The sequence below is a fragment of the Pleurodeles waltl genome, chromosome 4_2, assembly GCF_031143425.1.
Source record: "Pleurodeles waltl isolate 20211129_DDA chromosome 4_2, aPleWal1.hap1.20221129, whole genome shotgun sequence".
NCBI classification, from domain to species: domain Eukaryota; kingdom Metazoa; phylum Chordata; class Amphibia; order Caudata; family Salamandridae; genus Pleurodeles; species Pleurodeles waltl.
The window spans coordinates 114,107,068-114,395,425 of NC_090443.1; the positions used below are offsets into that span (position 1 = coordinate 114,107,068).

A 288,358-nucleotide genomic window follows, 5' to 3' on the forward strand; every position below is an offset into this window, starting at 1 on the left:
GAGTCATGGTGGATAAAATCATAAGAGTACAGCCACATTTATTTGGAGCCCAAGTCCAGCACACTGCTATCCCCAGGAAAATGGAAATGTGGCAAAGCATAGTCGACAGAGTGAATTCTGGAGGTCCTACCCCGCACACACATGACAATATCAGAAAGAGGTGGAATGACTTCAGGGGAAAGGTCTATTCCATGGCATGCAGGCCAAGAACACTGGTGGTGGTCCCGTCCCTCCTCCCTTACAACTCACATCCTGAAAGGAGAATGTCCTGGCCATCCTACATCCTGAGGGCTTGGCAGGAATACCTGAAGGAGTTGAGTCTGGTAAGTCACAACACAAAAACATCTCCAAAATGTATTGCCATGCATGCTCACTGCTCACCTTGTGCCACTTTCGCTATCACCCCACTCACCAGACCAGTATCCACCTTTCTATAGACCCCGGTCTGGCATCTCACATGTGAAGTAGACTCACCTGGAGGAATAACATATATGTATAGTGTGTGTAGCACAGGGATTGACAGCACAATTCATAGCAGGCACTGTTCTACCATTCCAAAAACCAGAACAGTGTATCCCTCTCTACATTACCTTGTTTGTCAACTCCACATTGAAGTGTACCCACAAGAGAGCATGACATCAGAATAGTACATGAGTAGTACAGGCACTGACAGGACTACAACTCCCAGTAGCCACTGTTACTGTTGCTCCACTCAGCCATCTTAGAGTCCTCTGCACCAAAGGCCTTTGTAAATCAACTCCCAATAGAAGTGTTCTCCCCTGGGAGGCTACCATTTGTATAGTCTGTGTAGTACAGGGACTGACAGGACTGCTAAGGCCAAAAGGCACTGGTACTGTTAGTCCACTCAGCAGGCCCTGTATCCTCTGTTACAAAGGCCTTTGTAAGTCAACTCCCAATAGAAGTGTACTCCCCGGAAGGCTACCATTTGTATATACTGTGTAACACAGGGACTGACAGGACTGCTAAGGTCAAGAGGCACTGCTACTGTCACTACTAACACCAGAAGAGTGTTCCCTTCCCTGAAGAGAACAGTATTTCTTATATCAAATGTTGTGTACTCACTGGGGGAGTTGGCATCTGTCAGGTATTGTGAAGCATTGAGAGTGACAGGACTACAACTCACAGCAGGCAATGCTCCGCTAACTACATACATTACAACTGTGCCTTTCCGCAAAACACACCTGTGTACCAAATCATCATTGAAGTGTACACACCTGGGAGGAAACCATCAGTATAGTGCAGTGGTTCCCAAACTTCTTTGACCCGTGGCTCCCTTTATCTATTACTAATAATGTGATACACTGTTCCTAAAGAGCAAGAAGAAGACAGGGTGAGTACTAGGGGGTCCTATTTAGTCATTACGGGAGCGCGATTCGGGGTAGGTGTAATTACCGTCTGCCAGTCCTGACCATTGTGTTATGTGGACCAGGCCTATGGTCCGCGTGATCCCATGAAGCCCTATCTCAAAGTGGGAGGGGCGACGAATAGGAACGACATACTGGGTCATAAAGGACTCATGTAAGTGACTGACGACACTAAAACTCCTTTTCTTTTGATTGTCAGTTGGTATGGGCAAGAGCCATTTGAGTTTGTATTTGGAGAAGCGTTATTTCATTAGGTCCTGAAGAAGCGTTGTTGGATCCTTTTGGACCGTATAGACACGAAACATGTCGACCCATTTTTGAGGTGGGTCTTGTAGTTTCTTGACCACCCTGCTAGGTGCAATACAGTTTGAGAGTGGTCGAACATTACTTCGAGTTCACTCTCCTGATAACAGTTTTTAATCTTGGCCTGGACCCCGCATTAATAAAGATAGCTCTTAACGAGGGTCTTTTGAGCCACTTTTATCCTCCATTTGCTTTTTTGTTCTCACCTTTCTCCCTCTCTCCCTACTTACCTGCGGGAAAGTGTGGCATCATCAAAAAGAACTCCGGCAAAGAGCCCCCGAAAGGGTGGTGCCCGTCAGACATTGCAGCGCCAGTCTGACGAGGAGCTGGTCTGATGATGAAGCATGACACCCATTTGGGTGTGTGAGGACTCTTGCACCTACTAAATAGGACCCCCTAGTACTCACCCTGTCTTCTTCTTGCTCTTTAGGAACAGTGTATCACATTATTAGTAACTGTTATTGGAGGGTATACACTGGACCTCAGAATCCTCCGAATCCCCTTAGTTTTTTGATCCCTTTATCTATTGCCCGTTGGCCACGGCTTCCCATTATGTTACTTTTATTTGGTAGGTGAGGGGATGTAATTCCGGCCTCAGGAGTACTTTCATTTTTGTCCCTGAAAATAATTGGGGGGAAGCCGTCTGTGTGTTTTTGCCCCCCTGTCTGTGTAACCATATCTACCATCTGTGTATTCCTGCCTACGGTCTGAGTGTCCTTGCCGTCTGTGTCCCCATACCTCCTGTCTGTGTGTGTTTGCATCTTTCTGTGACCTCCTACCTCGTCTGTGTATCCGTGTTGGATAAAGGAACCGACAGAGACTCGAGGAGAAGGCTGTCTGGGTGTAGAATAGTTGCCTGCAATTTACGTGGAGGTTTGAAAATGCAAGGAAGATGAATGTCCCTGAGTGACATGAATGTATAATAAGATACCTTTAGGGTAGCTGAAAAGAATGGGGTGAGATAAAAGGTCATAGGAACATATTTAATGTCAGTTTATTATCCATAATTGGTATGAAGATGATAAAGATGAGTGTGTGCCAGCTGTAGGTTCTACAGTACAGTAGGGTAGGGAAGTGTTTGGAGCCAGGAGATTTTAGGGTAATTGACGGCATCGGTATGTGCAAGGAAGTGGCTGAAGTGGTCGGGGTCTGTAATAAACCATTCTCCTAATATATTTTTTTAATCTTACAGTAACAGTTCCAATAATTTTGTTGCTAAAAACACGTGTTTCAGAACTGTTAATGCTGACCTTCATTATTGCACCCCAGAACACAGTCCCCATGCTGTCTAATGCACTTCAACCCCTGGTTTGGGCAGAGGAGTACGTGGCCTTTAGATATGTGGGTGGGACGGGGTCATGAATGTCTGGTGTGTGTGAATGCTTACACATGTGAGCAATGCAAGTAGTGTATTCATGTGAGTGCACAAGGCCACTTCAACAACTGGGGTGTGGGGGGCGATGTCAGTGACTCACTGCAATGGTTCCCGAACTCTGTGCGTGGCGCCCCTGGCTTGTTTTGGCGGCGCACAGTGGTGCCACAGCGCACAGTTTGGAAAACACTGGTATAGTGTGTGTGATACAGAGAGTTACATGGATGCAACTCACAGGAGGCTGTCTTACTGCCACTCCATACACCAGTCCATGTACACTCGCAAATACACCCTTATTGGGTAAATCACACATGAAGTGTACACACCTGGGGGGATGATATAGAACAGGTGCATGAAGTACAGGGAATGACATGACTGCTGAGGCCAGGAGGCTCTCACTCCCCAAAGCCAAACACAAGCCCAGTGTGCATCTGTCCAAATAGCCTTGTTCGTTAACTCACTGTGGAAGTGTACTCACCACTGGAGATGACCTATGTATACTGTGTGTAGTACTTGGGGAAGCATGACTGTACATCCCAGGAGAGCTACTCCCTATAACTCCAATCACCAGGCCAGTGTTCATGGGACATTATGCATCTGTCTGTGAACTCACAAATGAAGTTTTCTCACCTGGGAGGGACCAAGGTACAGATTAGGGTACACTCTGTGATGTGGCTAACCACCTAGATCTATCTTGAGCAGCTGAGCCAAGATGAAAATATTGTGGATAGGAAGGACAGCTTGACCTGTGTGCAAAAAAACAAGAAAAAATCAAAGGCCTCAAGATGCATCACCTGAATGGTATTGGCAGCAGACACATTCACAATTCACTGACCACAAAATGACAACAATCATATATAAGACAAAGTTCTGGGTCTGCCTGCTTAACAGTCTACTAGGCCATTTAATGATCTAAACCATATTTGTCCCACCCACTGTTGGGGAAGCACTGATGGCAAGATTTAAGTCTATGACCATCCTTCCAAGTGCTGATGAACTCATGCATTCTGCAGCTGGTTGGCTGAAATGGAATTGGAATGTTACTCAAATGTCAGGTCAATACAATTGATAGCATGTGTGCCTGTCACATAAGAAAAAAACCTGCAAATCCAATGCGTGCCTTGCCTTTGCTAGATGTCACTGTCAACTATTGGAGGTAGATGTCACAATGCAACCTGTAACATTGTATCTCTCACATCAACAGGTCCACTCAAGAGGCTGCCACTACCCCCATAGATGAAGCCCTCAGTAAGGACAACACGCCTGGACGTCTGGACGTGGAGGATGGTTCTGGCCCATTAGGGTAACCTGGTCAGATGACACCAGTGAGCCACACCATGACCACATCGACTCCTACCCGCCCCATTGCATCTACGTCGCAGGCAGCCATTCACCCCCGATCTGCGTCCCAAGGACCCTGACAACCATCATGTGCCCCCCAGTCCAGGATCCTAAGTCACAGTAAAACACCTCTGACAATTATGGTCCTGGAACCAGTGGTAGGGGGCAAGCTGTGCTAAGGGTGCAGGCATATAGGTAGGGTCCATGGGAGGGCTGTAGTGGGCCAGTAGAATGAGGCTACTAGGATGGTCCTGGCCAGGACACCATCAGCCAAGTCTTGGGAACCTACCAAGAATCCCAAGATGTGATGGGCCAGGTACTTGCCGAATTCAGAGGGATCTGCAGAAGTACTTTCATCGTGAGTCTCTGGAAAAGTGAGAGTACACCAAAACCATCCTGGCCTCCATATCAGGGGTGTTCAGGGAGATAAGCAGTATCCTGATCAGGGAGCGTGAGCAACCCTTCCTTTGGCCAAGCAACACAGGTCCCTTCAACATCTGTGGCAGCCACTGGAAGGGAGGCCCTGTCAGGGAAGGACCCCCTTCAGACAGCTCTGTAATAGCAGAACCCCCCTCCCGGAAGCGGGGACATCTAGCCAAGAATCCAGCATGTGCGGATGGTAAGACACCAACCACTGCCAGCAAGTGACCTCTTCCTGAAGGAACTCCTTTGTATGCCACATATGTACTCTGTTGACTGTTCTTTGACCACCTTCCTTTTCCATGGTAGTAGGACAATGGACTTTGGTCTTCAACTGTTGTGGCATCTACTAATATGATTCCATCCACCATGACTGATTCCTCTACTTTACATTTCTGCTGCATCTCTCAATTTCCTGCACCGATGTTCACCTATTACTAAAACATTCCCTGCTACTTTCTTTTCCACATTTTGAAATGTTGAAATGTGAGCACATGTGATGTACATGAGGAAGACACAGGATGGTAATGGAAGGATGAATTTGTCTCAGTTAGTGTCATGCTGAGGATTAATAGCAACACAATGATACAAGTGCCTGGTTACACCAAACATTTTATTGTACTATTCAGCACAAAGGCTGATAAATTGTCTGGAATGTTATAGCCAAGAATGGCTGAACCAAATTGAATCAGGCTAGGTATCCCAAGGTACCGTCCCCCAGACCACAGAAGAATAGGCTTGGTCAGACCGCATCCCATAGAATAGACTGACAGATTGGGGGATGTTCTCACCAGTTTGTTCCTCATCACATACCAAAAGCCGGTCTCCCAACATACCATACACCATGGCACAGACAGAGGGCAGTACAACAGTCACTGATCATAGATCCATCCCATTACACTGATCAAACATCTGGTGGTATGACACAAATCTATGTTAGTGTTGCGGCAGAGGCACTGTGGCCTGCAATGATGAAACACATCTACAGCTACATACAGGTCATATAGAATCATTGTCAATACAATGTGAATGGAGAATGCTTGGATGGCACTTGAAGAGGACATATTTCAAGGCCATATGATCACACACCTGAGACAATTAGACCAATACACCACATCAAACCAGTGTATTGTGCACTTCAGAATTCCACCAACCCACTGTCCAACCTGCATTGGCACAGGACTTATACACTCTAAATCTGTGTCCACCATTTCCTAGATCAATCCATGTCCACTTCATATGTCAAAACAGCAACAGACACCTGCCAATGTCACAATTCTGAAATGCACACATGAGGATGGCATGGTGAAGGTACCTGGTCAAAATACAATATAAGGTGTTTAGGCAGAAACTTTATACCTATGACCAAAACCACGTCAAGCATCAGTGGATCCACTTACATTGCAATGATACTGACACATTCAATGTCTGACTTGGCAATCAAACCTTGGCTGTATATTACAAAGCTTAAGATCCCCTGTCTTTTGGAAAAAATACTCTACTGAACACATCCTGACAACTACAGTTCCTTATACAGTCACAGTAATCACATAACATCACATACTTACAGTCAAGTGAAGTAGCGATTGAAGAATTCTGCCCGAAATTCTTCACTTTCCTCTTCATCACTGTAATCCTCACTTGCATTTCAGCATTCTCACCCGGTGGCACTGCTAGCCCCCTCTCATCTGGAATGTTTGGGATATCCCTCCGCGGGACAATGTTGTGGAGCATGCAGCAGGCCACAATGATCTTATACACTTTTTCGGGTGAGTAGAGGAGGGCTCCACCTGTCTTATCCAGACACCTAAATCTGGCCTTCAGGAGCCCAAAAGCCCACTCCACGACATGCTGTGTTCTTCCATGGACATTGTTGAAGCAGACGTCTCCTGGTGTAGTTGGGCTCCTCGCCGGCATCAAAAACTGAGGACAGTTTGGGCATGCAGAGTCCCCTGTTACTGAATACGACATATGTACAACTATGAGTCTCTCTCATCGGAGATTTTGCATCAGACATTACACACAAGCAAACATGACATATGTGACTTACCAAACAGCCAGGCCCTCTCTGGGTACAATTGTGACATCAGCTGGGGGATCACGCTGTTCCACACAATAAAGGCATCATGGACTGAACCCGTTAATGGGCACAGATCTATGAAATGTAGAGGTCTGCCAAACAAACAACTTGGACATTGATGGAATGGAAGTTTTTTCTGTTGCGGTACACTTATTCATTGTTATGCAGTGGCACCAAGGCAACATGTGTACCATCAATGGCTCCCACCACATGTGCCACACCATAAAACTCAGCCTTCACATGTCCGAAATTCTCATGTTAAGGAAACCTGATATAGCTGTCCCGGTGTTTCAACATTGCTGAGAGTACTTCCTTCAAAACAAGACTGAACTTAGGCTGGGACATCCCTGCAGATAGGGCCACTGTATATTGGAAGGACCCAGTGGCCAGGAAATGCAACATTGCCATGACTTGTGCAATGGGCGGTGTGCTATTTGAATAACGAATAGCAGGCATCAGATGTGGATCCATTTGATGACATCAATTGATCAAGTGTGGCATCAATGGGACAGTGGATATGTATGTATCTGTGTTCAGTGCCAGAAGTTGAGTCCTAATACATTGTTGTGTGTGTGTGTGTGTGTTGAGTGTACACTGATCTATCTTATGTTGGATGCCCAAAACTATGTAAGGCATCACAGCCATCCCCATACATCTCTTACGACATGGATATTGTCAATGTGAGACAACATGTATTTGCATGACAGCATGAGCTGTGTATACATGAGCTGTGTGTGCATGTTGTATGTATGAAGTGTGTGTTGAAAGTGAGCTATGTGCATGTTGCCACTGAGATTTAAAACCACATCTAGCTTTGCATAACTGTTGTTATAAAGGAATATCCTGACTCACTCAGCCCTTCAGGTTGCCACACAAACCACATGCCAAATTGCGCTTTGGCTACATGATGTACTGTCCTGCCTGGAAGTGATGGAAATGGAGTATCATGTAGGTTCTGTCTGCTCAGCCTGCAGAGACCATGGCCTGTCAAATACATTTCCCAGTATGGGTCCAAGTCTAGGCTGGTGTTGAGTCACTTTTGCATTGCAACTGTGGAACTGGGCCCACTCACTTTATCCCAGTTCATCCCTTTATGTGGCCAAATCTAGGCTCTGTGTCAAATTGCAGTTTATTGGGGCTCTTTGACTGATGAGTATGAAAATGGTTTTAGGGAAGAGTTACTGATCTGTGACCAATCTGCACTTGGCACCATAGTCAGTGTTTGTATCTGTCCCCTGACTGGTCCCTTACTCACACAGATCTGTTGTCACCTTCATACAGGTCAAATCAGTCCTGTGCAAGCATATTTCATAATTGATAGTCCCACAGTGCAGACAGTGTGTTGATTATTGAGAAGCCATGAAATGTGATTCAGTAGCTTGGTCCATGTCAGTAAATGGACAAAGCATACATTTGTTTGTTGGAAGCCATCTCTGTAGGATGGACACATATGTTCAGAAGCATGATCAGTGGCACAAGTAAATGACCCAGAACCCCACCCCCGGAGGTGGCATGACTCTGCATTTGTTAGTCCACATGTCCACACATGGACAGTGTAGACACTTTCAGTACCACCCTGTCAGTAACCTCATTGTTACCCATGTGTAATGTATGAGTTTGTACGCAGCCAGTCACCCCCCAGCTTCCGACCCCCCTCCACCTCCTTCTTCTCAGTCCAAATCCCACCTTCCCCTACCTACAGAAAGCACACAAACAGATCCGCAGACATCCTCCACAACAGACAAACAGAGCGCACACAAACACAAGCACCAAAAGGCGCACCAGCAGGCACACAAACAATATCCACCCACAGACACAGCAACATTCACAACTTCCCCTGTCACCCGCACCACCCCCAGCATCACACACACGTCAAGCATACCTATAGACACTACCACAACAATCACTGACACAGCCACCATAACCATCCTACCCACATACACCACCCCAGCAGAACCGCAGACATCCACCACAAACACCACACCAGCAGACACCACAACTGCTGTCACGCCTACTTCTACAACATCCTCTATGCCTGCAGTTGCCACCCCTACAGACAGCCACCCACTCACCGCGGCATCACACAGCACCTCCACCCCCCAAGCCCAAGATGCATAAACGCCCTCACTCACCCAACAGACAATCACCACACATAAGCATACCTCCCATAAGCACGCACCCACAACATCCACACCTACACATCAGACAACCATTCCCTCAACCTCCAAATCCCAACCTCCCCTTCTGATGGCCATTGCTGTGTATCTCCCCAAAAACTGTTTACCTTGACCTTTTCCCTGTTCCCCCATCCCAGTCCCAGAAGGACCCCACCCAGTTCCCAGGCCATCCCTTCCACCTCCAAGGCCTCACCTGCCCCCTACAAGTAGCCACACCTCTCCCCTCGAAGAAGAAGCCCACCCCTCACAAAAAGAAACCCACCCCTCCCAAGCTTAACCCCCCTTCTCAAATCCGATCCCCCATCCCCAGATAATCCCTGATGTGCCTACCTACCCCTTGATGCCCCTTCCTGTGGAGCTTCCATGGCAGTTGGGGGTCATGTTTAGGCACAACTCTGTGTCAAAACTGGACTTTATATGGACTGGCCAATGGCCTTTGGACTTTACCAATTTAACAGTTAATAAACTCAACTGTTATTTTTGAGGGGTATACGTTTGTCCTGCAATTCCTTTTCTAGCTTTATTCTGTTCCTGATTGATTTTGGTTGTGTGCCTCCAGTTGTGTGTGTTTGAGCCTGCTTGCTGCTCCATGTACTGTTGTTTGCAGTAGGTGAGTTTGTGTGCAGTGCTGTTGTTCCCCAAGAAAAGGGCATATGTTGTGTGAATATGTATGTGTGTGTCAAAGCAATGGTGGTGTCATGGCATTGTGTACTGTTTTGTATGCTAAGTATTTCTTTTTGTGTTGTCCAATGTGGGCATGTAGGATGATAGACTTGTCCCCTGATATGGCTTATGGATTCATCTGATGTGTGTCATCTTCAGTTTTTTCTGTGTAAACATGGAGTGTGTTCAATTGTGCTGTCTTCCTTTGCATTTTACTGTGTATATGTCCATTTAGGTGTGTGTCCTTTGCAGCTACCTCCTATAGTGGTATGTCCCAGGCAGTAGGAGTTGTATGTGCTTTGTTGACTTGCCCTTCCCCATTGAACAGATGTGCATGACATTTGGTTGTAGTAGTGTTTGTCCCTGAGACCCATGTAGGGACATTTCCTGTGAACATGTTTTGTAGGGTCCTGTTCAAAGTGTTAAGGCCCTGATTATAACAATGGCAGTAAAAACCATCTACCACCGCCGTGACGGCCGTCCACATACTGCCACCACGGCTACCATCCATCTGCCTTATTATGATCACTGACGAACTTCCACCACAAGAAGGGTAGAAATCCGGCAGTGATCATACTGTGATACGGCCTGGCGGTGTTCTGCTGGCAGGGTGCTGCTGGTGGTAGCAGAGCCCCTTCCCGTTCTCTGATGGAAGACCTCCTCGACAAAGGTAAGTCGGGCTTCCGACAGGGGACAGGGGTGGGGGGGTGTTGTGTGTGTGTCTGAGTGTGTGTGTGCGTGTGTGAATGCGTCTGTGTGTGTTGTGTTGTTTGCGTAGCTGTATGCCTGTGAGTGAATGCATGTGAGAATGGTGAAGTGAGTGCGTGTATGCATGTCAGTGTGATTCTGTGTAAGAATGTGTGCGAGCATGTCTTGAAGTATGCATGTATGAATGCGTGTATGCCAGTGTGAGTGATTGGGTGTGTGCGTGGTGCGTGTCTGCGGGTGTGTGCGTGTATGGGGGGATGAATGAGAGGATCTGAGGGGGTGGGGTGAGTGAGAAGATCGGAAGGGGGTGTCAGGTGTTTGTTGTGGGGGGTGGGGGAGCCACCTACCCGTGACAGGGAAGGAATTCCCTGTCACCGGCAGGGCCTACCGCCATGGTTTTCGTGGCAAATCCTGGTGGTTGGCAGGCTCATAATGCCACCGGCGGTACTATGCCGGCCACCGGGCTGGAGATTGATATCTCCGGCCCGGGGGTTGATACCGCCATGGCTTTCTGAGTGGAAAAGTGGCAGATTGGCAGCAGCCAACCCACCATTCTCATATTGTGGCGGTATGTTCCGCCAGCCTGTTTGCAGTACTGCTGCCACATTTCTACACACCGCCTGGGTCATAATGATCCCCTAAATGTCCCAGTGCAGGCTCCTTCTCTAGGTGACCCATATGGCCTCTTCCCAAATGTGTGGTTATAGTTGTCATGTTGTTCTTGGTCTATTTGTGTCTCTGTGTTTTGTACATGCCATTATGCTTCCATTGTGCTGTGATGTGTGTGATGTGTGTGTCCATTGCAGTGTTATTTACTGGTGGTGTTGTTTGTGTTGCATGCAACATCCATACGTATATGTGTTATTTGTAAGGACAGTCCCTGGCCAATGTGGAATGTGAATGTGTGGGCTGTATTTGTAAATTTGCTGTAGGTGTGTTGTTGTTGATCTGTGTGACAATGTTGTGTAGCCTTCAGTCTCCCTGTGCCGGAGCTGTGTGGCTGTTTGTATTTTTGTAGGGTTGCCTTACTGTGTGAGTGTGCTGCCCAAAGGGGGTGTATTGTGACTGTCCGTATTGATGTATGTGTGTGAGTGTGTGTTGTTAGCGATGCGTACCTGCTGCCCATGGCATGCCCTCCTCTATGATGTGTTCCCCAGTACTACAAGCTATTTTTAAGGTTAGTGATGCAGGAAGGTGTTCACTTTATTGTTGTTGGTTTCCATGGCAACATTGACTTTGTTGTCTATCGATGAGCATCAGCAGTGGCATGACGTGTGCGAAGGGCTCTGTAAAGAAATGTCTCCCTGTTGCAGTTACCCCCCACTTTTTGCCTGATACTGATGCTGACTTGACTGAGAAGTGTGCTGGGACCCTGCTAACCAGGCCCCAGCACCAGTGTTCTTTCACCTAAAATGTACCATTGTTTCCACAATTGGCACAACCCTGGCACCTAGGTAAGTCCCTTGTAACTGGTACCCCTGGTACCAAGGGCCCTGATGCCAGGGAAGGTCTATAAGGGCTGCAGCATGTCTTATGCCACCCTAGGGACCCCTCACTCAGCACAGACACACTGCTTGCCAGCTTGTGTGTGCTGATGGGGAGAAAATGACTAAGTCGACATGGCACTCCCCTCAGGGTGCCATGCCAACCTCCCACTGCCTGTGGCATAGGTAAGTCACCCCTCTAGTAGGCCTTACAGCCCTAAGGCAGGGTGCACTATACCACAGGTGAGGGCATATGTGCATGAGCACTATGCCCCTACAGTGTCTAAGCAAAACCTTAGACATTGTAAGTGCAGGGTAGCCATAAGAGTATATGGGCTGGGAGTCTGTCAAAAACGAACTCCACAGCTCCATAATGGCTACACTGAATACTGGGAAGTTTAGTATCAAACTTCTCAGACTAATAAACCCACACTGATGCCAGTGTTGGATTTATTAAAAAATGCACACAGAGGGCATCTTAGAGATACCCCCTGTATTTTACCCAATTGTTCAGTGCAGGACTGACTGGTCTGTGCCAGCCTGCTGCTGAGAGACGAGTGTCTGACCTCATGCGGTGAGAGCCTTTGTGCTCTCTGAGGACAGAAACAAAGCCTGCTCTGGGTGGAGGTGCTTCACACCTCCCCCCTGCAGGAACTGTAACACCTAGCAGTGAGCTTCAAAGGCTCAAGCTTCGTGTTACAATGCCCCAGGGCACTCCAGCTAGTGGAGATGCCCGCCTTCTGGACCCAGCCCCCACTTTTGGCGGCAAGTCCAGGAGAGATAATGAGAAAAACAAGGAGGAGTCACTGGCCAGTCAGGACAGCCCCTAAGGTGTCCTGAGCTGAGGTGACTCTGACTTTTAGAAATCCTCCATCTTGTAGAAGGAGGATTCCCCCAATAGGGATAGGAATGTGACCCCCTCCCCTTGGGAGGAGGCACAAAGAGGGTGTACCCACCCTCAGGGCTAGTAGCCATTGGCTACTAACCCCCCAGACCTAAACACGCCCTTAAATTTAGTATTTAAGGGCTCTCCCTGAACCTAGAAATTAGATTCCTGCAACAACAAGAAGAAGGACTGCCTAGCTGAAAACCCCTGCAGAGGAAGACCAGAAGACAACAACTGCCTTGGCTCCAGAAACTCACCGGCCTGTCTCCTGCCTTCCAAAGAACTCTGCTCCAGCGACGCCTTCCAAAGGGACCAGCGACCTCTGAATCCTCTGAGGACTGCCCTGCTTCGACGACGACAAGAAACTCCCGAGGACAGCGGACCTGCTCCAAAAAGACTGCAACTTTGTTTCAAGAAGCAGCTTTAAAGAACCCTGCAACTCCCCGCAAGAAGCGTGAGACTTGCAACACTGCACCCGGCGACCCCGACTCGGCTGGTGGAGAACCAACACCTCAGGGAGGACCCCCGGACTACTCTACGACTGTGAGTACCAAAACCTGTCCCCCCTGAGCCCCCACAGTGCCGCCTGCAGAGGGAATCCCGAGGCTTCCCCTGACCGCGACTCTCTGAAACCTAAGTCCCGACGCCTGGAAAAGACCCTGCACCCGCAGCCCCCAGGACCTGAAGGACCGGACTTTCACTGCAGAAGTGACCCCCAGGAGTCCCTCTCCCGTGTCCAAGTGGAGGTTTCCCCGAGGAAGCCCCCCCTTGCCTGCCTGCAGCGCTGAAGAGATCCCTTGATCTCTCATTGACTAACATTGCAAACCCGACGCTTGTTCTAACACTGCACCCGGCCGCCCCCGCGCCGCTGAGGGTGAAATTTCTGTGTGGGCTTGTGTCCCCCCCGGTGCCCTACAAAACCCCCCTGGTCTGCCCTCCGAAGACGCGGGTACTTACCTGCAAGCAGACCGGAACCGGGGCACCCTCTTCTCTCCATTCTAGCCTATGCGTTTTGGGCACCACTTTGAACTCTGCACCTGACCGGCCCTGAGCTGCTGGTGTGGTAACTTTGGGGTTGCTCTGAACCCCCAACGGTGGGCTACCTTGGACCAAGAACTGAACCCTGTAAGTGTCTTACTTACCTGGTAAAACTAACAAAAACTGACCTCCCCCAGGAACTGTGAAAATTGCACTGTGTCCACTTTTAAAGTAGCTATTTGTGAATAACTTGAAAAGTATACACGCAATTGAAATGATTCAAAGTTCCTAATGTACTTACCTGCAATACCTTTCAAACAAGATATTACATGTTAAATTTGAACCTGTGGTTCTTAAAATAAACTAAGAAAAGATATTTTTCGATAACAAAACCTATTGGCTGGATTTGTCTCTGAGTGTGTGTACCTCATTTATTGTCTGTGTGTATGTACAACAAATGCTTAACACTACTCCTTGGATAAGCCTACTGCTCGACCACACTACCACAAAATAGAGCATTAGTATTATCTATTTTTACCACTATTTTACCTCTAAGGGGAACCCTTGGACTCTGTGCATGCTATTCCTTACTTTGAAATAGCACATACAGAGCCAACTTCCTACAGGCTCCATGGCGGCACCGGATGTGTAAGGCTTCCAGCAGGTGAGTGTCTCCCTTTATACTGTCTGTTTCCACCTTCTGATACTTGGTGGCTGGACCGCCACAGTCACATTGGCGATGTGCAACCTCGTAATGGGTCCGGTGGAAACACAGGCTCCGCCGGCCTGTTTGTGCTTCCTCATGACCGTGGCAGTCTATGCTTCCTGTCGTTGGGGGTGGCAGCGGACTGCTGGCAGTCTTCTATTGGTACGACAGGCAAACTCATAATATGGCGGTCACATCTGCCAGACCGATGACAGTCAAACCGCCACCTTGGCAGTCCCAGGACTGCCCAACTCGTAGGCTTAAATGTAGGTATTATTTTTCATGTATAATATATACTTTTCTAGTTTGGAATATATGTTGATGTATATATTTATTATGATTTAGGTTGTAGTTGAAATGTTTTTACTTTATGCTTATGTTTATTTAGGGGTGTATTGTTATAATTTTTATTATATATTTTTTGGGGTGAAAAGTAAATGTAACAAATTTGTGTTTAACTAAATATGCATGTAGAACATTTTAATTTTATATTAAGTAACTGTTGTATGTTAAGTGTTTTTTCAAATATTTACTAGGGATTACCTAATTATTTTGTCGATATTATTGTTACCAATATTGTGTGCATCAATATTTTTGAAATATTATGGCCCATATTTATACTTTTTGACGCTAAACTGCGCTAACGCAGTTTAGCGTCAAAAAATTTAGCGCCATCTAACGCCATTCTGAAGCGCCATGCGGGCGCCGTATTTATGGAATGGCGTTAGCCGGCGCTAGCAGACCGGCGCTGCCTGGTGTGCGTGGAAAAAAACCACGTAGACCAGGCAGCGCCGGCGTAGGGGGAAAATGGCGTTAGGGCGTCTTAAAATGGGGCAAGTCAGGTTGAGGCAAAAAAATCGCCTCAACCCGATTTGCGCCATTATTTTCGACGCCCAGACGCCATTTAAATGACTCCTGTCTTAGTAAAGACAGGAGTCATGCCCCCTTGCCCAATGGCCATGCCCAGGGGACTTATGTCCCCTGGGCATGGTCATTGGGCATAGTGGCATGTAGGGGGGCACAAATAAGGCCCCCCTATGCCACCCAAAAAAAATTAAAAAATATAAAAAATTATACTTACCTGAACTTACCTGAATGTCCCTGGGGTGGGTCCCTCCATCCTTGGGTGTCCTCCTGGGGTGGGCAGGGGTGGCAGGGGAGGTCCCTGGGGGCAGGGGAGGGCACCTGTGGGCTCATTTTGAGCCCACAGGCCCCTTAACGCCTACCCTGACCCAGGCGTTAAATAGTGGCGCAAATGCGGGGTTTTTTGACCCGCCACCTCCCGGGCGTGACTTTTGCCCGGGAGTATAAATACGATGCATTTGCGTCGCCGTCATTTTTTTAGACGGGAACGCCTTCCTTGCATCTCATTAACGCAAGGAAGGCGTTCATGCAAAAAAATGACGCTATTTGCCCATACTTTGGCGCTAGACGCGTCTAACGCCAAAGTATAAATATGGCGTTAGTTTTGCGCCGAATTTGCGTCGAAAAAAACGACGCTAATTCGGCGCAAACGGAGTATAAATACGGGCCTATATTTTTAATTAAAGATAATGACATTTTTTGTTCCCGATATTTATGTTTTTGATATAGTTAAAAATCAATATTTTTAACAACAATATTTTTGTTTATATGTCTGGTTTTACTAGTTAAGTATAGGACGTCGATATTTTTGTCATCAATATTTATTTTTTCCAATATTTTTGTGTTTTGATATTGCATAGATCGATATTATGTCAGTGATCTGCACTGAAAGTGTACCCAAGGTTGCACTACACCCCACTGCGAAAGCATCTGCAATTAGGATATTTGTTTATCTGGATCCTTTCGAATTATTCTGTTCAATTTCTCTAGCACCTCCTGCATTGCAGGATGTTACTGAAACCAGTTTCTCCATACTCTGGTATACCACTTACCAATGTTTGTTAAGGTGCTACAGTTAAGCCATAGATGTAGTCTCGCCCACTAAACTGACAAACTATAATGCTACGTGTCCCTGGATTTCTATCCATCTGTGAGCAGTGGCCTCTTGAATACAGAGCAAAACATTCAGATAATTTCAAAGCATAATTGTTGTCTGCATGCAGACTTTGGGCCTGATTATGATTTTGGCGGTCAAAAAACCCGGCCGCCAGGCCCGTGGTGAGGAGACCATTGCCGATTTGTTGGTCTCCCCACCTGCTCTATTACAAGTTTTCCAGTAGGCTGACCTGCGGAAACCAAGGCATTGGATTCAAATGAATTATCTTTTGGTGAGTTTCCATCTTGAAGAAAGGAAAAAAGTCCTTAAATACTTTCATATCAGTACCAATTTGAAACACTCCTTTCATTTAAGGAACAAGACAACTAATCTATACACTCTCTCACCCTGTTCCTCTTTTGAAACAATTGTTTTTTTTCTTTTTTTTTTTCTTTTTTTTTTAACGGCAACAACCTACTCCCTTCTTCCAGGGCAAGCCTCTTCATCTGCCACCTTCGGTAAGGCATATGAATGGTCCCCGATTATTCTGGAGGGAAGGAGATTTTGATTAGGTAACCTTATCACAATGTTGAGAACAAATGAGCCCGAAGTGGGTTCTTCCCAAGCTCCCAGGAAGAGATGGATTCACCTACCATCCTGTGGGGTTTGAGATATGATCTAGATGAATGTGTACATCAAGTGGGAATTACACAAATACATTCCACATTACATTTATGAATTTTTTATGCACAGGGAGATGAAGGCCCTCATTACGAGGCCCGCAGTCTTGAGACCACCAGCCTTGCGGAGGCAGTCAGACCGCCGCACTCCAAATGGTCCAACCTTCACATGATGACCCTGCCGGTCGGACCGCCAGGGAACTGTCGTCCTCGCCAGGAACATAGTTCCTGACAGGCTGACGGCAGTCAGAGTTGTGATCAGCCACAGTGGTGCTGAGTTCAGCGCTGCTTTGCTCATAATGAGTCCAGTTTCCGCCAATCTTTTCATGGCGGAGAACCCACCATGAAAAGGCTTGGGCAATCCCAGTGCTGAGGCAAACAGGGAAGCCACGACCATGTTGTTGGCAGCATAGGGCCTCCCTGCCCAGCACACTTGGAATGTGCACTGTCCACTGTGCAGACAGTGTGCAATCAGAGGGTGCAGGAGGCCCCCTCTGTGGAATGGCATTGGCCTCGGCCCTATGTGGAGTCAAGGCCAATGCCACTGTACTGTTTTTGCCAAGCTGACCAGTGAAAACCTCTGATTTCAGAGGTTTATTCCGGTCAGCCCAGTGGAAACCTCATAATGGGCCCAAGGGGAGACCGCCAGATCTGCAGCGGTCTCCTCCACACAAGTCTGGTGGTCAGCTCGTCCGACCACCAAACTTGACAGGGGCCCCTAATTGATTTGCCCGGAATCACACGATGTTGAGTGAAGTGCTGAGGTCTGGATTTGAACCTGGATCAGTAGGATCAAAAGTTGGCAGTTCTGACCACACATCCTGCGTGTGCTTCCTAACCATTGACTTACTGGTTTTAAAGAAAGTCCAGAGCGAAGATCTTTATTGCCTAGGACCAGTTTCTGTTTCCTTTTAAAATTTCCAGAAAAAGATTTCCTTTGAAATCTAGAAAGAATTATTCTGGTCTGCTGTCCCATTTATGGTTGACTAATGGATGATTGCTGCTGAAAAGAACCAGTGAATTTAGGGCCTGATTATGAGTTTGGCAGTCGGTTTGCTGGACCACTGCGGCAGCAGTCCCAGAAAGACCATTGCGTTGCAGTTTCCAGACCATCGTATTTCGGTGTATACAGACTAAACCGCCGTCCACCAAGACAAATGGAGGCCCACCAGCTGCGTGGCAGCCTGAAATCTTGGCGGTGAACACTCCGTCACTGTCATGGCCACAGGGAACCACTGAGTCCAATACAAAAACACAGTCAAAGTGGCGGTCTCCTTGCGGCAGTTAACGGATGGCGGTCAGCCGCCGTGGTACGCATTCATCAAAGCAACAGACAAGAGGCCCATTGGATGGATTCAAAAACAACACAACTGACATACTTTGGCCCAGTGGTCACACTTGCAATTCACACTATAAAACACAACCCTTCCCAGACCATGATACTTTGCTTCTCCACTACAGCACTGCATGAAAGAGACCAGGGACCACCTTTTTTTCTTGATAGATAATGCACCCCTTTTGTCACCATCCCATTTAACACCTTTCACACACTTTTGTCCATTTACTCTCTATATTATTTCTCTTGTTAAGTAAGTCCCTGGCACCCACTTTAATTAACATCCATGTCATGTCCCAAAAATCCCTGTTGTTCTGAAGATGAGTTGAGAGTCATGGTGAATGAAATCGTAAGCGCAGTGCCACAAATGTTTGGAGCCCACGTCCAGCATTCTCCTCTCAGTAGGAGAATGGAAATTTGGCAAAGGATAGTCAACAGAGTGAATGCTGTAGGCACTACCCTGCGCACAAAGGAGGACATTAGGAAGAGGTGGGATGACCTGAAGGGGAAGGTGCATTCCCTAGCCTCCAGGCAACACATGGAGTCCCTGAAGACTGGTGGTGGTCCTCCCAGTGCCCCATTACAACTCTTTCCCTGGGAGGAGAAGGTCTTGGCCATCGTGCATCCAGAGGGCTTGCAATTAATACATGGGGGAGCGGAGTCTGGTAAATTACAACCAAAAAACTGTCACAACTCTTCAATGTCCTGCATGCTCACATCTCACCTTTTGTCATTGCGTTCATCATCTATTTTCCCAACATGCAATACTCTGAGTAGCAGAGATGTAAGCTTGTCAATGTGTATTGTCGAACATAACATCACATGTATCAATCCCCATTAAATGCAGTATGTTGGAATGGGGTCTGTAAGTGTTTCAAAATTAAAATAGCATCCCAGGACCCATGGTATGTGTCAACATGTAAATGTATGGGACAACCTAACCGCAGTGTGGCAACAGATATGGAAGACTAAACGTTTGTCAAGTGTTAGAAAGTAGAGAGAGTGACATGACTACAACTACCAGGAGGCCCTGTGTCTGTAACTCAAACCAACAGGCTTTTGTACTCTTGCCCAAATTAGTCTGCCATCTCACATCTGATGTTCATGTACATAGGAGTTTTGCGTTTGGGTAGTGCTGGAATATCATCTTGTGCCCCCCAGTCCTGGATCCTGAGGTGCAAATCAAGAATTCTGACACTGAGGGTCCAGTAACCAATTGGAGAGGGCATCCTGAGCCAAGGGCACAGGCTTGAGGGGTGGGGCGGTAGGGTCCTTGGGAAGGATGCTGTGGGCCAGGAGAGTGAGGCCACTGGGGCCACTCACGACCAGGATACCATGAGCCAAGTCTTGGGGGTCTATCAGGAGTTCAAAGGTATTATGGGCCATGTGCTAACCAAACTCTGGGAAGTCAGCAGCTGCAGAGGGGCATGACCCAACAAATGGAGGACCATCATTTTAATATGGCCACCCTAAAAGGGGTGCTGAGGGACATCTATACAACCCTGAGCAGGGCTTTTCTTCAACATCTACCCCTTCTTGTAGGCCAACTACATCAAGCTCAAGTACATCTGCGGCAGACACAGGAAGGGAAACACTGGCAGAGAACTAACAACCCTCAGATACCCCTGCCTCTGCAGCAGCTGAACCCCCCCCCCCAACACTCGCAAGCTGGCATTTCATTTAGGTTACTTTTTGCCGCATGTGATACCTCATGTCAATATCCCAATGAAGATGTCATGGTGAAGGTACCTGAACAAATGCTAAAATAAGGAGTATAGTAATTAAACCATACTTAGGACACAATTCACCTACAAAACGTGTGGAGAATGCAGTTCCAAACTTTTCCAACAGATATACTCCTCACATCATCCCAAGAGCTCATTGTACAGTCAAAGTCAAGACATCTCATGACATACTAACACTCATGACAAGAAGCTGTTGATGAGATTTTGTTGAAAGTCAGCTCATTCCTCTTCACCACTATCAACTTCATTTGGTATTTCCAGATTCTCACCTGGTGGCACTGCAGGCTCACCCTTCTCTAGCATGTAAGGGATATTCCTTCGCAGGGCAATGTTATGGAGCATGCAGCACGCCACAGTGATTTGACACATCTTCCCAGTTGAGTAGTCTTGTCCAGACAGCTAAATTTGGCCTTCAGGAGCCCAAAAGCCCACTCAACTGGCTGCTGTGTTCTTCCATGGGCCTCATTGAGGCGGACTTCCCCTGGCTTAGTTGGATTCTTCAGCGCTGTTAAAAACCAAGGACGGTTCGGATATGCTGTTTTGTAATGAGACATAAGTGCCACAATGAATCACACACTTCCTGATTGTAGCACCTGACGTTACACCCACAAGATCAGGACAGATGTGACTTACCAACAAGCCAGGCCCTCTCTGGTTGCAGTTGTGACATCAGCTGGGGTACGGTGCTGTTCTACATAACAAAGGAATCATGTGCTGGACCTGGGAACCAGGCAAAAACATTTGAAATGTACAGGTCGGATAAGCAGACAGCTTGCATGTTGATAGGATGGAAGCACTTCCTGTTTCGATAGACTTGTTCACTGGCATGTTCCACAAAATATGGATGTCATCAATTGCTCCCACAACATGTGGGAGGCCAACAAATCCATAGAAGTCAACCTTCACATTGGCTAAATCCTCACATCTGGTGAACCTGATATAGCGTTCAATGTGTTTCATCATTGCTGATAGCACGTCTTTAAAACACCACTGAACAGAGGTTGTCACATACCACCAGATATAGCCACTGTAAATGGAAATGACCTTGTGGCCAGGAAGTGTAATACTGCCATGAGTCTCATAATGGGTGGTATTCATGTTGGATTATTGTTTTGAGGCATGAGATCTGGTTCCAAATGATGACATAAATCTTAGATGGTTTGCCTATTCAGATGGAACTACTTTGCTACATGACATTCTTCTATGGTCTGGAGCTCTGGAAATGGATGGTAGACTGGAGGTTGTCGCCTCCTCCCTCTCTCAGGGTACCTATTTGTAGAATGAAATGCGTTGGAGCATTAGTCATTGTGTCCAGACCAATACATCTGATGAGTAAATCAAAGTCATGTTACAAAACATTACTTACTGGAAATATATTACACATCAAAACTGTCTACTACTCAAGGTTCAGCTATGATCCCCATGGTTCTCTATACATGTGTCTACAACATATATGTGCGCATAACACACCTATCTACTCCTCTTATGCCCCTTAATGTTGTAAAGTATGTTCTGACCACAAAAATACCATCACTGGCGGGGTACAGTGCACCAGGGTTACATGGCATCTGTTACCAGAAACACACTACACTGATGATTGTGTAGGTGAATCTACATATTAAAGGAGCTTTACATATGTTGAGATGTTACTACACATTTATAGATGTTGCTATGCATATAACAGTTAACAAAAGTGTAGGTTCACATGCCAAAATGGCGGACGTCTGACCTCGTATATTGGACTTTAGGAACCTCTTGCCGCCGGCAGCCGGCAGCCGTCAACCGTGCGGTGGGGAGTTTCAACCGTGGTGGACACAGTCATAGGCTAGCATTGTTTACTGTGATGGTTGCGGTCCAGTGACTGCGCCCATCTATGGTGATGACTGTGTACGTGACGTACATGTGTGCCACGGTTTGGAAAATAACTCACTTGCCTCCTGACACTGCGGCCATCAACACCTCCACCACTTCAGCTGCTGTATGCCACCTCTTGGAGCAATCATGCCAGGCAAAGCAGGTGAAAGAGGCCCTGGAGCTCGAGAGGCTCATGGAAGAGGCTCATGGAAGAGGTCCTTCTCCTGTATGAGCAACTCCATGGCTCACCAGAGGAGCAGGTAACTGCCTCATTGCCGTATTTAACTCTGTTCAAAACCATTCGTTCTTTCCTCACAGGCTACAATGTGCCTCTGAGTCCCGAAAAGTTATTTTGGTGCCTGTTTGTCACAATCTGTGGTCCATAATAGGGTGTGCAGGTTGTGGATTGTGGAGCCCTGTACTCTGTGTATTTCAAATTACCATTGTGGTGTGTGGTGTGTGATAAGTCCTAGATCCTCCTTATGTTGCATTAATATTTCGATGCAAGTAAACTTTACAGTCAAACAATGATATATCTGATGGTGGTAAATGACATAGTAAATGTATTTCCATTACAGCATGAGCTGTGTATGTATACTTTTTCAGTCAGTTGTGGATGTTTTTAGCAATGTGTAAAGTCCCACAGATCACTCATCCCAGATCAGGCCTTTGCAAACAGCTGTATGAGAACAATGTAAAACTCACTGACCCTTCAGAGTGCCACACAACCCTGAACTTACCTATAGGATGGTTACAGGATGCACTGTCATGCATGGAAGTGATGGAAATGTGATGTTCATGTAGGTTCTGTATGCTCAGCCTGCAGAGAGCAAGGCCTGTCAAACCTTTTCACAGTATAGGACATAGCCTAGACTGGTGCACAGTAACTGTGGCTATGCAACTGAGGCACCGGGCCCACACCCTGCAGACCTGTAGATCATTGGATGTGGCCAAAATTAGCTTTTAAAAGCAAGAATTGACTGAATGCTTTTACATTGACTATATTAAGAATGGGGACTGGGGTAACCACCTGACCTGGTACTTATTTCCATTGACCCTCATTGTCAATGTGTGTCATTGACTTATGACAGGCCCCTTACTCACACAGGTTTGTTGTTACCTTTCCATAAGTCTTGTTTGTACAGTACAGGGCTATTGCACAAGTGGCAAACCCACAGTGCAGATAGTTGGTTAATACAGGGGAGATCATGACATGTGAATCACTAGCTTTCTTACATGCAACTAATCAGACCAAACATACCTTGGTATGTTGAATGTCATCTCTGTAGGAGTGCCACATATGGTAAAAGATGTTTCCTCTGATACCAGTACATACCAGACAAACCCACTCAGACGTGGTATGAGAATCTATTAGGTAGACACCACGTCCACACATCCACAAAGAAGAAGCTTTTAGTGACACCCATGCCAGCCCTTTCACTGTCACCTAAGTCTTAGGGTGTAGTCTGTACCATGGTAGTTGCCTGTATGGATCGTATGCAGCGAGTCAATGTGCAAGTCAATCTCCAAAAGAGAAGCCCAATCCTCCCAAAACCAAATCCTCTCATATGAAACCCAACCCCACCCCACCCAAGGGTGATCACTGAGGTACTTGGAATGCCCACTAGATGCCCCTTCCTGTGCAGATTCCTGTGGGCAGTGATTGTCGTAGTTGGACTCTCGCTCTTAGGCAAGACTGCTGGTTTAGGGATGACAGCACTTTTGTTTGCAGGTGACTAGGCCAATCCTACAACAAGTTGCAACTGTCTCCCAAACCGTCCCAGCTCACAAGCTGTGCCTCCCCAAAAACTCAAATAGTAAAAGGTGATTTCTGGCACCCTTTACACATGGACTCTAGAAGGCAACATCTCCGGGGAGTCGTGGTGGAACGAAAGTTACCCTTTTCTCACATTAGTATGAGTCTCAGTCACACACAGGCAATAAAGAAGATGCGGGAAGGTTTTCAATAGATTTATTAAAAAGACTGCAATCTACTGTAAAATTCATGAGCTGCAATGATTAGGATAATGAAGAATGCAAGAAGCAGAATGGTAAAGATGAGAGTTGTGAATACAAAGACCCCCACCATCTTTCAATAAACATGTAATGTAGAAAATCCCTAAAACCCTAGCATGGAGAAACTATTCTCTAACCTAACGAGCACTAGGTGTGATAAACCTAATCTGCCAGTACCAGCTCTATGATAAGTGCCCCCAACCCTTGTTACCTTGGAATGAGGTCTCTATATCAAACTCCATGAGGGCACGAAGGCTGGGTCTGCATCTGATAACCTTGTCTGCGTGAGCTATATTTATACAGATCTTGTCGGACCCCTGATGCACGCATGTTCCCAAACAATAGATAAGGGGGCAGGCTTGTGGCGGCAATTATGTGCACAATTCCCACCAAAAGTACATTATGTTCCTGTCACACGTAAGTGGGAAAGGGACATGATGTGAATTCCTTACTTTTGACACTGATAGTGACTCCTTCACAGAGTGGCACTGATAACGTAAATCAAAACATTTCTCTAACTCTAAAAAAGGCAGCCATCTTAAAAGAAATAATAAAATAAATAGGCTAAGACAGAGCAGGATAATTAGGTTAAAAGTCACTAGATGACGGGGACACAGGCCTGCAAGCCAGAAGACTAAGCTATACTCCTGATTCCCATTAAAACTAGGGGGATCCACTACATGATCTGTGAGGCAGGTTGTGGGGCACAGCGGTGTGCTCAGCACATTCGTTACAAGGACTGGCCATTGGCCTTTTTTCCATTTTTGGAGTTTTGAAAATAAATATCAGTTGGTTTTTTTTCTACACATTGGTCCTGCCGTTACTTTTCTACCTTTTTGATGTTCTCAAATAATTTGTGTTGTATGACTACAGTCATGTTTGTTTCACCCCCGCTGATGGTACATTTGATGTGTTTGGTAGAATCCAACATTAGACCTGTGCTGGAGTGACCTGGGACAAGGGGAAATGTTTGATGGATGCATGTGTGGGGTGTAATCCAATTGGGGTGGCATTGCATTGGGTGGTGTTTCATATGTTGAGTATTTCCTCTTGAATTGGCCAAAGTCAAATTCTATTGGGTTACATTTCTCATCCTGATGTAGATTGGACATTTGTATCATGTGTGCAAGCTTGAGGTTTGTTTGTCCACACCTGGAGAGAGTTCAATTGTACTACCTTCCTATATATTTGAATGGATGTGTCCACTTTTATGTGTGTACCTTACACCTACTTTATCTAAATGTGTGACCCGTGCTGTAACTGTTGTATTTGCTTCTAGACTTGCACTTACACTTTTGCCACATAGGCATGAAACTTGGTTATACTATTGCGTGTCCCTGATATTCATCAAGCCACAGTTCTGTGCAAATAGTGGTTTTGAGGCTTGTGCAAAGGGAAATGTTTCTCCCTGATGCCGCCATGCCTATTCTGCAGGGATTGTTTAAATTGTGAGCTTTGGATGTTTGTCACGCAAATTATTCTGCATCCCATTTACCTTACAATCTCTTGCAATGTGGTGATGTGTGTGAGTCCATGACAAGGATTTTGCAGGAAAGGTGTGTTTGGGTTCAATGACACATCCATACAAATGTATATGTTATGTTACAACAGGCCATGGCATGTGAACAATGTGAGGCTGTTACTTCAATTTTAAGGTGTGATATTGATGAAGATTTGCTGTAATGGACACATCACTATCCCTGAAACTGAAATGTACACATTTATCAAGTTTTGTGGTTGTGGCAGTGCAGTGTCAGTGACCGGGCCAAAGGGGGCTTCATGGGGCTGTGATTAGGTCATACGTTGTGCACAACTCTGACCTGGGGTACACAAAATATATTTTGGAAACGGAGCAGAGCCCACATACCCGGTCGATGGCAGCCCTTCAATTTGTTGTAGATTTGGAGGAAACGGATAAGTATTTGGCTTACCTTTGGTTGCATCCACAACGGCATTGATTTTGTGCACCATCGAGCAGCACAAGCAGCAGCAGGACCGAGGGATCGGCTCCATGGAGGCACAGGATGTGTGAAGCGGCCTGCAGGTGAGTTTCTGCCTTATATCCCTCCATTTCTACTTGCTCAGATGGGGTGGTTGGACTACCACAGTCACGTCAGCGGAAAGCAACATCATAATTCGTCCGGCGGGAACACTGGTGGTCGGCCTTCCAACAAGCGTATTGGCCTACTTTGCCACTGCAGACTAGTGTTGCTGGTGGTGTCAGCAGGACTGTGGCTGTCTTTTGTATATGCAACCCCATGTCTTGTAATAAGGTGGTCAGACCGCCAACACAGCGGCAATCAGACCCCCGCCACAGCAATGGTCCCTGCACCGCCAAACCCATAATCAGGCCCTTAGTCCAATGATGGTTCCTGAATGAAATGGAAAGTTTGATTCCTGTCATTGAAACTCCTGGGTAGCCTGTTTGCCAATGCTGTACAGAAAGGTTTCACCACTACAAAGCATATTATAAGAACCGCTGCCCTTTGCCCTTCCAGTCTTACATAGAAAGAAATCCTCTCTGCAGCCACTGAAGTACCCCAAGCTACTATGATCTCACGAGATGTCAGATAGGAATTTAAACTGGTGTTTCATATCCTCTAATAGTTCAAAGCATTCATTACTGTCCTGAACAGTTTTGATAAGGGCTTTTAAGTCTTTTAGAAAAGACAGAGAAGATTAATCCCATAAACTTCTGCACAAAGGACCACGTGATCAGGTATAGACTTTTATCATGGCAGTATTAACTTTTTTTCTCAGGCAGATCCTTCAAAATGTTTTCCTCCACCATGGACCACCTTTTTACTAGGTCCACCCCTACAGAGTCCCATTGAATGGAGTATGGCAATTTGTCTTCCATTTCATCTCACGGAGAAGGTTTTGACAGAAATCTAGGCAAGTTAATTTTAAGTTGTCTTTCCACTCATCCAAGGTCACATTGATCACATAATGATGTATAGGAACCCCCACAATAGGTGATTTATTGAATGGTCTCAACAAAGACTCCAGAGAAGAACTAAAGAGTCTCTCCAGATGAGAATTCCATATATTATTCCTAATGTGCCCAGTAATTCTGTCAATAATTGTTTTTAAATATACTTGTCCTTTTGATCTGTTAAGGAATGACAGAATACTTCACTATGTGTCAGTTGAACCAGCTTTTCCAATTTGCAGATTGCGATTTTTAGTGACTTGCTATTTGCAAATTGCAAAAGCTTATGTACAACTGTGTCTCAGACACTGTTTGCGATTCGCAAATGGGTCGCAAGGGACATTGACTCATTATTGTTCATGATGCTGGTCGCAATTTGCGACCTGTTTGGGAATGGCCAGCACTCACAGGCATCGTGGCCTGCTGGGGTCAGCCGACCACTGTGTCTGTGATTGCTTTTTGAATAATGCAGTTTTTCCTTATGCAGCCAGTTTTCTTGAAAAGACAATGGGATGCATTACAAAAAAAAATGAAAAGTTTACTCTTCATTTTTTCAGAGTGTGCAGTAGTGTGTGAGACCACTGCCTGCTCTGAAAAAATGTTGGCATCCCCATTCACAAAAGGGATGGGGTTCTTTAGGGACCACTTCCTGTTTGCGAATAGGTTACCAATTTAAAATTGGTGGTAACTGCGATTGTTTTGTGACTGCATTCCAGGTCGCAAAACAATCATACATCTTCCTCCGACTCGCTAATAGGAATGGATGCCCTTGGCATGCCCCCTCCTAACAGCGAGTCTCAAACCCTATTTTGGGAGTAAGTAACAAGTTACTGTCTCACAAAATTGGGTTGGTACATGGTACAAGGCCATTTAGTGGTCGCAAACAGCACATTTCACCGTTTGTGACCGTTAAATTATTTTGTGCATCTGGCCCTATACCCTGACCCCGAAATCTCACAATAAAGACCACCTTGGTCCATAGCATCATTTTCATTTCCCTTTCTTTTTAAGGCTGAAATAGTGTCAAAAACAATCACCTAAAACAATCCTTTTGATCGTCTCCTCATCCCCCATGTCTCCACCACTACTGCTCCTCTTGGAAGGTGGAGAAGGGTACCTCGAAGTAGAGGAAGATGCAAGAGACAAACTTCTACTTTGAATACTGTTTGCTCTTTTTGAAAAAAAGCCCACACACATGCAGTTGTATGACAACAAATACAAAAAAACACTTACTTAAACATTGGAAAAAGGGTGCCACATCCTTGAGAGGGAGCTTTTATTAATGAAAGCATGCTCACGCACGTTGAACCAAATCATGCGCATGCACAACCAGTGCAAAATCGAATACGCTGGTGCTGAGTACACACACTCGCACATGGGCCCGCTCAAGAGACCTTTGCATGCGTCGAGTATACATATGGGGCGACTATAGAACAAGTCAAGCAGCTGTGCTTGCAGAAAATAATCAGCAATACTACCCTGCCACGAATGCCCAATTAACCAAGATCTTTCTATACCATATGCTGCAAGGAATCTGTAAGCGATTCAACGACAGTAAAGTAGGGCGGAAAATTAAACCAACTTCAAAACAATGAGGAACATTAACATTTCCTACTTAACTTTTACTTTCTTTTTAGTCACGTGCAAGGAACAGGTGTTACACTAGTTTGCAATAGGAAAGGCATTATCCCTGGCAGGATGAAAGCAAGCAAGATGTTGCTACCAAGACCCCTGAAGACTATGACACTGTGGACCATGAAATTCTACTGAAAAGACACAGTGGATGGACTAGGCTGCCTAGGAAAAGATTTGTTCTTTCCTACCCATTACAACTAACAGTTCAGTGGTAAAAAGGTAACTTTGACTCAAGCTTGAATATAATTTTCTATGTGTATACTTCCTTTCTCGCTTTATTATTTTATATTTACCCATTAGTACAATTGGTTAATAATGTTGGCAACATAATACCGCTTAAGTCAGTTTATCAATGGACAAGGATACTGAGCCACTTTGTGTCCTTTCTAATTCCACATGGCACAATAAAGTACGCTGGCTTTGGACTGTCATTAACCCACGGTAGAAGATAAATTGACTAATCTCAGCTTAAATGGAATACCGACAAAAGCTACTTGCGGGCACAGTAGTTTGAATGTTGAACATGTATTCATTTGTCTTGTGTTTGTATGACTAATTACACTTTTTACTTCCCTTTGTTATTTTTAATGTGTGCTCAAAAGAAGATTCTTCCACCGTATTCTTTAATCTGCAGTAGTCCTGGCCCCTTGATATACCTCAGTAAAAAAAATTGCTGTCCAGAGATTTTCATTTTTGATTTGTGTTTTGTATCATTGAAGAAGTAATTCAGCTTGGGTAGACATTGCTAATCTGGGCCAATTTTTTTCTGGACAACAATTTTAGAAATGGTGAATGTGTTGCAGTGATGATGTAATATTTCAGGAACCATGAGACCTATCTGCTTCATTCTGGTGTCAGAACATAGGTTTTGGAGTTATCTTAGTCTTATAGAGACAGAAAATAACTCCTCAGAGCAACCTTTCCACCATTTTCCAAAATGGTGGTTCTATAATGATGTGTTTTACCCATCATCTTGGTAATTTATTTTATTATTGTTTTTGATTCAGGTTTTCTGCCAATTCACATTCATAAACCTGAACGAAGCAGGTGGTAGCAGAGGATCTTTACCTCATGTCAGAGTGTTCCTAACTAGAAAATCTGAGGACTCCTTCAACAAAGAAAAAGTTGTCATATGCCTGACTAATCCAAAAGAAAAGCTAACATCAACTGCGGATGGACAGAAGAGAGTTTGAGATGCTGCAGAAGTACGGCAAGGCAAAGTTCACAAAAGTTTGAAACTGGTGGGTGAAGATGATCAACTATTTTATCATTGTAACAACAAGTGCTACAAGTCATATACAATGAAAAAAGCCTGGAAATATATCATCAAAAAATAGCAGAAACCAGTGAATCACAACAAGAATCCAAGTCTTCAGAGAAAGTGACGACAACCAAACCCAATGCCCATCCACTTAGAAGATCGATGGCTACCCCTCGCCTACCTCCAACAATTGATCACAGAGCAGAGGATCCTAAATGTATTATCTGTGGATCACCCAGAACAAGGGCCAAAGGGATTGATGAAAGATCAAAGTGCAGAGTATGTGAGTCTCAAAGGGAAAACATAATGGACGTCATTTAGGGGTCACCAGGGGTCACAACTGCAATCCCTGGCTTGCCCTTTGCTATCCCTGGCCTCAGAGGTAGTAAAGAGAGTGCTAGGAACACAGTGGCAGCTTGTCCTTCAGTTGAGGCTCCACTCTCTTTGTTTGCTGTCAATGTTTTATCACACTAATAATGAACAGTGACATATTATTCATGTTAGAAATGGGATTTTTGGTTGGCAGTTAGGTTGCCCTCTGTCCAAGCAAGAACCCTCACTCTAGTCAGGGTAAGTCACACACAATCCAAAATCAGCCTGTGCTCACCCTCCGGTAGCTTGGCACGAGCAGTCAGGCTTAACTTAGAAGGCAATGTGTAAAGCATTTGTGCAATAAATCATACAACACCATAGTATAACACCACAAAAATACACCACACAGTGTTTAGAAAAATATAGAATATTTATCTGGATAATTGTAGGTCAAAACGATCAAAGTTGCAATACAAATTTGTAAAGATATCACTGAAAAGTGATATTAAGAGTCTTTAAGTCTTTAAAAAGCAATAAAGTGTCTTTCAAGCACAGAGTACCTGGTTTCTGGTGGGAAATCTCCTCAGAGGGCCACAGGAGAAGAGATGCGTGGAAAAAGGGGTGTGTGCGTCGTTTTCCGCTCAGCACACACAGACTTGCGTCGTTCTTTTCCACGCGGGGAAGTCGGGCGTCGTTTTCCGGCGCGCAGACAGTCTCTTTTTGTGGATCGCGGGGATTACCAGATGTCCCGGGCCTGTGCGTGGATTCTCCTGCTTATTTTCCGGCTGCGCGTCGTTCTGCGGGGCTGCGCGTCGAAGTGTCGATCTCACGGTAGGCGTCGCGTCGATTTCTCCTTGGAAGTCGGGCGTCGTTTTCCTTGCGAGGCCGTGCGTCGAAATTTTGGTCTCACGGCAGGCGTCGCGTCGATTTCTCCTTGGAAGTCGGGCGGCGTTGTCCTTGCGAGGCCGTGCGTCAAAGTTTCGCACTCACGGTAGGCGTCGCGTCGATTTCTCCTTGGAAGTCGGGCGGCTTTGTCCTTGCGAGGTTGTGCGTCGAAGTCTCGATCGTCCCGAGGGCGTCGCGTTGATCAGCGTCGGTGTGCGGCGTTTTTCTCGCCGCGAAACAAGCTGTGCGTCGAAATTTTCGGCGCACGGAGCGTCCACGTGAAAGGCAGAAGTCTTTTTGGTCCTGAGACTTCAAGGAACAGGAGGCAAGCTCTATCCAAGCCCTTGGAGAGCACTTTCACAGCCAGACAAGAGTTCAGCAAGGCAGCAGGGCAACAGCAAGACAGCAGTCCTTTGGAGAAAGCAGACAGGTGAGTCCTTTGAGCAGCCAGGCAGTTCTTCTTGGCAGGATGTAGTTTCTGGTTCAGGTTTCTTCTCCAGCAAGTGTCTGATGAGGTAGGGCAGAGGCCCTGTTTTATACTAAGTTGTGCCTTTGAAGTGGGGGTGACTTCAAAGAGTCTCTAAGAAATGCACCCGGTTCCCTTTCAGCTCAATCCTGTCTGCCAGAGTCCCAGTAGGGGGTGTGGCAGTCCTTTGTGTGAGGGCAGGCCCTCCACCCTCCCAGCCCAGGAAGACCCATTCAAAATGCAGATGTATGCAAGTGAGGCTGAGTACCCTGTGTTTGGGGTGTGTCTGAGTGAATGCACAAGGAGCTGTCAACTAAACCTAGCCAGACGTGGATTGAAGGGCACAACAAGATTTTAGTGCAAAGAACTGCTCACTTTCTAAAAGTGGCATTTCTAGAATAGTAATATTAAATCCGACTTCACCAGTCAGCAGGATTTTGTATTACCATTCTGGCCATACTAAATATGACCTTCCTGCTCCTTTCAGATCAGCAGCTGCCGCTTCAACAGTGTATGAGGGCAGCCCCAATGTTAGCCTATGAAGGGAGCAGGCCTCACAGTAGTGTAAAAACGAATTTAGGAGTTTTACACTACCAGGACACATAACTACACAGGTACATGTCCTGCCTTTTACCTACACAGCACCCTGCTCTAGGGGATACCTAGGGCACACATTAGGGATGACTTATATGTAGAAAAAGGGGAGTTCTAGGCTTGGCAAGTACTTTTAAATGCCAAGTCGAAGTGGCAGTGAAACTGCACACACAGGCTTTGCAATGGCAGGCCTGAGACAAGGTTAAGGGGCTACTGAGGTGGGTGGCACAACCAGTGCTGCAGGCCCACTAGTAGCATTTAATCTACAGGCCCTAGGCACATGTAGTGCACTCTAATAGGGACTTACAGGTAGATTAAATAGTCAATCATGGATAAACCAATCAATAGTACAATTTACACAGAGAGCATATGCACTTTAGCACTGGTTAGCAGTGGTAAAGTGCTCAGAGGTCAAAAGCCAACAACAGCAGGTCAGAAAAAAATAGGAGGAAGGAGGCAAAAAGTTTGGGGATGTCCCTGTCAAAAAGCCAGGTCCAACATGACCCCCCACCAGCCTAAAGCCAGGGGAGAACAATCACTATCCTGATGTACTTCCCTGTTTGAGGCGATAGAACAAGGACCCAGGCCCACAACAGCAGGGGCATGCTCCAGTTCTTCGCCTTCCTGACTCCAATTGGATCCCTCTGTCCATACTCTCAGGGCCCACTAAGCCCATCCATGGGGAACCTTTCTCCTTTCCTGCGGATCCCATCTGTGCAGCACCTAACCTTACTTTGCTCACAGATGTATCCCAGGAGCAGGATAGTACCCCCATGACCAACATAGTGGTGTTGCCCATTCTACCCCTGGGGTGTGACACTTGTCCCCTCCCCAGGGATAACTCTGTCCACCCGGACAGCAAGCCACAGTGATTACTGACAGCTGCCAGGGATGAGAGCCAGGCCCCAGGCCTCTCAAAGCTCTCCAACCACTGTGGCTGTGGAGAGTGGGGGGCGGTAGCCCCAGGTGCTGGGCACCCTTTAACCACTCTCCCTTCCACCAGGTCAGGGATGACAGCCTGAACCTGGTCCTCCCCTCTGGGGCTTTGTACCCTCCTTCCTGGAGCGGTACCCCCAGAGTCCAACATGGCCAGGGGGCTTACAGAAGTCGCCCTGTACCATTCCTCCACCAGTGCAGGGCTGTTAACCTGCCACTGGCCCTCCAACCTGGGGTCTGTACCCTCAGGTGGGACTAGGGCCCGGGGTGAGGCTTCCCTCCCCCTGCCCTCCCTTCTGGGGTCCAGCACCCTCCAACTAGGAGTGGCCTCCTCAGAAGACAACATGGTAGGGGCACTGTTATCAGTAGCCCCTCCCTCCAGGTCCAGGGGGACACCCTGAACCTGGTCTTCCAGCCCAGGGTCTGTACCCTCAGACTGGATCACCGCCTGGCAAACCAGGACTTCCTGGGGGGCACGCCTACCCCCCACCAGGTCAGAGTTTAACCTCTGCACCTGCCCATTCAACTCAGAGTCACCACCCTGAAGTTGAACAATTGCCTGGCACGCCAGGACTTCCTGGAGGGCACACTGACCCTCCACCAGGTCAGAGTTTAACCTCTGCACCTGACCATTCAACTCAGAGTCACCACCCTGAAGTTGAACAATTGCCTGGCACACCAGGACTTCCTGGAGGGCACACTGACCCTCCACCAGGTCAGAGTTTAACCTCTGCACCTGACCATTCGACTCAGAGTCACCACCCTGAAGTTGAACAGTTGCCTGGCGCACCAGGACTTTCTGGGAGGCACACCTACCTCCCACCAGGTCAGAGTTTAACCTCTGAGCCTGGTTCCCCAACCCAGGGTCACCACCCTGAGGTTGGGCAATTGCCTGGCACGCCAGGACTTTCTGGGGGGCACACCTACCCCCCACCAGGTCAGAGTTTAACCTCTGAACCTGGTCATCCAACCCAGAGTCAACACCCTGAGGTTGGACAATTGCCTGGCACAGCAGGGCTTCTTGGGAGGCACACCTACCTCCCACCAGGTCAGAGTTTAACCTCTGAACCTGGGTATCCAACCCAGAGTCAGCACTCTGAGGTTGAACAATTGCCTGGCACGCCAGGACTTTCTGGAGGGCACACTGACCCTCCACCAGGTCAGAGTTTAACCTCTGAACTGGGCCATTCAACTCAGAGTTACCACCCTGAAGTAGAACAATCGCCTGGCACGCCAGGACTTCCTGGAGGGCACACTGACCCTCCACCAGGTCAGAGTTTAACCTCTGAACCTGGTTCTCCAACCTAGGGTCACCATCCTGAGGTTGGACAACTGCCTGGTACACCAGGGCTTTCTGGGGGGCACACCTACCCCCCACCAGGTCAGAGGTTAACCTCTGAACCTGGATATCCAACCCAGAGTCACCACCCTGAGGTTGAACCATTGCCTGGCAGGCCAGGACTTTCAGGGAGGCACACCTACCTCCCACCAGGTCAGAGTTTAACCTCTGAGCCTGGTTCTCCAACCCAGGGTCACCACCCTGAGGTTGAACCATTGCCTGGTATACCAGGACTTTCTGGGGGGCACACCTACCCCCCACCAGGTCAGAGTTTGACCTCTGAACCGGGTTAGCCAACCCAGAGTCACCACCCTGAGGTTGGGCAATTGCCTGGCACCCCAGGACTTTCTGGGAGGCACACCTACCTCCCACCAGGTCAGAGTTTAACCTCTGAACCTGGCCATCCAACCCAGAGTCACCACCCTGAGGTTGAGCCATTGCCTGGCATTCCAGGACTTCCTGGGGGGCACATCTACCCCCCACCAGGTCAAAGTTTAACCTCTGAACCCGGTTATCCAACCCAGAGTCACCACCCTGAGGTTGAATCCTTGCCTGGCATGCCAGGACTTCCTGGGGGGCACTCTCACCCCCCACAAGGGACACGCCGTCCCCAAGGGCCACACAAGAGTCTGGTTGGCGCAGGTCTCCCGACCTCTGCCCATCCGGCAGAGTCTGGGTTTCCCCCAAACCAGAAACGGTCTCACCTGGGTCATTCCTGGGGGGCTCTGCTCTCAGAGCTGACCCCTGACTTTCAAGATCCTCCACTGGGGTCTGCCACCCCCTCTCAACCCTATGTCTGGACTTCTGCACCCCCTCACTAGGAGTGGTACTGCCAGACACCAGAACTGTTGGGATGCTGTCTACAGTCATCCCCCCAAGTTCTTCTGCCACTGCGGGGCTTCCCTCAAAAGGTGGCCCTACGGTACAGGTTAGGCTCTGAGACCTACCTGGGACACTACAATCCTTTCCCACCTCACTTGGTCGGGAACCACCTAGACCACTCCCTTCAGGAGCACCCCCAAATGCCTCTTCAGACTCTCTGGTACTCACCCAAAAGTCTGCCTCCACTGTAAGTTCCCTGGGGTCAGAGAACTCACACTCCACCTGGTGTTGGCGTAGCTCTGGAAAATAAGGACCAGACATATGCTCTCCAGCAATTACATCACTCTGCCCTTCACATGTATTAACCACAGTACCCTTCACCCAACCACCTAGTAACTCAACCTTGGAAAAGCACTCTACTTCACCCTCCTGAGACTGGTGAGACAGTATCTGTCTGTCCCTGACACTCAACCCAAACTCTTCTGGGATGTCTCTACACTCTATATCCAGGACGTCCACCAGGGGGGAACCCTTTTCTCTGTCACTCTCTGCTAGAGTCAGTAAAGTGTCCCTCCCCCCAGTAGGAATATGACTCCCTGTGCCAGTTCCCCAATCCTTCTCAGGGACCCTGTGCATAACGGGAACTACCTCATACCCTTGAACCGCCTGGGGTGTGTCAACTCTCTTCTTCAAGTTGGGTACCACATCTCTGGGCTTGTGCCCTTCTTCAGCAGTACTAGATGCAAGATTTTTGCTGCCACCATCTGAACTGGACTCAGCCCTTCCGGCCTCCAGTTTCAGCTCTTTACAGCTCAGCTCTCGAGCTGCAATCTTTTCTTCTTCCAGGGCTAAGAGACTTGCTGCCTCAGCCCTTTCAATAAACTCATCTAGCTCTTCCATCCACCGTGCTTGAGCCATGAGCCATTCTTTTTTCACTGGGTCTCTTTCCTCATCTGAGTCGTCCTCCTCCTCCTCTGAGGGGTACTTAGTCATTTGGTTTCTTGCTGCCTCTCTCTCTGCCCATCTGTCTTCCTCCCAGACTATGTAGGCACGTAGCATCTCTGCTTTAGTAGATCTCTTTGCTACAGGAAGGCCACATTCTCTGCAAAGCTTCCTTAGGTCAGCCTTAGTGAGGTGGTCAGTAGGCAAAAAGAATAAGTAGGTAAGCGATCCCATTCTGATAGGATCTTACCAGCAAAAACCAAAATCCAAAGTCCAAAATATCAATAGTATATCCAGGAGGACATCAGAGACCAAAAGTCAAAAAAGAGATAAAAAATCAAGTTGACCTTCAACTGTGGGTAGGTAGTGAAATACTTAGCTACTGTATGTCACTGCACAAACACAAGTCCTATCCTCACCGCTGATCACCAATGTTAGAAATGGGATTTTTGGTTGGCAGTTAGGTTGCCCTCTGTCCAAGCAAGAACCCTCACTCTAGTCAGGGTAAGTCACACACAATCCAAAATCAGCCTGTGCTCACCCTCCGGTAGCTTGGCACGAGCAGTCAGGCTTAACTTAGAAGGCAATGTGTAAAGCATTTGTGCAATAAATCATACAACACCATAGTATAACACCACAAAAATACACCACACAGTGTTTAGAAAAATATAGAATATTTATCTGGATAATTGTAGGTCAAAACGATCAAAGTTGCAATACGAATTTGTAAAGATATCACTGAAAAGTGATATTAAGAGTCTTTAAGTCTTTAAAAAGCAATAAAGTGTCTTTCAAGCACAGAGTACCTGGTTTCTGGTGGGAAATCTCCTCAGAGGGCCACAGGAGAAGAGATGCGTGGAAAAAGGGGTGTGTGCGTCGTTTTCCGCTCAGCACACACAGACTTGCGTCGTTCTTTTCCACGCGGGGAAGTCGGGCGTCGTTTTCCGGCGCGCAGACAGTCTCTTTTTGTGGATCGCGGGGATTACCAGATGTCCCGGGCCTGTGCGTGGATTCTCCTGCTTATTTTCCGGCTGCGCGTCGTTCTGCGGGGCTGCGCGTCGAAGTGTCGATCTCACGGTAGGCGTCGCGTCGATTTCTCCTTGGAAGTCGGGCGTCGTTTTCCTTGCGAGGCCGTGCGTCGAAATTTTGGTCTCACGGCAGGCGTCGCGTCGATTTCTCCTTGGAAGTCAGGCGGCGTTGTCCTTGCGAGGCCGTGCGTCAAAGTTTCGCACTCACGGTAGGCGTCGCGTCGATTTCTCCTTGGAAGTCGGGCGGCTTTGTCCTTGCGAGGTTGTGCGTCGAAGTCTCGATCGTCCCGAGGGCGTCGCGTTGATCAGCGTCGGTGTGCGGCGTTTTTCTCGCCGCGAAACAAGCTGTGCGTCGAAATTTTCGGCGCACGGAGCGTCCACGTGAAAGGCAGAAGTCTTTTTGGTCCTGAGACTTCAAGGAACAGGAGGCAAGCTCTATCCAAGCCCTTGGAGAGCACTTTCACAGCCAGACAAGAGTTCAGCAAGGCAGCAGGGCAACAGCAAGACAGCAGTCCTTTGGAGAAAGCAGACAGGTGAGTCCTTTGAGCAGCCAGGCAGTTCTTCTTGGCAGGATGTAGTTTCTGGTTCAGGTTTCTTCTCCAGCAAGTGTCTGATGAGGTAGGGCAGAGGCCCTGTTTTATACTAAGTTGTGCCTTTGAAGTGGGGGTGACTTCAAAGAGTCTCTAAGAAATGCACCCGGTTCCCTTTCAGCTCAATCCTGTCTGCCAGAGTCCCAGTAGGGGGTGTGGCAGTCCTTTGTGTGAGGGCAGGCCCTCCACCCTCCCAGCCCAGGAAGACCCATTCAAAATGCAGATGTATGCAAGTGAGGCTGAGTATCCTGTGTTTGGGGTGTGTCTGAGTGAATGCACAAGGAGCTGTCAACTAAACCTAGCCAGACGTGGATTGAAGGGCACAACAAGATTTTAGTGCAAAGAACTGCTCACTTTCTAAAAGTGGCATTTCTAGAATAGTAATATTAAATCCGACTTCACCAGTCAGCAGGATTTTGTATTACCATTCTGGCCATACTAAATATGACCTTCCTGCTCCTTTCAGATCAGCAGCTGCCGCTTCAACAGTGTATGAGGGCAGCCCCAATGTTAGCCTATGAAGGGAGCAGGCCTCACAGTAGTGTAAAAACGAATTTAGGAGTTTTACACTACCAGGACACATAACTACACAGGTACATGTCCTGCCTTTTACCTACACAGCACCCTGCTCTAGGGGATACCTAGGGCACACATTAGGGATGACTTATATGTAGAAAAAGGGGAGTTCTAGGCTTGGCAAGTACTTTTAAATGCCAAGTCGAAGTGGCAGTGAAACTGCACACACAGGCTTTGCAATGGCAGGCCTGAGACAAGGTTAAGGGGCTACTGAGGTGGGTGGCACAACCAGTGCTGCAGGCCCACTAGTAGCATTTAATCTACAGGCCCTAGGCACATGTAGTGCACTCTAATAGGGACTTACAGGTAGATTAAATAGTCAATCATGGATAAACCAATCAATAGTACAATTTACACAGAGAGCATATGCACTTTAGCACTGGTTAGCAGTGGTAAAGTGCTCAGAGGTCAAAAGCCAACAACAGCAGGTCAGAAAAAAATAGGAGGAAGGAGGCAAAAAGTTTGGGGATGTCCCTGTCAAAAAGCCAGGTCCAACAATTCACAATTAGTGTAATAAAAATGTAGTACAATTTGCTGGAATATGCCCTTCCATGGTATTTGGAAACAGTGAAGAAGCTAGAGGTCAAAAAACCATGGTTCAACCGAAAATTAATCCAAAGACATTTTGTGGTGAAAAACAGAAAGGGAAGGTTCTATGCTGTGGCTCCAGATATGAAACTGGAACAGACGATTCAGATATCACAGAAATGCTCAAAGGGAATTGTTGGTCAGACACGTAAAAGTGAATACGTTGCTCAATGGCAACTAGTTTACCATGAAGTCCTTTCTACGTGCGATGGTTTCAGAGAGATGACAAATTCAAAATTAATGGGCCATTGTGAAACTGTTCCTCACCACAAACTTGTGGGAAAGAGAGGGAAATTTTTAAGTAAACATGTTGACAGCCTTCTTCATTTTATGCAGCAGCAAGGAAACCCCTTTGAATTTTGTGACCAAACAATATGTGGATAACGATATAAAGACACGTCTACTAGATGTCCTGGAACATGGATCAAAACTATATGCAGAAATGAAGCAGGAGAGATGTGTATTGAAAGAGAAAAAGCTGTTTGACATAATCACTAAAGCTAAACTTCCACGCTTTAATTGCCATAGTAAGATTTTCATGCAACCAGCCACTACAAAATAGGTTACAAAAAAACAACTTTTGTAAGCACATAGAGAGAAGAATGTGATGTGGCAAAAGAAAGGGGTGAATTTATCAAGGACATTCTGTCGCATGATCTTCTTCCAACAAAGGCATTATTTGATGGAGGTGTTGCAACCAAACCAGTGAAGAACAAACTCGCACAAGAGCACGAAAAAAAACGTTCACCTGAAGAATTTCAATTCAAATGGTGTCCTCATTGAAAACTGCTGTTTTTGTGGACTATATGTCACAATTGCGAATAGTCAAGACTTCGTCCATGCAAAACTTTGGAGAGGCCGTTCAGACTGTTCTACAGATATCAAAGTCAGTCTACACCTTGCAAGAACTGCACATTGTCTTTGACAGTTATCTTGAATTATCTGACAAAGAATGTGAGAGAATCAGAAGAATGTCTACAACTGGAACAATTGACCTTGCCTGCATCAAAAAGTTGACAGCTATACCTGTGAAACTTGATAAATTCCGGTCATCAACATCGAACAAGATGAACTTGGAGATGTTAACTCACCAAAGCATTGCTGATGCTTCAGTGAACACTGAATTTCCAATTATTGCAAGTGGAATGATTGTCAATGAGGAGTTGGTGCCTGCAGAGATATATTCAAAAGGTACAGGCCATATGTTCAAGACCTTAACAGCAAATTAGAGGAAGCTGACCTTTTTATTGTGCCACATGCTGAGTGGGCTGTTTGAAATGGTTCCAATCGAATCATTATACTGTCAAATGACACAGATGTTATTATTATGCTATTTAGATTTGTTCCAATGTTCATAAATCAAGGATTGTCAAAGTTATGGATACATTATGGAACAGGAGAGAAACAACACTTAATCCCGCTTTATATTCTGTACAAGAAAAGTGACCCACAGATGCTCAGTGTTCTTATCAAGGCACAGATTCTTACTGGTGATGCCACTATGAGCAAAATTGGAGCAAAGCTTGGAGCTTTAACTGCTGAACCTGTGAAGTCTCTAAAAGAATTTGCTGGGACAGAAGAAGAATATGACTTTAAAGATGTAGAAAAATACATTGTGCGTGTATGGAAAACGAGTTCTGTCACACTTTTGACGATCTTCGGTACAGTGAATTCAAGAGATCAGTCCTGCTAAGAGACCTTCCACTGACATCATATTCTGTGAGTGGACACATTAAAATAGCATTCTAGATGATCGGAAAATGTGTAAATGTTTTAGATCATGCATATGTAGAGAAAGATCTGTGTGAATTTTGTTGAGAAGATATTGATGGGATGCTAAAATCTACGACATTTTTCTAGCCTTTACTCACAGATACACGTACATGTACTTGCAAAACATGTTGAATAAAAAGATGTCCCTGTTGATATGCTCTTCTCAAATGTTCAACATTCTGCAAAGTACCATGAGTGATTACTGAAAGAAGTAAATAAGTGAAAAAAGTGAACTATGAAAATGTGTCTAAAACAGGAGTGATAAACATTTTTTTTCATATTCAGACAGCAAACATTGTTTGGTGCATACATGAAAAAATTAAAAAACATTATTTTTGTTTCATTTCTATATATGCCTCTTCTTCCTCTATTGTGGTTGCCATTTTCTATAATGGCAGAAGGGTTGCTCTGAGGAGGTATTGTCTGTCTCTGTAAGACTGCCTGACCCTTAAAACGTATGTTTTTGACACCAAAATGAAGTATATATTCATTGTTCCTGAAATATTACATCATCATTGCTACACATCCGCCATTTATAAAAGATATCATCCAGAAAAATCCGGCCTGGATCAGCAATGTGTACCCAAGATAAATTACTTCTCTAATGATCCAAAAACACAAAACAAAAATGAAAATCTCTGGACAATTGTTTACGGAGGTATATCAGGGGGCCGGGATTAAGTGACGATGTGGGGAAACCAGCAGAACTGCAGGTCCTTCGGCTTTGGGCCAGCTGGTAGAGTTGCAGGAGTTTGCACCACATTGTTGTTGGGCATAGACGAGAGACATAGCATTGTTATGTGCTCTGTTATCAATCTCGGTCTGACCACTGGAAGGGAGACTTCCAACCTCTATGAAGTTAGCCTTCAATTCCACCAAGTTTGTGTGGAAAGTGAAATATGATCTGTCTCACAGGCTGCTGTTGAAGCCCCTCCTCCAATATCCATACATCTGGGGGATAATATGTATGTGACTCTTATGTTACATGAACGGGTGCACGATGACTTGTGTCCAAAGTTCTAATTTAAAAGGCTCAAAATGGTTTCCATTAAGGCCATAGTTTACAAGGAGAAATAGCCAGGATGTGTAGGTAAGACCCAAAGCTGAAAAAACGTGGTACCCCCGACACAAGGACGTCCAGAAATGGAACGAGTAGTAGAAAGGAAGCCATGGAAGAAAGACCTATAACTGAGTAATAACACAGTAGGGGTAGAATTTAAGCTGCTACTGGCTGTTATTCACATCAGTTTACGTTGGCCCGATGCCAGGTGCTGTTTCTTCCTCTGAACATGTTAACATGCAAACACCATTCTCTCCTTCAGAGCTAGCCAATGATAGGTTGACAAACCGCCGACCCAGTTCTCTAGTTAATGGGGAGCCTTCCTTGATGCCTGGCTGGCCTGTTATCGAGTCAGGCAAAGGGAGTTAGTTGGGGGAAAGCCTGGTCAGGTAGGATAGTGCTGAGCTCTCTCCATAACTTGTAATGTGAACAGCAGTAATGTGAACACTTCGCTGTAAAATGTTTCTGCTCCGCTATGAGATTCACTATTTATTACATTCGTTGAAGTGCTGATCACAACTGTATCCAACCATAACTAATTCGGTTAACCCACCACCTGCTGGATTGGTTAATGTGACAGCACGTTTGAAAAACAATGGACTGCCGGCCTTTCAACTTTCTAGAGTCGCTAAAGTGAGAATTAGGGAGTTAGATGATACGAACACCCGCTATTTATAGTTCTACGGAGATGGAAGAGTTTCATCGGAAGCATCATATGAAAAACAAGCTAGGATTACTCAGTCTACAAACCTCCGTTTTTTTTAGCAGTCTTCCATACCGTTACTTCTGAAACCTTTAAAATAGCGAACATAAGTATACCATAAATCAACAGCCCCATTAGCAACAGTATGCCAACAAGAGAGTATATAACCCACTGTACGGTGACAGGCAGCCATTGTGTTGTTCCTAATTAGCAGCTTATTTTTATGCATCCTGTCAGGCAAACAAGCAAGGATGGTATTTACGGCAACGAGACCACGTCTGTTTTGAGTAGTACCTTAGGGCGAAGAGGAGCGATGATGAGGCCAGAGACTGGCACCGTGGCAGGTAATGAGTAGGATAATTACCCTACCCTTTAAAGAGAACTGCCCCATCTGGAACCGATCCGGATCCTGGAGGGACCCAAGGTTCAACGCGATGAACCACCGAGGTCAACTCCTAGAGAAAACACATCTCTGACCATGCCTCGCTCCGCCATCAACAACGAGGACCAGCACAATTAGCTTTATTTTTTGAGGGCCCTGTCTTGCCGTGTTTGGAGACAGAGACTGAGCGCCTCCTCAATCTCAATTCTGCATCACACCGAGAGCATGTGGGTACCAAATGGCGGGAGGAAAGTTGCGTTGCGTAGTTGTGCTTTTTGAGGAGCAGTGGTATTTTAACAAGAAAATATGTTCATAGTGAACACATGGTAGATAAGGGCAAGACTAGAAGGGTGGGTGCATAAAGCGGTGAAAATGAGGGCGTCGAGGCAGATGTATGAAGGCCATGAACAAGGCAACCTGTACGTTGATGTAGCACATATTCCGCATTATTTATGAGGCGCTTAGATAACGGGCAGGTTTGAGGAGTGTGGTCTAAGGCTTCAGGATTTAAATGCAAGGCTCTCACCCCCTTTAGAAGATAAGTCATTTGTCTTGGTTTGAAGAGGAGAACCCTGCAGTCAAAGTGAATGTTTTCTGGGGTGTTGCTCGAGGCCGCCCATTCTACAGCAACGTTTTGCGACAGAAAAAGACTTACAACGAATGCAATGGCTTTGACTTGGGCCCAATACCTAAATTGGTTTCAGCAGTGGTCTGACCCCTTCCAGGGGACCTCGGAGCAGTCAGGAAGTACTGAGCTCCTGACTGTGGTGGTTCAGGTAGTTTGTCACTGGTGTCTACATTACTATGGCTCTGCACATTGGGCAAAGTACATACAGCCTATTCAGACTGGACTCTCAGGGTAGTGAGGGCGAACAGTGAAACGCTTCTCAGGGACGGAGCAATAGAGTGGGGTGAACTCAGCAGACAGACTACCATAGTCCAGTTTGGTTAAAAGAAAGTACTTTAATCACACAGCATGACATAATACCACACAGCACAATAAAGGGAAGGTTACACAGATTTGAAATCCTGTTTACGATCTTGAGGTGCTACCCCCTTCATGACCCTCACTCCCCAGAGTCCCCCCGAATCTGTGATCACTGCTTCAGTAAGAGGTGCAGTTCACTCAATCACCCCACAGAACATAGGTACACAACAAACCATCTAATTGTTACGTCTGAGGTTATTCACAAAAATTCTTAGTTTGTGTGGTATATTTTACCTGCTACTCAGTTAGTCTTTTGTTCTCTCATAGTTGTAAAACTGCAAGGTTACCTGCATCTTGGAGATGTAGTTCAGCAGATGTGAAACAAAAGTGAGCAGCAGCGCTGCTCCCATGAGAATTGGAAGACTTTGAAGATTTCTGGGTGGTGGCTCCTGGCGGCAGCTTTCATCTCTGGTAGTTCGCCTTCCCTAGGCCATGTTTAACTGTGATACTGGTATGGCTTCTGGGCTGATCTACCTAAGGACATTAGCAGATGCAGCCTCCAGGATGATCAGGATGCTCACCACTGTATTGATGGAGTGTTTAGACTTCATCGACAGAAACAGTTTGACAGTGGACTGTGTGCCTTACTCGGTATTTGATTTTTGCATAAGGTTTGATTTGGCTCAAGGAAGATGGTGAACCTTAAGAAGGAGGGTTAGTTGACTTCATGCTAAATCGTCCATTCCAAACTCAACGGGCAGACAAGGGCTCAGTTAAAGAAGGGTTGGCTTACGTACAGAGAAATATGGCATGTGAAAAGGCTGTTGATCTGCCATCTGTGGAAGATTGGGGACCGCCTGATGTTTAAAGGTGTGGCAGGATGTACTTTCATTCTATCAAATAAGAGAAGTAATATCTGGGGGAACTTGGGAATGAGGATAGCTCCCAATCCTCTCTGCACAGTCTAGATGACCCCACCCCACTCCAGACTGTCTGTTCACCAACTCTGGATAGTTTGGACAGATCCCACTCAAAGGTTTTAAAACTCCTTTCCTGGAATGTGGCAGGGCTTAGATCCAAATTGACTACTCAGGAGTGACTGAGTTTCATTGCAGCCTTTGACATCTTATGCTACCAAGAGCCATGGTTGCTTGACTGTCCTTCCATTAATTGGTATAGATCTTTTTGCTCTCCTGTGGTCCCTTCTAAGTCAGGAAGGGGGGCTTGCAATCTTTGTTTCAACAGTAGCAGGGACTCTTACAATTAAGGAAGCTTTTTCAAATCAGTATTATAAACTTTTGAAGCTATCCTATCCTGAGGCGTTTAATATTGTCCTTATTAATTTTTATTATACTTTGTGGGGGTTTTCAGCCAGGGTATTGTTGAAGAGCTAATAACTTTGCTAATGAAATTATGAAAAAATATCCTAATGTCTGTCTATTATGGGCAGGTGATTTTATTACAGTTAAATTCTGTTACAATGGGAGTAGTGCCTGTGGAATTATAAATGGCTAGGGGATCATTTGGGTCATTCTCAGCATACAGCTTATGGTGAAGCACTCACTAGAACAGTGCTGGTTAATAATTTGTTTTTCGTATCAGATCGAAGAAATTAAAACTCTCCGTTTTATCCAGCTTTGGTAGGGAGAGGTAAGGGGATTGCCATAGATCATATTCTTCTGTCAGAAGATCTGCTTCAATGGATGGGAAAGTATGAGATGTGTCATTCCCAGTGGAGTGATCATTATCCAATCACGATTGAGCTAACCAATGCACTTAGAGCCTTTTTGACCCAAGGGAAAAATCCATCACTAAAGTTTACTACAAACAAAGGGGTCCGTAGAAAATGACAATATGTTGATGCCTATAAAATATTGATAGAAACAGCTTGCAGTCATTTGAGAGAGGTGAATTGCTGCCTAATGGATGACCCCAAATCGGACATTGGCTGTTTTAATTTTGCTAAAATTTATCCTTTTATTTCAGACTCCTTGTCGAAAGAGAACCCTTGTAGGGAGAGACCCCCCATGCCTGGTTTGATTCAGAATGTACAACCACCTTGAAGGTTTTAAAACAATTTACAAATATTTTGCCACAAGATCCAGTCACAGTGTGAGCAGACAGAAGAAACTATAAAGTGGCTAATGAGAATAGAAAGAGAGAGATCAGAGAAAATACTTGTGAGGAATTGGAGCGAGCTGCTATTCTGAATGATAAAATGCTATTTTGGGAGGTTGTTAACATACATTTTTTTACAGAAAATAACCACCTCGTGGGTAGGATGTCATATAATGGAACAGGAGTGGGTTGCTCATTTTCCAAAAATACTTAACACAGTACAGTTTGATTATGTGTTGCCCCGCACAGAATGTATTATTCTGTTGGTGGAACTTAAAGAGTTTAGTAATTCTCTTTCAGTGGGGGGAAGTTCGAACAGCCATTCAATGTTCCATATGAACTTTTTAAACATAATCTTGATTTGTTGGCCCCTCTGTTGACCAATGTAGTCTGGTCTGTGACCACTAGAGGAAACTTGGAGTCATGGAAAAGTCAGTTACAGTTCCTATTTATAACAAGCATTTGCAATGCACTAGGGTCTCGCATTTGTTGGAGTTACAGCTGTTCTCTGTTGTAAACTCCCAACCGGATTTTTCTTGCATTAAAAAAAAAAAACAGCGCGATCGCGCAGCGTCAGTTCACACTAATAATACCTATCGGCAAAAGTGCAATTAACTGAGTAACAAGGTCGATAGTATGTGAAGCGCTGAACTTCTGCCCAGTGAGATCGCACTGCGAAAACAGAGAAAAGTAGTCCACAAACCCAGCGAGCCTCGCATGTTTTCTGTACTTTGTCGCTGCGCTCGAGGAGGGCTAACCACCAGAAAAGGCATGACGTGTGCGTGCCTTCCACTAATTATAAGAAGCGGATTCTAACAGGCAAGCCAACTTGCCAATGAAAGACACTGACGGGGCTCCAAGCCCTTTTCTAATACCTAGAGCGTCTCGCTAGCGATACGCCTGCGCGAGCGCATGCGACGCAGGCTCGACCCTAAAAAAGGGGATGAAAATGTCCCTTCTTACCACCGTCCCATCTGTTTGCTTGATTCCTCTGTCAAGATCTTTGGTAGGGTTATTTGGGAAAATTGGAAACCTGAGTGGAAGAAAATTCTTTCTTTTCTGATGTGCAATATGGGTTTTGTCCAAGTAGGGGTACAACAGAACAAGCCCTAAATCTTTCTCTGATCCTAGGTAAATATGTAAAAGCCAGGGGAGGTGCCATACATATGGCTTTTATGGATCTTTCCTTTGCTTCCTAGCGAAAAGGGAAAAACTTTGGAGTATCAAAATTTTAGCAGGTATTGTTCTTCCTGTCTTGGCTGTTCTGAAAAATCTACATCATGATAATTACATAAGAGTGTGGTATTCCTAGCTGGGTGACTTGACGCCACCTATTCCAACCACCCGCAGGGTGAGACAGGACTGTATTCTGGCACGTTTTCATTTTATTTTAATATTAATGCTCTAGATGTGTTTTTAACATGCGCTTTGGATGTGCCCAAAATTGGCTCACAATCAAATCCTGTCCTGGTCTATGCAGATGACACAGTTCTTTTAGCCTGCACAGCCAATGGTCTGCAGGCACTATTAGACGGGTTCCTCAGTTTTATGCAGGGACTGAATCTTAATGTTAACAATGTTAAATATTATGGGGGTGATTCTGATTCTGGCGGGCGGCGGAGGCCGCCCGCCAGAATTCCGCCCCATTATACCGCTCCGCGGTCAGAAGACCGCGGAGGGTATTATGAGTTTTTCCCTGGGCTGGCGGGCGGTCTCCAAAAGACCGCCCGCCAGCCCAGGGAAAAACTCCCTTCCCACGAGGATGCCGGCTCGTAATCGAGCCGGCGGAGTGGGAAGGTGCGACGGGTGCAGTGGCACCCGTCGCGTATTTCAGTGTCTGCAAGGCAGACACTGAAATACTTTGCGGGGCCCTCTTACGGGGGCCCCTGCCGTGCCCATGCCATTGGCATGGGCACGGCAGGGGCCCCCAGGGGCCCTGCGACCCCCCCTACCGCCATCCTGTTCATGGCGGCTTTCCCGCCATGAACAGGATGGCGGTAGGGGGGGGGTCAGAATCCTCATGGCTGCGGAGCGCGCTCCGCAGCCATGGAGGATTCAAACGAGCAGTGGAAAGTCAGCGGGAGACCGCTGACTTTCCGCTTCTGACCGCGGCTGAACCGCCGCGGTCAGAATGCTCGTTGGAGCACCGCCAGCCTGTTGGTGGTGCTCCCGTGGTCGGTGGCCCTGGCGGCCACCGGCCGCCAGGGTCAGAATGACCCCCTATATCTTAACTTGTAGCCCAAAAACTCACTCACTCAAGAATGTTTTATTTGGGTCGTATACCCATTTAAAAAATCAAGCATTTTAGTTATGTGGGAATTTCATTTGATGCAAACCTGTCCTGGGACCATTTGCTTTCTCAGAGGTCACAAACGTTGGAGGTAGGGTGTGAAATGTTGTTTAGGTTTGCAAAAACGTTAGGCCATAAATCCCTTAAAGAATTGGTTCAGTTATATAAAAACAAATGTCTTTCTGGAGGTAAATATGGTGCAGGTGTAAGGGGGTGCATGTGACCCACATCACTCCAGTTACTGAGTAGACTTCTGGTCTTCCCCAGATCCACTTCAAGTTGTATTACTCATTGTGAAGGGGGACTGGGTTTCCTGGAACATTGGGTGGGCCTGGCGCCTGTTCTGTTATGGGTTAAGGCTTGGGCCTCCCTAGAGCTGAATTTTTTGGGTAAGATCTTGGAGTACTACCTTAAACAAAGTAAACATTTAGCTACCCCATGGATTTCTTATGTGAAGAATACACTGCAGGACATAAGTCTGAGTCACCTTTTTTGAAATCCGTGAGAATATTTGCTTGAATGTCAAGGCACATGTTAAGGAAATGTATCTGTCTGACTCATATGGATAAGTAGAGAATGGCAAAGTAGCTGATGTCTTCAGTGCAATTGTATGTGCCAATTTTGACATGTATTGGTATGGAGCACTATTTGACGTGGATAAAGGGCTCAGAACATAGGTTTTATTCAATGCAACTTACTGTGTGGTGACATATGACCTCCAGTTGCTTCGGTGAAAGAGGTGAGTTGAGTGTTTATGAACTAGTTGAAGCGGGTTTACAAACATGCCCAAGTAAAAAAGTCTCAGTATTGATTGGAACGGTTTTTTTCTTTTTGAAACAGAAGAAGCCTGGCAGAATGAGTTGGTGAAAATTTTTCTAAATTTAAAGCACTGAAATATATGAATAAAAAAAGGAAGTAAATATTTCTTATTCTTGTCTCATTTTTTCACCTTTCACCTTTTTGCGTTCTGTTTCTGTGGGGAAGTTTCTCAGTTAGGGGCTGTACACGAATGTTGCACAATTGAATTGACTACACATTGAATGCATCTATTCTGCTACAATATTTTTTTCAATGCTTTAAGTGGGATGAAAAGATCAAGGTGGTCTCTAAAAAGGGGGCAGCAGAAGAAACACAATGATGAATCCTTTCAAAGATGTGTTGCCTATGTAATTAAGGGCGTGGCTTAAAACAGGAAAACTAAATTCCTGTGCTTCGCCCAGCAAGCTGCCTGCTTAACACTGGAGTGCGTCTCTGTGAGGGTTCTGTTACACATTCAGTCATATCACTTAATAACAAACATGTCCAAAATAAGACCGATACACTTATCTTGCCAATGCTTGTTAGTAGTACAGATAAATGAGTAACAATAATATTGTTGTGAATAATTAGTATAGATTTGTTTTTTTCAATCCTGAAAATAAAAGCTTGTGAATTTAACATTGAAGTCTGCGGAAGAAGTCGTGGTTTTAAGGCTTCCAGTCATTCCTTTTATCTCCCTCACACAACTGTCCTCTGCAGCCTCTCTCTAAAAACGTAACGCTATTTTACTCCCCACACCTTACAAAAACCCGTCATTTGAATATTTCACACATCTTTCCTCTTCTGCACCATTTTCACTCTGTCCTCCTGCACGTGCATCTTTCACCCTACCCCCCCCCCCCTACAATGCACCCATTCTCCTGTAAGAAGTTAATTTTCTTTTACTTTCAGTATGTTAACAGTTTTGTAACTCCTTTTCACACTTTCACATAGAATCACACCTTTAGTTGGAACATGACACCATCAGGATTTAAGCACTGGCTCCTGAAGCCCCAGTAGTGCTGCGGGGCCCCCATCCCTTTGGGCCCTATCCATACAGCCCAGGGCCAATGAATATCTAAGATACGGGAGACTCAAGGGCCTGTTTCACATTCTGCTGGGGGGGGATCTCATTTTGTGTCATGCCACTGGTCACCATCGGCGACATGAGAAACTTGCACTGCCTTCGGCCTCAACTCCAGATGCATTATAAACACAACCCCAAAATGTGCACTCACATAGACAGCTGCTGGCGACCTAGTTCCTGCTCACATAACACAAGATTAATGGGCTGCATTAAAAAATTACAAGAAAACAGCATCCTGGAAAAAGCAAATATTTTTATGGAAGTAAATTAAGCAAAACGTGACACGCAAACAATGATACAGATTATCTTGATTGTTTACAGTCAATGTCGAAAAATCTGTCACTGTTTTTGTCTGGAAAGGACAACAACCAAGGGTTAGGCAAGGACCAGTTTCAATGTCAGTTTTTAATTATTGTTGCCTCACCTGAGACCCAGAGGAACCCGCCCCAGTTAGAGCCATGAATTTCTTGCATTTGCCTACTGACCGGCGACTGATTACAAACTTTGCACTGTTTAGAAAAAAGGAGCAATTTCACTTTTGAACGCTTTTTATTGTTCGTGAATTGTGGATATGTAGCAAATACATTTCACTCCAGTCTATTATATATAGACCTTTATATTTTGCTCCAGGGCAACAATGAAGAAAATCTATTTTAGAATAGTTTAAAACATATCACGTTTTGCTTATACAGTTAGTAGTTTTTAGTGAAGAAAACCATTATCTCCGAATAACCTTTATTGTAATGACTTATGTTGCATGTTTGTATAGAAAATGTGTTTCATTTTTTGAATATCAGAAAAGGGTAAAAATACATTCATTCTATGTGATGTTACAAAGTGAAAGGAGGATGTGTTCCGATTGCTTCTTTTCATGTCATGGTTTGTGAATGTTAGGTATTAGGTTGTTCCTTATTACAAAGGAAGAATAAAAGGCGCAAGATAAAATGTTCTTCTCTGCTAATGCATGCAGTATTTAAATACGAAATGTCCATTATATTTTTTATACCCTCCAAGCTCTCAGAGAATGTTAGCTCTACCCCTCCGATAAACATGTGCTTGTTACTGATGAGCATATTAGAGAAATGTTGGTCATTAGCTCACAAATTCACATTTAATGTGAAGATGCCATGTATTTACTTTTTGCCATTATCTTGGTGCTACATCAAGATTTTAACCACATTCAGCAACTATGTGCTGCTACCCGGGGTGACGGGTGCACACCACCTGCACCCTCCTTTACTGCGCCTGATGAAGTTGAGCAGGTAACTGACTTGGCCTGTGATAGATCCTAGAGAGAAAGTCCATCCGACGTCATTCATAGCACGGTTCCTCTCACCCGTGTTTGTGTAGCTCCAACTTTACCAACCAGAAGAACATACTTACGCACAGGCCGGAGTCAACTAAGCGTGGCCTCTCAAAGTGGGCCACATAGGACCACATACCAGGAGCAGAGCAGCTCCCATGCTAGATGGCAGAAGTAGGTTCTGTTGGCCAAAGTCTATCAGAGGCATAGTGCAAGAGTGCAACAAGTCGAAATTTATTTTTCTATAACTCCAGTTTTCCAGCGTTGGTATCTTTCATATACTCACATCGTTAAATTATTCCCAGTTATCAGGCTGGAAGTCCTTGGTGAATCTGAGCAATGGCTCTTTTATTGTGAACGCTTGCAACTCTCAACTCTTCTTATTGATAGGAGGTTAACCAAAAGTGCTGTTTTCCAGGAAAGGAACTTTAAATTAGCTTTATGAATCCCCTCCATAGGTGGCAGCAAGCATTGCTTTAATGTTGTGTTCAGCTCCTGATGCACTACAGGGCTACATATTGGAGGGAGCGCTCTAAATAGCTCTTTCATGAACTGTTTTACAATCCTTTGGGAGAACAAGGATGATGAACGGTCACTGCTCTTCTGAATGTGGAGATGGCCCCTGAGGGGACTTTTACTGGGGATTACTGAAGGCTACTCCTGTCCAGGTGCAGTAAGAATGGAAGGATTGGGTGGGGTTGTATAAAGACCTAGTGTAAGCCACTGTCTGCACCACATGCAGAAATGCCTTGACTTAGCAATGTAGGTCTTTGTGGTTGATGTTGTGCATGCCTGTGCAATGTCCAAGTGAGCAAACGCTTGGTGATCAAGAACCAAGTAGTCAGGCTGAAAGATTTGAGATCTTGGAGGAGTTGTGTCAGGAGAGGAGCCCGGGCTGAATTTTCAGCTGTAATACTGTGCATGCAGAAAGCCTCAGTAAGTCTCTGTACCACTACTGCCAAGGCCCAACTGGGGGGATGACGATCACCGAACAGCGATTCATCCTCACCTTCGTCAGTACTATGGTATATTAGGGAAAACTGAAGAAAAACATAGGCAAAGATGCTCGACCATCTCACTGAAAAGGTGTCTGGTTGCAAATCCTATTGCCATAGCGCTAGCTTCTCTTGTTCTTGGTAGTGGCAAATAGGTCAAAAGTGAGGCAGCTCCACTTGCTAAAGAAGTGAGTGACTTGTTCCTAGTGGAGCTTCCATTTGTGGCAGTCAGAGAGAGGGCGACAGAGTACATCCCCTTGGTTTTTCTGACAATCTGGAAGATGTTGCATTGCGACATACACATGGTTGGAGTTAGATCAATCCCACAACATTGTTATCTTTGCCTTGTAATATAATACATCAAGGTTGTGTTTCCGGTCCTGATTGGAACGGTCCGTCCTGCCATTCTTGGAAGGAACAATTATAGGCCTAGTCTTACTGCCTGTAGCAGAATGCTGATGTGGAGCGTCTTCTTCGTATCTGACCAAAAGGAGACTGGTTGTTAGCTCCTGTATGTGGGCTCCTCTGCCTTCCTTCAAAGCATGTATTTGTCATTATTGATTGTCTGAAGGGCTGAAATGGAAGGCCTGCATTAAAGTTCAATATTAAACTCCTACAAAACGTCTCCTTGAGCCTTTTTGTCTCCTGGACTGTATTGTCCCATGATCCAGCCTTTTGTTGCCATTTCCGATCTAGCATCTGCTGTACAGGCCTCATCATGAGCCTGAAGCAGGGTACTGACCCTGTTCAGGATGACATCAGGCCCAGAAAACACTGTGCAGTTTGAAGGGAAACCATTCATTTGGCACAAAAGATTTTTTCAGTGACCTGAGGTTTTTGTGCCCTTTCACTTCAGGAGAATGTTTTTCCTAGCTTTTTTATCCAGGACAAAGATCTGAGGCCTTGTTAATGGGACAACTGAAGATTTATCTGTGTTCAGTGTCGGGACCTAACAGTGAAACAGGCTGATGCAAGTAGATGTAGAGTCCATTGCCTCTTCTCTTGAAGGAACTTTGACAAGCCACTCATCCAATTGGAGACCTGGACATTAGGAACTTTGCTAAGACGCATGATGCAGACTTGAGTAGAAAGAGGTGCACCTTCAATCAACAGTGCTGCCCTGGTAATATCTCTGCAACTGAAAAACAGAAGTATTGCCTGTGACTGATGTATTGGGATGGGGAAGAATACATCCTGGATTCCATGAAGGTAAGGTATTCCCCTTCATTGAACATCAAATGGATTTCTCAGTGGGCCATCATCTGAAAGGGCTTCTTTTAAAGGATTTTGTTCAAGTCTCTAAAGTCCAGTATTTCCCTCCTTTGTCCTGATAGGGTGAGCATTGACTAACATCCCTAATTCATTTGGTACAACTTCTACTGCTCCTTTTAATAATAGAATAATTCCCTGCTGTAGCTCCTGTAGGTGTAAATGATGTTCTTTTCAGAGTGGATGACAAGGTGATTCCTGTACAAACTCTAGCGCATGCCAGCTCACACTAACCGAAACACCTAGCAGTGTGTAATTATGAATTCTGAAACTGGATGAAAAAGGGAAATTCGTCACCTGACCAGACAGTTTGGATGGTGGAGGGCAGCCTGGAAAAGCGATCCTCTTTTTTGGCTGTCCTGAGAATGCTGTCAGGAAGTGCCCTTCTTTCTTGCTGTTATCCTGCCCTAGCATCTTACTTAACATGTTGAGGGCAAATGTCCTTTTTCATAGATCTCTTAACTGGAGGGGTAATAAGGTCCTCCTTGACCTCTGTATGGTGTGAAGCCTCCTGAAAACACCTGGAAGCATATGGTGAGGGACCATCATGGAGCTTACTGTCATATAGCTGACTCGGTGGCCTTGGTCATCTCAGAACTTCTTTATCTATTGATGAAGAATTTAGAGGGGGAGAATGTTTGCACAATGGTTGAGCAGCTGCCACAATAACAGAATGCAGGTTGGGGTGTCCTGTTACACATCCTGGCATATATGCTATGGGGACCTTTTCATTTTTTCCAGGTGAGCACCTCTGCCTGCACCATAGCTGGTGTGTGTATCAACTTGAGGCCCTCTGAAAACACAAAGTCCAGAATGGGGATTGACTTTGTTGTTTTGCATGGCTGTTCTTTGAAGTCAAAGAAATCACTGTTGGTCAACCGATGTCAGTGGGAGGTTGAACTTCCTAGCTGCCCTCTCCAGTTATGTGTGGAATTGGATGATATCATCCTTGGGAGATTCTTGCTGTTTTGGTGTCTTGTTTCCTTCCTTTGGCAAATTGTAGTTTTTCCACAACCCTTCATGTGGTTCTCCACAGCCATATTCCCTTTTCCAGACTTTGCTTTCTCCTCTACATCAAAAAGTGGTCAGAATCTATGGTATCTTCCTTGCCCATGTACCTAGGTGTTAGTAGAATATGACGTGAGGCTGGAACACACATAGATTGGTGCGAAGATGAAAGGAAGGTCCCTCGACATCAGTTGGGGCAGAAAAAGTGACTGTGCATGTCGAGGAGGTGCTGATGGTCCAAGTAGTGGATGAGTCAAATAATGGATACACAGTTGCTGATGAAGCAGTTTATAAAAAGTATCCACATTCGACTGTAGAATGGTCACATGGGCCATCATGTTTGCAACCCCTTGAAAGATTTTCACCTGCAAAAGTGTGAGGCCAACAATCATTCTCCTGTCATCCCTCTTCCCCTCATGGTCTTCTCCTTCAAATTTCAGCATGTAACAAATGTGCAGCGTTGTACACTATATGAGGCTTCTTCTAATCGCTGATGTCCATCTCTATTTCAGATTCCAAAATCTGGGAAGGTGGTTTAGCTGCAAACATCATATGTGAATGTACAAAAGGCACTGTAAAAGGTTGTATCCGTTGACAACAATTTGGTCATCGAAGCGATAGTTAATGTGGCCCTCAAGGAGACTGTAGGAGATTGACAGTGACTGTATAGTCTATGGTGTCGACTGGATCATCATAACATGGGAAGGAGGGTGGGCTGAGGTGAGTTGGATATCAATGTTGCGGCCTTCTACTGTGTTCTGGTCAAAGTGGGTATGATTGTCAATGGTACTGACTGGGGCAGTACCAGTGGACTTCACTGGTGAGGCAATTGTCAACAATTGTGGAATCTTCACCACCATTGACGGTGAGACAGGAAAGTCTGGCCCGGCTTCATGAGAGATACATGTTCATGACCATTTTGTGGTTCCTGATTGTTAGAAATTAGGTTTTTGGTTGGCAGTCAGGTTACCCTCTGTCCAAGCAAGAACCCTCACTCTAGTCAGGGTAAGTCACACACAATCCAAGATTATCCTGTGCCCACCCTCTGGTAGCAATGTGTAAAGTATTTGTGCAATAAATCATACAATAACACCATATAGCACCACAAAAATACACCACACAGTGCTTAGAAAAATATATGATATTTATCAGGATAATTGTAGGTCAAAAACGAATAAAGATGCAATGTGAAATTGTAGAGATATCACTGGAAAGTGATATAAAGTGTCTTAAGTCTTTAAAAAGTAAACAAAGTCTCTTTCAAGCACAAAGTACCTGGTTTGGAGTGGAAATTCTCCGCCAAGGGGCCGCAGAGGAAGAGATACGTGGAAAAAGGGTGTGCGCGTCGATTTCTCCCCAGCACACACGTGCTTTCACGCGGGGAAGTCGTGCGTCGTTTTCTGGCGCGCGGACAGACTCTTTCTGTGAGTCGCTGGGATTACCAGATGTCCCGGGTCTGTGCGTGGATTCTCCTGCTTGTTTTCCGGCTGTGCGTCGTTCCGCGGGGCTGTGCGTCGAAGTTTTGCTCTCACGGCAGGCGTCGCGTCAATTTCACCTCTGGAAGACGAGCGGCGTTGTCCTTGCGAGGCCGTGCGTCGAAGTTCCGGTCGTCCCGAAGGCGTCGTGTCGATCAGCGTCGGTGTGCGGCGTTTTTCTTGCCGCGGAACAAGCTGTGCGTCGAAATTTTCGGCGCATGAAGAGTCCAAATGAAAAAGAGAAGTCTTTTTGGTCCTGAGACTTCAGGGAACAGGAGGCAAGCTCTATCCAAGCCCTTGGAGAGCACTTTTACAGCCAGACAAGAGTTCAGCAAGGCAGCAGGGCAACAGCAAGGCAGCAGTCCTTTGTAGAAAGCAGTCAGGTGAGTCCTTTAGGCAGCCAGGCAGTTCTTCTTGGCAGGATGCAGGTTCTGGTTCAGGTTTCTTCTCCAGCAAGTGTCTGATGAGGTATGGCAGGGGCCCTGTTTTATACCCAAATGTGCCTTTGAAGTGGGGGAGACTTCAAAGAGTGGCTAAGAAGAGCACCAGGTCCCCTTTCAGTTCAATCCTGTCTGCCAGGGTCCCAGTAGGGGGTGTGGCAGTCCTTTGTGTGAGAGCAGGCTCTCCACCCTCCCAGCCCAGGAAGACCCATTCAAAATGCAGATGTATGCAAGTGAGGCTGAGTACCCTGTGTTTGGGGTGTGTCTGAGTGAATGCACAAGGAGCTGTAAACTAAGCCCAGCCAGACCTGGATTGTAAGGCACAGAAAGATTTAAGTGCAAAGAAATGATCACTTTCTAAAAGTGGCATTTCTAGAATAGTAATATTAAATCCAACTTCACCAGTCAGCAGGATTTGGTATTACCATTCTGGCCATACTAAATATGACCTTTCTACTTCTTTCAGATCAGCAGCTACCACTTCAATACTGTATGAGGGCAGCCCCAATGTTAGCCTATGAAGGGAGCAGGCCTCACATTGGTGCAAAACAAATTTAGGAGTTTTACACTACCAGGACATGTGAACTACACAGGTACATGTCCTGCCTTTCACCCACATAGCACCCTGCTCTAGGGGTTACCTAGGGCACACATTAGGGGTGACTTATATGTGGAGAAAGGGGAGGTTTAGGCTTGGCAAGTACTTTTAAATGCCAAGTCGAGGTGACAGTGAAACTGCACACACAGGCCCTGCAATGGCAGGCCTGAGACAAGGTAAAGGGGCTACTTGAGTGTGTGGCACAACCAGTGCTGCAGGCCCACTAGTTGCGTTTAATCTACAGGCCCTAGGCACATATAGTGCACCTTACTAGGGACTTATAAGTAAAGTAAATAGTCCAATCAGGTATGATCCAAGGTTACCATGTTTAAAGGAAGAGAGCATATGCACTTTAGCACTGGTTAGCAGTGATAAAGTGCGCAGAGTCTAAAAGCCAGCAAAAACAGTGTCCAAAAATTGGAGGGAGGCAGGCAAAAAGTTAGGGGTGACCACCCTAAGGCTGTCAGGTCTAACACTGATCATTGACCTTTTTTTAATGTCTCTCTGAGGAGAATCCAGACTTTACTTTGGAGGAGTGGTGTGTAGACACTTTTTAAGTTAATTCCAGCTGAGGAGAATCCAAGATGCTTCCATTTTTAAAGAGCCTTCGAAAAAAGTGCTTAATGCAGCACTTTTAGCAGGAATACCCAAGACAGATATAAAGAGGTGGCATCCCCCTTGGAAGAGGAAATTCTCTTGTTTTTCGTCAGGTACAGTTCAAATCAACTTTTCCTGACTTTTAGAGTTTTTGAGGGAAATGTTTTACAAATGTCACATCAATTTTCTTTTGTGTGCATGATAAGGACAGTTCCCTTGGGCTAGAGATGAGCTGAAAATCTCTGAACTTCCGTTAAAACAACTTGTAGTCAAATGAGAGCAGAAGAGAGAGCTGGCTTAAGTCCAGGGAGACTGAAATAAAGGCCAAGAGGTAACTATTTTAAGGTTAAAAACATGGTAGAATTGAGCTTTCCGCTGGGGCTCCCTCACGCACGACATGCGGAGGGAGCCCCAGCGGAGGCTGTTGGCCTCTAGTGAGAATAGGAGAGCTCAGCACCACTATCTCATTAGTTGATGCTTGAGTTGTCTCAAATGATGTGAATATGCTACTAACCAAACACTATTGTTAAGGCTGATGGGCAATTTAGCACAGTTTCCTGCTATTTAAACTTACTAGGGATTACCAGCCTAATGATGGGGAATGATTCAAGCATGTGAGTGTATGAAAGATCCAATACTGGAGAATTTAAATAACTTTAGGCTTATTAACCCTTAATTAACAGCCTAACCATACTCACATTGGAAGGGGTTATATACAGGACCACCAGAATTATGCCATTGTGCAGCCATGGTGATTTTCGTATAGTTATAGATTTTATGCTTTTGCCACATAACCCATCATCTGCCACATATTGCAAAGATTTTAACAAAAAAATTGTATCTAGGTCAAGCAGTCCAAAGGTTACTAAAAATGCAGCATCAAGTGTTGCCGCTCAGTGAAAGGCCCTCTGAAAAGCTGGACTGGTCTCTTTTCTGTTTCTTATTGCTACACTGGGGTGTTAAACTGGTACTAAAGAGGTGCAACCAATGTTCATACAGTGTTACCAAGTAATACTATTACAAAACGTGCCACATAATTTGCCTTTTTTTGCCACATAACTCAACCCTACCACATATTTTGGCCCTCACCTGTCACATAATTCCAGTGGCCCTGGTTAAGCCATGAACCCAGAGGGTGCAAGAGACCCTTGCCCACCATTTTCCCCAAGAGAAATCTGCCCTATTATGCTCTGACTGTATTGGCCAAAGACATCACCGAGTGAATCCTGCACTCAGTCATTGCTCTCTTAAGAACTTTCTAAAGTATTGTTGCCCTTTACTTTCAAAGCTATGCAATATTGCACTTAAATGCCAGAGGGAAACAAAACTTATATGTATAGTATTTCTCTGTGCGTTGAAAGTAAATACTTTAAAGGGAAGCACTGGTTGGATAGTGGTTTATTGATTGTTACTGCATGCATTACCTGCCCAAGCCAGGGCATAGACTGCTTGACTTTGCTACTCTGAAAATAAAGTGCTAAAGTAGTGTGGTTGGTGTTAGGGCACAATAGCAAAATCAACCCCATCAGTAAAAGGCTCCCATTTTTACAATTTCAATACAGTAACCCTTCGATTGTCTTAAAACTGCAGGAAAGTTCCAATAATGTGGCTTTAACACAACGCTTTGTGCACATCTTTTCATAACGGCTAACAATGTATTTTTCTATTTTTGAATTCGTTCTATTTTTTAACAGTTTCGAGTAGTGGAAAATCTGTAAGAGAGGGAGTGATATGCAGTTCACAGAGATGAAACTATTACGAATGATGAAAGGTCAGGAGAATTAAAGTGAAAAAGGCTGTCCCCCTCCATGGCCCACTTTGTTACATATGCCTAAGACCCTTTTTTTCTTTCTGATCAATCGAGGAAGCGGGTGCCAGACTGTTGGCTACAGACACTGATTCCTGTGTCTATGTTGGGGTGGAATTCCCCCGGCTTTGTCACTGGAAACATGTATTCCATCTGGCCAAGATGCAGGCTACAAAGTGTTAATTGGACTGGACTAGGACGTGACTGCACCTATGTTTTTATGTGGAGAGTGTATGAAAGTACCACCTTGCCTGGCATGTTATCCCCATATTTCACTGTATATATGTTGTTTTAGTTGTATGTGTCACTGGGACCCTGCCAGCCAGGGCCCCAGTGCTCATAAGTGTGCCCTGTATGTGTTACCTGTGTTATGACTAACTGTCGCACTGAGGCTCTGCTAATCAGAACCTCAGTGGTTATGCTCTCTCATTTCTTTCCAAATTGTCACTAACAGGCTAGTGACCAATTTTACCAATTTACATTGGCATACTGGAACACCCTTATAATTCCCTAGTATATGGTACTGAGGTACCCGGGGTATTGGGGTTCCAGGAGATCCCTATGGGCTGCAGCATTTCTTTTGCCACCCATAGGGAGCTCTGACAATTCTTACACAGGCCTGCCACTGCAGCCTGAGTGAAATAACGTCCACGTTATTTCACAGCCATTTACCACTGCACTTAAGTAACTTACAAGTCACCTATATGTCTAACCTTTACCTGGTAAAGGATGGGTGCTAAGTTACTTAGTGTGTGGGCACCCTGGCACTAGCCAAGGTGCTCCCACATTGTTCAGGGCAAATACCCCGGACTTTGTGAGTGTGGGGACACCATTACACGTGTGCACTACATATAGGTCACTACCTATGTGTGGCTTCACAATGGTAACTCCGAACATGGCCATGTAACATGTCTAAGATCATGGAATTGCCCCCCCAATGCCATCCTGGTATTGGGGAGACAATCCCATGATTCCCCGGGTCTCTAGCACAGACCCGGGTACTGCCAAACTGCCTTTTCAGGGGTTTCACTGCAGCTGCTGCTGCTGCCAACCCCTCAGACAGGTTTCTGCCCTCCTGGGGTCCAGCCAGGCTTAGCCCAGGAAGACAGAACAAAGGACTTCCTCAGAGAGAGGGTGTTACACCCTCTCCCTTTGGAAAAAGGTGTTAAGGCACGGGAGGAGTAGCCTCCCCCAGGCTCTGGAAATGCTTTCATGGGCACAGATGGTGCCCATTTCTGCATAAGCCAGTCTACACCGGTTCAGGGATCCCCCAGCCCTGCTCTGGCGCGAAACTGGACAAAGGAAAGGGGAGTGACCACTCCCCTGACCTGCACCTCCCCTTGGAGGTGCTCAGAGCCCCTCCAGTGTTCTCCAGACCTCTGCCATCTTGGAAACAGTAGTGCTGCTGGCACACTGGACTGCTCCGAGTGGCCAGGGCCAGCAGGTGATGTCAGAGACTCCTTCTGATAGGCTCCTCCAGGTGTTGCTAGCCTATCCTCTCTCCTAGGTAGCCAAACCTCCTTTTCTGGCTATTTAGGGTCTCTGCTTTGGGGAATTCTTCAGATAACGAATGCAAGAGCTCATCAGAGTTCCTCTGCATCTCTCTCTTCACCTTCTGCCAAGGAATCGACTGCTGACCGCGCTGGAAGCCTGCAAAACTGCAACAAAGTAGCAAAGACGACTACTGCGACCTTGTAACGCTGATCCTGCCGCCTTCTCGACTGTTTTCCTGGTGGTGCATGCTGTGGGGGTAGTCTGCCTCCTCTCTGCACTAGAAGCTCCGAAGAAATCTCCCGTGGGTCGACGGAATCTTCCCCCTGCAACCGCAGGCACCAAAGAACTGCTTCACTGGTCCTCTGGGTCTCCTTTCAGCACGACGAGCGAGGTCCCTTGAACTCAGCAACTCTGTCCAAGTGACTCCCACAGTCCAGTGACTCTTCAGTCCAAGTTTGGTGGCGGTAAGTCCTTGCCTCCCCACGCTAGACTGCATTGCTGGGAACCGCGTGTTTTGCAGCTGCTCCGGCTTCTGTGCACTCTTCCAGGATTTCCTTTGTGCACAGCCAAGCCTGGGTCCCCGGCACTCTAACCTGCAGTGCACGACCTCCTGAGTTGTCCTCCGGCGTCGTGGGACCTTCCTTTGTGACTTTGGGTGAGCTCCAGTTCACTCCACTTTATAGTGCCTATTCCGGCACTTCTGCGGATGCTGCTTGCTTCTGAGTGGGCTCCATGTCTTGCTGGATGCCCCTTCTGTCTCCTCACGCAATTGGCGACATCCTGGTCCCTCCTGGGCCACAGCAGCATCCAAAAACCCTAACTGCGACCCTTGCAGCTAGCAAGGCTTGTTTGCAGTCTTTCTGCACAAAAACACCTCTGCACAACTCTTCACGACATGGGACATCCATCCTCCAAAGGGGACGTTTCTAGCCCTTGTCGTTCTTGCAGAATCCACAGCTTCTACCATCCATTGGCAGCTTCTTTGCACCCACAGCTGGCATTTCCTGGGCATCTGCCCACTCCCGACTTGATCGTGACTTTTGGACTTGGTCCCCTTGTTCCACAGGTACTCTCGTCTGGAAATCCATTGTTGTTGCATTGCTGGTGTTGGTCTTTCTTGCAGAATTCCCCTATCACGACTTCTGTGCTCTCTGGGGAACTTAGGTGCACTTTGCACCCACTTTTCAGGGTCTTGGGGTGGGCTATTTTTCTAACCCTCACTGTTTTTTTACAGTCCCAGCGACCCTCTACGAGCTCACATAGGTTTGGGGTCCATTCGTGGTTCGCATTCCACTTCTAGAGTATATGGTTTGTGTTGCCCCTATCCCTATGTGCTCCCATTGAATTCTATTGTGACTATACATTGTTTGCACTGTTTTCTATTGCTATTACTGCATATTTTGGTATTGTGTACATATATCTTGTGTATATTTGCTATCCTCATACTGAGGGTACTCACTGAGATACTTTGGCATATTGTCATAAAAATAAAGTACCTTTATTTTTAGTATATCTGTGTATTGTGTTTTCTTATGATATTGTGCATATGACACTAGTGGTACTGTAGGAGCTTCACTCGTCTCCTAGTTCAGCCTAAGCTGCTCTGCTAAGCTACCTTTTCTATCAGCCTAAGCTGCTAGACACCCCTCTACACTAATAAGGGATACCTGGGCTTGGTGCAAGGTGTAAGTACCCCTTGGTGCTCACTACAAGCCAGTCCAGCCTCCTACATTGGTTGTGCAGCGGTGGGATAAGTACTTGCAACTACTTACCACTTTGTCATATTGTACTTTTCATAAGAGAAAAATATACAAAACAAGTTCAGTGTATGTACACCTAACGAAAAAGTTTTGCTTTTCTCCTCTTACTCCTTTGCTAAGTGCTGAAAAGTACCTCTAAAACTTTCAAAAAGTTCTTTAAAAGTTTAAAAAGTTTTTTTTCTCTTCTTTAAAAAGTTCTGAAACTTTTTGTTTCTTTTTCTGTCCCTTAAACCTTTTCTGTAATGTCTGGTACAGGTCAAACTGTTGATCTGACTATACTTGCATATGATCACCTTAGCTGGAAAGGAGCAAGGAGTCTCTGCATTGAAAGGGGTTTAGGGGTAGGGAAGAATCCCTCAAGAGAACTGTTAGTTAATATGCTCATTGAACAGGATAAGACCTTAGTTGGCACATCTGTAGAGAAATTAGCTGATGGTTCACACTCTGATTCTGGGAATCCCCTAGTAAGAGAGTTAGGAGGGAACCTTCCCAGCCTGCCCTCTAGCAAGCCACCTAGCATGGCTGGTACTAATGTGACTTCCCATCACAGTAGGAGTGTTACTTCTGTAGGCCAGAATGTTAGAGTGCCATCTGTTAGGGACAGGTCTCCCTCTGTTCATTCACACCATTCTTCTGTGTCAAAGCATGCCCAACCCACCCTCCCTGAAGACAGAATGTTAGAAAGGGAACTCAATAGATTAAGAGTGGAAGAGTCCAGGCTGAGGCTTAAACAGCAACAGCTGGCTCTAGACAGGGGATCTTTAAACTTAGAAAAAGAAAGACAGAGGTTGGGGTTAGGACCCCATGGTGGCAGCAGCAGTATTCCAAATAGTCATCCTGTAAAAGAGCATGATTCTAGGAATCTGCACAAGATAGTTCCCCCTTACAAGGAGGGGGATGACATTAACAAGTGGTTTGCTGCACTTGAGAGGGCCTGTGTTGTACAGGAGGTCCCTCAAAGGCAGTGGGCTGCTTTCCTATGGCTATCTTTCAGTGGAAAGGGTAGGGATAGGCTCCTTCTGTTAAAGAAAGTGATGCCAATAATTTTACAGTTCTTAAGAATGCACTCCTTGATGGTTATGGCTTAACCACTGAACAGTACAGGATGAAGTTCAGAGAAACCAAAAAGGAGTCTTCACAAGACTGGGTAGACTTTGTTGACCATTCAGTGAAGGCCTTGGAGGGGTGGTTACATGGCAGTAAAGTTTCTGACTATGAAAGCCTGTATAACTTAATCCTGAGAGAGCATATTCTTAATAATTGTGTGTCTGATTTGTTACACCAGTACCTGGTAGACTCTGATCTGACCTCTTCCCAAGAATTGGGAAAGAAGGCAGACAAATGGGTCAGAACAAGGGTGAACAGAAAAGTTCATACAGGGGGTGACAATGATGGCAAGAAGAAGGATGGTAAGTCTTCTGACAAGGGTGGGGACAAATCTAAAAATGAGTCTTCATCAGGCCCACAAAAACACTCTGGTGGGGGTGGTGGGCCCAAATCCTCTTCAAATCAAAACAAAGAAAATAAACCATGGTGCTATTTATGTAAAATAAAAGGCCATTGGACAACAGATCCCAGTTGTCCAAAGAAAAGCACCAAGCCTCCTACCACTACAACCCCTGCTGCTACACCTAGTGCCCCTAGTAATAGCAGTGGTGGTGGGAGCAAACCTACTAATAGCCAATCCAAGGGAGTAGCTGGGCTCACTTTTGGTAACTTAGTTGGGGTTGGTCTTGTTAGGGAGACCACAGAGGCTGTGTTAGTCTCTGAGGGGGCCATTGATTTTTGCCACCTTGGTTGCTTGTCCCCTTAATATGGATAAGTACAAGCAACTGCCCCTAATAAATGGTGTTGAGGTTCAGGCCTACAGGGACACAGGTGCCAGTGTTACCATGGTAATAGAGAAACTGGTCCACCCTGAACAACACCTACTTTGTCACCAGTACCAAGTGACTGATGCTCATAACAACACACTTAGCCACCCCATGGCTGTTGTAAATCTCAACGGGGGGGGTTACTGGTCCAAAGAAAGTTGTGGTTGCCTCAGATTTACCTGTAGACTGTCTACTAGGGAACAATTTAGAGACATCAGCTTGGTCAGATGTGGAGTTGGAGGCTCATGCAGCAATGCTGGGCATTCCAGGGCATATTTTTGCTTTAACCAGGGCTCAGGCCAAAAAGCAAAAAGGACAGGGTGACTTGGATCCTGGAAGAATGGACCAAGTCCTCCCTAAAGCTAGGGTTAGTAAAGGTAAAACACTGCATACTATCCCTCCCTCTACAGTGGATTCAACTTCTGAGGAAGAAGAATTTCCACCCTGTGCAGAACCTACACCAGAGGAGCTGGAAGCAGACACTGCTGAGCTTTTGGGTGAAGGAGGGCCTGCCAGGGAGGAGCTGAGTGTGGCACAGGATACCTGTCCCACACTAGAGGGTCTAAGACAGCAAGCTGTCAAACAAGCAAATGGGGATGTCAGTGACTCTCACAGAGTTTACTGGGAGGACAACCTTTTGTATACTGAAGCAAGGGATCCAAAACCTGGAGCTGCCAGGAGATTGGTGATTCCTCAGGAATACAGAAATTTCCTCCTAACTCTAGCCCACGACATTCCCTTAGCTGGACATTTGGGGCAAATGAAAACTTGGGACAGGCTTGTCCCCTTGTTTCATTGGCCTAGAATGTCAGAGGACACAAAGGAATTTTGTAAATCCTATGAAACCTGTCAAGCCAGTGGCAAAACAGGTGGCACTCCAAAGGCACCCCTTATTCCACTGCCTGTGGTTGGGGTTCCCTTTGAAAGGGTAGGGGTTGACATAGTTGGCCCCCTTGACCCTCCTACTGCTTCAGGCAATAGGTTAATTTTGGTGGTAGTGGACCATGCCACCAGATATCCTGAAGCAATTCCTCTAAGGACCACTACAGCTCCTGCAGTGGCAAAAGCCCTCCTGGGAATCTTTTCCAGGGTGGGCTTCCCAAAAGAGGTGGTATCAGACAGGGGAAGCAATTTCATGTCTGCTTACTTAAAGGCCATGTGGAAGGAATGTGGTGTGACATACAAGTTCACCACACCCTATCATCCACATACAAATGGACTGGTTGAGAGGTTTAATAAAACTCTCAAAGGAATGATAATGGGACTCCCTGAAAAACTCCGCAGGAGATGGGATATCCTGTTACTTTGCCTCCTTTTTGCTTACAGGGAGGTACCCCAAAAAGGAGTGGGCTTCAGCCCCTTTGAACTCCTATTTGGACACCCTGTAAGAGGTCCTCTAACACTTGTGAAGGAGGGTTGGGAACAACCTTTAAAAGCTCCTAAGCAAGACATAGTGGACTATGTACTTGGCCTAAGATCTAGGATGGCTGAGTACATGAAAAAGGCCAGTAAAAAACTTCAGGCCAGCCAAGATCTCCAAAAGCAATGGCATGACCAGAAGGCTGTGCTGGTTCAGTACCAACCAGGGCAGAAAGTGTGGGTCTTGGAGCCTGTGGCCCCAAGAGCACTCCAAGACAAATGGAGTGGACCCCACATTATTGTTGAGAAAAAGGGAGAAGTCACCTACTTGGTTGACTTGGGCACTGCCAGGAGTCCCCTTAGGGTGCTCCATGTCAATCGCCTAAAACACTACTATGACAGGGCTGATCTCACCCTGCTCATGGCAACAGATGAAGGACAGGAAAAAGAGAGTGACCCTCTCCCTGATCTCTTCTCTTCCACAGAACAAGATGCTCTAGTGGATGGTGTAGTTTTGGCAGATTGTCTTACTGCTGAGCAGAAAGACCACTGCATAAATCTCCTGTGTCAGTTTTCTGAACTCTTTTCTACTGTGCCAGGCACCACTTCTTGGTGTGAGCACACTATAGATACTGGAGACAGCTTGCCTGTCAAAAGTAAGATCTATAGGCAGCCTGACCATGTCAGAGACTGCATAAAACAAGAGGTTCAGAAAATGCTTGAAATGGGAGTGGTTGAGCACTCTGAAAGTCCATGGGCCTCTCCTGTGGTACTTGTACCAAAACCTCATTCCAAAGATGGAAAGAAGGAAATGCGGTTTTGTGTAGACTATAGAGGTCTCAACCAGGTAACAAAAACTGATGCTCACCCTATACCCAGGGCAGATGAGCTAATAGATACACTGGCATCTGCCAAGTATCTAAGCACCTTTGATTTGACTGCAGGGTATTGGCAGATCAAGTTATCAGAGGATGCAAAAGCAAAAACTGCATTTTCAACCATTGGAGGGCACTACCAATTCACAGTAATGCCTTTTGGGTTGAAAAATGCACCTGCCACTTTTCAAAGGTTGGTGAATAGAGTCCTGCAAGGGTTGTAGGCTTTTAGTGCAGCATATCTAGATGATATAGCTGTCTTTAGCTCCACCTGGGATGATCACCTGGTCCACCTGTGGAACGTTTTGGAGGCCCTGCAAAAGGCAGGCCTCACTATCAAGGCTTCAAAGTGCCAGATAAGGCAGGGCAAAGTGGTTTATCTGGGACACCTGGTAGGTGGAGAACAGATTGCACCACTTCAGGGGAAAATCCAAACTATTATAGATTGGGTTCCCCCTACAACTCAGACCCAGGTGAGAGCCTCACTGGGTATTACAGGAGGTTCATAAAGAACTATGGCTCCATTGCAGCCCCTCTTAATGACCTCACATCTAAGAAAATGCCTAAAAAGGTATTGTGGACAGCTAGCTGTCAGAAAGCTTTTGAGGAGCTAAAGCAGGCCATGTGCTCTGCACCTGTCCTGAAAAGCTCCTGTTACTCCAAAAAATTCATTGTCCAAACTGATGCATCTGAATTAGGGGTAGGGGCAGTCTTATCACAACTTAATTCTGAGGGCCAGGATCAACCTGTTGCTTTTATCAGCAGGAGGTTGACCCCTAGAGAAAAGCGTTGGTCTGCCATAGAGAGGGAGGCCTTTGCTGTGGTCTGGGCACTGAAGAAGTTGAGGCCATACCTGTTTGGCACTCACTTCATTGTTCAGACAGACCACAAACCTCTACTTTGGCTAAAACAAATGAAAGGTGAAAATCCTAAATTGTTGAGGTGGTCCATATCCCTACAGGGAATGGATTATACAGTGGAACATAGACCTGGGAGTACCCACTCCAATGCAGATGGACTCTCCAGATATTTCCACTTAGACAATGAAGACTCATCAGGTCATGGCTAGTCTTATTGTCCTTCGTTTTGGGGGGGGTTGTGTAGGAAAGTACCACCTTGCCTGGCATGTTACCCCCATATTTCACTGTATATATGTTGTTTTAGTTGTATGTGTCACTGGGACCCTGCCAGCCAGGGCCCCAGTGCTCATAAGTGTGCCCTGTATGTGTTACCTGTGTTATGACTAACTGTCTCACTGAGGCTCTGCTAATCAGAACCTCAGTGGTTATGCTCTCTCATTTCTTTCCAAATTGTCACTAACAGGCTAGTGACCAATTTTACCAATTTACATTGGCATACTGGAACACCCTTATAATTCCCTAGTATATGGTACTGAGGTACCCAGGGTATTGGGGTTCCAGGAGATCCCTATGGGCTGCAGCATTTCTTTTGCCACCCATAGGTAGCTCTGACAATTCTTACACAGGCCTGCCACTGCAGCCTGAGTGAAATAATGTCCATGTTATTTCACAGCCATTTACCACTGCACTTAAGTAACTTATAAGTCACCTATATGTCTAACCTTTACCTGGTAAAGGTTGGGTGCTAAGTTACTTAGTGTGTGGGCACCCTGGCACTAGCCAAGGTGCTCCCACATTGTTCAGGGCAAATTCCCCAGACTTTGTGAGTGTGGGGACACCATTACACGCGTGCACTACACATAGGTCACTACCTATGTGTGGCTTCACAATGGTAACTCAGAACATGGCCATGTAACATGTCTGAGATCATGGAATTGCCCCCCCAATGCCATCCTGGTATTGGGGAGACAATCCCATGATTCCCCGGGTCTCTAGCACAGACCCGGGTACTGCCAAACTGCCTTTTCAGGGGTTTCGCTGCAGCTGCTGCTGCTGCCAACCCCTCAGACAGGTTTCTGCCCTCCTGGGGTCCAGCCAGGCTTGGCCCAGGAAGGCAGAACAAAGGACTTCCTCAGAGAGAGGGTGTTACACCCTCTCCCTTTGGAAAAAGGTGTTAAGGCACGGGAGGAGTAGCCTCCCCCAGCCTCTGGAAATGCTTTCATGGGCACAGATGGTGCCCATTTCTGCATAAGCCAGTCTACACCGGTTCAGGGATCCCCCAGCCCTGCTCTGGCGCGAAACTGGACAAAGCAGTGCCCAGCAGTGCGCAGTGCCCAGAGCCCCTCCAGTGTGCTCCAGACCTCTGCCATCTTGGAAACAGAGGTGCTGCTGGCACACTGGACTGCTCTGAGTGGCCAGGGCCAGCAGGTGACGTCAGAGACTCCTTCTGATAGGCTCCTCCAGGTGTTGCTAGCCTATCCTCTCTCCTAGGTAACCAAACCTCCTTTTCTGGCTATTTAGGGTCTCTGCTTTGGGGAATTCTTCAGATAACGAATGCAAGAGCTCATCAGAGTTCCTCTGCATCTCTCTCTTCACCTTCTGCCAAGGAATCGACTGCTGACCGCGCTGGAAGCCTGCAAAACTGCAACAAAGTAGCAAAGACGATTTCTGCGACCTTGTAACGCTGATCCTGCCGCTTTTTTGACTGTTTTCCTGGTGGTACATGCTGTGGGGGTAGTCTGCCTCCTCTCTGCACTAGAAGCTCCGAAGAAATCTCCCGTGGGTCGACGGAATCTTCCCCATGCAACCGCAGGCACCAAAGAACTGCTTCACCGGTCCTCTGGGTCTCCTCTCAGCACGACGAGCGAGGTCCCTTGAACTCAGCAACTCTGTCCAAGTGACTCCCACAGTCCAGTGACTCTTCAGTCCAACTTTGGTGGAGGTAAGTCTTTGCCTCCCCACGCTAGACTGCATTGCTGGGAACCGTGTGTTTTGCAGCTGCTCCGGCTCCTGTGCACTCTTCCAGGATTTCCTTTGTGCACAGCCAAGCCTGTGTCCCCGGCACTCTAACCTGCAGTGCACGACCTCCTGAGTTGTCCTCCGGCGTCGTGGGACCTTCCTTTGTGACTTCGGGGGAGCTCCGGTTCACTCCACTTTGTAGTGCCTGTTCCGGCACTTCTGCGGGTGCTGCTTGCTTCTGAGTGGGCTCCTTGTCTTGCTGGATGCCCCCTCTGTCTCCTCACGCAATTGGCGACATTCTGGTCCCTCCTGGGCCACAGCAGCAAGGCTTGTTTGCGGTCTTTCTGCACGAAAACACCTCTGCACGACTCTTCACGACGTGTGACATCGATCCTCCAAAGGGGAAGTTTGTAGCCCTTCTCGTTCTTGCAGAATCCACAGCTTCTACCATCCGGTGGCAGCTTCTTTGCACCCACAGCTGGCATTTCCTGGGCATCTGCCCACTCCCGACTTGATCGTGACCTTTGGACTTGGTCCCCATGTTCCACAGGTACTCTCGTCTGGAAATCCATTGTTGTTGCATTGCTGGTGTTGGTGTTTCTTGCAGAATTCCCCTATCACGACTTCTGTGCTCTCTGGGGAACTTAGGTGCACTTTGCACCCACTTTTCAGGGTCTTGGGGTCGGCTATTTTTCTAACCCTCACTGTTTTCTTACAGTCCCAGCGACCCTCTACGAGCTCACATAGGTTTGGGGTCCATTCGTGGTTCGCATTCCACTTCTAGAGTATATGGTTTGTGTTGCCCCTATCCCTATGTGCTCCCATTGCATTCTATTGTGACTATACATTGTTTGCACTGTTTTCTATTGCTATTACTGCATATTTTGGTATTGTGTACATATATCTTGTGTATATTTGCTATCCTCATACTGAGGGTACTCACTGAGATACTTTGGCATATTGTCATAAAAATAAAGTACCTTTATTTTTAGTATATCTGTGTATTGTGTTTTCTTATGATATTGTGCATATGACACTAGTGGTACTGTAGGAGCTTCACTCGTCTCCTAGTTCAGCCTAAGCTGCTCTGCTAAGCTACCTTTTCTATCAGCCTAAGCTGCTAGACACCCCTCTACATTAATAAGGGATACCTGGGCCTGGTGCAAGGTGTAAGTACCCCTTGGTACTCACTACAAGCCAGTCCAGCCTCCTACAGAGAGCCCTGAAGATGTTCAGGTGTATTGAAGAAACGCCTTGGCTGTGGTTGTCTGTTGTGACGGAATAAAGGAATTCGACATGTATTGGATACTGGACTCTTTTATATTTGGGTGAACCATCCTACAGTGTGCTTCTCCTAGGCCCTTCTCCATATAAGAAATAATTAAAATTAATAGTTTTCACCTACTAAGGCTATTTTTGTGGCCAACCCCCGAGTCAAACCCCCATTACCATGCACGCTATAACGAAAATGGATCTTGTTAAAAAGCAAGGCTAATGCCAAACACTGCAACCAGTTTTGAGTGACGGAAGAGATCGCTCACTGGACACGCCGTGAGGATTGACAGGGGTTTCCTGTGTACCTGACATGCCTTTCTATTTCTGACCCATGCGGTGGACCCCGTATCTAGGACACTGGTCACAGGCACACCTCACCCCGGGCAGGCCAATCATGCCCGACCCTCGTTATGCTTTCTGGCAACAATAGGCAAATAAATTCACCTCAAAGGGTGAGCCTTAACTAGACTCGACTTTGAGCCTCGTAAAAGAAAAATGTCAATGACTTGAAAAAAGAAAGAAAAATCAGCAGAGCACTGAATCATAATGACCCGTCCTGCTAAAAAAGGAAAAAATGACCCACATGTCAGCTCCAAGCGTCCCGCTAACAAGCTTAAAAGCCCGTCAGTGGAGCTCGCTCTTCACTGCCGAGTCACGCAGCCAGAGACAGGACATCGCGGGGCTCTGCTCGCCGAGGAGGTAAGTTCCGCATGTTTCACTATCACCAATGCTCCCAGTGCGGGGATGGAGAGAGGACCAGGCATTTACAGGGAATTTAGGGTTGTATGTTAACAGGGAGGCAAGGGAGGCGGATTGGCCTTTATAACGTTGAGTGCATGTCAGTAAGGAAGCTATTTAAATAATACCTGTACGGACCTCGAAGCCCCTCATAAATATGCCCCGAAGTGCTGTATCCATTCTATGTAGTGCCACATACTGCAGACGAGTCACCGACGCACCGGTCAGTGGGTAACACTCAGCCCATTACGTTGGCCTATTGAAAGTAAGAAGTATATTAGGGCACTGTAGCAAGGCGTGGGGAGCGCGAAAGGTTTATGAGTGAGTAACCGGAGATGATCGGTAAAAGGAGCCCATACCTCCTCGGGATAATGAAGTCGGGGGCTGACGGAGTCCTTGTGTGAACCATTGTGCATTGGCCGCCACTAACTCAGGCAAAATAGAGGTGGGAAAGTCAACAAAATAGTGGGGGATCTGACCGGGCTCTAGGAGCCCAAGAATTGAGTCGAGCCCTGAAAATGTTTGGCACGCAAACTGTGCAACGGGCACCAACTATAAAATATGATGAAGACTCTTCAAATTGTTTAAAAGTGTAATTCTTTAACAAGCAGAAGAAGCTTTTCAACTTCGTATATTGGGTAATATCACTGCCCTGGGAAGCGTATACTGCGTGATCGTTTTTTAAATTTGTGAGCTTCAAAATATTAATGCCCTCCCACCCACCGTCAACAGTACCATTAGTTAATTGGGAGGTAAGTCAGTTGTCATGTGGAACCTATATGGGGCCTCGATTTGTACATAGAGCAACATTATAGTCTATTTGAATCCGTCACAATGTAGGTGCTTGTGTAGCACAAAACCTGAACTCCCGTATTGGCAGTGCTCTCAAATGCAATAAGGAAACAAGCATTGGCAATACAATGGTTCTCGCATCTGCTCGAGCTAGAGCTATTAGCGCTGTAAACGCCTAACCTGATTTTTCTTGACACATAAATTGAGAATTAAAAGTTAAGCAGTTTCAAATAAAGGAGTCGATTCACAGCGCCACTGCCGCCATGAGAATCAGCGTGTAGAAGCACACAAAAAGCAAAAAAGTTCGCTCGTAGTTACACTAATCGGCAAAATTGCAATTAGGCATATAACAGGCGGTAACAAAACCTCCCCAAGGAGGAACAAAGGTAAACCATTCACCAATGTCATCAAAGGGTTCGACCGAGTGGTAGTGATGGGCGTGAGGTGGGTGTTGTTGAAAGCCCAGATATATACCAACACGTCGGAAAAGCAGCGCTTGCGCGCTGCAATGCTCGACCTAAAAAAGAAAGCGCAGTTAAATACAATATTTGCGTAGGTTCACACAATGAGGTCAAACAGGGAAGCTGGCGAGCTGCAATGTTGGTGCCACGCAAGTGCACAGCTAAAGAATTGCACTGCAGTATTTTATTTTATTTTTACTTGACCGAGCTAAGATAGCGGATGCCAATTAGCTCGGTAAATAACATAAAAAATAGTACATGTTAAGTGCACAAAAGCGGTTTTTTAAACAGAGCACTCGGGAAGAAACTGTACATGCCTTAAAAAAAATGACAAAGTAAATATGTAAATGCTGATGGTGGGTGGGGTGGAGCAACAGAAAAGTAGGGAGGAACCACTGAAAAGGTGGGCGAGAAAATAAAAATAAAGCCAGGTTGGGGGGGGCATCACAAGGGAATGAGAGAGGTGCACAAGGGGAAAGGAGCATGGAGAGCAGAGGGAGAAGTACAGGAGGGAGTGGCTGACGAGATAGGGAACAAGACTATGGGGTTTTTTACAACTTTGGAGGAGGTGTTAATCCGTCCCAAAAGTGACGGTAAAGTGATGGATATACCACCAGCCATATTACGAGTTCCACTGGATATAATAGACTCGTAATACGGCAGGTGGTATATCCGTCACTTTACCGTCACTTTTGGGACGGATTAACACCTCCTCCAAAGTTGTAATAACCCCCTAAGTGAGAAAGATGGGTCAGGTGTTTGGTGGAAGGAAGCAGTAAACAAAGCAGAGTTAGAAAACACCTGCCCAACTTTGCGGGCTTCCAAGGAGATAGGGTGCCAGGTTGACAGCTTGTGATCTATCTGTTAAAGAAGGAGCAGATCCAGCAGGCAGCAAGTCCTTGGATGTCAATCTCATGCCAGCACCTGATGAGGATGGGGCGTGAGACTATGTCAAATGCTACAGAGAGGTCAAGGAGAATGAGACCTGCTGTGTCTCCTTTGTCAAGTTTCCTGAGGATGTCATCTGTGGTGGAAATTTGTGCCATTTCTGTACTATGATTGCTCAGGAATCCAGAGTGTGTGGCATCGAGGAGCTGGTGTTTGTGGAGGTGCCTGTGAGGCGTTAGTTGATTAGTTTCTCTAAGACCTTTGCTGGGTATGGTAGAAGGGAGATGGGTATGTAGTTGGAAAGTAAGGATGGGTCAGTGGTAGGTTTGTGATGATGCGGGATGGGTATGCAGAAAGTGATGGCCTTCCTTGGGAGGCTTAATTGAGACACATACTGCAAACATGTCCAGTGAATGCCACAGGCTCCCAGAGCACAGTCATAACCTCCTATTTCTCAGTTTGAGAGCACCATAACAGAGAACAACCACCTTAATGCACAGTAGCTGACTGTAAATAATTCTGTTATCCAGCCAAGGGGGAGCGAGAGGCCACCTTGTAAAACTTTGATGGGCACGTTGGTGTTAAGGAGGATTAGCTAGGGGTTGGAAGAGAGGGGATGATTACCCACATTTTTTTTAATCATTCAATGCTTTGATATAATGAACACAATCAATAATGTTGTAATTTTTTAAACTATATTATTTAATGGCCTGTTTTATTGTCACTGCTTTCTTTTATTATATAATTACATATATTCATATAATCTGCACTAGATTATGGCATTCATTTTTGAGAAAGCCTTTTAACTATGCAGTGTGGATTTCTTGTGTGTGTCCATCCTTGGTAAAAGAGGCTTCACAACTCAGTAACAGCACAATTAGTTGTATAATCTCACAGGATTGATTATTAATCTTTGGGCGTTTTGAGGTTCGTCAGTTACAGTCTGCCATATTCACTAGCTTGGGATGGAAAACTGGCTAATGCTGTACTTTGCCAGATGTTTTAGGGCCTATTTGCTGCTCAGACTAGAAAAATGCATGAAGTCGTGTTCTGCTTTTTTGTATTAGTCTGAGGCGGCACCCTAACTGTTTGACTACTAACCAAAAAAATATCATCAAATTCAGAAATTTGAAAAGAAGTTACTAAGTAAATCTATTGCAAAGACACAAGTTTCTTTTCCTAACATAAAGGGGAAGTTCAGTTTTTAAGTGGCACAGATTTGTAAAATGAATCGGAAATAAAGGGGGTAAGGTTGGTTTACCATTTGGTTTGGTGCCACTCTCTGATGCGAATGAGACATCACTTTTAACAGTAGCAAAATAAGGGTGGGACCTCTGTAGGAACGTTATCCATGCCAAATGCCAATGCACATATGTAGCAATGTTACAAATTCTTTCAGAAACCTGGTGCTGCCTGGCAATAGCGCGTGGAGCCTTAAGATGAAATGGCCTCCTTTAGTCTTGGTGATTTGTGCCAGCACATGTTCCACTCTCCGAATCACAATACAGAGACACTGTCACCTCGTTGGCAGCCAGATTTAACATGCCACATGCATGTATTATTGTTGGGAATGGGTCACATGGACCGCAGAAAGCTGGTACCCAATCTTGTTTCCATTTGGAGTGGAGGTGTGAGAGGAACGATGAGGAGAAATGGAGAGGGAGTAGCTTAGCATATAATAATAAGAATTCAAAAGAGCGGCTACTGGGATATGGTGACCATTGTGGTGTTAAGCTGGTAAAGCGCACAGTGTGACAAACATTTGCAACTTAGAGTCATGCAGGATCACCTAACGCGTATATTAAGACCGGTTTGGGAAACAGTATGTTCCCACTTTGGGATGTATCCTGATTGGCAGGCTTGCTATACCCCTCCTCAATGTAGTGCAGAAGTCAGTGTACACACACTGTTTCATAGTATTCCCTGATACGTTGAGGTGCAGCCAGTGCTGGATATTCCTCCTTGTACATGTGTGTTGTACAGGACGCACACCCCAGAAGAGAGCAGCCTCTGTTAGGTCGCACAACTTGCTAATTCACTTCCTCTGCTCTAGCAACTAACAGCGCTCAGTGTGCAGCTTATCTGTAGAAGTATCATTCTCCCTGTGAGTGCCTGGAAGTGGAGTGCAGTGTGTGGGTGCCTGATATTGGCCTACACGAACTGCAGCAATGCCAGTTTTTCAGGATGCTAGGTAAACTAGACTGTTAGCTACATAGTATTACAGGAGTCAGTACTGTCCCTCTAACACATCCGCTCTGGAGAGAGGTGCTACTACTGTCTATTAATTGAAGTTTCAGCCCTGCATAGAGGTGTCAGTACTGTTCCTACAAATTAAAGTCAGTCATGTAGTAACCACCCATTACTGTCCCTTTACTAGGCTGTCTAGAACAAGAATAGATCAGTCCTGTAGAAAGGAGCTTGAATTTTTCTTTTAAAAATAATTTCATCCCTGCAGAGAGGTAGCAGCACTGTTGTTAGAAGACATTGCCGGTGTAGAAATTGATGTGCACAGTAGTGCAGCAGTAATGCAGCCTGTTGTAAAGTGCCGCAGCTCCGTAGATTATAAGAGGAAAATAGTGGCGCACTGCTTTTGGAGCCAGGCTTGCAGATGGTGGCAAGGGCTTTATAACTGGCTACGATTGACTGAAACAAGGCCCTTCTGCATCTGCCACCACTCTCATTTGTGGGCAGCCCTTAACTTCGATTCTAGAAAAGTCCCACTGTTCCCTTTCCATTGCACATCACGTGCCACCCAAGGGTGCAAGCCTTAAGACCAGTACATTATCTTTGTACTTCTACTTTTATCTGATGTGATAGGAACACAATGTATGTCATCTGCCTAAAATCTTGGACTTTGGGACAGACAACGCATCACAGGGACTGACTCTACTCCCGTGAAAGACTGCAGCCAGGTTTCAATTTCCTTCAAACATGCCAAAAGTGATGGGAGGTATGCTTGCAATTTTTCTTACCAATCGCAAGCGCTCAGAGTAGCAATCAAACTCATCACCCTATTGCCTACCATGCCACTTCCGTTTAGACTATATATATGCAAAAATGATGGGTTGGAATGCTAACAGGAACGATTTGAGGAATGCCTGCAATACGTTTAAGCATTGACAATCACCTCTTGTGTGTTTGACATACTATGCTCAGTGGCAAGTGTGTGCCCAGATGTGGGTTGCGTGCTCACTGTGCCACTGGAGCCAAGCTACACTCGACCGACACGGCCAATCAAAGCAAAACTGGTCCTGAATTGCTTGCGTTCTAGTTTAGGGAGGACCTGGCCTGGCAGTTCAGGCTGGACTGTTGAGCAGGGTCAAGACTGGTTGGCAAATGGCTGTGACTAAACAAAGGTGGCATGGTAGCCAGAGTAACAGTGGGCTGAAATGCTACCCTGACCACATGGTAGTTGTTAGATTTGTTGCAAGCCTTCCTCCCATTAACTTTGGTTTGTTTTTAGTTTCCTTCTTCAGGAACAGGACTGCTCCAGAGTGTATCTCCTTACTGCTTTCTGGAAAATAGCCGTCATACTAGGAGACTATGGCATAGCAATGTTGTCCAAAATCATAAAGGAAAAGCAGAAGAATGGATGCCCTAAACCAATTGTTGCGTAATAATATACAGATATAATGGAGGTCCCCGTAGCCATGGTTCCAATGCACCTGCTCTTTCCAAACTAGGCCCAGGATTTATATGTGGATTACATGATAGATAGACCCATTGAGGCAATAGCGAAAGACATTTCCTAGGTTTGCAATGTGTGAATTTTAAGTGACAAGGAAATATGTGCATTTTGAGGTCAAGTCTCTAGAGTTGGGACAGCATAATTTGTGTGTTATTCATATTTGATAGCACATTTTATTTTAAGTATGACATCCTAGCGCTTTCTTGGACTCCACACCACATTCATCCAATTTTGAGCTTATGATTTGTTAAATAGCTAGTTTATTAATATTCATGTTGGTTATGTGAGAGTAATAGAGCTGATCCAACTAAAGGCCTTTATATCCAGACTGGATTGTCATGAAGGTGTCGGCATGTTTAAGAAAAGAACATTCTATGGGTGACATGGAAAAGTGTTCTGCCATGTGAATTTTTAGATGGAAAATATTTCAAGGGACCAGAGGATAGGTGACAATGAAATACCAGAAGTCTTTCCAATGAGTATGTTCATGTCTGTGTGTCACAAATGTAGCTTTGGTGATGTTTGCAATATCAGCTGTTCACCAACCGTGAGTCATGTTGATTGCAAGTGGGTGTTGAGTCGAGGACAGGGCATTTTGATAGTTGTTCCGTGGGAGAAAAACAGGGAAGGCCAACTGAACATGACATTGCAGGCTTTGAAATCATTAATGCACAGTTCCTAACACGACAAAGCAAACAGTCTCCGTTTTTACAAGCAGCTATGTAGCTTCTAATGTGGCTGTTTATTAGAATTAGTCACAATTATTCCATGCTTGATCGGACATGCTTCTGCAGCGTTTTTTTTTTTTTTTGTCCTCGTAAGAAATCTCGCCTCTCTGCTTGAGGGTCATCAACCTGCGTCCAGCAAAGTGATCCAATTTAAGTGGTTCAAACCTGAGCAGACACAGCACTTCACCTCTCACGGACAAGACCAATGCTCATGGGTATGGCGGTCCCACAGTCCATTCCAAGGTGACCAGAAAAAGAAAACTGTAGGAATTAGCCGCACCGCAAGCCCGGGAGGGGAGGGGGGAGAGAAGGAGGAGTAATCATTGGACTATATACCGAAAGTGTTCCCATTTTGCTGGCCATTTTCCCAGATGGCCCAGCATTCATCTCTATTACCCATCCGGCCAATACGTTCTAAACAGAAAAAATTATCTATTGATGACAATCAGTCAAATACATTTGGGGGGGGGTGGGCATAATCCACTTTAAACATATTTGTCTTCTAGCCAACAACATCAATAGAAACATCATGCACTTATGCGGCCTGGAGAGCTTCTTATCCCATGGGGACCCAGGAGAGACCCCAAAAAACACTAAAGAGGGAGTCACTTCCACCTCAACGCTTATAAACTGTTTGAGAAAACCATTAATCAAAGACCAGAAGACACAAAGGTTAGGACAGCTCCAGAACATATGTATATCATTCACACTGGGCTCACCACAATGTGGACACTTTCTTTCTGACTTCCCTATAGTAGATAACTTCTGGGGGGACCAATAGACTCTGTGCATTGTAAACAAGTGATTATTTTTCAAGGCGGCTGCTCTAGTTACCGACCAAAGTATAGAGCATGAGGATTCCCAGGTGTGTACTATATCTAGGTCTGGCAAAACCCTTCCCCTTTTCTTCTCGGAAAGCAAAACCACTGAATCTGAAGCATCAAGCAACGCCTGATACCAGACAGAGATTTCTTTATGAACTGAGACTGAAGATAATTTCTCTTCCCAATAATTATACACCCCCCCTTTCTCTCGGAGAGAGGCCGCCCAGCTCGCTAACTGCAAATATTTGAACTTTGAAAGCTTGTCATCTGTTAACTCCACGAGCCTTGCCCAAGACACCAACTTGGACTCCTCCAAAATTTGTCCCCACCTCGTCACTCCCTTTAATGCAAGAGCCAATTTATCTAAACTGAAAGAAACTCAGGAGTACCAGGAGAATCCCAGACCGGGGCCCGAGGACTATAATAATGGATACCCAATACTTGGCATACCAACCACCACACTCTAGCAGCGTCCTTAAGAAGCTTAAGATGGATCCTTTTAAAGAATTTCGGATGGACAAACTAATACAAGAAGAAACTGCCAGACACTAAAAACTCCTGAGTCACTACACCCCAAAAGGACGTGTATTCAGAGCTGTCACGTAACAAAATCCGAACATTCTATGCTTGTGCAGCTTTGAATGCATGCACCATGTTTAGCCCACTGTGGTAGGCTGGGTGTTAAGCTGTCCTTCAAATTAAAATCATACAGATGCAATACAATCATTACAACTGTAGATGCATTGATCTCATATGTAAGTTAATCCAACATTAATAAATATTGTAAAGTAAATGGAACATTACTCATCCTTTCGCATGAGGAAAGGGCAGGTAACAGAAGCAGCCTGACGTCCCCGGTAGTCTTATCTTCCCCCCAGGCATCTCTAAGGCTTCTGATCATGACATGATTTCATAGGTTGTGGCTCAGTGGTTAAATATTCTCACAGTCGACTCCTGCACCTCCTTTCAGGAAAGACTCTTCTTTGCCTTAGCAGATCAAAAGTGAGTCAGTCACCGTGGTCTAAGTATGTACAGGGAAATACCATCTCTCATCACAACTGCCACTTTCCAAGAAACCCGACTTATCAGCCCACTACCCCAAAGAGCATTATCAGCAAATTTATGCAGGAAATCTCAAAAGTAATCTTATCAGGTCAGACCAATCTACAGTTAAGTCAGGGGATCACATATCCTTCCCACCCACCTGCCGTCAACCATCCCAGCTATGCTCCTGAAAAGGCCAGAAACCCCACTTGCATATCAGTGGTTACCACAGGATCCCCAACCACCTCCATCATCCACAGTCAGGCCTAGCAGGATTCCTTTGGAATCTCCACTAGCACCGTCAAAATACCTCATATCATACACAATCCACAACCATTTCCTCCCCTGAACTCAAAGTAGACCGCAGGTCTCCAAAACCACTGGTGAACATAAACGACAAGTGACCGACTCTGCCCCAATCCAACCAGCTTATAAGAAGCCTTTGGAAAATCTCCAATTTTCCTAGAAGTGACTTAACATTACTACTGGTCAAATTGGTTTTACTTGAACGTTGTAGGTTCCAAACCCAGTAACCTGGGGCCAGATGTAGCAAGTCAGCAATTTGCGACTTGCAAATTGCGAGTCCCTGCGACTCTCAATTTGCAAGTCGCAAATTGCTATGCAGTACGGTGTCTCAGACACCGACTGCGACTCGCAATGGGGTCGCAATGACCCACCTCATGAATATTCATGAGGTGGGTCGCAAATTGCGGCCCCATTGCGAGTATAGGCACTCGCTAACATGGAGGCCTGCTGTCGTCAGCAGACCTCCATGTTCGCGACCTGCTTTTCAATAAAGCAGTTTTTTTTTTTTTGAAGTGTAGCCCGTTTTCCTAACAGGAAAACGAGCTGCACTTCAAAAAAAACCGAAACCTTTAGTTTCGGTTTTTTTTCAGGGCAGGGAGTGGTCCCTTGGACCACTCCCTGCCCTGAAAAAATAATTTGCGGTCCAGTCACAAACTGGAAGGGGTCCCACGGGGACCCCTTCCAATTTGCGAGTGGGTTACCATCCACTTGAAGTGGATGGTAACTGTATGCGGTCGCAAATGGTATTGCATCCCACAGCGACTCACAAATAGGAAGGGAACACCCCTTCCTATTTGCGAGTCGGAAATGCATATTGCGAGTCGGTAACGACTCGCAATATGCATTTCTGCATGGCAAACCCACGTTTGCGACTCGCAAACGGCAATTTTCGCCGTTTGCGACTCGCAAACGGGTTGCTACATCTGGCCCCTAGTTCGGTGAGTTAATATGCCACTTGCTGAAAAGCTCAGTAATCAAGCTGCAGGTCACAGGTTCACGTGCCAGTAAGGTAGGTAACGCATTTTCTGCAGCAGGAATGGTGCATAACATTCATATCACAAGCTGGTATTTATCCATCCTTCATAAGGTGAAGCTGATGAAAAATCATCCGAGTGCAATAATAATAAACCTGGATGCTCTGCATCCCCACCGCACATGGCCCCTGAAATGAAGAAACGTCATATACAATACCAGCTGCATCATATCTGGAGTCTCCGTTCTGTGTCTTTACAACTATTTTGAGGCTTCTTTCAACTCTACAAAAGCTTTACTTCTGTAACAGTAACATTGCCTTTGGGACTTTCTGTGGAAATGCCCTATATGTCGATTTGCAACCATCTACGTGCTTAGTTAATTTTTCAAATAAATTAATCTTATTTGTTCTGGTGGATGGGAGAGACCCAAGAATGCATATCTCCTCAATATTATCCAGTCTCTTTGTAGTCTTAGCTGCCAATGTGTAATCGCCCAGCCCAGCCATACACCCACCCCATACAGTTTATCTTTTGTTGCTCCTGTTAGATTCCGATATGGATCAGACCTCTATGGACTAATGTTAACCATCCCAAAGTTAAGTTTGTTGTTTTTCAGGATTTTCATGCTTTTTTCTGAACATATTGCGAATAAACTGTATTCTACTGCAGATCTACCTACATTTAAACCATCTGCAATCAGACGATTGGTATTTAATGAGTTTGTGTATCGCTGGAACATACTATTGGGAAATTACACATGGTTATCAAGACTAGGAGCAGCAAAAATGTAGTCTTAATGGGTTAGACTAAAGGTGCAGCATATGTAGAAGTTTTTGAGAAACCGGAAGGGATGTTGCCGCTAAAATAAATATATTTAAATAGGAGAACCAAGGGCCATAGCCAGCGTGTCAAGTTGGCGCATGCTCAGCAATCCAGTTATGATACATATACCCCATGAAGTTCAATTACGAATGGCCTATGCAAGTAGGGAGCACTAACCTGATGCCATAGTTATAGTTAAACAAGGAAACAAAGTTATGGGTGACAGGTACTTTCAAGGTAGAAGCATGGGGAAAGGAAGATTGGGATCGGGGAGGGTATTTTGTGTTTGAGTTTTTACATTCCTATCCTTGACAGCCTCCTACCGAGGCACGCATAGTTTTTGAGTGGTCCTCAGGCACTGAGACGCAGGGCCCTTGTGGTTATACCGAAAGGAGAACAAATGCATGACAAGATAACTGTGGATGATCGCTCATTCTGGATCAGGTCATGCAACATAAATAATCTTATTGACAAAGTTCCCACGTGGAATTTTTTAAAAATATTATGTTCTTATTAAGGTTTACAAATACTTGGTCATTGTGACATAATAATTTGTCACTGATGGTACACAGTACAAAGTGTCTGCACTTAGAAGATGTACACTAAATACTATAAGAACGTCATGGGTGAGAGATCACCACTCATCAACAACTGGAAAACAAATGGTAATGAGCAACCCTCTAATAAATCTCCTCAATGGGAGTCAATTCAAGTGCATGCATAGTCTATGTCTGCTGATTTTTGTGCCAGTCTTAATGACAAGCTAAACAGGACCAGTCCTACAATAGGTAAAATGAGATGGTCCAGTGGTGCTGATGCTGCAAGACATATCTCATGTGGGATACATGCAAGTTCTTGGGTAAATTTGGTTATAACTGGGCAATCCATGTGGCCTTCACAAGAGGCTCAAAGCACGTGTCTGCTCTCCATAAATCTCTTCCAATGAGAGTCATGTAGAACCAGGCTGATAAACTAAGCAGATTCAAGGTAGTATTGAGATGTCTTTAAATTATGGTCTTTAGGGAGAGTTGATATATCACCTCCGCTCACTGAAGACACTCTCCACATGTTGGGAGAAGAGTATTACACCCTTGGGCATTGCGGTTACTGGAGGGGGAGTTATCACCACAGTGGATATCTCCCTAGGTGTTCTGGTCAGGCTCCACATACTTTTGTTGTTCGTAACCCAGGTCTCTTCGGGGGGATTGTGTGAGGTTTGGTGGAGGTGGCTCCTCAGGGAGAGGGTGTATCTAGTTTACTCAGGCACCCATAACTCCTTACTCATTGTTGCTCTGTCAACAGATTTAATTTTAAGTTTGGCAAGCAGGGTTCATCTTCTTAGAGGTGTTGATGGGGATAAATGCCAAGAATGGCAGGAGAGAGGGGCTGCTGATTGAAAGCGTGGTGATTGACAGATGGAAATCTTAGAATATCAATATGAAGAGACAAAACATAAATTTGTGCTGAACACTGTTACAGTAGATTCACACAGTGTTTTGTGGAAAGCTGATAAGACAGTGATATGGAGGGTGTTGGGCCATATCTTACATTAATGGGAATACACAAGACAAGAAGGCTAGGAAGGGAGAGGTAGAGAGAAGGGTGATAGAGTTGGACCCAGACTGTACCTCCACAGAAGATGCGATTACACTGAGACAAATTAAGTGCCTAATTTATTTATCTGGACTTTGTGCCCTCATGCTTATTGGTTTTTAAAAAGGCGCTTGATTCCCTTAGATAGGAGTTCCAGTTGATGGTGCTTAAGAAGATGTACTTTGGTCACTGTTTCTGGGCATTCATATTTGCATTATTCCAGGATCCCTATAGAACGAGGAACGAGGTAGGGCTACCCCTTCGCCATAGCCCTTTGACTTGGCAATCTACCACCTGCACTATGCAGTTGTGGACTTGGAGTGGTACAAAGTTTCCCCGGGGCTTGTAGTGGGGAGGATCATGTACCCCGCTATGCTGATGACATACTGTTGGCTCTGAGATACACCACACAATGTCAGGTGAATGGTTAATGCAGATTCCGGATCTACATTAAAAGGTATCTGGTCTCAGAATCAAATGAATAAAATCAGCTCAGTTCAGGCCCCAGTGTTTGAGTCTCTCTCTCATCAAATAAAAACATCAACAAAGAGCATTAAGTACGTAGGGTTACCTATCATGTTAGATCTCACACAATGCTGGAGCTCAAATTGATCTCTCAGTAAACCAAGCTGAAACATGACCTTTGCGCTTGGGATACCATACCCATAAATACCCTAGGCAGAATAACTCTTTTTAAGATTATTGCCCTGCCCAAACTTACCCTTACCTAATCACAGGCAAAGGCAAAACACCTTGTATATCTTAACATCGATGTATACAATGCACCGTTGATGGCTGTTTGAATGTTGCAGACACTCACGTGTATCATTGGGTCTCTCAATTTCTGAACACCAATAATTGGTTGTATGCCATGAGGGATGACCTTCCTCGATTAGTGGTGAAGTATCACTATTCCTTCCATGACTCAACATGGTTGTCTATATGGTGTTAGCTGTCCCAATCCTGTGCCCACTAGGATCACATCAGGCTGCTCACAAGCAGCACTCAAGTGGATGGGGTGGAAAAACAAACTAATCTGCAAGACAAACCTATGGGTCGGTAAAATACTAACAAGTGTCACAACATTTGGGGTTCCAGTAAGGGGATTTATTTAGAAACTCCAAACAGAGATGTTTGAGGACCTGGTCTACTGAAGTCATTAGAAACCCTAACGGAAGAATATGCACTATTGAAAACCCAGTGTTTCAAATATTTGCAGTTACAACAAGCACGGCAACAGTACCTCACTACACTGTTGTGCTTATCTGTATGACACGCTTTTTCCACTATACAAATCATTAGTAATAAATGCAACAAATTATTTCGCAGTGTTGAAAACACAATAGGAAAGGGACCGTGGATCATCTGGAAGAAGAGTAATGGGGAGATGGGGCAACATGACACCCTGGGAGGTCACAATACCGGCTCGTCTGAGGCTCATCCTGATTAAATACCTGCAAAGGTTCTACAACTCACCCAAAAATGTCAGAAGATGGGGTGGCCATCCTCTGCAACTTGCCAATGATGTGATCACACAACTGCAGGATGATTCCATATGGTTTGGGGATGAGTAGTAATGGACAGATATTACACAGACTTTGTCTAGAGTGACGTCTAATCCAACATTGTATTTGTTTGGGACTAGTCGAACTCGGGTGGATTCAGACATGCATAGAAACTGCTAAATATGGGAAGTATAATTTCTCAATCATGACTTGGGGAAACTCTGGCAGCTCACCAGTGGCTCTACTAAGGTGGAATTGTTGAGCGGTATGAACCACTGAACTATGATGAAGAAGACAGCCTACCTTGTTAGAGGGTGCCCAAAGACACATGGTACGATTTCATGGTCAATGGAGTGAACATTGGGCTCAGACAAGGGACACGCCCTTGAGGCGGTTTGAGACGGAGGATGGGTGAAGTTGGCTGGTATTGTTTAGGGCTGGGTGGACCACATAAGATGCTCGTGATTCTAATGGCTTGTTTTTTTGTGATGGCTGGAGCATTTGATTTAACCCTATCTTTGTTTTCAGTAGTTTCTGTTTTTTATGCCTTAAAACAGTGGTTCTTCACCTTACGGCTTTTGTGGACCCTGACCATATCACTACAGGAAGTCGGGGAACCCTGCCTAAACAATTTCTACAATTTGAACTTTACAATAATATACAAAAATCCAGAAAGAAGCATACCTCAAATACACACATGAAAACAATCTTATTTAATTCACAAACAAAAAGTATGCAAATGCTTAGCGCTTAGAGTCTCCTTAGAGCAGGCAACTAAACGTCTCCTTAGAGCAGACAACAAAACATCTGCCGAAATCAGGCTCGCCTTATGATCCCTGTCCCACTTTGGTGAGTAAGTTAGCACAAGACGCAATTTCTTCTTTTCTTACTCCCGTCTTTAACACTATGTTTAAGACAGGCTATTTCCCCAGATCTTGGATGTTAGCCCCAGTTCTGCCTCTGCTTAAGAAATACTGTCTGAATCCAGCAGGCACCAATAATTATAGGCCTAGCTCTCGTCTACCTCACCTGCAAAAATTATCAAAAAAGTAATGAATCAGCAGCTCTCTTCCATTATTGAAAACAATAATCTTTTAGACTGCAGTCAATTTGGAATTTGTAGTAGGCACAGTACTGAGACTGCTCTTATCAACGCAACTGAAGAGATTAGAGCTTCTTTGGATAATGGTGAGTGTGCTGCCTTGATCTTACTGTACCTATCAGCAGCATTTGACACCATTCATCATGAACGTCTGGTTGAAATACTCATAGAGATTGGAATTGGAGGTTCCGCCCTGATACTTCTTCGGTCTTTTCTCTCAGAGCAAGAGCAACTAGTGGCTCTAGGTCACTTAGTGTCAGCATCCTTTTCTCTTCCTTTTGGGGTCCCGCAGGGGTCAGCTCTGAATCCCACATTGTTCAGTGTGTAAGTCACTGCCCTTGCCAGCCTGATTAGATCCTTTGGCTTTGCTTTGACATCATATGCAGATGACAACCCAATAGTGGTTGCCTTGACTAACAAAGATATGAGCACAGGGACGAGGTTTCACGATTGTATGTTAGCTGTCAGCCAATGGATGGACAAAAACTGTCAAACTAAATTCTGACACAACAGAGGGATTCTATTTCGAAACGAGACCTCCTTGTGGTTGCCACAGTGGTAGCCTGTCGACCTGGAAACGTTACCTGTGCTGGTTAATCAAGTTAAAAACATGGGAATCACAATGGATAACAAACTATCATTTGGAGACTATGTTAGTGCAATAACCTCTTCTATCTTCTGTTCACTGAAATTAATAAAATAATTCATCACTTAGTGCCCTCTGAGGCCTGGCAAAAACTAGTAACAGCATTAGTACTTTCAAAACTAGATTATTGCAACGGTATCTACATTGGAATGTTGCAACAGCATTTAAACAAATTACAAACACCCTTCAAAATGCTGCTGCCCATCTTCTGCTAAGGGTTGGGAAGTATAAATCTGCAGCTCCAGCAATTCAATTACTGTACTGGATGCCTATTAGGAAAATAACTCAGTTTAAGGCTTTATGCCTTGCTCACAAAGCATTGCATAAATCTGGCCCAGACCATTTGATGCAGAATTTTAAATTGTATGAACCAAATTGGAACCTACGCTCCTCAGGCTCAAATAAATTAGTCACTCCATTAACCAAATGAGAAAATTTGGAAGTAGGAGCTTTGTCTTCAACACTGCTAACATCTGGAATCCCCTCCACCTCCAAGTTAGCTTGATCTCCAATCACCTGGCATCCCGAAAATAACTTAAACCTGGCTTTTTCAGGCTTGATCTCCAGGGACATTCCTCAGGATTCCAACATTCTTTGGGCAGCACCTTTTTGGCAGCATTCTCAGCGCCAGGAGACCTTAGGGTAATCACGAGCTTTATAAACACATAACATAAATATTAACAAAAATCAAAATTTTTAATGGAAGGTTGGAGCTTTTCAAAATGAAGTTTTATCACTAAAAGACAAAGCAATATGCTAGTCTCCAGCATATTCCTGTCTTCTTTGTTCATAGCGCACATTCTGGTGGTGCTTCAATTGAGGACACCAATCGCATACAACAAGGTCTGTTTGCTGTACTTGCGCTGCTCCCACAAATTCTGATAACAATGTGTAGCTTCCAGCTTTAAATTCGTTCACATTTACAGGGCATTAAAAAACGTACAACTTTAAATTTTGCGTTGCATGTACATGTTCTTTATTGATCTGCTTAGTCGGCATCCCAGAGCTCTAGGGGGTCCATGGACCACAGGTTACGAATCACTGACTTAAAACATAAATTAAAAGTGTTCGCAAAAAACAAAAAGAAACATGGTTAAGCCTTAACAAGAGTGATATCAATGTTTGCATTAGTTGCAATCAGATAACTTCACCTACAAATGGAAATATTAAAATTTAAACTGCAACCACCCATAATCCTTATACTAGAATTATTATTTTTCAAGGAAACATTGTATGGAATTGTTAATTAAATGTCCTACAAACACCATTCCTTTCTCTTGTGGTATACCATTAAAATGAAAATTAGAAACACGTTCTGTACACTGCTTAGAAACTGCAATAAGTGCAAGAGTAAATCATATTTAAAAAAAAGAGGTTACTTTTAATAAATTAAGAATTTATTGTGGATAGTGCTTTTGTCCACCTTTAAATACAAAATCGAGTGTACTGTATGATAATCAATCTCATATAAGTGGTGTACAACAATTTAACCACAACAGTGCTTACAGGATAATCGTGTGCAGGCTTTCCATCTATTTAAGTTTCAACCTATTAAAAAACACTATTCCATGTTAACACCCTTTTAGAGTCAAAGTACAAATGAAACCAGAGGAAAATATTCAAACCTGTAGGCCTAATCCAACCCTAACATATTTTATGCAAATAAATCATAGTAAAATGTTACAAACTGCAAACCTTAACTCTGGTGACAGGGCACAGAACTAACGTGCTGAAAAGAAGAAAGCAGAAACTTCAGGAAATAATAATGTATTATATAGTAATTATTTCCTTTATTTTATCGAAGGGCAATCCTTTAGCCGGTGTCCATCTCTATCCAATAGAACCTTCTCTTATATTAAAAAATGTCTAAATATAATTAGAAATAGTCCATGTAGTTCAACAAAAATGACAGAGCCCACAGTTGTTCATGAAAAAAATGTTAAATATCAAATCTTTCTAAAGGTTACTAACATGATTATATTACATAGTTTAACATAGGGTACTCCTCTTGCCAGTGCCTTCACGTATTTATTATTAAAACCATGTTTGAATATCAAACTCTTCTATTAAAAAAGTGACTTTTGAAATGGTGAAGTACAAATAAAGTACCAAGCCTTAGAGGGTGCCCGGGTGCTGTTCATAAAATAATTTTACATGATTTTTATTTTTTGTTATCTAAAAGGCTAATAAAAGCAGCAGATATTTCACTATTGAATAACGTAAGAGGATACAAAAAGGTGCATACAAAATTAGACCATATCTATCAAAAACTAAAAATGGTGGAATAAGAGCACAACCGCTTACGTAATCTAGTCCTTCTGTTGTATGAGTTTACACAGCTCTGTAGTTTGGTCTCTTTCAAATGTTTGGACATCAACAACACTCTATTAAGTAACTTTGTTAGACAAATATTTTTACAATCCTTAGAATCATGGACCTTGTGTTTGAATAGCAGCAAATTCCCAGCAAACACAGGTGGAATCTAGCCTTCAGATGCAATCCTGAACCATAAAGCACAGATCATACCTTAAAAGATTTAAGGCCTTCAATCTCTTCAATAACTTGAAGAGCAACTTCAGAGATCTTCAAAAAAATTGTACTTCTACAGAAGATATAAAATTGCTTCTTCTTTGGCACAAATTGATCTTGGACAATTATCAGTGGATGACCTCTGGGCTTGAAGGCTCATACAGATAGGAAGGTATGCAACTAATGTCTTTTAGAGAATGCAGCCAATACTTATGACCGACACTGTTCCTCACAAATGATTGCAAGTCTGTAAACACTTCAACAAATTTCTCCTTGCTACCATTTGCCAAGTTCATTCTTTAGCTGCATATTTTGTCTTTATCCACTCTCACAATTGTAAATTGTCAAAAAAGAATTCAAATATAGAAAGGGTGGAGGGGGTTGTAAGAAGGTTTATCACACCTGTAAAGAAAGATATGTCATGATAACCTCACAGGAGATGGCTTCGGCAACAGTGTGAAATCAGACTGTCTTTCCTAACTCTAAGCTAAGCTCTCCCTTTCTAGTGTTAATCCTCACAACCTCCCTGGTTCTTCGCAATTACATACTAAGAATGTACACTGTGTGCTATTTATAGAAGGTGCTTTATTCATCTACCCTGTGATCTTCTCTTTATTCCTCTTTCTAAGGTTCATTTGGATTTCGGAAATTCATAATATGATAAGAAATAATTAAGACCACATTTAGAAAGAATGGAATATTAATTCTGCATCCCTACTCTCCCTATTATCCTCCATATTGGTACATGAACAGTACACACTGAATGTAACATGCTTAAGAGGGACTCCAGCTGTCCCAATCTGCCACATTAATATAATCCATTGAAATGTTTTTGAATTTGTAAGGCGGTCTCCATCTTTCCTACTGTAATGGTCCTTATTCATCACACAGTTGCATTTTAGATATGGATGGATTTAATCCAAGCGTTAGTAGATTACAAATCTATGCATCATGACAGAAACAAAGTCCTCTACATTCACTATTTCACTTTCTATACCATCTATACTCACAATTTAGACTGCATCCCTATACTAAATATGATTTACATTTGTCATCAAACTCCACATAAAACTCCACATAAATAAGCTAATCAATTATACAGTATAGACTCTGTTGAACAAAGAAGTCTTCACATCTACCCTATAGCCATTGATATCTTTTATGGTGGTATATTAAGATGTTATGCAGCATGGATCAGGCTTGGCCTGGAAATTAACCTGTTCTGTGCCTTGGACGAGATGATCTCATCCAAGGCTACAGTTCCCCTGTGCCTTGGACGAGATCATCTCGTCCATGGCACAGGGGAACTTGGGGGCGCGCTAGAACGCCCCCGTGCTATCCCCCTCCCCCCCAAGTCGGGGATGGAAGGGGAAGACCATCCCCTTCCACCCCGACCCCCCCCCACCCCTCCCCTGTGACATCAGCGCGCGAGCGCGCGCTGATTAGTTACAGGGGCCTCCCTCGTCGCGCTGGAAGCTCTGCTTCCAGCGCGATTGAAAGAGAAATGCAAAAGCATTTCTCTTTCAATCACTGGGGAGGCCCGGAGGGGCTTCAAAGGGAAGGAAAAGTATTTCCTTCCCTTTGAAGTCTCTCCGAGGGTTTCAAAAGCCGGATTGCTTGCAATCCGGCATTTGAAACCCCACTAGACACCAGGGATTTTTTTTTTTTTACTGTTATTGATAAAAGGGAGCGACCCCTTGGGCAAGGGTCTCTCCCAGGGGGGGCATATTTTCTGGAAGGCCTTTTCTGCCCCCCCTGGGGGGGCAGAAACCTCTAGGCACCAGGGACCATTTTTTTTTTTTTTTTTTTTTTTTAGGTTTCATTTTATTTTTTTGGGTGGGGAGCGACCCCTTAGGCAAGGGTCCCTCCCCTTGGGGGAAAATTATATTTTGGCCATTTCTGCCCCCCTTGGGGGCAGATTGGCCTATTTTGATGAGGCCAATCTGCCCCCAAGGGGGGTAGAAACCACTAGACACCAGGGAGTTTTTTCTTTGCGTGAATTTCACGCAAAGGGAGCGACCCCTTAGGCAAGGGTCGCTCCCTGGGGGGGAGGGCAATTTATTTTAGGCCATTTCTGCCCCCCCGGGGGCAGAAACCTCTAGGCGCCAGAGCAAACATTTTTTTTGTGTTTTTTTTTTTTGTTCTTTCTTTTTTTAGAGATGGGGAGCGACCCATCAGGCAAGGGTCGCTCCCCTTGGGGGGCAAATTGTATTTAGGCCATTTGTGCCCCCCTGGGGGCAGATTGGCAGATTTTAGGTCAATCTGCCCCCAAGGGGGCAGAAACCACTGGCACCTGGGATTTGTTTTTTGGCGCCAATGTCACGCAGGGGGAGCGACCCCGTAGGCAAGGGTCGCTCCCGGGGGGGGGGCAAATTTATTTTAGGTCATTTCTGCCCCCCCTGGGGGCAGATCGGCCTATTATTAGGCCGGGGGGGCAGAAACCTCTAGACGCCAGGGCAAATGTTTTTTTTTTTTTTTGGTTTCTTTTTTTAGAGATGGGGAGCGACCCATCAGGCAAGGGTCGCACCCCTGGGGGGCAAATTGTATTTAGACCATTTCTGCCCCCCTGGGGGCAGATTGGCCCATTTTAGGTCAATCTGCCCCCAAGGGGGCAGAAACCACTAGGCCCCGGAGATTTGTTTTTTGGCGCCAATTTCAAGCAGGGGGAGCGACCCCGTAGGCAAGGGTCGCTCCGGGGGGCAGATCGGCCTATTAGTAGGCTGAACTGTCCCCGGGGGGGGGGGGGGCAGAACCCTCTAGGCACCAGGGCAATTTTTTTTTTTTTGTTTTGTTTTTGTTTGTTTTTTTAGAGATGGGGAGCGACCCATCAGGCAAGGGTCGCTCCCCTTGGGGGGCAAATTGTATTTAGGCCATTTCTGCCCCCCTGGGGGCAGATTGGCCGATTTTAGGTCAATCTGCCCCCAAGGGGGCAGAAACCACTTGGCACCTGGGATTTGTTTTTTGGCACCAATGTCACGCAGGGGGAGCGACCCCGTAGGCAAGGGTCGCTCCCGGGGGGTGGGGGGGTGGGGGCTGGGGGGGGGGGGGGGAATTTACTTTAGGCCATTTCTGCCCCCCCTGGGGGCAGATCGGCCTATTATTAGGCTGAACTGCCCCCGGGGGTGGCAGAACCCTCTAGGCACCAGGGCAATTTTTTTTTTTTTTTTTTTTTTTTTTTTTTGTTTGTTTTTTTAGAGATGGGGAGCGACCCATCAGGCAAGGGTCGCTCCCCTTGGGGGGCAAATTGTATTTAGGCCATTTCTGCCCCCCTGGGGGCAGATTGGCCGATTTTAGGTCAATCTGCCCCCAAGGGGGCAGAAACCACTAGGCACCTGGTATTTGTTTTTTGGCGCCAATGTCACGCAGGGGGAGAGACCCCGTAGGCAAGGGTCACTCCCGGGGGGGGGGGGTGGGGGCTGGGGGGGCAAATTCATTTTAGGTCATTTCTGCCCCCCCTGGGGGCAGATTGGCCTATTTTGATGAGGCCAATCTGCCCCAAAGGGGGGTAGAAACCACTAGACACCAGGGAGTTTTTTCTTTGCGTGAATTTCACGCAAAGGGAGCGACCCCTTAGGCAAGGGTCGCTCCCTGGGGGGGAGGGCAATTTATTTTAGGCCATTTCTGCCCCCGGGGGGGGCAGAAACCTTTAGGCGCCAGGGCAATTTTATTTTTTTTTGTTTATTTTTTTAGAGATGGGGAGCGACCCATCAGGCAAGAGTCGCTCCCCTTGGGGGGCAAATTGTATTTAGACCATTTCTGCCCCCCTGGGGGCAGATTGGCCGATTTTAGGTCAATCTGCCCCCAAGGGGGCAGAAACGACTAGGCAACTGGGATTTGTTTTTTGGCGCCAATGTCACGCAGGGGGGAGCGACCCCGTAGGCAAGGTTCGCTCCCGGCAAATTTATTTTATGCCTTTTCTGCCCCCCCGGGGGCAGATCGGCCTAATATTAGGCCGATCTGCCCCCAGGGGGGGGCAGAAACCTCTAGGCGCCAGGGCAATTTTTTTTTTGTTTGTTTGTTTTTTTAGAGATAGGGAGCAACCCATCAGGCAAGGGTCGCTCCCCTGGGGGGCAAATTGTATTTAGGCCATTACTGCCCCCCTTGGGGGCAAATTGGCCGATTTTAGGTCAATCTGCCCCCAAGGGGGCAGAAACCACTAGGCACCTGGGATTTGTTTTTTGGCGCCAATGTCATGCAGGGGGAGCGACCCCGTAGGCAAGGTTTGTTCCCGGGCAGGGGCAGGGGGGTTTGGGGGGGTGTCAAATTTATTTTAGGGCATTTCTGCCCCCCTCCCGGGGCCGGCTGAGCTAGAGGCCAAACTCCACAGGTAGGCACTTTGCAAAAAACACCCCTGTTTTCTGTAAAAAAATATGTTCTGTCCACGTTGTGTTTTGGGCCATTTCCTTTCGTGGGCGCTAGGCCTACCCACAGAAGTGAGGTACCATTTTTATCGAGAGACTTAGGGGAATGCTGGGTGGAAGGAAATTTGTGGCTGCTCTCAGATTCCAGAACTTTCTGCCACTGAAATGTGAGGAACATGTGTTTTTTTAGCCAAATTTTGAGGTTTGCAAAGGATTCTGGGTAACAGAACCTGGTCCGAGCCCCACAAGTCACCCCATCTTGGATTCCCCTAGGTCTCTAGTTTTCAGAAATGCACAGGTTTGGTAGGTTTCCCTAGGTGCCGGCTGAGCTACAGGCCAAAATCCACAGGTAGGCACTGTTTTCTTTCAAAAATTTGGATGTGTCCACGTTGCGCTTTGGGGCGTTTCCTGTCGCGGGCTCTAGGCCTACCCACACAAGTGAGGTATCATTTTTATCGGGAAACTTGGGGGAACGCTGGGTGAAAGGAAATTTGTGGCTCCTCTCAGATTCCCGAACTTTCTGCCACAGAAATGTGAGGAACATGTGTTTTTTTTGCCAAATTTTGAGGTTTGCAAAGGATTCTGGGTAACAGAACCTGGTCTGAGCCCCGCAAGTCACCCCTCCTTGGATTCCCCTAGGTCTCTAGTTTTCAGAAATGCACAGGTTTGGTAGGTTTCCCTAGGTGCCGGCTGAGCTAGAGGCCAAAATCTACAGGTAGGCACTTCGCAAAAAACACCTCTGTTTTCTTCCAAAAATTTGGATGTGTCCACGTTGCGCTTTGGGGCGTTTCCTGTCGCGGGCGCTAGGCCTACCCACACAAGTGAGGTATCATTTTTATCGGGAGACTTGGGGGAACGCTGGGTGGAAGGAAATTTGTGGCTCCTCTCAGATTCCCGAACTTTCTGCCACACAAATGTGAGGAACATGTGTTTTTTTAGCCAAATTTTGAGGTTTGCAAAGGATTCTGGGTAACAGAACCTGGTCCGAGCCCTGCAAGTCACCCCTCCTTGGATTCCCCTAGGTCTCTAGTTTTCAGAAATGCACAGGTTTGGTAGGTTTCCCTAGGTGCCGGCTGAGCTAGAGGCCAAAATCTACAGGTAGGCACTTCGCAAAAAACACCTCTGTTTTCTTCCAAAAATTTGGATGTGTCCACGTTGCGCTTTGGGGCGTTTCCTGTCGCGGGCGCTAGGCCTACCCACACAAGTGAGGTATCATTTTTATCGGGAGACTTGGGGGAACGCTGGGTGGAAGGAAATTTGTGGCTCCTCTCAGATTCCCGAACTTTCTGCCACAGAAATGTGAGGAACATGTGTTTTTTTTAGCCAAATTTAAGGTTTGCAAAGGATTCTGGGTAACAGAACCTGGTCCGAGCCCCGCAAGTCACCCCTCCTTGGATTCCCCTAGGTCTCTAGTTTTCAGAAATGCACAGGTTTGGTAGGTTTCCCTAGGTGCCGGCTGAGCTAGAGGCCGAAATCTACAGGTAGGCACTTTGCAAAAAACACCCCTGTTTTCTTCAAAAAATTTTGATGTGTCCACGTTGCTCTTTGGGGCGTTTCCTGTCGCGAGCGCTAGGCCTTCCCACACAAGTGAGGTATCATTTTTATCGGGAGACTTGGGGGAACATAGATTAGCAAAACAAGTGTTATTGCCCCTTGTCTTTCTCTACATTTTTTCCTTCCAAATATAGGAGAGTGTGTAAAAAAGACATCTATTTGAGAAATGCCCTGTAATTCACATGCTAGTATGGTCACCCCGGAATTCAGATATGTGCAAATAACCACTGCTCCTCAACACCTTATCTTGTGCCCTTTTTGGAAATACAAAGGTTTTCTTGATAGCAATTTTTTACTCTTTATATTTCAGCAAATGAATTGCTGTATACCCGGTATAGAATGAAAACGCACTGCAGGGTGCAGCTCATTTATTGGCTCTGGGTTTCTTGGGTTTTTGATGAACCTACAAGCCCTATATATCCCCGCAACCAGAGGAGTCCAGCAGACGTAACGGTATATTGCTTTCGATAATCTGACATTGCAGGGAAAAGTTACAGAGTAAAACGTAGAGAAACATTTATGTTTTTTTCACCTCAATTTCAATATTTCTGTTTTTCAGTTGTTATTTTCTGTAGGAAACCCTTGTAGGATCAACACAAATGACCCCTTGCTGAATTCAGAATTTTGTCTACTTTCCAGAAATGTTTAGGTTTCTGGGATCCAGCATTGGTTTCCTGCCCATTTCTGTCACTGACTGGAAGGAGGCTGAAAGCACAAAAAATTGCAAAAATGGGGTATGTCCCAGTAAAATGCCAAAATTGTGTTGAAAAATTGGGTTTTCTGATTCAAGTCTGCATGTTCCTGAAAGCTGGGAAGCTGCTGAGTTTAGCGCCGTAAACCCTTTGTTGATGCCATTTTCAGGGGAAAAACCACAAGCCTTCTTCTGCAGCCACTTTTTCCAATTTTTTTGAAAAAAACTAAATTTTCCCTGTATTTTGGCCAATTTCTTGGCCTCCTTCAGGGGAACCCACAAAGTCTGGGTACCTCTAGAATCCCTAAGATGTTGGAAAAAAGGGACGCAAATTTGGCTTGGTTAGCTTATGTGGACAAAAAGTTATGAGGGCCTAAGCGCGAACTGCCCCAAATAGGCAAAAAAAGGCCTGGCACAGGAGGGGGGAAAGGCCTGGCAGCGAAGGGGTTAAACATTTTATTTAACATATACCTCAGTGCTTCAGATGGAAATAAAGAAGTCTAGGTACTCACTTCTTAGAGTACCTGTTTGCTCCTGAGAAGTGACAGCATTCTCCCATTAGAAGTGCAGGTACTCACCCTTTTCAAAGTAAAGAAGTGCAGGTACTCATAACCAGAGAGTACCTTCCCATTTGAAGCACTAATACACATGGCCACAATGGTTTGAAAGTAGGCACCTATGCTGTATGTTTTGAGCCCCAAGTAGGATGAACCAGTTTTACCCAAAATATGAATTAAAACTAAATTCATAAATTTACACATCAACTGGTAAACTGTAATCTGAATTTATGTGGCCAGTCAGCAGAAGTATTAAGAATAACTGCTACAAGGGCCCGCTCATAATGGTTTAATTTCTGTAGAGCAGGAATTGGAGGCATGGGGGAGGATTATAATATTGGAACACCAGGAGAAATAGCCCTACACCACATTGCACAGGGTAGTAGCTGTGTTCGTTTTAAAAGTATTTAGAATATTATTGAGATTAGAGTACAAGTACCAATGCTGATACCGAATTGAAAGGTTATAAGGGGACCTCTGTGCACTTTGGAGCACCCACGAACACTTGCTCCCACCACGTGTTCAACCTCAGAAGCAAGACAATCGACAACGAGTTCAGGAAGGTCCTGAATACCTCTATTACTGCTGCCTCCTTCCTGGAGGTTTGGAAACACCCTGATGTGAGGCCCCATCTGCCGACCCAGCCAAATTGAAGAACTACAGGACCATCTTGCTGCTCCCCCAGCCAGCAAAAGTCCATGAGAAAGCAATCAGCCGCCAGCAACTCACCCAACACCTAGAATCCCACAACCTGCTGGACCACTCCCAGCATGGATTTCAGCTCACCACAGCACCAAAACAACCCTGATTGCAGCCACAGATGACATCTGAGCCCTCCTGGACCATGGGGAACCAGCAGTCCTCATCCTCCTGGACCGGTCTGCCTTGTTTGACACCGTCTCCAACCACATCCTGATCAACAGACTCCACTACATCAGGATTCAAGAAAACACCCTCAAATGGAATGCCTCGTACCCCACCAGCAGAACCAAAGGATCCATCTCCCACCATTCAACTCAGAGCCCAAGAAGATCATGTGTGGAGTCCCCCAAGGATTATTTATCAGCCTGCCCCTTTTCAACACCTACACAAGCCCCCTGGCTAACTTCTACAGATGCATGATAAACATAGCAGACTGGATAAAGGGCAACTGTCTCAAACTCAACACCGAAAAAACAGCAGTCCTCATCTTTGAGAACTACACCTTGCTATGGACTGACACATGGTGGCTCGCAGAGCTCGAGACACCCCCCCACAACAGACCACACCTGCAACTTCAACATCATTCTGGATAGCAAGCGATCCATGAAGAAAAAAGTTGAGGCAGACTCATTCGCCTGCTTCCACACTCTTCACATGCTCCCCAAGTTCTTCAGGTAGCTCCCAGAAAACACCAGGAGGACTGTCTTGCAGGCCCTCATCACCAGCAGACTGGACTATGGAAACACGCTCTACGTAGGAATCACAGCACGCCTCCTGAAGGGCTTCCAGACAACACAGAACTCAGCTGAAAGACTCATACTCAACCTCCCCAGAAGAGCCTGCATCACACCCCATCTCAAGAAACTACGCTGGCTCCTGAGTCAGAAGAGATGCCACTTCAAGATGTTGACCCACACCTACAAGGCTCCGCACAACAAAGGACCAGTATACATAAAAAAACACCTGACCTTCCACCAACCGATCAGACAGCTCTGATCAGCTTCCCTCTCCCTCACAGACACACTACGGATCCGTTGAGCCAACAGCGCAGGATGTACCTTCTCACACCTGGCAGCCAAGGCTTGGCACAACTTCCCCCTGCACCTCAGGGCCGCACCGTCACTCCAGCTATTCAGAAGAGAACTAAAGACCTGGATGTTTGAATGATCACACCTCCACTCAGCAGCATACAGATCCAGCACCACAAGATCCTCACGGGTGATTTGCCACACTCCATAAATGTTTGATTGATTGATTGAGTTACTACCACCATACTGTTGGGAACTAGAGTTGTAACTGTAGGTTTCTCACATAAATACTGATGAAAAGCCCACTGATGACTGTGTTAATCATGGGGGGTTGTACATATTGACCACGCGGAAGAAAGCATGATCTATCCTAGTAGCATTAATACCCTCATAGTACTTGTTTCTCCTTAGTCTTGTGCAGGGTAAGCTTTTAGTTATATTTTCAATAAATTCATCCATTTTACCCCCTATACTGAGACAACATTAACAGCATTTGTTTTGGACCATAGTTATTTCCTCATACAAACAACAATAAATTACCATAAAAAGATCCCCAGTAGCTGAAATTGATTCCATGAGCACCATGTCAAGTGCCCACAAAGGAGCCATACTGAAGATGAAGCATGTCACTGTTAGTATGCAAATGGTTGTATAATTTTATTCAGAAATATTTTCACAAACTTCACCGGATATGTCCTACAGGTGTTAACAAAAAAGACAGAGTTATAGAGTAGTTATATCACACATTGTGTGGTCTGATTCTCACAAGAAACACACAAAAGCTGATGGGAGGAATGCTTGCAATTTGTCTATCCACTGGTAATCGTTTGAAGTGGCATTCTGATCCATCATTCTTTTGCTGACCGTGCCACCTCAGTTTGGATGCCTACAACTTGTTTGACTACTGACAATCCCTCCCATCCATCCTTATCAGGGCGAACCCGGCTGTAGGTTGCTTATGTTCCAGTTTGGTGACGACCTCGCCTGGCAGTTTGGGTTGAAATATTCTAATAAGGGGCAGAGGCTGATCTGCATATTGCTGGGTACAAACTGAGGTGGCATGGAGCACAAAAGAACCATGGGGTGGGATGCTACTCCGAGCAATTGCCCCTGGTAAGGCAAATTGCAAGCATCAACATTTGAGTGTTTGATATACTGTCCTAAGTGGCAAGGGTATGACCAGACAGTGTCCTGTGCTCACTATGCCACTGGAACAAAGCTATACCTGCCAGGTGAGGCCTTATTAGGACAAAACAGGTCTTAGGTTGCTTGTATTCCAGTTTGCTAAAGACCTGGTCTGGCAGTTCGGGCTCAACTATTCCCATGAAGAGCACAGTTAAGGCTGATTTGCATATGGCTGGGTCCAAACTGTGGTGGGCCAAAAATGAAGGATTGAGCTGCTAGCCGAGGGAGTGCCAATGGTTAGACAAATTGCAATCATCCTACCCATCACCTTTTGGGTGTCCAGTTCTCACAAGAGTCTCAAACCCTGATGATCTAGCCCAGCCATTAGAGACCTTCTTTAATCCGTGCGAACAATGCAAACAAATTTCTGACTTCTTCTATAACAAAAGCATGGAGATTGTGGAAACACTCAGTCACACTACCCTGACTGTCCCAAGTGATGTTTCTGACAGTTGTGAACTGGATGTTGTAAGTTTCAGTCCAGTTAAGACACTGTGTTGGTCTTTACTGAAGTTTGCCCCTGTTATTCTTGGGGAGACCGAGCAAGCTTTGGTAGGATGTAGATCAGCTCTCTGGATGACCCTCGCCTTCCTTGCATCTTGAGTGCAAGTTGTAAGGCTATCAACCTCATTCTAAATTCTTCATGAAACAGGTCTCTTTGGTATGCAACAGTTCCGAACGGCTATAAATAAAGCTAAATTAGTACTGTTATTGAAAAAGCCCTCTGCTGACAGATTAAATCTGTCTAATTTTAGGCAGATTGCCCTACTGCCTGCTTTCTTGAAGATCTTGGAAAGATCATTAACCGGCAACTGTCCAGTTACTTGGAGCAGGGGCAGCTTTCACAATCAGGCATCCGCCTCAGCTTAAGTATGGAAAGGTCACTGATACAATCAGGTTGAAGCTTGATCAGGGGAAGCAGGTTGCTTTGATCCTCATTCATCTATCGGCAGCCTTTGATAAGGTGTTACATTACATTCTCCTACATCGTTTGGAAAACAACAGTGTGGGTGGATCAGTACTGACTTAGTTTCTTTACTTTTTGACAAACAGTAGTCAATCAGTTTGGATGGCTTCATATGCTTCAAACTCCAAACCTTTAAACTTAGGTGTCCCTCAGGGCTTAGCCCTAAGCCCAACATAATTTAGTATATACATGTCTCCACTGGCAACCTTGGTGGAATGCTTTGGCGTTCAGATTGTGTTCTATGCAGATGACACTCAGATTCTTCTCACTCTGGACAGAAACTTTCTGAAAATTTTAATCATATCGCACAGTAATCTTCAGTGTAATGGCAATAAGACTGAGATTCTCCGATTTGGCTCCGCTTACGCTAGATGGGAGGATGGATGTTGGCCCAGTCATATTGTTGCTCCACTTGCCCAGCCACTATTGCGTGCAATTAGGGAGTAAAGTTTGATAACCGTGTCACTTTTCACCCCAAGGTGGCATACATTGTTGGCTCGTGTTATGGACTTCAAAAATCCATAAATACATTTTAGTATTTACTGCCACTGAAGACCCAGAACACTATTATTCATCCTCTTATTGCCCCTCGGCTTGACAAAGCCAATGCCCTTTATTTGGGCCTTCCAGCTTACCAGCTGAAGAGACTACAGTTGGTTCAGAATGTTGCAGCTCAGGTTGCTATTGAAGGTTTCCAGAAGGGTGCTTATCTACCATCAGGTAAAGGAGTTACCCTGGCTGCCGCTCAAGGAGAGGATACGATTTAAAGGTCTGCTTTTGGCCCATACAGTTTTCTATCAGACCAGCCATAGATGTCTGGCCAAGAGATTTACACCTTATCTTCCAGCAAGACCTCTTCGCTTCTCTGGCGCTCTTTTGGTTACGGTTCTCGAATAAAAAACAAAAAATGGAATGGCACTTCTTTTTCCCACCTCGCTGCCATAGCCTGGAATGCTCTTCCCTTTCATTTATGTGGGATGAGCACTGTTTGGAACTGCATTTGAAAGCATAGCTATCCATTCCTCTCTGCATTTCAGTGGGATGTGTTTCTTTCATTGCAATGATGGTCACTCAGTCTGCTTGGTGCAGGTAACACTCTCTCGAGTAGCAGTGCACTTTATAAATCGTTAAATATTTATAAATCCTGAAACATTAAGCAAGAGCCTGGTATTCTGATATTGATTAATTGTGATAGTCGGGAGGAGATGGCTTCTTGGGCTCGTAAAACAGTCCACTTGTTCCACCAATGATTTAGATACTTTCCTGGGCCACAATTCCTGAGTCACCTAGTGCAATCAACCAACTAGAAAGGAATAAAACTTAACAGTAGATCAGGAAGACAAAGCTCATATTTAAAGGGAATAGGTTTGACCGAAATTATGGCCTTAAAACATTTGTACTAAACATTCCTTTGACTCCACTGGGTTTCTTTGGAATAATTCTAAAATTAAATATTTGGGCATTTGGTTTACTAATACTGTTGTAGAATCTGTTAAAATAAATATGAAGGATTGTATCAATAGAACTGACAAACTATTGTCCTCCTGGAATCCTCTTTAATTACCATGGTGGGGTCGTATGGATTCCATTAAAAGGATGGTTTTTCCCATTGTTTTATACATTTTATCTATGACTTTAGTTCATATACCAGATATTTACTTTAAAAAAATTGTAAATCAAACAATTGACTCACTTCTCTCCAAATTCCTCTGGAATAAGAAGAAATCTTAAACTTCTCTGTTACTTCTTAAAAAAGCTAAGGATAAAGGAGGGGTGAACTTCCCAGATTTTCAGACTTATCATAAAGCTTTTTGTTGAAACAAGTTACCAAATGGGTTTCTTCAGATCCCTCTCTTTTTACTCCATTGTGGCTTGACCTTGAACAAACGTTACTTGCACCTTTCTTTAGTGAGAAAATATTTACATTTTCTTTAAAAAATACATCATTTCCTCACTGCTTTTTAAACATACCTGCTGTTTATTGAATCCTTATTATCAAAGAAAAGTGTCATCTAGAGTCACTTTTTTGGAATCTCCACTTTGGTATAACAAACTCATAACTATTAATAATAGATGTTGGAAATCTTGGAGAACTAGGGGAATTATCTTGGTTCAAGATGCTTTTGGTGGCCTCAATCCTCATTCCTTTCCACTATTCCAAGTGATTTTTGACTGTCCTTGATCATTTTTGCACAAATCTTCAATTCTTATGGAGATAGTTTTAGACATTTTCTGTTTGTTCCCATTAGATTCCACACCTCGTTCCCCTTCTCTCCCACATTCACTTTTACATTTGTTATCTCTTACCCCTAAAACACCTTTAATAAACAAATATTTTTGATCAACTGACCCTTTTCGTCCTAAAGCCAAATTAGAACTTTCTTGGGAAGCTGATTTGGCATGTGATTGGACCATTCTTTTCTGGAACAAAATATGGTCCAGAATCTTAAACATTTCGAGATCGGCCTCTACCATTCAATCTATGTTTTTTCTTTATCATAAGTTATATCATACACCAACTTCTTGAGCCAAATTTGGTATCCTGCCTATTGGTCATGTCATTACTCCAAAGGAGGTGATTTGCTCCATATCCTTTTTTTATGTCCCCCAATGGCATTTTTTGGCAAATGGTCTGGGCCAACTCTCAAGTTTTTTTTTAATAAAATGCCCATGTCAATTATCTAAATTTTTTAAGGTACTTTAGGTAGTCTTTCATATAAAATGTAATTACATGCCCATGTCAAAGGAATATTTGATCTTAATTTGGCCTTAGCTTTTCAACAAGTTACAATTAACTGGAAATCCTCCTATAGCATATCCTTTGCAGCTTGGGGGAATAATGTTTGCCATTATCGTCGTTCAGATACTATTTTTGCTTCTGTTTGTAGACCTCTGGTGAATAGGTATTTGTATTGGTCCACATTAATGAAGTTTCTCAATAATAACGTTAAACAATGTGACCAATCCATTAGGTCTGAGAATTTTAAACCACAGTATTCTTTTTTTATCTCTGCTCTTTTCTCAGAAACATGGTTCTAGTTTTTCTCAGTGTGTTTATATATTATTATATCTACCTGCCTGATCTTCAAATATTGAATTGCATTCGCCTTCCACCACTTATACCCTTCCTTCGCCCTTACAATTATAAAATTGTAAACAACTTTTCTCTTTAAATTGCTTATTAGCATTGTACTTTTACTGTTTCCTGTGTTGATGGAATTTTGTTGGATTTTTTTTATATTCCATAATAAAGCTGATTAAACTAAAAAAAAGGGAATAGGTTTGAGTTCCTACTGGTGGAGAGATCCTCCAAGCTGGTTGTTGCTTGGACAGATCATTATTCTTTTTACTTCTCCTACTCTCTATCGTCAGTAGTTGCATTTCCCTGCATGAGGATGGATCGGCTTCAAATTTTTTATTGGGATTTAAATACAAGGAAATTATTAAACACATTTAAAAATATGTTTCTTGTCCATAAAAATGTCTTAGTAGACTCCTTAATATGACTACAGTCAAGCGTAATTAAAGTTTAAAATAAACTCTGTAAATTAGACATAACAATGAGGCCAAATATTTTGCAACAATGAAAATCTTCATTCGACTAAACAATTTTCACAGATGGGAGCACATTAAATGCATAATAATATATGCTTGAGGCACTACTTTCAGAAACTTGCAGGATAGATATGAGAACCATTTTCATGCACATATTCAGCCACAGGCAATGAAAAAACAATTATAAAGCAGTTTTCTATAGCATTATGTCTTTCAGATCAGTAGCATTTTGTGAGCTAGGTCAACACACGTTTTTAGAAGTCTGATCTTTAAAGGAGGCTACTAAGCAAAGACAGTTTAATGACATATGAGTTTGTAATATAATGAGTCTTGATTGAGGTACAAGCTAGGAATCTCTTGGGTGGATATTGACTACTTAGGACCAAGCAAAATGTAGCATTTTCATAGACCACATCTTTCTGGTTAATGATTCTGTGTAATAACTTCTTTACTTTGATCTGACACCTTCTCTGTTCATAGCGTGGGGGCATACCACCATGTACTTAAGAGTAATGAAAATAATTAATACATTGACTGAGACTTAAAGTACCTACTTGGCCTGTTATTGTACAGTTAAGTAAAATTTTCCTTATTCACATCCATTTTTCCCGTTCCTATCATCTGCACTGAAGGAACGTTTAATTCAGTATTTGTGCAAAAAAGGAGCAGAGGGTTGGGGAATGGAGGGTTGCATGGAATGCCTGGCCAAGAAGAGTGGGAGGTGCTCACATGAATATTTAGTGTAATATTTTGCTACATACTTATTGTACAATGCACAATGTGCAGCTATGATCATGATTTTTCTATGGAAGCAAATATTTGAGGACATTCGAGGACCAAGTATGGGACGTTTAGACAACTCTACTTCATATGGAAAGGGAACCTTAACGCCAAACAGATTAGCTAAAATGGCAATATTGCACAGTACATAACAGTATTTCATAGTACATGTTTTTCTGCCCTCTGGCAATTGGGGAAGACGAAGTTCTAGGGAAGCGGGCCACCTTTTTGTGTACTCAAAATGAGTTAATTGAAACGGCCTCCATATCTCCCCTTACAGTCGCCCTGATAATCCACATAATTCTTATGCATTATGAAACACATTAAAATTGTTCCCCCATCTCCATCCTCAAATTGAAAAAAATCTGATTAATTTGCTTTCAGGACATGTTTAGCTTTCTTGGGTAGTAAGGAGTCAGATGCACGGTATACATTTCTGTGGACCAGGATACACACAATTTGTTTAGCTTATAGTCCTTTTAACCATCTAGGGTAAGACAATATGAAATGTGGCCCAAGTGGCAACTCATAGTCCTTCCCAGGTCATTTATACTGGCCGTGCCTTTCTAGCAGCTACTACTTAGGTTGTCACATAGACAAGTAATCCATCCATCAAGACTCCTGCTTTTAATTCCTTGAGTAAAAGAAATAATTGTGTCACTCATGTTTATTTTGCATTTTCAAATTATTTCACAAGCATTATTAATTGGTAACAGGAATGAAGTAATGAAGAACAAAAAAAACATTCCTGGTGAGATGAATCTGGTAGCTTTTCTTTCTTGTAGGTTTCGGATGTAAAAATACAAATAGCACAATATCCATAGCAATAAACTACTGTCTAAACACTTGTATTTTGTCAACTGTTTTGGAACAAATCACCATTAATTAACCTTGCTGGGATAGTGACGCTTGCTGTGTCCTCTAGACGTGCTACAGCTACAGAGATTTTACAGTGCACGCAGTCTCCTATGGTCCCATAGTTTGATGTTGTTCTGGAGCTTCAAAAAGCCCAGAGTTTGCTTAGACCTAGTGCTCACCGCCAGCCTGCGGATGCCTGCACATATCTTGGACCTGTCCTTGTGCTAATCACTTAGTTGTTGCCATGTTTCCTCTGTACGCAGCAGCTTTAGCTATGCATCGGAATAAAATGCGTGATATAAATGGGTTATTAGCCTGAGACCCCATGCCATTACCAGTGTGTGTGTGTGTGAGTTCCGGTGCTTCAGGGAACGCTGGCCACCGTTGATGTTCCATTGGAGCTATTTTGGCACACTGATGGAACCGTCCCAGGCCCAAATCGAACATTTCTATTGCATCTTGTAGGACAACGAATCGTCCCTCTGGGTATAGATCCTACAACATTAGACACTCCCCATCTACCTACTTATCAACTGACATTAATTGAGAAATCTGATTAAAGGGATATATCAGCCAGAGGTCCGGGGCATAAGTCGCCCTCTTTATTACCTGCCATACCACCCGTTCTCAAAGCCTACCCACCCTACAAATAATTCGGCACTACACATCATCAGTGTCCCTAGTTGGTGACCATCATGGTTTCCCACCAGTAGGGACCTCTTTCAGTTAAGCTCTCCATTTAACAAATGTACTGCATGCTCCCACATGGGCTGCCAGGTAATATCATTTGAGGTCTGGGATCTCCATGCCTCCTTTGTCCCATTCTCTTCTAAGTGTGTGAGTCTTAGTTTACATCTTTTGCCAAACCAGAGGAGCTCCAACAACAGCTTGTCCAGCTCCCAGATATTTTATAGAAGGCGCCCTGCATAACATATAAGCATTGCAGCAACACCATCATTTTTATGAGAGCTATTTTCCCCATTAATGATAGGTATAGTTTGTTCCAGAACTAGATAGAGGGTTCTGGAAGTACATGCCCCATTTTATATTCTTAGAACTGTTTCTCATTATGTGTGATGTGAATGCCCATGTACTTGATCTTATCCATTGTCCATGGTAAGCCTATCTTAAGCTGTCGCTCCAGGGGTAGACCCTTAAGCCGACCAAGCAGAAACAGGGTAGATTTGGTCGCGTTGATCCAGAGCCTTGAAAACTCCCAGAATTCACTAATTTCATTTAGCAATATCAGGACCTGTATGTCTGGTTGTCGCAGGTAGATCATGGTGTCTCCTACACATAATGAGACTATGTGCTTGAAATTGTCTACCATTATGCCCCAGTTCCTGTGAATTTGCTGATGTCTGCAGGCCAATGGTCCCATTGCAATGGTGAAAATCAAAGGGGATAATGGGCATCCCTGCCGGCTGCTGTGTTGTAATACTATTAAGGCCGGGGCATAGCATCCCACACAGACCTTACCCCCTCGGGTTTGTATAGAGCAATTTCACCCTGTTTATAAAGTTGGGTCCCAATTTCATCTTGCCAAGCACCTGCCAAGCATACTTCCATCTCCCGTCAAATGCTAACTCCATATCCAAAAAAGCAGGAGCACACTGATTGTCTTGTAACCCAGGTGCATGCATAACATGCGCAAGCCGACACAGGTTGTGCAAGATGTTTCTCTGTGGGATAACGCCCTACTGGTCTCCATGGCTCAGTCGCGGGAGACATGGAAGTAGATATGCCACAAACACATGGCTAAAGAGCTTGAGGTCAACAATCAACATAGAGATGGGCCGATAGGATCCCATCTCCAAGGGGTATTTGCCTGGCTTTGGGATTACTGTTATTAATGCTTCCCTTATTGATTTAGGAAATTCTCACTTAGAGAGCCTTGGCATACATCATTAGGTTTATCTAGCAACTATAAACCTCTGTAGGAAGTCCATCGCTTCCTGCCAATTTATGATGTTACCTATGACCCAGGATCACACTTCAGTTCATAGTCCCCATGGGACCCTCGCCCCTTCGGCGTGCCATCACCCTGGGTCTCCTGTACCAGGCTTAATAGTGAGTATTGCGTTTGTGTCTCTATGGGCTCTTGCTCAGTCCATAATGTACAGGCAGTACAGATCAGAATTTCTTCCCCTTTCTGTCCTGCAGGGGTTCTGCACTACTGCAAGAGTGCCTCTCGGTTTCGAATCGAGCGCCGTGGCCCACAGTGCTTTGGTCTCACCATTAGAGATTCTGTTCCTTCTGTCTCAAACCCAAGGAGTCCATCCATTTGGCTGCCTCCTGGGAAGTTTCATGAAAGTACACCTTGGCCTCATATTTGACTTGAGGCTTAGCTGGGAAAATCAAACTGTACTCTTGCATCCTCCTCTTGATTGACAAAAAGATCCTGAATTCTCTATGCATAGTCAGGAAACATTTGTATTGGGGTATCTCCATAGCGTGAGGGGCTGTGGGCGCATACATGTTGAAGGATTATGTCTCTGTCCCTATAACTGACTGGCTATGAGCACTCTATGCGGTGCTCAAGGACGAGGAACAGGCACCAGCACTGGATGAGCGCATTCTATTGTGAAGAATTTAGAGAGGTGCATTGGTTGTAGGTTGGGTGTAATCCAGTCCTCTAGAAACAGCTCTGCCGAGGGACACTTCACTTGCTCTGGAAATACAAGAAATCACAAGTTATTTTGTCTGGATTGTCCTTCAGCATCCTCAAGGCATTTGTCCATCTATGTCACACTGCACCTTTGAACCCCGCTACTGTTGCCTACGGCTTGTGTACCATTTTGCAAAGAGTGGTGACTTCCTCCTTAGCAGTCGTGACCCTCTCAACCACTTTACGAAGGTCCAGTCTCAACTGCTAATTATCTATGGCCATCATGTCCATTTTAGATTCCAACACCACACGGGAACCCTGTATGGCCTCCAGAATTTCTGTAGTTGCTTTCTTTCCTCCTGGTGTGCCTGAACTCCTTGTCTCACCTTGTGTAGCCCCTTGCTAGACACTATGAATTGTACTATTTTGCTGGCTTGAGTTCCTCTTTGGGGGGTTGTCCTTCACTATATTGGATTGTGTTCATGGGGTCAGTGCCACAGGGATTAAACTTTCAAGTTAGGTGCCCTCTGAAGTGGTTCCCAAGCCACAACCTTTCTTCGGCCTTTCACCCTCTCTCCCTGGCCTTCTCCTTATGGGTAACCACTCTCAGAGGGCTGTCCCCTGGGCCCTCTCTCAAGTGTGCAGCTGCGTCGCAGCCCAGTGATGCAGAGCTCAATTATCCTCTGCTCCTTGTCCTCTGCACTCCCTGCTACAGCTCACGTAGTAAGGACCTCAATTCCACTGATGAATTCCTGCTTTTGAGGCCCTCAGATACAGCAGACAGTCACTCATTGAGTGGGAGTTCTCAAGGCCATTCACCATCGGTCTCATCTCCCACAGTGATACTCAGTTCTGCTTACACTCCTTCTGTCTGGCTGCATGTGTTCCATGAGTTGGCAGGCCTTTAAACTCACGACAGCCACTGGGAGCGTTTGTGTGTCTCAGGTCTCACCACAGCTCCCACCTCTGTGCACTTTCCAAACACACTCCCCCTTCAAGGTTTACAGCAAGCGCTCCGCTAACATTCACAAAAAGTGCCTTCCAGGGCATGACACAAACAGCAGGGTTATTCCTCCAGGAGCCGCTGCATAGAATGCGAAACAGCCCAACCAAGTATCTGTATGGCAAAATCTGCCTCAGCGCCCGACTTCTATCAGCACCATTTTAAGTGTCCCCCAGCATCAGATGTCGTTCCCAGTCACAGGGCCTCAGCATCTGAGCCCAGCTGTCTCCCTCACCAAGGGTGGCTGGCGTGAGGGGGAGATATTAATGCCAAAGTCCCATGAACTACGACCCAACTGTGCAGGGCCACTGCAGGCTGAACATCCCCTGAACTCAGCCCGAACTGCCAGACCAATACGGCTGAGTCGCCAGTTTCAATAACTGCTCAATGTACTTTAACTGATTTACATTTTCCAGTCCTCATGAACTATGCCCCTCATTCTCGATTCTTTCAGGCACTGTACAGACAGCACGTGGGCTGAAGAAAGTCTTGGTCTTGGCCGCCGCATGCAGCCTGTACAGGCTTCATTCACTGCTCACGCCAAGGGCTGCTAGCTCATTACTATTACAGCTAATCACTCCATCAGCTTTATTTTGACCTTGAGGCTCATTCCCTTGTGTACCCACAGCGCCTGCCACCAGTAGTGCTGCCCGGAACACTGCCCCTGCACACCTCAGGCCGCAAGTGCTCCACTCCGCCTCAGGCATGGTCAGGGAGGGCCGACCTGGGAGCCCCGCACCACTGGCTGTCTCTGCACAGGATCCTCGCCAGGCAGTCGGCAGCAGCATAATGTTGTTGCATGCTTCTGCCCTTCTCCTTTCGGGCTGTTAGACCATTGGGCATGCTAGGATATAGTAGGATTTTGCACTCCAGATTGGTAGCCTCGTTAAGGCACATCTAAGAGGCCATCTTGCCTGGCCACGCCTCCCGTTATGTACTGTTTTTGCAATGAAGCTTGCTCCAGTCCCACAGGTTGTGGTTGCACTGATTCTTGCTGTGAAACAGGACATTGATGAGACGCGGCAGGAGGCAAAATCATCAAAGCCTGTGGAAACTAGCTATAGAAAAGGCCCTTTCTTTGGCTCAACAGAGTATTTTGGGGCCAGGACCTCACATGGTACTTCTTGTGTCACAGAAGCTTGACGTACAATTGAAGAATGTTTGGCCATGTAGTTTGTAATGGTTCTCAAGCTTTCTGTGGTGTGAAGCTTACTGCTGCATTGAAATATGTGGTGTCATTGAAGCTTGCTGTTGGCCAAGAGTGTGATGAGCCTCAAAACTCTGTGGTGTGGGAACTGCTCATGGAACAGTAGCTTGTGGTAACACTTGCAGCAGAACCAGAGCTCTTACTTGTCCCAAAAGCTTTATCCTGGCTACATAGTTGCTGTTGGGTTGAACCGTTCGGCAGCCTCCACAGCTTGTCATGGTACCATGGCTGGTGGGAGCACCAGATGTTTGAGGTACTTCGTGTTACATTTAATTGTGCACTTGCACGTACTGCAGCAACAGTACTTCAGTGTGGTGTCTGCAACTTACGGTAGGATTCACATTTATGCTGGAGCTTGCTTGGAATTTGGAACTGTACAGGAAGATTGCGATCGCCCAGTTGCTTTTGATGTTGATCCCAGAGCTTACCACAGATTCACTGTGCTTTTTCTAGTGACTGAGATTACTTAAGCCCGCTCCCCACTGCATCTCGATTGCTTAGTTTTACCTTAGTTGTAGTTTTTTCGCTTGTTGTAATCCTGGAACATGTTGTTGCAGTAGAAGTGACCTTGGAGCTTGCAGTGGTGCAGGAGTACTTTGTTTTACTGAGCCTTGCAGTAGCCCAATCGCTTCCTTTCAGTCCCAAAGCTTGATGTAGCCCCAAGAGTACATACAGCTGAAGGTTGGGGCTGCTGTAGTTACCCTGAGGCATATCTCATTCCAAGATTCAGTGGTCTCTCTGGGTAATCTATTCGTTATGTTACACCCTCCACAGCCAAGAACATGCCTTTAGTCTGTTACCTCCTCCATGATCACTGCGGAAATAGTGGTTACATTGGTCTTGTCTGGCGTCTCCCGAAGTCAGTCGCCCACTCCAACACCCCCATCCATTAGTATCAAGGGCCCCACAGGCTCTAACTTGCTCACTCTGAGAGCCATCAACCTTTCATGGGCACACATCTCTCCCTTCTCATAGGTTAAGTCACTTCCTATAGGCTTCCAGTTATTGTATTCAATGCTTGGTGGGCTACTCCATCACATGCCTGGCTCCTCTGTTAGTCAGGGCCCTTTAGTACTTCTCTCTTACTGAGTAAATAGCACTATAGGCATGCGTAGATACATTCCACACTCCATGCCATGTCTCTTCTCTCAGTTTTAATTGCCTCTCTGGGCCCCAGTCTGTTCTTTTCTAAGGCAGACGCCTCCCTTGGCATGAGGGACCTCAACACTCATATTGGTTCTCATCTCGTCAACAGCCTCACACAATGCTCTGGTGATTACACTGGGGGTGTTCTTATCTTTTTCTCCCACTCCTTGAGTCAGCCACTTACTGTGCCCCCACATCTACACTAAACTCATCAGCCACTGCATACTCTCTTCCAGAGTCCTGACTAATGGTCCCTTATGTAACAATCGGCTCTCCAAGCCTTTATCTGGGCTGGATTAGTCGCCTTCTCAAGGCTATGGTGTACACACCTTGCCCTTGATAACCCCAAGTCTACTCATCTAGTGTCAACTAGTTCTCCTGGCCATATGCTCAGGCTGAGCCTGTCACCTCCTCTTCTAATTAAGTCGATCACTTACCTGGAGCCCTATGGTTACACTGCACCTTATGACCCTGTCTGAATTCTATTATGATCTGCTGTCTACTGAGTATGTGTGGTTATACTTGGCATACATCTCGCAGCGCATCCACTCTTATAATCACCCAACTCCATCAGTCTTTTGATTACATTCTCTGTAATGTGTCAAGCACCACAGAGGGGGTGGGAGCAGTCCTGGAAACTAGTGATATAACAGAATGAGAGAGAACGGGGATCTAATGTTGGAACATGCTGTTGTACTAGCTGTCACACTGGTGCCTGCCATGCGGTAGAAGCTTTTTGTTCTATCAAGTCTTACAGTATTCCTATTGCTTCTGCAATATCGGCTATTTCTTTCTTCCTGTAAGTGAAATTTTTCACTCTCAAAGCTTGATCTAGCCTCAAGAGTACATAGACTAAAGGTTGCAGTAGTCTTATTCTTTGTCACTGCCCAGTGCTTGCTGTGTCCACTGATCTTGTAGCTTCCTTGCAAGAGTAGTATTGAAGATCTTCTTGGCCCTTCTTTTTCTGGGAGCTCAACAACTCTGAAAATTCTCTCCTGTTGCAATGGAATATAGTGTGGCCTGGGCCACCTCGATATAATAGGCAATTGTCAGATCTTTCGCTATATACAGACTGTTCACTCCTTTGACTTATGAGGAGTTTAGCACTCTCCCCCAGAGATCCTTTGCTTGCATAGGGCCCTCAAAGCTCTAGTGGCACTCCTTTAATCACCTCCCCTCCCCAGGGGCGCCTCAAGTTACACTGTAGCACCTCTCTTTCCTCTGATAGTCTGGGCCATTTAGAACTTTCCCTTATAACAAGTAAATAGTGCTATAGATATGTGTACACTTCACATCTGCCATACCATTACTCTTCTCTCATCTACAGTGACCTCCCTGGGCCCCAGTCTATTCTTTTCCAAAGTAGACTGCCCCCAGGGTATGAGGGGATACTCCACACTCACATTGGATCTTATATCGTCAACAACCCCATGTAGTGCTCTGGTAAATACACTATGTGTGTGCTTATTTTTTTTTATCATAGACCTAGAGTCAGCCAGTTACTTTTCCCCCCACAACTGCACTATGTTCTTTGGCCCTTGCTTACGCTGTCCTAGATTCTCCCGACTAGAGGCCCCCGAGGTAACAATAGGCTCCCCAAGCCTCTGTCTGGGCTAGATTTGTCGTCTTCCCATGACTATGGTGTACACACCTTGCCCTCAATTCCCCTGAGTCTTTTCATCTACTGTCACCTACCTCTCCTAGTGCCTGCCCATACTGCACCTTTCACTACCCTTTCTGCTCAAGTCTATCACTGGGCCCTGTGGTTACACTAGACCTTATGGCCCGGTCCGTTCTCTACTATGATCAGCTGTCTACGGGACCCCTATGGTTACACGGGCATATACTTTGTAGTCCACTCTATCTTTCAATCAGCCACCTCCACAATTACCTACATTCCATCATCCATGCAGTCAGTTGCCTCCTCTGGGTCTTGTGGCCCTTTCCTCTGCTACAGTGAGCCACAGGTGTCAAGGGTGTTATTACTTACTGACCCATCCATTTCACTATACATTTCCCTACAGACCATCACAGACCCCTATAGCTACACTGCTCGTTTCTACTAGGGCAAGATATTTTGAAGGCCTCCATTACTCAAGCCTGCTTTTCTTAGTCTTCAGGCTGTGGTGGTTCCTTCACCTCAAATACGGAACCAGTTCCCCGGGCTCCAGTGGAAACAAAACTTCCTCCATGCCACGTTCCTTCTCATACAGAGTGAGAAAAATCCCCTACATCTCTAATTTCACAAGCCTAGCCTTTCCACGGTAGAGTCAGCTGTCTTCTGGCCCCCTTTGGTTGATTTTGGACCTTTATCCTGTTTGTTCTCTACCAGAGCCAGCTACCACCTCGAATCCCCAAGTTATTCTAGCAGTCTGTGCTTGCCAACCTCCTGGGGCTCTCCTTTCCTAGAGAAAGAAAGCCACATGTTAAGGATCTGGTGGTTACATTGGGAACTCCCTCCCTGCCCCTGCATGAGCTTTCCAGTTGCAAGAAACCTCTCTCCGTGGTCTAGTGAATACACTGGCTTTCTGGGTTTTCCTATCTTTTTGCCCCCACTAGAGGCAGTCACCTTCCACATCCATGTAGTGAAATTTGTGTTTCCACCTTTTCATCTGCTGGTGGATGACTCACTAGATCTCCGGTAATTATATTGTGCCCTGCAAGCTCCTGTTCTTTCTAGCCTGAAACCGGGCACTTTCCTAGGACTCCAAGTGTTACAATGCATCTAACTGACTATTCCCCTATACAGATAGCAACCACTCCGAGGTTCTAGTGATTATATTTGAGGACTGTATGGCTATAATGGCTTATATCCTTTTCCCCTCAAAATCAGCAATCGCTACCAGAGCTCCTTTTGTTACACTGCCATCCCTACACCCCTCTCCATTTGCCCATACTATGATTCTTTCTGGGTCAGTAAGGCTACATTTTGCCCTTCAACCATCTTTCTGTCATTTGCTAGCCAGCAATCTCCACTCAAAAGGGCTCGGTGGTTACACTGAGATCCCCATGCTCCTTGGCTCATCAGAGTGAGCAGACACCCTTAAGTGGTGCCCCAATCCTTGACACCATCTTTTTACCTCCCTGGAGTCAGTTGAATGCTAGGCCTTCTTGCTCACATCTTTTCACCTCCCTAGAGTACTGATGGTTACATCGGGCCCTCAATGCCAATATCTGTTATCTTGTAGAGTAGGCCAGCGTAACCATGGCTTTAGTGACAGCACTAGGCCCTTTAAGACTATCACTTCCTCCTAAACTCAATCATCACAACACAGCTTAGGTGGTTACACTGTGCCCTCCATTGTATGTCTGTTATCTGCTAAGGTGAGGAATCTCTACCAGGACTCTAGTGACTACAGTAAACCTTCCTCAACCCTTTCTTCCACCGTGTTCTTGTGTTTAATCTGGGCCATCCCTACTCCCTCATACGTTAGACAAGTTCCAGGATTCCCTATTGCTGCACCATCCCTCTTGTGGGTGATTACAATGGGAAGGAGGTAGCTCCTTGCAGAGGACTGGAAATGCTAACCTAGTACCCTCCAGCCCTCTGGTATGGTGGTCAGAGTCCTCACATTTGACAAGAAGTTTCTACATAACTCTCTACTGCACACCCGGTGTATTGTAACTATATTCTTATGGTGTGCCTGTCAGCATCCACATATACACCTCTAAGGCCTCTCACAATTCTCACATATAGTACAGGACCTGCTCCCCATCGCCTCTGATGTCGCCATAAATTCGATAAGTGATCACAGAGCATGTGTTCACATTACTTTTCTATTGAGCAATGAGGTGGTCTTAATCTTCTAGTAATCTGACTCAGCACATATGTGTTTGGGTGTCCCTAAAAGATCATCTCCCAATAAGCCAGACATGGTTTCTGTGAGCCTCTAATGGATCTGATCTGGTCTCCCCACTCCGCATTAAGAAAAATGTGGCCCCAGTTTCATTGTGCTATGGCAAGAACATTACAATTCAACCTGGAATGTCAGCGCCTTGCCTGGGGGTGTTGAGAGACTTCCTATGGGTGGCAGAAGGGGTTCTGTTGTTCATTAGAGTAGTTATGATAATCAACACTTTTCAGGAGGGTCAGCCATAACTGCAATAAACTTAATGAAATAATTGAACATTTCAGGTTATTTCAATGGCAAAAAGGAAGCAGACAGTACACAACTCTACATTTGTGATTTTCGGGGCCCACAGTTAACATCAACAAACCCCATGGTGCTTGTGGTGGGTTGTCATAACCATTCCTGGCATCAGTCTGCAGTTAACTGCCAGAGATTCTGCAGTAATCTACAGCCTTTCTTCTTCAACTTGTTCATGTCCTATTTTATGTGGTTTCCAACTCTTGGGCACATTTTTAAGGCACTGTACTACAGCAGTAGTATCTGAATACATCTCATATGATTTTGAGCAGATTATGATGAAAAGTGGTCAGTGGTGAAGGGAATTTATCAGCATCAACTGAGAGGGCAAGATGGGCTGCGTACGTTTAAGTGAGAGTGAAGGCTGGAGGTCAGGAAGTGCACTTTCTTGTTAGTCCGCCAGTAGCCCTAGCAGAAGGACCTTAACCTCCACCACACTGAAGGGCCTAGGAAAAATAGAAATTTCATGAAGTCTAGAAACTTATAAGCATTCCAGCTTTGCAAAAAAACTATTTTAATAGCATCGAATCATCCAAATGTACCTGCTGTGAGTCAGTCACTAAATATAGTCTCTCAGTGCTTATATAAATGGCAGCGTATTCATCCTGGTCTTTGCAATGTGACCTTATTGGGCACAGAGTCATAACTATAATGAAGGTTTCTGTGTCGCTTCAGAGAGTAGGAAAGAGAAAGCTGCTCCTCCAAATTGGGCGAGGAGCCACTTGCAATGCAAGGACAGCCATAGTGGCGTGTAACCCATGAACAGCAGAGGGGAATGCTTTAATGTACGAATGGCAAAGCAGTAAAGCAATGACTCGTGCTACATCCAGACAGTCTCGCCACTTGTTAATCACCACGTACAGAAAGGTGGCAACAGCAGAGACATTACTCACATTTTCAGAGGCTTTGAGATGCATTAATGGTGTATTCAGTGAACACTGAAAGAATATTCCTTGGTGATGAGAGAAACTCAACCTTGACAGATAACTGGCCAGCAGAACATTGTTAAACCAGTTGAATGCTCTGACTGATTATTGTGCTGCCTGCAAAGTTTCTAGCAAGTTGTAGGTCTGCATCAACATGATGGATCTTAAATATAAGTGGATAGGCATCTGTTCCCAAACAGAAGCAAGATGTTGAGCATCTGTAGTAGTAAACCGAGTCTTAGCATGATCTAACAAGTGATAGATTAAGGTTTGGTTTGGTGCATATTGAGGAGAGCAAGTCTGCACACATATGTATACCAATGTTCTGAAAGAGCAGCCTTAGCTCCTGGAGTGGCATTAATGGTGGGGTAAGCGCATAAGGAAGTGACGCAAGAGCATCTCAAGATGTGTTTCACGAATGTCCCAAAGAGATGCGCATTCCATCGCCACATTGGATGGAGAAATTCTCTTTGCAATATATTGAAAACGTGAGTTAATCCTGATGCGGCCCTTGTCATTTACCTCTGGCGTTGCTATTAGTCACTGCTGTTCACCCACTATGTTGTTTCTGCTTGCCTTTGAGTTTCTTTTGAAAGTTTAAAGTGGCAACTGTATTATACTGAGGCCAGTCCTGTTATGCCTATGAAAAGTATGCAGCCCAAACTGTGGAATGCTATTATTATGCACAGAAAATAAGAGGGCTCCCTTGTCCAATATCCTCCAAACATAGCTAGCAGGAGTGCAATTTTAACAAACCAGCTTACATATGACCTTCCTGGCCATGATTGATGCTTCTTAATGGACCATGATCTATGACATGCTCCACAAATTACCAGTGACTTTATAGATTAGATTTCTTAGTTGAAAAGCTACTACCTCCCATGGCCTTTCAAGCACCCATTAAGGATCCAATGCAAGCTGAAAGGATGTTAGTTTCGAGTCACCCATCTTGCCCCATGATCCTCACACACCAGATTCCAATATTGCAAACACAGAAATCCTACAAGTTTTTCTACTAAAGAGCAAGAAAAGGTCCCCTTGATTCACAGGGTATACAACTCAGGATCCTCACTGATGAAAAGAACCCTCTGCGCATTCCACTGGCACACAGCACAGAATGACTCCCTGCTGCTCTTCAAGCTGTTGTGGGTTCTGTTGGCCCAGGACTGCTGCTCCTCACCTCAGTCTGTGATTAATACAAACAAGCTGAAGTGCTGGAGGAAGATCAGAACATGCAAGATAGGAGATAAGGGAAAGTGGATCAAGATGCAAGACAGTAGGGAGAAAGTAGCAAATAATCAACCAAGTGAGGCTCGGGAGCTAGATGCAACCTGGATGAGATCAATCAGCAAGGTTCAATCTAAATGACGGGGGACCATGATTCGATAAATGAGAAAATAGACACATGCACAATGTGGGTGATAGAGAGACAATACCTAAACATAATGAGAGAAGGGCTAAAGGTGTAATTGAGATGAATGAGGGAGAAAAGGCATGATCCAGATGAGAGAAGGGAGTTAGGAACAAGCCATATGAAGGAAGAGGAAAAGAAGCCAAATGAGAGAAGAGACTGTAGCACAATAAGGCTGAGAAAGGGAAATAAAGAACAACACAGAAGAAAGGAGTAGGGAAGATGATGAGAGTGAAAATCTGGCACAAGTGTGATGAGATGGAACCAAAGCGCGTACTGAATGGGGAAAGGGGCATGATGAGAGAAGGGAACATGAAGCAAGTCAGATGAAAATGAATACCCTTTAACTCCACCTGAAAATGTATTTCCCTCAAGAGCATTAATTTAAAATACATTCTTAAAGAATCCATGTCATATTTTGAAAAAACATAATTTTAAGAAAAGGAGCCACTGGACAATTAGAAAGAGGAAGCAGCATGTAAAATTCAGAATTTCCTATAGCTGGGCTTTACTAGAACTTCACTCAATAGGTTTTAAATTCTCTTTTGCACTATATTAGAAAGTAGCTTGTTTCTACCTCATTAAGCAGTCATATCTCCTTTACTTAAGCATGCCCAAGTATTATTGGAGAATGTGCAGCTATGTATCAATGGCTTGTTCAAATTTAATAGAACAAAATACAAATGGAACACAGGCACAGAATGGATTCAAATAAGTTCATAACAAAGAATAAACATAAAGATTGTGGAGACCAGAGCTAACAACGGAACAGAGGAGACGCAGGAGCAAGAATGTTGACAGAATGGAGCACCAGGAAAGTGAAATTAGTGGATGGCTCAAAGTCCAACCTGGATGAGAAAGGAGAGTGCAATATCAGACAAAAGATAAAGAGGATCTGGATGGGAGATGGATGCTATAAGGGCCAGGGTCCAGGTCAGATAAGAAATGACAGCAAGTCTCACGTTAGGGATCAGGGAAACATTGGGAACATCAGATGAGAAAAGGGTGCAAAGCACACTGCAGATGATGGAGAAGAGATAGATGCAAGTCAGATGAGAGGAGCAGGTAATAAAAAGGTGAGAAAAATAGCCGAAGCACAAGCCAGATAAGAGAGTGGAACAAGGCAAAAGACGGGAAAGGAGTGCGGCACAAACTGGATGAAAGCGTCCAACAAGGCAAAGACAGATAATGAAGGGAATGGGACAATCCAGATGACCATAAGGGGCTAAAAAGGAGGCAAGACAAAGGCAAGTCAGAGGAGATACTGGGAAAGGCAGCTAGTGTAGAGCAATGCACACAATGGATAAGAATGGAGGAAGGCAGATAGTCAAAGATGCCTGAGGCAGAGGCATAATTCTTGATGGAAAGGAAGAAGCTGCAGGATAGATGCAGGAAAGAAGATGGATGATAAAAGGGACGTAGGCACGATACAGATCAAAAGAGTAGCAAGGCGGACATTAGATAAGAAAAGGCAAATAGGGCCACCATGGATGATGGAGAGGATCAAAACAAGCTGAATGGCAGAAAACTGTGGTGCAAGCTGGTGTGCAAAAGATAAGCAGGAACAAAGATGGAAGAGAGAAGGTACCAAGGCACAATTTGGATGAAAGTGTCAAAAAGGATGCAAGCCAAAGAGCGAGTGAAGCAAGTTCATTATTGATAAGATGCACAAGCGAGAGAGAAGCACAAGCTTGCAGAGATGAGAAAATGAAGATCTGGATGAGAAGGTGAGACGCATGCTGAATGAGTAAGCAGTTAGGAACAAGTGTAATGGGAGAGAGGTGGAAGCTGCAGACTGTATGTATGGGAGGATGTGGTCCCGTACAAGCTGGTGGTGAAACACTAGCCGCATGAGAAAAATAAGCTAGGAGCAAGCTGATGTAAGGGTATCAAAATACTCAAAAGGTAAAGAGACACAATGAATGAGGGAGAAAAGCAGATACAAGCTGTATGAGTGTGTGATCCAAATACAAAGTTGATGAGCAATCGAAGCAATATTTAGCCCAATGAGGCAGGACAGTAAGGTATAAGGCAGCTGAGGAGCATATAGACAATGGCAAAATATGGAGTAAAACAAGGCACATAGGAGTGTGACACCGAATAAGAGAGAAGACAGCAACAGTTGGAAAAGACACGGGAGCAGGCCTGGGGGACACAGTACCATGGAATAAAGGTAGATGATGGAGGTGAAGAGAGCATAATTCAGATGAGAGGGGATTAAGGTACATAGTGTAAAATGCATGGGGCAAAGAAAATACATACTTAAGAGTGAAGTGAGGCAAGTTGGAAGAGTAGGGCATAAGATACATAAGAGATAGCATCAAACCATTAGTCTATGGAAACAGAATGAGAAAGATGACTGATGAAAGAAGAGTCAGATGCACTACATGGGTCAGTGAGTAGAACTAGTCATAAGATGGATGGCACAAGCTAGATGAGATTAAAAAGCAACGTACAAGCCAGATCATAGAGAGGTGGTCAGGAACATGACAAATGAGAGGGAGGGACCAACGCAAACACTGTAAGAGAAAGGAGTCAAAAGCTAAACAACTGATTAAAGCAATGAGCAAGAAACCATATGAATGAGAGTGTACAAGGAGGTGAAGTTTTGATGTAAGGGGAACCCTAAAGAAGATGGATCACAGGCTCAAGAGGCTCAAGACAGGTGAAGGAAGGCAGAGCATACAGTGGCTGAGTGACTGGAACCAGACTGATAGGATAGATGAATGACGCAACAGCCAAATGAGACTGTAGAGTGAGATGGAATCACAAGCCACATGGAGCAGGGAATCAAGGCACGAATGATGGAATCAAAGCACACACTTGATGAGACAGAGGTAAAAAATGGATGAGAATGAAAAACCACAGGCTGGATGAGTCTGCAATGTGAAAGCCACATGAGAAGAGAATGGAAAAGATGAATGAGGATGAGGAAGGGCATTCACAAGATACATGAAGAAGTGGACAATGGAACACATTGCATGAGTGATGAAAATGAAGTATGATATGAAAATTGATGAGGGAACAAGTTCATGAGAGGGTCATGATGCACCAACCACATTAAATCACAAAGCGAGAGTGAGATGCAAGCCCTATGGACCACAGACCAAGATGCATGGTGAACGGCAGAGGGAATAGGCAATAGGCATATGAAACAGGAAAAAGGGGGCAACACATACAGATGTATGAGAGGAGGGAGCAAGGGACTATTTGGATGAGAGTGACAACCAATCAAAAAACTGTTGAGAAAAGGAGCAATGACTGAAAGAGTGTAATCAAATCAAGATTGAAAGATAAGAGTGAGAAACCTGTCAGATGACGGATGGGTCAGGCAAGACATCCTTCGGGTTAGAGTAGCAATGCACATTTACAATTGTTCCTGAAAATAAAGACCACAAAATTCTAAAAATACTTGGATAAAATGTGGTGCATTCCAGAACCCCTGTATGTATGTATGTACACATGACAGGTCTCTTAGGCAAGGGAGGCTAGATGATCACTACATATCCCACTTGTCCTGCAAGACAGTTGCATATGAGGGCCGCACTAAAAATATCCGCAAAGTAACTTCCAGGCACTCACAGAAGGATTGCATATTCAGTGTGGCTTCTTACTAAGCAAATAAGGAACAGGGTAGACCACCCTGCATTGATGCACTCCTTTGGATCTGCCAGATTGGAAAATGCAAATGTTTGATATGCTACCTGTTGGACCTGGCCCCTTTTTGCACGGCTATCCCCAAACATTTTGCCTTATTCCTCCTATTTTTTCAGACCTGTTTTTATTTGCTTTCGGGCTCTGGGCACTTTACCACTGATAACCAGTGATAAAGTGCTTATGCTCTCTATTTAAATGGTACTGGTGATTGGTTTAGCCATGATTGGCATATATGATTTACTAGAACATCCCTGGTACAGTGCACCATGTGTGCCCAGTGACTGTAAATCAAATGCTACTAGTGAGCCTGCAGTACTGATTGTGCCACCCACAGGAGTAGCCCTGCAAACATATCTCGGCATGACATTGCAGTGCCTGTATGTGCAGTTTAAACTGCCATGTCAACTGGCAAGTGCACCCACTTGCCAGGCCCAAACCTTCAGTTTTATTACCTGTAAGTTAACCCTATGGTAGGCCCAAGGTAGCCCCATGAGCAGGTTTTCCCTATTGCATGGCCTATCGCTCCCATAGGGTAACATGGGGATTGCTTTGAAATATCTTTTAAGTGCAATTCCCCACTGGGAGCAAATAGAGTTATGGAGTTTGGGGTCTCAGAACTCACAAGTTAAACATACATTTTTTGGTGAAGTTGGTTTTTGAATTGTAACTTTGAAAATGCTACTTTTAGAAAGTGGGCATTTGCTTGCTTAACCATTCTGTGGCTCTGCCTGTCTGCTGAATACATGTCTGGGTCAGGATGATAATAGGACTGTTTGTGCATTCACTCAGTCACACAAAGGGAGATGAGGTGTGCCTTGCATATCCTGATGGCCCATCACCAGGCTGATCTTCCTGAGCTAGAGTGGTGGGAAGAGATGACACTTGCACCTGAATGGGGCTGTGCCTGTCATCACACAAAGCAGTCTCCAACCTCCTGGTGTGTGTCCAGGGCCGGGGCAGTAAAAGGCAGGACCTTTAAAGTTTGCCTATCAGCATAAGTTCTGGACCGCTGACACCACATAGTTAGAACACATCTGGACTATAGACATTCTGCCAGGAAGAAGAGCTGGATGCTGTAGGAGGGACCTTCACTCTGCCTGTTGCTTAGTTGTGCTGACCTGCTGCTTCTGTCCTGGGAGTGAAAGGACTGGACTTGGTTTCTACATCCTGCTTTCCAAGGTTCTCCAGGGGCTTGAACTGAGCTTGCCTCCTGTTAAGAAGTCTATGGGCCATCAAAGACTTCATCTGCCAGTGCGTGGGCTCTTCTGCTGAGAGTCCTGACTTGCCAAGTGGTGACAACTCCAGTCTCTTGAGCCTTGGAAGTATAAGCTGGTGATGTGAAAGAGAAAATCCATGCATTGATGTGCTGCAGAAGAAAATTCGACACAGCGCCTGTCCCCCAGCTAGAAAATGAATGCAGCACTGGTCTTGCAGCTGCAGAATCAATGCAGCGCCTGTTTCAACACAGCTCCTTCATCACAGCATGTCTGGATTTTCCACACATTGTCTCTGGGTGTCAATTTTTCATCGCCCCCTCACCGCAGTAAGGAACTGAGGCTGCATGTCCAGAAATCAATGCATCACCATACCTGCAAGGAAAGAATTGACACACCACGTTGTAAGGAACAGACTCATCGCTTTGCTTTTTCGGTGCCTCACCTCCCCTGCGACCTGCATCATCTTTGTGTTTGACGCATCCCAGGCACTTTGTGCTAAAAAGATACAATCATTGATTCCTATAGGTTATGGCTCATTTAAATCTTTAAAAAGTGATATCTTCACTTGTGTATGTTAGGGTTTTATCCTTTTGGCCTTGTTTTACTCGGATAAATATTGGCTATTTGTCTAAAATGGTGTGGAGTACTTTTGTGGTGTTTCCACTGTATTAGTGCATGTGTGTGTGTGTGTGTGTGTGTGTGTGTGTAAATATACTTTACACATCGCCTCTGAAATAAGCCTAACTGCTTGAGCCAAGCTACCAAGGGGGTGAGCAGGGGTTATCTGAGCTGTGTGACTCCCTTACCCTGACTAGGGCAAGGGTCGCTCCTTGCACAGGATGCAAACCACTGCCAACTAGAGACCCCATTTCTAACATTGCCCTTTAATCTTTTTTTGCTTTTCAAAATAAACAGAATGTTTGTATGACATGACACATAATTGCTACCTCACCCAGAGCCCCATTGCACACCTAGGACCATATCAACAGATCCAATAGAACCAAAAGACAGCAGTACATGGGCAAATCTACAGGCAACGTTTCTTGTAGTGGGAAGGCCCAAAATAAATGTGCAAATTGAACTGAACACCAAATTCAAATTTAGTGCCTCCTCCTTGCCAGGCAATCAGGAGCAACAGTGATTATGAAAGAGCAATGGATTCTGTCTTTGGTGCAGAAACATGGTTTGACTCCATATATTTAATACACCAATACTCAAGCAATGTGACACAAACACTCTCATACACATGGGAAATGGTAGGTAAACCATTGTTTTCTATCTGAATTGTAGAGCACAGAAGGTTTTTAAACTACCTCTGAACTCCCACGGAGATAGCAAACAGAGGGGATCATCATGGGGTGAATAATCAGGAACGTCCTTTCAAAGATGATGAGTTGGGCTTCCCACAGTGAAGCAGGAGGACCAGTCTCACTTTATACCACAACAATACACAGGAGCTTCTATTCTCTTGGGAGTGAGTCCCGTCTGTCAAGTTGTGCAGAAGAGAAGCAACTCCCTTGGAACATATGGAGGACTAGTTATCCATGCCCTTTCCATGCACACAGATCCTTTATCAAAGGGGCTAGATAGGACAGCGGAACACAGACTTTGGGGCTTGTAACTGTAGCTGCATCTGCAATGAATGGAACCTATGGAATTTGCATCTACCTGAACAGATGCTCTTGAGGTCTGTCTAGCAGCAAGGAGATACTCCAGCTTGAAAGCAGACGTTCAAAAAGACAGGACCAGGTTTTCTGAGAAGAAAAGGACAGAATTAAGCCATCTCAGAAGGAGTGCAGAATAGTGAAAGGTTCAAAATGTCAACAGGGAAGGCCCTGGAGCTTTATAGAGGGCAACATGGCAAGAGCAATAACAAATTGAACAGTTGTCTGGGCAGCCATCAGACAGCAGGAGCCCAAAAAACAATAGTCTGACTAGAGTGTGGATTCTAAAAGCACAGTTCACAAGGCCCCAAGGAGCTTTATGGAATGTTGCAAGGCATGGGTTTTAGAGACTCACCAAAATGCCCCAACCTTAGTGCTGTGTGGTGGGAGGCTGCTAGTAATATCTACACCATTCATGTTATATGGTGGGACTTAGTGTTTGCCAGTGAAGGAGAATGCACCTCAGAATCTCATCATGGCCCCATCGCTAGGTTTCTGCCTTTATGTCATCTAGGCACATATGGCTCCTGCCCTTTCCCACAAGGCCCAAAATGCACCTGAACAGCATGCTTCAGTGTCTTCATGATGTGTGGCACAAGTTTGCTCCATGAAGATAAATATTAGTTACTTACCTGTAACTTCAGTTCTCCACTATTGGTATCTTTCATAGATTCACATGCCTGAATCATTCTCTGTCGTCAAAGTGGGAGTACCACAGTACCTTAACATAGCAGTATATATCATTACCATAGGCCCTAATGGCAACAAACAGTCTCGTTAATAATATATCTATGTCCTTTTTTCAAAAAAAGGACCAAACTTGAACTGTGACTAATCAGGTGACAGCACCCTCCAGGACACTCCCAAGAGAGGCTGCGGAGAAAAGAAAGGTTTTGGGAGGTCCAGTGCAAACACCAGTGCGCATGGGGAAGTTACTGAACTTAGGAGAAACCATGTGGAAGCAGGGCGGTTTTAACCAACCCCCACTGGAGCCCCGGGCTAGGAAGCAATAGGGGCTTGGAGGTGCCAATATACCTACTGTCTGTCCTTCTACACTGCATTACTAAGGATCAGTTTTGGAAGCGACCGGCAAGGTATTGTTAGACCCTCCTAAAAAAAGCATCAAATATGGGCCTTTTGCTAACGTAAGGAGTGGTAGAATATCACCTATGGCAGCAAAAATCCCTACACAGTCCCGGAGCATAACCACAAGATCCAGAGGGGTAGTGGAGGTGAGTGTGAGGGGAGTCTAGTTAGTCTAGGAGAGAGTAGAATAATATCTTCTGTAATAAGAATTTAAGGCAGTGACTGACACTAGAAGAGACTGTTTTTTTTGAGAGGAGACTACATCTACATAGAAAGGGGAGACTCATGAAGGTCCCACAGCATCCATAATGACTAATGAAAATGGATGACACTAGGAGGGAGAACAAAATGGGCGTAAGGATCATCCTTATGGGCTGGATTAACAAGGGGGGAGGTAGGAACATGGAGGGTCTTGGTGGAGGTAGCTATCCAGGAGACCAAAGACAGTATCATGGAGGGTTGGGTGCAGAGCGTCTGAGGTAAAGAAACTGCCTTTAGTGGACAAAAAGGAAAGAGGATGGTATACAGCATCTAGTTGTGGCAGAGAGCTTGTGTGTCGGGGGCAGCTGACTAGTGGAATAATACTAGGTCATAGAGAGGCAAGCGTGATACCTAGAGTCTTAGGAGATGTTGCTGGCTACTGGAAGGCTCATGCAGGGGCATGGAAGGTCCAGTGTAACCACCAGACCCTCAACATGTGGCTTTCTCTCTGTAGGAAAGTAAAGCCACAGGAGGTGTGGCAAGAGCAGACTGTTAGAGAAACTTGGGATCAGAGGTGGTAGTTGGCTCCTGGAAATAGCAAACATGATAAAGGTCCAAATGCAACCAAAGGAGACCAGAGGACAGCTGACTGTAGTATGAAAATGCTAGGTTTGTGAAATTAGAGCTGTGGGGGAGGTGTCTCACTCCATGTGAGGAGGAATGTGACATGGAGGAAATAGTGTTCCCACTGGTGCCCTGGGAAGTTGGTTCCCTGTTTAAGATGAAGGAGCCATCACAGCTTGAAGACTAAGAAAGCATACCTGGGTATGAGACCCCAGTGTAGCAATTGGAGGCCTTTGAAATAGCTTATCCGAACAGAAAGGAGCAGAGGAAATGGCACTAGTGTAAATGTTGGCGTCTGTGATGTGATGGTCTGTAGGGAAATGTATATGGATGGGTCAGTAACACCCTTGGCTTGTGGCTTTCTGTAGCAGAGGAAAGAGCCACAAGACCCAGAGGAGGCAACTGACTGCATGGATGATGGAATAAAGGTAATTGTGGAGGCGGCTGTTTATAGTAGGGGGTGGACTGCAAAGTACATGCCCTATGTAACCATAGGGGTCCAGTAGGCAGCTGCTCATAGTAGAGAATGGACAGGGCCCTAAGGGCCAGTAAACCACAGGGCTCTGCGGTCTACTTGAGCAGAAGGGGAGGTGAAAGGCGCAGTCAGAGCAGGCAGCCAGGAGAGGTAGTTGACACTAGATGAGAAGGCTCTGGGGTATTAAGGGCAAGGCGTATACGAAGGTGACTAATCCAGCCCAGACAGAGGCATGGAGAGCCCATTGTCACTTTAGGGGCCACTAGTTAAGAGACTGTAGGACAGAGGAAGCAAGGGCTGATGAGTATTGTGTTGATGTGGGGGTGCAGTAAGTGGCAAACTCTAGGTCTGGGGTGGAAGAACATGCCTAGTGTAAGCACAAGAGTGTTGGGCGAGGTTATTGACAATATGAGAAATAATATGAGTGTGGAGTAGGAATCTACTTTAGAAAAGAATAGTCCGAGGGAGGTCACTGAAACAGAGAGAAAAGGCATGGAATGGAGGGTGCAATGTATCCAACCACCTGTAGTAGTACTATTTACTCGTTATGAGGGAAGGTACTAAAGGGCCCAGACTAACAGAGGATGTGCCATTGTGTAAGCAGAGGAGCCACAGTGAAAGGAGAGTAGACTAAAGGAGTGCCACTGGAGTTATGAGGGTCCAATGCCAGCAAAGTACCTCTGGTGGAGAGTGCTAAACACCCCATATGTCAAATGAGAGATCAGTCTGTATATAGCAAAATACCTTACAAATGCATATTATATCCTGTTGAGGTCCCAAGCTGCACTATACTCCATTGAAGTAGGAGATCATTTTCAGAGTTGTTGGGCTCCCAGAAAAAGAAGGGCCAGGAAGAGCTTCAATACCACTATAAACTGCAAGGATGCTCAAGCTCAGGGAACACAGCAAGCACTGGGCAGTGGCAAATAGTAAGACTACTGCGAACTTCAGATCTATGCACTCTTGGGGCTACATGAAGCTTTGTGAGTGAAAGCATTCACCTGCAGGAAGGAAGGGTCAGCAGATATTGCAGAAGCACTCACACTACTGCAAGATTCAATAGAATAAAGAGTTCCTACCCCACACCCATCACCAGTGAGACATCTAGTGCAACAGAATGTGCCAGCACTAGACCAGTGTTTCCTCCCATTCTGTTACGCTACTAGATCCCAGTACTGCTGCCACTCCTCTGTGGTGCTTGACACATTACAGGGAATCTGATCAAAAGACTGACCACAAAGTTAACAGTGCCAGTTGTTAGTTTAAGTGCTCACAGTAGTACTGGTGGTTCCCAATAGCCCTGCAACAGATCCTAAAGTTACTTGTGATGGTTCACAGTGCCAACAGTTCCCAGTGCAGATATTATCTGGTGGAAGCACTGGAGATTGAACTGCAGTTCCTGAGTCGTGTTGGTGGCTTCTTGTGGCAGTGAATGGCATCAGGGCATTTGATCCCTTTCAAATGAAAGGGACCAGGTTCCCAAGAGGTCCCCCACCCTGCTGAGAGCTTGCAGTCTGTATGTAATCATTATAGGTTTATCCTGTCTTTATGTTTTTATTGTCTCCTATTGAAATGTAGTCCCAGGGGTAGATAGGGTTCTCCATACTTTGATATGAAATGGGCTTCTTCTTTCCTTCAGTCAGCCTTTCCTCATGGGATTTCCGCTGGTTCTCTGTAAGTGGGCTGATGGTTGCTGGTGGAAGCCCTCTTGATTCGGAATGAACATGTGGGTGGCTGTCCATGGTAGTACCAGTGGGTCCTGGTGAAAATGCTGCTGCTCCCTGCATGAGGCAAGAAGAAACAAAGGAGAGGTTGTTGAGAGAAAGACGCTGTATTAGAAGAGAGGCAGAAACTAGAGAAAGCAAGTGGTATGCAAAAAGCACAACAGAGGTGTGACAAGCAGGACATCACTCAGACAGAACCAGACATACCAGATGCAGTAATAATGATGAAGTATCGAATTCATACCCTGCCAACAGGCCGAATGAAAACAGGCAGGACACAATCACTGTGCAGTTACGAAGTAGTGACCTGGTCAAATATTCGCCTGGGTAAAAATAAAGAATATCTGAACAAAAAAAAATGTGATGAATTACAAAATAAAGAATTTACAATTGATTCATTGTATAGGAAGTTGACAATAATGGCCAACTCATAAAAGAGAATGGCAGAAAAACAATATACCATATATCCTCCCATCCCAGCACTCTAAACCTCACCCAGTTTGTTATGTGTTTCAAAACCTATAGCCTTGCTCCTTTCAAATAATATTGTTTTAATAAAATATTTAGAATTTTAAGTGTTTATTTTTTCATCTTTAATTTGGAAAAAAAACTATCGTAGGTTTCTCCCTTTTGGATCCATCATTTATGTGTTCTCTTTATTTTTGACATAATGCTGATACTCACAGAAGAGGGTAGTAATATAAAATAACAGGAACGTCCTAGATGCAAAAAACAAAACATCTCCCAATCATGGAATGAAAATTAAGTGGCAAAAGCTGTGCGTATTGGTCTCTCTCACACACACACATACACACACACAACACACACACACAGACCCTTCAATTTCCCTTACCTCCTGCTACTGGGGTATAGTTGAGTTTATTTCACCGACATGGGTAAAACAGCTCCAGATTCTGCCACAGGTCATGTTTACAGCGTTCAGTTTGCCAAATTTCAACAATACATTTTTTTTTTTTAAACGTACCTGTCCTCCGCCGCTGGCCACCTTGCTCCTCTTCCCTACCGATGGTGTAAGTGTGCCAGTAGTCCCTGGGACACCAGCACAGGCTCCCTACGCAATCCCTGTGCTGCTCTCATACTATACATAGCATGAGAGCAGCATCAGGATTGGGCTGAGCAGCTTGGTCTGCCGCTCAGACAGTGCACAGGAATCTGTGCTGTTTCTCCAACGCAGCTGTGCAACACAGCCGGGTTGGAGAAACCTAAGTGGGCATGCCAGTTTGGCCAGCATAAGAGAGCCGGCCAAACTGACACAGCAGTCAGACCGAGGAGGGGTCTTGCTTTAGCAGGCGATTGAGCCAAAGTCCCCAGAGGCACTACACAGCCTGTCCTAGTGCTGGAGGTGTACCTAGGATCATCACCAGCGCTTTATGGGAGAGTGCGCAAGATTTACGCAACATTGAAAGAGTGCCATCTTTGGAAATAAAAATAAGGAAAAAAACACGACTATTAACTGAAATATGTTTCAGAGTTGTGCAACAAATGGGAATGAAAGTCAACTAATACTCATCCCTCCAAGCTGATGTTGTTGGTCCTGATTTGTTTTTTGTTTCAATTACATGGAGAGGTTTCAGCACGTTTTTGCTACTAGAAAGTTCTGGGGTCTGATTTGGCACATTAAGGTTTGGGTCATCACCAAGAAAATCCAACCCAAAAGCATGTTTCTTTTTGTGCATTATTTTACCATCGTGGAAGGACCTTTTCCTCGAGGGGAGACTAGACTACTAACAATTGCATTTTACCAGGATTGCAAGATTTTCCTGTCAAATTAATCTCGACAGGTGGCAGCTTACAGCAGAGTCTTTAGAGAGTTACAAAAGTTGCCCATAGAGATGTGAGGTTCATAGGAAAAAATCCCTCTGTCATATCATTTTGCACAATGGATTGGATGAATCAGAGGGGATGAGCTTCAAGCAACATGCGGTATATTGTTCTATTTTTAGTTTTTGAAAGAGTATCTGAAAGAAACTTGAGTATCAAACAAGGCTGCGGTCTCCTTGTCCACAATCCTGGTGCACTGTAAGCTCTGACACCTACTGTTTGCCTGTAGCAGATCCTGCCCTGGATCCTGGTTTCTGCAGTTGGCTCTGCCTTCCAGTTCTTCCAGCTATCTGTGGGTCCTCTACAGCAGCAGTCTCCTACCAACAGGAGATCTAGGTGACTGATACCGTATGTGTTGCCGTCTGTGCCATCCTTGGTGGATCTATGCAGTTGCTGCAGGGTTGTCCAGTGGGCAATGCTGCCTCCGCCCAAGGATTTGCGCCATGCAGAGGTGTTGAACTTCAATTCAATTCAATAGTATTTGTATTGCACATGGCTACCCAAACGGGCCTCCCAGCACTAGTTGCAAAACAACCACTCCACTTCTTTGTGATGAACCGGTTACTCAAGATCATATTAGAATAGGTGTTTTTTTGCAGTTTTCTAAAGGAAGCTTCCAATTGCTGCTTCTGAGGGATGCTGGCAGAGCGTTCCAGAGCCTAGGTATGAGGTACTCAAAAGAGCGGCCTCTGCTCCTTGCTCTTTTAATCTTGGGCACCACCATGAGTTCCCAATTGCAGGATCGAAGTGCCCTTCCTGGAGCATAGAGAGTGAGAAAGGACTGAATAATATATGGGCCCATTCCATGAATGGCCTGGTATGCGATACAGAAGGCCTTAAAATAAATATTTTTTTTATTTGGTAGCTAGTGCAGGGCTAAAAGGGCAAGTCTAGTTGAATGATGCTTCGGTAGTTTATGAAGGATTCTTGCTCCAGCATTTTACACCACTTGTAGCCTATAGATCACATATTTCGGGCTCCCAAAATACAGGGAGTTGCCATAATCAAAGTGAGAGTTTAGTAGACTCAGCACCACTACACTTCATGTAGAAAATGGTAACATCTGCAGGAATTTCCATAGGGATGATAGAATGTCAAAGCTTGAACCTGCTAATTTTATGGCCTGTGTCTCCATCATGAGCGTGTTGTCTATCCAGACGCCCAGGCTTTTCACTGCTTGGGCTGGCATAACGCATTCACCGAGATACTCTGGCCATGAACATTCTAGCCACCTAGATCAGTTATTGCCTAACACAAAGAACTCACTTTTGTCACCATTACGCTTTAGCCTGCTGCTGGATATCAAGTCTTTGAGTTTCCTGAGACAGAAATTTAGTTGGGAGGTTGTTTGACTGGTGTCGAGGGTAAGGGCCGAAATAATCTGTGTGTCATATGCATATGACACCAAGGCGAGCCCATGTGAGAGGACAATATCTGTCAGGGGGTGAACATACAAATTAAACAGTGTTGGGCTAAGTGAGGAGCCCTGTAGGACCCCACACGAAAGAGGATAGAAGGAAGAGTCAAAAAAGTCTTGGCATATTTGGAAACTCCTGTCAACTAGATAAGCTTCAGCCATTTGACGGTGCTCTCTGTAATGCCAACATCCAGCATCCTTTGAGTGAATGAGAGATATGATACTGAATCAAAAGCCACACTCAAGTCCAACATGATCCTTGCCCCTGTGCCACCCTGATCCAGAATGGAATGCAGTTCCTCAGTGGCTACCAGTAATGCTGTTTCCATGCTATAGCCAGACCTGAAACCTGTCTGAGTAGGATGGAAAATATCATGCAGTTCCAAAAAGCTGAACAGGTCTTCATTGACATGCTTTTTCAGTACTTTACTTACTTCCAGGAGCACAGAAATTGGCCTCTTGCTGTCCGCCAAATCTGGATTGGCTGTTGGTTTCTTTAGAAGTGGTTTCACTATTGCGTGCTTCCAAGTGTTGAGAATTTGCCCTGTTTCAAGCAAGTGGTTGAGAATGTTTGTGAGGGTGTCCAGTACAGGGATGCCACCCTGGTCCAGGATATCTGGAGGGCCGGGTCACGAGGAGAGCCTGATTTGATGGATTCAAGAATGGGTTTCAAATTTTCACTGCTCATGGCGGGGAAGGCATGTAGGGTGTGGTCTGCATGTTGCCTTCCTCAATCATCAGTACTAGACAGGGTGACTGACAGAAGGTGGGCCAGGATTTTTTACATTTTAATAATGATTTGGTTAGCAAACGTTGCAGCATTCTGTAGAGGACAGCGTGCCTATAGAGCCAGAGGGTGGAGCCATAAAATTGCTATCGAAAATAGCTCCCTGGATGAGTTTGGGGCAGTCTCTATTTTCTTTTGGAGGTAAGTGATTCTGGCCTGCCTAACTGCTTGTTTATAGCTACTCTATACCTTCTTTTGCTGCTTTCATTATAAACCTTCCTCCAATCTCTCTCTTTCTTTCTTTCTAGCCTCTTTTTTTAAGTTGAGGTAGCTCTGGCCTGTACCATGTTGCTCTGCCTTTAGACTAGTTAAGTTTCAGGGATTTGAACAGGTCTCTGGGCTCTAGCGAGTTAAAGATCCATTTGTCAACGGTGCTATATCTCTCTGTAGTGTCACCATTAGGGCGGGAGTGGATTTCGCAAGGGCAGCCTTCTATTCATGTACATCAAGTTTGAAACATGCACGCCTAGGCTTCTGTGAGGGGAAGGCGTTTCTCAGCTGTCCCTGAAATTTCGAGATGAAAAGGGACTAAGTGGTTGTCCTACCACAGTACAGGCAGAGAGTCATCCGTGACCAGATTGCTCAAATTAGTGAAGACAGGGACTAAAAGGTGACCTTCATTGTGGGTTTGTGTCTTTACAATTTGGTGTAAAAATAGGGCTTCAAGATCTTGAGATAGTGCTCTTGCAGTTTGACATCCATTATTTTCAAATTGCATGTTCAAGTCACCTAAGAGAGTAAAATTTGCTTTTTGCAAACTGCATTCAGCTATACTGTCAGGAAAAGCTGAGACAAATTGCGAGGCTGTCCCTGTTGGGTGTTATATAAAAATACCAGAGAACACAAAAGTAGGTGTGAATTCCAGAGAAAATTGAAGGCTTTCACAGCCTGGTATTGCAATAAGGGAGATGGAGGGGGAAAATGTATTTTTAAATATTATGGCCACCCCCCCACTCCTTCCTTATTTTGCTTGGCTATTAAATAGCCAGGGGGAGTGCTAAGACTAAAACTGTTGTTGACTCAGTGGATAGCCATGTTTTAGTAAGCCTTTCCTCTAATAGACTAAAAAGCTAAATGCTGCATTTGGGGAGGGATCTACAGTTCAGAAGATACATCTAGAGTTTGCGTGTGGGGGCCTGATTTTTTTAGATGCTTGGTGTTACTGGCTGATGAAGAGTAGTTACCCAGCGTCAGACTACATGGGGGTACTCAGGCATAGGCAAAACACTTTTGCAGTTTTTTATCTCCAGCCTGTTGATTTGATAAGAAGTTTCAGACGTGTAGGTTAGCCTCATTTTTTAAGTAGGCAGAGTCCCTGGCCCGGACGGTTGTGAACGGGCGCAGATGGACTTGCCTTTGGTACACCTTCAATGGATTCAATGATGAGAATCATAAGTGGTGGCATGACTGGCCATGTATAAGATGACCAAGGAAAGGAGTTAGCAGTTGGCACACCAGGGTCTATGGTGATGAGATGTAGCTTTTCAAAGCTTCTTGTTAGCCAGGTTGGCGACAACAAACAGTTCCTAGCTAGTTGTGGCCTGAGATCATCACAACATTGTTTTAAGATCACTGCTTGCCATTGGGTATGATGAGAAAGAATAATTCATACTCAATTGGCCTTTGGCGCGATGACGTTTATTGAAATCAGTGCCGGGCTTGTCATGAGCTACCTGATGAAGACAAGCTGCTGTTGCTGTGGTTAACGCTGCTTGAGCTGAGATGCACCCTTGTCCAAGATCAATTGATTGAGCCTTGCTCACCAGGCTCAAAGTGAAGAGGAGGTGAAACTGCGGCCATACTGGTCAATGATTAAGGCGATAACTATAACAGAGTGTGCTGGACTCCTCGTTTAATGAGTTGGTAATCATTAGTGGCAGGGGACAGAGGAGCAGTCAGTGCCAGGTTTGCCGTTAGGTGAGGAGAAGCAGTCACTGGGTGTTGCTGGGCCCAGCCCATTGACAGAGGTGAAGAGGATGAGGGGATGGTTAGTGCTTTTAGCTATAATGACAAAGAGGTTTCTGTGGGCATAACTTATAATGCTAAATGGTGGTGCTGGGCTTGCCATTAGTGGTAATAATGAAGATGAGGATTCAGCAATATCCTAAACAACAGCTGAGTTAAAGAAGATAAGGAGACCGTGGGAAAATGTCTATTGAATGAGGTGATGAAATCAACATATTGATGTTAGCCTGCTTATTTTCTCATGTGATGAACAGGTGTCTTTCCAGTGCTCACTATTGTCTCAAATGATGAAGACAAGAAGTCAGTGCCTCGCTGACCAGTGGCAGGGATGTAAACAACAAGAGAGGCAGAGGTGGCTTACAGATGGCCAGCACCCTGGACAGTGGCTCTCTTCACCTTTAAGTACATTATTCTTGATCTCTGTAAAGGACACAAAAGCAAGAGAGTTTTTAATGGAGACGTAGTGTACTTTAGGATCAAAACACTAACAACAAAAATGCAACGACAATACAAAAAAAACACTATAACACTCCAAAGAGCGATATCCTACTAATAATGCACCAAATGCTGTTAAACACAAAGCTTTACCATAGGAATAGTGCATTATTCTGCGGCAACCCACAACGCATCACCATAGATGCTCTGCAGTAATGCACCTTAGTGCTCTAAATCCATAGCATTAATACTAGAATTTATTAACCATGCCAATCTCAGAGCATTACGACAAAAATACTTACTCATCCTCTGGTGTTCATCACAATGTTAAACCCCTTCCGACTGCATTTGTCAGAGAGTTCACAAGTCAGCCTCTGCCAGCCCTATTTCCACAGGATTGCCCCCACACAAAGCTCTGCCTTATTGTATTAAATACAGGAGCTGTGTTCACATAGTCTAACAGGTATGAACGCTGGAACTACTTGATAGGTGGCTTTGAAAATTTGCCCTTTCAGCACACTGTTTTTTTTGCCATTTTGCAGAGCCTTATTTTTCTAGCTATAGAACTCTGTGGACCTTACCCCAGCTAATTAGTGGTAAAGTGCTTGTGCTCCTCCCTTCAACATGGCAACACTGGTATACTCCTGATTGGCAAATTTACCTACATATAAGTCCCTAGTATTTAATACGAAGATGTACCCAAGGCAAGTAAATTAAATGCCGCCCGTAGACTGCAGCACCGCTTGTGACAACCGCTACAGTGGCAGAGTAAAGCATGTCTTCAGACCTACCACTGTGGCCTGACTATGAAGTGTTAAACTGCCAATAAAAGCTTGTCAAAATAAACACTTCCGACAGGCCTTAACCTTAGCTTTTCTTTCAACAGACTTCTGTCTCTGAGTTGTTGCGGGTATATGAACTGCCTAAAACTGGATTTTAGTGTTAGATGTGTGAGGACACAAGGATCACCATAGCACACTGCCCTCCTTTCAGCCCTCAGAGCTCGAGCTAAATGTGGCTGAAGAGATGCGCTGATCATCCCAATGCAGGGTGTCAGAATGCTTTACTTCACACATGTGTAAATCAATGTACAGGCAGTGTTACATAGGACTGTGGGGGTTACAAGTGTAGGAGCCACATGTCCTTTACAGCTCAATGTGCTTAGTAAAAGGATTACAAATTATGAACTGCAAATAACAAAAGGATCTTCATGATAAAAGCAGTAACCCACTTACCTAGCTACATAAAATAAAAATTTCATCTGCATGTTACATGATATGCTTTGCAGAAAACACATTAACCCTCTGTGCTACTTTGATTCAAAACTGGGACTGGGCAAAACACGGATCTCTCCAGCAGATACGTTAACCTCCTGAGTTACCTCAACATTATTATTCTCTGAAATGTCGTTGGCACACAAAGATCTCTGCAGCAGGTGCCTTAACCCCATAAGATATTTTAAAATGCAGACTTTGGAACAACTAAGCAGACGAGATTTACTGCTAATGTCTGCCTGTTGCCAATTTCTTTGTGGCAGGCTTTTAAAAAAACTAAATGCATAAGCTGATCCTTAGATTTTGAGTCAATGTAAGTCACTTTTTGGCACAACCCCTGTTAGAAATTGGGTCTTTGGTTGGCAGTCAGGTTATCCCCATATCCAAGCAAGGACCCTCACTCTAGTCAGGGTAAAGGAGAATCACCCTCAGTTAACCTCCACTCACCCTCTTGGTAGTTCAGCACAAGCAGGCAGGCTTACCTTCAGAAGCAAGGTGTTAAGTATTTGTACCCACACACACAGTAACTCAGTGAAATCACTACAAAATGACACAACGCAGGTTTAGAAGAATATATAATATTTATCTAAACAAAACAAGACCAAAATGACAAAAATCCAACATACAGTTAAGTTATGAATTTAAAAAGCAAAAGAGTCTTAAATCCTTTAGAAAACAGTCAGAACTATGTTAGCGTACAAACCTGGGTAGCGTCAAACTAAAGCCACATGGGTGAGCGTGCATCGAAAAAGGACAGCGATGAGTCGATTTCTCACTCACAAGCGAGAGCGTGCTTCGTTCCTCCTTCGGTTGGGTCGGCGTGTGTTGTTTCTTCTCTCCTGCAAGAGAGCGATGCGTCGATCCGGACAGGCACCTCGGGTCTGGGCAGGCTTTGCGTTGATTTTCCATGCCCAGCGGTGTTGGGTCGAAATCCAGTCGCATGGTGTCAAGAAAACGTGCTGCGTGGGGGCTTTGTCATTAACAGCAGCCGCTGCGGGTGTTGAGCATTGTTCCTCAACCCACGTTGCATCGATCTCCAAGCTGCGATGCAAGAGGAGCATCAATTTTAGCCGCAAGGCCATCAGCGCATCGTTTTCAGCCACGAAGCAGGTAGTGCGTCGAAGTTTCCCCGCACTGCGGTCTTTGCATGGATTTCTGTCCTTTTCCACCAGCTGCACCTTTCAAGTGCCCAGAGACAGGTTAGGGCACAACTTGACAGGCAAGCCTCTCAGCAGAAAGCCCAAGTGCTGGTAGAGAGAGGTCTTTGCTATCCCTGAGACTTCAACAACAAGAGGCAAGCTTGCTTCAAGCCCTTGGAGATTCTTCACCAGTGGGAAGTCACACGAAAGTCAGTCTTTGTCTTCTCTCTGGCAGAAGCAGCTACTGAAGGCCAACCCAGCAAAGCATAGTCACAGGCAAAGGGGCAGTACTCCTCCTCCAGCTTCTCCAGCTATTCTCCTTGGCAGGGGTTCCTCTTGGTTCCAGGAGTAATCTGATTTTCAGGGGTTTTGGGGGCTCTTCTTGTACCCCTTTCTGCCTTAAGAGTAGGCCTACTTCAAAGGAAAGTCTCTTTTGTTTTCAAGATCCTGCCGTGCCCAGGCCAGGCCCCAGAAACACACCAGTGGGTTGGAGACTGCATTGTGTGAGGGCAGGCACAACCCTTTCAGGTGTAAGTGACCATTCTTCCCCTCCCCTCAGCCCAGATGGCCCATCAGGATATGCAGACTACACCCCAGCTCCCTTTGTGTATGGTCCAGAGGAGAGGTGCAAACAGCCCAACTGTCAAACTGACCCAGACAGGGAATCCACAAACAAGCAGTACCACAGAATGGTTTAAGCAAGAAAATACCTACTGTCTAACAGTGGCGTTTTAAAACACACAATCTAAAAATCACTGTCACTAAAAGATGTATTTTTGAATTGTGAGTTCAGAGACATCAAACTCCACATGTCTATGTGCTTTCAAGGGGAATCTGCGCTTTAATCACATGTAAAGGCAGCCCTCATGTTAACCTATGAGAGAGATAGGCCTTGCAACAGGGAAAACAAATTTGGCAGTATTTCACCTTCAGGACATGTAAAACACGTAAGTACATGTCCCACCTTTAACATACATTGCACCCTGCTCATGGGGCTACCTAGGGCCTACCTTAGGGGTGCCTTACATGTATAAAAAGGGAAGGTTTAGGCCTGGCACGTGGGTACACTTGCCAAGCTGAATTGGCAGTTTAAAGTTTAAAACTGCACTCACAGACACTGCAGTGGCAGGTCTGATCCATGTTTACAGGGCTACTAAGGTGGGTGGCACAACCAGTGCTGCAGGCCCACTAGTAGCATTTGATTTACAGGCCCTGGGCACCTCTGGTGCACTTATACTGGGGACTTACCAGTAAATCAAATATGCCAATCATGGATAAACCAATACAATTTATACAGAGAGCATATGCACTTTAGCACTGGTTAGCAGTGGTAAAGTGCCCAGAGACCTAAAGCCAACACAACAGGTCAGAAAAAATAGGAGGCAGGAGGCAAAATGATTGGAGATGACCCTGCAAAAGGAAAAAAAAGTCCAACAACCCCGAAGCGAAATCTCATTTGTTAAATATTGTAATGTGCTCAAGTGTACTCATGATAGACCTGGAAACATGTGTGGGGCCTTAAGATCTGATGTCACTTCTTGTGAGGTTACTTCCTGTGAGGTCATGGGTTGTTATGCCACTTCCTGTGATTCCACATGCAATGTTACATGCTGTGAAGTCACTCAAGGTAATGTCACGTGCACAATGCTACTTGCATACTGCCTAACTTGATTAGTCCTCCCACTTCTTTTATTAGCACTTGAACCCTGCAAACAGAGTAGTGATTTTTGCCATTTCACAACATAACCAAACAAAGCAGAGTTCAAAATCATAAAAAGCACAAGGACTGGGTGAGCTGTACAAATTTGGCATGGGTCATTACGAGAGATCTGGAGACACTGTGAATATCTTGGGGTACTTGGAAATATCACATAAGGGGCAGAAGGAAATAAAGTGGAAGAAGCGGACAACATGTGCACTGGGAGCAAGCACCTTGGAGCATGCAAAGCTAGAAACCATGCCGTAGGCAGTATGCTCAGTATACAGACAGCCCCAACAATCCTAAAGGCTAATAAAACTCATGACAAGTGTTTGAAACTGAAATTTAGAAATGCGATTATAAGCAGACTCGTTTCCCTTTTGCGCTCTGTTAGGCTTCCGAGATCCCTTAGACGTGGCAGGGAATGCAGAGTTGAGCAAACCCTAGGGCATATTTACAATGCCCCTGTGGCACAATAACCCATTTGAAGAGTCACTTTTGTGATTCTCTGGTGGTGCAGTGTGCCCGTGCATATTTACAAGGCCACATATAGCCTTGTGTGGCTTTTCATTGCCTTGTAAATATTGCCCCCTTTCATGCAGAACTTTGCATGAAAGGAGCGTTCCATGGGTGTTGCTGTGGTTGTTCCCACGCAACACCCATGGAATTTGACGCATTCCCAGATTGACAAGGCTGGATATGCTTCCGATTTCTATGCCACTCCCTATGGGTGGCATAAAAGTGGCGCAACAAGGAGAAGTAACTATTTCTCCTTGTTTTTGCTCTTTCTATGTGTGCTGCATTCTGCAGTACACACAGAAGGAGAAAACCCCATTAATGATTATTTATGTGCAGGAAAGTTTCCCTTTCTGAACATAAACAACCAGCAGGTAATACTGGCGCAGGCGTGCGAGGCTAGTGCACAGGCAGCCGGCTCAGAGTCCTGCACTGCGAAAGGACTGACAAGCATGTGGATTTGCAGTGCAGTGAGCAGAGCCCTGGAGTAGGCCTTGGGAGCCACTGCTTTGCAATTACTCCAGTGTCTCCTCACGGCCATCTTTCGGTCAGCCCCCGGGTTTCAAAGAGGCGCAGACTGAAGCTAGATCGCAGCGACGCAGCCACAGCACTCTGTGTTACAGATAACCATGACTGTCCACACTTCGGTCCCAAAAACGTAATGAGAAAATGGAATAAAAGCAAACAGGTTGAATCGCAAGCACAGTTGATATAAAGACAATTTAACGAGAGAGGCCGTCAAGAGGTGCAACTAAAGCAAACAATTCCAAGAGTTACTGGCAAATTAAAGTGGCTTACAGAAAACCCCAAGTGTTGATGTAAATCTAAAAGTGGATGTTTAGTTTAATTATTTTAGGCTGTGATTCACCTTTCGCAGAACAAAAACGACGCATCATGAACTTTGCTTGAGACTATGCTAAACTGTACTACCTGGCTTGCTCGTTACCGCGTCCGACATACATTGCACGCCTTGCCTTCAACTCTTGTCAATCACAAAGAATCTTAATCATGCACAATTGGTTCCAGGTGGACGTCCTGATGCGCCGGCGGCGGGCCGGACTCCCGCGAGTGCCGTGGTTCGGGACACACATACAGTGACACTCCTTGCTTAGTGTAAAAGGTCATTTATTTAGGACAGGGTTTAAACATAAACATCAACTAACATTTAACTGTATCCCTCCTTTTAACCAGACCTTAACTTTTACGATTCCTTTGCCTTCATTCTCTCCTCAAATAGCTCCCTTCAAATCTCCTACCGTAGACGCTCCCCTATTCCTCCCTTGCCTTCCTTGCTTGTAACCTACCCCCCCCCCACTCTGATCCTTCACCTCCTTTGTTTTTCCCCCTGGAAGGGTGGACAAGCCCGCATCTGGCTCTCCACCCTCCCCCATCTCCTGCTACACACATTGCCACATCACCTTTCCTAAATTACTTCTAAGAAACCCTATCTCTACAGCCCTACCTATCTCCCAAACCTACTATCGCCCTCCTCCCTTCTTTCCTGAGCTGGGTGGGTGGGTAGTCAACGCTGCTCCCTACCAGCTACAGTCGGTGCGGAACAGAGGCCGACTCCACCCTTCCACCCCCTTTTAAACCCTGCCTCCAAGACCCACCCCCACCTACCTGTCCACCAATAGGGCGCCTCCGCGCCACTTCCCGTACCCCGAACGTGCCCGCGGAGAGACTAGACCGGGTCTCTCTCTCCGCGGGCCCCACCATTCCAGAGTGTAAATCCACACATGGATCGAGTAAAGCAGTGTTTCTGGGACTACTGTTTTCCTTCACCACCTCGACTTCCTCTTTTTGACAGTCTAAGCCTTTTAATGTCATTCCTGGGCAGTTCTGTCAAAATTCCGAGCAGACTTTTTAATGAATTGTGTTGATGTTTGGTGCCAAAGCAATTAACTTAAACTTCACCTATCAACATTATTCCTTATGTAATTACCATTGATGGAAATGCTTTTCTGTACTCTCAGCAATCTTCTTGTTCACTGAACACGGATCATCTTCGCAATGATATATGACAATGGTACATTTGCCTTGCACGCGAGCTAAAATTGGTTTTACGGATGTGTATCTTGTACTTGCGGTTCGTCTGTTCCTACTAAGGACCCGACAGTACTAACACAAATCGATAGTCATTCCAGCATTCCACGACAGGATTATTTTGTTACGCAACTTGTAGAGTTGTTCTGTGCTCAGCAGCAGTCCTTCTTTTGGTGCACAAGCAAAAAAAGGTATTTTTCTGCCACTGAGAAAGAATCTGAAGCTCAGCATTTAGTTGCTTCCAATGTCTGCAGCCAGGACAGATGAGGAGGGGTCAAAGAAAGATTACTGGCTGTCCTGGTTAAACCTCGGGACAATGTGCGCTGTTTAACAAGGCTGATTGATGGTGGGTAGGTAGTCTGTCGCATCAAAGGTGCAAAGACACAAGAAGGTTGTAATGTATATGTATATATGTATTCTTCTGATGCAGGACAGTACACAACCTTCGCACACAAACGTTGCTCAGCCCGGCAATAACTGCAGTAACTCGAATGCGCCAGTGGAATGCCATGTGTGTTCCAATACAGATTCCAGCTCACAACAATACACATTCTAATTTACAACATAACATAGTCCCTGCTCTCTGCAGACACAGGTAACTTTAAATTCAATAGCGTTATGCCATCAGCAAGCAGCATTACCTCATTGGAAGTACATTTGAAGAAAAAGTGGCACTTCTAGCTCTTAAATGGCACCAAGTGGGGTAATTTCTGATACTTATCTTTACAGGTACTTTTCTGCATGGTTTGAATTGCAATTACGTTTCACACAGTGTCACACAAAGTATGGAGTGACTCTCACAAGCATACTTAAATCATGGTAATGCCACACTTAAGCAATCTGAAACTTGGCAGCTATGTTATTTGTAAGTAACATGTAAGGGAAATACACTTCATTCAATCATAGTGCATTCAAAAGAATATAACAAGTGCATTATACATAAAGGCCTTAAAAAACACATTGGGGGTCATTCTGACCCCGGCCGGCGGCGGAAGCCACCGGCCTGGCTGCAACCTCCAGAATACCGCTGCGCGGTCAAAAGACCGCCGCGGGTATTCTGGGTTTCCCGCTGGGCGGGCGGGAAACACCCTTCCATGAGGATGCCAGCCCTGAATGGAGCCGGCAGAGTGGAAGGGGTGCGACGGGTGCAGTTGCACCCGTCGCGATTTTCATGTCTGCATTGCAGACACTGAAAATCTTGGTGGGGCCCTGTTACGGGGGCCCCTGCAGTGCCCATGCCATTGGTATGGGCACTGCAGTGGCCCCCAGGGGCCCCACGACACCCCTTACCGCCATCCTGTTCCTGGCGGCCACAACCGCCAGGAACAGGATGGCGGTAATGGGGGTCAGAATCCCCATGGCGGCGCAGCAAGCTGCGCCGCCATGGAGGATTCCCCAGGGCAGCGGGAAACCGGCGGTACACCGCCGGTTTCCCGTTTCTGACCGCGGCTGTACCGCCGCGGTCAGAATGCCCAGGGATGCACCGCCAGCCTGTTGGCGGTGCATCCGCGGTCCCCGGCCCTGGCGGATTTTACCGCCAGGGTCGGAATGACCCCCAATATTACCCCACTAAAACCTCAAAATTAGGAATGCTATCCCAAAAGTCAGACCACCCTTTATTCATAGATGACAAGCATTTTAGAAAAAAATGTGGGACTACACATCACCCACTGCTTAAATGGGACCATTTGGGTTTTCTGCGTTAGAGTAACAACCTTAAGCTGACTGATGTATATTAGTTAGACAAACACTGGCTAAGCTGTTCAGGGGACTATTGTTTTTTGTATGTGCACATTGTGTAACAGCAAAAATGTGAATGACTCACTGGCACTTATAGGAATTTCAGTTAACTATTTTCATTAACTGTACTAAGTATATACAATGTTTATACATAATGTTATTAACATTAAAGTGTTTGTAATAAATTCCACACCCCTGCAAGTTTTTCTACCAGCCATTTCTTGAGGGCAGGCTTCCACACTCACCCCACATCCACCTAACGTAGGCGTCATGAGTGATGTGGCGTCTGCCAATAAAAGGGGCCAGGCGCACATGCCCTGGCCAGGTGTATTTGCGGTAACCATGTCTCTGTGTCCATCATTTATTTAGTACGTGGGCCCAGGGCCTATGGCTTTCCAATGGCAAAGAGTGGGTCTGACTCGCATTCCTTGACACCTCAAACGCAGTGGGTGGAAGTAATACTTGACGGAGCCGCCAAAACCTGCTCAGGCAGATGGGGAGCCAGTAGAGGCACCCTAGACTGCATGTGCATCACCAGCCGGCTGTTCCACACCAAATGGCCACTGTTGGCCCGTCAGTGAGAATGTCACATGGAGTGACCATCCCTGCCAAGCGTGCACTAACTTAGGCAGAACCAAGCGTCACGAAATCACACACTCGAGGCGCAAACATTATGCTCACGAGCAAAGGCTGAAGGAAGGTGATCTTTTATCCAGCGATCGGAGCACCAAGAAGATACCTGAGGAAGGGACAGGCATACTGTGTGTCAGTGCCACATCCGCAACAGGAGAAGACGTGCTATCCTATTAACAGGACGCTACTAGCAAGATGTCCATGTGAAGTGGAAATGTGACATGTGGCCAGACACCACATCACAGCAAGCCAGAGGAAGACAGCGTGGACCAATGCCACATTGCAAGGAAGAAATGAAAATGAGTAGACAGGAGTGCATGTGACCAGACCTGGTCAGAAGAAGAGGCGAGCATGGCACAGCGCCACATCAACAAAGAACTGTAGAGAAGAGTGTGTGACAGACTTGTTGCACTGAAGATTCCGACAATCGCCAGCAACTACATTACAGTGCATCCACCAACAACACAAGCCAGCCACCAGGCCGCAGTAACGTCACTGGTGAAAGCCTAGCTGGAGGACCGAATGTGAGCCACCCTCACACGTGATCCACGTATCTGACCCACGCTTCACAGTGCGACTGTCCAGCCACCTGTCTCAAGTTGCTTGAGATGGCATCCCTGTGGCAACTGCACATGCCAATCAAGAAGAAGAGCCGCACCAATGATACAACAAGTTATGTTGCTATGAAGCCCCTCCAGTCATTCTCACTCTAAGCAAGACATCGCCACCTGTCGTACAGGTTGCCAAAAATGGTAATAATGTAATTGTTGTTGTATGCATCACCATAACCACCTAAGGAGCACCTGAGTCCTGCTGGCAAAAGCACACCCAACCAATAGACATCTAGCCTTCTGGGTGTACGAGTGAAATGGCCCTGTTGGCGATTCTGCAGTGACCCCAGCCCATGCAGTCCCATGGCAAACCAGTGGAAAGGGTCTCAAAGGAATTCCTTTATGAGGGAATCCCTGCATGAAAGAAGAGTCTGAAGTAGCTCCATTGACCGTTACCGGGGGCACCGGGCCTCAGAGGAAGACATGCAATCACCTTTAATGTCATCCCAGCCTTTGCAGGTTTGCCTTTCACTGACCCAGGGAGAGTCTCCAAAGAAATCTCTGCAGTGGACTCCACCAAAGCTCCTGATGCACCACAGTTTGAACTGTGGACACCAACTCCAATACCATGAGAGCATGTAGGTCTGACCAACATTGTATATGTGGACTGTAACCTATTTGGCATGCTGTCGAAGGATACGAACTCCATCCACACCATGTTCATGCCCAGAGTCACCTGGTTAAATTACAGATGTGTGCTGTGATGCCGGGGTGCTCCCAGCTGCACCTGTCCACTTATCATGTACTGTCCTGCGTGCTGCTGGATGAGACTGAGACTTAGTGCTATTTTCTTTCATTGTTTATTTGTTTCCACAGGTTGGACCCGTTTTTTTCTTTTTTTTATAAAGTTGGGGAGGGATATGTCCTGCTGGACACATACTAGTCTTTCTGCCAGCCACTGCTTGAGGGCTGGCTTCCATATTCACCCCACACCCATCCAACACACGCGTCACAAGTTATGTTGCGCCTGCTAGTAAAAGGTGGCGGACGCACGTGCCCGAGGGCAGTTGTATGTGCAGTAACTATGTTTCTCTGTCCATCATTTATTTGATATGTAGGCAGGCCCACGACTTTACAGCAGCCTTGCCACTTTTCACTAAGAGGTGCTGATACCAAGTATATTTACCACCTGTCACCACCAGAACTCTTTACACTGCGGGCTTTTACCACACAAGACTGGTTACCAAAAAGGACCTTTTTCCTCTTGGGCATGTCACCTTATACTAAACATGCATTTGCCATATTGTACCTAAAGGGGCCTGCACCACATGGAGATCTGCCACAGAGCAGAGTGTTGCTTGCCGTAAAGTGCTTCAACTCCTCATCAAGGGTAGTAAGCATGATATAAATGCACTTACAATTTTACCACATGGGGCATTTAACCCACACCAACAAGTTCCATCTTTACAGCCTAGAAAGTTAATGAAACTGGTATAACCACTATTTACCACACTTGACATTTATCACATAAACTCCACCAGTCATTTGTCATCTTTTTACCGTGCCATTCCTTAACCCGCTGAGAGTTGACACACTGACATTTCCCACATTTTAAGGTATGGGAACTTTAACACACAAACATGTATACTGGGTAGCAGTACCACATAAGCATTTATCATCTGACGTTAAAACGCGGGCACCTACCACATGGGTCCATTTTCACACACTGGTGTTTGCCATTTTATGCTACGTGGGGCTTTTTCCCACACAACGATTGCTACAGACATTTACCTCTGGTGAACTTTTACCACTTGCGGACTTTCACCACTTGCAAACTTTTACTGAAAGGCTAAGGTAACCAACCGTTTGAAGAAAGCATTTAGTTCACACAGACAACATCGTGCCAGCAATAAGAGACAACACATATTGCTAGAACCCATCACCACATGCCGGCTTTCACATTCTGGCATTTCTATCTTAATATTACTGTACAGACCTTTAACTACAAGTTACCCCTACGCTACCTGGGGTGCCCAGTCCTGAAGTGGGTGCACTGCTGTTTCTGCACCTGCGCAGATTGAGGGTATTTAAGGGGAGAAGGAGCTTGAGAGCACCACTCTCACATGGATCTGTCAGGAGCGTCCGCACCACCACCTCCTCTACTCTTCACTCGCTTTCCTCTAACTCCTCTGTTTCCCCTCACCTTTTATTGCTCCCTCTTACTTCCTCCCAAGGCACAGGTCGGGGTACATGCGGGTGGATGGTGTCTACCAACTGTGTTCCCAAGGTTGGACAGAATCCACCCTGCCAAGAAGTTGGGCACTGGTAAAATATGGTGAATTAATCCTGGTGTAGCTGGACACTTTCAGCAGTGCTTGCATGTTGTGTGCTTTCGCTAGTTCTGAACAGCAACCTGCAGGACGGGAGAGGGCTTTCTCAATTTAAATTCCTGCTGGTTCAGGACAAAGATCGAAATTAATGAGCCATAATGTCTCTTTTTTTTATTATCGTCGATGGAAGCTATCTGGAGTCTAGTGACCCGCAAACAGAAGGCTTGTGACTGGCAAAAACTGCCTAGCAGGACAAACACAATTTTAAAGTTTTAGTTTTATGAAACTAGCTTTCTTTTATTTTGCCAAGTCCTCTCTTCTCACTTTCCACTTATGTTTCTTTTGTTTTTGCTTGTGGGCACTGATCTCAAAAGATGATTATTGACTTGTACGAAATATTGCAAAGTGACAGTGTTTCTTTATTATGTGTGATCTCTGAAATTATGCTTTAAGCCATAATCATGCAGTACACCCCAATCTACCCCGCTCAAATCTGCCCTACTACTATCTACCTCAATCCAACCCACTTTACCCCCACACCAATCCACCCCACCCCAATCCAGTCCACTCTAACCCACCCCACTTCAATCCTCCCAAACCCCAGTCTAATCTGCCTCAATCCAGTTCATTCCCCTTTTATCAAAAACAATCTGTACCACTTCAAAGCAATCTGCCCCACTCCAATCAAAAACAATATGCCTCACTCTAATCCAAAATAATCTGCCCACCCCAATCCAAAACAATCTGCCTCACTCCAATCTGCCTCACTGTAATCCAAAACAATCTGCTCCACTGCAATCCAAAATAATCTACCCCACTCTAATCTGCCCCACTCCTATCTGCCCCACTTCAATCCAAAACAATCTGTCCCATTCGAATCCATCCCAATCCAATCTGCCCCACTCCAATCCAAGACAATATGCCCCACTCCAATGCATCACACTCCAGTCTGCCCCAGTGCAATCAAAAACACTCCACCCCACTTCTATCTGTCCCACTACAATTCAAAACAATATGCCCCACTCCAATCCAATCCACCTCACCCCAATCCAATCCACCCCACTCCATCCCAATTCACCCCACTCCAAGTCACCTCACTCCCATCCAATCAACTCCACACCAACCCAATCCACCCCACTCCAATCCCTCCTAATATAATCTGCCCCACTCCAATCCAAAATAATCTGCCCACTCCAACCCAAAATAGTCTGTCCCACTCCAATCTGGCCCACTCCAATCTGCCCCACTGCAGTCCAAAACAATCTGCTCCCCTCCAATCCAAAACAATCTGCCCACTTTAATCTAAAACAACCTGCCCCACTCCTATCGATTTCAACCTGCTCCACTCCAATTTGCCCCACTTTAATCTAAAACAACCTGCCCCTCCCCAACCTACCCCACTACAATACCAAACAACCCTTTGCAATCCAAAATAATCTTCCCCACTCCAATACACCTCACCGCGATCCAACCCACTTCATCCCAATTCACCCCTCTCCAATCCACCTCACTACAACCCAGTCTATCCCACACCAATCCATTCCCATCCAACCCACCCCAGCCCACTTCAATCCAATCATCCTACCTACTCCAATCATCCCACCCCAATCCAATCCACCCCACTGCAACCAAGTCCATCGCTAGCCAGTCCACCTCACTCCATTACAGTCCACTCCACTCCAGTAAAATCCACTTTAATCCACCCCACTCAATCCAATATAGTCCACATTAATCCACCCTACTCCAGTCCAATCTAGTCCACATTAATCCACCCTACTCCAGTCCAATCTACCCCACTCCAAACCACCTTAATCTACCCCTCTTCAATTCAGTACACCACTCTCCAATCAATCCACCCCACTCCAGTCCAATCCACCCTACTCCAGCCCAATCCACTGCAATTCATTCAAATCCAACCCAATCAACCTCACGCCAATCCAGCCCAACCAACCCCATTTCAATCCACTCCACCCCACTCCAATCCACCTCACCCCACCCCAATCCACCACACTCTATCCCAATCCAGCCCACACCATCCCAATTCAGTCCACCCACTCCAATCCATCCAGCCTAACTTACTCCATTCCAATCGACCCTACCCTTTCCCAGTTCAGTCCACCCCACTCCAATGCATACTCCCCACTGCACTCCAATCCACCCCACCTCCATGAAATATACCTCAGTCCACCCCAATCCAATCCACCGCAATCCAATCCAATACACCCCAATCTAATCTAAAACCCCAATCCAATCCACCACACCACAGCCCTTTCACTCCAATCCAAACCACCCACCCAATCCAATCTAATCCACCTCACTCAAGCCACCCAAACCCATTCCAATCCAAATCACCCCACTACCTCAATCCACTCTAACGCACTCCACCCTATTCCTCCTTACTCCACTCTACAACACTCTGCCACTGAATCCTACTCCCCTCTGCTCAACTCTATGACACTCTGATCCTCCTACTTCGATCTACAACATTCAGACAAATCCACTCTATGGCACTCTACTCCCCCACTCCACTCTGACACTCCATGTCACTAACCTTTAGCCATACTAAACAGGAGCCTTACTGTTGTACAACATGGCAAACAAATCCAATGGGTCTTGTATAGGCGAGACCTATAGGCTTTGCCAGTGCTTGTATAGGACTTGTGCCCTGCTTCCTCGTTCTTCCCTGTGGCTCGCCGGTTTCTTTTCTGCCTGAAGGTTGTGCAGCCATAAAACTGTGAAATAAGAGCATACAAGTCAGGCAGAAGCCCCGACCACTTCCGCCTCATCCCCCTCCTACCCGACTTAAAGTGGGCACACTAAGCCTGTACTGTGTTGAGGGGGTGGAGCTGCAAAGCGGTGGGAAGATCACAAGCATGCATTGGCTGCCTGGACCCCCCTGATTCCCAGTCAGTGTGCACCACAGGACATATGCCCACAACTAGAGCACCAGTCCTAAAAAAAGAAGTGGGGGACTACCAAGTTAGGTAGCATGCAAGTGGCATCACGGCGCGTGACATCGCACGTGGCATTACAGAAGTGACATCACAGGAAGTGACATCATAACTCATGACTTTAGAGGAAGTGACATCATAAAAGTAATATCAGATCTAAAGACCTCACGCATACATTTAGCAGGTCTATCATGAGTACATTTCAGCACATGATGAGTGTACATACAACTTATACACACAACCCACTCCTCCCATGTAACACCTACCTGACGTAAGGTATCGCAACACAGGACAATGTGCTACCTTGCCTTTTTTTTTCATAAAATCAAATCATCTGGGATTTGTGTGCCACTATAAATCCCAAAATAGGATTTAGCATCAGGGTTGCACCAGCAAAGTGACTCAATTCAAAAGCGAAATCTGCACCTCAGCTTATACATTTGTCTTTAAAAACTCTACCACAAAGAAATTGGCAACAATAAGAAATAGGACAGTAAATCTGTTCTGCTTAATTGGTTACAAAGTCTTAGTTTTAAAATATCTTATGGGGTTAGGGCACCTGCTGCAGAGATCTTTGGGTTCCTAGTAAATCTGAGATAAAAATTATGGTAAGATAACCTTGGTGCTTAACGCATTTACCGCAAAGATCTGTGTTTTATCGAGTGCCCTTCTTGACTGAAAGTTGCATAGAGGGTTAATGTGTCACCTGCAAAGCACATCATATATCATACAGAGGACAGATTTTTATCTTATGTAGATAGGTAAGTTGGTTACTGTTTTAAACACAGTGATTCTTTTGTTACTTGCAGTTCATAAATTGTATTCCTTTTAATACAGCTAAGTAAGCTATGAAGAACATGTGACCTCTACTCCTTGCAGCCCTCACTGTCTTATGTAACATGTCCTGAACATTGATGTACAAACTTGTATGACTGAATTTCAATGTAATGAGTATGATTTAAAGGGCTCTAAAACCCTGCATTTTGATCAGTGGCACTATAACAAAATGTTGAAAACATAGTGGTGTTTAAATTGTTATTATGTGTAAATACTGGGACGGACCAACACATCTGACATCTTACAGTGCATGCATATCACTCATAAACAGGGACTAAACAAGCTCAAAAGTGTGCCTCTCTTGAGTACTTGTGAAGTGCTAACAAGCTGTGGGTCTTGGTTTCTCCTCTACTGCATTTTCATCTAGATGCTAAGCTAAAGATAGGTGCAAGGCAGGATACCCCAACAAAAGGAGGCCTGATGGCACCTTAAAGGTGACCTTTGTTATGGGCCCAGTTAGAGCATGAATTATGAAAGCCCCCTTATAGCCTGCTGGTTGTTGCTCGGATCGAAAACAGACAGCGTGCAGGAGCAGCTGAATGTGTCCCGGTGTCTGAAAATTACACCAAGACTCCTTCAGCATTTCGCAGTAGTACCCAAGCTTCTTCTTGGCAGGGATGATGGCATCCACCCTGTGAAAATAGTGGGTGGACGCCATCCACCCGTGTGTACCCCCGACTTCCCCCTACCCAAGACACCTACGTGATAACATCCATTTAAGCTTCTGCACAGCCAATACCACAGGCACATTTTAACAGGCGCGGCCCGTCCTTTAGGGAGGAGGGGCCATTCCCCCCCCACCTTTTGCCCCTCATGAAGAGTGTCTGTCAGGCTGAACAAAGGTCAGCCTGACAGACACTCTTCATTTTCAGCTCAGACAGCCAGGATTGAGACATGCGCGATTTGCGCAGACTCCTGGCTGCCTGAGCTGAACTTTGCTGGGCTGAGGAGGTCACAGCTCCTATGGGCGTGACCTCCTCGGCTCAGCAAAGGTACCTCGAGGCCCTCCCCTGAGGAAAGCGTCACCCATTGACACTCGCCCTGGGCGCTTCAGGTTTAAGCCCTGAAGCGCCCAGGGCAAATGTCAATCAGTGACACTTCGTCACAGAGTGGGGTGGGGTGGGGTCAGCAGTCTCACTGATCCCATCCCACTCTGTGACGAGGCTGGGACTGAGGGAAGGCAGCAGTCCCAACCCTCCTGGGACCTCGAGGCTGAAGGTAAGTGTGTGTGTGTGTGATGTTTTAAAATGAATGTTTGATGCTTGCATGCATGTTTGAATTTTATGAGTGTTAATGGATGTGAATGTGTGCGTGTGTGAAAGAATGAGTGTGTGTGTGATGTTTTAAAAGGAATGTTTGGTGTGTGTGTGCATGTTTGAATGGTATGAGTGTTGTTAATGGATGTGCGTGCGTGCATGCGTGTGTGAAAGAATGAGTGTGTGTGAACTTTTCAAATGAATGTTTGGTGCATGCGTGCATGTTTGAATGTTATGAGTGTTGTTAATGGATGTGCGTCCCGGAGCCCTGGGGTTTGTTAATCTGCTCAATTGAGTTTAATGTGTGGTTATGAAGTTGCATGTCTGTATGTAGTCGCAATAACACTGACTCGAGCTATTCAGGCCTTTTCTCCATGACTTGGGCAGCTGCAGAGAACTCTGCAGTTTCAGTGATGGGACTGTCATTAATTGTCCTGTTCACAAGCCTCAGGGTATTGGTGCTTGCAAAAGTTAGCCAAGACTCCCTTAGTCTTCTTGATTCCCGAGCAGTAGCAGGGGTCTAGCATTCTAGGCTTTTCTAATACAGGTGCTAAAGATAGGTCCAGAAAGTGTGTATCCGTTATAGATTTTCTGTATTACCACTGACTATGTGGATAAACTCCATTTAGCTTCATTGCATGTACTATTTTATGTGCGCACCCTAAAAAACTGTCCTGGATCTAGTCCTCTTGGACCTATTACACGCACCTCTGCCCTAGGAGGGATTAATGCCGTTTTTCTAGGCCTCGTGGCAGGATGGATGTACCAGATGGCAGGCACCAGCAGGTGACGATAACGTTATCCTTACTGTCTCAGGGCTCAGGGGCGTAACAAAGGCCTTAGCAGCCCCTGCGGTGCTGGGATGTGGGGTGGGGGGCGAGCTCCAGGGCGACAGATCCCTGACTGAGTCCAGGGAGAAGGGAGCCCCCTACAGGTACTTTGTAGTGGGGCCTCTAAGTTTTGTTACGCCACTGCCAGCACCCTAGACATTGGCACCTTCATAATTTAACAAAGATTTCGATGGTTTCATAGCCTGTAGTCAAGGCATACTCGAGGAGGATTGCATGCCCTTCCTTTTAAGTCCTGAGGCAGGCAGAGACTAGTGGACTGCAGCAATGGTTTGAGCTGTTGTATATCCCGCTGTCCCAAGGCCTACAGATCCTAATTCATGCAGATAGTTAGCCGCGTATTCCCTTTGTCATTGACGCACCAGGGATAGCTGTAGTGGAGCTTTCAAGACTTTCTTTCACAGGCGTTTAGGGTTACTACACATTGATGCATATTTACTAGACTGCGGCGCAGCGCGGCACTCTTCCAAAATTGACAGCCCCGCTCTACATTACTTTAGAAATGCAGGGATGCGCCTTATTTACAAAAATGCAACACACCGGTGTTTCCCCTGGCACTATCGCTAAACTTTGCCTTCTAGCGCCAACACAGGCATCCTTGCACCATATTGAATGGGGGTCTTGGTTGAAGGGAATGATTGTTTATGTGCAGGAACGTTTTTCCTTCCTGCACATAAACAATCAATAATGATGATTTGGCACTTCTCTGTGTGCTGCAGAATGGAGTACACAAAGAAATAGCAAATCATCATTAATGAATGATTGTTTATGTGCAGGATGGAACACCTTCCTGCACATAAACAATCATTCATGGGTTTTGCTCTTTCTTTGTGTGCTGCATGTTGCAGCACACATAAAAAAAGCAAAAAGGAGGAGAAATAAAAGTACTTCTCCTTGATGCGCCATGCTAACGCCACCCTAGGGGTGGTGTTAGTTGTTGGTGCTGCTTCAGATTTAGGATTCCTTGTAAATCAGGGGTAGCGTCAAAAGCAATCAGGAATTTAACCCACACTGACAAGGGTCCTCCTTTACAGGAAGAGGCTGTTTTACTTCACAGACCTCGAACCACAAGTTACGCCTATTTTACCTGCAGTGCTCGTCCCTGGTTTGAGCGCACTGGTTTTTCTGTACCTGAGCAAACTGGGGGGGATTTAAGGTGAGAATTAGCTCGAAGGCACCTAATCTCCCATGGGTCTGTCACAGGCACCCGCACTACTACCCCTAGAATTCACGCAATTTATTTTCACTCTTCTCTTTCCCCTATTTTTTTTGTTGCTATTTTTCTTACATTACCTTCTCTGTCGCTTGCGGGCTTCTTCTCTGACAAAAAGGCTGCGGCTACACAAGGGGCACGGCACACATCTGTCAGGAACATCGGGTGGGGAGGCACAATAACCAGGCAAGTAGTGAGAGCAAAAGGCTGCTTTAATAGAACAGGTATGCAGACTCAATAATATAACAAAACATTCTTAAACAACCAGGGGTGGATCCTCCACTATGGCAGAGGAGCTTTGCACCACCCCTGCCAGTGTGTTTATTATCATTTTATTTTTGAAGGGACGGGCCGTGGGGAGAGGGCAGCCTCGGAGAGGAGTGCACAGAACACTCCTTTCAGTGCACATGTATGTTTGGCCAGCCATCTCAAGGTCCACAGGGCACTGTGTTGCCGGGTTGGAGAGAGCAGGCCCAGGATCCCAATCTGCCTTGAAGCGCCCAGCTAGGGTGCTCCAGCTAATCATAACGCTGCTTTGAGCAGCGTCATGATTGGCCGCAGGACAGGCTGGGAGCCTATGCTTGCAGTGCAGCAGAGAGCCTGCAATGCGTCAGTGAGCGGCGGTGCACTGAAGGTATGTTTTTTATATATATTTTTTATTTTTGTTTTGTTCCCCCCGCCCGCCACTTTGCCCTGTTGCCAGCCGCAACTGTAAACTATCCACTATATAACAACCTGACACCCCCACCCTTAAGGCACCCCCCACACACAATAACCAACAGTGCCCCAAAGTCATTCAACCATTCATTCCTTCTAATCAGTTTCCTTCCTTCTCTGCCAGTCAGAAGTCCCCCTCAACCATCTGTCCCCTGCATTCCCTGAATACGACCTACCCAGCCAGGGCCCCAACCCTTCTGTTCTGTCTTGCTCTTTTTTCCTTTTCTGCCACCGAGAATAAACCTGGTCTATTCATGTGGATATAACGATTCAATGTTCCACCCCAAACTGTCACCAAAATAGTCCCACCCTGCTTGTGCACCTGTACAAATGTTGAAAAGAGACTGACATTTTGGCGGTGGGAGTGTAGGCTGTCGCCCCAAAAGCCTCTTATCTGTACCCATGTGTATATCTATAAGCCAATGTCTTCCATGTGTCCACATCAATAGGGCTGTCGCTGTATTGGCCTCAGAGCCATCCTCTAATTTATAGTAGTTGTGTCAACTTTTCCCTGATCTCCAATAGGTAAGAATCATTTCCTATAAATGATGCACCCCATCTTGTCGATTTTGTTTTAAATCATCTCACCGACTATCCTTGTGTTCAATAAACTCCAAACCCCATGTCTCTGTTCACCTTCCTTCTAGCCTTCTCAATAGTTGAGTATTTTAATGCACCCCTCCATGCCCATCTGGAACAAAAGGTGTCCAAATTGCCTTTGTACCTGACCATGACCTGCTAATGATATCTAAATCCACCCTCATAGCCTTTATCACACCCAAACCTGACTCTTTCACTAGATCATTTCCCCCAGGTGCAACAAAAACACATCTGTGCACTCCTATTAATTATCAATTTAAAAAAGCTTAGTAGCAACTGTCGCCATTTCATGCCCTCCAATCCCAACAGCTGAAAAACACATCTTGAAAACAAAATGCCAAATTCTTTCCCCATGGTCTCTTCTCAGTGTGCTTCGCTGCCCACTTCGCGAAGGAATACCTTTGATCCATACTGAAAAAGCTGCCATAACAGGTCCTGCAACACAACCTAAGGTAAGAAAAAACACTAGCTACCCCTACACAACCCCTCCAAACTCCTAATATAATGCAAACAGCAATACTGAAGCTGCGCCAATTCTAAATGAATGTGTCCCAAAGTAACCTGGATTATCCCCAATGAGAGACAACATTTTTCTCAGCAGTTAGAAAAACTGACTCACCATTAACCCCCTCCCATTCTGGTGTCAGAATACAAATTCTCCTTGAGCCCTACCAACTTGTGTAAAATGAGAACACGCACCCATAGGACATATGTCTCCCCCAATGTTGTTAAACAGAATGGTGATCCCCTTACTTGTTTGATCTGTCTTGGAACAACACAAAAGGATCTCTGCTGACTTACCAGTCAACTTGACGTGTTGCACAGCCAGAACATCCCCCTGTTTCCCGCTAAAGGGTTCTGAAATACAGACGGCAGCAAACAAACGGCCATGTCATGCAAAGACTAAACAACTTCACTTCAAACATTGAATAACAAACTTGCTGCATAAGTTGGACTAACATTAACTTATTCATTGTGATAGGTTCTCGTATGAATTTCCTTTTGTGAAATTCTGTAGCCCAACCTGTCAGAATTCTCTTTCCTTAGTCACCTGCTGTTGGCTCATAACCCCAAAACATCTTTCCATAAAAGGCAATACCTGATAGCTTCCCCGCTATCGTATTAGTGGAAATTTTGTTGTCAATGTTGCTCATAATAAAGGTAATAACATCTTGCTGTTGCAAACCTTCAAGGGTACTAGGCATAAAATGCACTCCAGCTCCCACAAAACACCTCCAATGCTGTTCAGTAAGTGACTCTGGTACTTGGAGTAATAGATTTCTCAATGAGGTCCAAGATCCTCATTGTGCCAGGTCCCAAACATCCTGGGGTACCACTGTGTTCTGCTGATCCGCTATAGGTACCAAACCACAGAATCTCTGCCACTGTGAATGAAATAAAGCATCCACAATGTCATTCTCCTGACATGGCACGTGCTTGGCTAAAAAATCAATGTTAAACATGAGGCAACCTAACATGAACCTCTGAAGCAGATTAAGCGATCTTCTATCTTTGATTTTTTGACCATTAACAAGATCTATCACTGTCTTGTTGTCAATATGAAACAGGACTGACTTATTGGTTAGCTATTTGCCACAGACCGCTAAAGCCACTAACAGTGGAAAGAACTCAAAAAAGGGTATGCTCCTGCCTTCAGCTTTCCAATGAGTGGGCCACTGCTCAGCACACAACTTACTGTCCCAGAAAATTCTGAAACCTGCTGCACCTGTTCTAACCGAGAAGATTTGTACTTGCTATTGGAATTTGCTTGCAAAGGACCACAGAGATACCGTGTTGAAACCTTGGAGGAAAATCAACCACAATTCCAGATCTGCCTTAGTGTCTAATGTGAGCCTGAATCTGTGGTGGGACAGATAAGCGCGTGCCAATGCAAAGCCTAGTCTGGGGCAACTTTGCTACAACCTGAAACGTATGCAATACTGCTGCACACTCCTGCATACCTGCCTTTCCTACAAACAGGAAGTTGTCCAAAAAATGAGTGACTCCTTTGTGCCCCGATTGAACAGTGAAGCACCATTGCAAAAAGGTATTAAATAAATCAAATAAGCTGCAAGAAACAGCACAACCCAACGCTGTCAAAACTTTGTCAACGTTGAACTGATCCTAGAATGAGATGCCCAACAATAAAAAATCAAGAGGGTGAACCGGCAATAGCGTGAAAGCAGATTTTATGTCACATTTGGCTAACTGCGCACTGACCCCTACCTGGTGAATCAAAGCCATAGCCACGTCCAAAGAGACAAACTGAACTGCAGTATCTTCCTTTGCAATGAAGTAATTGACAGAATTGCCGTCCAGCCAAGACAGATGGTGAATTAGACAAAACTCACCTGGTGTTTTCTCGGGTACTAATTCCAAAGGATCTTTTTACCTTTTAAAAAGCAAGCTTTATTCTGGCATAGCCCTAAACCATAGCGCAAGTTAATTAAAATCACTCTTAAATCAGTAGTTAAAACACAATATACTCAAAATATAAAAATAGGAGTATCATCATCTCATGATTCTAATAAAAGATACAGGACAGCATCATACCGTACAACAGAAATCCTCGCAACACCCAAAGATGCAACTCATTGCATTTCTTGGGGGTGCGAGCCTACCTAATCCTAAGTACATATTAGATAACACTTGCATACTACTTACCATATCATGAATAATTAAAAGCAATTTGATCCTCATAAAACTACCTTTGATTAGTTAAAGTTGTATACTAGCTCTCTCACCCTTTGCAAGGCTTCTGATAGCCCCATTAAGAAACCTCGAATTTCATTTAAAAATCGGCCTAAAGCACGTCACGTTCAAGAATCACATATCTACCAGCAGGTTGACAGCTTGATCCCAGTTAATAACATTATATTCCCTAAAAATTGGCTTTACAATATTTTCTGTTCATCTAAGGACCACAAGCAATCCAATAAAATATGTTGGACACTACATTTTACTTTGAGGCCACATGTACAGAGGTCCAGATCATCCCTTATTATGGCTCTTGTTTTCAAATCCATGTAGCATGGGTTTAGCCAAACCCTGAATTTTAACATTGCATTTCCTAACTTGGGATTAAGCAAAGCATCTAGATAGGGAAATGTATCCTCATTTCTCCACCCACACACCATGAACTGGGTAGATATTTTGCCCTTCAAATAACATAAATCCTCTTCTCCAGCACTTTTATTTACCATGGTGCATACAGGTGTCTAAAATCACTTGGGCCCAATTTTGCATATGTAGTCTCTGGAGGAGAAAAAGTAGTTCTGAGTCAATCCGGAGCTGCCTCAACATATGCCACAAGAAGCTCTGATGTACCAAATCAAAAACAGCTTGAAAATCCACAAAGTAAACAGCCTCGTACCCCCATTGACTTTTTTTGCCAGTGCCCAAAGACTAAAACAGTGGTATTGTGGAATGACCTTGCTTGAAGCCACCTTGCTCTACTGGAATCAAATTATTAAATTCTACCCAGGACTTCATTAGACCTAACAATAGTTAGGCAGAGACTTTTTCCCCCATGTCCAGCAGGCCAATTAGGCGATAATTATTCAGTTGTGTTGCATCATCCTTCTTATTCATTGGTCTAATTATTGCACATTTCCAACTCTCAGGGAATGCAGCCGGAATCAAACCTTTTTTGAAAGGTAACATCAAAGAGTCTTGCCTACCAATCAACATTATTTTTTATTATTACCGCTGGAAGAATAATCTGGCCCAGCTGCTTTAGTTAACTTAAGAGGCACAATTATTTCTTTTATCTTTTGAAGGGAAAAATATGACGTTATGTCACTATCTACCTCAACTTTATTCTACAGATCTAACCCGACATCCTTCCCCCCATATAGATTGCCCAACTACTTATTCCAATCATCTTCTCCAAATAGACACTGCATATTCCCAGGGGCTTTCCTCTCTCTCGCCAACTGCCAAAACTTCCTAATATTGTGGGTTCCTAGCTCATCTAACATAACTTTACAATTTGTATTTATGTACTCCATTTTTCTCAACATATTTTTATAATCTTGTTTGGCTATACAAGCTTCTGTTCAGTTCCCTTAGTGTGCCTTTCCCTAAATTCCCTTTCCAACTTCCGCACCTTCAACTTCGGGATCCAACACTTGTGATTAAACCAGGTATTTTTATAATCCCTTCTAGCTTGTCCTTGATCTTTATTCGCATGCATTATTTTAAATTTTACTGTTAGACAATCAATCACTTGTTCTATTACTCTCTCATATCTCATAAACACATCATTCGGATCTTCAGCCAAGCTGAGACCTGTATAATTTAACATCAGGTCATTGAGTGCTTTTCAGCTATTCTCTGTGATACGGGTGGTTATCCGATGCGGGAACCCTACCTGCAGTGCAACCACTATTTCTTTTAGATCTTTATTCCGTGCCCTAAAAGTTTACTCCCAAAGGAGACATCATAAGTTCAGGTAAATGCCAACCATTGAACAGACCTGCCATCCGACCTTCTGAAATCTCTTTGTGCGATTTTGCTTTGACCACAGAGTGATGTTGTTGTGCAGATAGCAAATTTTGAGCAAAACGTCTGCCCCTAGGGCCTTGGTAACCAAGCCAAAAAAAGAGTTCAAAACCCCAGCGTAATGTTGCTGCAGCTTCCCTCTGAGGATAGAACGATAACCAATGTTTAAACCTTTCCAGCTTAACTGGAGTAAAAGCCCTTGTTGCCAGGACCTCCAAAGCCCCTTCCTCTCCCTTGGCCTGCTGGACCTCCTTGGTACTCTCCCCCAAAGAATTGGAGGACCGCATGCCTCCCTTCGCACTTAGAACATTCATGCTTATACTTACACATGGCTCTGTTATAGAAGCCTCTGTTGAAGTTCTAGCATGCTCCAGTTGCGCTAATCTGCCCTCTGTTCTATTGCTGCCCCCACCCCCTCCACCTCTCCTGAGGTGGACTTACCTTGAAAGGGCCGATAAGGTACTGCAAGACCACAAGCTGTATGCATATTTGGTGGTGGTCTCCGGGGGCACATCCATTGTACCCATAACTCGTTGTTCATCGCCCCCCATGGTTTCTCAGGTGTCAAAACTATTCTCACCCTAAACTCCACATCGTAATGAAGCCATGCATATCCCCCAAATTCTGCCTGGGCCTTCCTGATAGTGCCCACATATTTAAAAATAGTGACCACCCAATCAGGATACTTCTCACAATAGGCACTCGGATATATAAAAAAAATGCTGAGGTCCATGTGTCAATTCTCCCTTCTAAATGTCTTATTTTGTTTTAGTAGAGAGATGGGCCCCAAAAGGCATTGATACTCCCATGTATGGTAGTGTGCGATATTCTGAAGATGCATCTTTGTCCTTTTTTACCTCCTACGCCTTGCCATCCTTTTTAGCCACTTCCGCCTTTTGCTTCTGGAACAGAGTCCTTACCTTTTTCACTATCTTGTCCAGATTGTGTTATAGTGTCCACCACTGACTCACCCTGTTTCTTGTCGTTATCTCCTGCATCATTTTCTATACCAACCCCTTTTTCCACCCCCTAAGGTCCAGAGGCCCAAATCCTTGTAGCCTATGATCAAACACCCCACCCCTTCCCCCACAGCAACTCACCTGTTCTCAACCATTGCTTCTGCTTGATGATCTCCGACAATCTTGTCCTGTTTGCACCTGCGCAGTCACCCTTCCCTTGAACGCTTTCTCCTTGACTGGTCTCTCCTGTGAAATGACACTAACAGAAGAAAAATCAGCTTCCCCCCCACCGACTTCCCTGTATGATCATTAACATGCTCTTGCCAGTACGGAATTTCAACTCTTCCAACTCCTCCTCCTCTTCTTCTCCTTAATCCAGCTCACATTCCATTTCCATGTCATCCATTCAACCACTCATACCCAGTCTTTCCCCCATCTCCAACGCCACCATCATAATTTTGCCAATCAATATTCAATATATTTTGCTCACTGTGGGTGTGACGCGGATGCTGCATTCCTCGTTGTCGGAAAGGTCATCTGAGACCTCTCCCTCCCTTCTTGCCTGGTTGCAGAGGTCGCTCCCAACCTCTCTGGCTGCCATATCTCACAGCTGTAAAATATCTGTGGCCTTGTCCCTTCGTCACCCAGCAGGTTGCTCCAACCTGTGTGATGGGTGGTCCTGATCCCTCCCTGCCTCAACAACCTCTGGTCTCTTATCTCATGCAAGACTTAGGCCCTCATTCCAACCCTGGCGGTCTATGACCGCCAGGGTGGAGGATGCCGGAAGCACCGCCAACAGGCTGGCGGTGCTTCACATGGCATTCTGACCGTGGCTGTAAAGCTGCGGTCTCCCAGCCGGGTCCGCCGGGTCCGCCGGTTTCCCGCCGGATTTCCCCCGGCTGAGGGAATCCTCCATGGCGGCGCGGCTTGCAGCGCCGCCATGGGGATTCCGACCCCCTTCCCGCCATCCTGTTTCTGGCGATTTCTACCGCCAGGAACAGGATGGCGGGAACGGGTGTCGTGGGGCCCCTGGGGGCCCCTGCACTGCCCATGCCACTGACATGGGCAGTGCAGGGGACCCCTAACAGGGCCCCACAAGGATTTTCACTGTCTGCATTGCAGACAGTGAAAATCGCGACGGGTGCAACTGCACCCGTCGCACCCCTGCAACTCCGCCGGCTCCATTCGGAGCCGGCTTCATTGTTGCACGGCCTTTCCCGCTGGGTCGGCGGGCGATCTTTTAGCAGTCGCCCTCCGGCCCAGCGGGAAAGTCGAAATGACCCCCGCGGTCTTTTGACCGCGGAGCGATCTTTCGTCGGGGTTACTTTGGCGGGCGGCCTCCGTCGCCCGCCAAAGTTAGAATGACCCCCTTAAGCTGCAATCCATACTCTTCTTCCATATATGACCATACTGTACTGTACTGGGGGTGAATGTTTGACAATGTTCAGCATTCCGTCTATCACTTGTTGTTTTTGCATGTACATGATCCCCAGTCAGTTGCCCTTGTAATTGTTATTGTCTTTCTTTTAGCTCCCCAGCTGCTTGAGCCATCAGTGCTTCTTTCAGTGCCCCCTGTTTACTCTGCTGACATTGCTGAATAGCTGGCTTCTTTCCTTGTGCATAGCTTGCATTGCTACTTACTTGGTGCCCTTCTCTGCTATTCGTTGCCTTGTATGCCGCCAACACACCTTCCATTCCTGTACTCCCTCGTAGATCTTGCTTTCCCATCTGTGTTAGGCTTGTCACAGCACAATCGTCTCGCAGCTGCAGCCCTTCCCTTTCCACAACATACCCCTTCAGCGTACTTGCACTGGACTCCATGCGCGAGCACACTGTTAGCCCGTGTGTGTCAGGCCTCGCCTTTGCACTCCACAAAGGAAGAGCTGAGGCCGCTTTGGGTTCCCGTTTGGCCACTTCAGATGCATGCTGCCACCTCATACTCAGGGACCTCTGCTCAGGGACTATCCTCATTTTGGCCTTGCCTCGCCCGCCTGTGCCCGAACCTCCTGCCGCATCCGTGGTCATGACATAGGCCGCATCAAATTTCGCCTGTGATGCCGCTTGTGCAGGCATGCTGCCTTCACCGCCTACAAACCTGTCCTGTTCTTGCCCTAGGTGCTTACATTTTGCCCTCAACTTGGCCTGTGGTGGTGAGCAAGCTAATACTGCCGCAGTGACTCCCCTTACTGCAGAGTGCTTGGGCCTCGTCACACCTACCCAGTTCTACAACAGTACCTTAGGCTGTACCAGATCCTCCCTCCCGGCTTCAAACAAGACCTTCAGCGCTTCACACAAAGCTTGGTTCTTGCTGGTTATTATGAACCAACCTCCCTGATATCACAACCCCTACCAGTTGCAAACAACACTCCTCTCAGTAGACGCTAACTCTTTGCTGCTATCCCCAGGACCACCCATCTTAAAATGGGTGCTATTCCTTAGAAACAGCGAACCAACTGGCACTTTGACTCTGCCCCGGGACCTGAACTGCCCAATAGGTCACCCCTCTTGCCTGGCTTTTACCACCCACCCAAATCTTCCTGGGGGTGGGCATCTATGATGACACCCCCAAAGCACCATCAACCACTACCTTCTCTTCCTTTACTGTCGGGATCACCTACCCCTCCTGCCTCACTAAGAGTGGGCATGCTCTGGCTGTGCAGAACTGAGGGGGTGGAGCTATGAAAAGGTGGGAAGATCGCTTGCGGGCTGGGCTGCCTGCACCCCCTCATTCTCAGTCAGTGTGCACTGAAGCTTCCAGGCCCCCATGACGTGTATCACCACAGAACTGGCCCCAAAACATCAACATTTAGATAACATCCATTTGTACTGATGCACATTTAAGTCCCCTACAGATAAACTCCACAGGACCCAGACTGACAGACTCCCTTGGGCAGCCCTCAGAGTGTGAGTCACTCACGTGTTTCAGAGGATTATCCCTATACCTACTCGCACAGACATGAAACTCAAGTTTCGTTTGCCTTTCCCTTATTCATGGAGTCTCTCTCATTCATTCTCTTCTAGGAAATCTCACTCAATTCTCATCCAACCACAGATCTCAGTGGAGTGTTACCCCACCCTTGACTTCGGAGAGCTTGCAGAGCACTCATAAAAAGCATGACTATTTTACCTTTATGAAATGAGTGCAGAAAGGTGAACTTAGCTGTCAAAAATATTTTCAGTAGAAATAAATATACACAACTTGGGCTCAACCTTTTCTCTTTTTCATTCTATTAAATTAATTTGAATTTTGTGTATTCAGCCTCCCACCACCCATAATGCAATTTCAAGCTTTTTGAATATAGCAACACTGATTTTGTGATAGATATTTCTGTGGTTTAGAATTAGGGTGGCCACTCAGCTCATGTCAAACAAATTTTAAGTATATCTGCATAAGGTAAATTTACAACCATTTGATCTCTTTCATATGTTCAGTGGTTATTCTGAAAATTTGTTGGGGCCCTGCAGGGGGATCTCTGTGTCCATTTTGAAGTGCAGGCATGTGCTACCAACAAAGCGAAGGATGGAGGAGCTGCTTCAAACAGCCTCTCTGCACTTCACTAATGTGCTGACCACACGGTAGAAGAAATGTATGTCTGCCTTGTTGGCAGTGCATTATCAGTAAGGGGGTACACTGTCACTATTTTCTCCTAGCGCACCAATTTAAATGTGTACCGCCGCGCAAGCAGAGGCAGTGCACCCTTATTGTAGTCTACTCCCAGTGGTCTAATTAGTTTAATTGAAGCAAACCAAGGCTACAAAACACAAGGAAGCGCCAGAGATGAATTTCATTGCCCATGACAACATTTAGTGAGGTAGCCACCTATTTTAAAGCTCCCATCAGGTCAATGATGTCTCAATGTGTCTCAAAGCCCAAGCTGTCATCATAAAACAATGTAACATTCTGGAACGCTCATAGTCTGTGATTGTAAGCAAATACAGAGCTGGGCAGAAAGAACTGCCTTGGATTGCCCCTTTAAATTCTGCATACTGTGGACTTTGCTCAGCCCTGGGTTTGCTCATTTGAACATCTGCTCAGTTGAGGTTGAAATGTGGGGATATAAACTTGCGACTCTGTAGCTATTCACAGTACCATTTAGTCAAACCACTCATTCCTTTTCTCTGGGACTCAGGCTGATGCAAAGTGCTCAGTAGTATGAGTGATGCATACCTGTCAAAACACCCACATTTGGGGGGTTATCTCCCCCATTTAGCTCCTCTCAAAATAATACCCCCATTGACTTCAGGGGGGCCATCCACTTTTGAAACCAACATCTTCCTCCTAAAAATGTTAATTTCACAGTCACCCTAATGGTATCACCCTCATTTAACACCTGAGTTCACTTGTAATTTTGAATCAAAAGTGCTAACGCGTCCTTCTATGTCAATTTTATACACATTAGGACTCGTTTTAGGCCAATTAATCTTGTGACCCAGTGGAGAGACACCGTAGGATGAGATAGCTGATCAATATGTCCAACAATACATCAATAATATCATCAATATTTATCACCACAATGCACTTTACTTTGGATAAAGACATTAATCAAATTGTCGACGCAACCATGACCTTTCAGCCATGAATAACCACACCTTTAGAAAGAATTTTATGAATTTTATTCCCTATTGATTACAATCTACTAGTAGAAGTGTCAATCTCAAAACCAAGAAGCATAAGAGCATAGTCACAATATGACAATTATGATAAGATTTCATAAATGCAAGAATCACAAACATAAGAACATAGCACGGCGTGAACATAGATCAGAATACAGCAAATGTCATATATGTCTCAGTTCAGCAAAGCGTAACGTTAGTCACTTGTCTATTGCGTCAGTCAGAGTGAACTCCTATCCTAACCCCTAATTAGCATCAGCATGTTGGGCTTCATGCAAAACAATTTAGAACACCAATTTGGAAAACATCTAACTATGGCCTCTATTAAAAAATGAGCAGTTGGTACCTAGAAAGGAAAGGCAAGCAGACAAATTACAAATCGCATTGTCATAATTACCCTTCAGGATTAGGTCAGCACACAGGATCAGTCTTCGTCTTCAGGACATCAGTCAAATCGCCATCAATCTAACCTCGTCTAAAGGACAGGGGACACTTCCCTCACAAGGAGGAGAAGTATAAAGGGCAGTCTAAGGGTGAGGATGGTTTAAGTCTCAAAGTCACCAAACAGAGTGACAGAGTTTCTGGATGAAATCAATAGCATTCCCTACCTAGTTCTAATGTTCCTTCTGTGACATGAGTTTTTATCCCTTTTTCGTAATACCTTCCCCCAAAATTCTATAGGACATTCACTATACCCCACTATGTTTAACCTATCAAATTATACATTAGGTAATCCCAATTGTCACCCCACGATAATTTAAAACACTTTGATTGGACTTCATAATTGACGCCTTCTGAGGTGGCACATTCGGGGGGTTTCTTCACCACTTGGCACGACTTCTCGGATCATGAGTTCCATTGTCCATGGTCTAATGTCCTTGTACATTACATTAATCTACTTTTGTTTCAAAATTGTATTAAACTCATACTAAGGCAGCTAGCATTCTAAAAGAATGTCTAAAGCAAGCCGATTTTGAAGAGCCATAGCTCTTTCTGCAGCAAGTTCAGTAGCCATCAGGAGTATAGCCCCTGTAAAATTTGTCAGCATGTTATCCACAATAGTAGACAACTTTTGAATTTTCATGGATTCAAGATAACCCCCACTGAAGGGATTATAGCTCCGAATATATCACCAATGACAGCCGCCACTGATTCTCGTTTTTGTCTAGGATGTTGTAATTCAGACGTTTTAGGTATTTACTTTAAGTCATCAATCTGGTAAATCTTTGGGAAAACTATTCCCAAATAACATGTCCCATACCATCCCTTAGGGAGACGGTAATAAGCATTCAGCCCACAGATGTAATAAATCCCAGGGATCGCTGGATCCTGTACATTCAACATAAATGTCCATTTACTCTGAAACAAAAACACATGTCTACATTCACTCGTTCTCACAAACAAATTCTCTTGCTCAGATTTTGGTCTATATATACAAAGCCTGCCTACATGTAATGCATCTATAGCTAGCTTGCCTTGTGTTTTGATTGCAGTGTAAGCATAATCATTTGCATACGTGCGTTTTACTAACACTTTTTCTAATCTCTCCTTCAATGCTTTGCGCCTATCATCAGTGTGATCTAAAAAGCTTTTCTCTACAGGAGACAGCAAGCAAGTCAAATTGTTACGATGTGCATAAGCAGTTCCAAATGTAAGCGTTGGCTCAAAGAATCCTCTAACTATTTTTATATCGTGTTCCTTAGCTAGTTTGTTCAAAAATTCAATCACAGGCACAAAAGAAAACACAACATCCAGATTTGAATAAAAGTATTGCACATGCTCTTGATTATAGAACCTTGTTAGTAGCAAGCTACAACTGATCCCAGTAAGTTAGAGAGAGGCTATGATAAGTAACTCCCTCCTGCACAGATGAAGGAATCTTAGTGCACACATAACAATCTTTTGCATTCATGGTCTTCACATACTCATTTAGCAAGCGATAGAAGACATTAGTAGAAAGTTCCCCCTTTGAGTTAGTTCCCTCATGCAAGTGTCTTGCATCCTGTTCAAATCTTTCCCACTGTGTTAGTGTTGTAGTTTCAGGTTTTGAAGTAGCATTAATGGTCTCTTTCTCTATCCATGGCATTCCCACAATCGCTCACACAATTATTATTGCACACACGACACCTATTATAAGCCCTAGCCAACCACACACTTTACTTCCCTTGCTACTGCTTCTATTATAAGCCATGTCTGTATAGAATCAGATAGTAGATCGACAATCAACTTAAGGATGATTTAGAATACTCTCTTGCTCTCTGCGTGTATTTACAGCGTCTTCACTCACTCCAGGGCCCCCTTTTGTCAAATCAGGTTACCAGCTTGTCATAATCAGGTTTCTCAATCCGGTTCTAGTGTCACTTTTGGTAATTTATAGAGTCTCTTTTTCAGTTTTCAGAATTTTCAATTTTAACCAAATCTTTCTTTGAATTAGTTCAGGTACCGTAGTACTGGCCTGGTACTTCTCGATCGAAGCAGAATGCTAGGAATTCTTGTTGCCACTCAGATGTTGTAGCATACGCCCATTCAGGACCTGTATATCTTCTGTTTGCGACCCTCTTTCTTTTCAACCTTCGTTCACCTTGCTGTTCTCCTTCACTTAGGTCTTCCACTCGGGATGTATCGCTCTCCTCTATTATTGTGTCTCTTGGTATGTCTCTTATCCTTAAGAGTGGTTTCTCTGGTCAGTTATCACCCTTATGCATCATCTTTTGATGTGTCTTTTCAGGGCGCTGGACAGCACCCTCCACTTGTACTATGGTGTTTTCACTTGATGGACCTGCAATTGGCTCAGGAGACTCTGGCACACTCTGATTTCTCTCTATTATTTCTCCTTCTTCTTCTTCTTCCCCTTCTTCTTCTGGGTCTGTACCGGGTTCGAGTTCTAGCCTGTATCTGTCTACTTCTGGGAGAACCTCTCCTTGATTTAGTTCTCCTGCTGCCTCTACTGAGATAGGCACTCTGTCACCTCTCTCGAACTCATTCACTGTTTGAGGGACGAGGCTGTTTTCAGCGGGCTCTCCGGCAGTCTCAGTTCCTTCTTGACTGTTTTCTGGCCCTGAGACTTCTCTTCCTGAAGCTGTTGTGCCGGAAACTTCGAGTTCCTCTTCAGCAGGACACGTTACCTTTTTTGTGTGACTGGCATGTATCCAGTTTGGAACTCCGGCACACTTTACAGCAGTAGTAGTTGTCAAGATTACTTGATATGGCCCTTTCCAACGTGGTTCCAAACACTACTTTCTCACGTGCTTTTTGACAACCACCCAGTCACCAGCTTGTAGAGAGTGGCCTGGATCGCCAATCGGTGGCAATGTGTTAGCTTCCACCTGTTGAGAGAAAGAGTGAATCACATCAGCCAAACCCTTGCAGTAGTCCAACACCATATCATCTGTAATATTCACTAGAGCATTTGCAGATACTGCTGGTAATCTCATAGCTCTACCCATGAGGATTTCATGGGGGGATAATCCCGTTTTCTTATCTGGGGTGTTTCTCATTGACATCAGCACTAAAGGCAATGCATCTGGCCATTTCATATTGGTAGCTGCGCACATTTTTGCCATTCTCGATTTCAAAGTACCGTTCATTTGTTCTACTAGTCCTGATGCTTCGGGGCGGTAGCCACAATGCAGCTTTTGTTCGATGTCAAGTGCGGCACACAGGAGTTTAATCACCTCATTGTCGAAGTGCCTTCCCCTATCTGACTCTATAGAGACCGGAAACCCGGACCTTGGTATCAGTTCTCTAAGTAGTAATTTTGCAACTGTAAGACTGTCATTCCTACGTGTAGGGTATGCCTCAATCCAGTGACTGAAAACACACATGATCACCAACACGTACTTCAATCCTCCACAAACAGGCATTTCAATGAAGTTCATTTGCATCTTGCTGAATGGACCGCCAGCTCTCCCAATGTGGCTCAAGGTTACCACAGTTCCTTTTCCGGCATTCATCTGTTGACAAATGATGCACCTGTGACAAATGAACTCAGCAGCATGTCTGAATTTTGGGTTGAACCAATCGATTTTAAATGATCTGATCATTGCATCTCTCCCAAGGTGAGCCTGTCCGTGGTATAGCCTGGCAAACCCAGATAGACTGTTTGGAAAGACTAGTTTCCCTTCCTCTGAAACCCACAGATCATCCGCCCTTTGTACACATTGCATTCTTTGCCAAGAGCGTTTTTCCTCTTTGCTTGCACGACTCTGTGATGTTTTTAACTCATCTAATGTGTCAACCACCCGTAATGCAAGGTTCAGACATGTGTCAATTTCAGTTTGTGGTAATAGTTCCCATTGCTCCTTGAACGATATACAGTTCAATGCGCAAAACCTTGCGACTTGATCTGCATAGCCGTTTCCCATGGACACAAAGTCTTGTGATCTAGTATGAGCACTGCATTTTACCATGGCAATTTCAAGAGGAAACTGAATTGCATGTAACAAATCCTTTATTTGTTCACCATTTCTCACAGGAGAACCAGATGAGGTCATGAAACCTCTCTGTGACCAAAGTTGTACAATTCTGAATCCGTATCTGCTGTCAGTATAGATAGTGACTCTCAGATTCACAGCTGCGTGGCATGCCTTAGTAAGGGCAATTAATTCTGCCACTTGAGCGGAAAACACTCTCTCGAGCCAGGAGGCTTCAACGATGCCAGCTATAGTGCATACCGCATAGCCAGCTCTCAGTGTTCCAGCAGAATCTCTTAGACAGGACCCATCGACAAACATGATACAGTCATTTTCTTTCAACTGTGTGTCCTGAATGTCTGGACGAGGTTTGGTACGTAGCTCAGTTACCTCAAGACAGTCATGTTCAAATTCTTCCTCATTTTTGATTTCAGTGTTTTCAATAGGAAGTAAGGTTGCCGAGTTCAATACATTGCACCGCTTGAGTGAGACATTTGATGACTCCAATACGATTGTCTCATACCTAGTGAGACGAGCATTTGTCATGTGCTGAGTTTTAGTTTGAGTCAACAGATTTTCAACTGAATGAGGAACCATTACTGTTAGGGGGTATCCCATGACTATGCCTTCACATTGTGTAAGGCTCTGACCAACTGCTGCAACTGCGCGCAAATAACCCGATAAGGCTGCTGCGACAGGGTCCAAGATAGCTGAAAAATATGCTACAGGGCGATTTGCATCTCCATGGACCTGTGTTAAGACAGACAAAGAACAAGCATCACGTTTATGACAGAACAACAGAAAAGGTTTCGTATAATCAGTCATTCCTAATGCTGGTTCCCTGCACATGCATTCTCTTAACTCCATAAATGACTCAAGTTCTTCCTTAGACAAAGCTATGGTATATGGCTCGTCCTTGATTTCTTTGCCTGTCAGTTTTATCAAAGGTTTTGAAATGATTGAGAAGTTGGGTATCCACTGACGACAGTTGCCCACCATTCCCAAAAACATCCTGACATCTCTTTTTGTCGTTGGAGGGTTCATTTGCAAAATGGCTGTTATTCTTTCCTTTGATATTCTCCTGGAACCTCTTTCGATCAAATGCCCTAAGTATTTCACCTCTTTCTGACAATATTGTAGCTTCCTGGGCGACACCTTATGCCCATTCTTTCCCAGATGATTCAGTAATGCAATTGTATCGTATTTACAACTGTCTCTAGTTTTGGATGCAATCAGCAAATCGTCAATGTACTGCACAAGAGTCGAATTAAAAGGCAGTACCAGGGACTCCAAATCCTTTTTCAATATCTGATTGAAGATGGACGGTGACTCAGAAAACCCTTGAGGAATTCTGTGCCAACTGTACACCTTATCCAGGAATTTGAAACTGAACAAAAATTGGCTATCCTCATGAAGAGGTATCGAAAAGAAGGCCTGTGACAGATCTATGACGGTAAACCATTCAGCATCACAGGGAACCTGGAACATTATTACTGCTGGATTGGGTACCACAGGGCAACACTTCACCACAATTTCATTTATTTTTCTCAAATCCTGTACAATTCGAACTTTCCCACAGGGCTTCTTCAAACCCATTATGGGAGAGTTACATGGACTGCTCAAAACTTCTTTCAGAACTCCCTGCCTGAGAAAATCTGCAATTATTTGTGACACTTCGATGAGAACGTCTTGGGTCATATGATATTGTGGCACCTGAGGGAATACCGCATTTGGCTTTATCTGGACTTTGACTGGTTCTACCCCTTTTATTGGCCCTACCTCCTTTCTGGTCAAATCCCATACTTTCTCTGTTACCGTTCCCTGCAACTCAACAGGTAAATCAATCAAGGTAAGCATCGGGAACAGAGTAATCAAAGGATAATCTTCATTAGTTGTTCCTGTGTCCTCTTCTGAGAACTGTCCTTCGTCTCCCTAATCATCGCTATTTGTCTGTACCTCGATTCCGTCATTGGAACAGGTAATTGAACATCTTGTCTTGCACAATAAGTCCCTTCCCAGTAGGGATACCGGACTCGAGTCACAGACTACGAACCTATGTAGCCCCTGAAAGTTGCCGATCTCAACCTGCACTGGATCTGTAATCGGATTTGTCAAATACTGGTTTGCTACTCCGACCCCTCTTATAGTTTGCCCTGAAAGGGGCAATTTTGGAACCTCAGCACTTCTAACTGTAGAGCGTGTGGCTCCTGTATCAACCAGGAACGAGACCTTGTAACCCATCACCTTTCCTTCCACATATGGACCCCTCTGATCCACCTCTAAGGATGCTGCAAGCCTGCATTCTTCACTGTCTGAGCTCTCGTCTGACCATTCCCCATTCATGCCATTTTCACCTGTTAATGGGAACTGCTGTACTGTATTATTTTGACTCATTACCTGACCTGTGACCTGTTGAGGAACCATCACCCGTTGCTGTCCCATCGGAGCCATTGGTAATTGCATTTGCTGTCTAGGCACCATAGGAATCTGCTGTTGTGCTGGTTGCGTTTGCACTGACTGAAAACGCGGCATTTGTATCTGCTGCATGGGCTGTACCCCTTGCATTTGTACCAGATTATTCTGAAAATTCGGGTTTTGATGCCTCATTTTCGGGCCCGTACATTTTGTAATGTACCAACATTAGCACTTTGCTGAACAACACCATCCTGCACCATATTCAGGCACTCCCGTTTCCAGTGCCCCACACCCCCGCACGCGTGACATGGTGACATCTTTTTCGCCCCTTGCACGTCGTTTTGAACCACAACAGTATTTTAGTCTGGACCGCGATTCACAAACCCTCGGCCTCGACCTCTCGGCTGTGTCTGAAACGCACCATTCATTTGAGGTTGTTGTTGTATCATTTGTTGAACTCCGTTTCCCTGTATTCCTGCCTGTGCAGCCCTTATCTGCATCACCATCACTTTCTCTTTCAGCTTTTTCTGCTTCAGCTCAATCTCATCACTACAGTATTTCGCATACTGCAACACCTCATCAATCGGCTTAGCTTGCCAACAAATCAAATGATTCTTAATCATCTGGCTATCTTCTGGTCTCAACCCTTCAGCGAATCTAAACACAAGATGATTCATGTCTTTTGGTTCAATTGTCTCGGTACCACTATAGTGTTTGAATGCCTTTAGCAACCTTTCATAGTAAGCATGTATTGATTCTTTAACCTCTTGAGAGGTCCGATCGATTTTCTGCCAATCAGTCACTTTCGGCGACACCTTTTGTTTCAAAAACTCAATCACCTTATGATAATACTTCATCACTTTTTCAGAGGGTGCCCCGGTCACCTTATCCCTTGCCGGTTCCTTCGTTGGCCAATCTACCCTTCTCTTGCATTCAAGCCACAAATCAGGTGGAACAATGATCTCAAACAAGGTATTCAAGTCTTCCCAAAGACACTTTGCAAGTTTCACAAACCTGTCTGTTGATACCACTCGATCGGTTTCTCTCTCAGTCTGGGATAATCATTGGTAAAAGATAGGATGTCTCCTCTGGACCACGGCATATGTACTAAGACACCACCAGCTGTCTCTCTCATAGGTAATATTTTTACCGAATACACATCGAGGGAGGCCTTAGCTTGGTTAGACCCTGGACTGTCACTCTTTTCTTTGTCTCTCTTCTTTGCCCACCTGCCTTCCCATTTTTCCAGTGCTCCCCAGATCTGTGCGCTTTGCAACAATTCTTTCAAATGTGCCTTCATTCCCGCAGACCTCATGTGTTCAAAGTCTTTACAGTCAAAATCCATTCTGTAACTTCTTTTCAGATGTTTAGTATTTCCGATATCAATATTGTATTTATCTGCCAGGTTTGCTAATCTTTGATGCACCTTGCCTACTTCTTTGGTAGTTTTGGGGCATAAGAATATTAATTCTGCTTCTGTGTATGACTCCAATCTGTTTACCCCCATTGTACCTTCTACTAACTCAGCAGCTTCTGCCCCTAGTCTTACAAGGTTCAGATATTCATCTTGTTTTTCTTTTTCTGGTTCAACTGTAACCACTGCAGCCTTTTGTGAAGTATAAGTCTTCTCTAACCATTCATTTAACTGTTGGACTGTGAAACCCTGTAGGAAAATGTTCCCTGCATGCACCATCGGGGAATGTGATGTGTTTGTACTCATTGTCTGTGGAGTTAAAACTCCTAGCCCTGCTTGATGCATTGCTTCGATGGGTGCTCCCACTGGACTAAGGTCCATTAAAGACCTCAGCTGTTCAACTGCCTGCTCTCCTGGTGCCATTATCTGGGGAGTTCCCATGGACCCTCCTCTTATCACATCTTGGGTCATTACCCCCTGGTCACATACATCAGTTTTGCCCTGAGCATACAATGGCACTGGTGGACCGACAGTAATTGGCAATGATATGGCAGCAGGTGTCTGACCTGGACCCAGACTCCGTGGAGGTTGCAACTGTATCTGTATGTCTGGAGCAGCGGGTACACTGACACCATTCTGTATCAGAGCCGTATCACTAGTCTGTGCCGTATCAGCAACTCCCTTTTCCTACGTCTGGTTCCCAGGCTCCATGCTAGTGCTTGGAGCGCCATCGCTCACCGCATAAGGTGGCGGGCGATCATGTAATAACCTGTCCATAAACTCCTCATCATCTGAATCATCTTCCTCTTCCCAAGGTCTTTTATTTTCTTTAGATTTGCCTGAGTCTTTATCTGTCTTACAAGAGGCTTTCTTTCCCTGTGTTTCTTCTCCCTGTGTTATTGCTGGAAAAAGCTTTAGTCCGTCAACAATTCCCCTTCTCCACATTTTCTTCTCATTATCCCATCTAGCCTCAGCATAGGATTTTGCTGCCCTTCTCAGCCTTCTATGGAATCTTTCTTGTCTGTGTTTAAGAGCCATCAAATCCCAAATCGCTAAAGCCTCATATTGAGCTGGCCTCGGAGGTGGTTTCTGTGTACTTAACATCCACCTTAAGTTCTCCAGCACCTTTGAATTGAACGTCCCATGCTCCGGAAACGCTAAACATCCCTCCTTCTCTGTTAGTTTGCGCCACTGTTTCATCCATAAACATGGAGCAACACCTTTCTCTTCCATAACCATGTAAGCCGGAGTACCCTCGGGTGGTGTCGGTTCCCCATCAGTTGCTACGATATATGTATCTCCCTTCAGCGCACTCTTGAATGCTTTAACAAAATTAATTTTTGTGATTTTCTCTTGTTTTGTATTTAATCAGAAGTGACTTAGTTCCCAGGACACTCTTCACCCACCTTTCTCAACCTATTGCCTCTCACGGACGGCAGCCAATCTGTGCGCAACCCCTCTCGACAACTGACCTATCTCAGCGCGGCACCACTGACGTCACACTCACACACTGCAGCTGACAAAGTCCTGCGGCTCGTCCGCTCCTCACTGAACCCACACAATCTAATGCAAATTATTGCAAGCACCTTAAATGACAACACAAATCTGCCGGTTTACTACAGGAAGGGTAACACATTCGCTTCAGAACTTTACAGAGATTTCACTTAAAGCCTCAGCCGCTACTTTCTCCTTGTCAGTTCCCGCATACGCAAGTAGAATTCGACCCGCAATTTCTACTCTCGACTTGTCAATGGCTTATTCTAGTGCACTTTAGAACTTACCAAATCTCCATCGAAGGTTTCACACATGCATCTACTCAAACTTGACTTGTCAACCACGCCCGATTGACCTATTAAACCGCACATATTACAACACAAACCCAAGTGTCTTCTACACTTGTTAACATACTCCGGAGTCTTAGACCTCGACAGGTCCGTACATAACAACCAACCACGTGGATAATTTTGAGCATTAAGCGCCACACTCATATGAAGTACGCCGACTTCCCTACTCTCATACTGTGGAGTACGCCCACTCCTGCTAAACAACACATAGTTAACCTAAATGCACACAAATCTCACAATCTCCTGCAAAAAGGCATAAGCTAAGCAAGCGCAAAGACCCTAAACCACACACATTATGACGCCGAGAACATTCCCAACTCACTTAGGCAGGCTCGGAGATCCCGGGAAAGTCATGGTGAAATTAGAAATCCATTATACCTCCAATTTGCATTATCACAGAAAAACAAATTAAACAATGATTCTCCGTCCTAGGGCCCCCAAGGGCCAAACTGTCGCTCTGCTACCCGAACTGTTAACGCGTCCTTCTATGTCAATTTTATACACATTAGGACTCGTTTTAGGCCAATGAATCTTGTGACCCAGTGGAGAGACACAGTAGGACGAGATAGCTGATCAATATGTCCAACAATATATCAATAATATCATCAATATTTATCACCACAGTGCACTTTACTTTGGATAAAGACATGAATCAAATTGTCAACGCAACCATGACCTTTCAGCCAAGAATAACCACACCTTTAGATAGAATTTTATGAATTTTATTCCCTATTGATTACAATCTACTAGTAGAAGTGTCAATCTCAAAACCAAGAAGCATAAGAGCATAGTTACAATATGACAATTAGGATAAGATTTCATAAATGCAAGAATCACAAACATAAGAACATAGCACGGCGTGAACATAGATCAGAATACAGCAAATGTCATATACGTCTCAGTTCAGCAAACCGTAACGTCAGTCATTTGTCTATTGCGTCAGTCAGAGTGAACTCCTATCCTAACCCCTAATTAGCATCAGCATGTTGGGCTTCATGCAAAACAATTTAGAACACCAATTTGGAAAACATCTAACTATGTCCTCTATTAAAAAATGAACAGTTGGTACCTAGAAAGGAAAGATAAGCAGACAAATTACAAATCGCATTGTCATAATTACCCTCCAGGATTAGGTCAGCACACAGGATCAGTCTTCGTCTTCAGGACATCAGTCAAATCGCCATCAATCTAACCTCGTCTAAAGGACAGGGGACACTTCCCTCACAAGGAGGAGAAGTATAAAGGGCAGTCTATGGGTGAGGATGGTTTATTAAGTCTCAAAGTCACCAAACAGAGAGACAGAGTTTCTGGATGAAACCAATAGCATTCCCTACCTAGTTCTAATGTTCCTTCTGTGACATGAGTTTTTATCCCTTTTTCGTAATACCTTCCCCCAAAATTCTACTGGACATTCACTATACCCCACTATCTTTAACCTATCAAATTATACATTAGTTAATCCCAATTGTCACCCCACGATAATTTAAAACACTTTGATTGGTCTTCATAATTGACGCCTTCGGAGGTGGCACATCCGGGGGGTTTCTTCACCACTTGGCACGTCTTCTCGGATCATGAGTTCCTTTGTCCATGGTCTAATGTCCTTGTACATTACATTAATCTACTTTTGTTTCAAAATTGTATTAAACTCATACTAAGGCAGCTAGCATGCGGATGAGAACTGAATCTGTATGGTTACATAAAATGAAGAAAAGTAACAAATGCAGGGTCATGGCCCTTTGCGAGTCAGCACACTGGAAAACAGAGAAAATGCTTCAATATGAGAGCTAGGCAGCTAAATCCACAACTCACGCTAACTTAAGGCCTATGAGATTTTAATTAATACAAATGCAATATCGTAAGTGTTAATATAAATCATAGCATGAATAATTTTACTCATCATTATTAGTTCACGTATATATATATATATTGGTGACCACACACATTATAGTCGTAATTCAGATGCATGTTTAAGCATTACACTAATTATTGTCGTTTTCCATGCAGCATCATTAAGCATTGATATAAGCATTTCACTTTTAGTTTATGTAATATTTAAACTACGCTCTCTCAAAAGGTTAACAGGTATGATGATGGAATTATCATTTGTTGTCACTATCACATGGACCAAGGTATTGGTGCTTACAAACATAAACCAAAAATCCCTTAGACTCCTTTACTCTCTAGTGTTAGCTGTGGTCGAGCATTCTAGGACTATTGACACAATCTCCTAAAATAGGTCCACAGGGTGTATCCTTGCTAAACTTTGAGGATTATGTTATGCTAAGACAACTTCTAAAGTGCAACTGTTGCACTGCAAGGGCATCTTGGCACTAGAGTCAACAAAACCTTACTGCAGGTCCCTCTTGCACTAAAGGATGGTTTTTCAGAGCTTTCCAGCTTCGGAGGGATGTGTCAATTATTTGATGAGCAGTTAGGAGTGTATTTCAGGGACTGGCTGCCAAATAACAAATTCACAGCCATTACATCTGATCTTCCTAACCTGATGCTGTTCCAGAATATAATATTGCACTGAGCAAGTCGGCAGCGGGGAGCATTTCTCCTGTAAGTATATGGGGACTGGTTTGTAAAATGCAAGCTACGCTATATGGTTTTGAACACAATTCTTCTTTGTACTGGTAACTACTGTAGTTCCTTTGTGAATCCTGGCACGTGTATTTGTCTCATAAATTAATTGGATTGCTGATTTTTTAGAAACTCTAGCTTTCCTGAATAGCCGTTGAGATACCTAGGTACAGACTGAGCAGGAATATAACCTTGATAGACTTAGAGCCTGAGTGGGGACTTTCCTTCCCTCTTGAGTCAGGAATAGGAACATTTTCTTCAGTAAATTAAGAAAGAAGAATGCAGTGGGCCCTGTTTTATTGATGTGGGCCTTTAAGGTTAACTACTCATCAGACCAGACCCCTAGGGTTTTCACCATGGTACGTGGCACCAGCAGCGATCCAAGATCATAGGGCCACCAAGTTAACTTTCTGGACCCAAAAGCCCAATGCTTTGGTTTTATCTGAGTTCAATTTCACGTCACTATTGTGGCAGCAGCAGAGATACGCTGTTTAAAGGAGGAGCTCGTCTGCTTCAAATCCCCATTGCTACTGACTATGTAAATAAATTACATTTAGACATACTGCATTTAAATATATTTTAAGTGCACACCCTTGATAATCTGGCAAGGATCTATTACTCTTGGAACTATGCTGTACACCCTGCTCTTGGTGGCTATTCATGACTTTTCTCCAAGCCATGGGCCAGTTTTGATGTAGCAGTTGGCACCAGTAGCTGACACTAACATTTTCCCTCATTGTCCCTGGATCCTAGGCATTGGTGGTTTCATAATTTAACTATGATTTCTGTAGTTTCATAGGCTGTAGTGCTGTTGTCAAGCATTCAAGACTTACTCTAGGACAGCGGTCAATGTATTTCCTTCAGACCCTGGCACAGGAAGAGACAAATCGGGAGCAACAATGGTCTGAGCTTTTGTTCATCCCAGAGACCAAATACTTTAGATATTGTTGCATGCAACGAACTCACTTTGCCCTTGACTCACCAGTGATAGCTGTAGCCCAGCTGTCAAGTCTTACTTTAGCAGGTGTTTAGAAGTTTGGGTTAAGCTAAAGAATTACACAATTAATGATATGCCTTCAAGTTCAAGGCTTCAGGTGGTGCTATTTCTTTAACATTCAAATATACATTTGTTTTGTCAAAATCATGAAGTTAGAGCAGTAAAAAATGCACACAGCTCAGAAAACATGAAGTTCACAGCATGTGCAGGAGCCGATCTGGCAAATGGTAACAGTGCTTGGAATACTGAAGCAGAAGTAACATTCATTCATTGGCAATGTTTACCACGAGGAGAAGATAACGAGCATTACAAACCTTAAATATCCTGGATTCTCTAAAATGCACAGACAAGAATAATCTGGCTAATATTATTATTTTAACATCGGTCAACAATGAAAAGCTAAAGTTGAAAGAGGAGCAAGGCCCGTCTGGCACCACAGTCTCAGTGATTCTTAGGGTTGAGGCAACTCATTGGTTAAGGTTTTCTGAAGTTCACCAATAGGGAAAGCCATGTGCAGAGGAGGAACCAAGGCTTTCTCACAGGCTCTTGTTGTAAACATTACCGCAACAGGTTCTTTGGTGGCTCGGAGACTCCTGTGAATGGCTCGACCAAACAATTCAGAGATAATATTCTAAGCCTTGCCAATTGCAGTAACAACATTTTGGTGCCCCACCGTTTTTAGATAATCAAGTGTCCTTATCTCAGAAGAGGTCAGGACAGTCACAATCCCTTTTTTGGCATCTGTGGAATCTGGGAATTCTAATAGGTTGGTAGGAATCAAATAAGGACTACATTGTGAGATGAAATGAATATTGATGGGAGGGAAACATAGGTCAAAACAAAAACTTTTTTTGTCAGTACAAGTTGATCTGGCGTGGCAGGTACGCTCACTGCTCACTGTTGGCTCACCTCTGTGCCAGTCACAGTAGCCGCTCTTTTTTGGTCCTCTACCTACACATCTCAACTGCTGGTCTCAACTGAAAACTGGTCCTTGATAAGTCTGTGGCCCTCAATATGAATTGTCTGCATCAGAATCATCTGGCCAGCTGCTCTGCCTACGCCCGCTCACCTTCATACTTCAGCTGGGTGATGCAGAAAAATCTACCCCCAATTTCAAGGAAAGGATATCTGTTCTCCCAGTGCACCCACAGCCAGAAAACTGTTCCTGGCAGAACCTATGCCACAACATTTACCACCTTAAGGAAAGAGGTGCTAAATGTTTATAGATTGGGCACCTTACTTCCTCCGGGAGGAAGTAAAACATGAAGACTCGGACCTGGAACTATCTGGGCTCTATGTGATTCCCCATTTTAGGAGAAAAGCTAGTAATCACCAGTATCTCACAGGGAAATATCAGCTGCTTTTGTTAAATTCCACCCCAGAATCTCACCAGGGAGTTAACAGGCAAACCCAACACTGGCTGAAAATAATGCAGTTTTCAAATAAAATTATTTTCTGCTTCCGTGGACCACTGCAAGGCATCAGGTATATCCCTTTTGTGTGAGAGCATGGAGTGCATGACTACTAATGACGTTACATAAGATCCATTGGTGACAAACACCAGCCTTCGTAAAAAGGGTGAATATTTGTGAGATAGAAGTAGAAACTGAGGCCTCACGGCTTGCTTGAAGTCATTCAAAGGACAGGCGTCATTAACTTATTAGCGAGAAAAGGGTAGACCAAATTGAAATTTATAATCAGTGATTAAATTTAATCCATCACCATGGCATTGGTCCTTGACGACCAGTAGGATGAATGAGAGCAGGGCCACAACAGAAGACAATAAACCAAATTCTCACTTTAGGGCCTGGGCGAAAATGAAAGATGGTTTAGTATACCACCATGCAGGTTCATCCACACTAGTTGCCCCCATTCAGTTTTAACCACAAACAAAAAATGATTATTCAAAGCTATCAGAACAGACAAGACAGCCAGATACAAATACAACACTGTGAAATGCGTAGCTGTGCATAGACAAGAACTGTTGTAGGACTGAGACAACAGTGAAGCTGCAATACAGCAGAATCAACAGATTTCAGATGTTGCAGAAAGCAATATGCATTATTTCCTGGCTTCCTAATTAGTAACCTCGAAACGCTGCAAATACTGGAGCTAGAAACAAGCATACCTTGAGGTAATAAGGCAGAAATACCAGGGGCAAGCCTTTCTTCTGCTGTGATATGTGGAGACATATCTTCAGAAAATCTAAAACAAGTTTAGCAGGACCAGAATTCTGAAAGCACCCTACTTCACTGGGATGCTGGCATTTCAGGGGGAGGGGAACTTGCTGTAAAACAACAAACAAGCTACTACAGTGTTGACAGAGGCAGGACATTAATTTAGTTGAGTTAAAATGGCATTTTTATTTTCAATAGGAACATGGAGGAAACACGACCAGGAGTATAGCAAACAATACATTTAAATTTACACAACAGGCCCTGTCTTAGCAAATTTGCTGGGATCATGGAGCTTAAGAGGAACGCATGTTTATATCAGACAGCGAACACCAAAACCAAACTGGAACCCCTTTGCCACTTTTCAAGGAACTGACATCTGATCCATCAGAACATTGATAAACAGCATCAGGTTACAACATAGATATTTTTAAATATAAATGATCACAAGGAAAATGAATGGCAACATAATAGACCTACTCACTTGTTTTCTGCCCCCTCTGAACCATTTTAGATTCAGGTATTTTTTGTATTGACAAAGGATAGCTTCATCCCATCCTTCCGCTTCTATCTTCTGTGTCACACTCCAGCACTGCCGGCCCTTGGACAAGGCTACCTGCCTCGTTTTACCCCTAACAAGCTTAGGAATGGCATCCTGCAGCATGTCCAATCCCTAATCACAGGGCTAGGTGGCTGCCTCAAGCACCAGTATTTGAACTTCAGAACACAAAAGTGTAAAACAGTCAACGGCGGCTGCCGCATATGTCAAGAAGGGGTGTGGGGGGGGGGGGGGTGGATCGACGATGGGGGAAACCTTTTTGAGAAAAAAAAAGAGAAAACTTTTACCTTGCACCACATCACCCTGTCTGTGGTCCGTGCCACCTCGCTGCTCATGTGGTGTCACTGCATTTGCTGGGACACCAGCACAGGCTCCCCAGCAATCCTGGAGCTGCTTACATGCAAAACAGAGCATGAAAGCAGAGTCAGTATTAGTCTGAGCTGCAGTCACTGCCACTGCCTATGTATACAGCCAGGTTGGAGAGACCTAAGTGTGCATGTGTGTTTGGCCGGCCTCAGATGGCCGGCCAAACACACATGCGCACTTAGTTACCTCTCACATCACCTCCCACCACACCTCTCCATGGCCTAGCCTAGCCCCACCCCTCCCTGCTGGCTGAGCCAGCAGATGAAAAATGCTGAAAAATAAAACAATATCATTCTATTGTTTTATTTTTTGTCTGCTGGCTCAGCCAGGGGGCTGACGCCCCTCCTCCATTGCAGAGGAGCCACCCTCGAACACAGTGAGAGCTGTTTCCAAGGAAACCTCACCTGTCTTTGACCCCGGTCTTTACCTTGAGCTCTCAGGAGCAGGATGACAGTTGTATTTATTTTCGCTCTGCCATGCAGAGAGCACCTCTAGCAACACAAGAGAAGCTTTCATTGGCATGATATTTAATTTCAGTGTGGTAATGCGGGGCCAAGCATTGAAATGCGTTTGGCTAACCCGCGATGCGTGACACTTGGAAGGACTGACTGGCAAGTCTGTCCCTGTGCTTCCCAAATGCATACTGGAACATGTATTTATTTTATGTATGTGGTATTTCTGTAGCTCAAACCTACCGAAAAGGCAGCAGAGTACTGTATATGGAAAAGTGAGGATATGTAACTGGTTTGCGGACTGTTAATGTATTGTTATGTGTTTTTCATCAACTCTTTCCTAAATTGGAGCAGAGTTGGACAGTCCTGATGGATACAGGGATGCTCTTCCACATTCTTGATGCATTGATGGAGAAGTTCTGTTGTCTTGCTTTTTCTTTTTTTACACTTCTTAGTATGCAGTTTTATGGTGTTCTAGCTATAGGTGTGCTGAAAACCAACAGAGGTGGCAAGTTCATCTGCAAGATTAATGGGGTGCTGCTTGTGATGGCTTAGAAATGGTGGAGCTAGTTTTGAAGATGTTGGAGGATGTCAAGGGGGGCCCATTAAAGTTTCATCAGTCAAGGCAAGCAGCCAGAAGAAAAAAATTAAATTATGAACTACATTGAACTTTGTTTACCATAATGTACTGGGGAGGACTGGAACTGATCTGTGAGCAGTGTGCGGCTCCACTCACGAGTAATGCATATACAAGCTATGGTCCCTTGAGGGGCTGACTTACGTGCCAACAGATCTGATTCAAATTGGAGACTCCTGATTTTTTATGCCAAAAATGGCTTTATTCAATTGACTCCCGTCTAAAATTGCCTCTGCTTTAATATAAGTCAATGGGGGAAATACATTCTCCCGATTTTCTTTTCAAAATCTCCCAGTTTCCTGTTCTAAAATGTTGGCATGTATGATCTGGTGACTATTTTGGGAGCTCGAATTCTGTCCCCGGTAAAGTTTTGTCAATTAGACACTAAGGAGCAGGTCACGTTCACCCAAACAGACTTTTTGTCCTTCTGCAGAGTTGAAAAGAACAAAACATAATTATCAGGAGCTAACTGCACTGCTGCACTTCAACATTCAAGTGACCAGAAGGCAAAAATGCAAGTGATGAACTGGCTTGAACTGCATTTACCATAATGCACTGGGGAGGACTGGGACAGACCTGTGACCAGTGTGCAACCCCACCCCTTGTTAAACCTATGTGGCAGTTGAGCAGGGGACTCCAATCGGAAGCTAATCTGTGCATCTTCCACATAGTACAGTGCTTTACACCCAAATGACCCAATGATGTTGGACAAAATGCACACAGAGAAAAGCACTGGCAAGAGGTAAAATCTGTGAAAGTGCAAACGGATACATTTTCATTTAAAGTGGGATTGCTTTACCAATTGTGTTTGGCCTTCCAGAAAAAATAAAAACCACTGGTGACCTGTGTACTTAATGTCACATGCAGCAGAGAGATCTAGAAGATTCACTCCAGACACACTACCCTCATCATTGATGGCTCTTCACCCCTTTGAGGTCATCTCTGTTACAGTATGAAAACTTATTTTCACAAGAGAAGTGCACTAGGTTGCCTCAGTGAAGAGGATAACTGTTCTACCACAATTCTATCCAAGGTTTTTCCTAGGGCAGGTAGTGTGATCGGATGCTAACTTGTCACTGACACCTCACTGGGGTTGAATGTTTTATTTGCATTGAATGCAACACCACTGTGTCTTTCAGCAGCTAGGAACAAACCCTGTAGGCAACAAGGAGTTCCCTAAGGCTTTGTCCTTTTCTGTAATGGTTGTAAGAAATACCTGAGGGCAGGGGTCATCAGGGGAGGCAGATTTAGCACTATTGATAAAACTATCCACTTCTACCACTGTAACTGCAGAACAAATCAACTAACACAGCTTTTCCCTAAAAGTGGGATGACTTAGTGGGATTTTGAAGAGATATTGTAAAACTATTTAAATGCCCTGAATTGTTGTGTGCAAAAAAAAAGGATGCCAGGTACTAGCAAAAAGACAAAGATGACTTCACAAGACTGGCTAAAACAAAAGCTAGGATTTTGAACAGTTTGGATACTGCAAACAGTTTCTGAGATGGAACTGAGTTTTCGGAATGCCAGTGCCAAGATTGTTGGATCGGTACTGTTGAACCTTGTTGCTTGGCCTGCATACCGGAACCTAGCTTTCATTTTCTTATGGACGAGGTTTCTATATATTTATTACAGCAACCCATTATGTCTAAAGTCTTCCAAAGAAATGCCATGTAACCTTTTCAAAAGCTTTTCTGTGCACAACAATGAGTACTAAATTGTTGTTACTTAATGCAAAGAGAAAGGATTCTACCAAAGCATAGGTCTGGTTTGATTATGGTCTTGCAGGTATGAATTCTTTGTAAAATGGATGTATTCATTTTCTTCGAATCATGTTCTTCCTAGTTGCTGTGAGTCTGAAGTAAATATTAGTATCATTGTTTACTATGAAATTGGCCTGTAAAAGCATTAGAGTTATGAGATTTCTTCTTGTTTTGGGGTAAGTGGTTCTGTTGTCACCTGAAGAAGTCTGATGTTGCCTCTCCCATCAGTGGATGCTTCAAAGCATGTATCAATTAAAAGCCTACCATACTACAGACGCTCTGCTGTATTTATGGTGCCTGACCATTCAGGCCTGATGCCTCTTGTTATTACCATCCTGGGTACGTTAATTACTTTATCTATTTCAATATGGGCTCGCATGATGCTTTTGAAACATTCTTCTAGTTTACTTAAATCAAGAAAGCCTTCTTGTTACACTTCCATGTAGAACGTTTTCATCTTTTTCCAGATTTCTTTAATACATTTTACTTTTTCTGTGAGGTCATATTTACTCAGGTCATTGATCTGAATCTGTTTTTATTTGACCCACCCAGAGAGCATCTCATTCTTTCACTATATTCAAATGTTTATTTCAGTTTTTATTCATATGTAATTTGGATATAGATGTTAGAGAGACACAGTTGTACTTACTATGTGGTTACCGTGGATTCTGTCAGAGGTTATACCGCTTCTTGAGTATATGTTGAAGGATTTCCAAATTACCAAGAATTCTCAAATATGCTTGGAAAATAGGTTGGCAAAATTGACTGGCAATTATTTACTTTAATCATAGGGCCCTGTTACGAGTTTGGCGGATGGGAACACTCGTCCTCTAAACTCTAGACGGGGTGGTTGCTGCCATGCTGGCGACCTCCCCGCCGTCTTCATTAAGACTTTCCCACTGGGCTGATTGGCGTAAATGAAGGTTTCCACCAGTCAGCCCAGCAGGAAAGTGGTGGCAGCATTGTCGCTGGCTCATAATTGAGCCTGCAGCAATGCTGCCGCATTTGCAGACAGTGGGCATTTTGAGGGTGCTGAGCAGGGGGATCCGTGGCATGGGCAGTGCAGGGGCCCCCCTGTGGCCCCCTGCACCTGTTCTCTGCCAGCCTTTTCATGGCGGTGGTAGCGATGGTACTGCCATGAAAAGGCTGACGGAGAACAAGGTTGTAATCAGCAGGGCGGCGCTGCATGCAATGCGGCTTTGGCTGATTGCAACCTGCACCTGCTGTCAGTCCGTCGGGATCGAAGATCCTGGAGGGGCGGCGGTAGGTTTTCAGGTCTGCCCCCAACCTTGTAATGTGGAGGTCAGACCGCCGCAACCACAGCGGTCCGACTGCCACTGCTGCATTGGCGGTTCTCGGACTGCCAATGTCTTAATCAGGCCCTTATTGTCACAATAAACCAGATATGGAGAGAAAAAGGAAATATTTGAGCAAAAGTACAGAACTTTCTGTTACATTGCAGAAAGACTCACTTATAGGGCCCTGCTATTCCTACCAAGCACACTGTGTTGAATTAGAGAATGGTAAGTTCAGACCTTCCTAAAAAGGATTGTTGGACATGGCCTTTCTTAGGGGATTTCCCTGCAACTTTTTGCTTTTCCTCCCAGTTTTTTGCTGACTCTCTTTGCATGGCCTGAGGACTTTAGGTAATTTCCCACTGTTCTGCAGTGGGAAAGTGAGCGCACCTTTCCTAGGACAGGGCACTGACATAATTGGTTCAGGTGCTGTGCCCCGGAGTACGGGTACAGCCTAGGATAATAGTGGGCGATTGCACTCTGTCACTCACTAGAACAGCCTGTTAAGCATGTATCTAGCCTGCCAATGGAGGCATAGTTGTGCTTGGGCTTAGGTTGGCACTACTAACCAATAGCCAATCCTGAGGGGACCCTCCATTACTCCTAGAGCACCCCCCTGAAGGGCGGAACAGGTGGTAGACAGAAGGCCGGGCAGGTACACATGGGTGTCTCATGCCGGGTAGTGAAGAACCACCCCGCCCCCATTTGGATTTTCCATACCTGCAAGGTCAGCTCTTCACATAGTTTATTTCCAATTCCCACATGCTGGCCCGAGAGCCCTGCACACTTTCCCACTGTCAAGACAGTGTGAAAGTGGGTGCACCTACCTACATATAGTAGGAAGTGGCATTGGCCAGTGTGTGCTCGCGTGCCCACCAGTGCTATAAATGTGCTGAGTCTGTCATAGCAGGCTTCAGTGTGCGCACATGCACTTATTGTGTTTTTAAACATGAGCCCAGCCTGTCCTAGCAGGCCTGTAGGCTCGCACTAGCACCTATAAGGGTTTTGAAACACGTATCCTGTCTGTCATTGCATGCTTGTGTGTGCGTACTTGCACCAATGGTGCTCGTGAACATGTGTCCAGCCTGCCGATGCAGGCTTGTAGTCACATAAGGGCATGCATGCCCAGGGAGAGAAGAATACCCATATGTGTTTTCACTACATATGCTGCTCTACCCATAGGTTAGCATGGGGGAAGTGTTACAACTACTCCTATCTGCAATAGTGGATTGCAGCAGAGCAGCCTCATGATGTTAACTATTATTAGATTCGTCCTGACAAACCCCTTTCTATAGTAACAATGGTTTTGTCAATTATCACTGAGAAATGCCACTTCTAGAAAGTGGGCATTTCTCTGCCCTAAAACGCTTTGTGTGCCTTTCAATTTGACTCAAGCCCACAATAAGGGAGAGGGAGCACATCTGTGCATTTCCCAGTGACAGCAATAAAACCTGGGCACACAACTGGAACGAAGACCTGTGCCAGTTTTTGGCCTGGCATGATAGACTGGAGGGAAAGGTTTTGACATGGCACCACTAAACATTAAGATCTGCATTCCACAGCCCCATGCACACAGGACTGACATTTAGGGGGAGAGATCTGTGGTTCAAAGAGGAACACTCTGAACCTCCCCCAACTGCGAAGGCACACTACAGTTAAACTACTGATGTCACACTGCAGCAAACTAGAGAGACACAAGTCCAGAGTTCCAGAAGCATCATGCACACTGCCATATAATTCTGTTGTGCACTGGGAGTAATTACTGCCCTGGGGAGGGACTGTGCACTCTTCCTAAATCGTGGCTGGCCTCACAGGTGTGCATGACACTGGTGATAGTAAGCAGGGAAAGTTAATAATTGCCCTGACGAAGGCCCCATGACCCGACTGGGCCTTTTGAGAGAGCTGAAACATGTTGGTGAGAGGATAGAGGTTCCTGGGAACATAGTAGCCCCAAAGGAGATTAGGAACTTGTGAGAAAGTAGCCTCTTTCTAGCCTTGTTACCCCCACTTTTGGCCTGTTTGTGAGTGTATGTCAGGGTGTTTTCACTGTCTCACTGGGATCCTGCTAGCCAGGGCCCAGTGCTCATAGTGAAAACCCTATGTTTTCAGTATGTTTGTTATGTGTCACTGGGACCCTGCTAGTCAGGACCCCAGTGCTCATAAGTTTGTGACCTATAGGTATGTGTTCCCTGTGTGATGCCTAACTGTCTCACTGAGGCTCTGCTAACCAGAACCTCAGTGGTTATGCTCTCTCTTTACAAATTGTCACTAACAGGCTAGTGACCAATTTTACCAATTTACATTGGCATACTGGAACACCCTTATAATTCCCTAGTATACTGTATGGTACTGAGGTACCCAGGGTATTGGGGTTCCAGGAGATCCCTATGGGCTGCAGCATTTCTTTTGCCACCCATAGGGAGCTCTGACAATTCTTACACAGGCCTGCCACTGCAGCCTGAGTGAAATAACGTCCACGTTATTTCACAGCCATTTTACTCTGCACTTAAGTAACTTATAAGTCACCTATATGTCTAACCTTTACCTGGTAAAGGTTGGGTGCTAAGTTACTTAGTGTGTGGGCACCCTGGCACTAGCCAAGGTGCCCCCACATTGTTCAGGGCCAATTCCCCGGACTTTGTGAGTGCGGGGACACAATTACACGCGTGCACTACATATAGGTCACTACCTATGTGTAGCTTCACAATGGTAACTCCGAATATGGACATGTAACATATCTAAGATCATGGAATTGCCCCCTCTATGCCATCCTGGCATTGTTGGCACAATCCCATGATCCCACGGGTCTCTAGCACAGACCCGGGTACTGCCAAACTGCCTTTTCAGGGGTTTCACTGCAGCTGCTGCTGCTGCCAACCCCTCAGACAGGTTTCTGCCCTCCTGGGGTCCAGCCAGGCTTGGCCCAGGAAGGCAGAACAAAGGACTTCCTCAGAGAGAGGGTGTTACACCCTCTCCCTTTGGAAAATGGTGTTAAGGCAGGGGAGGAGTAGCCTCCCCCAGCCTCTGGAAATGCTTTCATGGGCACAGATGGTGCCCATTTCTGCATAAGCCAGTCTACACCGGTTCAGGGACCCCTCAGCCCTGCTCTGGCGTGAAACTGGACAAAGGAAAGGGGAGTGACCACTCCCCTGACCTGCACCTCCCCTGGGAGGTGCCCAGAGCTCCTCCAGTGTGCGCCAGATGTCTGCCATCTTGGAAACAGAGGTGCTGCTGGCACACTGGACTGCTCTGAGTGGCCAGGGCCAGCAGGTGACGTCAGAGACTCCTTCTGATAGGCTCCTTCAGGTGTTGCTAGCCTATCTTCTCTCCTAAGTAGCCAAACCCTCTTTTCTGGCTATTTAGGGTCTCTGCTTTGGGGATTTCCTTAGATAACGAATGCAAGAGCTCATCAGAGTTCCTCTGCATCTCTCTCTTCACCTTCTGCCAAGGAATCGACTGCTGACCGTGCTGGAAGCCTGCAAAACTGCAACAAAGTAGCGAAGACGACTACTGCAACTCTGTAACGCTGATCCTGCCGCCTTCTCGACTGCTTTCCTGGTGGTGCATGCTGTGGGGGTAGTCTGCCTCCTCTCTGCACTAGAAGCTCCGAAGAAATTTCCCGTGGGTCGACGGAATCGTCCCCCTGCAACCGCAGGCACCAAAGAACTGCATCACCGGTCCCCTGGGTCTCCTCTCAGCACAACGAGCGAGGTCCCTTGAATCCAGCAACTCTGTCCAAGTGACTCCCACAGTCCAGTGACTCTTCAGTCCAAGTTTGGTGGAGGTAAGTCCTTGCCTCGCCACGCCAGACTGCATTGCTGGGAACCGCGACTTTTGCAGCTACTCTGGCCTCTGTGCACTTCCGGTGGAAATCCTTTGTGCACAGCCAAGCCTGGGTCCACGGCACTCTAACTTGCATTGCACGACCTCCTGAGGTGTCCTCCGGCGGCGTGGGACTCCTTTGTGCAACTTCGGGTGAGCACCATTTCACTCCTCTTTGTAGTGCCTGTTCTGGCACTTCTGCGGGTGCTGCCTGCTTCTGAGAGGGCTCCTTGTCCTGCTGGGCGCCCCCTCTGTTCCCTGACGCAATTGGCGACATCCTGGTCCCTCCTGGGCCACAGCAGCATCCAAAAACCCTAATCGCATGACTTGCAGCTAGCAAGGCTTGTTTGCGGTCTTTCTTCAAGAAAATACTTCTGCACAACTCTCCACGGCGTGGGACATCCATCCTCCAAAGGGAAAGTTTCTAGCCCTTCTCGTTCCTGCAGAATCCTCAGCTTCTACTGCCTAGTAGCAGCTTCTTTGCACCCACAGCTGGCATTTCCTGGGCATCTGCCCACTCTCGACTTGGTCGTGACTTTTGGACTTGGTCCCCTTGTTCCACAGGTACCCTCGTCTGGAAATCCATTGTTGTTGCATTGCTGGTTTTGGTCTTTCCTGCAGAATTCCCTATCACGACTTCTGTGCTCTTTGGGGAACATTAGTGCACTTTGCACTCACTTTTCAGGGTCTTGGGGTGGGCTATTTTTCTAACCCTCACTGTTTTCTTACAGTCCCAGCGACCCTCTACAAGGTCACATAGGTTTGGGGTCCATTCGTGGTTCACATTCCACTTTTGGACTATATGGTTTGTGTTCCCCCTATCCCTATGTGTTCCCATTGCATCCTATTGTAACTATACATTGTTTGCACTGTTTTCTAATACTATACTGCATATTTTTGGTATTGTGTACATATATCTTGTGTATATTTGCTATCCTCATACTGAGGGTACTCACTGAGATACTTTTGGCATATTGTCATAAAAATAAAGTACCTTTATTTTTAGTATATCTGTGTATTGTGTTTTCTTATGATATTGTGCATATGACACTAGTGGTACTGTAGGAGCTTCACTCGTCTCCTAGTTCAGCCTAAGCTGCTCTGCTAAGCTACCATTATCTATCAGCCTAAGCTGCTAGACACCCTATACACTAATAAGGGATACCTGGGCCTGGTGCAAGGTGTAAGTACCCCTTGGTACTCACTACAAGCCAGTCCAGCCTCCTACATTGGTTGTGCAGCGGTGGGATAAGTACTTTGTAACTACTTACCACTTTTGTCATTGTACTTTTCATAAGGGAAAAATATACAAAACAAGTTCAGTGTATGTACACCTAACCAAAAAGTTTTGCGTTTCTTTTCTCACTTCTTTTCTAAAGTGCTGAAAAGTACCTCTAACTTTCTAAAAAGTTTAAAAAGTTTTTTTCTGTCTTTCCAAAAGTTCTGAAAAACTTTTTTCTCACTTTTTCTATCCCTTAAACACTTTCAAAAAATGTCTGGCACTGGCCAAACTGTTGATCTGTCCAAACGTGCTTATGATCACCTTAGCTGGAAAGGAGCAAGGAGTCTCTGCATAGAAAGAGGTTTAAGTGTAAGGAAGAATCCCTCTAGAGAACTGTTGGTTAACATGCTTGTTGAACAAGATAAAGCCAGAGGTGGCACTTCTGGTGAAAAATTATCTGATGGTTCCCACTCTGATTCTGGGGCACCCCTAGCAAAAGATGTGGGAGGGAAGATTTCCAGCCTGCCCCCTAGCAAGCCACCTAGCATAGCTGGTACTGATGTAGAGTCACACCATACTGATAGTGTTGTCTCACATCACAGTAAGAGTATCCCTTCTCATCATAGTAGAAGTGCTGTTTCTGTTGGCCAAGCTGTTAGGGTGCCATCTGTTAGGAACAGGTCTCCTTCCGTTCATTCTCACCATACTTCTGTTTCAAGGAATGACCCACCCACCCACCCTGATGACAGAGTGTTAGAAAGGGAGCTCAATAGATTGAGAGTTGAACAAACCAGACTGAAGCTCAAGAAGCAACAGCTGGATTTGGATAGACAGTCCTTAGAAGTGGAAAGAGAAAGACAGAAATTGGGTTTAGAAACCCATGGTGGCAGCAGCAGTATTCCCCATAGTCATCCTGCAAAAGAGCATGATTCTAGGAATCTGCACAAGATAGTTCCCCCTTATAAAGAGGGGGATGACATTAACAAGTGGTTTGCTGCACTTGAGAGGGCCTGTGTTGTACAGGATGTTCCTCAAAGGCAGTGGGCTGCTATCCTATGGCTATCATTTAGTGGAAAGGGTAGGGATATGCTCCTTACTGTGAAAGAAAGTGATGCCAATAATTTTGCAGGTCTTAAGAATGCACTCCTAGATGGTTATGGCTTAACCCTGAACAGTACAGGATGAAGTTCAGAGAAACCAAAAAGGAGTCTTCACAAGACTGGGTAGACTTTGTTGACCATTCAGTGAAGGCCTTGGAGGGGTGGTTACATGGCAGTAAAGTGACTGACTATGAAAGCCTATATAACATAATCCTTAGAGAGCATATACTTAATAATTGTGTGTCTGATTTGTTGCACCAGTATCTAGTGGACTCAGATCTGACCTCTCCCCAAGAATTGGGAAAGAAGGCAGACAAATGGGTCAGAACAAGAGTGAACAGAAAAGTTCATACAGGTGGTGACAAGGATGGCAAGAAGAAATATGGTGAAAAATCTCAAGATAAGCATGGGGATAAGGGTAAAACCAAAGAGCCCACTTCAAATCTTAAACACTCTTCAGAGGGTGGGGATAAAACACATTCTTCCTCTTCTTCTCAACCTGCACACATTAAAAAGCCTTGGTGCTTTGTGTGTAAAAACAGAGGCCTTAGGCCAGAGGATAAGTCCTGTCCAGGTAAACCCCCTGAGCCTACCACCACTAATACATCAAGCTCTAGTGCCCCTAGCAGTAGTGGTACTAGTGGTGGGACTGCTGGCAACAGTCAAGCAAAGGGTGTAGTTGGGTTCACTTATGGGTCCATAATAGAAACTGGGGTAGTCAGTCCCAAGACAGTTTCTGTCACACCTAGTGGCATTGGCCTTGCCACACTGGCTGCTTGTCCCCTTACAATGGATAAGTACAGGCAGACAGTATCAATAAATAGTGTTGAGGCCCAGGCCTACAGGGACACAGGTGCCAGTATCACTTTGGTGACTGAAAACCTAGTGGCTCCTGAACAACACATCATTGGACAACAGTATAAAATTATTGATGTCCATAACTCCACTAAGTTTCTTCCCTTAGCTATAATTCAGTTTAGTTGGGGTGGTGTTACTGGCCCTAAGCAGGTGGTGGTATCACCTAGCTTACCTGTAGACTGTCTCTTAGGTAATGACCTAGAGGCCTCAGGTTGGGCTGATGTAGAGTTTTATGCCCATGCAGCCATGCTGGGCATCCCAGAGGAATTGTTCCCTCTCATTTCTACTGAAATGAAAAAGCAAATGAGAGAAGGCCTGAAAACTCAGGATCCCTCTCCATCAACAGGTAAAAAGGGTATCACAGTATCCCCTAACCACCCTGCCATTCAGGATACCATTCCTGTGGTGGGAGAAACCTCTCCTGGGGTGGCACCTGTTCCAAGGGAAGCATCAGCTGGCAAAGCTGTACTCCCTGAGGTAGAAGTACCTCTCTGTGGAATAACTAACATTGGTGAGAAAAAGAGCACCATTTTAGTTAACATGGAGCATCCCTCCAACCCTCCCAGAGAAACTTTAGTGCAGAAACTCTACACTGCCTCACAACACTTAGGATAGCATCCCTGCCCTGCTCCAACTCAAGAGAAACAGCATTCCTGTTCTCTCTTCCAGCCATATGGACAAAGTTTTTGCCCAGCTATGGCTTTTCTGAGACAGCATCCCTGTCTGGCATTTCCATCACTACAAATAGGTTCAGTGGACAATTCCCACTGCTCTAAACTAAAAGTTACTGATAGAAACTCTGAAAATACATCTTCACATTGTTGCTTAGCTAAAAAACTTCAAACAGGGTGGTTTACATCCCCACAGGGAAGTAACCATATAGTGGATGATAAAGGGAGTAACCAGTCTATTGCAGAGCTACTCTCTACTTATCACCACTTAGACAATAAAGTCTCAACTGGCCAAGGTTAGCCTTATTGTCCTTCGTTTGGGGGGGGGGGGGGGTGAGAAAGTAGCCTCTTTCTAGCCTTGTTACCCCCACTTTTGGCCTGTTTGTGAGTGTATGTCAGGGTGTTTTCACTGTCTCACTGGGATCCTGCTAGCCAGGGCCCAGTGCTCATAGTGAAAACCCTATGTTTTCAGTATGTTTGTTATGTGTCACTGGGACCCTGCTAGTCAGGACCCCAGTGCTCATAAGTTTGTGACCTATAGGTATGTGTTCCCTGTGTGATGCCTAACTGTCTCACTGAGGCTCTGCTAACCAAAACCTCAGTGGTTATGCTCTCTCTTTACAAATTGTCACTAACAGGCTAGTGACCAGTTTTACCAATTTACATTGGCATACTGGAACACCCTTATAATTCCCTAGTATATGGTACTGAGGTACCCATAGTATTGGAGTTCCAGGAGATCCCTATGGGCTGCAGCATTTTTTTTGCCACCCATAGGGAGCTCTGACAATTCTTACACAGGCCTGCCACTGCAGCCTGAGTGAAATAACGTCCACGTTATTTCACAGCCATTTTACACTGCACTTAAGTAACTTATAAGTCACCTATATGTCTAACCTTTACCTGGTAAAGGTTGGGTGCTAAGTTACTTAGTGTGTGGGCACCCTGGCACTAGCCAAGGTGCCCCCACATTGTTCAGGGCCAATTCCCCGGACTTTGTGAGTGCGGGGACACCATTACACGTGTGCACTACATATAGGTCACTACCTATGTGTAGCTTCACAATGGTAACTCCGAATATGGACATGTAACATGTCTAAGATCATGGAATTGCCTCCTCTATGCCATCCTGGCATTGTTGGCACAATCCCATGATCCCACGGGTCTCTAGCACAGACCCGGGTACTGCCAAACTGCCTTTTCAGGGGTTTCACTGCAGCTGCTGCTGCTGCCAACCCCTCAGACAGGTTTCTGCCCTCCTGGGGTCCAGCCAGGCTTGGCCCAGGAAGGCAGAACAAAGGACTTCCTCAGAGAGAGGGTGTTACACCCTCTCCCTTTGGAAAATGGTGTTAAGGCAGGGGAGGAGTAGCCTCCCCCAGCCTCTGGAAATGCTTTCATGGGCACACATGGTGCCCATTTCTGCATAAGCCAGTCTACACCGGTTCAGGGACCCCTCAGCCCTGCTCTGGCACGAAACTGGACAAAGGAAAGGGGAGTGACCACTCCCCTGACCTGCACCTCCCCTGGGAGGTGCCCAGAGCTCCTCCAGTGTGCTCCAGACCTCTGCCATCTTGGAAACAGAGGTGCTGCTGGCACACTGGACTGCTCTGAGTGGCCAGGGCCAGCAGGTGACATCAGAGACTCCTTCTGATAGGCTCCTTCAGGTGTTGCTAGCCTATCTTCTCTCCTAAGTAGCCAAACCCTCTTTTCTGGCTATTTAGGGTCTCTGCTTTGGGGATTTCCTTAGATAACGAATGCAAGAGCTCATCAGAGTTCCTCTGCATCTCTCTCTTCACCTTCTGCCAAGGAATCGACTGCTGACCGCGCTGGAAGCCTGCAAAACTGCAACAAAGTAGCGAAGACGACTACTGCAACTCTGTAACGCTGATCCTGCTGCCGTCTCGACTGCTTTCCTGGTGGTGCATGCTGTGGGGGTAGTCTGCCTCCTCTCTGCACTAGAAGCTCCGAAGAAATCTCCAGTGGGTCGACGGAATCGTCCCCCTGCAACCGCAGGCACCAAAGAACTGCATCACCGGTCCCCTGGGTCTCCTTTCAGCATGACGAGCGAGGTCCCTTGAATCCAGCAACTCTGTCCAAGTGACTCCCACAGTCCAGTGACTCTTCAGTCCAAGTTTGGTGGAGGTAAGTCCTTGCCTCCCCACGCCAGACTGCATTGCTGGGAACCGTGACTTTTGCAGCTACTCCAGCCTCTGTGCACTTCCGGCAGAAATCCTTTATGCACAGCCAAGCCTGGGTCCACGGCACTCTAACCTGCATTGCACGACCTCCTGAGGTGTCCTCCGGCGGTGTGGGACTCTTTTGTGCAACTTCGGGTGAGCACCGTTTCACTCCTCTTTGTAGTGCCTGTTCTGGCACTTCTGAGGGTGCTGCCTGCTTCTGAGAGGGCTCCTTGTCCTGCTGGGTGCCCCCTCTGTCCCCTGACGCAATTGGCGACATCCTGGTCCCTCCTGGGCCACAGCAGCATCCAAAAACCCTAACCAATGACTTGCAGCTAGCAAGGCTTGTTTGCGGTCTTTCTTCAGGAAAACACTTCTGCACGACTCTCCACGGCGTGGGACATCCATCCTCCAAAGGAGAAGTTTCTAGCCCTTGTCGTTCCTGCAGAATCCTCAGCTTCTACTGCCTAGTAGCAGCTTCTTTGCACCCACAGCTGGCATTTCCTGGGCATCTGCCCACTCTCGACTTGGTCGTGACTTTTGGACTTGGTCCCCTTGTTCCACAGGTACCCTCGTCTGGAAATCCATTGTTGTTGCATTGCTGGTTTTGGCCTTTCCTGCAGAATTCCCCTATCACGACTTCTGTGCTCTTTGGGGAACTTTAGTGCACTTTGCACTCACTTTTCAGGGTCTTCGGGTGGGCTATTTTTCTAACCCTCCCTGTTTTCTTACAGTCCCAGCGACCCTCTACAAGGTCACATAGGTTTGGGGTCCATTCGTGGTTCGCATTCCACTTTTGGAGTATATGGTTTGTGTTGCCCCCATCCCTATGTGTCCCCATTGCATCCTATTGTAACTATACATTGTTTGCACTGTTTTCTAATACTATACTGCATATTTTTGGTATTGTGTACATATATCTTGTGTATATTTGCTATCCTCATACTGAGGGTACTCACTGAGATACTTTTGGCATATTGTCATAAAAATAAAGTACCTTTATTTTTAGTATATCTGTGTATTGTGTTTTCTTATGATATTGTGCATATGACACTAGTGGTACTGTAGGAGCTTCACTCGTCTCCTAGTTCAGCCTAAGTTGCTCTGCTAAGCTACCATTATCTATCAGCCTAAGCTGCTAGACACCCTATACACTAATAAGGGATACCTGTGCCTGGTGCATGGTGTAAGTACCCCTTGGTACTCACTACAAGCCAGTCCAGCCTCCTACAGAACTTGATTTTTACTAATACCTTTGGACCCTGCAATAAAAAGATACATTCTTGGGGCATTCCAAGAGGTATTTTTAGTATTATTGATCCAGATCACTGCAAACATCCAGCTAATTTTTATTTCTGAACACTCAAGAACACTTGGTTGAGTCTGCCCCGGTAGTATCATCTTACCCAGGTGTGGATAGACAGCCGATGATGAAGCATGCCACTATTAAGTGGGTGAGGTGTCTATTCCAAATCTTGGAATTATTCCATTAGCTGGTAGGTGTGGGAGGTTAGTTCTGATTGGTTTTCTCTCAAACATTCCTTCCTGGACAAAAGGTCCTGATATTGAAGAAGTGTCCCCCATACCCTAGTTACTATAGCATTGTTAATGACTGAATTGAGAGAACGTGACTAGGTCTTTTCTCTCTCGCAAAGTGTGGCATATGGCCTGGATGGATTGCCTGCTGCTGTGTGGCACCCTGACGTGTGCTCTCCAAGGGCTTGTTGGCTTGCCCCCTGTTCTTTGGTTGAGGTCTCAGGGACATCAAAGACCTCCACGGGGGTTCTACTCCTTCTACCAGTGACATTTGGAGATAAGTGACCTCTGAAGTGCCCACATCGCCTGCTGGTTCCATCTGATAGCAGCGGTGAGCGTGGAACCTAGTATTGTTCCTGGAGATCGGATTGCCTGGTGGGGAGCCTGCAAAGTACTGCCCACATTCAAGGAATGTGGCTCTTTGTCATGGGGCCATGACACACCTAAGCGGCTTGTTGGTGGTGAGCAGATTCACTGATTTTGGGACTCTGCGTGTTCCACTTCGTAGTCCATTCCTCATTTCTCTTGTGCAACACACTGAGTGCACGCTCAATGCGTGCTGTGTCCAATTCACAGATTGCGACCCTAAGAGGTAGGGGGCATACCCATAGCAGTGCCACATTCTAACTCATATGGCACCCCTGAACGTGCACCTGTGTGTGTGTGTGTGTGTGACCAGATTGAACTGGTGTGACTGAAATCATCGCACGCGAGACATTGTGCCTCATTCCAGGGAGGTAAGGAACTGGTAACTCTTAGTGTGTAATTGGATTTGTTTGGTGCCACTCAAGTCATCATGCACCATATGCTGTGCCTGAAAAACTAATTTTAAGGTAAGGTTCCTTTTTGGTATTTATGGTTTATTAGTTGTTTAGAATATATATATATATATATATATATATATATATATATATATATATATATATATGTTGTTCAGGCAATTGTTATTCAGGCACAATTGTTGTTTAGACAGTAGTTGTTCAGTACTTAGTTGTAGAGACTTTTTAGGTGTTTAGCAGTAGTGGTTTAGGCTATAGTTGTTTAGGACCTAGTTGTTCTGTCACATATTCTGAGGCTAGTACTGCTAGTGATAGTTCTGACTGATTTATGTCCAGATTTACATGATGTTCATGTCATGTTAATGTGTATGTTTACCATGTGTGAAATCTCTTTTGTGATGCTCAATTTATTGTTGTGCAAGTGTGCTGTGCCAGTGCTTAACACATTGCCAGTGATAAGCCTGCCTGCTCAGTGGCAAGCTACCATAGGGTAAGCACAGGTTATACAGTGAGTGTAATCACCCACCCCTGATAGGAGTGGTAGGTTCTGCCTGACTAAGGCCTTGCTCGCTCCAGCCAACCAGAGCATGCCACCGCCAACAAGTATGTGTACTTCTCACCCCACTATGTAGTATACTTCATCATACGGACAATCCTCGACAGTAGATTGTATGCTAGACAGGCTCAACCTGAGCTTTTACTTTTTGTGTGAGCAACTGTGGATTTGACCCTAATTTGTTTATGGACCTTGATATGAATGGAGACAAAGCTCATGAATGTAGTAGCCCGTCAAAAACCAGTACAAATTCTACCCCACTTGTAATGTCAGTACAATTCCACGTGTGGAGTGCCCCAGAAAAAAAAAGAAAATGAAAATATTTCTTTCAACACTCACCTAAGAAAATCTATTTATAAGTCTTTAGGTGTTTAGGGACAGATGCCTGCCCCTAGAATTCATTTATTGAACTGTGTTTTGTAAGATGAAGGGATTAGTTTTACCAGGAGACAATGTTGCGTATAATCACGTTATCTCACTAGGTCAGAACCTGCTTTTTTGTAGGGCAGATACTTCCCGGCTCCGTCAAAAAGGCACACTTTCATAATAGACTGAGATTGCGTATTTATTATTTTGTAATCAGGTGCGTCCAAAAGTCACCGCTCACCACACAGTGATGTTAGTGTGCATGTAAGGCTATCACATAGAGCCTGCGCAAAGGACCAACGGTATGAAAATGTAGGGCACGCCACTCATGGAATTTGTAGTCTTAGTAGACTGCTGTCTAAAACTGAATTTTTAGAAGAAAGCGTTTCAATCATTCCAAATAATGTATTCTTTGTGAAAAAAAAAAAGACAACTCATGCTCAAACAGATTATGTGGGTGATTCAGACCTTGGAGGACGGACGAGGCCGTCCGCCAAGGTTCCGCCGCCGAATGACCGCACCGCGGTCAGAAGACCGCGGCGGCCATTCAGACATTTCCGCTGGGCCGGCGGGCGCTCTCCAAAAGAGCGCCCGCCGGCCCAGCAGAAATGCCCCTGCAACGAGGACGCCGGCTCAGAATTGAGCCGGCGTAGTTGCAGGGGTGCGACGGGTGCAGTTGCACCCGTCGCGTATTTCAGTGTCTGCAAAGCAGACACTGAAATACTTTGCGGGGCCCTCTTACGGGGGCCCCTGCAGTGCCCATGCCATTGGCATGCCATTGGCATGGGCACTGCAGGGGCCCCCAGGGGCCCCGCGGCACCCCCTACCGCCATCCTGTTCATGGCGGGTTTCCCGCCATGAACAGGATGGCGGTAGGGGGTGTCTGAATCCCCATGGCGGCGGAGTGCGCTCCGCCGCCATGGAGGATTCAATGGGGCAGCGGTAAACCGGCGGGAGACCGCCGGTTTACCCTTTCTGACCGCGGCTGAACCGCCGCGGTCAGAATGCCCTCGGGAGCACCGCCAGCCTGTTGGCGGTGCTCCCGTGGTCGGTGACCCTGGCGATCACCGGCCGCCAGAGTCAGAATGACCCCCTATATCTCTCTTTAAAATTACCTATTCTAGGTTATTATATTGTAACCTAGATAAGACCAGCTGTGGAAAAACTATGCCTCGCCAAATCTTCATTGTCACACTATTGTTTTTTACTAATCCAATGGCCTCACAATGAGGGGCTTTTGGCAGTGTTATGCTGAGCAGTTTAAGGTATGTGACAGCTGGGTGAATAAAATGCGTTATGGCAGTATTTGGATAGGAACAGCCTAAAGTCTCTTAACAATAACATTATCAGTGGATTAGGTTAATGCGTTCCACTGCTTGCCTTTATTAAGTTCCTCCCTGTCTATTGTTTTTCTTTGTCCCCCACAATGATTCTACGATCTTTCCTTTATTTTCTAATGTAGTTTATAAGCTGCATGCTATTATTCTGAATAGTGTGTTAATAACATAGTTGTTAATTTGCAGCATCTTATATGAATTTTACTCCAGACAGACTGACAAATGTGTTCTGAGTTCATCCTGAAACCCTAGCTTTTCTATGAAGAATCACAAATGAAACTAGACTTCTTGAAACCATACCAGCACGTGTGGTTTAAAACATCCACAAATAGATAATTTAGGTTTCACTTCACACACAAAAAGAATTTCCAGGGCACTGAGTTTCCATCTTGAAATAATACACTTTTTATTAATATGTCCAAAAAATAAAAGTAACAAGTATTACCTTCTTCCTCTCATATCATTGGAATGTTGCACTCGTATGTGTTTTGGGGCATTCAACACGACAAAACGAAATGGAAGAGGGAAGGCGAGGGTGATGTCCAAAATCCTGGAAAAATATACAGTGACTTTAAAGTTTGATGTACTTTGTTGCATTGTTTATAACATTAAAGTGAGTGTATTTTCACCCATGTGCCTGCTTGTTTCTTTAGATTCCTGCATATTTTACATTCTCACATGCTTTCCCAAAGTTTGAAAACACATCTTATGAGTTTCACATATCTGTTGATGGTTTAGGCAAACAATGATCTATCCCTTAGTCTTTCAAGCTAATGTTGCTTCATTACACACACAGAGAGGACCAGATGAAACAGATACAATGGATTTACCTGGCTGGTATCTTGGTTCTGGTTTTGGCCCCAGCCAGTCTGCAGATTGTTGTCAAGGATTCTTCTGATGAATCGAGGTAAGACTCTAATACACAGGCTTAAATGACAGTAATCATAGAAGCTGTATATGATTTTTTTTCACATTTTCCAAATCTCGTGGGATCACTTACACTAAAGTATGTCCTTCTTACAAAAAATGTAAAATGGGGTCTCTGAAGTTGTTCTTTTTGAGAGCAGGGAAGTAATCATTGCAAATTCTGATTTACTACTATTTGTACTTTTCCGTTCTTGTATGCATCCCATATATTATTTAATCAAATATTAAGCGAACAATATTAATTCACTACAAAGTTTTCACAAAAATCTAAATTGACTGTCTCTGAAAACTTTAGTTAATAGGTGCTAGTTCCACATTAATTATACACATTATAAAGATCTACAAAGAAGGTAGGACTGGGTTTACCATGTAGGACTGGGTTTACTATGTAGGACTGGGTTTACTATGTAGGACTGGGTTTGCCAATTGACTTAAACGACATTGCAGCTAGAGAAAAATCCCTGTCATTCAATCGAGGAGCAACCTTGTAACTCATGTAAATCATGAACACACCTACACTTATGGTAGGTATGCCCAAACATTTCAGATGGAGCTTGTACGTTATTGATAACATTTAAGCCATGACAATATCTTTTCCAACAGATGGCAAGCCTATGTATCAAAGAGTGCTCAGACCTTCACCTCCAACATCAAGCGACATTCAGAAGGAACCTTTAGCAGTGACCTGACCAGATATCTGGACAAGATGAAGGCCAAGGACTTCGTTCAGTGGCTCATGAACACAAAGCGCTTTAGGTAATAAAAAATAGGTCAAAGGTCAATTTATGCACTTTTATTGCTGCACTCGAATTTCTTAAGCGTCAGTGAAAATGATGGGTTTCTGATTTGTTGCATACATTTTTCTCGTAAAGGATGCACTGCAAAATGCATCACACACAGCACTACACTACTTGGTCTAATAACTTATCTTTGGTACGAGGTGATAAAGTGACCTGAAGAACGGAGTTAAAAATACGCTGAGCAGATAATAATGAAGTGACAGCTTTTTTCAACATGGATACACATGCTTTCATACACAGAGGCTCTGTTTTATGGGAACCACTCCACAAGACCTACAGGTACATGCCTGATGTTAATAGAAAAGAAAGCATTATGGTAGCTGAAGAGAGCTGAGGTACAGACTGTGGGGGTCCCGCCGGCCAAGCGGGAAAGACCCAGCAACGATGAAGCCGGCTCCGGAGTTGCTGGGGTGCGATGGGTGCAGTGGCACCCGTCGCGATTTTCAGTGTCTGCCAAGCAGACACTGAAAATCATTATGGGGCCCTGTTAGGGGGCCCCTGCACTGCCCATGCCAGTGGCATGGGCAGTGCAGGGGCCCCCAGGGGCCCCACGACACCCGTTCCCGCCATCCTGTTCCTGGCGGTAACAACCGCCAGGAACAGGGTGGCGGGAAGGGGGTCGGAATCCCCATGGCGGCGCTGCAAGCAGCGCCGCCATGGAGGATTCCCTGGGCCAGGGGAAAACCGGCGGGAAACCGCCGGTTCCTCTTTTCTGACCGCGGCTTTACCGCCGCGGTCAGAATGGCCCAGGTAGCACCGCCAGCCTGTTGGCGGTGCTTCCGCGGTCGTTGGCCCTGGCGGTCGGTGACCGCCGGGGTCAGAATGACCCCCTGTGTCTGATAAAAAGCCTTTTTGTTGGAGAGTCAAAACGGGCAGAGGAGAAAAATCATATTTTCCTTTACATGTACTTTTTCTTACAGTCGTGTTTGCTGTCTAAAAACTAAAGAGAGCAAGTCCTTTAATATTCTTTTATTTAAGGCTTTTTGCTCAGTCGACATGTTCTACTTTCAAAATGGCAACCCAATAATATAGAACTTACCTTTCTGGGAGAATTCTTTATTTACACATCAGTATAGGTTCAGGAGATATAAAGCTTTACAAGTATACCCCCCAACCCACCAAGGTTACCCTACCAGGAGCTGACACTTTCCTCCTCAGCTTTTTACCGACAGCTGATATCTGTCAGGCCCACACTCCTAGCAAAACAGCAGAGTGACATTCTTGGGGTGGAGTAGGGCCCTATATGAATTGGGGAAAGAAAGATGCAACACATCTGTCATTTGAAAACACAACACATAAATACAGTTTTCAGGTCTCAATGAGATATCAAAAACATAATATAAAGCAAACAACAGACACTTGCAGGATTATCTCAACATATGTATAAAGCAAACACATTGTTTAGGATAAAGTTAGTAATCTGTTATAATTAAAATTGTTACACTGAAATAATGAAAATATACTTTTGTTTCTCAATGTCAAGAATGAATGATATGAACGAGGATGACTGATGTGTGTGTGCAATTCGAGTTCCGGGCACATTCTGCTCAACCACTATCTAATATTTTATTGATCTGTTAATTTATATACTTTTGCCACTTTATGTACTCATACAGATTAAGAATAATATTTTTCAAATTATTATAGAAATAAAAGAAAATATATATTTTAAATCACAACCTGGTGATAGTTCATGTATAAACTTCAAAGGACAGAGATTTCATATATGCTCTTTGTTAATCACATAGGAATGAAGTAGCTCGGAGATACATTTCTCCTGCTACACAAATGCAAACTGGGGTAGAACGTTTGCTGGTATCCATGGACATTTGTGGAAAACTCTGAAATGCTATCACTTTTATTTCCATTGACAGCTTACTCAAGCTTATTCAATTCCCTACGCACATGAAAATGAAATATGTTTTGATTCCAAAAACAAATGTTGTTTCTTTTTCAATAGTGGTACAAAAAGGAACACTAAAGAGGACCCAGGTGTTATCACTTTGCCATCCAACGTTTCACTCTTTAGGTAAGTGGAAAAGATGAAACTCCTGCAATGAGGTAGATTTCAGAATTGGGTATAAATTATTCTGTAATGTAAATCTTGCATTACTTTAATTTTTTTTACTGGGGATGGAAAGAGAGTGCTATATATGAGAATGTCATGCACATCGAAGAGGAACTGGGGCCCAGTGAGGGTTGGTACCCATTAAACCGTCCCAGACAGAATGAAAGGCTTTTCACACTGCTGCTACCAATAGCCAGTGGTAACTCACCACCAATCTGTGCCCCACGTTAATAGCTTTGAAGGCAAAGAAATGGATGGAACCCATGACAATGGGAAATTAAGGGGCATGCTATTCTGGTTCTAGTAGTGCTCAGAACATCTGTTGCGTCTCCAGTCAAATACAAGTTCCAAATGTGCTAAACTGACATGGTGGTCTTTTGAGGTTAGAGAGCACCAATCATCAACCAGTCATAGTGCACCACTGAGACCATCAAACTAGTTTCACATATTGATAGCAAACCATTCCAGGCAGATGCCAAAGTCAAACCAATAGGGGATGAAAGGCTTGTATCTCAATGTCAATTTATGTTGAAATACCATTCTTTCTCAGCGTTAAATTATATTCCAAGTCAAGATTTCCCACTTTGCACATTTATTGGAATTCTTAATGGCGTCCAAACTGGTTTAATATCTCATGTTGAGTAATGTACCTTCCTGTTGATTTTTATATTTTGGGTTTGAAATAAACATCAACAAAAACAATAATAAACATGTATTGTGATACCTGAACGTTCCGTCCCATCCTCCCCTCAACACTCCCTCCTCCCTGTTGGGTATATGTTACCTACACATCTATCTCGTTAAGGTGAAGTCCTGCCAAATCTAATTACGAGCTAGTGACTTCAGTCTGTCCCTGTTGAACCTTGGCTTAGTTCAGGTTTTGTTCATTTATTCGTCAGTCTCGGTACCCTTTGCTTTGGTTTCTGCATCTCTAATCTTCAGTGGACCATCCGTCCCATATCTTCCCAAATTTTTAAGGGCATCCGCTGCCCTCATACCTATTCTTTCCTTAACACAGCATGCATTCATTTGCCTCACCCAATCTTGTATTCTTGGATGAGCTGTGCACCCCTATATCTGTGCAATTTCTCTTTTTGCCAGTATGAAGCCCAGGTTTATGAGGAATTTCCTGTACGTTGTTGTGTCTGAATTCCCCCATATTCCCAGCAGCACTAGGGATGCCTGCCCATCTATCTGTGCACCCACTACTTCCTCTAGCCTATTCCGTAACCCCTCCCAAAATGGTTGGACTTTAGGGCAGTCCCATAATGCATGTCAAAAAGAACCCTTCTGACCACAGGCGTGTGGCACATATCATCTCCTGCCCTACCTATTTTGTGTAGGAGTACCATAAAATATACGCTACATAGTATTTTAGTTGGATTTGGTGAAAGTGCATTTTTATTGCTACTTCTTGCGGAATTGCAACGCTTTCCTCAAATCATCCTCTAGCTCCCACATATCTGTGTGCCAGTGAGTCCGCAGTTTAGCTAGTTCATATGTCCGCCCAGTAACTTTATTTCCTGGGGGGAGTTCTCTATGTGTTCCTCTCCTGGGGGGAATCTGCAATGCATAGCGCAGTTGTAGATATTTAGGTATTTGTGTCAGTACTATGTCATATTCATCCTCGAGGTGTTCGAATGGTATTATACCATTTGCGTCCCACATGTCCCCTAGTGTGGAGAGGCCAATCATATCCCAATGTCCGAAAACCCAGTAATTTAGTCACTGGGCCCAGTTTTCTACCTAGCCATAGGAGGGTATTCGGGAACATTTTCTTTTCCCATCCCATTTCTTTTTGCAGCCTATGCTAGATGGAAATCACTGTTGCCGTTGCTGACGATGCGCCTGTCGCACGATTGCCACCATATAGGATGTGATAGTAACATTGCTCACTCAGTGCTGCTCAATCTGTTCTACATGCAGGGTCGTCTAGTGGGGCATATGACCATTCATTTACTGTGCTGACTTGGGCAGCCTCATAATATTTGTGAATATTCGATAATGCTATACCTTCTTCGTATACCAATCGTTGGGGGGTGGGAGCACGGTTCATGCAGGGCTGACTAACCAAATCAGGGATATTAGTAACCTCTTTATAGTTTGGAAGAAAGCATTTGGTTGTGCATAGGGGCTGTCTGTAGTATCTATGTGAATCTGGGTAATGCATTTTATTTTTAAATTGGCACCCTGCCCAACAGTGAGAGCAGTAGTGCCCCCCAGTGTTTTATAACCAGTCCTAGTCTACTAAGCAGTGGGCCAGATTGTCTTCATAATGTGCTCTTTCATCTTTGGATATCCACAATCCCAGGTATTTTAAGTGGTGGACTTCAATCTTTAGTGGCATGGAGAGGTGCCCTGGTGGTATCCAACCATCCACCAGGAATATCTGGGACTCCCAATTTGTATAATGCTCATGTAAAGCAATCATGACAAAGTTTCAATCCTTTTTTTCACAATTCATAAAGCAGTAGTGTCCACCATAAATCCAAGAGGAACTGATGGTGCCAAATTGTCAGGATCCCATGATATAAACTTGCATGCAATAAATTTAGCTGGATATCATTTGTTAAGGGGTGACTTGGATTTTCTGGGCTTGCACTGGAAATGTTCTCTTTAAACAGGTTCTTCTAGTGGAAATTGTTTAAGGTAACGTGTCTGTCAATCTCCCCATTTAGAACTGTACAAAGATTAATTTTCTGTAAACATTATTCATCTCCAGGTTTTACAAATATGAATGACGTTGTTTACTGACAAGAAACTAAACCTGGAACATGAAGAATATGGACCACTTGCATCAATCTTCACAATGAAAATATTCCAGCAGCTTTTCATGGGCATCGCTGCAAGCTTTGAAAGCAACTTGATAATGGAAGCCTGATTGCAAGCTTGAAACCCTGCCAGCCCGCTGCAGCAGATACACACACTCTCTGGACCCTCTGCTCACTTCTTTGAAGGTGCATCTAGTTATTGCATGATGGAGGACCCAAACTTTGGAGGAGCACTTTTTTCCACCACACTCAAGAGCTCAAGACCAAACTAACTGTAAAATCTCCACCCACTTTGTGCCAATCCCACATCTGGTACTGATTATGGCAATTAACCCTTGTCCTTCAACCATAACTGCCCCCTCCAACTTCATCTCCACAAACTGCGGCACATAATCTTGAATTGTTCTAGGGACCACTGTATCTTCCTTTTTTTTGTACATACCCCCATGGTACGTACAGTGCCTGCTGCTTTTCCAAGCTAGGTTGATACTTCACAGATAATGTAAATAATTTACAAAATGTGTTTGGAATAAACATCCTCAATCTGTGCACCAGAGTCATGTTCAGCCTCCAGTTTTTGTTTACAAGTCACATCGTGGTTGGGGAGGCCTGGGTAATATTATGCAGCAGTTTTCCACTTTGGGAATAACGGTCTATCACTTTCTGCAAAGTTAATAATACTGGCAGAGACCCTCCTGCTCCAAGCAATGGCAAGTAATGGAAACGAGGCACAAGGAGATCAGGCGATTCACCCTTAATTATATGGGATTATTAAAATATAAAACCGGATTAAACGTCTTTTCATTGGGTTTGGCAGCTCAGAAACCTAACTATACACATCTCTCGATCAAATACATATTATTATTTAAGAAAAATATCATGTAGTAAAATGGCCATACAGACTTCAAAGATAACCGACTACAAGCTAGAGATTGAACAACCTAGAATGTAAAAAAAATACCATACAAACTTGAAAACAAAAATACAAAAAAATATTGAAAAACGTATTTGTGACTTTTTGTAGCATGAGTTAATTGACTGAACCTCAGTCCTATCAAGTTTAGGGGTAAGTGCTTGATAGTGGTATATGGGTTATGTGTTGATATTTTTGTAAGTATGTTTATATAGATATTTTTACATCATCTTTATTTTTACAGTCTAAATACCTATGACTATATTTTTACAGAGTATAGTTAGGCTGTAGTTTTATGGGTGCAACTATTATACCAGGTGCATTTAATGCACGTGCGTTTGTGCAGTTATGAGACCAACTTATTTTAATCCATTGATTCATTAGATTTGAATGTGGATACTTTTGGTACAGAAGCACAGGTAAAATGTTCACTTGCGGTGCCTTTACATGTTCATCAAGGCCAGGTTAAGCAACCGTTCTAGTCCTTGGGTACATTTAATTTTAATGTGGACCACAGGGAAGAAAAATTGAAACCTGATAAAAATATTGATACTACAGTAAATAATTATCACCTATGGATCACAAAAGCCCCAACCTGTTGCATCAACCGAAAAGGACAAGTGCCTACAGTCACATGGTTTAATGACAAGCTAAGGGATGTAAAAAGACAAATGGGAAAAATTTGAAGGAAATAAAGAAATAACTATGTATGGTTACCGAAAGTACACTCAAGACAGCCATCATCAATTAACACAACAGATCAAATCACCAAAATCCTTATATTTTCATCAGTGACAACATCATCGAAAAACCCGTTTTATGAAATATTCTCGATCATCTAAGAACTCAGGGCCTGATTTAGATATTGGCAGTGGGGTTGCTCTGCCACAACAGTAACGGATATCTCAGCCACCGAAATCTAAATCCCACTGGATGTTATGGGATTTAGATTTTGGCGGATGGGATATCCATCACCGATGTGAACGAGTAACCCCTTCACCAATACTTAAATCAGGCCCTGAGTCATCCCTTGGTTCAAAGCAACATGATAAGACCCTCCTTGCGGCTCCTGCGCAATGATTTGGCTAAGTTCTTTAAGTATAAAATAGAGCAAATTCACCAAAGCTTTTTCACTCCTCTTAGTGATTAGTCTTGAACAGTCTGGTACCATCCAATTTTGCATCACCTGAGGATCCCTGCCCCTCCTAGATATTGAAACTTGCCAGTGGTGAGATCACACCGATTCTTACTGACATATGAAATCTTTGTTTATTCACCTCTTCTATTCCGTTAAATTGGGAAAAGGCCATGATCACTCATTACTATAAAATATAATCTACAGCTGACCCAGCAATACCACTCAACTACATAACCTTATACCATTCCAGCCAAAATCCTAGAAAAAGAAGTCAATGAACAACCCTCAATTTTTTTTCCTCTCTCTTTGATGACACAAAGTCTGGTTTTAGGGCAGGGTACAACACAGAATCTGCATTACTGCCCCTGACTGACAATCTCCGACCTATTGTGGACTGAAGAAGATGAGCTGCTATAAACTTTCTCTATCTTTTGATACTGTCATTCCACCCTCTCCACCACATTAGAGGAAGTGGGTGTTTGTCAGTGAGCTCTGAGCTGGTTCTTCTCATTCCAAGCTGGTAGAGTGCAAGTTGACAATCTTCCAGTTTTCAATCCAAGCCCTTCTCCATAGGTTGTGCTGCTCCTCAGGATTTGGCACTCAGCCCTACCTCGTTTAATGTCTTAATTGCCCCCTAGGCCAGCAGTGTCAAGTCTTTTGTTTTTTGGGATCATGTCATATGGAGATGACACTCAAATTATCAATATGATAGCCAACAACTATGAGGCCACCAAACTTAATTTTATCCAATGTATGTCAACAATTGTGTACTGGATACTTCACAATTGTCTACAACTTAATTCCAAAAAGACAGAAATACTTTGCTTCAGAAAACAATCAGTTAACTGGACTCCCCAATGGTGTTCCGCAGACCTAGGTGCATCCTTCACTCCCGTTTTCTCTGCCAAACATTTTGGGATATTGTTTGACCATAAGTTGTCTTTTAAAACCTATATCAAAAAGATATCTGCCACATGCCTCTTCAGAATGAGGATGCTGAAAAAAAAATATTTTCCCTTATTGTGTCCCAATTGGACTTTGGGAGCTCCTTAATCCTGGTAGTACTTACAGTATTATATCCATCTTCAGATTGTCCTGAAGTCAGCGGCTCTGCTTCTTCTTAGTATACTTCAATGAGAGTCCATCTCCAAACATTTAAAGAACCTACATTGGCCAGCAAACAAATTACCTTTAACATATGCTGTCTTGCTCACAGAGAAGTTTGGACAAAAGATCCAGTGAACAGCAGAAGAACATTAATTCCTTACACTCCAGGTCGAGATTGGCCTTCTTCTCTACAGAATGTGACAGTTGCCAAAATCAAGCTTCTAGATCCGAGGGAAGATCTTTCCTCTTTTTGGCCCCTACTTGGAGGTAGTTGCTACCTCTACAGCTGAAAACCACACAGGATCATGAATGATTCAGGACACATTTGAAATCCCATCTCTAAAGTCTTTCTTAGTTCCCATACTGATTCTTCTCCTCTTCCGCCTGCTGTCTCATGCAGCCCTTTCTAAGTGCTGTGACACCCACTGGGTATTTGTAGCACTTAATAAATACTGTGTCATTCATCACTAATAACTGAAGTGATTTTGACTGAGGGACAGCACATTACCATTTTGACTCTGTGCACTGTGATGCCAGAAAAGTCAAGTCAATTACATTTTTATTTGCCTTTTCGAGGCAAATCCTTATGAAGCAAAAAATATAAACACATTTTTAATACAAACATATAATCATCGTACATCACAGTAGAACATGAATTAGGATGACAAAAGAAATTTAAAAAATAATCAAATCAGAGGGGGCATTAGAAAATATAAATGTCAGTGAGCAGGCTGAATATTAGAGAAGAAATATCTGTCTTAAGTATGGTGTCTGTGGCGATTTCAGATCAGGAAACTAGTAAAGAATGTGATTCATGTGCTGTATTTCTAATATACATAAAGGCTAATCTAATGCACATAATGGCTTACATAAAACACCGCCCATTTCCCTGTTACCAACTTAAGCGGCAAACTTCTACTTCTACACATTACAATCTTTGTGGGACATGATCTTGCAATAAATGCTTCTGAGTCATCTTAGCAGTTTCAGCAATTAATTGCTTACTTTTAACATTGGCACAGTGAACAATATCAGTAGTAAACTAGTATCAGCAGTAGCAGTTTTAATTTCCTTCTTCAATTGACTGTCATTGATCCACCCAACATAGGGTCTGATTTATAACTTGGCAGTATTATCGCCATCCTACAGCAGCAGCGGACCCGAGTACTCCTACAAGTCGACAGAGGTCTAACTGCCGTATTTAGATGTATTGCAGCTGAACCGCCGACGTTGTGGTGGAGTGCTCTTCCTAGCCCAATGCTGACCACATTCAGATGTCACAGTTCTGCAGGCGGTGTGCTAGCGGCAGATAGCTGATGGAGGGAGCCCATCACAGGAGCCAATGCACTGTGTACCATGGCAATGGCTATGAAATAGAGGTAAGTTTCACACACATTGAAGGCGGACATTATGGTATTGGACCATCACCCTTACCGCCTGTAACACGCAATCGCAATTAACACAGACCACCCAAATTGCTGGTTCTGCATAAAGCATGTTTTAAATGTTTTTAAGTTTCAATGTTTAATACGTTTTTATTGTGATTCTTAGGAGATAGCAACCCTAGAAACTGTCCATTTGCACACTTCATTATTGTTCAAGGATTTCCTCTCCCTGCAGTATGGTCCGCGTTTAGAGGCCAGGCTGTGGGCTTGAAGGGAACCTTGTCTGTAGCCACCATTTTTCCTTTGTAATTTTGGCACCATATCGACCGCCATCTTAGGACGTTGGCGGTACAGTCTTCACTGCTTCTGGGCTATTTTTTGCCCAGATGCACGCGACGCGCAGCGGGTGCGCCGCTGACGCGCCAAAGGCACGCCTAAGGCAAGCCCGTCTGCGCCCGTCCCCGCCAGGACGAGCCCAGAGCCTAGAATCCCTGTCTCCAGCATCACTGATAAGGTAAAAATTAAATATGAGATGGATGTCTTATATGCCCTGAATACGGTCACTCAGAGTTCCTGTGCCAATACTATTGATCCAAGAAATAAGGAACATGTATGCCCTATGTGTCAATGGTCCCCCCAACATGATTTGGATGTGCCTATAACTCTGGAAACTAAGAAACACTAAATTCTCTTAGTCAGTTGTCGTTCTCTAGGGGCTCATAAACATGACATCTACCTTCTCCTACAGCAAACTAAACCAATGTTCTTTTTTTTTTTTTTAACCGAAACTTGGCTTAATGAAAGCTCAGCGCCTGATATTGTCATGGCACTACCCATGGGCTACAAAATAAGCAGGCTGGATAGACCAACCAGGGATGGGGGAGTTGCAATTATCCACAGAAATAACTGTTCTATCACTATGTACCCCTAACACATAATTGGATGCGAACGTTCGCTCTTTTCTATCAATTTGAGTCCCCACTACACCCTGTCAAGTGTTTTGGTGTACCGTCCTCCTGGACCTACCGAAAACTTTCTGACCTCGCTGCAGAGAATATTTCGAAACTAGCCTGCACTAAACCTAATTTTACACTATTAGGGGACTTTAATATACACGCAGAAGAGGCAGACAATGTATCAACCAAGTCGCTGATGGCAGACATGAAGGCCTGTGATTTAGTACAGTTAATTAAAGGCCCTACACATAACAAAGGTCATACAATTGACCTTGTCTTCTCTAACGCCCCAGGATTAAGACCTTTGACATTACACCCTCTGGCATGGTCCGATCACTGTCTGATAGAAATGGAACTGACTACCCCAAAGCATAGGACCATGACTGCTAATACTCCTTCACTTACAAGACAGAGCATAAACTCAAGGCTACTGACTGGATCAATACATTTAAAAAGAATAAACCAAAGAATCTAAATAATGTAATTGATCATGGAAACTTACTTAATAAGTGGATTACGGATAGTCTAGATGAACTCATACCACTTTCTGCCTCGGCCAAAAAATGTCGGAGACGGAACTCCCCATGGTTTACCTCAGACCTACTTGAATTGAAAATAGAGTGTAGAAAATGGGAAAGGAAATGGAGAAAATACCAAGACGAATCACTAAAGGATGAATATAGGAAACTGATTCGGTCTTATCATGTGGAAATAAATATCGCACAGACTAAATACTATACCTCAAAAATAGAACTAGTGGCCAATTCTCCAAAAGAGATCTTTAATGTCCTTAAAGAAATTATACACACCCCAGATGATTTAGGACCTATGGATGCACCTCAGGACCATGTTGACAATCTGGCGGCCTATTTTCAACAGAAAGTGTTGGATATTCATGCATCCTTCCCCAACATTTCAAATGTGGAACATAAAGCCACTGAATATGAGCCAAGGGAATTAGTGGCCCTCTCTGATTTTTCATTAATACAAATAGACACAGTAATACGATATCTGGGAACTATTAAATCAGGCTCCCCCCTTGATCCAGCAACACCTCAGATATTATTCATGTGGGGGCCAGTGATAGGCCCGGTAATTGCAAATCTCATCAACGCCTCACTTACCTCTGGAATAGTTCCAGATTCATGGAAACAAGCTTTATTAAACCTCTTTTAAAGACACCTAATTTGGACCCGCAATTGCTGAAAAACTACAGACCCATTTCATTGCTACCTATTGTGGCTAAAATAACTGAAAAACACGTACATGATCAACTCTCTCTCTTTTTGGAAGAGAATAAGATTCTGCAACCTACTCAGATGGGTTTCAGGCCTTTTCATGGCACTGAGACTGCATTAATTGCCATCACGGAAGAGGCAAAAAAGCAGCTGGATAACAGGACTGAAACAGCAATCATCCTCCTGGACCTTAGTGTGGTGTTTGACACGGTAGACCTGGATATCCTAAAGAATAGGATACAAGAGATTAAAATCTCTGGGACTGCCCTAGAATGGATCACCTCATTTATTAATGGCAGATCCTTTCAGGTGTTAGATAGATCACATATGTCAAAACGGACTATGGGCTGTTGTGGAGTCCCGCAAGGGTCCTCCCTCAGTCCTCTGCTGTTTAATATCTATATGTTGCCGTTAGCGGAGATTGTTCAATCGTTTGGCTTAAAAATAGTATCTTATGCAGACTATACACAACTTATTGTCTCATTTACAAATGAGCCACTGGACCTTGGAACAGCATTTGGACCCTGCCTACAAGCTATTACTGCCTGGATGTCGGAAAGCAAATTAAAGCTCAATGATGGCAAGAACTGAGGTGATGTTCTACAGGCATCCGAAAAAGCCCTTGGCAATGCCAGCAACAATAGATGGGGTGGGCATGCTCCCGCCCCCTAAAGATCTTATTAAAAGTTTGGGGGTATGGTTGGACCCCCAACTATCAATGTCCCAACATGCGAATAGGATAGCAGGAATCTCCTTCGTCCTTCTTAGGATGCTGAGGAAGGTCTTTACGATTCTGCCCTTGGCTGCAAAAAGATTAATCATTCAGGCACTGATTGGTTCACGCATTGATTATGGTAATGCCTTGTTTATGGGGTCACCGAACTATGTCATAAAAATACTGCAGAGATTGCAAAATGCATTTGCGCGACTGCTACCGAAAGTCCCAAAAAACAATCCATACAAAATGGAATTGCCTCATTGCACTGGCTCCTGGTGGCCAAGAGGATACAATTTAAGGCATTATGCCACATATACAGAGCACTGCACAATCAAGGCCCAGAGATGCTCAGATCTCTAGCCTCTTTCCATTCTCCAAATAGATTACTTAGATCCTCCTCTGCTATGTTAGCTACAATCCCAAAAGTAAGGAAAGCAAGATGGGGGGAAGGTCACTAACTTATCAGGGAGTGAAACTGTGAAATTGTCTCCCTCTTAATATTAGATCAATGACATAAGAACTCTCCTTCAGGAAGGCCTTAAAAACATGGTTATTCAGAGCCTGAGTATTGATGTGTTGTATTGCGATTTTGCGGTTTGAGCGCTACACGGCCCTTGGGCAGTTAGGTGCTATACAAACATTTATAACATAACATAACATTGTACCTTAGCCATATGTGTCCACATACATACACACTATTATGCATTGCTATTCCATCACAACATGAACAAAACACACATTGGCATACATGCAAGATACAACACACACACTCTATTGATAGAACACCCACATACAACCCAACCACAACTACCAACACAACTACACACTCATCAACACAAAGACAGTCACATATGAGCACAAGTACACACATCACGACAACGACCACCACACAACACTCACCTGAATGTTGCAAACAGCAACACAACACACATCCACACATACACAACAAACATCAGACCCACATGCAATTTGAACACATACTGACACCCACTCCATATCCCTCTACCTCAACCAGCCAGTCCACTTACATACATGCATGGACTCCATGTGCAAGGGAAGCACAGTACAGGTACAAATACAGGTCCCATTGCAAAGTGCACACAAAGTCATAGTTGGCAAGTGTGATGTTACCGTGATTTGGTACAAGCATTCATTTGGTAATGAATACTTACACCATAATAACAACTGTGTATGTGATCAATGGTTGTCAACTACCACTGTGTCCCCATCAATGTCTGACACAGTTGTTTTCCAGACATATGTATGTTTTCTTTAAAAAATTACTGTGACATCTATGTGACTGCAGTAGTGCCTAGCTCATGTGCAATGACCAAATAACATACACAGGTAATGCGGAATGCTTACCATTGAGTCTGGCGACAAAGGGGTCATGGCTCCTCTGTAGTCCAGTGTCAGCAGGTCATGTCCAGTCAAAAATGGAAGTGGGAATGAAAAAAAGGTAGGTTATTACCTAATTTCTCTTCCAATCTGCCGACTCCGGTGTGGAGGTAACACCACCACAGTTGCCTTAGCGGGAAGGCATTTCATAATCTGCTCATGGGAACAAATGGTTGGTGTTCCCCTGCCAGCCCCTATTTCCAGTGACTCTGTTGACGTGGATGAAGATTCCTGGCGGATTCAGGCAGTTTTTCGTCTATGGTCCGGCCAACATCTAAATAGGGCAGACAGACCGCCAAGGCGGCAGATGGGTTTTTCGACTGCAAACCGACAGCCGGACCGTTATTGCCAAGATCTAAATCAGACCCTTATTTCTGAATGACATGTTAAGTTGGTCAAGAGTTCAGAAAAAAGCTATGGATAGACCAACTAAATAGCAACGCTACATAAGGCACACTGTAAACAGAACAGGATCTTAAATACATACACTCTATGCTTCCAGCTGATGGTGTTAATCAATATTTTTGTATGAAGGGTATAAATGCTCCAAGCAGTTAATAATCAGGGTGTAGTCAGAGGGCTAATTTTGATATTGTAAATGAGACCCTTGACATTTTGGATGTTATTTGCAAATATATTTTTGAAACACCATTTTTCATGATAACATTTAGGCGGAAGGTTACAGCAGTCACACCTGTGCTGCCCTGCCTCATATGAATTTCAGCCCCCATTTTTGTTCTTTTGAAACAACGCCTTTCTCTTGAAGTACACTGGAGGTGGTAAAGTTTTTTAGGGTGACTACAAAAGAGAAACCTACTAAAAAGGCAATTAAAACCTTGAGGCTCAATTAGAATTATATTTTGGAACTGCTACACCGGTTTAAGTAACTGAGACAATTTTATGATCTATTTGGTCCCATTCCTGGCATGTGGTGCATAGTCAATGAGACAAAAAATCTCAGGAACAAAGTCTGACATGTTGAGTAAATGATGACACGACAGTGTGTTCTTGTAGTATCACTGCAAGGTGATTATAAACACAACTGCACTGAATACAGTAGCACCAATGGATGTCCAACAGTTGTCATGTTGCTGAAATAGGAACCATGCCATTTTCAGCATTTGTGGCCAAATAGGCTTCAGGAAAATATGGGTTTATTTTTACTGGTAATGCTGATTGGAAACATGATGCTGATTTAGGCATGTTCACAATTTTTACTAGTGTGACCACTCACTGGGGGATGGAAAAACTAAATAAATGCATAGTCTGCAATTAATGCACTAAACTGGCAAGTATGCAAATATCCTGCAAATGGACTTTAAATGGAAAAAAAAACAGCAGTTCACCCCAATTCTTTGTTTCTAAGAAGGTGCCCTGTCCAACAAGGAACGTTCACTGCACTTTCCCCTCTTATGTGGACCTTCAAGGTCCCTCTCAGGAGCTTCAGTGCAGGTTTCTCATGCACAAACACCTCTAACATAGTACAAGTTGTACTATCAAGAGTCTCTGCAGAGGGGCATGCCCAGCTGGGTGTAGAAGGGGTTGAGAAACTATCTTATCTGGTTATCTAAATTATCATACATATATTCAGTACTTTGGACCTATGGATGACAATTCTACATATTCCTGATATGTGTGGAAATAAAAAAAGAAAACTCATGGGTATGTCAGGGTGTTAGAAATTGGGTTTCTAGTTGGCAGAGGTATGCAACCTGTCCAAATAGGGATCACAAACCTAATCAGTGTAAGTCACTACACAGCCTAAATTATCCTGTGCTCCCCCTCGACTAGCTTGGCACACAGACTTATCTTAGAGGGCAATGTGTAAAGTATTTGTGCAATAACATACAGTAACACAGTGAAAACACCACAAAAAGACTCCATCTAGTGTAAATTGAGATAAAAAAATTTAAAGATTAAGGGGGTCATTCTGACCCTGGCGGCCGGTGACCGCCAGGGTCACCGACCACGGGAACACCGCCAACAGGCTGGCGGTGCTCCCGAGGGCATTCTGACCGCGGCGGTTCAGCCGCGGTCAGAAAGGGTAAACCGGCGGTCTCCCGCCGGTTTACCGCTGCCCCAGTGAATCCTCCATGGCGGCGGAGCGCGCTCCGCCGCCATGAGGATTCAGACACCCCCTACCGCCATCCTGTTCATGGCGGGAAACCCGCCATGAACAGGATGGCGGTAGGGGGTGCCGCGGGGCCCCTGGGGGCCCCTGCAGTGCCCATGCCAATGGCATGGGCACTGCAGGGGCCCCCGTAAGAGGGCCCCAAAAAGTATTTCAGTGTCTGCTTTGCAGACACTGAAATACGCGACGGGTGCAACTGCACCCGTCGCACCCCTGCAACTACGCCGGCTCAATTCTGAGCCGGCGTCCTCGTTGCAGGGGCATTTCCTCTGGGCCGGCGGGCGCTCTTTTGGAGAGCGCCCGCCGGCCCAGAGGAAATGTTTGAATGGCCGCCGCGGTCTTTTGACCGCGGTGCGGTCATTTGGCGGCGGTACCTTGGCGGACGGCCTCCGCCGTCCGCCAAGGTTAAAATCACCCCCTAAATGTGAAAAAGTGCTTAGAAGTCACTAGCGGTCAATAGTTTACTTTAGGTCGCGAGGGACTAGTGAAAATCCACAATTCATGCTGACAGCAATGGAGGGTAGGCCGGCTACAAAACCTATGCAGGGCCTGATAAAACTGTACCTTCAGTGGTGCGATGTGGCGATGCTGAGGGCACAATGCATCAATATGTTTCACATAGTCATGTCACTGTGTCATCAGCGGACTGAATTCAGGTAAATACGTTGTCATCGGGCCACACAGAGCGTCATTAGTAAGTTACGCAGGCTGTAACCCTGCTCTCGTCATTCAGTCGCTGCACTGTCCGTGGAGATACGATGCACCGATTTTTCCGCTGCACTCGGGATGATGCATCTTGTTTGTACAACTCAGTTGCAGACCCCACTTCTGAGGCCCAGAGCTTGAAGGGGGAACCTCAGGCATTGGTAAAAACATACAGAAGGTAGAGTCCAGCACCACTGGGACAGTTGTGGGCAGTCTTTAATGTCCCTGAGACTGCAGAAGAACAGGGGGCAAGCCCTTGGAGATGAAGGCAGAGTCCTTCCTGCAGAGCCAGAGAGCAGCAGGGCTACAAACAGAAGGACAGTCATTCCACGAAAGAAGTCCAGTTAAGAACTTTGAGCAGCACAGAAGTCCTTCTGACAGAAGTTCAGTTCCAGAAGTGTATGATTTGAGGGGATCAGAGACCCAGTACTTATACCCAAATGTGCTTTTGAAGAGGAGACTTCAAAGAGTTGTTTTGAAGTGCACCAGTCCCCTTTCAGCCCATTCCTGTTTACCCGGCTATTTGTGAGGGGTTATCAATTCTTTGTATGTGGCCAGGCCTCTACCCTTCGAAGTGTAAGTAGTTTACCCTTCGAAGTGTAAGTAGTTTGAGCTCCTCCATCCTTCCTGCCCAGGAAGACTCGTCAGTATGCAGACAAATGCAGATGCAGTTGAATGTCCTGTGTTTATGGCTGTCTGGATGGAACGCAAAAGGGAGCTGTCACCCAGCACAGACCAGAAATTGATTGCAGACAGGCTGTAAGGCACATACAACAGTGAGAGCAGAGAAATGGCTACTTTCTAAAAGTGGCATTTCTAACATAGTAATGTCATTACCAATCCAAAAATATAAAACATGATGTAGCTACTCCTTTCTGATCAGAAATTACAGCTTAAAAGTATATGAAGGAATTCCCAATGCTGACCTATAAAAGGAGCAGATTTCTCAATAGTGAAAAACGAGTTTGAGAGTTTCTCCCTACCAGGACATATAAAAATTAAAAGTACATGTCCTGCCTTTTAAATACACTGTGCTCTGCCCTGTGGGTCATATATGGTCTACCATAGAGGTGACATATGTAATAAAAGGGGAGTTTAAGGCTTGGAAAAGTGTTTTAAATGCAAAGTCGAGGTGGTAGTAAAACTGCACACAGAGGCCTTGCAATAGCAGGCCTGAAAAATGGTTAAGGGGCTACTTATGTAGGTGGCACAATCAGTGCTGCAAACCCACTAGTAGCATTTAATTAATTTACCGGCCCAGGACACATATAGTGCAATTTACTAGGGACTTATAGGTAAATTAAATATGCCAATTGGGTAAGAGCCAAGGTTACCATGTTTAGGGGAGAGAGCACAAGCAAGTTAGCACAGGTCAGTAGTGGAAAAGTGGACAGACTCCTAAAACCAGCACCAAAAAGTCAGAATAATGGAAAGAGGCAGGAAAAAATTGTGGGGAAGACCACCCTAAGGCTGTCACGTTTAACATGTGCCCCCTCCCCCAGCTGAAAGTGGGGAGAGATATGCAACCCCTAGGGAGCTCTCTTCACTAAGGCAGAAGAATCTGGAGAGACCATCAGCATTGGTGTTGTCAGGCCCGGGCAATGCTCCACCGTAAAGTCCATTCCCTGTAGGGAGATGGTCCACCTTAAGAGTTTAGGATTTTCACCAATCATCTGTATGAGCCATTTAAGAGGACTGAGGTCTGTCTGAACCCAGAAGTGAGTCCCAAACACATATGGTCTCAGCTTCTTCAGTGCCCAGACCACAGCAAATGCTTCTCTTTCAATGGCACTCCACCTCTGCTCCTGTCGAAGTAACCTCCTGATAATGAAGGCTACTGGTTAGTCTAGGCCCTCCTCATTCAGATGCGCTTAGTCTGCCCCTATGCATTGCTCTGAAGCGCCCGTCTGCACAATGAATTACTTGGAGTAATCAGGGGCCCTGAGCACAGGTGCTGTGCACATGGCTTCCTTGACAGAATCAAAGGCTTTCTGACAAGCCTCTGTCCAGATCAACAACCTTGGCTGCTTCTTCAACGTCAGCTCAGTTAAGGGGGCAACAATGGTGCCATAGCCCTTAATAAATCTCCTTTAGTAGCTAGTGAGGCATAGGAAGGCTCTCACTTCTGTTTGAGTTTTAGGTGGTTTTAGGCCATGATAGTTTCAGTCTTGGCCGGGGGGGGCTGCACCTTTCCACCACCTACCAGGTGTCCCAAATACACCACAGAGCCCTGCCCAATCTGGCACTCATTGGCCTTAATCGCCAGGCCTGCCTGTTGCAGGCCCTGAAGCAGCTCTTGGAGGTGATGCAGATGTTCCTCTCAGCTGGCACTGTAGACCGCAATATCAACTAAGTAAGTGGCACAGAAGGCCTCTTTACCAGCCAGGACCCTCTTACCCAACCGCTGGAAGGTACAGGGGCATTCTTTAAGCCAAAGGACATCCCCCGGAATTGGTAATGGCCCACAGAGTTTGAGAATGCTGACCTCTCTTTTGCTCAGTCAAGGCAATCTGCCAATACCCTGATTCGGCAGTACCTAGCCCGACAATGAGCTCATCAGTTCTGGGGATGGGGTGTGCATCTGTCTTGTTGATGAAACTGAGGGCTCTGATATCCATGTAGAACCCAAGGTCTGGTTTGGCACCCGGTGGGGCAGCTTTGGTACCAACACTACGGGCTGGACCAGGGACTGTTAGAGGGCTCAATAAACTCTAAAGCTAATATCTTGGAGACCTCCTTCTGGATGCTGGTTCTAACTCTGACAAATTGTACATTTTGTTCTTGACAGGGCTACTGTCTCCCGTGTAAATATCATGGACACACAGATGCATGAGTCCAGGGGTGAGTGAGAACAGTGAGGCAAACTGTCCTAGCAACTGGTATCAGTCACCTTGCTGCTCTGGGGTCAGGGCAGCAGAGAGGTTGACAACCTCCACTGTCCCATCATGTTTCCGCACCAACAGGTCAGGGAGAGGTTCACTCTCCTCCTCCACACCCTCATCTGTCACAAGGAGCATGCTCACTTCGGACCTCTCAAATTGAGGCTTAAGTCGGTTGACATGGAGCACCCTTAGGGGATTTCTAGGGGTCCGGAGGTCCACTAAGTAAGTTGCCTCCCCATTAAGCTCCTTGATTTCATCTGGGTCAATCCAGCAGTCCTGGAAAGCTCTGGGTTGTACTGGCTCAATGACCCATACTTTCTGGCCAGGTTGATTACCAGAGTGATCTTCTTGTCATACCAGCATTTCATTACCTCCTGGCTGGCCTCAAGGTTGCCCTTGGCCTTTTTCCAGAAGTAGTGCATCTGGTTCCAGAGGGCCAACATGTACCTGACCACTCCCTGCGTGGGGTCCTTGGAGCTTTCTCCCACCCTTCCTTGACAATGCTCAGAGATCCTCTGACAGGGTGGCCATAGAGGAGTTAGAAGGAGCTGAACCTTACTCCTTTCTGTGTGGAGAAGTGTGGCTCAATGGTTAGAGCGGCAGACCCTGAAGCAGAGATCTGGCTCAAGACCAGGGTTCAAGTCCCGCTTCGGCAGGTCTTGGGCTCAATTCCCCTTGACCAGATAATTCTCGCCTCGGTGCCTAATCTAATTCATGGGTCCCACTCTGCAACTCTGGGCAATAGCTTGCTTAATCTCCACAACGGCCCCAACAGCGCTTGGATGCCTGGCTTCACCCTCAGGAGTTGGCACCTCATAGGGAAAAAGCCAGGAGGGGTTCCAAAGCGGTATGAGTACAGCGCCTTGAGACCCTAACGGGTGAGTAGTGCGCTATACAAGTGCTAATTTACATTTTACCTCCCTGAAGGAAAAGAGAAGGCATGGCAAGAGGACATCCCACTTACGCCTCATGGCCTCATAAATGCCTGCACTTACGCCCTTCAAGTTAATGTTCAATCTTTCAATTAGACAGCTGGTTTGAGGTGATAGGGTGTGGTGAGCATGAAGTTAGTGCCTCGGTCACTCACTATCTTTTTGGGGAACCCCACACAGGTAAAAATCCCTTTCAGAGTTCTGGTCACCACAAGTACAGCTACTGTCCTCAGAGATTTTGCCTCTGGGTAACATGTGGGGTGGTCCACAAAAACCAGGATGAACATATTGCCAAGGGCAGTCTTGGAGTCCAATGGACCAATAATGTCGATGCCCACCCATTCAAAGGGGGTGTCAATAACAGGAAGTGGGATCAGGGGAGCTATCAGCTTTTTCCCTGACTGCCCACTGGCCTGGCCGGTAGGACCACACCTGCAGAATATATCTCAGGCTGTCCTCATTCTGGGCCAATAAAAGTGAGCTTCAAGCCTGGTGAAGGGCTTTTCTTGCTCTAAATGTCCTGCTAGGGGTATGTCATGAGCCAAACCCAGTAGGAAGGCATGGTAGCACTGGGGGACCACCAGCACACGGTCTGCCCCAGTACCCGGAGCCTTAGGCTCACTGTAGAGGAGATTCCCAGAGGCTTCACCTGCTGCATGGGTTGAGGCTTGTAGCCTCAAGCCCTCAAGAGTAGGACACTCTCTCTGCACTCGCCAGAATTCCTCCCTGGTGAGCCCGCCCTCAACTTGCCAGCCAGCAAGTTCAGATAGGCCACCTAGAGCAGCAATGTCCTTCCCAGTTGGTTCAGGGGCCTCCTTCTCAGGGACCCTGTCAACCTCCACTGCTGGAATTTCTGGGACCAGTTTCCTGCATCCTTGTCCCTCTCCTTTGCAGCTGTTTGGGCCATTGTTCCAGGCTCCAGACACCCCTGACTCCCTTCCCAGGCAGCCTTGGACCGTGTGGTCATACAGACCCACTCAGGCACTCCCATCATCTCCATGTGAGACCTGAGCTCTACCTCCTTCCACGTAATATGCTCCAGGTCATTGCCTAAGAGACAATCTAGAGGCATGGCAGAGCTCACAGCAGCTTTCAGAGTACCTGAGACCGCCCCCCACCTCAAAGGGAACCAGAGCCACAGGTAGATTTATCTCACGTTTGCCTGCAACTTTGACTTGGTGGAATAAGTTTAGTGGGACATGCTCTGCTGAAATCAGCTGACACTTGACAGTTGGCATGCTGGCTCCTGTGTCATGCAGAGCCTCCACCCATTGCCCATTAATGGTGAACGACTGCCTATACTTGGAAGTATTAGCAGGCATGTGGGCTTTTGGCCCCATATTTTCTACCCCCCTCGGACACTAGGGCTGCATCTGTCTGTTCCCCAAACTAGCTAGGACTACCTCCTCCCAGAGCGCTACACTGGTCAACCCAGGTGTCTGCCCACCACAGGGCAGCTGTGCCCTCTTGGGATATTTGGAGACACCCTTACAGTGACCAATCTTGGAGCACTCTGTGCATTGGAGTACCAATCTCAGTCTTATGGTCAAAGAACCCTGAACACCTTTGTGGGTGTCTCCTCAGCTACCTTTTTGGACACTGGTGCTAGCCCATTGGTCTGCCTCCTCAGCAAACTTCCTGGGATCAATTGTGACCATGTGCACTCTAAATATTACATTGTAAAATCCAAAATAATCATTAACTTTGCTGCCCCGCACCCAGCCATTCAGTGCCTTCCTGGAGCAATCAATTAAATCTAACCCGGATTGGTTGGGGAGCTTCTGACTATCCACAGTTAAAGACCATTTCTTTTTTTTCTTCTGTAGTTTTCCCTACAATTTGGTGATACTATTCAGGGGTCAGTCCAAATTTGGCAAGCAAAATGGCTTTCATGGGAGTGTACGTGGTCTGGTCCCCAACCTCTAATGTTAGAAGTGTGTTCCTCTGAAGTGTTACCATAGATCCCCAACCCGCCCCCAATGCTCTTCAGGAACCCTGTGCACCTTCAGAGCAAATACATAAGCAGAAAATCACTCATCAGTGTCATCTCCCACCACATAACTTGGCACAAAGTCCTTGGGTATACAAACCTTCTTATCTCCTTCAGGTGCTGCATGTATGCTGCCACCATCACTGCTGGAACCCATCTGCCTGGCCTTTAGTTCCAGCTCTTTCAAACTCAGTTGATGAGCCAACAAAAGTTGCTTTTCAGCTAAGGCTCTTTCAGCCTCAGCCTTCCTCTCCTCAGTCTCCAATTTTAATTTTGTCAATTGCAGATGGAATTCTCTCTTCTTTTCTCTGGGGTCAGGCCATGACTAGAGAAACTGCTTCCTGCACCCGCAGGTAGCAGAAATCCAGGGGTCTTCCCCTCAACTGCTGCAGGTAGCTCCTCAGAACAGCCATTAACAAGCTCTCCCAACTCATCATCCTCTTGGGAGCGAGACTCTGCCTAGGCCCACAGTGCCATTTGAAACTCCACCTTCTTGGTGGCTCCTCTGGCAAGTACCCCCATCCCTTTCTAAAAGCTTTTCAGCTGGTTAACTGTATACTCCTCCAGCTTAGCCAGCTCAAACTCCATGGCTCCAATTGTAGAACCAGCCAGAGAACTGATGTGTAGGATGTATTAAAAATGCAAAGCAGGGAAAATTAGAGAAGAAAAATAAATAAATGGTCTTTACCTGTGGCTAGGTAGCATAAATGTAGCTATTGTATGGCACTGCATAAGCACAAGTGCTATCCTCACTGCTGACCATCAATGTTAGAAACTGGGTCTCTAGTAGGCAACAATACACACCCTGTCCAGGTAGGGACCACAGTCCTAGTCAGGGTAAGTCACAACACAACCTAAAGTATCCTGTGCTCACCATCGGGTAGCTTGGCACAGAGCAGACAAGCTTAACTTAGAAGGCAATGTGTTAAGAGTATTTGGTGCAATAACTCATACAGTAACACAGTGAAAACACTACAAAAAAACTCCTGAACAGGTTAGGAAAATAGAGAATATTTATCTGAATAAAACAAGACCAAAACAACAAAAAACATCTAGTGGAAGTCAAGATGTGAATTTTTAAACATTAAATTTGTCACTAGCAGTCAAAAGGTTACTCGAGGTCACAAGGGACTGGTGCAAATCACATGCAGGCCGACCATGATGGAGGGTAGGCCGTCTACAAAACCCACACAGGGCCCCTTGAAACAGTACTGTTGGTGGAGTGATGCTGAGGGCACAATACGTCAATATTTTCCACGCAGTTTGGTCACTGTGTCTTTAGCAGGCTCCGTTTGCGTAAATGCAATGCGTTGTTATATGGCCGCGCAGAGCATCGTCAGGCTATAATCCTGCATGACTATCATCAGGCAGCCACTGTGTCATTGCTGGAGATGTGATGTGCCGATTTTTCAGCCGCACTCTGGGCGATGCATAGATTTTTGTGGAATTCAGCTGCAGAACCCACTTCTGAGGCCCAAAGCTTGGAGAGGGCACCTCGGGCAAGGGTGAGACTCACAGAAGGCAGAGCACTGCAGCATCAGGAGAGTTTTGGGCACTGTTTGATGTCCCTCACCCTGCAGGAGAACAGGAGACAAGCCAGCAAGCCCTTGGAGATCACTCTGGTCGGAAGGCAGAGTCCTTCCACCAGGGTCAGAGAGAAGCAGGGCAACAAGCAGAAGAGCAGTCCTTCCATGAAAGCAGTCTAGTTGAGTCCTTTGAGAAGCCCAGTAGTTCTTCTGACAGAGGTTCAGTTACGGGTCCAGAAGTGTCTGATTTGATGGGGTCAGAGACCTAGTACTTATACCCAAAGGTGCCCTTGAAGTGGAGAATACTTCAAAGAGCAGTTCTGAAGTGCATCAGTTCCCTTTCAGCCCAGTCCTCTCTGCCAGGTTATGTGTGTGCGCGTGTGTGGTGGGGTTATCAATCCTTTGTGTGGGGTCAGACCTCTACCCTTTGAAGTGTAAGTGTGAGCCCCTCCACTCTTTCTGCCCGTGAAGAAGACCCATCAATATGCAGTAGAATGCAGATGCAGTTGAGTGTCCTGTGTTTATGGCTGTCTGGTTGGATTGCACAAGGGAGCTGACACTGAGCACAGACCAGGCATGGATTGGAGACAGGCTCTAAGGCACATAGAGCAGTAAGAGCAGAGAAATGCCTACTTTCTAAAAGTGGCATTTCAAACATAGTAGCGTCAAATTTGATTTCACCAGTAAAGAGAAATTATCGTTATCAATAAAAAGATATGATTTAGCTACTGCTTTCTGATCAGGAATTACAGCTTAAAGGTATATTAAGGAATTCCCAATGCTGGCGTATGAGAGGAGCAATATTTCACTTCTCAATAATGAAAAACGACATTCACTACCAGGACATGTAAAACCTAAAAGTACATGTTATGCCTTTTAAATACCCTGTGGTTCACTCAGGGCCTACCTCAGGGGTGACTTTATATGTAATAAAAGGGGAGTTTAAGGCTTGGCAAAAGGTTTTCAATGTCAAGTCGTTGTGGCAGTAAAACTGCACATATAGGCCTTGCAGTGGCAGGCCATAGCCATGGTTAAGCAGCTACTTATGTGGTTGGCTCTATAAGTCATGCAGGCCCACTAGTAGCATTTACTTTAGAAGTCTTGGGCACATATAGTGTACTTTACTAGGGATGTATAGGTAAAATAAATATGCCAATTGGATAATAGCCAATGTTACCATGTTATGGGAGAGCACAGGCAGTTTAGCACTGGTCAGCAGTGGTAAGGTATGCAGAACCCTAAAACCAGCAAAAATGAGATCTGAAAGATAGAGGGAGGCAGGCAACAATTGGGGGAAGACCACCCTACATTTTTCAGGTCTAACACGTGGCACCTCGGGACATTAGGCTATTGTGCTGAGGTCTTAGATGCATCCTGTGAATTTAAAAAAGATGAGCAAACCACCCAGAAAATCAAAAATAGAATCAAACTTTTCTCTTCTCTAAACTATTCATGCCTATCGGGTAACAATGCCATCTCAAAGCTATTACAGGGTGCACTGGGGCAATATGTACATATGGAAGCAAGATATAGTGTCAAGGTAGTGGAGTACTTTGGTTATGCAGAGAGTTACACTGATCTTGGACAATCTAGTGCTTCATGTGATGTGGAAATGATCTGTTTCACTTAATGTTTTTAAAGATATGAAATTTTAGCAACATAATTTAACTGAGCTATCTTTTCTCCAAGTAGTCCAACTGGAATGCCAACAAAACCTATTCCGATATGCACAATTTCTTTTTTAGGTTTATATTAAAACAACTTACTTATGCTTTATGTATGTGTTTTACTCATTTGATCTATGCAATCTTACCTTTCGTAGAAGGATAACGTAATGATGGCTTACATTTGAAGAAGGGAACTGTGTTGTTCAGAAAGTTAGAAAACGGTAACATTTTGGGATGTATTTTCTTAGACTTAAAAGAGGTGCAGAGGCCCACAACATGCAGAGGATATCCTCTGTATGCTGTGGGCTTCAGCATATCCAGACTATAAGTTTGCAAAATTTTCCAATACCCTTCCTTGTGGAATTTCAATAACTTCTTATCCACACTGAAAGCACACTCAGACATTGGAAAACTCTGCTATAATATTTTGCAGTTTTGTTTCTTAGTCTCGCAATAGGCTTTGAAACTTACTCAAGGCTGAGGGTAGCTGCATTTGGGATAGTTCAAATTCCAAATGTCAGGAATTCTCGCTAAAAAGACATTCTTTTCACAACGCAAACCCAAAAGGAGCAGCTAAAGAAAAGTCCATTACAATAACCATAAATTATAAAATTTAGGCCCAAATTTATACTTTTTTGGCGCCACATTTGCATAATTTTTTGGATGCAAAAGTGGCACAAACTTATAAAATACAATTGTATTTTGTAAGTTTGCCCCGTTTTTGCGTCAAAAAGCGGCACAAATGATGCGCTAAAAAAGTATAAATATGGGCCTTATTTTAAAGGTTTAATTAAAAGAATCCATTATTTATTTTAAAAATTACAAACATTAAAAAAGTTATTCATAAATGTTTAGTATACATTTTCGTTTCTCTTTTAAAATTCACCATTCAACTTACCATTAGTAATGAATTAGTTAATTTGAAATGTTTAGGCACACAATCCCAACATTAAAGAAAGCTTTAAAAAATACTTAAAGCTACTTTGTGAACCATACACCTATTCAGTGCTTTAAATGGGCCGGTACTGTCCGGTACTGAGTACCGGCACTTTTTTATTTTGAGAGGGAGAGTACCGGCACATCTCAAGAAAAACGTAATACTTTCAATTGGAGAGTACCGGCACTTCTTAGAAACAAGCAGGTACTCTGATATAGAGTACCGGCACTTTAATTTTTCCATTTCAAGCACTGCACCTATTAAATAAAATATTATTAGAATTATTTAGGATTTTTTAGAAGTTGGAAACAGATGGCCGTGGATGGCTCACAGGTGACTGGCACCAACTCCGTAGCTCCCGCATTTGCGTCTTCCTACTGAGACCTATAAAGTACTGACCCCTCAAACCTTAAATTGGACTTGCACCGATTTGTGGCAGAACTGCCGTTTGCTGGCTTTCGTCTGCAGATGGCAAAACCTTGGAGGCCGACATGACGTGATCATCTACGCGCAGCTCTGGCACAACCTCAAGCAGGCAAGGCCCTAGGTTCTAATACTTTTGCGGCAGAGTTTGGCATCTGGTTTGGACCCAAACAGGCCCCTTGTTGCTACCAGCCTTCAAGGAGGTGGTGGTGCGAGGTGAGTTGCCTCTGGATCACTGAGAGACCGAAATTGATGTGATTCCGAAAACCTGGAATATAACTCACAGATTGTGAGGACCATAGGCTGATACTGTTGCTAAATGTGGAGGTGAAGATTTGGGCTAAATGTGGACAAAAATACGGGCTGCTAGGCTTTCAGAAGTTATTACCCATTTAGTCTACTCAGATCAGGCTGAATTTATGCCCCCTCGAGCTACTCGCCATAACCTCTGCAGGGTCCATAACACCACTTAATTGAGTAGGGGCTTCCCCAGGAATAGAGCTTTACTATCACTTGACTTTAAGAAAGCCTTCAAATCAGTGGATTGAGCATACTTATTTGCTCTGCTGTAGGATCTTCGGATTTGGGCCAAAGTTCATTGGGTACGTGTGCTTGCTCTACACCAACCTCAGGGCATGGGGGTGAGGGGAGCAGTCTCACACTGGTTCCCAATAGAGAAAGGCACCATGCAGGGGTGCTAGCTATCTCAACCACTATTCGCACTAACGATTGAGCCTCTGATGACATGGGTACGGGTAGATGTGCTGTTCCAAGGCATCCAGTGATCCCCTGGGATAAGCGATCAACTCTCGCTCTATGCCGATGAAGTCCTGATGTTCCTTCATGACCCAGTGTCGACAGGACACTGAGCACTCCAGATCTTCCAAATCTTTGGGGCATACTCCCACATGAATCTCACTCTCTATTTTCCCCATTGCCCCCTGCTCCCCAAAATGTCTTGGGCCCCAGAGATACGAGTGGTCCCTTCCTGGTTTAAATACCAAGGAATGTACATCAAAGATAATCAGACACGGTCATATGAGCTCAACCTTTTTTCGCAGCTGAATGCCCTTGCAAAAGATGTGAAATTTGGGTCCACCCTTCCCCTACCGCTTCTGGGCCGCTCCACTATTTTTGCAATGGTTTCTCTTCTGCGCCTCCTTAATTATCTAGAGAATCATCCTTTTCCAGTGGAACAGGTTTTTTTTTTTTTTACAAAAATGAAAAAAACAGTGAATAGGTCATTATTGTGGGGAGGTGCCCATCCCCCAATATCTTTGGAGAAATGCTGCCAGCCTGCCTTTGAGGGAAGTATTGGTATTCTTGACATATTGCTGTACTACTCGGAGGCACACCTACCGGTAATAAATGAGTGGCAGTTTGAGTGCTTTGATGATCCAGCGTAATCAACGGAGGGATGGGTGATGGGCTGCTGCAACCTCTTAAATCTGCTGTATGGTGGGAACCCCTCAGAATCTCTCTTCCACCACAAAAGTGGCATTAACGGCCTAGACTGATGCTATGAGGGCCATGGGGAGGGCTTGTGGGTTGACGTTGGAAACTGTGCTTTGGCGAGGCCGCAGACTTCCACAGGTTGCCGAGCTCCATGGTTTCCCCATGTGGGATGCCATAGGTATATCCACTTTGGGAGATGTGATACACAACGGCTCACTGAAGTCTTTTCAGGAGTTACAACCAGAAAGCGGTATGCACCACAAAAAATTTCCAGTACCTCTAGCTCGGCCAGGCACTTTTACCATCGATAGAGGCCGCAAAAGGTTTCCCTTCGTTTTCCCACCTAAGCTAAAATTCTACTCAAAAACATTGAACATCATAAATTATCAGACATATATAAAATGCTTCTTTGAAACTTATCTGATCCAATGAAGAGGGTGGGGTGGGAGGCAGTAGAGAGTCCTAGAGAATTGATAATAGCCTCCTAATTTTGGGTGATACAGCTCAAGCTATTGCATCGCACATATCTAACCAGAGCACAGCTACACCGCATGGGATTAACAGCCTCAGGGAACTGTTTGCGGTGGAACGACCTGCCTGGGGACATCCCTCACATGTTCTGGAATTGTCCTGAGCACTCAAACTTTTGGAAATGGGTCCTAGGAAGCCTGGAGGGAGTGTTGGGTTGAAATGTACCCAGGAATCCCAAACTTATCCTCTTGCACATCACAGATCTAGGAGTCAACAAATATCAGAAAGCATTGTTGTGGTTTGGCCTAATCATTGCTAAATGAGGTGTGGTGCATGCATAGAAGAATGCCAAAACTCCCTTGGTTGGGCAGTGAGCCAAGGGCATGGATTACTGTATGGGGGTTGGAATGCCCGATCTATTTTGCAAGAGGTTGTCACCAGAAACACCACAAAATTTGGAAAGGTTGGGCTGTTTACAGAGTTATACAACTGGAGCCGTCCCCCTATATCATGGTTCATTTCTAGAGTTGCGCACCCTGGTGACCTTGATGGATATGATACGCAAACGAGGTGTGAGGCTTGAGGCATGCAACGCTAGTATGTGTTGCTTTATTAAATTGCGTATATTTTTGCTTTCAGGCTCGGTGGTAAAGTTGAAGTTGCAGCAAGCTTGCTTGTGTCCTCCTAATGTAGTAATGGTATGTGCCTTTTGGATGTTGTGATATAAAAGCAATAAAAATGTTTTTCAAAAAAGTTGAAAACAAATTATACAAGTGCTTAAGGGGAGCTGAACTAAAATCCTAACTTTGTAATCAGGAAGAATTCTTCCCGTGGCACCTCATTCTACCAGAAAAGTCAATTGTGATGGTGAAATTGCTAACATTCTCTGTTTTCACTTTTTGTGGAGTACACTGCAAAACACAGCTGAACTGTATTTTATGTAATGGTCAAAAACAAAACAAATGAACTGGTAGTATACATAGAAGATCTTTATGTGCATTCATTCACTACTCACCTCTACATTTCCATTAATTTCAACATTTACCAACTTCATTTTGCATTTCTGAGGATTAAAAGACAGGTTTGCTATATATGTGACAAAATGCCATCCTAAAAGGGAATTCTTATCTAGATTCAGACAGGTGACAATGTTGGTAAACATCTGGGTCAATGGCCAGAAGGTGAGAATGTTGGGGCAATTCATCACACAATATTGTATGCTCCTCTTGCAATGTATGGTGCTATGATTCCTGGAAATAGGTGTATTAGACAGTTTGGAATAACATTGAATTACAATTACCAGTGGTCTGTGATGTGTTTAGTATTCCAGCCAGAATGAGAGCAATACACTAAGGGGACAATCAGAAACTTATGAGAATCATACCATGATTTTAAAAAACACACAAAAAACAAAGCACATTTTTATTGTTATAGTGTGGTCCTGTCATCAATTAGTTGTGTATGGACCCAGTTTTCTGGCTACTACCTCTCTTCTATGATAACTCACATACTGGTCTGCACTTTTATCTCAAACTGATACTTCACTTAAAACCTCCACTCCTCTCTTGTGCCCTTATTCTCTCGCCTGCTGTCTTCCTCCTTTTACTGTGCCTCTCTTCACCTTCCATTGCTAGAACAGGACAGTAGCCCTGTTTCAACCCATTACACTTTGACTACTAAGTAGCAACAGAGAAAACATTTTAGAATTCAGATGAATACAAAACGGAGGATTGGCACGCCTTCTTAGAAAAGGTTTTAAAAAATGTTACAATAAATTGCCGCAGAACAGATCTACCTAATGTCAGTTGCGGCTCGCAGGGTTACCTGGGGACAGGGCGGGGCAACGCACGGGGTGGTGTGGGGGAGGCATGGGAGGGACGAGGTCACATAATTAAAAATAAAAGAAAAAAAACTTACCTTGGCTCCAGCGCTGCGCTGCTCCTTGCTATTCTAAAGGCTGCCAACACAGGCTCCCAGCCTGCCCTGCGGCCAATCCTGACGATGCTTAAAGCAGCATCATGATTGACTGGGAGCCCGTGCAGGATCTCTCCAGCCCGGCAACAGTATTGCCATGCTGGAGACACGGCCGGCCAAACACATATGTGCAGTCAGGGGAGTGCACAGTGCACTCCCCTTTGCTCGTCACCCCCATGGCCACACCCCTTTCACAAGGAAGGGTAATAAACACACTTTATTATCCCTTCCTTGTGAAAGGATTCGCAGCGGTGGCTGCTTGTGGGGGGTGGGGGGGGGGGTGACGCTCCTGCAGCCATATGGAGGGGACGCCCTGTCTAATGTGTCTTCCTGATGCCACCAAATCAAGTTTTGGTTTAATGACTGAGTTTTACACCCCAGACATTAACAACACTCTGACTGCTAGAAAGTAATGTAATACCATTGATGAAACAGCAGATCAAACAGAAATACCAAATGGGAGAATGCAAAACAGTAAAATACATAATCTAAAAACCTTAAACAATGATATAACAATAAATGTGTCTAGTGCAGGTGATTAAGACTATCCAGTAGTTTCTAGGTTAAGACAGTATTAAGGGTGTTGTAACCCACAGACTATCATGCCTCAATGTCTTACAGATGCACCAAAACGAAGAAGATGTTCTTCATTCTTCTTAATGTTTTTCTTGTGTCTTTTTATTTTGTTGCGAGTCTCAAGCATGTATGGTATTTAAAGAGGAAATTGTTGCCAAACTTACACACGTATCCCAATATAAATATCAGCAATGAATTATACACATTATAATAATAACTGTAAATTCCTATGTATATTTTTTCATTCTGCTGTTCTCATATTTTGATTGTTAAATCCTAATGTGCTACACAACTAATAATCAATTAACACATTATGTTGAACGCGAATATGAAATTAGATTTGGTAGAACCATATCAACACAAAGTTTCAAGCATGTTGGTTTAAGATCATGGATAAAAAGGTATTGTTTTAAATCGGGCAGCCTAGACACCATACTCCAGCTAGTAAATCACACTGTTGTATCAAATTAATCTTGGTTTGTTTTAAGAATGGAACGCATTGTACGATTTTCCAATGTGATACAAATAGGCAGCATATGAAATTTGAGATCGCTCTACACCAGGTTGTATCTGAAGGTCACACACTAAGGATTAATGTGAACACTGTAGTCTGTAGATGATTTATGGTAAAATCACAGTGTGGCCTTTCAGTAGGCAGGATATGAAGTGCAACATTTTTCTTTGGGGATATTGACAACGCAATGTGCCAAGGACATGTAACATTTCCATGAATTATACAAAACGGTAGCTAACTAGACAGATAGCTAGATAAACTAACAGACACAATGACCAAAGACAAACATAGTCTAATATATAATTATTCTCAATGAAGAAAGACTGCAAACTGATCTCTATGTGCCAGGGAAAAACATGATTCATCTACAAGATACATTTGAGAAGCTTTATATTCCACCAAACAGGGCCTATTCACAAAGTAATTTTGGAGTATGTAAAGTAGTACTCTTCTTTTACTTACTCTGACAAGCCTTTGCAAATTAACCCCAAAACATAAATATTGGTAACAAAATGGGATTATTCTGGGAATAAACATATACAATTGATAAAAAATGAAAATACTATTCTCTTTGTACTTTTATTATTAGGTAGTGAACATTTTAGGGCCAATTCACAAATGGGTGATCAATATGTGAATGTGTAATACATTTACTAAAGCTTTGGCATGACTGTCTAGCATCATCCTGGATGGCTGAGAAGTAGGGTGTAGGCGGGATTAGCATTAAAGATGCTGTGCATTTCTTTCTGCAGAATTTCATACAGATCTTTCAAAATATTAACTGTTAGTACTATTGATCAGAGACTTTTTTTTAATTATCAGGACATTTTGCAAGCAGTACAAATATATGGTTTAATCAAACTGGAGTTTAAAACGAGCATTTCATAAAATTCTACTATTTTATTTATAACAAACAAGTCAATTTTTTGCAAAGTTCTAGAAGGTAATTGGGAGTTTCAAAAACTGAGATTGGTTGCTTAAAAGCCAAACCATTTATATGTTTATTAATGAAGTGCAACTTTCCAAACAGTAAAATGTTATTAGGTAAAAATAGGGGGGTGGAAAATGATAACAGCTCATCAAAACACGTATAATTGAAATGTGCTGCTGTAATTTACTTCTTTACTACTGAAAAGGAATAACTTTCTTTATTAAGTACACCACATGAGTCAAAGTCAGCAAATACTTAATGTCTTGCAGTGTACACTCACAAACATTGATAGAACAAAACATTGCAAAATTCAGGACGTTTTCATTGTAACTTGAAGAATCTAAAGATGGTGAAGTTTCATAATTTCATGTTTCATATGGTGGTTTTGAATTGAGGAAAGATCTGATGTACAAAAGAACTGTTCTTACATGTACTGATGTTGTACCACTTATCTCTATGCAATAACCTATATAAACTGGGCTGCCAGATGAGTCAGTAGGCCTTCTGAGTTGTACCTTCCTGGCAAAATATCTTGGATTTGAAAAGTCAACAATAAAATCTAAATAGCCATCCACTGGAATTTAGCATTCTTCTTTGGTCTAAAGAAATCACCTGCCTTCTGAAATGTAAGAAACTCAAAGAAAAAAGAAAGACATCTACAAAGAAACGTCACAGAATCATAAAATCTACAGTCACATCAGGTTTCAAAGTTTAGATATTTATTGAGACTCTGCATTTACTGTTTGATATAAATGCCCCAAATGTATGACATCCACTACTTTTGGTACGCTGGTATTGTAAACAGACAAATGCATTCCAGATTCACTTTATCACAGGTGTAAATTGTTAATCCAGTAGTACAAACAATGTTCACATAGAGCACAAAGTGAGATTTTTCCAGTCGGGTCCTCGACTTCATACTTTTATCAGACATTTGCTTTCTTTATGTCAATCAATAAGTCTAATCATGTTTAGTTACTAAATTTGGGGTGTGTTTCTAGTTTGAAAAGAAATAAAAACAGTTTCAAATCTCAATCATTCACATCTCAGACCACAGTGCTAAATGTCCTATCGAGCAGTATTAACATGATATTTCATTTTCGTCTTACTGTTTAATGTGCCTGAAGCAAGCAACAAGGCAATCAGAAGTGAAATAGTAACTCTGAGGTTGACAACATGAACTGTCATGGGTTCTTATTTCAGCTTTCCAAGATAATACAGAAGATGTCTCTGGATGGTTCAAATGAAAAGTAAAAGGGTTATTCTCTATTAATTTGCCTATGCAAACTTAAAGGTTGGCCCCACAGATGGACTAGTCTATATGAAAAATAGAGACATTCCACAATAGACTGCTGCCTCTTTAAAACTGTTAAACCTGGGCACAGTCAGTCACATGTAAAGAAAACAGATTACAGCTTCTCTAAAACTCTATCACTCTTTATCACTTCTAGCTTAGCAGCCTTTAATATGTTGGGATAATCTCGAATTTCTGAATGTGTCTGTATGACACGGTAAGTCATGTGAATACGATTTTTAGAGAAAGCTGGAAATGCTTGTCAATCTCTTAGAGGCTTCTTAAGTGATGAAATAAAAACCCAGTGTTATGTAGCAATGGATTAAAAGAAAGAAAGATAATTTGGTGGTATTGCCATTGATGAAGTCATTCACTTCAGCAAGGTTTAAGTTGCTTTCAATGTTGTCTAAAGCCTGTTGGTTAATGGCTACACTGTTCACATAAACAGAAGGCTTTTCACTGCCATGGGATGCTTGGGATGCTTAAGAGTCCACGTCTCTGAGGCAAAGGGGTCAAACAGGACACCTGAAAGGACTCCCCTAGCATATCAAAGTTAGACTAGCACTCTTAAACCTGAATGACTTAGATTTTCACTGGATTTGCTTTTTGATTTACTTGTGCACCCAGTTCTCCTAGGTTTTTTCATATTCGCTCCAGTGTCGATTTTAGCTAATTGTATGAAACAGCTCTTGCCTATGACTGAGATGTCTAAGGTGCATCCTTAGATGCACTGTGAAAATCTCAATAAAATGGCCCTGCACAGTAGTCCACTACAGCACCTGTAGGAACAAATATTTGCCGCCAAGAGCAGGACATTATGGCAAGCTGGCAATACATTATCCCTATTTCTAACAGAATACGGTATTATACCAAGGTATCTCGGACTACCAACATTCATTATGAAAGAGATGCCAAATGTGAATCACAAATGACTGATTTATGCATTTTGGGGTCTTAAAGCAGGGGAAAGCTGTGTTTAGAGATGGTGTACATGATGAGTAATGAGCGCAGAATAAAATACACACCTTTTCCTTTGGAAAACGGTCATCTATTCCTAAAAATTAATATAAAACCTTTTAGAAAAAAGCAAAGCCACTGAGGCAAGCATGCACAAATAATGAAAATGATCAAGACACGGGCAACCACCATTTTAAAGAATTTACAGAAATCCTATTGCTGTAAATCTGGCATATGTGAACTGATTTTAGAAATGCTTCACATGAGCTTCTGCTTGGAAGTATTTGTTTGGTTACAGACCCGCTGATGTGTTACGCATAAGCGCACACAAAGTTTTTTGGGGGCTGCAATGGTCTAGATGTGTAACTGGTAAAAGAAAGGCAGATGATAATCATTAAGGAAATATATAAAATACACACTTAACATTCACTAAATACCTAACCACACACAGATGAAACACAAGAGACTAATTTAGTATGAGTAAACAAAGAGGGCAGGGGGAGATCACATTTCAAGCTTTTCACAATTAATTGTTTAAGTCAACAACAACATTTATTGTTTGGTCTCACTTATTTTTATTTACAACATAAAGTTTTTCAAGACTACATTTCTTACAACAAAATAAATATATATGTATTTATATTTTATTATATCAGTATCTCTAAAACAAAATAATGCTATCTCTATTTTCTACATGTGATAGACAAGGAGAATAGGGAAGGAAATATACATCAGAAAAAAATGTGCCTGCACACCTTTTTTAAAAACTTTTTTTCTTCCTCAACAAAGATGAATTGCGCTATTTCATACTGGTAACACAGGCCCAGCAAATAAAAATAAAAATTTTGCCAGACCCCTGCCAGTGAATGGATGTATGCACGGTGTGTCGGCACAGTGTTATAGGGTTTTATCATTCAAGGTCTTATGAAGGCCACCTGTAGAAAGGAATTGTGTAAAGTTGTTGTATACTGGCCTGTGTCTCCTCCTGTCTCCATCTCCCTATCTCGGTGTCATAACTAAAATCATGATTGGCCACATTCAGACTTTCCTTTTACCATTTCTTTGTTTTTTAAACTCTAATTTAAAAAGTCCTTCAACTGTAGTCTTTACTTTATGCATGTTATGTTCTTTCTAAATTTGATTTTTAAAATGCACTTTAAATAATGTAAACAATTCCAAATCATAAAAACATGACCGGTAAGTATAATAGACAAGTCCATCAAAAAAGATGATTAATAATTAAACATACAAAAACAAAGAGGGAGAAGGAGGTTGTGGGGCTGGGCCTGTCCTCCTTATAGCCTATATAACATTACAAAAGAAGCCCAGCTAAAATAACTACCTAATAATTAAACATATCTCTTTTTGAAAGCTGGGTTTTGGGGACAGATCTTCGAAATTCAGTTTTCTTGAAGGAGTTGTACAGGTAACCTAAACTAAAAGTAAAAATAAAAGCAAACAGGGGTATAAGTATCTTTTTAAAGTATCAAATCTGTTTTGTGTAGTGCACAGCTATTTTAAGCAATAGCTCCGGTCATAGGAATCTTGAATTTTCAAGACCTACTATAAAGGAAAGTTCAGTGTTAGGAGCACACATTTTTTGTAAACTTGCCGGGAAAATACACATATTAATGCAGGGATCTATTTTCATCATCAACCTACCTCTGATTCTCATTTTTAAATTACAACAACAACCAGCTTTACATGGTTTATGAAAGCTTTGAGTTGGCCTGTAGAAGAGTGCTATCAAAATTATATGTCTTTATTCTGTCCTGTCAAATCACTGAGTGCGTGGTTTTCAGTATTTCAGATCCCACCTTTTAGATTATAGCTGTAAGCATTTCACTGACAATCCGAGAATTCAAAGAATCCAAGTAATGTTTATAAAAAGTGTGGTTCGTTTTCAAATTACACTTTTATCATTTTTAATATATTAGAAAATCGTAACACCTGGTAAGGAAAAGGATTGAATCTGTTTGTCTTAATCAATAGAACAATAATCTAATCAGAACTCTATCAAATTAAAAAACATATGCAGAACACGTTTCCCAGATAGACACTATCAATACTACTTTCAAGCACATTAAGCCATTATGAGTGTACATCCATAGCTGCCTGACAATAAGTACTGATGTAGTTTAGTATTCAATTAAAATCATGGTAATTTTATTTAAAGAGAAACGAAAACACATTATGAATAATTAGCTATTAATTTAACTCATCTGTCAATAAAGGGTCCTGAAAAATAAAAACAATCTGTCACTCAGTAGTGTTTCTGGCAGCACCATAACGATTCTAAAAGAAGAGTATAATCTCTGACAAGGATCTTAAAGCTAGTAATGCACAGATGGGAGTGAGATCTTTAAATACTATTTAACTGAAAAAATATAATTCCGAGGTGTGCTGATCCCGTGCAGGTAAAAATTATGCTTGGTTAATTTGGTAAAAACGATGTGTTCCACAGAACAATCCTCATGTCTGATGGGTAAGAGCTTAGTCACTATTAATTCTGGTTAGGTCGAGCCCCAAAATACACAATTTCCTTAAAATGCTGAACCACATGGTATTGGCCACTAAACTATACATTCTAGAACCCTAACTAACTTTCAACCTCGACCCTGATAGCGTCATGAAAACAACTTGAGGACAACTTTCCATTAGATATAGGATAGCCAATGCTCTTAGCATGATTAAATAAGAGATTCAATAGTTGGATTCTGTGCTCACAGCCACGGTAAACATTCAGATTTTCATATGGGCAAATTGTAATTGTCTATGTGACGAAAACATTCAGCAGCACAAACCTCTCTAAGCCATTCTTCTTTGGCTATGGAACATTTTGTGCTTTAAAGTAACAAGGTCATCTTAGCCTTACTGTTATTAGACAATAATAAGGCGCAAACTACCTTCTTCACGCAATTATCACTGATAATGTCTAATATGTTGGCTGCTAACATTTGCCCTGAAGCACACTACCAGCCGACAGATACACTTGCGAATAACTAAAAGCCTATACGTAAGTGTCTTCTACTTGGACAGAGCCAGGATTTAAAGTTACATAAACTCCAGCAGGGTCAGAAACTATAGCAGAGGTTACATTGAAAATTGAAACCAACTGGGTAAATATGAAAAACGTTGCTGAGTGTTGATAAATCAAACTCTAACTCATAGTGTGCTTCCATCCTTTTCAGATTCCCTCACTATCTCTTAATTTATGGTACCTCAGTTCTACACCATGATTCCCTGATATTACAGTTGCAAGCCATCATACTACACCACTTTGGAATGTGCCTGTCTTCTGCTATGCCAATGATGTATGACATCACCAACTGTTTGCAGCCTTGTGTCAAGTCACTAAATGATGAGAGCCTTCTGTGACATTACTGAATTATCACAGACATTTATGACACCACAACACTTTGTGGCATCACTACATTGGGAATGGTGTGGGTACAATTATAGGATTTTGTTAAATTAGAAAACAAAAAGCTTTGTGTTGCATTACTGTAACGAGTCCAGGTACGTGTGGAATCACTGACTGATCACAGCCTATTGCAACGGCACAATTACCTCTCAATATAATACCACTAATTACAGTCTAGGGTGACATCAATGAAAGATTATGGCTTTGTGTGACAACAGAGTAATTACAACCTTGTGTAACAACAATTGTAGCCTAAGGTTACATCACTGAATGATCACAGTCTTGTGTGACATCACTGAATATTTACAGCCTTGTGTGACAACTCCACACGATTAAACATTAACGTGACATAATTAATACACCCTAGTGTACCATATCTTAATGACTACAGCACATGATCTTTTAGTTATTATTATCATTATTAACATTAGTATTACATATAGATTGCAACCTAAAAAGATAGTCTAGCGTAACATCATTGTATCACTGCAGCTCAAATTTAGACAATTTACAAGAGCGTTATATTCTTGTGCCTTGATCTAGTCTCAGTGTGAGACATTTGACCTCTCACAGCCATCTGAGTGATATCACCAAATGGTTAAAATCTAAGGCAACATTACTAAGATATTACAGCTTTGAGTGACATCACAGAAATATTATAGCACTAACTGACATTAAAGACCAATCACAGCCTTGTGGGACAGCACAGAATGAGGATGATCTTGTTTGACATCAATAAACAAAATTATGGATAACTACAGTCTGTGTGACAACAGTGAGTAATTACAACATTGTGTGGCTTTGCTTACTAAATACATCCAATGACAACAGTGTGGACTGAAAAACACTGAACGACTATAGCCTATAACTTGTCATTTTAACAGGGTGGCACTATAGACGAATAGTAGCGTGGATTGCCTACAGCTGTGGGTGATAACATAATCCAAATACAGACTTTCGTGAAATGACAGTCTGGCTACATTACTTTGAGACATCACACACAAATTACTGCTTTGTGTAAAAGTACAAATAGATTACATTCTTTTGTGACACCACAGTCTAATTACTGCTTTTTGTGACATTACATTCTTATAAGAGTACTCTGTAACATCACATGCTGGTTACTGCCTTTTGAAACATTACTGTCTACAAATGTCCTTTGTAGCATTAATGTTTGATTACTGGTTTTTTTGACATTACAGACTGATAACTGGCTTTTGTAATGTGCCCGTCTGGTTAAAGTCCTTTGTGGAATCACAGTCTTATTAAAGCCTTTGTGACATTATATTCTTATTATAACTTTTGATGAACTTACAGTCTGATTACAGTGTTTTGACATGATAGACTAATAACTGCTTTTCTTATATTAAGGTGTGATTACACTATTCAGTGGCATCAGAGTCTTGTAATAACCTTTGCCATTTCAGTCTGATTACAGTACTTATTAAGTTTGGAGATTGATTACTGCCTTTTGAGAAGGCACAGACTGATTAGAGTCTTGCAGAATTATAACATGTTTATAGTGTTTAGAGACAAGACTGACATATAGCTTTTTGTGAAATTGTAAACTTTGTGAAAAACTGTTTGAGGCTACAAATTATTATTTTCAGTATGAAATAGAATAGACATTGCACTGATATAGCTCTTGCTCAGTAAAAGCTGTAATGGGCTTTTATAAGTAATCACAAAAATGTTAAAGCCTTGGAACTTGGTTCAGTGTTTCTGTAGAACATTAACAAGAACAAAGAAATGATCACAGCCATCAAGGAAAAAAGAGCGATCGTCACTGATGTGCAACTTGGAAGTCACTTTCATGTAACCTTTGCTTATCTCTATCTGTTTGATAACCAAGTTAATGTTGCTCAAATCTAAAAATATAGACCCCTTAAGAAATACACCTAGACCTGACTTAGAAAATAGTAATTTAATAAAACTGATTCACGTGCTCAATCATATTTATCCTTTTTTTGGGTTCATGGTCAAAAATGGTGGATTGTTCTTTGTGTACCTCTACGTTAAACCTCCAATAACTAGGTTTTGGGAAAAGGTCAATTTTACAGTTCATTGCATTTTTAGTGAGCTGTCAAATTTCACAGTTTTAAGCTTATTCTTCTTCAGAAGAAAAAGACATGAAAGTTGTGCTTTAGTAGTAGAATCCGACAAATGTAGCCAATATATTCAACAAAGCAATATATTCCCAACTACATTTCAAGTAAACATTCTGAGAACATCAGCCAGAGACCAGCTATAATACTAGAAAATAGAATACATTATTGAGGAGTCACAATTTGGGTCATTTTAGTACAAAATCCATTATTTCTGTTTTCCAAGACCCATAATCGGCATCTAGTTGTAGGCAACAAAAGAGTTCATGAGAAATGCTGAAAAGAATATCAAGCCTAGTTTCAGGATTATGCAGTCTAATCCTGAAATCCTTAATTAGACTCCAAAAAACAGTGAAAAAGCTACCTCCCCTTTCTCCAAAAACATAACATACTATTCTTAATTTCTTCACAAGATTTGCAAAATCCAATCACAAGTTCTGAACTCCTTAAAAAAAATAAGTTGAGAGTTCCGAATTTCAAAAATGAAATCAACCTTTTGCAAACATGACTTGCAATTCATCTCTTAATATTTTCTAACTTTCTACATCGTTACAAGATTTAGTCACTTCACTCAGCAAATGTCATCAGTCCTATCTATGAACCTTACGAATGTCTGATCTTGGATGTACAGTAAGTGGATGTTTAGTGGAAAAATTCCACACATCACCTTTACACATATAACACAAGAGCTATTCCCAAGGATTTCCTTAAAGTTATGTTTCTAGTCTTATAACAGTGACAACACATAATTCCTCAACCTTCATTCTGCAAAAGTGGTGAAATGGCTGTACATTGTTGACTTCAAGAGCTATGTGTCTTGTCTATTTTCAGTGAAACTGAAACACACCACAATTCGTTAGCTACAAAGTATGTACAAGTTAGGAGATTAATTTATTTGTTAGATTGAGTAGATCTATGATGTTTTTTTCACATACTGATTAAACCACAAGTGAGTAATGCCTTGGAATAGCCCCTTTAATTAATAAGTGCTCTACTTGAAATTTCTCAAACAGTTGCGTCTCATGGGGCTGACAGATCAAAGGAGAACAAATTATCTTCAACGCACACACAGACAATCACACGCGCACATTAAGCAACAGCTTTGGAATGGCTTCAGTATGGATCCACGATTTGTACCAATGACCACCAACGTCTCTTTTCAGTTGCCCACTTTGTCGAAGTGACTTGGAGATTCCCTGAGTCAGCTGACGGACCAATTTTCCTCAAATGATAAGATACCTATTTGAAGAAACTACAGACACAAATTGGAGTTAACAAGAGTTGTGGAGGATCAAAAAAGGTATAAAAGCAATAGCCTACGTCCCTGGTTACAATGAGAAATGTATTTCCTTGAATACATATATTCACATTTATTATACTGTCATGACACAGTTATTGGATTTAACATGAGATGTAGATGAGTGATACCAAGTCTAAACAAAAATCAAAACAATCCTTAAATATATACCCATTTATTCTTGATATAAAATAGTTTCTACTCTTTTTGATGGAAACAGTGACTGCAACAAGTCCTACTCACCAATTTGGCTCCACCTCTGCTGCAGCATATACCATGAACTCCTGCAGTGTATGTAATGATAGGATTGTTTTGAGAGTATTGGAAGGTGGTGGAATGACAGGGATTAACATAACGGGATTTAAAATTCACATCAGACATGGAAGATCTTTCAGGTATTAGGGTGAGGCAGCAGTGGGTAGCTTTTCTGTGCTGTGCCCATGTAGAGCCAACATCTTTTGTCACAAGTATGCTCAATCTCTGTTGAAGCACAAGAATGTTTTTGATGTAAATGAGGTAAGACATATGAAGGAAACTCCCCAGATCCACTTAATGCAGGTAAGTCTTGTCTGTGCTGCAAGCCCAAAACAATTGTCAATATATGATCCCATTATCATGAATGTACATCCATCCTTGAGCATTAATGATGGAGAAACATTACCAGCAGGTTTTGCGGCAACGCCCATTTTTAACAGATAAACAAGGTCATTGTACTGAGACCTTACGGAAGTGAACTCAGTATGACATTGCCCATTAACTAGGCAGCACAGGCAGATGGATAGTACAATGCAGTTTGATAATGATATTTCCTGGGTTGGAAGGTCATAGTTGGGTCAGACCAACGTTGTGGTCGAACATTTACAAATTCATTGCTTTTTTGCAGCATCTCAGACAGGTAACTGAGCACAACTTGTTTTTGGGGGTAGCCTCCTACATTTACCAATTAACAAATCAATGTCAAAAGTAAATAAAACTGGGACATTTTAGACTGCCCGGTCCTTGACTGCAGTTAAATCACAGCACAATGAACTGAAACCACCAAAATTGCCAGATTATAAAAAAGTGGCAATAACTTGGCAACAGCCACAATACATTACGGTCATTATCACATTAATGTAGCCCAGCAATTCCTCTGTAGTATGGTGCCTCTACGATTCATTTTTCACAACCTAGGGTTTGGTAGAAGAGTTTTGCATGGCAGAAGCTGAAGAAATGCAAACTATAAAATTAAATGATTACTTTCCAGAGTTTAAATGTTGATTACTCTGAACTTTGTATGGTGTTATGCATTTCCACTGTTGAAAAGGCTCTAGCTATTGCAGATTTTGGGTACTTGAATGCTGAGCTGTATCACTAGGAGTTCAATTGTTGGGTATGAAGGACTTATCATTTCTACCAGGCTAGAGGGCTTAGTAAGGACAAGCTTGCGTTTGTAGTTTGTACTTAGGTTGGCTCTCCTTCACAGTGGTGGATTTAGTGACACCACTCATACAAGCTTTTGGAGTTTGTGCATCAGTCATTTTGTCCTCACACCTTTCTCTTATGCAGTAATGTCTTGATTGTCTAAACCGAGTTTCTACCTAGTTTACTGTTTGGTGTTAATGAAAATGATGTCAAAGTTCCCATTCCTTTACTATTACTAAATCTGAAGGGAACGGTCTGTACCTTCTTACCTTCTATCCTTGGATTTTGAGCTTTCTGCATTCATGCTGAGTGCTTTCCATACTGTTGTTTTAGGCATTTCATCAGAGATGTTAATCTCTGATGGATCCCCCCTGAAAGAAACAGTTGACACTGAATTATACCGATCACTAGGTCCACCCATCAATATGTCTTTATCACAATAACAAATCACATTATATCCATCAGCTAATGGTATCTGAACATGGTACTCTCATTACAATACATATCTTGTGCACATGGTCACAGTATTGTTAACTGCCTCTGACAACATTCCAAACATGTTCTACCTATACAAAAGCTATCATAATACAAAGGACAATGAATTTGTGGCTGTCTTATCCAGCCTTAAACCAAAACATGGCTTATTTAAGTCTGAGACATATCAAGGAGCACATTTATAAACAATTCATGTACAACAAAAGAGCATGCATGGCGAGTGTAACCAAGCAACCAATCAATTTTGCTTCTCTCAGGCCACTGATAAGCATACTCCTGCTCATCTCACAATTTTGTAATTCCAGAAAAGGAGTGAGATTATTCTATGTTGTCTGCTTGTGAGAACAAACTGTTACAAAGGCATTCCAACCATTATCATAATCATAATATTGATCGCAACATATATTGAAGATTTGTGAGCATTCAAAAAAGATCTCTTGCCTCACTAATGAAACATTAACACTGTGTTTTTTAATGATACAGGCCATTAAAAACTTTGAAGCATCTCGATGCATGTTATAGCAATAGGGGCCAGATGTAGCAAACGATTGCGACTCGCAAACGGGGCGAATCGCAATTTGCAACAGTGCAAAATCGGAAATGGGATGCAAAAAGCCCATTTCCGACTCGCAAAAAGCGATGGGACCCGTTTGCGAGTCGCATCCGGTGCGACCCCATTTTGCGACCCGCAAATTGCAAGTCGCAATTTGCGAGTCGCAACCCATATGCAATTGCAACTCGCAAATTGCGACTAGTCGCAAAAAGGCCAGTTTGCATGTCCCATTTACCACTAACTCAGAGCAGGTGGTAACCATTACCAAAGTATAAAAGGGGACCCAGAAGGCATCTGGGTTACTCAAGATGGCGGATATATACCTGATAGCAGTGAGAAGGAGAGTCTACGCAGCCCAGCAGAGGAGGAGGAGGGGCCACAGACAGGAGAAGATATATAGAACCAGGCAGACTCTTTTTCAGCAAACTGAAGAGGAGATCTATGACAAATACCGCCTTAGCAGCGCAGCCATTCTAGAATTGATAGATTTACTGAAACCACAGCTAGAACACAAGACTCTGCGTGGCTGCGCCATCCCTACGCATGTGCAAGTACTATGCGCACTGCACCTCTTGGCCTCAGGGAGCTATCAGGGGGTCATTGCCGTGGCAGGTGGGGTATCCCAAAGTGCAGTGTCAAGGTTCCTCAGGGCATTCCTAGAAGCCTTAGTCACGCACATGTCTCACTTCATATACTTACCAAGGAATGAGGCAGAAATTAACAGCACCAAGCTGGACTTTTACCGCATTGCCCACTTTCCTCATGTCATAGGGTGTGTAGATGGGACACACATTCAAATATGCCCCCTGCTAATCTGGAACACATTTTCCGCAACAGGAAGTGTACCCACTCACTCAACATACAGGTTGTTTGTGATGCCCATTATGTCATCACGGACATCGTAGCTAAGTTTCCTGGCAGTACCCATGACTCATACATTTTTAGGCATAGTGGGATACATCAACGCCTGGAACGTGGGGAATTTGGAGACGGTTACCTCCTAGGTAGAGCCACAGACACTTGCAGACATACACACAGGTCACTGTGCACGACAATCTGGACTTCCTAACCGTGTACTTTTGTGCCCAACAGGTGACAGTGCATATGCTCTCAGGCCTTGGATCATGACTCCGTTTTTAACACCCAGAACTGAATCAGAGAGGCAATACAACAGTGCGCATAAGAGGACCAGGAACCTGATCGAGCGCACCTTCGGACTGCTGAAGGCAAGATTCAGATGCCTCCACCGCAGTGGAGGCGCCCTCCAATACACCCCATTACCGCTTTCAAAATTGTGGTCGCATGCGCCATCCTCCACAACATAGCCACCCGACGTGGGCTACCTCTCACCCCTGCAGACCCAGATCCTGATGATGAAGAGCAAGAACAACCACATCGCCATCATGGGGATAGGAGTCTAGCTTATCAAGGCAGACTGAGACGGGACCACATTGCAACGCAATATTTTGGACGGTACGTGTCAACTCCCACCATACTCACCTATTAACCATTTGTTAAGTGGAACAAAAATAACTGTTTTATTAATGTCATGAAGAAACTATATACAAGTTGAAATTGTCCATGGGCAGGAAAATGCCAACCAGTCATGTGGCACATTAACGCCATGTGCCACATTAATCTGTCCTGGCTGTTATCTATGATCTCCTGCCCCTCCTGCCAGCCTGGCTGGTCCCTGCTGCGTCCATGGTGCTGTGCCTACCACTCCTCAGCACCCTACTGTCAGTGGCAGAGACACTGCTCACTGTTGAGCCCTCCTCCCAGGTGTATTTGTTAACTTCCTGGCTGTGATGTCATCATCATGTGCCAGGAAGTGTTTCCAGAGTGTTCTGGTATGCTTTCTGGAGTGTTCTGCTGCATCTGCAAGCAATTTTGAAGGTAATCGCAATTTGCGACACCCACTCGCTAATTGTGAGTTCGTTTTTTGCACACTCGCAAACAGCGACCTCGCAAACTGCGGACTCGCACACAGCGTTGCGAGTCCGGCTGCAAGTCGCAAAATCGGATCGCTTTTTTTTCTGACATTCCAATTTGCGACTCGCATTTTGCGAGTCGCATCAACTCGCAAAATGCGAGTCGCAATTTTTATTTTTGCTACATCTGGCCCTAAGTCTTGAGATAACCAATTATCCTGATACAGAATCCCTTAAATTTAAGAGGACAATGTTCTGACAATGTCTATATGCACACAGTTATAACAATGTCCTCTACAACAAACATATCTTATGAAACCCTCACTCTCACCCAAAACATAACCCTGTCCCTTACCATAAACCTAAGCTAAATCATTACTTTACAAGAAGAAAATAAGCTCATTGGACCTTAATCTAACTCTAAGCCTAACACTTTCTATAAGCCTTAGCCAACTTTCACCGTAATTATCACTCCTAAACCTGTCTTATTGTAAGACTTGCTGTAATCCTATACCTCTTATCCTTATGCTCAGAATAAACAATTACTCTACTACAAAGCCAAACTACATGTGTAACTCTTTACCTTCACTCAAATAGAACCCACAGATATACTTAGGTTTACATATAACTATGTTTGTGCTACTATTATTCTAGCAAAGCAAACAAAGGCTTGTGATAGCCTGGAAGAGAAATCCCCAAAGGAAAGGAACTGATACCTGGTCAAAATGAGAAGGAAACTGTCATGAAAGTGCTCCACAGTGGGAGCTCAATGGAAATGGCAAGAACGTTGTGCCCACTAATGAAACAACCACCATAAGCTCCAAATGTCAGGCCCCACGAGTGAAATGTAAAAGGCAGGACATAGAATGCTAGGCAGAGCTTATCCAGTCATATCTGAAGGTGGTAGTGTTTGTGAAATAGGCAGTAACATGGTTTGAGTCATAGGCAAGTAAACTGAATATTTAGATGCAGCAAAGGCAAAGGGGAAGGCCACAAGCAGAAGTGGTAGAGGTAAATTACTACTAGAAACATAATGAGCAGGGGAGACTCTTCAGCATCTTCAAGAAGTTGGGTCTCTTGATTAACAGGGAAACAACGGAGGCAATGGGGATCGTTCCACTTTTGTGAGTGCCACAGAAGAGTGTCAGAGAGACTGAAAACATTGGGTTGTACTAGCATGAAAAGGATCTACATTAAGGGTGCATGTACAATGATGTTTTACGGCCACAAAACCCCCATTTAGTAAACACCCAGGATTTGCTACAACAAAACACATTTTTGAAGTACATCAAAGCCCTTTTCGAGATTCTCAATGAAAATATCAATGGTTTGTGGGCACAATTGTGGAAGAAACCCATTGATCAGTTACCAACCCCTGGATTGGGGGATAACTGTATCCCAAAGGATAGGACATACTCCCTTTTAGGAATCAAGGGAGTGGACTCAAGCGAGGAGGGGAGAAGATAATTGACCTCAATGTTAAAAATATTACTCTAATGAGTTACCTGAACTTTTTTGTATATTTATTTTATTAAATGTAACAAAGATCAATGTTACTTAAGCACATATCTTTTTTAATTCATATAATTTTACAGGTAAATAAATTGTGAATGAATTAATAATACTAGCACAAACCCATACCCCAAAAAAGAGAAAAAGAATTCTGAAGCAACTGCAGAGAGAATTAGATCATTTTTAACAGCCAGGACTTGTGGTTTTTTCTAAAAGATGCCAATGTTGAGAACATTCTGAGAGAAAGGTCAATAGTTCCAAATCTCAGCAATCCTGCATGAAAACGAATGACCTACAATACGGCTTCTCTTGATCCCAGGGACCTGTAGAAAATTTGTAGATTACTTCTTTTGTTCTCTCTCCTCCATAACCAATGGCAGATGCGTTGGTTACAACATCATCAATAATTTTAATTTATTCATTTCCAGCATTCCTCCAAAAAGATGTATACCACTGGAAAATCGACTCTGTTAGACATACCTGTTTATTTCTGTTTACTATCTTTCCACTGTTTGAGTTTTAATATGTTGCATGGCAAGGTAAGATGATCCCTATATTCAGTGCGTTTCACACATATATGCATGGGCAGTTGAAGGCTCTGACCGAAAGCGCTGCCATGTTTGTGCTCGCACCGTAGGCATTCATGAACTTTGATCTAACAAAGTAAATAAAGGAGGTGTTGACATAATAAGACTTGGTTGTGCCATCCGTCATTTCACCACCCATTGAAGTGTGGATTCGGTATTGAATGAGGGTTACCGGCATGGATGGAGACGTATGTGCATTTCTATCTATCTGTCTATATTCATTGAAAAAGGCAATGGTTACAGGGACGTTATAGGTTCCGATTTACAAACACAAAACCATAGAAATTCAGCAGTTATACTTCTCTCAAGAAACTAGAACTCATGCCCTTGCTATGCGCAGTTTTCTCATTAATAACGTTATTGGAAATGTTACAGTGATATTATCAATGATGTCAGAGAGGATATCAGGACTGATGAAATATGCGGGTCATTACCAGTGCATTGCGCGGGCGCTAGTTATAGTTACCTTAGGTCGTGAGTTATAGTTTCTTGAGATAAGTATAACAATAACTGCTGCATTTCTATGGTTTTGTGTGTGAAAAATGTAGCTATAATATCCCTGTAACCTTTGCTTTTCCCAGTGAACTTGTACCTTTTTTGTAATTCTATTTTCTATTGTTTATTTCAGTGAATTTCTACTTTTTTAATGTAAAGTAATATTTAATTACCATATATTAATCCAACCGCAACTGCACAAGCCAAGCCAGGTTGCAAAGCCCCCACATGCAGCCAACCCCACACATCCCCAGGGGCCCACCACATATTTTTTTAGGAAAGGTGGCACATGGCCCCCATCCCCAGAGGCCCACCACTGTATTTATTGGGAAGGGGGCATGCAGCCCCCCTACATCGGCCAATTTGGCCCCAAGGTTCCCCATAGACCTTCACTTTTTTAAATGGGGAGGGGGGCAAGCAGTTTTTCATGCTCCCGCCTGCTAGGAGTGGACTTCGTGTTTGCTCTCATTTGGCAGGAGCTTTGAAATTGCTCCCACCAAGTGAGAGCAAACACAGGTTTTCCTGCCAGGACGGCCCTAGGAGATGGAGTCCCCATGGCTAATAATGGTCTAGCATGGGAGCTGCCCAGCCCCCCTCACCATTGAATGCACGGCCAGGCCCTGGGAGATAAGGTCCTCGGGGCCAAACGTGGCCCGGGGAGGGGGGGCCGGGTGGTCCCCCTTAGCCATTTTCGTAAAGGCCGGGCGCTGGGGGAGGGGGTCCCTGGAGCTGAAATCTGCCTAGGAGTGGGGTTGCGTGGGCCACCTACCCTTAACAATATAGGCCGAGTCTTGGGGGATGGGGCCGGGTCATTTTTTATTAGCCCCCAAGGGTGGGCCACGTCCCAAGGGGAATTGTTTATATGTAATCAGGAAGGGGGCATCTTCAGCCCCCGTCCCCGATCTGCATTTCACACCGGGGACCCCAATAACTCAAATATGAGAAGGGTGTGTGAAGTCCCCATTTAAACGGCCCTGCAGCACCATCCCCCAGGATCACTAATGACATTAACAGTGAGGGAGGTCATGCAGCTCATCTACATGAGCCTTCGATAGCCCCGGGACCCCATCCCCAGGGCCAGCTCACATGCTAAGTGTTGGAGAGTCCGTCCCCAGGACACAGGGGTTTTCCTGCCTGCACAATCACAAGCAGGAACATTTTGTTTGCCCCCACCTGGCAGGAGCATTTTTTAATGTCCTGTCATGTGGGACCAAACACAAAGACTGCTCCCAGCAGGCAGGAGCTTTGAAAGTGGAAAACAGATCAAGGAATTGCTCCAGTCTGCAGGGAGCAGCATAAACAGCTGCTTCCTGCGGGCAGGAGCAATGCCAGCTTCTGCTGCATGCAGGGCGTTGGCTGGGGCTCCCTCTTGCGGCCCTCAATGTTGTGGATGGTGGATGCCTTGAGTGGGCACCTACCTTTAAACAGTGCACTGAGTCCCAGGGGAGGGGTCCCTGGAGCCAAAAAACAGCTCGGGTTGTGGGGTGGCGCACCCCCTTCCTTTTTCAATTAAGTAGCAGCATTTGGGGGGGTGGGTCCCCTGGGCCTTTTAAACACTTATGGAGGTGGGGTACATTGCTCCATCTCCTTAAAATATACTTGGGCCCCGGTGAGGCCCCCGGGCTGTAAAAGACTCAGGGGGTACAATGCACCACCTGCCCTTTAACTTAATCAGTGGCCCTGGTGGATGGGGTCCCCAGGGGCTAATAAGGATCAGAGAGGGGGGGCCACACGCCCACCCCTAAAAAACTGGGGAGATGGGGTCCCATTTCCTGATAAGGCCCAAGAAGCGTGCCACATGTGTCCCCCTCACCTTTAAATAATATAAGGCACTAGGTGATAGAGTCTCCAAGACCTAATGAGGATCAGGAGAGGAACATGTGACCCCCCTTCCCTTTAAAAAGCAAAGTTCTGTAGGATGGGATCCTCATGGTGTAATGAGGCTTGTGGAGGGGGGCATGTGTCCCCTCTCCCCTTTAATAAACTGAAGGCCCTGGGGGATGAGTTGGAAGCACAGCCTGGCTGAAGTACAGGCCACGTGGCTAAACTCGCACCATGCACAAGCAAAGGCTGTGAGCGCTGTGGTGTTGGCTGTCTCCTGGTGCTTGCCTGTGGCCAATCCCATGCATGCAACAAAAAGCTGTGCACAGTGCGAGTGTAATTTTAGAACAGATTTTGAGTAGCTCGAGTAACTTGGCTTTTTCTGAACAGTTATAAAAATTTTGAACACAGTGTGCAATGAGGGTTTTTCATACAGCTGTCGTTATTGTGAATTATGCTACCCGTGAAGTGTATGGTGTAGGGTCAATGTTGCACATAACACATGCTTGCTACACCAAGGGAGTTGAGTCTGTGATGGCATTAATGATGCTCCATATTATTCTGAACTAGGTTATACGTATTTTCAGGCCTCTAATGCCATACTAATTTAGGGAGTAATGTGTACAAAAGAAGCTTGGATGATGTCATCAATGATGTAATTTGGGATATTATCAGTAATATCATAAATTATGTCATAGAACATAATTGCCAGGAGTGATGTAATATGTGAGGTCGTTAGCAGTGCATAGTGGGGGTGGGATAGCTGGTAAAGTTTGTGTTTTTTCGGTTCAAAATGTTAATGTTGTCCCTGACATAATCACCGTCTGTCGTTACTCTAACTTTTGTTTTTTCCAGTGACTTTCTAAGCTTTTTAAATAAAAAAAAAAACTTATCTTTTTATCACACCTAATTATAATATTACTTTAACTTTTGTTGTTTTCTGTGAATTTCTAGGATTTCTTTTAACATACAATTATATTTTATTACCATGCGTAAAGCTAACCACCTGCTGCACATAGCCTTCGGCTGTGAGCTGCAAGGGGTTGTTTGCAGGACCTGGCATATGGCCAGGCACTGTGAAAAATAACCCACAGGGAGACAAATCTCACAGTGAGAATGGTTTTGGGTCATGCACAGCAGGGGGTGGCACCAGTTTCCCTGCTTAGCAGCAATTAAAGGGGAGAACCACGCCCTGTTGTGTATATATATATATATATATATATACATCAAATTAAAAAACAAAGGTTAGAGGAATGTTATAGTTAGGTTCTGTATTCACTCGCACAAACCCATAAAAAAACAGCAGTTACTCATTTTGGTTAGCTGAAGTAACTATGACTCATGGCCTAAGGTAACTATAACTTGCGCCCCCACCATGCACAGTTTTGGTCTCAAATATTTTACTGCAAATATTACATTGATATTATCAATGATGTTATCAAAGATGTCATGAGTGTTGAAATATGTGGGGTAATTAGCAGTGCATGGCGAGGGCGCAAGTTATACTTACCCCGCGGCATGAGTTATAGTTACTTCAGCTAACCATAACTATAACCGGTGAATTTCTATGGTTTGGTACGTTTAAAATGTGAGGCAAACTATAACGTCCCTGTAACCTCTGTTTCTTAAGTGAATCGCTATGTTTTTAAAAAAAATCTATTTCCTAACCATAACATCCCTGTAATCTTTGGTTTTATTCAGTGAATTTCCATGTTTTTTTTACTTAAAGTAAATTTAATTACAATTTTAATTCAATGACCGCTGTGCTCGGCCTTCGCCATGCAAGGCGGTGGTTGGCTGCAGGGCCTAGCTGGCGGACAGACCCTGTGTCCAAACACCCTAACCACCAAACTCCATGCTGTGCATGGCCCTTTGGATGTACATAGCGGGAGTTGGCCGCGGCCTGTTTCTTTGGGTGTGAGAATAGGTGTAACAGGGTGTATCTGGCTGTGAGAGTGTCTGTATGGGTGTGAGAGTGGGAGCATTAGTGTCTGTGTGGGTCTGTGAGTGGGTGCAAGAGGGTTTCAGTGGGTATGAGTGGGTGTGTGAGGGTCTGAGTGGGTGTGTGAATGTCTGAGTGGGTTAGTCAGTGGGTGTACGAGGGTCTGAGTGGTTGCGTGAGTGGGAGAAAGATTGAACGAGAGAGAGAGAGAGACAATGAGAAGGAGCGAGAGAGAGAGAGAGAGTTTTTTAGGCTTTGTTGAATGATATACCTAAAATGAGATATTTCTGGACAAATTGAAAAGAAAAATGTATTAGTCAATTAAAAAGAGTGTGATCACCATTTATTATGAACCCTAAACTTTTGAAGTAGAAAGTAAATTAAAGCAGGGAAAATGACAACAGACACACCTGGACCAGAACCCTCAACTTTCAGTGTGAGGTTCTGTGACCTTAACCAGTCCACAGGGCATGTATTGGCTCCTCTAGGGAGGCCGCGTCCCCCCTCCCAACAACCTTTGCCCTAGGGAGGTGGTGGTCCCCAGGGCTGGGGGGGTGACCTTGCGGGTCCCCTGCACTGTATATGTGTAAAACCTTTGGGAGGTGGTAGTCCTCGGGGCTGGGGGGAGAATCGCAACCCCGCATCACATTGGTTTAAAGTCCCAGGGAAGTGGAGTTATCTGGGGCTGCAGGGGGTCGCACCGCCCCCCTAATCAAATTTGTTTAAAGCTCTGTGCAGCTGACGGTCCCAGGGGCTCTGGGAGGACCGCATGCCCCCCAGCACTGAATGTAATGAAAGCCCTGGGGAGGTGGCGGTCCACGGAGCCCGCACTTGTTTTTTTTGTTTGTAATTTTCGCCTGATCCACCGCGAATAGTGGTGATTGTTTTTTTAAAAAAAACTTTTTAGCTCTAGGGGGTGGTAGGGGAGAGCGGGGTTCCTCTGGGACCCCAGCACCAGAGCTAAGGGGTGAGGATGACTCGACCTGGCCCCTTTTCTTCTTTTTTACATCTTTTTTGGGGACTCGACTGAAGCCAAGTCCCAAGATGGCTGCCAACACTCTCTTGTTGACGTGTTGGCAGCCAATCAGATCTCAGCATGAGATCAGGAGGGTTCATAAATCCTTCGTGTCCCTATGTACACAAATTGTGATTTTATTTTTTTCTCAAGAACTACTGAACAGATTTACACTAAATAACAAAAAGGTGTCTTTCTGGACCAAGAGCTACCTTCCTGCCAAATATGGTTTAATTCCGTCCGGTGGTTCGGGCGCTATTGCTGTTCAAAATCCATATGGGAAAAATTAATGGGGGAAAAGTGTTTTTTGGACCCCTCCCTTTTTCTCAGCCACCGATTGACAGATCACCTCAAAACTTTCCAGACAGCAGCTGACGTGACTGTTGAATTTTTTATGGGAAAATTCTGTGAAGATTCATCAACCGGCACAAAAGATAGGTAAGTTAAAAAAAATAAAAAAAAATTCACTTACCCAGTGTACAACAGTTCGTGGCATGTTCCTCTGCAGATTCACATGCTATGCATATTCTGCCATCTAGTGTTGGGCTCGGAGTGTTACAAGTTGTTTTTCTTCGAAGAAGTGTTTTCGAGTCACAGGATCGAGTGACTTCTCCTCTTCGGCTCCACTGCGCATGGGCATCGACCTCATGTTAGACTATTTTCCCGCAGAGGGTAAGGTAGGAGTGATAGAGTATAAAGAACAGAGATGTCCATGCAAATGGAATATATATCTATATACATATGTACGAGTGAATGTTGAACTTGAATGGCTGCAGGCTCTCGGGGAGGTGGAAGGGTGCATGTGAATCTGCAGTAGAACATGCCACGAACAGATGTACACTGGATAAGTGACATTTTCTGTCCGATGGCATTTGTAGCTGCAGATACACATGCTATGCATAGACTACAACGCAGTTTTACCTCCCATAAAAGCGGTGGTCAGCCTTTAGGAGTTTAAGTTGTTTGAAATAGCGTTCTTAGTATGGCCTGTCCTACTGTGACTTGCTGTGTTGCTAACACATCTACACAGTAATGCTTAGTAAATGTATGCGGTGTTGACCAAGTGGCTGCTTTACAAATTTCGGCCATTGGTATGTTACCTAAGAAAGCCATTGTAGCCCCTTTTTTCCGTGTGGAATGTGCCTTAGGTGTAACGAATAGCTGCCTTTTAGCTTTTAGGTAACATGTTTGGATATATTTTACTATCCATCTAGCTAACCCTTGTTTTGAAATAGGGTTACCAGTATGTGTTTTTTGGAATCCTACAAATAACTGTTTGGTTTTCCTAAAGGATTGTGTCCTGTCAATGTAATACATTAAGGCTCTTTTAATATCTAATGTATGCATGGCTCTTTCTGCGACAGAGTCTGGTTGTGGGAAGAAGACTGGTAGCTCCAATGTTTGATTATTATGAAACGGTGATATACGTTTTGGGAGAAATTTTGGGTTTGTTCGAAGCACAATTTTATGTTTATGTACTTGCATGAACGGTTCTTGAATTGTGAAAGTTTGGATTTCACTAACTCTTCTTAATGAAGTAATTGTGACTAGGAAGGCAACTTTCCATGTTAAGTACTGAATCTGGCATGAGTGCATAGGTTCAAATGGTGGACCCATAAGTCGTGTGAGCACTATGTTTAGATTCCACCTAGGTATTGGAGGTGTTCTAGGTGGAATGATGCGTTTTAATCCTTCCATGAAGGCTTTGATAACAGGGACCCTAAATAAAGAGCTCTGTTTTATATTTTTTGCAAGTACGCAGAGATTGCAGTGAGATGTATTTTAATGGATGAAAAGGCTACATTGAAGCAAATAACTTACAATGTCTTTTATTGATGCTGAAAGAGGGGTAATTTGTTTAGATTGACAGTAATACACATTTATTTTCCATTTGTTTGCATAACACTGCCTGGTAGTCGGTTTTCTTGCTTGTTTAATTACTTCCATACACTCAGTTGGTAGTTGTAAATATCCAAACTCTATGACTTCAGGAGCCAAATTGCTAATTAGAGTATTTTGGGATTTGGATGCCTGATTAGTTGTTTGTTTTGTGTTAACAGATCTAGTCTGTTCGGGAGTTTGATATGTGGTACTACTGACAGGTCTAATAGTGTTGTGTGCCAGGGTTGACGTGCCCACGTTGGCCCTATAAGTATGAGTTTGTTTTGACGCAGTTTGTTGACTATAAATGGAATGCCTGGGAGAGGGGGAAAAGCGTAAGCAAATATCCCTGACCAATTCATCCATAGAGCATTGCCTTTAGATAGGGATGTGGGTACCTGGATGCAAAGTTTTGGCATTTTGCGTTTTCGCTGGTGGCAAATAGATCTATGTCTGGTGTTCCCCAGTGGTGAAAGTATGGCTGAAGCACTTGGGGATGAATCTCCCACTCGTGTGTTTGTTGATGATCTCGGCTGAGAACATCTGCCAATTGGTTGTGTATCCCTGGAATGTATTGTCCTATGAGGAGAATGTTGTTGTGGATTGCCCATTGACACATTTTTTGGGCTAGGAAGGAGAGTTGTGATGAATGGACCCCTCCTTGTTTGTTTAGGTAATACATTGTTGTGATGTTGTCTGTTTTGATAAGGATGTTCTTGTGAGTGAGAAGAGGCTGAAAAGCTTTGAGTGCTAGGAATACAGCTAGCAATTCTAGGTGATTTATATGAAAATGTTTGTGTTTGGCGTCCCATTGTGGTTGAATGCTGTGATTTTTTGAGGTGTGCCCCCCAGCCAATCATTGATGCATCTGTTGTAAGTATGGTCTGAGGCACAGGGTCTTGAAAAGGCCACCCTTTGTTTAGGTTTGTGGAATTCCACCACTGAAGTGACATGCGTGTTTGGTGGTCTATCAACAGTAGATCGTGAAGTTGACCCTGTGCCTGTGACCATTGCTGTGCAAGGCACTGTTGTAAAGGCCGCATGTTTAGTCTTGCATGTTGGGCAATGGCGATACAGGATGCCATCATGCCCAACAGTTTCATGACGAATTTGACAGTGTGCTGTTGGGCTGGCTGTATTTGTGTCAGGATATTGCGAAATGCTTGTATTCTTCGTGGACTTGGACTTGCAGGTGCTTTTTGTGTATTTACTGTGGCTCTTAAATACTGTTGAATTTGCGCAGGTTGTTGGTGCAATTTTTGGTAGTTTAAGGAGAACCCTAGGGTGTGTAGGGTTTGTATTACATAATGCGTATGTTTTTGACACTGTGTATGGCTGTTGGATTTTATTACCCAATCGTCAAGATATGGGAAGACATGCATGGGTTGGCTGCTACTACTGCCAGGAATTTTGTGAATACTCTGGGAGCTGTTGTTATTCCGAAGGGTAACACTTTGAACTGATAATGTTTTCCCTGAATTACAAACCTGAGGTATTTTCTGTGCGCTGGATGGATGGGTATGTGAAAATACGCATCCTTGAGGTCTAATGTTGCCATGAAATCATGCTGCTGTAGCAGTGGGACCACATCCTGTAGTGTTACCATGTGAAAGTGTTCTGACAGGATGTAAAGATTGAGGGTTCTGAGATCTAATATTCATCTTAAGGTTACATCTTTTTGGGGGATGAGGACATACAGAGAGTTAACTCCTGTTCCTGTTTGATCTTGTGGCACAAGCTCTATTCCTTGTATGAGTAATAGAGATTTTACTTCCTCTTGCAACATGGTGATATGTTGTGTGGAGAGATTGTGTGGTTTTGGTGGAATATTTGGGGGAATTTGTGCCAATTCTATGCAATAGCCATTGCGGATAATAGATAATACCCAATTGTCTGTTGTTATGGGTAGCCAATTGGTGTCGAATTTTTGCAGTCTTCCCCCCACAGGTGACGTGTGAGTTGGGAAGAGATGGAGTAAGTCACTGCTTTGGCTGCTGTGAGGCTTGTTTGGTTGATTGATATTTTCCCCTGCCTCTGGGGTACTGGCCTCTGTAATTTCCTTTAAACCCACCTCTTTGATATTGAGGTTGGTAGGTTGACTTTGTTTGTGAGGTGGATGCCTCAGATGTTTGGGTTCTGAATCCACCTTTGTATTGGGATTTACGAAAGGACCCCCTGTATTGCGTCGTATACAAAGCACCCATGACTTTAGCAGTGTCCAAATCTTTTTTCATTTTCTCAATAGCCGTGTCTACCTCGGGGCCAAAACGCTGTTTTTGGTTAAGGACTGCCTGTTGAATTTCAGGCTTAAGTCCTGAAGACCTAAGCCATGCGTGTCTTTGTACAGTGACAGCAGTGTTGATTGTTCGAGCTGCTGTGTCTGCAGAATCTAGGGCTGAGCTGATTTGGTTGTTTGCAATAGCCTGCCCTTCCTCGACTATTTGTTGCGCCCTTTTTTGTTGGTCTTTGGGGAGATGTTGTGTTATATCCTTCATCTCATCCCAGTGGGCCCTATCATATCTAGCCAACAGTGCTTGGGAGTTGGCTATCCTCCACTGGTTGGCTGCCTGTGATGCCACCCTTTTACCCGTAGCATCAAACTTTCTGCTCTCTTTGTCTGGTGGGGGTGCATCCCCCCATGACTGTGAGTTTGCTCTTTTCCTGGCCGCGCTTACGACTACCGAGTCGGGAGGCAATTGTTGTGTAATAAAGGCAGGATCAGAGCGAGGTGGCTTATACTTTTTCTCCACTCTAGGAGTAATTATCCTAGCCTTCACTGGCTCTTGGAATAGTTGGTGTGCATGCTTTAACATGCCTGGAAGCATGGGAAGCGACTGATAGGTGGTGTGTGTAGAGGATAGTGTGTTAAAAAGGATGTCATCCTCTAAGGGCTCAGTGTGCATGGCGACATTGTGGTAGGATGCCGCCCTAGCCAAAACCTGAGTATATCAGGTACTATCCTCCGGTGGTGGTGGCTTAGAGGGATAGCAGTCTGGGTTGTTATCTGGAATGGGATCTGGATCATACAGATCCCATGGATCCACATTGTCTTGCTGTGAATCAAATGAATGCACAGGAGTTTGTACAGGTGTGGGAGTAGTAGGGGGAGAGACAAGCAAGTGAGGAGAGTGAGGAGGAGACTGAGGAGGAGAAAATTGAGGAGGTGGAGATTGTTGTTTAGACTTTGGCACTTTAGCCAGTGGCTGAGCAGTGTCCAATTGTTCCTGAAAGGCCAATTTCCTCTTAGGCTTCAGAGGAGGTGCAGTTTTAATTTTACCAGTGTCCTTGTGAATATGAATTCTGGCTTGCCTTTCATCTATATCCTCCATTTGTGAATGTTCCTCCGTAATTTTATGGCTTTCTTTGAGTACTTGAGAAAGTCCATGTACCTCTGTATAAACTGGCCTTTTCGGCTCCGAAGCTGTTTTTTTCAGTATTGAAAGGCTGGGAGTGGATGTTGGCCTCGTCTCCGAAAGTGATTTTCGAGGTTTTGACTCAAATGATCGATGTCTGATAGTTTCGGAGACAGAGCTTCGGCTCGAATCCGAAGGCTTGGGTGGTGTGGCCTTTTTCAGTGCCGAAGTTGTTGGTTGGTCACCGAAGGTCTTACGGGTCGAGCCATGGCCTTACAGCAGTGGCGTTCCCAAGGCCTTATGTTTGGGCTTGGCAGGGGCAGGCTTACTCACGTGCTGTCCTGCCGTGACCGGTCTGTCCTCCTCGGACTCCTGTTCGGAGTCGGACCCTCGGCAAGAGACTGCCGTGTGCATGATCTCCTCCTCCTCGACGTCAAGAAGTTTGGTGCTCTTGGACGCCATCCCGAGTCTTCGTGCTCTTCTGTCTCGGAGAGTTTTCTTCGAACTGAAGGATCTGCAGGCCTCACAATTTTCTTCACAATGGTCTGGGGAGAGACAGAGATTACAGATGAGATGTTGGTCTGTGTAGGAAAATTTTGCATGGCACCGAGGACAAAAGCGGAATGGGGTCCAGTCCAGGATTGACTAGGCCCGAGTTGGGCGAGTAAAGATGTTTGACCCAACCGTAACGAAGTGTCGATGGAAGATGGTACGCGATCGAAACAATACCAACGAGAATTAGACAGTTTTAGAACTTTTCCAACTCTAACTATCGGAGCAAAAAGAAACACATCCGAACCCGATGGTGGAAAGAAAACAATCTAACATGGAGTCCTTCTTTCATGGAGGTCTATTGTCTGTCATTCTCACTAGCAACGTGTCCTAGCGAGTAAGGCAAGCGTTCCTTAATTCCTTCCTTCTGACCTGTTGGGGATTGGAAATCATTTTTCCTAAGCAGTATAATTTGTGTGTTGGCAAGCAATATTGCTAAATCCACAACTTTATCTGAACCTTATTTATTAGGTCCTGGTATAAAGTCCTGAGTCCCTGTCTTAATTCCCTCGTTTATTTAGAGACTCGGTATTTGTTCAATATACTCTACTACGTGTGACCAGTATGCTACAAGTGACAGACAAGCCCAAAACATATGAATAAATCCTGCGTCTCTTTTTTCGTATCAGTGACACTTTTCTGACACCACTGAGAACATTCCACGTAAATGGATAGGAGTTAAACATGTACAATGCAGTTATCATAGTGGAGCAGTTTAAATCTGGCATTTCTAGGCAATTCCCATAGTTAACATGATTATTTTACATCCCCCTTCTGCAATCTGCAATCTCTTCAGCTAAACCATCTGCCCATAGCTCACTATTGCCATGTTCAATAATCAGTTTCGTCTAAATATGTAACACTTTGTAAAGTTATGAAACTGCTCTACTACAGGGCAGGGAAAATTCCTTTCAATATTGCAATATTTGTAGGTATGTCTGTACCCATTCCCCATAAACTGAACTTTTCTCTTTAATGACTAGATTGTGGGCGATTAGCGGCAATTGTATTTTGGCTGGTGCGAGTGTCATAGCGCAACCTCCTTTTTCAATGATCAGAAAACAACGGGTGACATAAGGGGTTAGAACTACTGTTTTAAAAGGTGGCTTTTGCTCGGCAGTAGTACATTGATGGCGTCCAAAAAGTCCACAGATGTGTACTAATGCAAGGTAAGGCATATGTTCTTCTTGAGGAAAAAGAGACTAGATTAAATTATTAGGGGTGTGCAGCTTTCCGTTAGAGCGTTTTTAAAGACAAAATGATATCTCAGCATAAAAAACAAGTTCAATGGAATAAAATAATTGGTTTTATGGGCAGAGCTCAATTGACATCCGGAGATATCCAAAAATGATTAAAAAAATCTAACATTGTATTGTTTAAAACAGTTTACATTTATGATTTTACAGACAACTGCACTGTCTAAGTGGCTTGCTTCGTTAATGGTGTCAAAATGACAATGCAGAGAAGTGTGCCCTAAACTGTTTTTGCTCAAATGATTAGTGAAATAATCCATTAAATATAGCTAGTGAACCTCTCGCAAATCAGCACAAAATTACCAACATAATCAGAAAGAAATAAACACTAAGGTTTTAAGACTTCATAAATGGCTAGTATCAACCAAAAGACTCTAACCTAATGTAAATAATAACCATGGGGAATGTGTGTCATTCTTAACTATGGCAAATGGGTAATCATAAAGTTACAACATGCCCTCCCTACAATAAATGTATCAATCTTGGACTGTCTACACTATATGAAATATAAAAGCATTTAGACTTCATTGTCACATAATTCAATGCAATTCAATTCAAATTTATAGAGTGCATGACTACTCGAACAGGGTTTCCCAGCGGGAGCAGACAGAATGAGGAACTGTACCAGAACAACTAGAAGAGCCAGATCTTAAGCATCTTCCTGAACGTCATGTAGGAGCTGCAGAAGCAAAGAGAGAGGCTGGGAATTCCACAGATTAGGTCCTAAAAACAAAAAAGGACCACCCGCTTAGTCAAGCAAGTGTATCTGTTGGAATAGTGGTCAGATTGGAATCGAATGACCGAAGCTCCTGCTTAGGGCTGAATGGATAGATCAGGGAGTGAGGGCACACGCATGCCCAGCCTGTTGCAAGGCTTTAAAGGCACAACATGAAGATTCATATTTTATGCGATTTGCTATTGGAAGCCAATACAAGCAGTGGAAATGCTTAGAAACAGAGAAAGAGTGCAGCAACATTCCCCATCAATTTGAAGCCACTTTATCCACGAGTTCGTGACACCCTGATATAGCACATTGCAATAATCCAATGTTGCCATTAGAAGGGCCTACATAATAGTTTTTTGGGTCTCAGTGAGTAGGTGACATGTGGCCTGAATTAGAATTGGCGGATATCTGTCACATTTGTGGCTGAGTATTACCCTCTGCTAAGTTTTAAATCAGGCCCTTACTATCTTTCTTAGGAGTCTTTGCAGTCCAAAACAACATGCACTTACCACAGCAATTTGTTGATCCATAGTCAGTTTGTCATCCAACCAAACACCCAGATCCTTCACCACATGATTAGGGGGTCACAGCTGCGAATTTCTCAGGACAGAAGTGAGCCCCCCCCCCCACAGCAGGGGCTGGTTACCGAAGCCCAGAACTTCCATCTTACTTCTGCTTAATTTCAGGCAGTTAAGCCTCATCCAATTAGCCACATTGTTAAAGCCAATGGACCATGTTGTATGATGTACTGTTGTCCGATGAAGAGAAAAATATGACAATTTGAATGCCATCTGCTTAGGAGTAAATAGACAGTCCATGATTTACAACTATATACTCCAAATGACAGACATATATTGAACAATGTTGGGCTCAATGACAAGCCTTGAGGGACTTCCTGATGTAACTTGTGCACTGAGGAATCATAGGGTGGAGAAATAACCTGAAATTAGCGTTCTTCCAGGAAAGAATAAAACCAGGAAAAAACTGTGCCATGAATGCCAATACCCTCTTAGTGCTTGAGAAGTACTGCATTGGAAACAGTATCAAACGTGGCACGCAAATCCATAAGACGGAGGGCTGTGGTATCTACTTTGTCCAACTCCTGCCTCAGATGTTCTATAACGCCTAAGAGTGAGGTCTCGGTGCTGTGTGCCTGTTGAAATCCAAAGTGGGAGAAGTGCAAAGCATTTTGGGATTAGAAATATGCTGACAACTAAACACTGTTGTGCTTTTCAATAATCTTTGCAAGGAGAGGCACCAAAAAAATCGGGGAATAGTTGGCCCAATTTGATGGTTCTAAGTTAAGTTTGTTTTTAGTAACAGTGAAACTAAGGCATGTTTCTAGGCCTCTGGACCATGCAACAGGGTAAGAGAGTGATCAATTGTTCAGTAAGCATAGAAGCAAGGGTATCATTCATTGAGTTTCATTGATCTGGTTGCAAAGGATATAAGGGAGAAACAGACTTAATGGCTTTTAGTAAGACTACAACACAGTGGTCTCCAGAGGCTGAAAATAGGTAAAACTACTCTGAAGGGCAGTCGTTTCTGAAGTTATATCAATAATGGTGGCTGAATTCTCAAAGGTGGAACAGATGGTATTAACCTTATTGCAGAAAAAATCCACCAAATTGTACAGTCATTTTGCGAAAGAGAAGGATGAGGTAGTACATTGGCAGGGTCTAGTAAGGATTTTACGATCTGAAAAAAATCTTCAGGGGCATTACTGGCAGTAGAAAGTTTACCCAAATAATCGATAGCTTGCACAGACCTACAAACTCTTTGATAAATTCTAGTGTCTTCCTTCAGTCTCTATTTAATTTCTGCTGCATAACGCGTTCACCAAGCACCATGAAGTTTCTTACACTTTTTCTTTAAGTCTAGTACTTATCTGTAACCCAAGGGGTAGGAGGACGCAAGTTAACTTTCCTTCTGGGCAGAAGTACTAAATCCAAGTTGGATTGAATCCAGTGATCGACCAGGCAATTACAGGAGTTCAAGGATAACTCCAACTTTGGTACAGTGCTTTGGAGATGAGCAAAATTTTGTGTGATCAAGCTTTGCCCAGGATATGGGAAGGCCAGCAACAGCCCTACACCCTTCTTTAATCTCCGGGCCTGTAATTAGAAAATGAACTGCTAAGTGATCAGACCAACCCAAAAGGAGCGGGCTGCATGCAAATATCAGGTTAATTGGAAAATACCAGGTCTAATACGTGGCCTGCTTTGTGCATAGTTTCATTGACAAGGAGTTCAAGGCCCAAAGCTTTGAAACCTCTGATAATAGAAATTGCAGTGTTGCAATTAATATTATCAAAATTAATGTTTAAGTCCCATACAACCATGAAATGTGTGCAATAGAGCCTTTCCAGCCTTGAGCTCCAGCTACCGGGTAGACTGGGTGGATGGTAAATAAAGGACCCAGAGAAAGTAAAACTTTTTGTAATGTTTAAGAAGAAAATACTTTTGGAGTCCGCGATGACCAAATTGACAATCTGACTGGAAAAACCTGATTTAAATATAATGGCTAACCACCACATCCCTTTTACGAGTTCGGTCTTGTGAAGATATGCAGTGTCCTGGTAGAAGCAATAGTACAATGTCAGGCATAGTATATACATGGAGCCAAGTTTCAGTGGGCAATCCTGTATCCGGTTTATAATCCCGGAACAGATCAAAAATCTCTAAGTGATGTTGAACTACAGAATGGCAATTAAAACTGAAAAAACAGCTTAATATTTAACATGTGTTGTAACATGATGTCTGTTTTTAAGTATAATGATGATGCCTTTGAGTACATATGAAGTTCTTAAGGCAAACAGACCAGAATTCCCATCAGTCTGCCTGTAGAATACACAGCCCACATTTGGAGAGAGAATTGACATGTATGTATTTTTTTCTTCTTTCTTTGCTTTCAAAATCCTCATTTGTATGAGCATTTCACAGATAGGAAGGACATTTTTATTTTCATAATTTTCATCTAAAAAATACTTATTTTCGGGGGCTTGCCCAGCAAGATGGCCGACTAGCAGAGATGTTTGCTAGCTCTGACGGCCAAAATGACATCCTGAGCCTATTCTGCCATCCAAGCTTTATCACATTACTAACTTTTGTCCCTCTGCACTGGGCAGAAATCAGCAGCGTATGGGGTTCGGATTTTGCATGGTAAGAGTTGTGTCAGAACCTTTTGAAGCCCCTGGGCAGAGGTGGAGGCTCTGGGCTCTGGGCCCCGGTTAAAATGGTAGCAGCCTGGTGCTGAGGCCGTCTGACCACCAGACAGACAGGGAGGCAAAGATTTGTGATCCATGATCGGGAGGCCCTGGGGTTGGCCCTACAGACTGATGTCCTTTGTGGCGGTGAAAGCCTGGATCTGGCCTTGAGAGAGTTTGGGAAGAGGAATTTGAGAGGCCCGAGAGAAGGCGGAGGTGGTGCTGTCTCCTGATCGAGATGGTGGTGGCCGGGAGTTGGGGCTGCACTGGAGAGACAATGGCAAACGCTTTATCTTTGTCTGGTGGGGGTGCATCCCCCGATGACTTTGAGTTTGCTCTTTTCCTGGACGCGCTTACGACTACCGAGTCAGGAGGCAATTGTTGTGTAATAAAGGCAGGATCAGAGGGAGGTGGCTTATACTTTTTCTCCACTCTAGGAGTAATTATCCTAGCCTTCACTGGCTCTTGGAATAGTTGGTGTGCATGCTTTAACATGCCTGGAAGCATGGGAAGCGACTGATAGGTGGTGTGTGTAGAGGATAGTGTGTTAAAAAGGATGTCATCCTCTAAGGCATGGGTACTCACAAACTTTTTCTCGGGGGCCAAAATTGCAGTATGGTTTGCGGGGGGCGGGGCTTAGAGGGGGCGGGGCTTAGAGGGGGAACAACCACCCCACCCCCTTTTTCAAAACAATGCCCCTACCCCAGTAACACACACAGCGCGCACACATACAGGGCCATCTGCTCTCACCCCTACCCCAGTAACACACACAGCGCGCACACATACAGCGCCATCTGCTCTCACCCCTACCCCAGTAACACACACAGCGCGCACACACACAGAGCCATCTGCTCTCACCCCTACCCCAGTAACACACACAGCGCCATCTGCTCTCACCCCTACCCCAGTAACACACACTGCGCCATCTGCACACAGCGCCATCTGCTCTCACCCCTACCCCAGTAACACACACAGCGCGCATACACACAGCGCCATCTGCTCTCACCCCTACCCCAGTAACACACACACACAGCGCACACACACAGCGCAATCTGCTCTCACGCCTACCCCAGTAACACACACTACATTAAAAACAAATAAATAAATAACCAAAGAGCCTTACCTGACTCAAAGCACTGTAAAGATGCCACAAATGTGGAACAGCAGGCAGGCAGGCGGGCAGCGACGTGGAGCCGGTGACAGGAAGCAGACGACCAAAGCCCCATAAAAGTTAGCTGCAAGCGCTGACTTTTATGGGGCTTTGGCTTCCAGGATCGTCAGGGCAACGCCATAAACAATGGCCGCCGTATGTAAACATAGAGGAGGGCCGCAGGAGCATGCTCCCGCGGCCCTCTTCTATGTTTACATACTGCTGCCATTATGATGTGCCGTTTGGTGTGCGTCTCGCGGGCCGGCAAGCTAGGTCCGTGGGGCCGCTGGCGGCCCGCGGGCCGTACTTTGAGTACCGTTGCTCTAAGGGCTCAGTGTGCATGGCGACATTGTGGTAGGATGCCGCCCTAGCCAAAACCTGAGTATATCAGGTACTATCCTCCGGTGGTGGTGGCTTAGAGGGATAGCAGTCTGGGTTGTTATCTGGAATGGGATCTGGATCATACAGATCCCATGGATCCACATTGTCTTGCTGTGAATCAAATGAATGCACAGGAGTTTGTACAGGTGTGGGAGTAGTAGGGGGAGAGATAAGCAAGTGAGGAGAGTGAGGAGGAGACTGAAGAGGAGAAAATTGAGGAGGTGGAGATTGTTGTTTAGACTTTGGCACTTTAGCCAGTGGCTGAGCAGTGTCCAATTGTTCCTGAAAGGCCAATTTCCTCTTAGGCTTCAGAGGAGGTGCAGTTTTAATTTTACCAGTGTCCTTGTGAATATGAATTCTGGCTTGCCTTTCATCTATATCCTCCATTTGTGAATGTTCCTCCGTAATTTTATGGCTTTCTTTGAGTACTTGAGAAAGTCCATGTTCCTCTGTATAAACTGGCCTTTTCGGCTCCGAAGCTGTTTTTTTCAGTATTGAAAGGCTGGGAGTGGATGTTGGCCTCGTCTCCGAAAGTGATTTTCGAGGTTTTGACTCAAAGGATCGATGTCTGATAGTTTCGAAAACAGAGCTTCGGCTCGAATCCGAAGGCTTGGGTGGTGTGGCCTTTTTCGGTGCCGAAGTTGTTGGTTGGTCATCGAAGGTCTTACGGGTCGAGCCATGGCCTTACAGCAGTGGCGTTCCCAAGGCCTTATGTTTGGGCTTGGCAGGGGCAGGCTTACTCACGTGCTGTCCTGCCGTGACCGGTCTGTCCTCCTCGGACTCCTGTTCGGAGTCGGACCCTCGGACAGAGACTGCCGTGTGCATGATCTCCTCCTCCTCGACGTCGAGAAGTTTGGTGCTCTTGGACGCCATCCCGAGTCTTCGTGCTCTTCTGTCTCGGAGAGTTTTCTTCGAACTGAAGGATCTGCAGGCCTCACAATTTTCTTCACAATGGTCTGGGGAGAGACAGAGATTACAGATGAGATGTTGGTCTGTGTAGGGAAATTTTGCGTGGCACCGAGGACAAAAGCGGAATGGGGTCCAGTCCAGGAGGCTTCCACGCGGTCGGCCTGACTAGGCCCGAGTTGGGCGAGTAAAGATGTTTGACCCAACCGTAACGAAGTGTCGATGGAAGATGGTACGCGATCGAAACAATACCAACGAGAATTAGCGAGTTTTGGAACTTTTCCAACTCTAACTATCGGAGCGAAAAGAAACACATCCGAACCCGATGGCGGAAAGAAAACAATCTAACATGGAGTCCTTCTTTCATGGAGGTCTATTGTCTGTCATTCTCACTAGCAACGTGTCCTAGCGAGTAAGGCAAGCGTTCCTTAATTCCTTCCTTCTGACCTGTTGGGGATTGGAAATCATTTTTCCTAAGCAGTATAATTTGTGTGTTGGCAAGCAATATTGCTAAATCCACAACTTTATCTGAACCTTATTTATTAGGTCCTGGTATAAAGTCCTGAGTCCCTCTCTTAATTCCCTCGTTTATTTAGAGACTCAGTATTTGTTCAATATACTCTACTACGTGTGACCAGTATGCTACAAGTGACAGACAAGCCCAAAACATATGAATAAATCCTGCGTCTCTTTTTTCGTATCAGTGACACTTTTCTGACACCACTTAGAACATTCCACGTAAATGGATAGGAGTTAAACATGTACAATGCAGTTATCATAGTGGAGCAGTTTAAATCTGGCATTTCTAGGCAATTCCCATAGTTAACATGATTCTTTTACATCCCCCTTCTGCAATCTGCAATCTCTTCAGCTAAACCATCTGCCCATAGCTCACTATTGCCATGTTCAATAATCAGTTTCGTCTAAATATGTAACACTTTGTAAAGTTATGAAACTGCTCTACTACAGGGCAGGGAAAATTCCTTTCAATATTGCAATATTTTTAGGTATGTCTGTACCCATTCCCCATAAACTGAACTTTTCTCTTTAATGACTAGATTGTGGGCGATTAGCGGCAATTGTATTTTGGCTGGTGCGAGTGTCATAGCGCAACCTCCTTTTTCAATGATCAGAAAACAACGGGTGACATAAGGGGTTAGAACTACTGTTTTAAAAGGTGGCTTTTGCTCAGCAGTAGCACATTGATGGCGTCCAAAAAGTTCACAGATGTGTACTAATGCAAGGTAAGGCATATGTTCTTCTTGAGGAAAAAGAGACTAGATTAAATTATTAGGGGTGTGCAGCTTTCCGTTAGAGCGTTTTTAAAGACAAAATGATATCTCAGCATAAAAAACAAGTTCAATGGAATAAAATAATTGGTTTTATGGGCAGAGCTCAATTGACATCGGGAGATATCCAAAAATGATTTAAAAAAATGTAACATTGTATTGTTTAAAACAGTTTACATTTATGATTTTACAGACAACTGCACTGTCTAAGTGGCTTGCTTCGTTAATGGTGTCAAAATGACAATGCAGAGAAGTGTGCCCTAAACTGTTTTTGCTCAAATGATTAGTGAAATAATCCATTAAATATAGCTAGTGAACCTCTCGCAAATCAGCACAAAATTACCAACATAATCAGAAAGAAATAAACACTAAGGTTTTAAGACTTCATAAATGGCTAGTATCAACCAAAAGACTCTAACCTAATGTAAATAATAACCATGGGGAATGTGTGTCATTCTTAACTATGGCAAATGGGTAATCATAAAGTTACAACATGCCCTCCCTACAATAAATGTATCAATCTTGGACTGTCTACACTATATGAAATATAAAAGCATTTAGACTTCATTGTCACATAATTCAATGCAATTCAATTCAAATTTATAGAGTGCATGACTACTCGAACAGGGTTTCCCAGCGGGAGCAGACAGAATGAGGAACTGTACCAGAACAACTAGAAGAGCCAGATCTTAAGCATCTTCCTGAACGTCATGTAGGAGCTGCAGAAGCAAAGAGAGAGGCTGGGAATTCCACAGATTAGGTCCTAAAAACAAAAAAGGACCACCCGCTTAGTCAAGCAAGTGTATCTGTTGGAATAGTGGTCAGATTGGAATCGAATGACCGAAGCTCCTGCTTAGGGCTGAATGGATAGATCAGGGAGTGAGGGCACACGCATGCCCAGCCTGTTGCAAGGCTTTAAAGGCATAACATGAAGATTCATATTTTATGCGATTTGCTATTGGAAGCCAATACAAGCAGTGGAAATGCTTAGAAACAGAGAAAGAGTGCAGCAACATTCCCCATCAATTTGAAGCCACTTTATTCACGAGTTCGTGACACCCTGATATAGCACATTGCAATAATCCAATGTTGCCATTAGAAGGGCCTACATAATAGTTTTTTGGGTCTCAGTGAGTAGGTGACATGTGGCCTGAATTAGAATTGGCGGATATCTGTCACATTTGTGGCTGAGTATTACCCTCTGCTAAGTTTTAAATCAGGCCCTTACTATCTTTCTTAGGAGTCTTTGCAGTCCAAAACAACATGCACTTACCACAGCAATTTGTTGATCCATAGTCAGTTTGTCATCCAACCAAACACCCAGATCCTTCACCACATGATTAGGGGGTCACAGCTGCGAATTTCTCAGGACAGAAGTGAGCCCCCCCCCCCCCCCCCCCCCCCCCCACAGCAGGGGCTGGTTACCGAAGCCCAGAACTTCCATCTTACTTCTGCTTAATTTCAGGCAGTTAAGCCTCATCCAATTAGCCACATTGTTAAAGCCAATGGACCATGTTGTATGATGTACTGTTGTCCGATGAAGAGAAAAATATGACAATTTGAATGCCATCTGCTTAGGAGTAAATAGACAGTCCATGATTTACAACTATATACTCCAAATGACAGACATATATTGAACAATGTTGGGCTCAATGACAAGCCTTGAGGGACTTCCTGATGTAACTTGTGCACTGAGGAATCATAGGGTGGAGAAATAACCTGAAATTAGCGCTCTTCCAGGAAAGAATAAAACCAGGAAAAAACTGTGCCATGAATGCCAATACCCTCTTAGTGCTTGAGAAGTACTGCATTGGAAACAGTATCAAACGTGGCACGCAAATCCATAAGACGGAGGGCTGTGGTATCTACTTTGTCCAACTCCTGCCTCAGATGTTCTATAACGCCTAATAGTGAGGTCTCGGTGCTGTGTGCCTGTTGAAATCCAAAGTGGGAGAAGTGCAAAGCATTTTGGGATTAGAAATATGCTGACAACTAAACACTGTTGTGCTTTTCAATAATCTTTGCAAGGAGAGGCACCAAAGAAATCGGGGAATAGTTGGCCCAATTTGATGGTTCTAAGTTAAGTTTGTTTTTAGTAACAGTGAAACTAAGGCATGTTTCTAGGCCTCTGGACCAAGCAACAGGGTAAGAGAGTGATCAATAGTTCAGTAAGCATAGAAGCAAGGGTATCATTCATTGAGTTTCATTGATCTGGTTGCAAAGGATATAAGGGAGAAACAGACTTAATGGCTTTTAGTAAGACTACAACACAGTGGTCTCCAGAGGCTGAAAATAGGTCAAACTACTCTGAAGGGCAGTCGTTTCTGAAGTTATATCAATAATGGTGGCTGAATTCTCAAAGGTGGAACAGATGGTATTAACCTTATTGCAGGAAAAATCCACCAAATTGTACAGTCATTTTGCGAAAGAGAAGGATGAGGTAGTACATTGGCAGGGTCTAGTAAGGATTTTACGATCTGAAAAAAATCTTCAGGGGCATTACTGCCAGTAGAAAGTTTACCCAAATAATCGATAGTTTGCACAGACCTACAAACTCTTTGATAAATTCTAGTGTCTTCCTTCAGTCTCTCTTTAACTTCTGCTTCATAACGCGTTCACCAAGCACCATGAAGTTTCTTACACTTTTTCTTTAAGTCTAGTACTTATCTGTAACCCAAGGGGTAGGAGGACGCAAGTTAACTTTCCTTCTGGGCAGAAGTACTGAATCCAAGTTGGATTGAATCCAGTGATCGACCAGGCAATTACAGGAGTTCAAGGATAACTCCAACTTTGGTACAGTGCTTTGGAGATGAGCAAAATTTTGTGTGATCAAGCTTTGCCCAGGATATGGGAAGGCCAGCAACAGCCCTACACCCTTCTTTAATCTCCGGGCTTGTAATTAGAAAATGAACTGCTAAGTGATCAGACCAACCCAAAAGGAGCGGGCTGCATTCAAATATCAGGTTAATTGGAAAATACCAGGTCTAATACGTGGCCTGCTTTGTGCATAGTTTCATTGACAAGGAGTTCAAGGCCCAAAGCTTTGAAACCTCTGATAATAGAAATTGCAGTGTAGCAATTAATATTATCAAAATTAATGTTTAAGTCCCATACAACCATGAAATGTGTGCAATAGAGCCTTTCCAGCCTTGAGCTCCAGCTACCGGGTAGACTGGGTGGATGGTAAATAAAGGACCCAGAGAAAGTAAAACTTTTTGTAATGTTTAAGAAGAAAATACTTTTGGAGTCCGCGATGACCAAATTGACAATCTGACAGGAAAAACCTGATTTAAATATAATGGCTAACCACCACATCCCTTTTCCGAGTTCGGTCTTGTGTAGATATGCAGTGTCATGGTAGAAGCAATAGTACAATGTCAGGCATAGTATATACATGGAGCCAAGTTTCAGTGGGCAATCCTGTATCCAGTTTATAATCCCGGAACAGATCAAAAATCTCTAAGTGATGTTGAACTACAGAATGGCAATTAAAACTGAAAAAACAGCTTAATATTTAACATGTGTTGTAACATGATGTCTGTTTTTAAGTATAATGATGATGCCTTTGAGTACATATGAAGTTCTTAAGGCAAACAGACCAGAATTCCCATCAGTCTGCCTGTAGAATACACAGCCCACATTTGGAGAGAGAATTGACATGTATGTATTTTTTTCTTCTTTCTTTGCTTTCAAAATCCTCATTTGTATGAGCATTTCACAGATAGGAAGGACATTTTTATTTTCATAATTTTCATCTAAAAGATACTTATTTTCGGGGGCTTGCCCAGCAAGATGGCCGACTAGCAGAGATGTTTGCTAGCTCTGACGGCCAAAATGACATCCTGAGCCTATTCTGCCATCCAAGCTTTATCACATTACTAACTTTTGTCCCTCTGCACTGGGCAGAAATCAGCAGCGTTTGGGGTTCGGATTTTGCATGGTAAGAGTTGTGTCAGAACCTTTTGAAGCCCCTGGGCAGAGGTGGAGGCTCTGGGCCCAGGTTAAAATGGTAGCAGCCTGGTGCTGAGGCCGTCTGACCACCAGACAGACGGGGAGGCAAAGATTTGCGATCCATGATCGGGAGGCCCTGGGGTTGGCCCTACAGACTGATGTCCTTTGTGGCGGTGAAAGCCTGGATCTGGCCTTGAGAGAGTTTGGGGAGAGGAATTTGAGAGGCCCGAGAGAAGGCGGTGGTGGCGCTGTCTCCTGATCGAGATGGTGGTGGCCGGGAGTTGGGGCTGCACTGGAGAGACAATGGCAAACGCTTTGTTCCCAAGCAGCCTGGGGGTCTGGACCGGCCCTGCTCCTTCTTTCTTTCCCACCTCCCTTCCACCCCCACCTGAAGCGTTACATGGGGAGTGGGCTGTGGTCCTTGAGGGCCCAACGACCTGGCAGGTGGAGGGGCCGAGCACACCTGGTGACGGCCTTGGTAAGGAGGTGCAGAGCGGGCTGCTGTACAGCTGCACTCCTATATAATGGGGTTCTAAGGAAACCGCTGAGGGGACACACACCGATACACTGAGTCCCCATGCCGTGTCTTGACAGCGGCCCTCCCTTCCCTCACTCTTGGATCAAGCTAGCGGAGTGTGGACATGGTGTACTGCGGACTATGGAGGCATACAGAGGTGCTGAATGCGGCAGAGGATCTGCGGGCCCAGGGACTGGAGGCCATTGGAGAAGGCAGGCTGCCTTCTGGATTGTTGCACTATGCCCTGCCCAAGGCAGCACCTGTTTCCTCACTGCTGTGACGACAGAGGAGGGCCAGAGTGCATGGGTTCATTAAGCTAGTGGCAGGAGTGCTGTTGAGGCCAATAACCAGGGGCCCTCGATGGGGTACCCAAGAGAGGCAGTCCAGCCCTCCCATTTATAACCAGGTGAGTTGGGCCCCTTTTGTTTCTGAGTGGCAGTGGCGGGAGGTTACGCTAGCTTTGACCCACAACCATAGGCCACAGACTGAATTCTGAGCCCCATCCAGGGTGAAAATGAACATTCCCAACTGGATCCCAGTTGCGGGGGGCCTGAGTGATACCAGTGGTGCCTGAACTGGTGGAGTCCCACTACTGAGTGCCACTGGCACGATTTCACCAACAACTCTTCATCCTCACTCTCCTTGTTGCGCTGACATGGGGCAGCTGTGGCCGTCGTCCACTTCCTTCTCAGGCCCCAGTCTGAAGACATTGCACAATCAGAGGGTGCTACAGCCAATGTCCTTGTCGCTCTTGACCTTGCTACAGTAGAAGAGGGGAGTAGTTGCCTGAGGTTTTGTCCTCTGCCCCTGGGGTGATCCCTGAAGCATTGACTCTGCTTCCGTGTGGTGGTGCTGGGTGCCTGAGAAATGGCTAAAGACAAACATCCTAAACCTCCCAAGGCAGGGGAAAATGGACTGTTATACGAAGGTGGCTCCCTGCAGAAGGAGCAGCAGGTGGGGACACTGACTATGCCAGATAACATGGCGTGGCTTCTAGTAATCCAATCATCCCAGGAGGCCTTGGAGGGCTGAATAGCAGAAGTGAGATCCAAAGTCTCTCTTCTATGAAAGGACCTACGAAAGGTGTCAGCAAGGGTCACCGAGGCCACAAACAGGATATTTGAAGTAGAGGATGTGGTTAAGGGACTTCATGGGGACATGGCAGGCATCCGTGCCACCACCAACAATGTGGTCTGCAGACTGGAAGATAATGAGAACCGTGCATGGCGAAACAATCTGCACTTTGTGGGCTTCCAAGAAGGAGTCGAGGGCACCAACATGGGGGCATTTTCGGAGTAATGGTTAAGGGCTTCTCTCCCTGGTGTGCAGTTCTCCTCCTGCTTTGTCACAGAATGTTCCCACAGGGACCTGGGTGGGAGGTCGCCACCTGGGGCTTCCTCTCTGCCAGTGATAGCACGTCTTTTAACTTCCTCAACCGGGGCATGATACTGCTAGAGGTGCACCAGTGGGGTGAAGTACGGCACGGGAACTCAAAAATCTTGTTAGTCTTGGATTACACATGTGAAGTCCAGAGGCAGTGCTGCACCTTAACTCTGTTAAATGAAGCTGTGGGCTCTACAAATACAATATATATTGCTGTTTCCTGCAAAACATAAGGCCCTTTACTGAGGAAGTCAATCTTCTTTCAATCGCCACGACTGAAAAGATGGGAGGGGGAATTGCCCGGCCTAAGTCCCCTTCATGAGGCAGGTACACGACTCTAGGACAAATTGTCAATGAGGAGATGACAAGGACAGACCACAGTGCTGGGTCATAAAAGGACTCCTCAGCCAGATTTGCAGCATGTGCGGAGTGCTGGGTTATAGTAGAACCAAGGGGAAGCAGTGCTTGGTGTGCCAAAAGACAAAGCCAGACAACCCGCTGGAGGTGGTGTTACGGGACCCCACAGAAGGGGAGCAGTCGTCAGTCTTGGATGAATCGCACCCACTAGCACTGGCAATCGCCAACCCTGAGCATGAACATACAGGACAAACCTCCCCAGTGTGTGACACGATCCCAGACAAAAGGGGACAATGATGCTTGGACAGTCCATTGAACCAGAGCCAGAGAATTCAGAAGGGACTTGATTTCCATGTATACCCCCCCCCCCCCGGGGTTCCTGGGTGGAGCTGAGAGTAAACTTGAGCATTCGTTGAGTGTTGTTACAGTTTGGGGTTTGAGTGTTCAGAAGAGTGATGGGCTACAGACCTCTCATGGTCTCCTTGCACATGGGTTTGCCTAGGTAATATGGTTTAGCACTGGGGAACAGAGTGTGGGGTGGGGGGCTATTGGGGAAGGGGGCATTGTTGTGTTTCCTTAATAGTGTTTTTATTGATTGTGGAAGGGAACCACTGGCACGATTGCCCAATTATGGCTGTGGAGGTTATTGCTCGCATTCACAGTACAGTAATTTTACAACATGGCACAGTCTAGTCACCTTGAATATCTGGGCTTTACAATCTTAACCTGAAATGTGAAAGGTCTGGGCAACAAAGTAAAGCACAGACTGGTGGCACAATACATTAAATGACTGCAGCAAGACGTGGTCCTCCTCCAGGAGGCTATATCTACAGGGGAATGCACTGTTGAATCCTGGGGCGGTGGACGTACAATACGCTGGCCCATGCAGGGTTTTTCTAAGTATCTAGGGGGCTGCCATCTTGATCAAGAAACTCCCGCCAACCCCCATTTTGGGTAACTAGAGAACCTTATAGAGAAATACAATAACAGTCTGTAGCATATGCATGGAAAAAACACATGAGAAAATGAAAGAAAATTGACTACAAATAGTAATATTATTTGTTTGTAGAGCCGATGGCAGAGTAAGTCTCCCCAATAAAATAACAAGAAACAAGACTGAGAAGGGGAAACAGAGACAATATTGAGTTGGAGGGTGGAAGCATGTATTTCTAGAAAGCTATTAAAAAATCAAGAGTGGGGCGACTGAGGACGAACCTGTGTCACAGGGCAGTGCATCTAATGTGCAATTTTTTTTTTTTTTATAACCTAAGGAGTTGATGACGCATGTTAGCTGCTCATTTGTGGAAAAGCAAGACAGGTTGTAAGGGAGTGTGTATAATGAATGATTAGGCAATGGGTATCTTTGCTAGAGAGTCTTGGAGAGTAATTTGGTGTGGTGGGATAGACAAACTGCAAAATGATGGTGTCTCACTCAAGAGAGAGGAGGCATCTAAGGATGCGACAGGCTTCCTCATTGCGAACAACTGTGCCCTCCGCAGTCCCCACAACCAGACCAAGCCCTCCCATGCCTTCAGTAATGAGACTTGCGGGTCTTTCCAGTGTAGTGAAACAGCTAACAGGAAGGGTAAACTGGCAAATTGTATGCAAATGACATGTTTCCTGCGTTTAAAAATGCCACGGGCACAGACCTTCCAGGAATTTAAATCTGTGAGTTTGGTAACATCCTGCAGGGTAGTGTATATGCCTTGCCAGCAATCATGAAGGCAGGCATGACCACAACATATGTTGTGGGCCTGCGCAACTTGCCTGACATCTAGGGCAGGTTAGGTTCACTGCTGGGAAATGCACAGGGGTACGGTATGCCCGGTGCAAAATGTGAAATTGTATGTTTTTAAATCTCGTATTTCGGGAGACCTTGTATGGAAAGGTCAACACTTATGTCCATTTCTTATTATGGAATAACCTCCTAATTTTGTCATCCCATTTGGTACTTAGGAAGGACAACAAAATTCCAGTGTGGGTTCAGAGAGCTCTGTATAGCCATGTGATAAATCGTCATACCTTACACATGGTAAGTATGGTTTTGAGTACTGAATGCAATGGGGGTTCTGCATCCCGAATGTGCCATAACTGGAGACAAGCATTCTGTAGCTGACATCAAATGAGGAATTGCCCAGCTAGGAGGCCGAGTTGGATAGCCAGTGGTTCCATAGCCATCTCGAACACAAGTGGAGAGAGCGGACACACCTGACATGTGCCGCGGTCTACTAGAAAGGCTTCCAAAATGAGGTGGCTCATTCTGACTCAGAAGGTTATGTTCATTACATAAACGTTTGCGGCAGGCTAATAGACAGTCCCCAATGCCCATATTTGTAGGTCTGGAGAAGAGGTACGTCCAGTCTATGGTGTTGAATGCTTTCTCCATGTCCCACACCAGACCAGCTGCATGCGGATAAAGTTTCCGTACTTGTTTCTGTATGTGGAAGAAACTTTGGAAGTTGTGGGTACAGCGCCTTGGGATAAACCTGTTTTGGTCTGGATAGATGAGGTCTGGCAGGATCTGAGTGTAATGATCAGACAGTTTCTTCCCTAAGATCTTATACACTGTCCCTAACAAAGCTTTGGGACAGTAATAAGCCGTGTCAGTCGGGTCGCAGTGAGGCTTAGGGATAGGTACAAAGAGAGATTCTCAGAGTGGGAACTCGCCTATCTTGAGGGCTTCATTAATCGTGCCTAGAACGTCATGTGTAGTGGTTTTAATACTCGATATGGCAAGGGTGGAGAAGAATGACTCACTATCACTATTCCTGTTGTGTCGCGGCACCTTATAGATGATTGAATTAAAGCAGCAAAATTTAGCTAAGATGGCAAGCTGCTTGCGAAGAGTCAGACCAGCAGAGGAGCGGAGTTCTAAAAGGGGGTGGTAGCATTGTTTCTGGTGAATCAACTAGGCAAGGATCCACCAGATTTATCCCCCTCCATATGGGCTCTGGCTACGTATGCAGTAAGACTGCAACAGCACAGGCGTTCAATTAAGGAGGCATGTTTACGCATAACCTCCACTAACACAGGATGATAGGAGGCATCATGTTACACCTGGGGCTCTAGCACGGCAGTCATTGTTCTGCCTCAGTGATTTCCTTGTCAAGTGTACAATACACTCTCACAACTTCCTGGAGGTAGTTGGAGGGGTGACAAACTTGAAGAAATCCCCCTCGAGGAGTGTGTATGAGGCAGTGTTGTTTTCTCAGTGAAATACTTAAGAATATGGGTTCTTTGGGAGTCTCGGAATGCTGAGTAATCCAGACAGTCACAGGACAAGCGCAAGGTGGGAATTGGAGGGGGTCTCCCAGGGTACGACCACTATGTGTGCATTGTTATCAAACTCCACCCCACCTAGATAATCCACTGTGTGGAGGGATGAGGCAAGAGATTGGGAACACAATGCCATCTAGGTGCACAAATAGGTCATTGGGTATTGAGTGAAACAAGTATACGTGATACATTGGGTTAAGGGTCCGCCAGGCATCTACCAGCCCCTAATATTGTGCCCAGATCACAAAACAATCCATCTGATTATGGCAGGGAGTGGGGGAGAGGAGGATGGAATTGATCTTTGTGGAGGTCCAGAGCCCAGTTATAGCCACCCGAGTATCCATGGTAGGTATGTCTTATGTGCTAAGTGGCCTGAGAGTGCTGCCCAAAAGGAGCCTTGGTGTGTACTAGGGGCATAAATGCTGTCAATCTAGAGGAGGAGCGTTAAGTTACCCCTTAAACAAAACAAAGCATCCATCCTTATCAATCATTGTGGCACCAGGCTGGAAGAAGGGGACCCCTGGTCTGATTCATATTAATGGTCCCTTGGCATATACTGAAAATGCAGTGGTGTATATGGTGCCTTGCCATGTTTTCTGAAATCTAGGCAACTCTCCGCTGGTAGTATGTGTCTACTGAAGGAGTATTATGTGTGGATGATGCCCTTCAGGGTTAGAGTAAATTGAGTGTCATTTCTGTGCAGTGCGCATACCTTTGATCTTGAGGGTGAGGAACCTAGTTGAGGGTCAGAGATCCCATGTGGTGACGATTGAAAGTATTGTGGTTGGGGGGTCAGTAGGGTACGGGGGATACAAGGCTGTTTCCGTGTGTCTCCATTGCCTCAGTGGTAAAAAAGTGTATGTAGCGCATGCCTCCACGTAATGGGTTTGGGGAAAGGTGAGGATTCTGAAAAGGTGTGGAAATGAGAACAAACAGGGCTTAGCACAACGGGGGGAACACCCAAACTGAGTGTTGAACTGTGGTTAAGAGAATGAAGTGGGGGGGGTGGCCATGGCATTTAACTCGGTCGGGTGTGATGTGCCGGTCCATTAGCATCTTGTAGGTGAGGTGGGCCCGGTAATATGTTATGGGGAGGCTGGGTTGCCAGGGATGGCTGCACTTATAGAAATAAGGGTGGTACTAGAAAGGTTAAAGCAAGTACAAACAGTAATAAAATGCAGCATCATGGAATAACCATATCACCCACACAGACGAGCGAGAACCTCAAATTATCGTCTCTGCAGTCTGTGGTGTCACCAATGGGATGGCCAGGAGAGTAGAGTAGATGCTAGAGAAGAATCTGATTCACCGCCATTGGCTCCAACCCCAGGTTTGCAGAGGCTTCGAGTGCCTAATGGCAGTCCTCAATAATTTGCTCAAGTCCCGGTGGTTTCATTAGTGTTGTTTTCGATTTGGAGGAGGAAGGACCTGTGCCAAAGCGGTTTCTCAGTCCCCATTTTGGTCGGGGAGGTCTGGTGCAATCCCTCTTAGCTAAGGAAGGGAATTTCCAAAGTCAATCCAATCCCATATTCTGTTGGGATCAGTGAAGAATTGGGTCCTTCCTCCATGGTGATCTTAGGTTTTTCTGGATACAACAAAGAGTAATGAACTCCGGCCATAACTCTGAGGGTGAAGATCCTAATGTACTTTACACTGACTTGTGGGAGCTTTCAGTTGCTACAAGAACTTGGACTAGCTTGACTTGTGGAGGTTGCAGGGAACTTGCAGGTGGATCCGGTTGAGAGGTGACAGGTATCAAAGCATGGAGAACCGACTGCAGCAGTTTTGAAACTGGTACAGAGGTTTTCAGGTGACCCATGGTTCACTGAAGGAGCCAGGGGGTTGCCAAAAAGCCAGGCCGAGACAGGGGGCTCAGGATAGCGACAGTAATCACCAGACTAGACTGCACCATCTGTGTGCAACACCTGTAGTGGAAGAGGCCAAGGGCACAATAACCGACTGTGGTAGCACAGCGAGAGGAGTCGGGCCCCAGGTTTGAAAGTGGCATGGGTCTGAGGGATGTTGAGCCTTGGCGCTGATGGGGTGAAGGTGGTGTTGACACAGGCAGGACGCTGGGAGGAATACTCAGAGCCCTGCCTATGAATGGATATGGAAAGCTGAAGGACACAGCATCAATTCACGTGAGCGAAGGGTTCAACGTTGAGGTGGCACAGGAGAATGAGAGTCACAATAAAGAGGCTGCGCCCTCCCCCCTCAGTCCCCTATTTCCACTATCATTGTGATACCAAATGAAGGTAAGCCTAGGGATCGGTGCTATTCCTATCGTCTGATCTCACTACTAAATGTAGAAGTCAAAATCTTGGCCACAATTCTGTCTATACAGCTTTCACAGGTTATCACACCCTTAATACATAGGGACCAATCAGGATTCATGCCCAGTAGGTCTAAGTGCTCAACCTAAGGCACACTCACAACTGGTTGGCAACTGTGCAGAGCCGGAAGCCTCCCCATGTCTTTATCTCCCTAGACTCCGAAAAGGCATTTGATGCAACACACTGGCCCTTTCTTGAACAAACACTCCGGAGGTTCGATCCAAATTTTAGAAGGTGGGTGGCGGTGCTCTATTGCCATCTAGTAGCAGCAGTTAGAGTGAATGGGGTGTTGTCCTCAGAATTCCCAATTGAGAGGGGGACCTGACAGGGCTGTTCCCTGTCTCTGCTCCTTTGCGCCCTTATGGTGGAGTCCCTTGCCTGTACAGTGAGAACGCGCCCAAATGTCTGGGGATTCTGAATATCGGAAACTGACGAGATCAAAAACAAATAAATTGCTCTATGCTGATGATATACTTTTGTATATAACTCAACTAGAAACCACAATCCCGGTGCTCTTCCAGATTTTGGGGGATTATGGGGCACACTGGGGTATAGAATTAATAGGGATAAATTGGTGCTGAACTCCCTGTGGTGTCAGGTGGATCAATCGCTAACCTAGACGGCTCTGGATAGTGTTAGGTACCGAGGGATTTTCATGACACTGCAGAAAAAGCTCTGTTTTTCTGTAACCTAGAAGGGGTGGTTTTAAATGTCCAAGCCAACATTGTGCACTGGAAAGGGGTTTCCTCTTTCGTTGCTGCTACAGGCAGCTCGCTTTAAAATGATTATGCTCCCAAGTGCTCCACAACACCCGTTATCAAATCGCAAAGGCTGTGTTCACCAGAACAGATGGGAAAGTGAGGACTCTCATCTGGGTTGGGGGCCACCCTAGAGTGTCACTCAGAACACTGCAGCGCAACCCATACAATGGTGGGACCGCTCTCCCCGCCTTAGAGGCATAATACTGGGCAGCCCACTTAATTAACATACATGACTGGATCTTTGTGCCCCCAAGATCATTCCAAGTTTAGGCTATGTTAGAGCACAGATCACATCTACACTACCTCTGTGGTGGGCAGTGGGCCCAGCCGCAGCCACCAACAACTCCAGTATCGTTGGCAGTTTGGCACAAGGCAACAGAAATTATTGTTTTGGCACGCACAGTCACCAGGGAAATGCCCCTTTAGAGGGAAACACAGCTGGGTGAACTGGCTAAACTCCAGGGATTTGGATCCTGGGACACACTTAACATATCTACCATTGGGGACATCCTGGAAGATGGGGATCTAATGCCTTTCTCCTCTGTTCAATGGAAATACAGTCTACATTCCATACGCTTCCTGAAATATGCTCAGTTGTGACACACCTGGTGGGCTGAGGTATTAGGGAAGATAGAGATCCCAGAATAACCCCCACTAGAAGGGTGTATACTCAGAGGAACTTCTTAAAGGTATAAGACGTTAAATAAAAACATGCCAGACAATCTGGATTCACTCCAAGGGAGATGAGTACGGGACATACCGGAGCTACAGGACATTGACTGGGAGGTGGCGCTGATGCATCCTAGAGAGGTGGTCATAAAATCTTGTCTGCTGTTAATTAATTAATTAATACAGTTTAAATTATTGTTAACGGCATATTACCGTTGTGAGAAAGTATACTCTTTCTAGCATGGTTACCCCTATTTTTGGCCTGTTTGTCAGTGTGCTTTGACTGTGTCACTGGGATCCTGCTAGTCAGGACCCCAGTGCTTATGGTTTGTGGCCTACTTGCCACTGTTTTTGACAGTGTGCTTAACTGTGTCACTGGAGTCCTGCTAACCAGAACTCCAGTGCTTATGCTCTCTCTGTTCCAAATGTGTCCCTACATACTGGTAACCCAGTATTTCATTCCAAATTGGCATATTGGACCCCCCGTATAAGTCCCTAATATATAGTACCTAGGTACCCAGGGCATTGGTGTTCCAGGGGATCCTTACGGGCTACAGCATTTCCTTTGCCACCCATAAGAAGCCCATACAAAGATTTCTATAGAACTGCCATTGCAGCCTATGTGAAATAGTGCATGCACTATTTCACAGCCATTTTCACTGCACCAGGTCAATTATAATTCACCTATATGTCAGGCCTTCAGACCCTGAAGACTGGGTGCAAAGTACCTGTGAGTGAGGGCACCCCTGCACTAGCAGAGGTGCCCCACATCTTCCAGGCCCATTTTCCCAGACTTCGTGAGTGTGGGGACGCCATTTCAAGTGTGCACTGCACATAGGTCAATATCTATGCACAGCTTCACAATGGTAACTCTGAATATGGCCATGTAAGGTGTCTAACAAGTGTGAACTGTACCACAATACTGATTCCAGTATTGGTTTTCCAATTCCGCGCATCCTGGGGACTCCACTATGGACCCCCAGTACTGCCATACCAGCCTTCTGATGTTTTCACTGCTGCCCCAGCTTCTGCCACCTCACAGACAGGCTTCTCCCCTCCTGGGGCTTGAGCAGCTCAATTCCAGGAAGACAGAACAATGCATTTCCTTTAGAAGAGGGGTGGTACACCCTCTCCCTTTGGAAATAGGTGTTACAGGCATGGGAGGGGTATCCTCCCAGGGCCTCTGGAAATACTTTGAAGGGCACAGATGGTGCCCCCCTTGCATATTCCAGTCTACACCGGTTCATGGACCCCCAGTCCCTGCTCTGGTGTGAAACTGGACAAAGAAAAGGGGAGTGACTCCCCTGTCCATCACCAACCTAGGGGTGGTGCCCAGAGCTCCTCCAGAGTTACCCTGGGTTCTGCCGTCTTGTTTTCAGGATGGTCAGGGAACTCTGGGAGCATCTGAGCGCCAGTGCAAGCAGGTGAAGTCAGAGACCCCTCCTGATAGGTGCTTACCTGGTTTGGTGACCAATCCCCCTCTCAGGGATAGTTAGGGTCTCTCCTCTGGGTGTTTCTTCAGATTCAGATTGCAAGACTCCAGCAGGGATCCTCTGCATCCTTTACTTCATCTTCTACTGATGGATCAACCGCTGACTGCTCCAGGAACTCTACAAAACTACAACAAAAGAGCAAAGACGACTTCTGCGACCTTGTAACTTCAGCTCCTGCCAGCAACTGCAACAGTTTCCAGATTGTGTACGCTCCGAGGACTGCCTGTCTTCAGCCTGCACCAGATCACCAAAGGAATCTCCTGTGGAGTGTGGGAGTCCCTTCCCTGCTTCAGCAGGCACCTCTGCAGCGACAACCGGTGGCTTGGGTTCCCTCTCCCGATGACAGGCGTGGATCCAGCGACACAGGTAGTGAACTAAAAGTGACCCCGACAGTTCCAACGTCCAGCTGTCCAATTTTGGTGGAGGTAAGGGCTTGCCTCCCCTTGCATGACAGTACCCCCATGCACAGCGTGACTTGCTCTTGCTAAGGCATGTGTGTGACCTCCATGAAGTTCTTTGCACACACACAGCACAGCTTAGGCGCCCAGCACTCCATCCGGTGACACATAGCTCCCTGAGTGGTTCTCCCGTGGTGTGGGAATCCTTTGTGTCATGCTGTGTGGGCCTCCATTTGCACCTTCTTTGTCTCTGTGTTGTGGGACTCCTGTGCGCGCTGCCTGGTCTTCTGAGGGCTCTCTGAGTTGCTGAGAGCCCCCTCTGTCTCCCTCTCTTGGGTAGAGTCGACCTGGTCCTTCCTGGGCCCGGGCAACACCATTTTCCGCAAACCATGAGCTTTGCGTTTACGAGGGCTTGTTCGCGAAATCCAGCAACTCAAACCAGACTGCAATCATCCATCTGGCGTGGGACATCTTCTGTCCCAACCAGGAACCCGCATCTATCTTCTTTAGTACAATTCTGACTTTATCTTCTCACCGGTGGTTCTTCTTTTGCACCTTCATCTGGGTTAGCAGAGGCTCCCGTTCTTCCTGGACTCTTCAGTGCTTCTTGGACGTGGTCCCCTTCTTCTACAGGTCTTCAGGTCCAGGAATTTATCGTTGGTGTCATGCAGTCTCTTCTGGTTCTTGCACTGTCTTCTATTACAACTTCTAATGTGTTTTAGGAAACTTGATGTGTTTTACTCCTGCTTTTCTGGGCTCTGGGGTGGGGTATCTTACTTACCTTTGGTCCTATCTTACACTCCTAGTGCCCCTCTACGCACTACTCTTGCCTAGGTGGGAAACCGAATTTCACATTCCACTATTTTACTATGTGGTTTGTGTTCCCCCAGGGCCAAACCAACCTATTGTGATTTTCACTATTTGCACCATTTTTTACTGTTTACTTACCTGTTTTTGGTTACTAGTGTATATGTTGTGTAATTTACTTACCTCCGAAGGGAGAATAGTCATCAAAGTATTTATGGCCTTGTGTCACTAAAATAAAGTACCTTTATTTTTCGTAACACTGAGTATTGTCTTTCATGTGTGTGAGTACTGTGTAACTACAGTGGTATTGCAAGAGCTTTGCAAGTCTCCTAGTTCACCCTTGGCTGCCCTGCCTACATCTACCTCTAGACAGCCTGGCTTCTAGAGACTGACTACATTTCACTAATAAGGGATAACTGGACCTCATTTAAGGTGTAAGTACCTGTGGTACCCACTACAAACCAGGCCACCCTCCTACAACGGTTGGCTCAGATTGCACAGTATGGGAAGGGCCACTGCACCAACATGTCTGCGCTGAGCCGGGGCTATTGGGACTCTCATACAGACACTCTGGGTGTGCCCTCTCATATAGGTTTACTGGTTAAGAATTATTCAGGAACTCAGCACTTTACTGGAAGTTACTCTCCTGCTTGACCCGAAATATGTACTGCTAGGAGTCCCCAATGATGGTGACCTCCCATGCTTTAAATTCCTTAGTGCCTTTGTTCTGGTGGAGGCTAAAACGGATGTGCCCAGGCTCTTTGGGGCACTGGAGGTACCCACCATGCACAAGTGGAGGTGGGGTATGGATTTATGCATGGCAGCTGAGAAATGTACCTACTGCAGTAGGGGATGTCCCCGAAACTTTCTCAAGATAGGGGGGATGCTGGATGAAGTTTAATGGACAGGACTCTCTGGATTGCATAATACTACGCAAGGCCCCACTTCACTGTTACTAATTAATGTTTATGTGCCCCCAGAGGCAGTCTACGATTCATTGTTACAAATGTTTTTTGCCTTTTTTGAGGACACCCTAGATAATGAGCTTCCTCCATTGATAATACTAATGGGAGACCTAAACT

General features: G+C 44.7%; 2 protein-coding genes across 2 annotated transcripts in view; one reads left to right on the forward strand and one right to left on the reverse strand.

The window, feature by feature from the left end:
- Positions 1 to 71,631: 71,631 nt before the first annotated feature.
- LOC138294088 (exendin-3-like) lies at positions 71,632 to 208,382 on the forward strand. Its single transcript, XM_069233321.1, has 5 exons — positions 71,632 to 71,786; positions 202,069 to 202,179; positions 202,803 to 202,955; positions 204,960 to 205,028; positions 207,790 to 208,382. The coding sequence occupies exons 1-5, from the start codon at positions 71,662 to 71,664 to the stop codon at positions 207,806 to 207,808; spliced, it is 477 nt and encodes a 158-aa protein (XP_069089422.1). The 5' UTR covers positions 71,632 to 71,661; the 3' UTR covers positions 207,809 to 208,382.
- A 28,120-nt stretch (positions 208,383 to 236,502) lies between these two features.
- The window catches only part of SLC4A8 (solute carrier family 4 member 8), a 626,941-nt gene continuing 575,085 nt past the window's right edge, over positions 236,503 to 288,358 (reverse strand). Inside the window, exons 24-25 of the mRNA XM_069230889.1 lie at positions 246,556 to 246,657; positions 236,503 to 244,837 (exon numbers count right to left, since the gene is read on the reverse strand). Coding sequence (XP_069086990.1) covers positions 244,825 to 244,837; positions 246,556 to 246,657 — 115 coding nt within the window. The 3' untranslated portion in view covers positions 236,503 to 244,824. The remainder of the gene's footprint in view (positions 244,838 to 246,555; positions 246,658 to 288,358) is intronic.

Bases quoted from the DNA above. Each gene is read 5' to 3' on its own strand.
- LOC138294088 (XM_069233321.1), top strand. From the start codon at position 71,662: ATGACCCACATGTCAGCTCCAAGCGTCCCGCTAACAAGCTTAAAAGCC. The intron at 202,180-202,802 runs GTAAGACTCTAA...CTTTTCCAACAG, and splicing joins GATTCTTCTGATGAATCGAG to ATGGCAAGCCTATGTATCAA. The intron at 202,956-204,959 runs GTAATAAAAAAT...CTTTTTCAATAG, and splicing joins ATGAACACAAAGCGCTTTAG to TGGTACAAAAAGGAACACTA.